General features: G+C 46.4%; 19 protein-coding genes across 22 annotated transcripts; 8 read left to right on the top strand and 11 right to left on the bottom strand.

Annotated features, from left to right (window-relative positions):
* Positions 1-7600: 7600 nt before the first annotated feature.
* Positions 7601-11403, top strand: LOC131261222 (peroxisomal N(1)-acetyl-spermine/spermidine oxidase). The gene is made up of 3 exons (XM_058263192.1): positions 7601-8143; positions 8476-9786; positions 10116-11403. Exons 1-3 carry the CDS (start codon positions 7934-7936, stop codon positions 10296-10298), a joined length of 1704 nt encoding a protein of 567 aa, XP_058119175.1. The 5' UTR covers positions 7601-7933; the 3' UTR covers positions 10299-11403.
* Positions 11404-12260: 857 nt separating this feature from the next.
* Positions 12261-13721, top strand: LOC131272582 (serine--tRNA synthetase-like protein Slimp). The gene has a single exon (XM_058274386.1). It carries the CDS (start codon positions 12404-12406, stop codon positions 13682-13684), a length of 1281 nt encoding a protein of 426 aa, XP_058130369.1. The 5' UTR covers positions 12261-12403; the 3' UTR covers positions 13685-13721.
* On the bottom strand, positions 13706-28200 carry LOC131262895 (lysosomal-trafficking regulator). The gene is made up of 10 exons (XM_058264991.1): positions 28087-28200; positions 27934-28013; positions 27485-27695; positions 26829-26945; positions 26551-26746; positions 23973-26514; positions 18527-22634; positions 18292-18451; positions 14319-17709; positions 13706-14041 (listed from the first exon to the last, which is right to left on the bottom strand). Exons 1-10 carry the CDS (start codon positions 28198-28200, stop codon positions 13915-13917), a joined length of 11046 nt encoding a protein of 3681 aa, XP_058120974.1. The 3' UTR covers positions 13706-13914.
* Positions 28201-29455: 1255 nt separating this feature from the next.
* Positions 29456-31744, top strand: LOC131260350 (uncharacterized). 2 transcript variants are annotated; one of them, XM_058262048.1, is made up of 2 exons: positions 29456-29583; positions 29851-31744. In XM_058262048.1, the coding sequence occupies exon 2, from the start codon at positions 29923-29925 to the stop codon at positions 30946-30948; it is 1026 nt and encodes a 341-aa protein (XP_058118031.1). In that variant the 5' UTR covers positions 29456-29583; positions 29851-29922; the 3' UTR covers positions 30949-31744. The 2 variants fall into 2 exon arrangements, with proteins under 2 accessions (XP_058118031.1, XP_058118033.1); XM_058262050.1 differs by lacking the exon at positions 29456-29583 and adding an exon at positions 29616-29715.
* Positions 31745-32776: 1032 nt separating this feature from the next.
* On the bottom strand, positions 32777-36693 carry LOC131260351 (ras-related protein Rab-1A). Its single transcript, XM_058262051.1, has 6 exons — positions 36325-36693; positions 34950-35022; positions 34788-34835; positions 34668-34715; positions 34363-34590; positions 32777-33759 (listed from the first exon to the last, which is right to left on the bottom strand). The coding sequence occupies exons 1-6, from the start codon at positions 36336-36338 to the stop codon at positions 33565-33567; spliced, it is 606 nt and encodes a 201-aa protein (XP_058118034.1). The 5' UTR covers positions 36339-36693; the 3' UTR covers positions 32777-33564.
* A 164-nt stretch (positions 36694-36857) lies between these two features.
* On the top strand, positions 36858-45389 carry LOC131261347 (exocyst complex component 5). 2 transcript variants are annotated; one of them, XM_058263357.1, is made up of 3 exons: positions 36858-36919; positions 36979-39121; positions 45279-45389. In XM_058263357.1, the coding sequence occupies exons 1-2, from the start codon at positions 36887-36889 to the stop codon at positions 39088-39090; spliced, it is 2145 nt and encodes a 714-aa protein (XP_058119340.1). In that variant the 5' UTR covers positions 36858-36886; the 3' UTR covers positions 39091-39121; positions 45279-45389. The 2 variants fall into 2 exon arrangements, with proteins under 2 accessions (XP_058119340.1, XP_058119339.1); XM_058263356.1 differs by lacking the exon at positions 45279-45389 and having other exon boundaries at positions 36979-39199.
* On the bottom strand, positions 40409-48616 carry LOC131262905 (transmembrane protease serine 9). Its single transcript, XM_058265002.1, has 9 exons — positions 48547-48616; positions 45464-46408; positions 45288-45390; positions 44221-44498; positions 43823-44155; positions 42294-42428; positions 41767-42090; positions 41542-41650; positions 40409-41102 (listed from the first exon to the last, which is right to left on the bottom strand). Exons 1-9 carry the CDS (start codon positions 48614-48616, stop codon positions 40484-40486), a joined length of 2916 nt encoding a protein of 971 aa, XP_058120985.1. The 3' UTR covers positions 40409-40483.
* A 4662-nt stretch (positions 48617-53278) lies between these two features.
* LOC131272472 (uncharacterized protein C14orf119) lies at positions 53279-55300 on the bottom strand. The gene is made up of 2 exons (XM_058274214.1): positions 54227-55300; positions 53279-54157 (listed from the first exon to the last, which is right to left on the bottom strand). The coding sequence occupies exons 1-2, from the start codon at positions 54455-54457 to the stop codon at positions 53903-53905; spliced, it is 486 nt and encodes a 161-aa protein (XP_058130197.1). The 5' UTR covers positions 54458-55300; the 3' UTR covers positions 53279-53902.
* Positions 55301-56101: 801 nt separating this feature from the next.
* LOC131271363 (serine/threonine-protein phosphatase 5) lies at positions 56102-58649 on the bottom strand. The gene is made up of 6 exons (XM_058272766.1): positions 58407-58649; positions 57877-58266; positions 57673-57794; positions 56895-57616; positions 56736-56817; positions 56102-56647 (listed from the first exon to the last, which is right to left on the bottom strand). Exons 1-6 carry the CDS (start codon positions 58543-58545, stop codon positions 56591-56593), a joined length of 1512 nt encoding a protein of 503 aa, XP_058128749.1. The 5' UTR covers positions 58546-58649; the 3' UTR covers positions 56102-56590.
* A 507-nt stretch (positions 58650-59156) lies between these two features.
* On the bottom strand, positions 59157-61109 carry LOC131262913 (uncharacterized). The gene is made up of 2 exons (XM_058265014.1): positions 61006-61109; positions 59157-60920 (listed from the first exon to the last, which is right to left on the bottom strand). The coding sequence occupies exon 2, from the start codon at positions 60903-60905 to the stop codon at positions 59157-59159; it is 1749 nt and encodes a 582-aa protein (XP_058120997.1). The 5' UTR covers positions 60906-60920; positions 61006-61109.
* LOC131261343 (TELO2-interacting protein 1 homolog) lies at positions 60946-64336 on the bottom strand. Its single transcript, XM_058263351.1, has 4 exons — positions 64149-64336; positions 63239-64081; positions 61483-63180; positions 60946-61410 (listed from the first exon to the last, which is right to left on the bottom strand). The coding sequence occupies exons 1-4, from the start codon at positions 64334-64336 to the stop codon at positions 61113-61115; spliced, it is 3027 nt and encodes a 1008-aa protein (XP_058119334.1). The 3' UTR covers positions 60946-61112.
* A 355-nt stretch (positions 64337-64691) lies between these two features.
* Positions 64692-65926, bottom strand: LOC131258805 (serine palmitoyltransferase small subunit A-like). The gene is made up of 2 exons (XM_058260187.1): positions 65266-65926; positions 64692-65164 (listed from the first exon to the last, which is right to left on the bottom strand). The coding sequence occupies exons 1-2, from the start codon at positions 65363-65365 to the stop codon at positions 65001-65003; spliced, it is 264 nt and encodes an 87-aa protein (XP_058116170.1). The 5' UTR covers positions 65366-65926; the 3' UTR covers positions 64692-65000.
* A 674-nt stretch (positions 65927-66600) lies between these two features.
* LOC131262923 (uncharacterized) lies at positions 66601-68186 on the top strand. Its single transcript, XM_058265025.1, has 2 exons — positions 66601-66900; positions 66969-68186. Exons 1-2 carry the CDS (start codon positions 66601-66603, stop codon positions 68184-68186), a joined length of 1518 nt encoding a protein of 505 aa, XP_058121008.1.
* Positions 68187-70336: 2150 nt separating this feature from the next.
* On the bottom strand, positions 70337-178999 carry LOC131259819 (protein serrate). The gene is made up of 18 exons (XM_058261411.1): positions 178937-178999; positions 154699-154816; positions 154308-154549; positions 127039-127093; positions 126101-126206; positions 125873-126021; positions 124898-124958; positions 101907-102040; positions 98299-98772; positions 94055-94168; positions 93720-93944; positions 91645-91772; positions 84408-84561; positions 73302-73457; positions 72760-73221; positions 72033-72475; positions 71258-71467; positions 70337-71185 (listed from the first exon to the last, which is right to left on the bottom strand). Exons 1-18 carry the CDS (start codon positions 178997-178999, stop codon positions 70337-70339), a joined length of 4143 nt encoding a protein of 1380 aa, XP_058117394.1.
* Positions 179000-242517: 63518 nt separating this feature from the next.
* On the top strand, positions 242518-244749 carry LOC131259821 (synaptic vesicle glycoprotein 2B-like). 2 transcript variants are annotated; one of them, XM_058261414.1, is made up of 6 exons: positions 242540-242596; positions 242697-243108; positions 243176-243460; positions 243522-243936; positions 243999-244421; positions 244491-244749. In XM_058261414.1, exons 2-6 carry the CDS (start codon positions 242823-242825, stop codon positions 244654-244656), a joined length of 1575 nt encoding a protein of 524 aa, XP_058117397.1. In that variant the 5' UTR covers positions 242540-242596; positions 242697-242822; the 3' UTR covers positions 244657-244749. The 2 variants fall into 2 exon arrangements, with proteins under 2 accessions (XP_058117396.1, XP_058117397.1); XM_058261413.1 differs by having other exon boundaries at positions 242518-243108.
* Positions 244750-247326: 2577 nt separating this feature from the next.
* On the top strand, positions 247327-248788 carry LOC131259822 (uridine diphosphate glucose pyrophosphatase NUDT14-like). The gene is made up of 2 exons (XM_058261415.1): positions 247327-247653; positions 247729-248788. The coding sequence occupies exons 1-2, from the start codon at positions 247461-247463 to the stop codon at positions 248169-248171; spliced, it is 636 nt and encodes a 211-aa protein (XP_058117398.1). The 5' UTR covers positions 247327-247460; the 3' UTR covers positions 248172-248788.
* LOC131259820 (NADP-dependent malic enzyme-like) lies at positions 248281-253050 on the bottom strand. The gene is made up of 4 exons (XM_058261412.1): positions 252766-253050; positions 249524-250925; positions 249148-249442; positions 248281-249080 (listed from the first exon to the last, which is right to left on the bottom strand). The coding sequence occupies exons 1-4, from the start codon at positions 252783-252785 to the stop codon at positions 248917-248919; spliced, it is 1881 nt and encodes a 626-aa protein (XP_058117395.1). The 5' UTR covers positions 252786-253050; the 3' UTR covers positions 248281-248916.
* Positions 253051-254610: 1560 nt separating this feature from the next.
* Positions 254611-262774, bottom strand: LOC131258838 (suppressor of lurcher protein 1). The gene is made up of 7 exons (XM_058260222.1): positions 262631-262774; positions 262460-262531; positions 260450-260615; positions 260187-260304; positions 258897-258986; positions 258526-258791; positions 254611-255110 (listed from the first exon to the last, which is right to left on the bottom strand). Exons 1-7 carry the CDS (start codon positions 262772-262774, stop codon positions 254980-254982), a joined length of 987 nt encoding a protein of 328 aa, XP_058116205.1. The 3' UTR covers positions 254611-254979.
* A 5586-nt stretch (positions 262775-268360) lies between these two features.
* Positions 268361-270684, top strand: LOC131258447 (uncharacterized). The gene is made up of 3 exons (XM_058259768.1): positions 268361-268461; positions 268563-268744; positions 269474-270684. Exons 1-3 carry the CDS (start codon positions 268371-268373, stop codon positions 269477-269479), a joined length of 279 nt encoding a protein of 92 aa, XP_058115751.1. The 5' UTR covers positions 268361-268370; the 3' UTR covers positions 269480-270684.
* Positions 270685-273227: the final 2543 nt, after the last annotated feature.

The following is a 273227-nucleotide window of genomic DNA, read 5'->3' on the forward strand; positions in this document are numbered from 1 at the left end:
TCAATTTCCCATTGACAGCATCGGTTCTATTGGGGGAAGCATCGTGCGCAGCAAGGTTGCGGCATTTGTTGTGAATGTTTGGTGGAAACAAAGGCGCCGATCCGGTTACCATCGTCACCCGACGGCCCACCGGCCGTTCCGATTCCCCGACATCTGGCCAGTTCGGTTCCGAATGGTGCCGAATTCAACTTGACCCTGTAACCTGCCGGCGGGAGAGAAGTCGATTGAAGGGCGCGATGTTTGGTCCGTCATGCGATGGTGTCGCAAGGAATTGCAGAGTAAAAGGGCACTGGAAATAATGAAGAATACATAGACCGGCTTGTAAGTACGCGGTTGTAGCGGTAAACAATGCGGAGTGTTTTCAGTTCGGGTTTCATCCACGCCTTAGAAACTTTTTGAGAAATCCCGGGATTATTTCAGTATATACATCATTTCTCTTTTGTAGTTTACATACGAAAAAATGATCAACTATGCAAAAATTGTATGATTTCAAAAAATACACGAACAGTTTTGACAAAACCTGCTGAAACCTAATAGGTATTTAACATTAAATCTGCTTTCCTTATTTAGTCTAAAGCTACCGATACTTCAAACTATACGATATGTTTACACATTTGATTTAAAACCTCCGCTTTTCGGAGTTCATAGATGATGTCACACAAAACATCACCAAAAACGAAATAGTTTTCTTCAAGTGGACTCTGAAAATTCAAAGATAAAAACTACCAAAAACAACCAAACCAGAAAATTTATTTATCAAATTGCTCTGTTAATACAGCAAGATCGTTTTTTTATAATTTATTGTATTGTTAAGTGCAGATTAAATAATTTAATGCAATCGATTTTAATTTTACATTAACATAACAGAAAGATTAACAGAAAGAAAACAGATCAAAGTTGATTACTTGAACATACTTGATAATAAATACTCTACGGTTTAGACAAAGAGTTTTTGATTAATTCGCGATGAGGTTTCAACATTCTTATTTTAACTTTTTTCCAGTCCATATTTTCATTTTTTTAATGTTAGTATAAAACAATGTGTAGTGAAATAAGGTGTCGCTGCCCATTCGTAACCATGTGAGCAAAAGTGATTTTAGATTCTTTTAATAATAAAAGAAGGGTATTCAAGGTAAATTTGATAACATACCATGTTCCACACTTTTCGTTTACGATTTATGTTGCAACGAATTGAATCTCGCAATGGTTTATATACTTTTTAAATAACTATAAACTATCATTCTTACATTTTCTTTCCACAATACTATAATCCCATGTTCATGGGTCGAAAAAGCCCGACAAGCAGTGGAAGATAAAATTCCATAAATGCTTTCTTTGTGACCATGGCTTCAGTTTCGCATCGGGGGTACCATCTGGAAAAAAGCCAAGAATAATCTTTCAGCCCTTTCCGAGAAGTATGGGGCACCAGAAAACACACTCGCACACGCTTACGTACCGTTTCCCGATGGGTTTTAACATGACCTACCCACCGGCCGCGGGGGAAACGCGACGGTTTTTCTGCAATATTCCGCTCGTCCGCTGCCCAAAAACCGGTTTTGCGGTCATCACCACGCCGCCGCCGTCGCCGCCCCCACCTCCACACCAGACCGACAACCCAAGACGACACATCTTCTCCATCTCGCCCTGGTCGCGCCATTCGCATGCTTCGCCTTGAAGACATTCGCCTCGCGGGGAAAAGAGCGAAAATCGGACAAGATGGAGCAGAAGAAGGCAACAGCGATCAAGACAACTTGCATCGGCGAAGAAGCGGCAGAAAGGCTTGACTTGTAAGAGGCAACAAAAAATGCCTTCACACAAACCCACACACACACACACATACGCGGTGGGGGAGGGTGTGATCCATCCCTACCGAAAACGGTTCACATCGGCAACGTAGCATCGGCTGGTGTGTTTTCATTTCAGACTCTGCGCGCCTCGCTCTGCGCCTACTTCACCATCTGTTCCCGTCGGCCCCAAGCCCATCCCCAAGCTACAACCCTTCCCTCTCCGTCTCTTCCTCCTTTCCAACCGTTCACCGGTAGATTTCTCCAAACGTTCGTTCTTTCTTCCCGCGTAGAGATCGCGCCGCTTTCGGCTTTGCACACACTGTTTATTTTTGTGTTCTTGGCCACCACCACCACCATCACCACCCACCTCCATGCCTTTTGAAGTCCCTCCCCCCCCTCCCGCCCCTCACACCAAAAGCCAATCAACAATCCGTGCCGGTAACATCAACCGCATCTCGGGCCGCGACTTTCAGCCGCTCTTGCAGGGCGGAAAACTGTATTCTCAATGTTTATTTATACCATCCCCACCAAACGCCCCTCCCCACCGCCCATAATCACCACCCTCCACGCTGCAATCATGCCCTGCTGCTTCTGCTCACTGTGGGGTGTTCTTTTTCTTTTTTCCCAGTTTTTTTTTTGCGCTATCCGCCAAATACGCTTTTCAATCACCGTTCGAACGTGTTCTCCACTTGTTTAGAAATTTGCTGCTGTTCGCAGTTTTGCTCGCTCGCTACGATGGCGCACGCATCCCGTTTTGCTGCCAGCAGGATGGCCACAGGAAAAAGGGAAGAAGTTTGGACGAAGATTTCTTCTTGTTCGGTGTGCGCGTCTCACAGCATGCATTTTCCACCTCTTTTCGGTCGTTTTCCTTTTCCTGAGTTTTCCTGCCCGGCGACGATTACGTCTACGCCATGCCATACGTTGGTTTTCCTCGGCCGTCTCCAAATGTGTGTGTGTGTGTGTGTGTGTGTGTGTGTTTGCTGAAGGAGGCTGCATGGCGTTGAATGTTCGTCGTTTCACCAACATTGCCATCGCGGTCAACATTTTTGTTCGACTACACTATTTGTATTCGTCGTGTCGTCGAAATTTTCCTCCTGCTTCGGTGCTATTTTTAAATCTCGGCATACCCCGTCCCCCCTTCGTCTCGGTCAAATTTATGCGTAGATCGAAAGTAAATTAAGTCGCCCGACGTCACCAATCGTCGCCTGCTAAGACATTTGTGGTGCATTTAAGATTATCCAATTGACGACTCTGGCCTGGGATTGTTTCGTGCGCATTGAACACCGGCCGCACAACAGCACATAAGCAAGGCCACGCGGGGAATCTTTAAATACAATGTGCAAACGTACCACGGTCATTAACGTTTCGTTTTGCCAGTTCTGCGCCACCCACGAACTTTGCCATCGCTTTTTCTCGGTTTCTTATGCTCACAGTGAAGCACACGTGTGTGGAATACTGAAAACGCGCGCACATTGTATCACCGTGTCAAATTCACGGACAGCAAGCAAGCCAGTTAATGGATTTTCGTTCGCGCCAATTGGCAATTTGCATGCCAAACGGTGCTGGTCTGCTGGTGTTGGTAGCGGCAGTGGGTTGGACACCTCCCACATCGTCTGTTGACTTGGTTCAGGGGCAACGAATGGTACATTGGTTTGGTTAGCTGGTGGGGTTGGTAAGATGCAGGATGAGTCAAGTCCAAGTCTTGAAAGGTTCCGGAAGGGGAATCAACTTAGTTGCAGGAAGATGGAAATAAGACAATTTTCACACTTTTTAGCAACAGAAACATCGGTCGCCATGCAATGTGTTTGTGAAAAAACAAGACGCGGCAGGTTTTTCATGTTTCAAATTCTTGCTAGAGCCAACATTGCCACCTTCAAACCTTTAAAAGGTTAGAAAGTGTAAATTCACTCAGATGATGTTCTGTTTTATTTGTAGAATGTTTTACAGATTTTGTAGAATAAAATTGTTCAAAATAAAAAAATATCATCGAATTGTATTTATTTCCTGTACTGCAATTTTTATTCATTTCGAAACGATATCTTATTCGATGGTCGAAAAGTTTCACACTTTCAATTACTTTTGTGCTTAAATGAAACGCGCCCGAGAAGTTACAGATATCCATCCAGATGTGTTCCCTAGGGTTCTGGAAAGGCTTGCGAATGATACTAAACACACCAGCCCCGATGCCGTTGGACTGTGATGGAGTTGTCGGTGTATTGAAATGGCACCGTGCTGACTCAATGTGCAAGTATACCATCACTGTGGTGGTAGAAAATGGAAATTGTTTACTTGTTCTGTTAATGCATTCGAATTGGAAATATTTTATCAGGGTAAATCGTTGCATCATTCATTTCAAACAACATTCAACATCCTCACGAAAGGTTCTAAAGTTGTTTCCCATGCGTTACCACGCGCCTCCATTAGTTCGAAATAATATTTCATGCTTTTTACAGACGAAAAAAGTAAAAATTTCAATAGGATTTTTTTATTTTTAAATTTCTTTAATTTGGGAAAAGTATCATTTTTTCACATTTCTGAATATAAAACATCAAAAATTAAACAGGCTAGCCAGTACCAGTTACGGGAAGCGGGAAGCTAACTGTTGTGGTGGAGAACTCAACCGGCTTTAATGACATCGCTTGTCTGCCAGGCTTAACCTTTTATCGTCGATTTGTCTTCAAAACATGGCTATCAATTTCCGGTGGATGATTTTGGCCACGTAGTGTACGAGTGTATACTGTGTTTGCGTTCGTCAGTGTGTGTACAGGAACGTTTTGTTCCATTCGTTTCGTTCTCTTCCAAATTTAGTACCAAACGTCTTCGTGGACAGAAGAATTCCGCTGCCATCACTAGAATTGGCGGCCGCAGCCAACAAAGTAAAGCAAAGAAACGATCGGAGGATGGGCTAGGTGTTCCGCGGGGTGTGTGTGTGTGTGTTGGTGTCTGTAAGCCGGGAACCAGCTGTGTACCATTCCAGGCGCTTCAGACGAACTGACAGCGCAAACAGCCGTCGGAGAAGAAAAGCATAAAAACAGAGTTGTCGGTGAGCGGCCGGGAAAAGATCGCAGTAGTCGACGACGATGACAGGAAAGATCATCCGTTCACTCTCATCGCGCAAACGGTGCAGGAGATCGCAGTTAACCAACATGTGGAATAGCGGTGGAAAGGGGTGAAACGGGTCCCGCGGGGTCGGTCGATTTGTTTTCCTTCTCGAGTTTTCGTCTGCTGATGCGGATGCTTTTCGTTTCGCGTGTGTGTTGGGGCTTCGCTTTCATTCGTCATCCGGACCCTGCTCTCCTCTCTGGTTTCCAATTAGCCCCACAACTCTACATCTGCTTCTGCTGGTGTTCTCCTCTGCATGTTTTTTCAATTCTGTTCATCCGCGAGCTTGCTCCAATTACTTTGCCTGTTCCACCGCCTCTTTCGCCGACCTCGGGTCTCGCGTCGTTTCCCGGTCCGAGATGTTCCGGAGGACCGCGTCACCATCGGGACCGCTTCCCATGCTGCCAAACGCTTATGTTCACGCGCTCGGTCACACAAAGGTCCACAGCGCGGCAGTCGAGGATGATCGTTTTATTTTTGGCATCACACGATTTTCGCGGCTTTATGCTTGGCTCGTTTTGTCTCGTTTTTTTGTTATGTTCGGCTGATCCGTGTTTTTGTCGAGCCGATGACACGTTTTAATATGTTTTATTTTGTGTGTGAATTTTGTCTCGCATCGGTTTTCTCTTTAAAAGTTAACTTTTATAGCTGCGACCCGTCTACAGATGGACGCCATCGTGTTACCATATTTGTGATATACAGAAAAACCGGCCGACCATGGCACCGATATTTGTTTTATCTGATCCCACGATGCTACTACTACTACTCCTTTGCCTACTACTACTACTATTACTACTACTACTACTACTACTACGGCTTCAACAGCCCACATAATTTCTACTACACTTTTACTTATGTTTATGCTACCGACGGTACCGCTGCAGGTCTGGTATACTATTTTCCCACCCAAAAAATTATTCCTAGAAAAAAACATACATGTGTGTGTGTACGTTTTAGTTAGTTTTGTACGTTTACGATTTCATCCTGACCGCAACCAAAATGTCCACAGCAGGGCCTTAGGACGGGAGCGCGCGATCACGTTCCCAGTATTTATTGTATGCGACCATTTTTCCCCCACATCCCACGCCCCACGAGGGCCCTTAAACGAGAAAAACAAACAAATCCCGAAAGTGAAGGTGGGGTCGCCTGGGGATGAATATAATCCCAAAGAAATTTACGAAGCTCCACACCTACTCGAGGAAATCGAATGGAAATCTAAATTCGGAAGTTTTCTTTTGCAAATGAAAGTGCAGATATTTTGTCCACAGCAGTATCCATGTGCAAGGGTGGTAATAATTTTGCAATTATCCTAGATGAAAATAGGTTTAACTGTTCGTAACAAAGCAAAAAGTATCATGGAATTATCTGTCTCAATAGCATTTTAACTCCTTCACATTTTTGCCGCAGTATTGATGTAAATCACAAAAAATCTAAAAAATGCTAAAACTACGAAGGGGTCAATATCTATTTTACTTTTAATCGAAACAACGCTGAAAATTTAAATTTAAAATATGTAGGTCCTCTCTTTCATAAGTTCTCTTTTCTTATGTGTTGCATATTGCATAGCATCAGGAGTTCAGCATAAGGCAGCGCTCTGTCAGCTATCGAACAAGACAAACACGACAAACACGACAAAAAAAAAAACGATCAAACCCAAGCAATCGTATGGAGGTGCTCTGTCAACCTGCATCGAACATGTCCGACAAACACGACACAGAACAAAACAGTTTGATTTTGTCGTGCAGGGCTGTATCCCACGGAGAAACAGTAGATACCTTGTTTATTCTGCTACCTTGCTGCTGGGAGAGTGACAGTTCTTCACGACAAGTCGCAGAGCACCCTTCGAACAATGTCGTGTTTGTCGTGTTTGTTGGACTGTTCACAGAGCGCTGCCTAAATCTGAACGGCACCAGATGGCGCTTCAACTGTTCTAACAATCATTTTCGTCAACGTTTTGTGCTAAAAACCAAGTTGACTGGAACAAAGCTTTCCCACCAGTTTAGCTTTGCTCTCGTAACCTTGTGCCACCTTGTGTCAACTTGATAGTTCGCAGCTGTTAGAAGAAGCTAGTGATGAGGAAACTGACTCCCTATAGGGATTCGAATCTTTCGATTCAAATCCATTCTGAGATCCGGATCTTCGAATCCGAGTCCCAATCCATCATATCATGCGTACTTACCAAACTTACCGATTGTTCATATTATTTGTAACTTTAACAATTATAAAATCAATGGTTGAATTGATCCAAAGGCTAAATCGATTCTAAGCATGGTCAGAAGGGCCATCAGGATCGTTATCCCATCCCCTGGAAAAGTCCTTTCGTTTGAGAGGTCTGGCTCTAAAATTGGCCAAGCCACTAAAAAGTTATTGAGAAATTAGTTATTTTAGCAATTATGTCCACTTGTGACCAAGGTTTTGGAAGCTTGTTGATGCCAGTTTTGCGCGCAGTTTCAATCTTTTCACCAAACTATGTATGATGCGAGCTATGGAAAATGCTTTGTCATGTGTTCCATCAGATACCTGTTCATACCATGATCAGAGCTCTGATCAGAGTCGGGTTTGGAATCCGTCAAATGGGATCCAAATCTTTGGAATCAGTCTAGGGTCGAGTTTTCGAATTTTCCGAATCCCAACACTAGTGTGTAGAAGAAGCCAAAACAGAACGTCAAAAGCAATGTTGTTTTTTATTTATTCTCCACTGTTCAAGAGTGCCGCAGAACAGTATCGTACACGACGGATGCAGTGAAACACAATTATCTATTGGGGGCATAGGGAACATTTTTCCGCTTCCGCCTCCGGTGCAGACAATTGGTGTATGTGCGTGTGTGTGCATTCGTGTATCGTGTAGGCTGAAGGGATATCGCATCCCGGCTCCTGCCCCACCAGGGGCAGTCCCACGTCGGTCAACCTTGAGCAGGATCGCCCGAAGAAGACCGAAAAGAAAACGCCATCCGTCGGAGGTCGGAAAATTCGACTGGTGAAAACGCTCGCCCCATCCGTGCAACCACACAGACAGGAAAGAAAAAAACAGAAGAAAAACAACCATGGGCGACGATGGGAGTGCGAAAGAAGACACGGCAAACACAGCGATGAGTGAAAAGCGTAAACACAAGGTGATAATCGTGGGCGCCGGGATGGCAGGGCTTTCCTCGGCCAACCACCTGGCGAAGAACGGATGCACGGATTTTCTCATCCTCGAGGGGCGCAACCGTGTTGGCGGACGTATCGTGTCGATCGATATGGGACCGCAAAAGGTAAAAAATATGACATAAACACATGTTTCTTGGGGTGGGGGAGGGCTAAATTAGTAGTTCAGTTTGTTGTTGCTTTTTTCCCGGTGGAGCTTATGTAAGTGATCCCCCGCATATCGATTATTTATCAGTGTAAAATTGCATCCTGGAAGGCGTCGGCGTTGATCGGGGTCGAGTTGCATTTTTTGCATTGCCAACATTTAGCCGATAACTTTTTGCTGCACGTAGAAGATAAGAGCAACAACTGATAAACATTGCTCGAGGGGAGGGACACAGTTGACACCTGTTTCTGAGTGTAGATTCACTTTTATTCCCTTTTTTCGATTTGCTTACAGATCGAACTCGGTGCAAACTGGATCCATGGCGTGCTCGGGAACCCGATGTTCGAGCTGGCCATGCAGCACGGTCTGGTCAGCATCATCAACATACCAAAGCCCCACAAGGTGGTCGCGGCCACCGAAGACGGCAAGCAGGTCCCGTTTCAGATTCTGCAGGAAATCTACGAAGCATACGTGTGCTTTCTGCGGCGTTGCGAAGAATATTTCCTCTGCCAGTACCTTCCGCCACCGGACATACACAGCGTGGGGGAACACATCAACCTAGAGGTGGACCTGTATCTCAACAACGTCGAGTGCCAGAAGGAGAAACACCTTCGCCGGCTCATCTTCGAGTGTCTGTTGAAGCGGGAAACGTGCATTACCGGTTGCCACAGCATGGACGAGATCGACCTGCTCGAGCTGGGCAGCTACACCGAGCTGCAGGGTGGCAACATTGTGCTGCCGTCCGGGTACAGCTCGATCCTGAAGCCGCTGTGTGACAATCTGCCAAAGGATAATATCATGCTGTCGTGTCCGGTTAAACGAATTCACTGGAAACGGAAAGCGGTCCACCGGATGCCAGCGGGCACTAGCGCACGTGATGCAATCCCGGAGGAAGACGAAGACGATGGCAACGCATCGGATGATTCTGATCGGACCGTTACGGGGGTACCGGTGGCCGGTGGGCAGCAATCGGAAGAAAGCGCGATCGCCAGTGTGCTTGCAAACTCCACCGCCAATGTGCTCGTCGAGTGCGAGAACGGCACCGTGTACGAGGCGGACCATGTGATTTGTACCCTCCCATTGGGGGTGCTGAAGGAACAGAGTGAAACACTGTTCGCGCCCGCCCTACCCCAGTACAAGGTCGAATCGATCGATAGTCTATTGTTCGGTACGGTTGACAAGATATTCCTCGAGTACGATCGCCCGTTCCTTAACGCGACCATCAGTGAGATAATGCTCCTGTGGGAGCAGGAACCATCGCCCGAGGAAGAGGGTGATCTGGAGCAGCGGTTGAAGGACAGCTGGTACAAAAAGATATACTCATTCTCGAAGGTTTCCGACACGTTGCTGCTCGGTTGGATATCGGGACGGGAGGCGGAGTACATGGAAACGCTATCGCACGAGATTGTTGCCGAGCGGTGTACCGACATTTTGCGCCAGTTCCTGAAGGATCCGTTCGTGCCGAAGCCGAAGCGGTGCGTGTGTACCAGCTGGAAGAAGCAACCGTTCAGTCGTGGCTCGTACACGGCCATCGCCGTCGGGGCCTCGCAGGACGATATCGACAACATTGCCCAACCGCTCTACTCGAGTCCACATCAATCGAAGGTAAATACACCGTGGGATGAAATAGTATTTGAAACATATATTAGAAGCTTTTATCATTAATCTTTTCCGGGCGTTGTTAATGTTGGACTATAACATATTTTAAAACATATGGTTGATTTCACTTTGGCAAATTAGTTTATGATAAATTTCAGGCTTCATTTTTCTTGAGTTTAACATCCATTCAATCTATTGCGGAAAAAAGACGAACACCTGCTATCTGGTGCTTTGTGAACCTTCGGAAAATGTTTGACGATCGGTGATCTTTCATTTCATTTAGTTCATTGCAAGACAAAAGTCGAGCTTCACACAATTTTATTTCTATTTTTTAGCCTTCGGTGATGTTCGCCGGTGAACATACGCACGCGAACTTCTACTCGACGGTGCACGGTGCCTACCTGAGTGGCCGAACCGCGGCCCAGATCCTCCTGACGCCGGACTCTCCACAGGAGATCGTCATGGAATCGGACAGCAGCGATCTCAGCTCTTGGATACAGGGCATTGCGCTGGACTAGTTGTAAAACTCCCTGCACATCGGCATTCCCATCGACATTTCCCGGCGTTTCCACACCCGCTCCTTCCATCCCCAGTGCATTGACACTTACCGTCGTCCCTGGCGTCGACACACTGGTCCTTAGTGGTCTGCTAACTACTACTATTACTTTCCGCCTCTAGGATTGTTTTGCTACCGTCTTCCCCATACTGTCTCACTTCGTTTGGTAACGACGCTTTTATGCTTTTGATGTACGAAAAGAAAACAGTGACTGAAGATTTATACTACCACCATCCCCATTACCAGTGAAATGAACATACACGGGATAGGCAAAACTCACGAAAAATTTCTTATAGTTTTAGAAGCGTATAGTGAGCGTAATCAACTAAACTTACCAAAAAAAGAACACGTACGGGCTCTCGATAAAGAGGATACCATTAATTAATGTTAGCTGATGGAAAAAGGCATAACGTGACTTACCACAGGACCGCAATCCAACCGTGCCCATGCCACCACAAGGCTTATGCTGCAGTACACCGTCATAGTTGAAATGTGCTGGTGAAAGAAATCAAACGGTCATGACAACATATGGCATCAGAGCAAAACGCAAATAAGCAAACAAGCATACTCGCCAAAAAAAAAAACGAACAGAAAGACACAAGAGCTACGCACACATGACTTAATGCCACGTGCTACTGATGAAAGCATCCCCTTGGGGCTAATCAAACGCGTACCCAGGTATTGTTGGAGTACATACATAAGTGATATAACGTATTGTAAAGATCGACGGTGCGGGAAGAGGCTGTGTTTCAGCAGACAACTTACCGTCGTTAGTATTTATTTTTCGCACGAAGGCGCAGAAGGCAGACCGGGGAGCTTAGCTTCTCACGTTTGTGCATTTTTTTTTCTTGTTGGTTTGTTTATATCCCTATTTTGTGTTGAATCTAGTCTTCGCCAGCGAAGAAACGCTAAGCATAATATTTATTTATTGTGCATTTTCAGTAAACATATGATATGCGGCTGGCATACCGGTATGCAATAGACGGACTATTTTTATTAGTTTCCTTACACATCATCATCAAGTGCAACAAGTAGGTTATAAAATGATTGTTTTTTGTTTCTGAGCACGAGTGTCGTATTTTCATCCTCATAAGTTTCCTTTTCCTCGTTGCTTTATCGATCGTGTCTGAAGTAAAAATGTGCATTTTTTTTGTTAGTGTAGTTTAATGAGCTTTTGTAGAATCAATTTCTTCTTCGTTACCACAAAGCGGGGAAAAATGGGAATGAAAAAGCGGTAGATTTCATGCTGGTTTGCGAAACGTGTTTCGATTGGATTAGCTTTCAGGACTGCAAAAGTAGGCAAAAAAGTGAAGTTTGGAGAATAGTATGGGACACTTTCGACGGTGGCCGTGGCAACCGACAGAAACGGCGCACCGGACGAAAGGTCGGATATGAGACGTGCACGAAAAAATTGACGATGAACGAAAAAGTATTTTGCTAATTGGGGGGAAAATCTGTTTAAACCGAGAATGGTAAAATAAAACAAAATGCAAAAAATATCAATTTGTTGAAAAGTTGCGTACTCCATTCTGTGTCTTCCTTGTACATTTTGTAGATATTTTCCCCTTCTATCGCTTTACAGCAAATGTGTGTCTTTGGTGCTGCAGATATTAATTATGTATGGTCCTAATTTAATGTCACCAATGCCTATTTCAGTAAACATTTGATTCTACTGAAAGGGTCATCTGGACATATGACCTTAGTGGCCCTATGGGTTGTTAATCCTTCAAAGGTCTATGTCTCCAGGAAATGTTCCACTTTCGACCGAGTTATTTGAGTTGAGAAGACCTTTCGGACGGAAATCGGACGGAATAATAAAAAGTTACAAACAAATGGGCCCCATTATTCAATTTGTGACCGTTGGAATTTGAAGCTTTGTTAAAGTAACCTTGTAAGTAAGCTGTCAGTTTGATACGGTGATTGGTAAACAAACCAGACCGGCTACAAATGATTGCATAAATTTCCCAGTCTGCTTAAACATTAGCCTATTTTAAGTTGATACAGTGTTATTGCACCGATTTTAAAAGAAATATCAGTTTAGTGAGATTACAATTAGTGCTCGTTGAAATGTTAAAGCTACATTATTCGTCAAAACTCTTCAAAAGGTATCTTTCATCGGCGCTCTACCTAACCGGCGACAAGGCTCGGGAGCAGTTCGCTGTGCTCGTTCCGTACCTCGACTTTAAACATAAACTTGGGGATTTTGAACGATTAAAGCGAATCGTGCGCCTTCGCGCATATCCCATCGACTGTGATAACCTCAAACTGCAGTGGGAACTGTACCGGGATGTGGAAAAACGAAAGCAAGACATCGAACGGTGTCGCACAGAGCTGCAGAAGCGAATACAGCAGTCTACCGATGAAGAGGAAAAGAAAGCACTGAAAGCACGAGCGGTACAGGCGCGTGATGACTTAAAAATGCTGAAAGAACGAAGCTACGCGGTGGCGGACTCATTCATCGCCAACAATTTCCTGGCCATCCCAAACGATCTTCACGAGAGGACGCCCGAGGTAAGCGGGAAAGTACTCCACGAAAAACATGCACCCCCGTCTAGCAAATCTTCTGGCCAGCATAACCTCGTAGAGGAACAATTTGAACAGTTTGGTCCGTCCTGTCTGTACCTGACGGGCGACGCGGCCTGGATGGACCTCCGGCTGCCAATGCGATGCTGTGAAACGTTCCAGGAGCAGAAATACATTCTCTTCTGTAATCCTGATTTCGTGCGCACGTTCCTCCTGGAGGCGGCCATGGTGCCCAAAGGCTCACTCTATCTCGTACGGGAGGACGACGAACCAGAGGACAAAGTGAACCTGCTCCACCTATGCGGCGGTGGATCGTTGCTCGGATTTCTCGGCTATTTTACCAAACTTTGCGTGTTCCCGTCCGTGCTCCCGTTGCGGTTGGTCGCGAGTGGAAAGCGGTATCACTTCGAGCAGACACAGTCAAACGAAGTGCACATGTTTGGTGCATGCAAAACCGCACAGGAAGCGGAGCTTCTGTTCGACGAAACGGTGCAACATTGTCGAACTTTCTACGATCAGCTTCCCGTCGGTTACCGGATCGTACAAGTGACAGCACCAGAGCTACAACCGGCGGAATCTATGCGCGTCGATGTTGAGCTGTATGACGACCAGGAACGGCGCTACGTAAAGGTAGCCCATGTTAGCTATCTATCCGATTTTCTGAGCAAACGCATCGCCTTCATCTACCAGGAAGGTAAAGCTCAAAAGTTTCCCCACATCGTCACCGGCCAGGTATTGAGTTCGGTTGATCTGATAAAGCTTCTGTTACGAAATGGAATACAGGTCAAGGACCTACCATTTCTTGATACATTCGGAGCAAAATAAAATTGCGCGAGCAGAGTTGCGTGCGAGTAAAATATAACTTCATCTGTGTTTTTATTTGCTTTCGATTCAACAATATTCATCCCTAACGCGTACGAATCTAATGATATTACGACAATAACACTGATAACAAAATACACACTATCCAACGGACACTCCGGCTTTCACCGATCGAGATATAACTTTTTTAGCAATTAGAATAACGTCCTTTTGCATCACAATCGTGGTTTCTCCTACCCTCCTGGCTGATATGGCTCTTGTATGGATGGTAGCGGACCGGGAAGACCTTCAGCAGACCATGTCTGAACTGTGCCGTTGCCGGTCAATAGTAATAGATGTTGATTCTTTGAAAAAAGAACACTGAAAATAGAAAAAAAAATTATTAAAAATTAGGATTATTATTTGAAACCGTATGTTTCATTTCATTGGAAGTTGCATCCGATGCAAAACATAAATCTACCAGGTAATTCGTTTAGTAAATGATAAGGATAAACTAGTTCTATTGTTCTTCTATCCTTTACGGTTTTAAATAAATGCATAGAGAAAAAAAGTGCCATCGAACTAATGAATCTTTAACTATCTTTTGATACGTGTGTGACAACGATAACAATATAATGCCAATCTTTTTTTCACTTACCACCTAATACCATTGGGTTCAACGTTAACCTCTCGTAGCAGCGCTAGATTCCAGCTGGAATAGAACCGCATAATGCCACTCTCTAGCGCCACCACGATGCAATTGACTCCGCAGCCCTCCTTGACCGTGGAGTACGTTACCGCCCGGATTGGGCTCTCCAGGAACACGTGCTCCACATACTGCGCATTTATCGTGTACAGCCGTAGCTGATCGCGCCGGTTAGTTGTCGTCGTTGCCATGGTGATGTTCACGTAATCGACATTGTAATTTTCCGTCACCTCGAAACTATCGTCCTCTTCGACTAGTGTAGCACTGGACCAAGAATCAGGACCGCTGGCGTCAGTTCGACCGGTGCTAACGTTGGCGTTCGAGTGCACGAGCACTATATCACCAAGCGTCGGGCTGATCGCGACCTGGGTAATCATCGAATGCAGCATGTTAACCGGCTGGGGGATTTCGCGCACGTACGTCAAACTGTTCACATCCCAGATGGCGGCGCATCCATCGATCGACACGCTCACTACGATTTTGTATTCCATCGAGATGCGTATCGCACCGATTGGAGCGCGATGCTTGAGCAAATATATCGGATAGTTCCAATCCATCTGGTCACCATCCGGTTGATCCTGATGTTGCTGGTGTTGTGATTGTTGCGACTGTTGTTGTTGGTTCTGTTGCTGATCGTCAGGATCGAGCTCAAGCTTACGTCGTAAGTTGGCGCTCTTCCGATCGATCCAACGGCGGAACGAGGTGGACCGAGACCGTGCCATCATCGTCACCGATGGTTGCATGTGCTGGTTGAAAAACGAAACCCGTCTCCGTCGGGTACGCCGCTGAAATACGGCAATCCGGCCAGATCGGTGGCCGAAAAATATACTGGTACAGTTCGGATCGGTACCACAAGCCGTGATGGGATCGCAGGCATATCCGTTGCTTCCGTACCACAGTTCCCTGGTGCTCTCTGGTGCTCCGGAGACACCGCTGTCCTGCAGTGGTCTGATTCTCAATCGATCGTCCGCTTCTCCCCAGCTGACGGTGTAGTACTTCTTGGGTCCACCCTGGAATACGTTCATCTGGTCGGGCATGGCGTACATCCTATCCGCTTCCAATGCGACCAATGTAGTCGGCATTCGGGGACCGTCCTTCGAGGGTCGTTCCCAAACGTTCACCAGTTTCGGGTTCGCTAGCACGGGACTGCCGCAATATAAACCCCACCGCAATCCGATTACGTTCTCCAACACCGTCGGTGGGTTTGCACCCAGAGGACACACGATTGGAGGGGGATGTGCCAAATCAAACAACTGGCGCGGCATTTGACCGTACGTTTTGACCATCGTTTCCAGTGCCAGCTTCATTACCGGATCGTCGATATCGGCCGCACTGAAATCGCAGTAAGTCGCCGGATGGAACACATTGATCGCATCGATCGCTGCCTGTCCGGTCTGCTTGAAGCCAAAGATCAGATCGATCCATTGGGCTATCTGTCTCCGAACGATCCCTGCCTCGAGCGCTTGCCGGTGAATGAGCACGAACAAACGAGCCGACCCATTGCACCACGGAGGCAGTTCGACGTGATTTACCGGTTCTCCGGATTGGCGTGTTCCGAAATCGAAACCCTCCTGGTTCTCGAGAAACTCGGGAAAGCTGAAGAATTCTGGTATCAGCTCCTTCACGTCCGTTGGTGAGTCCTTGCTAGCCAGATTCCAGGTCGTTTGCAGTGAGTGGAACGTTCGATCCGGGATGTCAAAGCTATCGTCCTGATACTGCAGGAATAGCGACGTGAATGGAAGCACTCGGACCAGGAAATGCAACACAGTGCCGGAATTGGAGTAATGCGAACTGTAATGGTACGGTTGTATTTTTCTCCGTCCTCCGGCCCCACTCGGATCACCGCTTTCCTCCGCCTGCCGCAGATGGTTGTAATTGTTAATGTAATGCTTCTCAAGCTCTCGATGTTGAACGGCAATCGGTTTTTCCAGTAGCCGGAACGTTCGCTCGGCCAGCAAGTCCAGCGTTGGCGAGTCGTAGCTTGCGAGTACCCAGGGGAACACCGGGTACTGCATAAGATCGTGGAACGTTCGACCCGACACCTGATTCAGCAACATCAGATACTCCCAGTTCGAGAGGGCTCCTTCGCGCCACAGTTGTGTGTGATAATCCAATTCCCCACGTCCATAACGCGCTACCAGATCGTGGAAGAATCCCTCGAATGTTGCCCGCTCGCTCGGATCGCGATCGAAAACGATAAACAGCGATTTGCCACTCTTGAGAAACACCTCCACCGCCGACTCCTGATGTTCGTAGCGCTTTGTCCAGATCTTTGTAATATCGTGTAGATCGTATAGCTCCAGTGCACCGACGTCGTATGGCTTCAGTACGAGCTCCGTGCTTGTGATGATGCACTCACACTCCAGTTCCCGACTCGGAGTGATTTTACGCACCGTAAACGTATACAGGACCTGTTCCTCGACCGAGTACTCCGCCCGGTGGTAGTCTCCCGGAAATAGATACGCCAACAGTGCCATCCGTTCGCCTCCGTCTTCGTTCCCCTTTTCCGGCTGCGTTTCCTTCAACAGGAACCTCCGGTCGATCGTAAGCGGACAGCGTCGCATCCGTTTCAGTGCCATATCGGGACCGTACGTATCATCCAGCTCCCACGAGGCCGGATATGCGGCCCCGTTGTACCAGGGTGCGTCTTCGTGCGTTAACCGACCCACCAGCTGCTGCCACTGGTCGTAGAACCGATAGTCGTTATCTTTCCTCAGTTGTATGATCAGCTCCTTGCGCAGTCGATTCTGCTTTTCAACGCTATTGCGCGTCACCTGCATGGCCGCCACCGTGCACGAGTAGATCAACTTTTCCTGGCGTGCGATCGATTTCAGGATCATCTGCTCCTGATCGTTCATACTGATCGTTCGAAGGTACTCGAAATCTTTCAACGTCTGCGTCAAATTCCAGCTAGCGCCGTGCGAAAGACCTCCATCGATCGACTGATAGAACGCATTCACCACTCGTAGCTCCTCCAGAGGGATGTGTTTCTGGTTCAACAACAAGATGCTCTGAACGAACACTTTGAGCATTTTTACGTCGCAGATCGCAGACAAATGATTGCCACCTCCCTCCAAGTACTGACCCAGCTGCCGAATGGTGTACAGCTTCAAGCGGATCGGTCGTTTCGGTAGCAAACACCAGAGGATGATGTTACCACCGCGAGGATTCCCATTGAGCGTCCGATTCATCAGGTGTCTTATGAGAGCCCATTCAGCGTCCGATAGTTCCCCCTCCGGATCGCTGTTCGTTACGAACTGCACCGCTTTATCGTGCAGCCGGTTGAAGCGGGTTTTTACCTCGGACTTGGAAAGGTTAGAACCAACCAGTTCAACGGTAAACGCTGTAGAGTAAGAAAAAATATTGATATGTCAATAGTTTGGGGTAGAATATTCGAAGTTTCTAGATATAAAAAATCTTACGAGAGGTATTTAACTTCTTCTTCTTCTTGGCGTAACGACCTCTTGGTCATGCCTGCCCGTTAAGGGCTTACGAGACTTTTACCCTATGTGTACGAGGATAGTCAGTCCTCTCGTACAGGGGAGGGTTCGGTCTCGGTTGGGATTCAAACCCCATTTAAATTCAAATCAAATAATGATGGATTACTTTACACCTTTACTAAGAGTTTCCACGCTGTAAACCACATCTTGATACTCTACTTCTGATATAATGTGCAATTTTCGTAGTAACTCAGTTTTTAAACAACTAAAATATTCACTAAATAAATAGTTCGACTCATTTAGACACAAATAAAAATCTGAAGCTGTACCTTTAAAATTTGCTTAAAAATACTGCAAAGCAACCATAAATAAACTTTTCAAACTTATTGAATTAGAACTTCTTGTGCATATCAATTTATTTGCTTTATGTTAAATTAAAATATAATCCATAAGTAAAACATGATTCAATGCAGTGTAATACTTACAGGTATTCTTGTTCCCAATGATCGATTGTTTCGGCCGGAAGATGAAAATCTGAAGTACGTTTCGAACGAGCGCCGCATGAAGATCGCGCACCGCTTGCGTCACCCGTTCGCTTTTGTGCTTCTGTGCCACCGTCAATCCATTGAGCAGGTCCCAAAAAGGCTGTAAGAAAAAAAGGTGTTTTCAAAACCAAATTAAACCCGTCCGCAAAATGGCTTGTGAAACATTCAAACTCACATTAGCGACCGGGCTGAGTATGACCAGATGGGAAAAGCTTGTCAAGAAGTCGAGCAAATAGGTACGACTTTCCTCCCGAATACGTTCCTCCTTTTCGTTCATCTTGACCACCGTCTTCGCCAGTGCCCACACCAACCCATTATCGATCATATACTGGCCGGCGCGCTTCGGGTGCCGGATGCAGATATACTCGATCAGCTGTAGCACGCAATGGAACAGTGGTGGATCGATGTGTGCCTGTATGAGGATCGCAATCAGCACGTTCAGGCCGTTCTCGCGAATCACCTCAATCGTGCCCTGCTGCTGCAGTAACGCGGACAAGGGAGATTCTTCCCCACCACTACCACCCTGGACCGATAACAATGGATTCACGTTCGATTTCGTTATCCACCGATAGCAACTGGCTATCAGCTCCCCATTGACACTATGCGTGCCGATCTGGTTGGCAAGATGATACCAAAACACTTTCGATTGCTCCTCACTGTACTGCTGCAGAATGGCGTTGGTTCCTCCGGCATCGCCGCCAGCTCCTCCACCATCGATCCGATCGTCAATGACGGCGACCAGATTGAGCAGCATCGTGCGAATCCGGATGTTTCCGTTGTTCGCCAGAATGAGAAGCGTTTCGAGGATGCGATTTTCACCGCTTAAAAACTTTCGCGCATCACTGTCCGGCAGAATGAGCAAGAAGTCGCACATGACACGCAAGAAGCTCTCCTGCAGAAAGTCGTTGCCGGTGGCGAAATAGTTTTGCTCGAAAAACTTGTACCGCAACGTGGACGACGCTGGCGCTGACTGGTGGTGGTGGTCTGTGCCGCCCCGATTAAGATCGTTCCGAGTACACTGGGATAGCAGCTTCGGCGAATTACTCACGAATCGGGGAGAACCACTTCCAAATTTCCTTCGTCCGTTCGGAGACGGACGCATGTTAGGTGAACTATTCAACCGACGTAACTTTAGTTTGGCGCTTCCCCTGTCGATGCCTTCCATCAGACTTTTCCTGAGCCGTTTACCGTCCGCCAACGCTTTGTTAAGTTTTTCGTAGCACTCTTCAGTGTTACCCTCCGTACCCGGGGATGCCAGTTTGGGGCTTTTCGGTGGAGCAGTATGGCCCGAACTTGTGATCGTGGCTGAACCCGAGGTGTTTGTGTTCGTTGACGCTGGCGTACTTTGGCTCGCGTCGATAATGAAACTTGTTGTGGCAGATTCAAACGAACTGCCGGCGGAAATGGTGAGTGGAAGAATTTTCCTTAGCTGCGACGTGGGACGAAGCTGCCTTCGGTCGCGAAGCTGCATTTTCGGTGTTCCCGGTAGGTTTATATTTCCGGCACCCGTTGCCGATTGTGCCGTGGTTGATGTTTTATCACCCCGTTTGCCCCCTGAGGATGACGATGAGGCGCCATTCTGCGAGCTGATGTTGAAGTAAAACTTTTGTCGATCGTGCGTCACGTAGCTGTCGGTGGGTTTATGCATCAACAGCAGCAGTTCCATGATTTCATTCAACAGCGAAACCTTCGGCGGAGTAGGTGACAGTATGGCAATGAGCGATACGAGCAGATCGGCCGCGTTTCGCGATATTTTAACCGTCTTCGCAGGGATTACGAAATTTACGCGACAAAAGTCGATCAGGGCAGGCACTAGACCGGCCCCCTGCAGCCGTTGGCAGTTATACATCATTCCCGGGTGTTTGTCGCGTGTCACGGTGGCCAGGGTGGAGAGCAGCAGATCCAACACCTCCTCCGACTGGTCGATCCAGATGTGGAAGTTTTCGAGCAGGAACGTTATCATGCCCGGATAGCGCACACGTGCAACCGATCCCGGCAGGATGCGATACTGATCGGTTCGTTTTGCCAAGATCGGCTGATCGAACGCGGTCTCGAGGAGCGTCGCAAGCAGTGCAATGTCCTTGTGGCACTTTTTGCTCTTGAGCACAATGCCGATGAGCTCGAGGTAGTTACACTGCACGAACTCGTTGAAAAAATCGTGATTACAGTGCGCTATACGTAGCAGCAACTTGAGAGCTGCCGCATGGAGCGCCGGTGAATCACTGATTTCAACGACCCGTGCAAAGCACACGAGCATTACGGACACACCACCGGCAACGAGCAGTGACCGCTGGAGGGAGTTGTGTTCAGTGGCGCGCAGTTTCCCCCCAAACGACATCAGTCCGATCGTTTGCGCGTTGCGTCCTACGAAGGTGTCCGCTTTGCAAGCGCTCAAGTACCCAAGGTGGGTTCTTTCGAGCAATTGCAGAGACGCGACTGTCCGCAGATCATCAACCACAAGCTTGCCCAAGTTCAGTGTCCCATAGTTGGGTATCATGGATCCGTTTGCAAAAGCGGCGAAATTGCTCGAGTTCGGTCCAATGGCGTAGAGGTTCGCGAGGGTTGCTTCGTCCGTGATACACTTGCTAAACAGATGTACGCCGGCCAGATCGTAGCCCACGGAGCACTCGGTCGGTGTCGAGGCTCGGTGGCCAACGGTGAGCACCGTTAGATCCGTATCGATATGTATCCGACAGGCGTTCGGAAGCAACAGATTTGCTAAACGTTGAACACCATCGAGCGTCATCGTCACAGCGATCGTTTCGTCGGCCGTTTGTTGAACGGCAAGGGTGAACAACGTCCAGGTACCTTCGGGGACGCACCAATCCTGTCCGATCGTACACTGCCGCAGATTTCCCACATCCAGCACCGACGTTTCGTAGTGCCCCTCAGCATCATCCAGCAGCGCCTTTCCTTGCGATCCCTTTCGGGTAGGAGGTCCACCGACCGGTAGCTGCTTGAAGCAGTACACGCACTGCGCTCCGGCCGTATCGAGTACGAACGGTTGCGGAGTTCCGTCGGTAATACTCCGCAGCAGGTGCTTGTACGTCCACAGATGCTGCATCTCTTTGGCACAATTTTCGCAACACTCCGAGCGTGCCCCAGCCACACCGAGGTAGCGTTTAGTGTTGCTGGGAGTGATCACCCGATCGGGCTTGCTGTACCGTACCACTAGCTGACGCTGCGAGTTGAAACAAACCGAAAGCAGTTGCTTTTCGCTTCCCACCGACAGCAGATGAGTGAGCTCGGGCTGCGAAGAATGATCCGCCAGTTGCTCCACACGCATCCAGAGCGCAACGGTAAACCCGTTGCCATGCCAAGGGTAAAAGTTGGCGTAGTTTAGTGGCACGACTGTCGCCGCATCGGTGAACCCAGAGCGAACGTTAAAGAACAGATGATGCTCCCGCAGGAAGGTAATTTTTTTCGCCAACAACACATCGCTGGTGGTGGAAAAGGTGCGATTCGCGTGCACCACCGGGTAATGGATGCTCTGGTAGCACTCCAATCCGCTGCTCGTCGTCTCGAACAGGTTTGTCAGCTTGGTGAGGATCAACTGTACCGGTGGGTCCTTTTCGCCCAACAGCTGCACATACTTTACCAGCACCTGCGGGTTATCCAGATCGACTATGAGATCCATGATGGACGCCTGCAACTCTTTCAAACGCGAATCGTTCGTACGTAAAACGAGCGCGAACCCTCGGATCAGGTACAGTGAACCACCGAGATGCGTACGGATCATGTTTAGCTTCACTATCATTTGCGCCAACGCTTGGCACCAGTGATCCGGTCGTTCGACGCAACGAGCCGACAGCTCCACCAAAAGTTCTGTCACAATGTTACAAATTTGCACGCTCACTGCCAGTGACCGGTCCGAATCGCACGGTTTACCACGGCCGGCTTTCGCTTCCTTCTTTGCCAGCAGTTCCTGCGGGGAGTAAGGTTCAATTTCCACGTCTCCCTCGTACCCATCTTCTCGGGCGGTTGTGTAAGACTCATCGGTTGAGCTTGCATCGTCTTGCACCTGCTCGTCGTGGTACGATCGTGGTGGATCGGAAAGCCGGTCATCCTCTTCGCACGAGGACGATCGCGTCGGAAAAACTTCCTTCTGGGATATGGAATCATCGGCTGGGGGAGGCGGTATCATCTCTGTCCGCATTTCAGCCACCTTCAACAGTGCTTGTAATACGTTCATCACATCGTTGGCCGTGTTGGGACACTCCCAGTGACTGAGCGCATTGCTCATCAGCAGCTTCTTCAGCTCCAGTAGCGCAATTTGCATCGTGCTTTCTGAAATGCAGTGAAAAGAATTCAATTAATGTCGCTCGGCAAAACTATGTTTCGTAATTGTATGCTAAACCGAATACAAAGACAACAAATGTCCTACTGTTGGATGGTTTCTGATGAATCAAAAGCAGCCGATGTTCATGTATGCATCGACGAGTATTGTATGGCTTCAACAGGTTTCCCCACTGCAGTGAAGGGAAACGGTTTTTTTTACAGAATGACACATATTCCCCACAAAGTCGAAGCTTGAATTTTACTGACTGTATAAACATCGAAAAAACGAGCAGCGCATTAACTATCTCTTGATTAAAGCTTTGCGGCATGAACAAAAAAACAGAAAATATAAAACAAAGATTATTTTAGCCAAAAATAATATAATATTTACACCCAAATTTAATGCTATTACATGGAATTTATGGACTACGTTCTCGGCACTTCAACTAAGAGTAGTTCTACAAATTTTAAATGCCTATATTAAATAAATATAGAAATTGAAAGGACTATTAGACAAAGTGAACTCTGAGTCATTCCCTAAAACAAGAATCACTCGTAACCCACAATGCCAGAATTGTATTCACATTGCTTTAATCACATAGAAGATTTTTAACGAACCAAATTGTAACTTTTTTTGTTAAAATAGATTAGGCGTTACGCTATTTGCAAGAACACCACACACACGTTACATATTAGAAGCTGGGTTTTTGATACTGATTAATTCTGGCGAAGAAACCGCTGAATAACAAACTCAGCTAGTGAACTACTTGAATTTAGTTTTCTAATAACAAAACTTTTTTAGTTCTAAACAATCTTGCAGTTGCAACGTTTAAAAAATCGCTTTTGCGTCGTAATTTCGAAGATACTGACTCTCCCTATGCCGACGACTGACTATCCATGTACACAAGATGAAAGGTTTAACAAACCCTTACTGGGTAGGTATGACCGAAGACGGTCGATATGCCACAAGAACGAAAAATCGTAAGGTTGCGTGTTCATATCACGCCGGGGTCATCAACATATAGAGGGTTTCTGTATTTATTTCACTGCTTTCACGTCGAATGATGTAGCTGAACCCTCTGCAGTGAACTGGTGTCTTTCTTTTTTATACATAAACATGCTAAGCTAAGCCCACTATGATTTTGAAGGATAGGAATAAACAACTTTACGAAAAATGTACCTCTGCGCAAAGTGAAACGAACTCCGCGTAATACAGAACTCACCACAAAACTAACAAGCATTCCTTTTAACGACAATCAATCCCTCAGACCATGCCATGTTTGCCTTATCGCTCCACCGGATCGCAATCCGTGGTTTACACAACCTTTTAAACCAACCCACACTCACCTAACTCCGACTGCGAGCCGACCGTTGCATCATCGATCGTCGTGACGTCTCCATTAATCAGCAGCTGCATCGAACCCAGGATCAGCTCGAGGAGGCTGGTTAGCTTCTTTCGTACAACCGTAGCACCACCACGCTGGTCCAGCAGCAGCAGCGATCGCGCATCTTTTGGGAGCCCTTTCGGAACTCCATCTTTCGACCCGGGTAGATAGCCGTCCATTAGCTCACTCAACATTTGCCGTATGTTGAACAACTCCGAGAGGGACCATTTCTTTTCGAGTTTGCTAAACAGTTCCCTACCGCGACGGCCGATGCTAGTCCGCTGATACGGGGGAGTACCGTTAACGAACGCATTGTATTCTACTTCCCACTGGCCGGTAATCGTGGCGAGTCGGAGTTCACGAAGGAACGAGTAATCTTCGTCCTCTTCCGGTGTGCCGACAACCTCCTTTGGGCCAGCACTAATCGTTATCGTTTCGTCGGTGGCACTGTAGTAGAAACTTGCACCGGAAACCGTGCCATCGATGAGTTGATCGTTAAAATGAAATATGTTCAGCACACTGCGCCGTTCCGGTTCAACTGACACCGATTCTCCATGGTCGGGAATTTTGAAAGCGGGCGCTTCGGGTGCGCTTGATGGCAAATCATACCGTGCGGCTGTCGCTCCGGGAAAGACACACACGCTGACCAAGTTGTACGCGAGATCCATAAACCGTTGCACGCCCTTCACCCCACCGTAATGCCGAAAGAATCGTTTTCGAAAACGATCGTTTTCCTTCAGCAGATGTCTCAACGTTTTCCAGTGCTCTAGGTGTAGCTGAAGTGTTGTCTCGAGTGGTGCTTCCACGCGGGTGTTTAACGTGCTCGTGAAAGATTTTAGTGACAATCCGAGCTTACAGGTAGTGATCGCCTCGAATAGTTGCCCAGCATACTGGACGAGGTTGTCTATGTTAGTGAACAGGATTTCTTCCAGCTTTCCCTCGAGCGCTTGCGAGTGGATACCGATGGTCATAATTTGATGCATACAATGGACAAATTCCAGCCGGCCGCTCAACACTTGCAGAAGATGGATCATCTCGTCACGGTAAAAAAGCTTTATCATTCGCTCGTCTTCAGCAACGGCTCGGCATACAATTACCAAACAACCGTTAATAATTTCTTTTCCACTCTCGTCCATGGATGGTAAAGGTTCATCTGCGCCCGGTTCAGTAGATTCCCGGCCTGCAGCAAACCGCTTCAACTCCCCAGTAAGCAGTTCGAGAACCAACTCCTGCAACAGAAACGAACGCAAACGATACGGCACAGCACGAACAATATCGAGCAGGTAGCGCAAAAACGTTGGCATGCGAGTGCGATTTTCCACCCGCCGGAACTCCCGGAATACTTCCCTGTGCGTCCGGGTGAACTGCTCGTAGAAAGTGTTTGCAGCACGATCGGACTCGCATGTTTCGCACTGCGATCGATTGAAGATCGCGTACACGACGGCACGGCTGGCAAAGTGGAGTCGTAGTTTCGGTATCAACTCGTCGTTGGACAGCTTCATCAGCACCTCGAGTGTCTGTACGTTCGTGTTGCAGCAGCATAACTGGTAGGACTTGAAGAAAGTTGCCAGGGCACGCTGATCGGAGTGTTTTACCAGCGGGAAGAGATTCAATAAGAGATTTTCCAATGCACAAACGTAGCCGCTGCGTGCTCCCTGTCGCGAATGATGCAACCGAAGGCGGCTGCACCTGCGGGTCCGCTTATAGCTCCCGATCCGGGACGGTGCAAGGGCGTAGATGAAATTTTGCAGCATTTTAATGAGTATTTCTACCAATCCACTGTTGGAACTGCTTGGTGCCAACTGTATCCAGAGGTTTCCCCCACTTGCCAGCGGGGGCCTTCGAAGCTGCAGCAAACTGTATGTGTGCTTAATGATGTCCAAGTTGTTCTCGAGCAACTTAAAGATCGCCATAAACAGCTGCTCGCTGACGAGGTTGTCACAAAAGTGAAGGAACGTCTGGTTAACCGCAGATACGATCGTGTAGATGAGATTGTACATAAACTCACAGGAAATAGCGTCCGAAGGTCGTTCGCGCAATTCACTCTTCAACAGTTCCAGCAGCTCTGTTGCGACAATACGCAAATTGATGTCGTTCGAGTCGAGCGTCTCGAGGAAGAACATATTGTTCAGACACAACATCACCAGGCCGAGCAGTTTATGACGGATGACGAGCCGATTTTCGGTACTTTCCTCGATCACCTCATGGCGTTTCAGTTGCTCCAGGGCTGCTCGCAGACAGGATACGGTCACCGAATTTTCGTCGATCGTGAGGACATTCTCGTGCACGATCAAGCTTTCCAGCAGATTCAGCACGGTGAGCGTAAACTGATCCTGCGATAGTCGTGTGTCGTAGAATTGCGATTCCGAAATTCTGTCCGGCTGTTGTTGCCCACCTGCGCCACTAAACTGTGCCGCCTGGATGAAGTCGATCGTGTCGGCGACAACTTTGGGGCCACTTAACTGTCGTATAAGAGTCACTGTCTGTCCAATGGTAGATTCTAACGAGCGACACAAAGTTGACGAGGTGCCCATACCCCCTCCGCTACGTTTCATACATTCACGCCAATCTCCGTTGAATGTGCGCATTTTTAAAACGCCCCTAACAAACTCTCCGTAGCCTTTCTGTGGCTCAAGCGACGTGACCGGTAACCCATGCTCCATGTTATTCCATTTTGTTGTAGGTAGTATACGAACGAGTACCGCAGTTATTTCACGACCATTTGCAATGTCCTAAAATTGGAAAGTAGCAAGGTAAAGTAAGGTAAGGTAGAATGGATTTGATTATTTAAAGGCGATCGTAGAGAACACTTACTTTGGCACCTATTTTAGATAGCGTTTGCAGAAACAGACCACCGATACCATGGAGGAAAAAATCCTTCAACCATTGGCACCGACTTTCACTAGACTCCGTATCTAGAGGTAATGTCACCTGGAAGGAAAGGTACATATTAGAATAACGAAGATAAGATATGTGTAGTCCAGGTAGAACAGTAAGAGCAGGGTTTCTTAAGTACGAATGCTGGTAAGCAAGAATACAACCAATCTGAATAAATTGAATCTAACGGGAAGCGATTTCAATCCATCCACATTCTATTTGTATTAAAGCTTTCCGTTTATACGACTTTCGAAAGCATGCTGTATTTGGAAAACATGTTGTTGTATTTTGAATATTAAAAAAAAGTCCATGGAAATTCTTTTACGATGGTCTTGTAATACATCTGAATTTAAATTATTGTTTTTGAATGGCTTAAAGTCTGAAGAGTAAACAGAAACAATAATAACAAATGTTGCTGTCACAGGACCTGACCTTTTCCTAGAACACAGACCTAGTCAAAATATTAATTAGCTACAATGCAAAGAGAAAAAAAATATGCATCCAATTAAGCTTGTTTGTTGCCCATCCTGATTGCCGAGTTCTTAAGAAGCCCTGCTTTACGGCACGTCGGACGAGAGAAGAAAAAAACATACCTCGTCAACGGTCCTATCCAACTTTGTAGCACACTGCAGCTCATCGCTGTCTGATTGTGGAGTCTCTGCGATAGTGGAAGAATTTGTGGAGGATCCTACCGTTGCCGCTGAATCAGCTCGTCGTACGTATCGCTTGACGGTAGGATCACAGATTTCGTATATCAGCAGTAGCAGCTGCCGAGATAAGGCCGATGAAATGTTCTCGTACCGGCTGCAGCATCATCCGAAAGCGGACCGAACCGCAACCGTGGGCATGACATAGAAAGTAAGCAGAAAAGCGTGCCGCGCGATTAGAACTCTCGTCAGTTCGATTTGGAATCAATCAATTCCAAGCGTCACCGGTTATCAACACATTTCCCCTTCCCTCAGCAAGGCAAGGAGAGATCCAGCCTTTCCGGAAGTTGATAAGCGCAAGCGGGCCCGACGTTACGGGTTCCGTGGTTACTTACTTAACATGATCAAGCTGTAATCTGTCTTCATCGCTAAGTCGGTAGTATCCTTCGAGGAATTCTTCCAGGTGAGGTTTTCGCTGAGATTGAAAAATATGTAGTAGTGTATGCATATCATAGTAAGTTGCGAATGATTCCCAATCGTGTGGTTACCTGATAAATTTCCTCCGACGAGTGACTGTCGTGCACTTGCGACCAGGCATCGCACAGTCGACGGATAAGCCGATCCGTCGAGTCCGGTGGTCCATCGGAAGCGACAGGCTCCATATGATAGCTTGGGACGGGGTTTGTTTACCATACGGGAAAGGGGCAACCGAGTGCCATAAAGTACCAGCCAAAGGGTGCGAAACAGGGGTAGACAACGTATGTTTGCTCGACGAAGGCTTTCACACGACACTACACAAGGTCAATATTGACGGAATTGCACTACTTTCTTGCCTTCCGCCAGAAACTCGTCACAATGGTATATTCGTCCATATCGTACCGTGCGAAGTTGGGAACCAGTTGAGCACAGTCAACACAGAGGAAGCCATTGATTTTCATCTGCTAGTTACCCACATTTGTTGCAGTTGCTTGCTTGAATCGCAGCAGTTTTCCTGATAATAAACTGTAACACTCTGTTGAGCAATGGGCTGAACTGATTGGCCACAAATGGAACGAATCATCACAACCCGCTCGTAAGCGTAGTAGCTTTCTCACTGTAGGCCCATTCGTCAATGCTTAAGAACAACACTGTACTGTGCTGCTGGTAAGGTGATGGTGGTTTTTCATTTTCGTAAGTTTTTTTTACGATTTCCAAACAAAAGATATGTTTGTGTTAACAACTGAACAAGTGCGCACACACAACACTTGCGTTACGATACTGCGTAGGATTTCTTCAAGCGCGATCTTTGGTCGTCGCACAGCTGTACTGCGTACGCGATCCAAGGAGACCGTAGAACTGGTTGAAGAACGTACGCGCCAAACGTACCAACGGAAGAAGGGCGCACGGGGAACTTTGTTTTGATTTTATTTTGCCATTCATTTCCTTCATGCCATCACATGTGTGGGAGATTCATGAATTCAGTACCAGACACTACCACAAACGAATAATGCCTGCGTTTACAACAAGGTCTCGACTTCGCCATCACGGAACGTATTTTAAATGTGAATTTTCTTTTCACGTTCTATTAAACGAACGATTCATGCAAAGAGTAGTAGTAAGATGGTAAAATTATATTGCCACATATTAAGTAAATTGAATTTAGATACTCCTTTGTTGTTTTGCAAAATTTGAATAAGTATTGCACACATAATCGACAGCTCCACGTGCTCTCACTCTATTTTTGGTACCGTTTCAAAAAGCAATGAAATGAAGACACCCAAACTTAACGATAAATTTTCGTCCGTTTTTACTGAAATGCAAAAATTAATTCCTCGTCGTATTTAAATGCCGTTTATTTTGACAGCACCCCGTTGACAGTCTGCTAACCCAGCGTAAACAGCAGCGCGCTCGCGCAGACGGACAGGTGTACGAAGGTAGGGAAAGTCTGCCACAAAGCTCGTGTCCATCCCGTTCCAATAACTGCGGGTGTACCTGTTCAGTTGCTTGTGCTGGCCAGGAGGAACGTTCAAGAAGGGAAGCGGAAAGGGTACGCGAACGCGAAAAAGGTAGGCAAACGATACCGCTACCCGTGCGAAGACGTAAAGTTGTTGAGCAAGAGTAACAGGAAAAAACAAGTGCGCGTCACTCGTTTCACATTAGCTGGAAAACAGCAATAGCGCAAGGGGAACGGAGAAAAGGTTTGCGAAAAACTTGAAGAAATACATTGAATACTGTTTAGAGTTGCCATACATTGTGGAAAAACGATTGAACGCGGTCTTGTGGTTTGGATTTTCATTTGCTTATTTTGCTTTCTTCATTATGGTGCATTTTAGATTGTTGCATTTCCGAGCTACTGATTTGTCGCGTACGGGGGCTCATCACCATCAGTGCATGCGAGTGGGAAAATGGAGCTGGACAATATATTTCTCAACAAGCTTCCCATCGTTGCCGCCACGGGCAGCGAGGGAGGAACGTGGAACCACTACGCGTTCATCGAGAGCACTTGGGGCGAGCGAAAAATTCTGCTGAAGATCATCGTCTTCAGTCCGCTGTACAACACACCGCTCAGCTTTCTGTCCGAGATTGACCACGAGGTGCTGCAGCAGACGGCAATACGATTAGAGAAACCGTGGGACAGCTTCCTGCAGGAGACGAAATTGGCCCTCTGCACGGAAGGTGGTGCGAACGGGTTCAATTACGCTGTCGAGGAAAACAACTTTGTATGGCGCAAAATCGTCGGTCCGAGCCTATCCTTTACGTACGGGTCCGTTATACTGCTGCGTTCGCAATGTCTTCTGTCGGATGTGCTGTCGAACTCGATCGCAACCCAGAACCAGCTGCGAAACGATGTGCAGCTGAAAAATAAGGTACTGCATGAGCTGAAGGAAGAGCACGAGGAACTGCTCGAGCTGCAGCGCCAGCAGGAAGAGGACAATCGACTGTATGAGATCGAGCTGATAACGAAGTGCATCAGTATACTGAACGAAAAGAAAGAGGTAATCAATCATTTGAAATTGAAGCTTGCCGAGGATGATGACGAGGAACCGGAAGAAGCTACCGATCAGCACCACGCGCCGGAGCAAATGCAGCAGCAGCAAAAGTATCATTCGCAGGCCTCAACCGATCCTGCCCAAGCTTTCTCCCAAGATGAAGCGAAATCATCTTCTCCCACCTCGGCCTGGGTTGATTTCAACGAATCAGAACCGTTCACATTGGACAGCATCAAGCACGACCCGGAGGAACATGGAGTGCTCCCGAAGCGAACTAAATACCAACCGTCGCATCGAAGTGCAACCTCTACTTCCGTCGGATGCACTTCGACCGTAACACGAAATCTAGCAGAAGATGAGGGCGAAAAACGTGGTCCTCCTGATACTCAGGAAGACGAGTTCTACAACAAAAACACTGAAGAACTCCTGCAGCAAATATGAAACGGATTATTTCTATACACGGATTTGGCTTTGTTCAAAAAAGCCCATACCCCACAGCTAGAACGCAGGGACAGAGAGAGACAAATGTTTAGATAAGTTCTAATCTTTTTCTCTTTTTTTCCCTTTTTCTATTGGTTCACTGTATATCAAGTAAATCTACAGACGTGTCATCAATATTTGACCCGGTCAGATGGTTCCCACATGGTTGGGATAGATTGCCCGCTAAATCTTCTCGTAATTTAACAATACGCTATTAATAACCTTATATGAAGTGTGTCATAGTGCAATGCAGTAACGTAGGATAAATGATGTGCCAATAATTAAAAAAAGGCCGTTGTCAGGCCACAAGCAGGAGGTGATCAAAATGCCCACTATATAACCACAGTCCGTACTCGATTTCGACTGATCCCCCAGTGAAGCAGATCTAGTTAAGCTTTTTGAGAGTATGCTTATGTTTTCTCTCTCCCCAGAAGAAAGGAATTTCTTTTTATTTAGGTTTAAATTATTTATTATTTTATTGCCGTTGTCTTAAGCATCCCATTTTTTTTTGATAATAAAATAAAAACGTATCTTCTAAGGTTTCGGCGTCTATGTATTTACTGAAAGGGAAGTGGTTTCGCTCCGTTCGGCCGTTATCGATATTACGCAAAGTTAATTGACAACTATGGAGTAACCATTCTACGGAAGTACAAATTGAAATTTCCTCGACATGTGGGTCGGGGATACGTAATTGTGAAAAAGTGTAAATATGTATCATTTGATTTTGCAGAAAAATGAAACTTTATTGAACTATTCATCCTACGGTGGTTTAAATTTTAAAAGCAAACATAATGTTGAAGGCAAAACAATGTTTCTGATGTATGAGTGGAAAAAATCTGCGTCAACCTATGAAAGTTACTGAAAATCACCAAAAACGGTGACACTTTTTTTGCAGAACTCGCGAATGAACAATATTGCTACGTGAAACTCTCATATAAAGAAGGTTCGATTGAACCTATGTAATCCGTTTACACGGAGCATTGAATTTTCTTTTGCTGCAGTTTTTAAATAACCTACAGCAAACACAGGAGGGAAGAGAAATTCTACTATATCTACTGGAATGTTAGAAGATTGCAAGTTAAATAAACATTTTGCGACCAGTTTCAAAGTTTCGCTTCCATGTTCATTTTTCGGTGCGCGATATAACATAGTTGGGTAGAGGTTTGATCAAATGTTAGGGAAAGTAAAATCCCACGCAGCTTATCACAACTACAACTGTCTTTAAGGATCGTGCAAAAATACATGAATTTACAATTAAAGCAGAAAAACTGAAGGTTGAGATTTGCCTATTCATAGTTGGAATTAATGTTTTTCAGACTTTGCACTTATCTGCAATTTTTTTATTTCTTCACATGTGCCCCTTACAAAGTTTACGATTCGTATTTTATCTATTGCTTCGAAGCAGTGTGTTCGTTTTACCTTTTTTATTTTAACTTTATATTTATTACCTTTCCCTTGCACGCTGTGGCCTTTTGTTATAAAAGATTTTAATTAAAGCGTACCAAACATCACACTTATTGAAGCATTATGCATAATGAGAAAGTTTGTTGTTCAAATGAAGGTGAAAAATGCAAAATCAACATTCCAGTAATCTTAGTGTTTAAAGTACAAGATTGAATTTCGAAAAAAATCAATCGTCCAACTTGTTTATTTTTCCATATTCTTCATAGCGTTTCCACTCACTGAGAAGAAGCGATCCACATTGATCTTACTTACACAGGATTTCTTTAGATTAAAACGTTGTTGAACGACTTTTCTGTTCTTTCCAACTTCCTTTCTCTTCCATGTATGCACAACATTTTCCAATTTCCTCTATTTATTATGTCTCTCATTAATGTTTCCTTTTTTCTATTTTGCACCACTACTGCACGCTACAGATGCTCGCATTCCACAGTCCAGCACTGAATTTTCCAAATATTCTGGGCGTGTGCGTGTGCTTGTTTGATACTTAGCTGTTCCAACGTAAGCATCGAATGAGCTTCAAAATTTTGCAATTCTTGGTTTATTATTGTTGATGTTGTTAGCTACGTTCTATGCTCACACGCCCATGCTGGCGTGATTTTACTTGCACAAATATATTGTTGATTTTTTCTTCTCGTTCTCACTTCTAACGGTTCCTAGGTGCAGCGGATGCTTTTCTTCCTTTCCCTCCAAAAACCGGTATGAATAATTAGTATAATGATAATAATAATTATAGTAGAACTATCAGCAAGAAGTGTGGGTGTTTGTTACGGCAACCTAACACGTGAATAAGAGAACATAAAACATCTACGCCCAGAAGTAAGCAATCTTTCAATCCCGCCAGCACCGTGTTGGTACTTAATAAAGAAAAGCAGCAAAAGAATTTGGTAGCTGGTGGTTGGCCGATATTTAGTTTTGCCTGCTACTTGTCTTGTTGGTTTGTCTCGATCTAATTGTATGCTACTTCGACTGCTGTTATTGTTGTGGAGGAGGTGGTAGTTGTGACGGTCGCGGTATTGTGTGATCGGTCATTTGTTTTGGGATGATAATCATAATCATAATAATAACTGCCGAACGTGGTCTGTGTGTTTGTATGTTAGTTTGAGTACAGATTGTTCAGCAACAGCCTGATTTCTGCTCCACATTGCGTCCTTTGTCGATCTTCACAGCACTCGGGGGATCAGCGGCACTGGACGGAGGTCCCACGCGATTCTTGATTTCGGCCGCCATGGTCATGAACGCTTGCTCTACGTTTGTAGCGTTTTTCGCCGACGTTTCCAAGAAAGGAATGCCCAGCTGATTTGCCAATTCCTACAAATAACGAAAATAAAAATAACATAAATAAACTTTTCAATAGCCGTCCTGCAACTGATGCTTTGTTACTGAATAACATATTACCCTATGCTGATGCTATAATTATGTATGTTTAAAAATGTAGTTTAAGTTTTTAATTTGATAAAAAGAAATTCGTTGTAGCATCGCAAAACTAAAAAAGAGCACCTAGAATTTATTCGGCAAAGCTATGATAAGAATGCGTACAACAAGCAAGCATGTATCAACCTTCAATTTTCAGTACACTCTTAACACACTACCCTAGTAGTACTTCATTACACGAACTATTTTTAAAAGTTATAAATATGTTCGATTAGAACACCTGCCGATGAATAAAATACCTAAAATGGTGTAGTAGTACGCCGTTTCCTCGAGCGAGTTCGAATAGTAAATATGTACTAACTGGTCCTGCTATGCACAATACAAACGTCTTTTAAGGGTAATGAGAAATAAGTCTAATACACCTTGAGGAATAGCATGGTTGATGATTATAACGGCAAAAAAGAACCTCTTAAAACCTAGCACCATTTAAAAAAAATTCATTTCAATTTGTCCGCATGTAGTTTTCTTCTTCGATCTTACCATGGCCGTTGTGGTGTCGACGCGCTTCTTCGTCTGCAGATCACACTTGTTTCCTACTAGCAGTTTGTTGACATTGTCGCAAGCGTAACGTTCGATTTCCTCCAGCCATTGTTTCACATTCTCGAACGAGTCGTGATCGGTACAGTCGTATACGACGATGATACCGTGTGCACCGCGATAGTAGGACGACGTTATCGTACGGAAGCGTTCCTGTCCGGCAGTATCCCACTGTGCCACGATGGAGAAAATAGATATGAATATGTGTTTTCTACTCCACGGAGCAAAAATTTCATGTTTCAACTTACGATCTGCAGTTTAATCGTTTTTCCATCCAGATCTATGGTTCTAATTTTCTACAAAAATGGAATGAATAGTTTAGATTTCGAACCCTGTAATGTTACAAGTGGTGATGGAGATAAACTTACAAAATCTACACCAATTGTGCTGATGTAACTTTCCGTATATGTATCATCCTAAACAGTCAGGGATGAAAAAAGTAAACAGTGCGTTATTTAGGTCCATATGGGAGCTTTTCACACGGTTGCAACAGCTACGGCTTGTGGTTGTTTTCCAAGCTAGCTACTTACGGCAAATCTTAGCAGCAGGCATGACTTTCCAACTCCAGAGTCGCCGATCAGCAACAGTTTAAACAAATAGTCGCTGCGGAAATCAAAATCGGAAATGTTAGACAGAGCAAATGAATGAAACAAGTGTTGACCCGAATTCCGGGAGCTGATAAAGTAGTAAGTTTGCATGAGAATCAACCGCCCCTAGAACGCATCAGAAAACATGATGAGTCATTTGCTGTTACCGAGCCATGTATATGAGAAAATGGAAAGATGAGTCGCAAACATCGTTCTCTTGGGAAGGTACGCAAGGAACCAATATTTCTTGGTTGGAAACAACGTACATAATTAGTTTCTTAATTGTGTTATTCTTAAATTCTTATTTACTTGTTGATCTAAAATATGATCGACAACGATCTTGTCAGACGTTTATGTTATTTCGTCTTTTTTCATCTTTAAATCTAGAAGCCATTGTCTAGTGTGACTCATTCTTTGCAACAGCAAAATGATTGCAAAGTATGCTTATTTGTTCATGTTATGAGACATGTAACACGCTTGGGCATTACACCAGCCCTTCTTTGTTTACTGTTGTGACAAAGGTCGGGAAACTGAGAATAGACGAATTAGCTCACCGAATACTTGGGATCGCATATAGAAATCACAAGTAGAATCCTTATGTGCTCCCTGCACTATCCTGTAACAGGATCAACATAGCGTAGCATCAGTTACTTGAGGGGTGGAACCGGGGGCAGTAGTTGTTCCCTTTCCCTGCGCTGTGGCAAAACAAATATTCCACACTCGATTCGATCTCTCGGACTAGGCAGTAACTTTTCGCGATTAGGATAAAAGAGCTTCGTCTCGCTCTCGCCAGCATTTTCTGGATATCACACGAATCAAAATCGATGAACGGTGAAACCGTTGTGCATTCGCTTTCTCCTTCTCGCACACTTATTTAGGGTGCGCTACATCAGCGGTGGGGCCCCCTTCCTGCTGCCCCGTCATGACGATGACGATGAGTACGACGAATCAAGACTCCAAGTTACAGGAGGTAGGGGGCGGGCATCGTGAAGAAGAGCAGGGCTCCGCGATAGCTTAGAAAAAGCTCGTGGCAGACGAAAGGTGGAATATCGCTACGTTCACTCTTATCGGCCAAGCAACCGAGACCCGGAATGCATTCTCAAACGTTCTACATCCGTTTTCCGTCGAGTTTCTTCTACGCCCAAGACCAGCGTTCGGCGATAGTTCTTTGTTTCCTGCTGCTGCAACTTTCGCAGCGCCGCAAAAATGTCCCCCCAATCAGCGAAACGAACGTATTGACGCAGCAGTGACGACGTATTGCTAACAAAATGGGTTGACCGTTTTCGAGGGCCCAGAACCCTACTTAATTACCACTTACTATTCGGGACTCATAGTGGATGCGGGAGTTCGTCTTCTTCACTCAGGTTTGCGTGTACGAACCGAAAAAAAACCCTGGCTTCACTTTATAATAAGCGCACTGGCTGCTGCGATTGCACGGTACTGATTTTTTCCTTCCAGCACACCAGATTACACACTGTCGTCGGGGCGGTCCCTAGAGTCGATGGACAGCGCCGTTTGCACTAGCGTTCGCTGGCAAATGTGTAAAGTAACTATCACAAGGTGGAATTTTACGGTAGACGTTTGTTTCTTCGCAACTAGGGAGCGCAGACGGACACCACAGCAAAATTAAATTGCTATGAAAATGTACACTTCCAAGTTTTCTCGATTCTTTCTCTCTTTCGCGACGACTGACACATCATCGAATGTGGACACACACACCATGCACGTAGCGCACCAACACCCACAAACCGCCTCTCGTCGCTACACGAAATCCGCAAAATGCTGTCAAAGTGGGCTGTCAGACGAATTTTTTGACAGCTATAGTAGAAATCATTTTGGTCAATAAACAATTCGTCACCAGAGGAGCGCAACTTATCGAAATGTTGTCACAATATGTGGAAGAATTGGAACAGGTATTTTTGTTTTGTTACGGAAAATATGGGAATGTGCTTTAATTTCACCCGTGTTACAGGATCCTTTCGAGGTGGAGGAATTTATTGAGCGGTTGTGCTGGCGAACGAACAACGAAATTGGTTCAGATCAGTTTGACCCGGACCTGCTGTATGAAACTTTTGTCGAAACTATTAAGGACATGAAGATCCTGCAGGAACGGCAGCAGCGCAAATGTGACAAGCTAGAAGAAGCACTGAAGGAAGAGCAGGCCATCTTCGTTAAGGCTATCGATAAGTTCGTAGCCAAACACCAGGTTTCGGTCGATTACTTTCATCAGTTAGATGAGAAAATCAACTCGGTGGCTGGAAAGGTAATCCACCTTGGGGAGCAGCTCGAGAACGTAAATAATCCAAGGAGTCGAGCCGTGGAGGCACAGCTGCTGCTGAACCATATGACCGAGTTTCTTACACCGGGCCCAATCGTGAACGATATCTACAGCGACAAGACCAAACTGTACGAGGCGGCCGATATTATACAGAAACTGTTCCAAATATCGCAAGATCTACCGGCGCAACGGTTTGCAAACGCGAAGAAGAAGATCGAATCCAAGTACGACGACATCGAGATGCAGCTGATCGAAGAGTTTGCCACAGCACAGAAGACGGAGAACATCGAGCGGATGAAGGAACTTTCGGATATACTTTCCCAGTTTAAGGGCTACACGCAGGTGATCGACGTCTACATAGAACAGAGTCAAGCGACGACCTACGGTGGGAGGGATGTGTTCGAGGGCATTGTTCCGATGTGCCACAAGCACTATAAAATCATCCAGCAGGTGTTCAGCGCTCCAGACAAAGTTATCAGTAAGTTCATTCTGAACATTTACCAGCTGAAGATCAATCAGTTTGTGCAGACAAAACTGGATGATCGTAAGGACGAGCATAAGTATCTCAAAACCCTCTCGGAGCTGTACTCGCGCACGTTGAAGTTGAGTGCAGAGTTGCAAGACTTCTTCAAAGGTTCCGACGATGATCTACTGCAGAAACTGACGGCAAACATATTCGACCGCCATTTGGCCACATACATCGAGGTGGAGAACCGCACGCTGGATGGAAAGTGTCAGGTGGAGTTGAAGAAATTTTACGAGAACAAAAATCACCAGAAAAAGCAAATCGAACGTTTCCAGGAGCTAAGGCGCGACATGCAAGCGCTGATTGGAGCCCGGGCTAACATAAACATTGCTCAGATTGAGGATTATGGTGGAGAAACTTTCCTGTCGGAGGAACTGGCCATCAATCTACTGCAGCAATCGTCGCACGCGTTCGAAAGGTGTTGTTTGTTGTCGAAGGAAAACGATCTACCGCGCAATATTTTGAAGCTGACGGACATTTTGTTGCGGTATCTTCTTCACGAACACTGCGATTACGCGCTCGATCTTGGACTTCAAGCGATCCCAATAGCTGAGTGCAAAAGCGTACCACAAATCTACTTTTTCGATGTTGCCCAAAAGTGTAACGCGATCGTACATCTGCTTGAGAAGACCTACAATGCCAGTGTCATGCCTAACGTGATTGGAACGCCGCAGTACACGGATTGTATTCAAAAAAAGCGATCCTACCTGGAGACGGTGGAGAATAAAATTGAAACGGGATTGGAGCGTACGTTAAATGCAATCTTCGGATGGGTCAAAACGTACCTGGCGAGCGAGCAGAAAAAGTCCGATTTTAAACCGGATACCGACGTTGATACGGTTGCATCGAACGCCTGTCTGGCCGTGGTGCAATACTTGAACCCGTTGATCGGGCTAATCCAGAAAACAATCGATGGAGAAAATTTGGCTGCCGTTTTGACCGAATTTGGCGTTCGGTACCATCGGGTGATCTTCGAACACCTGCAGCAGTTCCAGTACAACACCGCTGGTGCCATGTGTGCTATTTGCGATGTTAACGAGTACCGGAAAAGTGCCCGCGTGCTGCAGAGTCCTCTAGTGACACAATTGTTTGATGTGCTGCACGCTCTATGCAATCTGCTGCTGGTCAAGCACGAAAATTTGCAGGAAGTATGTGGAGGAGAAACGTTAAACTATCTCGATAAGTCGGTGGTGATGAATTTCATTCAACTCCGAAGTGACTACAAAACGATTAAAATCTCCAACTCGCTGAAGGGTATATCGGATCAGAGAATCGTGTGAATGGAACCAACGTATCCACGGTGGCCATATGGTAAGTCTTGATCAGTAAAACGATCCATTATTATACTATGAAATGTATTAGAATCCTTTTTAATATAATAAATCCACGAATATATATTAACATAATTACATTTCGCGTGTACTTGAACAAATGTTTACAATTTCACAATTTGGAAATGGAAAAACGTGTACATTTAAGGTTAACCCCATGATGATACCCGTGCAGTCCACAGTTATTTCATTTAGAGGGACCGTAAAAAAATACTAAATGGCGTTATTGGTATACTAAGTTACATTTCCATGCTGTTCTAGATAGTTTTAAAATAGTCATTTATTTCATTTTTCAAAGATCCATATTCCATAAACTATTTTACTGGACGATTTTAAAACATACCATATGAAATATTCGGCGTCGACGCTCATTAACATACACAAATTATAGGTGGGTCTGATCGTTTACGGTTAGAGGGATTAAATGTGGCTAAATGATGGGCAAGGAATATAAATATATATTAGTGGATAAATATAAACGTTAGAAATCAAACAATTCGCCCCTAGAAACTTATCTAGGCTTTTGCTGATTATGGGGCGTTTCGTTCCGGCATATTTCATGTGGTGAGCTCACAATTGTTCAAAGAACTGTCGCTTATCGACCTTCGCTCCCTCATTGCACGGGGAAGTGTAATCGAAGTTGTACATTGAGGGTGTAAGCAATCGATTTAGCGGCGATAAGCATCATTGAATTAATGCCAATGTTGAATGTTTATCCTTGTTGTAGTTGCAGTTTGAGGATCAATTAAAAGAAGTTCTAAAAGGTTTTCCGACGTAAATAACATCTTTATAACCATATTATTGATATGTTGGTAACCAGCAAGATGATATATTTTCACTATTATAGTGATTTACTTTATAGAAGAAAATTAATATGAATCTTATTATATCGTTGGTGCATGTACAGCAGTTAAATGTTACTTAGTGAAAGATAGGCTGATCGCAGGTTATTTTTAACTGAAGATTGGATATTTTGAAAATTTCATTTGTTTTATGAGGTGATCTTTTCAAACACTTGAGCGCACTTGCGTATGAAGTGCAAATAAAATACATTTAGCACTACGCAATATGATTCAATAATGCTAAGAAAACAATAGGGGAAAAACATATTTAATATTTACATAATCGATGCTCTTCAGTACTGTTTGTTAAACCGATTTTTTATATAATCTTCAACTTTCTGGGGTTTCCCTTATTCAACCGTACTTACCGAGGCGAAAAATATGAATGAATCACGGGATGCAAACACGTTTCATTATTTGCTCTTAGTTAGATTTCACTTTATTGTATGCATAATTTTGCTCACACCATGCAACCTCGTTCTCGATTTTTATTGCCGCTTTTATAATACAATCGTGTTTGTAATCCAATCCACGTATCGATCGACCTTTGTGTAAACACCAGGCCAGCCGGCCTGTCCGCACGGTGTTGGTCCGAACGAAACCAACCCGATCAAGTACCAATACTGGAGACCGGCGGCCGTATGAGTTCCAGTCAGCGGACCACCGGAATCACCCTGGCAGGAATCTTTGCCAGCCTCTCCGCCGGCACACAGCTGCGACGGTTGTAGCAGCACCTTTTCCTTCTGGTACACCTGATTACACGTGTCCAGCCCGACCCCATCGACGGCGACTTTCTGCTTGATGTTACTGAAGCGTGCCGTAGCAGTACGGCCCCAGCCCGCTACCTGCATCCGGATTCCGACGTAGTCGCGCGTCTTCAGGCTCTCGTGCATCGGCAGGCAAATGGGTTTGATGAAGTCCGAATAGGCCACCGCGTTTTGTAGTCGAAGCAGGGAGATATCGTTATACTGCTCGAGAGAGTTGGGATCGTACTGGGGATGCGGAATCTTTTGCTCGATCGGCACATCGATCGGTGGCGGTGCACAGTCCACGTCGTCACCCATGCCTTCGCAATCCTCGGTCGTCGAGGTATCCCATTCGCCCAGTCGTACCTCGGCACTGTAAAGATGTGGATGTGATTATATGAGATAAATGTGCCTCGTAAAGCGGAGCAAACTTTGCTTCCAATGTGCAGGTATTTTGGAAATCTTCCCGATGCCAGGTAGCTTTTAACAAGGATTGCTAACAATGGCAGCGAATCAAACGGTTTCATAAACGGTCTGGTAGACTAAAGGCCAGTTTGAAGAATTCTTTGTAAAATTATGTAGCCTAAAAGCATAAAATGTACTCGAGGTGCAAACATAAAAAACAGTGAGAACGAGGACTAATGGATAAAATGTTAAAAGCTTGCTGCTAATTAAAGTAGTGCTTGTATAAAAAAATCCTCGGCAGTCTGAACGATCACAACGATCCCCCTTTAACATATTATCCAAATAATGTTACAAAAAAAACATCGCGGGAGAGTACATAAAGTGGAAGTATGATGATATTCACTCACAGATTCCAAGTAGCCGGTATATCTCTGCCATTTACGCAGTGTGATGCCGTTAGGACGTAGCGATCGTTTATGAGCACACCTCCGCAATGAAATCCGAAAACGTTGTTTGCTGATAGGGAAAAGTAAAGAAATGAAAAAAAAATCAACGGCAACAATCACGTCACTGATCTCCGACCCGATGTGTACGTGAGATCGCCGGTTCGCACCGCTGCGCCGTGTACTTACGTTTAGCGTATTTTAGCAGCGCTATCCATGGGAATTCATCGATGCGCGTATTGACACCGCCGAAGATGCGATCGCTCGTCTGAATGCCGCATTGTCCCGGAGTCGGCAACAAGCCGGATCCAACGCGAACGGGCGCCGCCACCAGCCCATCGGTGCAGCAAACCAGGGGATGATTCGTCTCTGCGGACCAGCCGCACTGGGAGCGTTGAAGGAAGCCGACGTCGGCGGCGAGTAGGGGCTTCTTTTGGATCAGCGTGTACAAGGTGTTGCAGTTCCGCAGGAGTATACACTGACCTGGCGCACCGTCGGGTGATTTACATTCCTCTGTGAACCGTGAAATCGTGATGAATATTGTAAGCTTAGCAATTCATATTTGCATCGCAGATGTGCAGGAACCGATCCGCTTGACAAGTGATTCCATGAAGGGCTGCTTGGTAGTAGAGTGTCCGGCCTTCTATCACGCTCGATTCCTAAACAACCCTAAGGTCACCAGAAAGCGTACGGAGATAACCGGCAACTACACTTACGTGCGACGGACGTTCCAAGCACCAGCAGGATTAGGAAGGCTGCCAGCTCCAAGTGATACAGCCGACGATTGAAAGCCTGGATGCCCATGGCCGTTGAAAGCATGCGTTTTCTACAATAGGATACAACTGACAATACTGTCGACCTCGCGGACTAGTTCGTTCGGAGGTCTCTGAATGACTAACAATCTCTGTCGCTTCGATTACCCGCACTACAGGGTAGTAGAACTGCATTCGAAGCAAGATCCCCGCGATCCTCGTTTTCAGGGAGAGAGAGAGTGCTTCAAAGAGAGATAGCAGAAAGACGAGAGCCAACAAGGAACCGCGGGCGGTGCATAACAACTCGCGAATGTTTGAATCAATCGTCTCGGATCGCCCTCGCGCTACGATCGCGAGGCTCTCTTTCATGAGCAAAGAATTTCCGCAATAGACAAAATTATATAGCGATGATCGTCGGTAGTGTCGGAGCCCCAGTTCTCGCCGGCATCGGAGGGCAGGAATACATTATCGGGATAGGGATTCCCAAAGTAATACATGACGTTTATCTGTGCTGCGCTTGAAACAATGATAGCTCATCGTGAATGAAGCAGTATTTGATCTTTATAATTGGAGGAACTTCCAGTTTTGTTTCTTTTTTCAATCCAGTAGTGTCCCTCCGGCGGATCACCCATCTAAATCAATCTAAATGACGACAGCGATGAACCGTAGATCCTCTCCTTTTTGGCCAGTGTTGTTTGGATACGGTACCGGTTTGATGTGATAACTGGTTTTCTGCATTCGAATGTCTTTGTGCTGCGCGGGTTTCGGAGCGCGGCGAAGGTTATCCAGCGCTTTGAAACATCCCCGCTGATGGTTTATGCATATGTTTTTGTGCGTGTGCGTATGTGTGAGAAGCAAACAAAACACAATTTTTTTTTGTAACCAACAATACCGACGATCCTCTGGTCCAGCGGGCGCTATCAGCAAAATTTGCCGGACGCCAAAATACGAACGAAAGGGAAGCAGGGCATGGCTTTGGCTGAAGGTGAACGTCGGTCGTCGAGAACGAATTGCTTCATCAGGTGGAACAGACACATTAAAAAACAAAACAAAAAAAAAAATAATTAAAATCTTTTTAAACGTTGCTCGTAGCGCCACCTAGTGCTCGCTAGTCGTACCCGAGATCCAAGATCGTGCGATCATGCTGAGAGCTGTTGAGATAGAAAAATGAAAGACAAATTTCAATCTGCGAAAATAAAAAAGGACTTAAACAATACGGAACCAAGTCAAAGAATGGCGGCAAAGAAATCGGAGAGTTAAATAAAACAAAACAACCGGCGTCACACTATTCAGTCATGGATTGTATTGGAATTTCACTAGGTTTCAACTGCCCCCGTGTAGAACGAAGAAAAACAAAAATCATGCATCGCTTACGAAGCTAATGAGAAAAAACCCCATTTTATGTCGGCACCCTGCCTTGCCGATGCCTACACCATCCTTCCCGGCCTGTCGTGGCGCGTCACAAAACACAAACGACGACGGCAACAGCTAGCGCATAATGTTGGCCAATATCCACCCGATGTACGAAGAAATGCGTGTGTAGACGCCCGGGAAGTTCGAGACGCCGCACGTTCGCGGTCCAAAGGACACAAGCCCGAGTAGCACGAACCGGTCACGGTTTGAGATGGCCTCGTTCATCAGCGGGCCACCCGAATCACCCTGGCACGCGTCCCGGTTCTCCTGACCCTGGGCGCACATTTGGTTTCCGGACACAATGATGGGGACACGCGAGTTCACACTATAGCGCGCGTACGCGTTGGCACATCCGGCCGTATCCACGATCGGCAGCCGCAGCCACTGCAGTGTGGGACTCGGGGTGTTACTTCCTGCAAGAAGATGAGCATGAGAGTTAACGGACGAATCCTGATTGAATGCCAACGGATCTACTTACTGTTGCTAGTAGATCCCCAACCGGCGATTATTCCCATCTGTCCGGTGAGGTTGAGCGCGTAAGGCGCATACTGGTCGGTTGGTAGGCAGAGTGGACTGATGATGTTGTAAGTTTCCGTCGTCTCCCGCAGTTTGACTAGCGCAATGTCGTTGGCGTACTTGGGCGTATCGTAGCTTTCGTGCGGCAGGACGCGTTCGATCTCAAAGTCCTGAAATCGCGTACTGCACCGTGTGTCTGTGACGGCATTGCACTCAAGATCACCCAAACGAATGCTGGTTCTGATAATAGAAAGAATGAAGGAAATTAAATAAGTTGCGATAGAGACATAAATATGAGTGAAACAATTATGTGGTTTAGAATATTTCTGAACTAAAAATGGACAGTGTATTCGTTGAAAAAACGATATTTTTTCCGATATAAACAAAATGTTACCGTATTTAAATATAATAACATAACACGCTTGTATATTTTGCCGTCCCTCCTAAGAACGTCAGTGTAGGGAAGCAAAATGTAGCTCTTTATCGACAGTGAAAGTAATTTATTTTTATCGATATGGTTTAACTGAAGCATACCTCTTAAAGTCCATTTTTTTAAGTTTTTATCCGAATCAAAAATTTTTTGAGAATTTTAGAAAATTTTACAAAAATACATGCAGATTATGAAAGCCTTTCAACACTCTTGAACTTTTCATTTACAGACTAATTAAATTCTTTAAGTTTTACTTGAACTGAACTGAACGTAATGTTTATGGTCATACGAAACATATTTGGGTGGTGATTTATATAAACGATGATTTTAAGATAAAACACGCATATCAAATAATAAAAAAACAAAAGTAATCCTTTACTGTATTTTAAATGCATTGTCGAACAATTTTCAAAGGACAAGCAAATTGAACGGACGAGAAGTTATTGCAAACAATTTTCCACTGCTAAATAAACTTAGTTGGATAGGGACTACTGACTAGATGAATTTACTAGTTCAATAGGCATTTCAAACCAGTAAATACGTAGTTGCATTATACTTATACCTACACTACAACTTCGTATATTTGTCAGGATACCTACAGTTCAAGTTCGTCGATGAGATTCGTGACACAGTGAGCCACTGTGATGACATGGCGATTGGTTATCAGCGACCCGGCGCAACGATAAGTGACTCTTCCGGAAGCTAAAGGAATAAAAAGTTTGTTTAATAAACTTAAATAACGATACCCCTTCCGTTTATCTTTTACGCCACGTACTTCGATTCCGGTACGCCAGCCGGGCCATCCACGGGAACTGTCCGGGAACTTCTGTTTCTCCGCCAACGATGCGTGTGTTGACCGACAGGCCACAAAGTGCTGCATTGATCGTTGGCCGATCGGGAACCACCGTTGGAAGCACCGTGGTTATGAGCTCCGTTGTCGTCGGTGGTAGATCCGTTGTGGTAAAAGGCGGGATCGTGGCTTCAGCTAGACGATTTTCGCCTAAAACTACGCCAGGGCGTCTCGTCGTAGTGGTACGCCTACGCATCACGGGCGCAACGTACGGTTTCGTGGGCCGTGGTACCGCATCGTGCGGGTAAATCTCCGGTGGACAGTTCTTCATCGTTTTCGGATCCTCAAAGCCGACGATGGCGTTACTGATGTGCGGTTTCTGGTTCCACCAACCGGCAGCTTCAACGCGCGGTGGTTTGTTGGTCGTGGTTGTCGTGGTGGGTTGGTTTCTTCGCTTTCCGGTTTCCACCGTTGCCGGGACGTACTTGAAGCGTTCCCGCGACCACAACTGTCCACCGTCCGATTTCCGGTTTGTGTAACCCTCGTCCCAGCCGATGCCGTCATGTTCCTCTTCTTCAGAAGAATGGTGCCGATTGTGGGTGTTTCCCACCTCCGAAACGTCGTCCCGCAACCAGCTGTCGTCGTGCGGACAGCAAATATTGGGCTCGTTGTCCGTACCGTAGCCGCAGGCGAGTTGCTTGAGCTTGGAGTTAAAGTTCCCGTAGCTCGACTTGGGCGTCTTGAGCATTTCCAGTATCTTCGTGCAGTATCGCAGCTTTGTGCAGCTGCAGTTGATGGTACCGGACGAGGCGGGAACACTGTCCGGTATTCGCGTCCGGTGATGTTCCACGCGCTGATTGAACTGATACACCTGTGTCGGTGCTGCGTAACCATTGTAGTCGTAATAGTTGCCCCAAGGATTGGCTAACACTGCAACAGAAGAAAGTAGAAAGAAATGAAGATATTTTCTCGAAAATACCCGAAACTTGCACTCGTAGAACAGTTTACATTGAGCTACGTGTATTTGTGTGAAGATATAAGAACTAAGACGCCGGCACAGGTGAAATAGATTACAGCCTGATCGGACGTATACGAAGCTGAACGGTCAAGGTAACACCAACAGAACTCTACGGCTGCGAAGGGCAAGCGCCAAGGAACTCCAACATCTGAGCCGTTATGCTTGGTTTCGGCTGTGATGTAAATCCGTTTCCCTTGGCCGTTGTTTCTTTCTTTTTGCCTCTGCTGCAGACAACACGGTTGGCTAATGGATTTTTGCAATTGCGATGGCCTATAGTTGAAGGATCAACGGGAGGGAAAATAAGGTTTCTGGCTGTAAATTAGATGCAGGCGATTGCCGTCCGCCAGTCGGGCGATCGCTCGAGATCAATTAAGTGAATCAAAAACCCATGCACATATACACACTCAAACCAGTAATCGCAACCAGTAAACCAGTAAACACAAATCTGCGATCGGATAACGAACTTGCCCGTGGTGGTCGCGATGCCCAAAAGGTGCAGAAATATCCAAGTTCACCCACAAGGTCACTGGCCATGGGCGAACCCGTTTGAAAGTAGTTAGCCCGGCTGGTTCGAGAACAGGCATAAAATATATTAAACAAACAGGTTTTTGATGTAACTGAGCAAAACTAAACGGTAGTGATAGTGCTTTGGTTACCATCTTTAAGAACTGATCTACGCTAACGAGCGCAAGAATGGGGAGGGTTGGAACGGAGTATCGCACCGTCTGATCCCGGATGGTAAAAATATGTATGTAGTTAAAACTATATTCATAGCTGAAGCTATATAGCTATTTATACAATACCCGTTTTGAAGATTGTTATATTTGTCTTTATTTTAAAGTAGATAAATTCTTTAAAGAATTGTTAGAAACGGCCTTGATATAAAAACAGGCAAACTCATCCAGTTTCACAAAACAGCAAAACGATTAGCTGATTGATGATTAAACTGTTTTTTTACTAATTAGATTTCTATTTAGCAACGGTCGTACGGATGGAATTTTTCGATCACATTGTTTTGACTCGATCGCAACAAAGTAGTAAATCACAGCCAATTAACTTTATAATAAAACGGTCACTCATGATGGGGTCTGTCCGTTCGTTTAGAATGGCGAAGTATTGTTTTTCCCAAAATCAAAACCCAAACATATCCCGAGCTAACCTGTCCAAACTAGTCAAACTGGAAACTAGAATCATCAAAAAATGTACTTGTTGGATTAATTTATGATGATAATTCATGACAGTTTCATAAAACAGCAAAACGAAGAGCTGATCGATGATTAAGCTGTTTTTTATTATTAGATTTCTGATTAGCAACGATCGTACGGAGGGATATATTGTTACGATACGATCAAATTGTTTTGACTCGATTGCAATAAACCAGTAAACCACACTCAATTAACTTTATAATAAAACTGTTAGTCATTTTGGGGCCTACCCGGTCGTCTAGAATGGAACTTTTTCATATGACAAATTATTGTTTTTCCCAAAATCAAAACCCAAACATAACCCGGGCTAACCTAACCAAACTAGCCAAACTGGAAACTAGAATCTTAAAAAAATTTACGCGTTGGAATAATTTATGATAATTTCATGCAACAGAGCCCGTTTCACTACCGGCTTTGCCATCTGCGCTGCTAAAGAAAGGTTCGTCGCTTGGGTAATCCCCGCCCAAGTCTTTCGTTGACAAACGGTGGATGATAATAATTTTTCACAATCACAACACGGTTTGCTGACTTTTCGACACTGTTCGCGGGACGTGCGTCGCCAGAGCACACACATCATATTACGCTATATCGCTCAATTTATTTACCGTCCAGCCTGGTTCCACCGAAGTCACCGAGATCACTGAAGCGAACCAGAGCACACGGTTGGGCTGTAGCCACACGTCTTCGCGTGGATTTACGCTTCCAGTTTCACTTTTCAATTCATTTTTTCATTCGATTGCATCCACCGGTGCAGCCGGAGACGCACGTGGCGAGCCGATTGAACGCGATCGCCACGGCGTACTTCACGGCGTACAAACAACAACTCACTCATCTGTTGCACTCACCGTCGTTCAGAATCGCCGTCAGCGTCAGCACGACGATCGGCAAACTGGGCCGACCGATTCTGCACTGCATGATGTCCTTTCTTACGGGGTTGTCCTCCCTCCCGTTTTGCCTTCCGTTTACGGTCCGCGCGAGTCTCACTTCAGCCGGTGAGTGGCCGAATCGACCGGGCCGACACCGTTCGATTCCGTTTCCCCACGAGTAACCTTGACTTGCTTCACTGCTGTTGCCCACTTGCCACAGTTTTCCAACAAACCGCCGCCGCGCTACGCCGTGTGATCTTGGCGCATACGCAATTCTCGCTCGAAAGTACAGAAGAGTGGCCACTTATTCACGTGTTTATTTTCTTCTTTCGTTTGCGGTGCGCTGTATGATCACATGCTGGAGGGCTTTCGTAGCAGTTCACACAATTTTAACAATCCGGCTCATAGAAGATCAACAGCTTGTTTGATTGAGCGCAAGGGGGCTCGTTTTCGATGCACTTTTACTCGATGTCGCACGTTTATAGTGACTTATGATCTTCCGACTGGCCCTTGAATCCCTTTCGAAAGTTTCCCATTCACCATAATTGATGCACGTCACTTCACAGCACGATAAAATTGGCCCTTTGCTGGAAAAAGCGGGATTACAGAGGCTCGAATTGTTCACTTCAGTTCGGACGGTCCTACCTTGGTCCGCCGCGCAATGTTCAATTCGCTATTGTTTCACTACGACTGTCGATCAACGAATGACGAACGCGTGCAAGACCATGTGGACCACCAGCTTTCCCGCGCACAATCCAACAACGCCCGATCGGACACCCCGTTTATATAGTGGAACTCAACAGTTGGCGTCGTGAGTTACTTGCGTGCAGATCTTAAGACTCTCGAGTCTTCAGCGCACGCGTTAGGCCGCGCGAATTCGCGATCGTCAAACTACGTTTGTTTGGGTTTTAGTGCGTTCAGTTCGGTGCCGTTCAATTTTGGTTTGCGAACCGTGGGGGATCAGCGGTTGAACGGAAGCCTAGAGACACATACAGCTGCACACACCCAGCAGGAAGGACCTAGGCCTGTGATGGGGCTCGACTAATCGGCGCTACTTTGAAACCGAGTGAAACAGCGAGTGATCATCGTGGTCGCATCACACGTCAAGGAAAATCCGAACCGAACAACACCAACAGCCCATCCGCGATTGACCGTGAAATGTTCGGCGTAGCAAAAGAAAATGAGTTTATTCAACTGCTGAGTCATGGGTCGCCATTCTTGTGGCGATCGGCAGTGATTAACGCACCGCTATCACTTACGATCGCGAGCGCGGGATCTTGTTTTAAAGTCCGGGAATCCCGCAGTCACCTGTAGGCACCCAACCTGGGACGTCTGCAGGTACCAACGCGGGTGGATTCGCGATCCCATCCATTTTGTCGGCTGAGTGTCGGAGTTTCCGGAATCACTGGCTAGGAATGTTGGTCCGATTTTTCCGCTGATCTTCTGCTGCGGCGTCTGTTTGTACGCTTGGCTGCAGAGATCGTATCACCGAAAACCCCCATTGCATACGTCTGCCAGAGTGTTAAACTGCTAATCGTGAACCTATCCTTGAACCGTTAACCTTAATGCAAACAAACTCGTTTGTTCTCGCGGGTGAGGTTAAACCGACGAGTAAGGTACCGAGGGAGGGCCCAAATGGAGGCCACCAACGCATTCTTGACTCATCGTATCATTTGTTAAACGGCTGGGAAAGCTAGTAGCGTCTGGTGCTCTCGAGGCTGTTGCTAGCATTAGCCTATACATGCATGCTGTTTAAGTTCGCGCACGAATTGTAGGCTCGTCGCAACTTGATACCTAGATTAGATGATCCTGCGGTAGATTGTATATTTGAGGGTCGTGCAAGGGTTGCCGCTTACTAGACTTTTCCATGTACTGTCTTTGTCCTTTGCCTAGACATGGAAATTTTAAGCAAACCGCCTTTATTACGATACCTAGGATTCATCGCAAAATTATAAATTCAACCCGTCAACGCCTTGAGAGTTTAACGTGTTTTTTAAAGGATTTCTTTTGCTCTATTTTTTTAGAGCACACGTGCTAGTTCTTAAAAATCAGTTAAAATTTTGATTAATAAAATTACGACATCCTGCGAAACATTTTTGTATTGACCGATCATGAGTATAGGTGCTTAAGTATGTTGTTTCAATCTGTGAGTTGTCAAAGAAACCATTTCATTAGGTAATTCTTGCTATGTATATACATTAATGTAAATTATAAGTGTAAGTAAACTTCGAATGGAAAAGAAACGATCTACGTTTACTTTGCGTAGTTAAAATTGTGTGATTCTGTTAGCAATTATTGGCAATGCATTCCATTTGCCTCTAATGTTGTTCACGAGAGAAGTGATTTTTTAACTGTTTAAAACCAAATGATCACAACCTCAAGTTATTGCAGACTCTGTGAATGAATACGGGTTATAAATTCGCTTCGTGTTTTCTCTTTTAAATGAAACTGAAAATGATTTGCGAATTGCAAAGGAAGTACCCAAAACCAATGGTTTAATAGTCAGAACTCTCACAAATACAGTTTTAAAAATTCGTTACATTTAAATTACTCTAGCTCATGGAGGTTCTTCTTACTTGGCGTTACGACCGTCTCCGGTCATGCTTACCCCCTTAGGTGCTTACTAGACTAGACGGTTATTTAATAAATAAATATGATTTGGTTCATCGAATGTAAAATTAGTTCAGAAGGGTTCCATTTTATCCAGTTAGCAAACAATCAGCTTCCGAATCTACCTATCGATGTTTTTTTTTATAAAATTGCTACCAAACTAGTGTTAAAGTTTAAAGCTTTTAACAGTTAAATCTGCACGGTTTTATTCAATATTTTGCACCTACTGTGCAATTTAATATTATACATATTTTATTTGATAGACTCTGGATATCATGATTGACAGTTTGTTTGACAGTTTGTGTATGCTAAATTTACCTAAATTCAAATTAAATTGATTTTTGCAGCACTTTTTTGCTATCATTTTTATTTTCAAACGCAAATAAAATTAAGCAAATTCAAAGGCAAGTTAATTTTAATGTTTAAGTTCAATAGAACTTGGATAATTGTATAGGAACAATGTTATACACTTTAAAAATACGGAACCGTGATAATTGTTTCATTTATAAAAATTAATCACGATGAGCGAGGGATATGATTACTATTAACCGAAAGATACCAAAAACTATCTGGAAAGTTGAATTGTACATGGTTTGCGGCCCGTGATCGTGAACTTTACCAACTCCTGGTTTAAACAATTACCAACTGCGCAACCTTCAATGAAATCGTGATCCTTGATCATAAAAATCTTTATTGATCTTCAGACAATTGTAAAGTGAAGGTATCACTGTTGCTTGATGTCCAAGCGAGATGCATCATTGCGCTTCGTTCAATATGTGTTCTCATAGCTAACGTTAAATTGATAAAACATTGGAAGGTCTCGCGATTTTGCTTATCAAATAGACAAACGGTTAATTGGTAAAAGTTCATACCTCGGGGTCTATTAATGATTCTTCTTTCCGTTCGAACCTCAACACAGATTAAATTCGGTCAATATAAGCATCAATGCTACCGGCATTAGCATCAACTCGTATTCCCATTCTCACCATTGTCCGTACGGTAGCTTCAAATGCACGATGCAGATGACGGCAGAAGATAGCGGATCATCATAGGGTTGAGGCGTGTTTAGCTAGGCGTGTTTGTTTCTTCTGCTGTTTGAATGCCTGGCAAAAGAAAAGCCTAGACCAGCGTTGCTACCAGCAACCCCTCCCCGGATCATCACTATTACCTTCGCATAAGTTGATTTTCCATCGGGCAAGATTGATCACTCAATTTTGGCCTCCCGGGCGGAGTTTCATGTTCAAGGTGTGCGAGCTTGCGGATTTGGGTAACACTGCAATCGTTTGGCGTATGGTGGTCGGCACCACGATTCGGATGTTCGCTCGTTCGTAACGCGAAGCCTGCGCGACGATGATGAGGATGATGAAGGGGGTTTTGATGAGGCGCAAGATGTGGTCGATAGACACGAGAAACGCTGTGCGCTGCGAAGCTGTCGAAAAGATGATGTTTTTCCCACCGCAGCCGTGACCTTCGGTTTGGGGTAAACTTGACCGGGTGGACGGACTACCGCGAAAGGCGGCGGCTATTTTCTCCCGGCTTTGGCAGTACCTCGGAGGACCTTCTTCTCTTGCTATGCCTTTGTGTGTTCACGGCTACGTGGACATAATAAGCTGGCTTTGAATTCGGTTATTAATATTTCTGTCGGGGGCCGTTGCAAATGCTGTTTTATTGTGGCACTAGTGGTCGGTTTTTTTGCTGCTTGTTTTCTTTTGCAAATCTTTCGTTATGGTTTCTGGTCAGTGGTGATTTCCGCTTACAAGTCGTTTAATAGTCTACACATTGCATTAAACCTCACTCGCATCATAGTGTCGGGCTCAACAATACTTGGAAGAGTTTAAGTGCGTGTTTTATACTGTTTGTTCGCAACGGTTTCCTCATTTTATTTTTAATGCAAGTAATTGTAACTACGGCAAAGTGCATCCTTTGATAAGCCTTCTAGGCCACGTGTGCTTGTTCAATGCACCCTACGCATATGCATTGTTAATGAGAACACGCATTTTTGTATTCTTTCCACGTTTTAATATTACAACGATACGATTTTAAACTTTGAAACAAACAATATAAAGGAAATAATACAATCAGACAAAGTACTGTTCATTATTCCAAGGCACAAGTACCTAGGGTCCATGTTTATTTATGTCTTCATTAGTGTAACTTATTCATTCAATGTTAGGTAGTACTACGAGTAACGATTGCTTTCGACTATCGCAGAGACAACAAATGAATGGCGTAGTAATAGATTTTGCAGCAATTTTTCATACAAAAATAATATCTACGCTAATCCTTCTTATTTTGAGATACTTCTTTATCAGGTAGCCATTTGAATCAACCAAGTGAAAATTTTGTTGAAAAAGACACCGTGTCAATTTCCACATGATATGCGAGCGACCAGAAACGGGATCGACGTGAGCATAGGAATGAATTTGCATTTGTCTATGGCCAAATGCTTCGATCTAGCCGAGACCGCCGCTTTATGTGACCCGACGTGTTACGATGACGACGAGAGAAATAAAATAATGCTTCGAGTTTTAACAGTGATAAATAGCTGCTCTATAGTGTTAGGGAATGTTTATGATTAAATAAATGGAACATGATCTACCTACGATGTTGCTTTCATATGTCCTATTTTGAAAGATGGCATTGCCACGGTGCAAGTGCACTACGTACCAAACTGATCAAACGATCATTATCATCTTCTAGCTATCTTCTAATATATCCTCCATCTCTAATCTTCGTCCGCAACGAGTACCGCGGTCGCCACGACGGTGGATTCATGGTGGGCAAGTGGAGGCTCACATTCGTTCGCTCCGTCGATCAGCTGAGTGCTTGTGACCTCCGCACAACCATTCATCGGTTTGATACCGTCCATTTCCGATCGCACCCGGGAACCAAACGGTCCATCGATCTGTTCCAACCGGTCCAGCAGTTTCGTTTTGAACTCTTCCGGCCACTTGATGCACCATTCGTTGAACAGTTTAACCTGTAACGTTGAGCAAGAAGCGGGTTAGATAGATTTGGCATTAATTTTGATTTACTGTACGTTACTCACTCTACACTGGAACAAGCTCATCGGTTTGTCTTCCCCAGGGTTTATCTGTGCCATGGCGCTAATGATCCCGTTCACATACACAGCACCCGAGCCATCGTTGCGGTGTGACAGGTACGATACCAGATAGGGGATGAAATCTTCGCGCTGGAAGTCACTCCACTCTTCGAACCATTGGACAAGATAACGAAGCTCACCGTCCACGGTTAGATTGTACGTTCCGTTCGATGACATACTGTTACTGTGGTGCTAATCTCGCGATTCACGAACCTTTCTTGTCTGATCTTTTGATCCGCGCAATCGGATGCTTGATACACGCTGGGAACAAGAAATGCGCAAGAACTAGCAACTCACGACTAGGGTAAGTCGCGCGGCTAGAAAACAACGGCACTTCATTAGCCCGTTCTCTCTCACCAGGATCTTAGAAACAAGCACAACCGATCGCGGAAGCTGGGCTACTTCGGGCTGGTGGGTTATGTGAAACTGGAACTGGTGCTGATCTGCTCCGTCGTCGCGTTGGCGGTTGCTGCTGGAGTTTTTCTTCCAGTTTTCCAGTTTCCTTCTCTCTCTACCTCTCCCGAATGATCTTTGTCCCAATGGGACCTTTCTTTGGAAGAAAGGTTTTCTACTTTATCTAGGTGCCCGATCTGTAAACTGCTCGTTTGCAAGATAGCCAAGCTACTTCTGTTGTCTTTCCTTCCTCGTGTCTTGCTCCGTGTCTCTCAGATGACTAGATCGTGCGCAGAAATAACTGTATCGAATGCTGCAAACGAAACCTATGTTGCTGCTGCAGTTGTAGGCATTCGCAATGCTTATGTTGACGATGTTGCGAGTCAAGAATGTACTTCAATGGTTTCCGTCTGGTATTGGGACTATTTCACACTCACTATACCGGCGGTCACTTGGTGGAACACAAAATCTCTCGAATTAAATGCACTGCAACTTGACCGATCCTTTACACGATGCAATTCCCTGATACTTTCCGGTTTCTCTGATGTTTGAGCTAATGTTTTCAAAGCGCACCACTGGAAACTGAATACAGCCTCCGGGCGAACAAATGGACCACAGTGTAGTATCGGGGAAGAAAGCCGTTCTGGACTGTCTGTTTACCGTGTTGTACTCCTCGAATCCCGTTTCACCTCTCGCTCCATTCCAGTACTGTAGTTTGTTTCTTTCCAACTTGGGAGAAACTGCATCTCCATCTCTTTTTTGGTTTCTTGTTTTTACAGTCATTCTCAGTTTATTCAGCAAACGTAGCACCTCTTTTCTGTAATCCATTAAATAAGAATGACGTTTGTGGCAAGAGTTCAACAAGAAAAAGTTCTCTAGTTTAATCCGTCAAATAAGTTAATATTCTACGATTTATATTTTATCAATTCAAAAGTTTTTTCAGTGTCACATCGCACGAATGATGTACTGAATTTGATTTAAGAATACGTTTTTCTTTTGTGTCCTTTTGAAACCGCGATTACGAGAAAATGATAGCTATTGAAGGATCACTTGCCGCCTACATCATACTACGCCGATTACAGAAAAGTATGCAATGTTCCCAGAATATATTGAGAAAGGCTGTATAAAAACGATAAAAGAACCGTTCTTCTCTCTATTCTCTAGATATCGCGAGAAACGTTCTCAAAAAAACAAGCGAAATTGAAAGCTCAACCAAAAGCTTTGGAATCGTCTTAACAACTTTCTCAAAAGAAAAAACAAATCGATGTCAAAAGTTGTTATTCAAAAATTGACAAAGAAACCTTTTCTCAGCTTTTTTTAGGTTTCTCACGCGGTCACGTGTTTGCTACTGTCAAAGTTCAGTATGATGGGCGAACTTGGACCACCTGATAATGAATTGGAATTTAAATCAAACAACACGATCCATCATTCAAGACAAACATATACCGCTAAACAGATCATTGAATCTAAATATGCTTTATTTTTCTACACACTATAGTTCCCGCAATCATCTTCCCTACAATTCTTTAGCGAGTTTTCTCAATAATTCTTTGCTCTTGTTTTTAGTTGTTACTGCTGTCAGCTGATCGAATTCAAGTTTTAAGGAAACTGGACAACGACGTTTTGCGTTTTGTTCTTTGTGTTGAATCTTGTTGAACAAAACGATGGTTGTACTTTTCAGAAGCCAATCTGTTCATCTTTTGCTGGACGAGGAATCTTGAGGATTCGCTTGCTAAACCAACAAAACATTAACCGAAAGAATAACATAAAATATCGCCACCGGTTCACTCACGTCCGTAGCTCCATTCCTATAATGCAATATAAGCACGCCGTAAAGTAAACTGATGGGTAATATAGGCGAAGGTTAAAAGGGAAATACATTCAATGCCCGGACCGCTAAAACTACCAATCGCTGTCTTATGCCATCAGGGACAGCGGACTAGCGTATGCCATCGGGCGCACCGATGGATGTGGCTGTAAAGAAAAGCAAGATAAGATATGTCGTGTTGTTATGCAATAAGCTTTCGGGATGGAAGAAGGCTTATCAGCCTGTAACACTTACCACTTCCTTGTAAGTAGTGAATTTTGGTTTCAAATCATTACCCTTCAGTGTGATGAAGGCACCCAGATTTTTCATTTGGTCGCTATGAGGGTAAATAAAGAAACAAGTCGTTGAAGATTCTCCGACTTGAGAGATTTTTTGCTCCTGGACCGTACTTACCAGTAGTTGGGTGCCGAGAAGACGGTAATACACTTTCCATCATGATCAACCTCATAGCCTTCCGCTTTTACCTCGTGGCTGCGAATGATATAGTCCAAATTGTTGAACTTCAAGAACTCATCTGTCACATCCGGCCCGAAGTGAATTCCAACGCCACGTTTGGACGGTACACGGCCCGGTTGCGGCTGCGGATCGGACCACAGCAGTTCGCACATCAGGCCCTCCTCCGGCGGCTGGCAGTTTCGATCGATTGCCCGAAGATCGTCCAGTGACACTTTATCCTTCGAGAACAGCCCACCGTGCATAACCAGGACTTTCTTGTTGATCAGATGGCACAGCGGCAGCCAATTGTACACGAGCGTAAACATGTCGGCCATGTTTTGCGAGTACTTGGACACCACCTCGCCGGTAAAGCCGTACAGTTGGTTCATGTTGAAGCTTTCATGGTTGCCGCGTGACAGGAAGAAGTGGTTCGGATAAAGTAGCTTGAAACCGAACAGGGTAAAAATGCACTCCACTGAGAACGAGCCCCGGTCTACGAAATCTCCGTTGAACAGGTAGGGATTGGTGGTCGAAGGCAGTCCGTTGATTTCGAATATATTGAGCAAATCGTAGAATTGACCGTGGATGTCACCGCACACGGTGAACTTTGCATCATCCGGCACCGTAATTTCCACCAGCGATGGCTGCGTCTTTAGCAATGCTTCCATATCACAAAGGATCTAAAAATTCATTTTGTTAAGTTTTTTCCCTCTCTGGTGAATACAGATTCGCTTACCCTATATGCAAAGTTCTTGTGCAGTTTGTTTTGATTCTTGTACCACTCTAGTAAACTTTTCATAAACTCCAAGGTCACTTTGCCGTTTTCCAACTTCGGACCATTGTAGTCGTTTTCTATGGCTGCAAGAGTAAACGAAAGTTGTTCATTATCCAACTGCTGTCAGAATATCGAATCGTGGTATTGAATTAAAAATGTACTTACAGACAAATTCCAAGTCCCTGCACATCTTTGCCACACTCTTCTCCTGGTGCTGCACAGAGATGGCCTTTTCGAACGCTATCTTGTTGACCATTTTTTTACACTCCGTGTACTTGTCCTGCGCATCCTTTGAACTCGGGCACCGTTTGGCTACGAATTCCAAATCTGCCAGCGCTTTCTTGAACCGCCCGAGGGCCATCAGTGCAGCCGCTCGCCGGTAATACGCTTTGGTGTAGCTATTCTTCAATCCGATGGCCTTATCCGCATCGGATAGCGCATAGCCGTACGATTCCGTCCGGAAGTGAGCAAAACTTCGATTTGCGTAGAAGCGTTCGTTTGGGCAAGTTTCAATGGCTTCAGTGTACAGAGCAATTGCTCGCTCATAGTTTTGTTCTAGTGTGGGGAGAAAGCCACAAGACAATGCAGATAGATGTTTGATACGAAACCAATCAAATTGCCGTGTTTCTAACCGGTTTCTAAGCCTTATTTGTTGGTTCCTTCGGTAGACATTCGATATATTAGATGAAACCTACCTTTGAAAAACTCATTGCCGAGAACACCGAGTTCGTCTGCTTTTGCTTGCAGTGGATTTTCCGGTGCATTTTCTCCTACCGCTGCTGTTGCCGCGGGTGCTGCGGTCTTGTGATTGGTTTCTTCGGTTGTTGACGACATTCTTGGAGCAACTTTGAGCCGACTTTGCAAATAATAAACTAGTTAAAATGCAGAGTAACAAAAATGGAACAACGAAACGGAATATACCGCACTTGTTTCGGCGAAATGTGTGTTTTGCGAGGTTTTGACAGGTTAATCTCCCGGTTAGAGTTGGCACAGCGGATGATTCGAACATTCGAGTCGTCGGATTCCAAAGGATTGACTTAGATTTGACTTGCTTGAGGCTCGATTGATTCGGTAATTGGAAATGTGTGCCATGTTTTTATTACGGAACAAACGAGTTATGAGTAGTGATTTGATTGGGATAAACGATTTCCCGACTTGTATTGAATGGCTTATATATAAGACGATCGTCTCTTGTCTGTTTGATGGATTGGGATTCAGATTCGATGATCCGGATCTTGAAAGGATTTGAATTTAAAGATTTGAGTCCCTGCAAGGATTTGATTTGACTCTCGGTCCGTTTATTCTGTATTTCAATCTCGTTTTATCTCGATTTCGTACGATAATTAAGATCATAATCTCACCCTTTTAATTTCCAAAGAAACAAGATTATGATCACTGTTACACCAAATATCATAACATATTATTAGATATTTTAAATTTCAGATTTAATAAATGTTTTCTTGAGTTGACTCTTCTTTGGACCGTAGAATTTTTACAAGAACCGAGATTTGCTCCATGAGATTATCCAGTTTCTTCTCTATAATCTTCATACCTTCGTGGTCGTTCTGCATTGTATTGGAATGTAAAACTTTCTCCTGAAAGTCGTACAACTCCGTCAAGAATAATTCAAGACGGGTTTCAATCGGTCTCGCATGATCAGCTTCTGAATTCGAGTGTTCGGAAAATTGAACTGTTCGTTTCCCAACTGTAGCATATGATTTATTTGAGCTTTTCGTTTCCGCGAAAAAATCATCCTCGTCTAAATAATCCTTCAATAAAATGGAAGTAAAACCTTTTGAAGCAGTATCCCGTAGGTTTGTAAGCTGGTCACGTTTTTGCTCTCCAGAACATTCCTTAGCAGCAGCCCGCAAATTTTCAAATCTTTTAACAAGCTGCTCACGTTTCTGCTCCTTGTTAGAGCTATCTAGTCTTTGCAGCATCTCATTTGCTTCATCGCGTAGTATTGAAAGATTATTGATCGTTTGTTTGGAAATGTGAAAGAAACGTTCCTTTTCTGGGCTTTTCATAATTTCTAAAAACGCCTCCACTTCAGACTTATAGGACCTATTTAGCTCATCGGTAACCTTGGTCAACAACGAAAGTTCGCTTTCTTCAAATGGTTCCGCAAATGAAGGAAGTGTTTCATCGATCAACTGTGACTGATCCGATGTTAAGGTGTGAAGGAAGCTGTGGCAATCTTTAAGTTTGGTTTTCAATGCGCTCAGGCTGGCGGTATTTGGAGTTTTCAGCACTTCTTCAATTGATTGGTTAACGCTCTCAAAGACGTCGTCCAGAGGCTTGGATACGTTCTGCAAAAAACTGTCTGTAGAATGCATTTCCGACTCATGCACAAGCCCCAGCGATGCATCGTCCTCTTCGGGGAATGGGACGTTTGCCCATTGGCGTTCTATTTCCTTCAGGCGTAACGATGCGTCCTTAATTGCCTGATTTGTTAAAGAACTTCTATTGAAAAGATCTGAATTTGAGCCACCAGAAAATTGCATTATTTGCTCGGATAATTCATTCAACTCGTCGGTGCATTCAATCGCACTACGAATGATCCTAGGTACTTCCGCCAGCGACACATTCATCGTCCTTTTTAATGTTTTATATCGTGCCACTCGCTGCTTGAGGTCCTCTAGAGCCTTGGTTCCTTTTACGCACTGTTTCACGAGATTTTCAACGGATGGTGATTTCGGAAACTTTTCGGACGCATCAACTAATGTATTGTGCAAGACTAGTTGGTCCTGTAGCCGTTTTAGCAAATAATCCGCGTTTAAATTGGCACTTTTATCTTCGAAACTGCCGTACCGCATTTGTGAAGCGTTCAGTATGCCATCGGAAATGTTCTCAGAGCGTTGAGTTGTGTTTGGGGAACTGTGTTGAAAATTGTCCAAATCTTCTGATTGTAATATTCCCAAGGAAACGTTGGTATCTTTCTTGGATTCATCTAAGCCGGTAAAGTTTAGTTTTTTCCTCACTTCCAACGGTACTTCCGGCAGTATCCGCGAATGACCTGCAACAGAAGAAAAACCACGCTGGATGGGGTCCTCAACACGTCTCGTTATCTCCCTCTCTAAAACTGTCCGGAGCAATCGAGTTTTTTCGTATACAATGGCCAAATTCTTGCTACTGATGCTGGGTGGCTTGATTTTCGAATTACGCATGAGATTTGGTAAGGATTGCTTTTCCATAGTAATTCGCTTAAGCTACGAGTGACACCGAAAAACGATCAGAAGATAATTATTGGCAATATAATATGAATTCCATGTTATTATTCAATCGAATACAAACCGAATATTTGCCTTGAGCTTGTAGTCTAGAAGCTTCTTCGTCCAATCAAATCTTGATGTGTTTATTGCAACTCGATGGCTACTTTAATTGAACGTAGTGGATTGATTTTACTGAAGATACTTCATAGTACACCTACACTTTAAAAACACAGCTAGGGAATCAAGCTTTCGCATCTGCTTCAAGCAATCGGCAGCCCTTTTTTTCAGCTCTCTTCGTTCGCTTTTCTCCAGATACATTCGAACAACTTCCAGCGCTTGGTCCAACTGTTTCTCGCCTATACGAAGATCACGTATCAAATCGGCGATGGATGCAAAAAATTTACACTGCATTTTGTACACCTGATGCGCGCTGGCATCGGCATCCCAGTGGTCGGTCATAAACTTGTAGATGTTCGGAAATACGTCTCTGCGTACGGTATAAAAATAAGAAAAATGATTATTATAAATAATCAATAGCTAATATGTGCTTAATACTTACGCAAGTGATCTTTGACGGATAAAGTCATGCGAGAGCCGTGCCAGCGTGACCAACAAATCGAACGCATTGCTCACGACAGCAGGATTTCGATCGGTGAACCTTTCCGTTAAGTTGTACCAAATGTTGTGCACCAATGGAAGCAATTGATTTTCGTACCGTTGAAGGATGTAAATTCCTTCGTTAATGGTGGACAGCGAAAGTATTCGTTCCGCATCGTTCGACGAGGAGAGGTACTTGTAGTTAACGGATAGAATGCGCAACGCGATATTGATGTGCGGAGGTATCATTTCATCTTCCACTTTGGCATCCGAGGGATCCTCTTCCGTTCCGTTGGGATCTTCTGCTTCGTTGAAGGCGTTGTCAGTATCATGTACTTCGAACACCTCCGGATCGTTAGAAACTTCGCTTGCTAGCAGGCTTTCTAGCCGTTTGATTTGTTCAGAAAGATTGTTCATTTCTTTACTTTCCGCATCATCTTCGCGCGGAATAGCGCTATCCTCGTGATAGCGGAGCCTTATTGAGTGAATGAATATTTGGAGCACCCGTAGGCATACGATCGCGTTCCGTTCACCGTACTGCGAGTAACTATCGAGAATGTTTATGACGATTGGAGTGACTGTCGATTCCAGCACATCGGACGATTCATACGGTACGAAGCGTAACACGGATTCCAGTATGGAAAGACCATCGCGCAGTTGCTCGGAACGCCGCAAGCAACGGGTCACATGTTGCGAAATGTAATCGAGATTTTCATGCAGCAATGCCTGAATGTTTGGCATTCCCAGTGCGTTTGCCACGGTGTCCAGTGCCATTTCCGCTGACTCATTTATGCAATTCAGTGTGCTACCGGAGCATTGCAGTATCGCTCGCAGCGCATCATACATATACCAGCGGAAATTTTCCCTCAGAAGCAGGGCAAACTTGGAAATGATGCGCAGCACAAGACAAACGTGAAGAGCGTTATACTTCTGGTCGAGTATATTGTCATTTTCGTCCAGCTCCAAAAACCAATGGTGTGGTTGTAACATCTCAGAGAGAATATTTTTAAACACTTCCATTCGTTGCTGGTCCATTTCGGCACTATCAGGAATTAATTCGCACAAGATAAACAGATAACCATTGCTGTTCATTCTTGTAGTGAAGAAATCGTCCAAAATATAGAGCGTCACAGTGTTCAACGCTGGTGCGTGGTTGTGCAGTGCATGTATTAGATCCAAATATGCCCTCCTAGCCCGCGATGATTGGACATTTTTCAACACAATCCAACGTGATTCTTTTTTTTCTTTCTGCATGCGGAAGCCATCCTCGTACTCAAACCGATAGGAAACGTACTCGCGACGAATAAGCTCATCCACACCGTCGAGTTCTGCCGCGGCCAGCAAGGTAAGAATAAACTGTTCCAAAATGTTCGGGCTCGCAAATATATCCGTTAGCTGCGGTTCGGAAAAGAAGTTTAGATAGCCGGTAATTAGTTGAAAGCTAGCTATCTGCTCCCGCTCTTCACCCCGGTAGATTGTGCGAGGCATTTTGTTCAGCGCATCGAAAAACAGTTCGTCCATTCGATTGCCGGCAATTGAGATCGTAAAGTGTGCCACCGACTTTCGGCATTCTAAGCATATTTTGCGAACACGCTCGGATTCGTCGTGGGTCATTGCTATTACTGATTGAAGAAAATGTACCGTGCAGCTGGGCATGTTACTGAAAGAATATTTTAAATTTATATAACAACACGACTTTTCTTATGTGCGATACTTACTAGGTACAGTTTTTCAGCAGCTCACAGTTCATTTTGGCAAATTCCAATCGAATAAGTTCCTCCTCGTGGCCTCTAAGGTGCAGAATTTTGTGAAGTGCCTTTTCGACCTGCTTGTCCGCCTCTAGCAGCCACTGGCGGGTCCTCACGGTTTCGTTGAAATATTTCGATTTTTCGTGCTTTTCCCGTAGTCCCAATCCTAATATGTTTACGTTTTGGTTGTTTGCTGTACCGATACTTTGGGCTAGTTTTCGAAACTGCTCATTGTTGAAATCTTCGTTTGTTTCCTGCTTGGAATAGTCCTCGAAGATGAGGCTTAGCGTTCTCCCCAACGCCTTGATAGCGATACGGTAAACCGCCGTCCCTTGTTTTTCGTCTCCATTGATGATACTAATGAATGTGGCTATTATTCGGGGCAGAGCGATGAACAGCAGTTCTGCCACCTGACAACGCACCACGATGTCGTTGAAATCGAAATCGTCGTGTACCTGCAGCACCGAGAGAATAGAATCCACTGCTTGGAAACGAAGTTTTCGATACCGTTCGGTTTTAACAATATTGACACAAACAAATATGGCCTGGGATATCAGTTTTAAATTGTCCTTTACGTACACTTCCTCAATCAGTTCCGACTGTATCCGGCGTGTGACAAGCGAAATCACCTTCAGAGCCGCTAGCTTATACTCTTCGGAAAGATTCGGGCGTATGGTTCCGGTTTGTGCATCGTAGATCAGTTTCACCGCCACCAATAGGGTAGTTTTCATGCCGATTGCTTTGGATAACCGGCCTTTCTGTAGGATTGTGGCGATACACTCAAGAAGATAGGTTTTCGACTCGTTTTGATTTCTGGAAATGAAGCAACAAAATTTGCAGCCATTTACATTAAGATAAATACGAAATTTTGGTAACTTACTCTCCCTGTATTGTATCGACAAGAATGACCAGCTGTTGTAGAAATACGTTTTGCATAATTTGCACACTCGGTTCGTCGACTTGCTTGAGATAACCATTTAAGCTGATGATACTTTCAGCTGTGGGTTTCCGAACAACGGCATCGAAAAGAGGTTTAATTTTAGTGAAAATTTCAGAAAGATTCTCCATCGCTACGATGTTTACGGGATCATTTGCTTTGTTTACTAAATGATACGAACTAGTGTTGGCAGAATCGAAGCATCGATCTCTTGGCAAATTCTTAAGGATTGAATCCTATTTGACGGATTCGGATCGGGCTAAGCGATACTGTCAAATTTTTGAAGGGTAATATTTTTACCTAATTGTTCCAAAACAAACCTTACTGTTCTTAACACGGCGCGGTAGAATGATAGTGGAATACATTGTAATACATATCATCTATGTTTTTAATATATAGAGTACATTTCATGCAAAACTAAAATTACTTTACTTTTGTTAGTTCAAAAATTTCGGATTTTTTAAAAGAACTTCGAACAGCGAATCGTCAATATATAAAATTAAATTTTACTTCAAGTTAGTTTTGTACATAAATTATGCGTAGCACACCAAATTTCTAAACATAAACCGTTGTGGAAATCTTTCATATCATTAGCGTTCCGCTTTAGAGGTTTTCTAGTAAACATTGTCCAAAGATTAAATGCAAACCGTAGCGCAGTTAGATCCGCGCCTTTGAAAACTATTGATTATAAAAGCCAACCGTCTTTTGTGCTCAGCACGTTGCCTATTTTCTAGGATGTCGGTGCTATGGTTCTTGGCTGGACGTATCACAACGGGTTTGAAATGGAATACGGGTTCAGTGTATCTTTAACTCCATTGATTGTTGATGGTCCAGGTCGAGATCGGACAGCGACGAGTGGGCGCCCGGCAGGAAAGCGTACACTAGCTTGCGGGTGTAATCTGGCAGGAACGCGTAGCTGGAGAAGATGAGAAGTCCTAGAATGGCGAAAATAAAGGCATCTACGAAAGGTTTGGTTAAGGAAACATGAGGGGATATAGATGATAACAGTTGAATGTCTTCCATGTTAGAAGTTTATTTTAGCACCATCTCAAAAGGATACTGACAAAGCGCTTTTCCCATGGATCAAGCATGTAGATGCAGGTGTTCAACTCGTATAGAAGGTACACGCCAGACACGGAGTTCCATATCTTGCGAAACATTTCTGAAGCCAACAAAACTATCAACCAGCACTAGCAACTGACCAAAACACTGTGGCATAAGCCAGAAAAAATGTGATTCAGAACGAGGCTTTCCTACGCGTCGTACTGAGTAATAATATTTCGTAAGGCCCTAATCTGTCCGGGCTTCCTTATCGATGCTATATATGTACGCAATAGACAGTAGATTTGAGTTGATATTCGAAGTTGCCTAAATACGAAGGGGTTGCCTGTCGTACGGGTCAATGAAGGTTGTGATAAGAGTCGACACTAGGTGACGCGGCGTTATTGAGAATACTTATAACACAGCTAGGAAACATACACGAGTTATATCATATTGTTGGTGTTATCAACATATTTTTTGGATATGTTTATCACGATCTGTTGTTGTGCGTTTTGTTCAGATGTCTACGCACACTTTATCACAGTACAGTGCAACCATACTTCATTGAACACAACTTTTGTAACTATGTTTTCCGAGAGTTCATTTCATCATTGTCCATTTGTTATAGCAATATTGCTTAAAACACATCACACGTTATTCAATTTATGATCCCACAAGTAGCGAAGTTGGTTTCCGAGATGCCGAGATGGATTGATCAATCAGCAACGATAAAGAAAAAAAGAAGTAGAAAAACCATAACAAGGTGCCTAGTGATTGTTGACGTCTTCATAGATCGCGTGATTTGTACGACAGAGGGCTTATTTCACGCACTGCTAAAACGAATTTTGTTCATGTTTTGAATATTTTTAATAACTGCTTCGAAAATTGAACACCATAAATCTGGTTCAGGTTAGTAGTTCAAAGAATAAATGTTGTAAAGGATACTGACTAGACATTTTTCCCATGGTTCAAGGAAATATGTCATGCTGTAAATCTGCCATTTTAGGTAAAATAAATCCCAACGTTTCTTCCAGGTTTCTCTCCAGCCATTGGAATCCATTGTCGAGGGTTGTAGGTAACTGCTTTGTTGTACCATCGTTACAGATTTCACTTTTCAACTGATTTGTGTACAATTTGCAGACCGTAAGTTACCCCCCGAAGAGCACGTTGGTCCGTCTAGGAAAACCTATCTTATCAGGGATAAATCCGTTGCCATCCGCAAATAAAACACGCGATTTATGTGCACGCTTGTCTCGGAATGTTGGATTATGAAATGGGCGTATGGAGATATCGCTTAATCTAGTAGGTTTGATATTCATAGATAGCTGGCGTTCGGCTTGACCAAAAAAAAAAAATGTCATCCAAATTAGAAGTAACTTTAGACGATAAATCTCCAGTTTGTTACCAGGCGTGTCCGTTTCGAATTAGTTCGCAAGTGACGGTCGTAGACGATTCAGAAGAATTTGTCCGTCCAGAAAATCCCCTGAACCAGCTTGCTTCGGAGCCCGATGGCTCTGCGGCACATCAAGTCTCTAATATCGAGTGGTATCGTTCGCGATCGCACGCGTTTGGAACGACGCGCTTCACCTGTATAGAAAGTTTGTTGAAAGCAGCCGAGCTACAGCCATCGGAAATTATCAAACTAGACTTCAATGTGTGATAAACAGTTGCTACTCATTTTAGTTTGAATTAAGATCTCATTGTCATTATGTTCTTTTTCAGGGGTGTGGCTACACAAATTTGCACGTGCAAATAGCACTCGATACATTGCTGAACCGAATTCGCCCGCAATGTTTGACGGAATTGCGTCTGTGCCGGAATCGGTTATTCAATCGTTCGTTGGCGCAGGTTCTTGGAAATGTCCTGCAAGAGTTTCAAACCATAGTCCACCTTTCGGTTTCTTTCAACACGCTGGACGACGACTGTGTCGGTATCCTAGGTGACGCGTTGTCCAACTCTGGAGTGCGCAGCTTCGAAGCGAGCCATTGCCAGATAACCGATAAAGGAGGATCTCTTTTCTTAACCGCCATGGCTTACAGTGATTGTATCGAAAATATTCAGCTCAGCTGGAATCATATTGGGATGGCCAGTGGTGTCGCTTTGGGCAAATTTCTATCCGTGCAACGTTCGCTGGTAGAGTTAAACTTATCCGGTAATCACTTATACCCCGAATCGCAATCGATCGTTCCATTGCTGCAAGGTTTAATCGGTAATGAGGTGTTAGAGAGTCTCGATCTTTCCTGGAATGGGATCCGGGGGGAAGACTTTGGACGAGTACTGGCGAAAGCGGTTCCTCAGTCGAAATTGAAACGTCTCAATCTGGAGCATAACCTGCTCGCCACCGACGAGATGATGTTCGTCGTAAGAATGCTTAAGAAAAGCGAAACTCTAGTGGAACTTCGTTTGGGAGGTAACTTTTTCGAAGAAGAGCCTTCACAAGAAATCGTAAGGACCGCCGGGCGTCACGCGTCCCTCGTGCTATTGTCCTTTGGTCGATTCCATTTCGTCTCACAGCGTACCGCCAAGTTGTGTGAGTTTTTCAAGCGAAAAACGTCATCCAAACAGTTCGTTTACCAGGGCGTTCTGTTGGCCAATCCGCCTCGGCCGGTGGATGTGCAAGATATGCTGCTGGAACGCTGCCGGTTTCTGGCGATGAAACCGAAGAAGGCGAATTTAAAGCGCGACATTGGTCACCTTATGCTGCAGTTTCGGGAGCAAGAAAATGCGATCCTCACACGGGACGAGTTTTTGCTTGCGGTGAAACAGTTCCGTGTCAAACTTGATCGTGCTTTGATCGAGGCGTTGATGGACGCATTCGCAGTTCAGAAGGGATCTGTGGACACCAGAACAATGGCAGGCAAATATCTGATCCGTCATCCCACCGACCCACCGGTAAAGGCACCAAAGCCCACGAAGGGAAACTCGAAGAAGAAGAAATGAAGCAAAGAATGAAAGAAATATCACTCGTCTAATGTTTTCAGTTTTAAAATATATTTATTGCTCTTTTTTTACTTTCTTCTCTTAGTTCTTCTCTGCTCAACTTTTTTAAATCTGCTGCTGCTGCTGCTACATTTGTTTATGAATCATGCAGTCGAATGAATGATGTAATGCGAACGGTGAAGGTGATGATTAGATGAAAACGATGTGAATTGTGATAACGGATTCTTCCCACCGGAAAGTGGGAAGAATATGAGTCGTCTTAAGTTTAAGTACTATGTACTACACGTTGTATGACATGAATCGGCGTAACGTCTGGAGAACATTTTGCCCCCACTCTTGTACGCATTATCTGTCCTCTAAGTGGAATGTTCCTCTACTTTTTCAACCCCTTCTGCTTTTTTTACTGCTTTGCTTCTCCTCCTGTGTCTCCTGTGCAGGATTGTCACATGCGACTGTTTGTGTCCTTTCCGCAAGATCCCTTATAGTCTCGTTTAAGATGCTCTACCTAGCCGTTCTACTGCGTTCGAATCCGCAATTGCGTCACATTATTGATTCTAGCTTCGATACATTTTTACATTATTTACACGCACACATCCTCACACAAACTTCCGTTCAGAAGTGAGTTTTTTAAGTTTGGATGATTTACTAGCACGTTCCAACAACTTGTGTCGCTTGCGCTCTGGTGCATATTAGTCTATTCTATTTTTGCTTTCTCGATTTAAATAATATTGAGTACATTGCTTCTGTCTGTCTTTCTCTTCGTTAACAGTTTTGTTCCACTGGGAATGCAGTTGTCGTTGAGTTTTGCGCTTTTCATATGCTTGTGGTTCTTGGGGTGCGAACAATGTACAATGAAGGGCATGCTTTCCTTTGAACCTCATCCGCCCTTCTAAGTTAACCTATTCCTAAATCTTAGTTGTACAGTAGCAAAACACAACACTAAACAAGGAACTATTTACTCTGTAAAATACTAGCCCTAACTAACCTTACAATCCTATCCCCACTTCATCTGTAGATCCACAGGATTAAAAACTCTATCTGGCGATGGAAGGTCTGCCTGATTGACTGATCCTGAAATAGTTATTTTATATTTTTCGTTTTTATTTAAACTTTTCCGTTGAGTTCATTTTTTGCGATATAGTTTAGTAAGTTTGTTTTTTTGTGTGTGTAAATGTTCATCCTAACTAGCCCAATACTGGCTAGAGATCGTAAGCACATCACCGCTTCCCGTAAGGTTCCGCGGTTCGTTCGCTCAAAGTACAAAAAGAGCGTCCCTTCACGACACGAGCAATGTGTGACACGTGGTTCCGTTGCGATGCTTTCCCTAACTCAAGTAGCGCTCCCTTCTATACAACTCTTCGTCTATAATGGCCTAAAACCTATCCTAGAGAGGCAGAGACAGGGGAAAACACAAATTTGACTCCTCGCTCGATTCACTTATTTAATATCACATTACATTTAACTGTGCTCCGCAACTATTCCCCAACCGCAAACAGTTACTTTCGCAAACGTTGAGCCAACCTAAGCCGAGGCTGTCCGAGCTTAAGCTTGTAGCATCGGTGACCCTTGCCCTTTAACTCGTGCTGCTATTAATCATAAGGAAACCCTCAATGATTGCAAACGTCTTCTCGCCATCGTTTGGTGGTTTAAAATTTTGTGCGTTCGATGAAGTAGGCCACGTTTTGCAAATTCTAACTCAAAATGGCAGTTACAATCTTTCGGCCCTCTTTTTATTTGGATCCTATGTTGACCATTTCCGCACTGCTTCGGGCGACCGGTTAATTGCACAGCAACGAAAAGCTTAAACGTTTGGTTCGTACGTTCTCCCTCACGCAATCGTCAACCAGGTTGGGCTGAGTCGTAGTCTCGAATTGCTTCTCTACAGTATCTTGTAAATGAATAAATATTTACAACAAGCATTGGGATAGATCAGAGAGAAAGAGACACAGGCATTAACAAAAAGCGAAGCGCGCTGGCGTATAATAAATTAGTTACTCATGTATAAAAATAAACTAATAAAATAATGAACATTGATCTCTTCGCTCTCCGTCGCTTTTGAGCTAGCTCTCGGTCTGCCGATCTATTTGTTTGAGTACGTTCCTATCTACTCCATAACTGGCGACGAAACAGTTGATTAACTAACGACTCCACTACACGTGCACCGTCAGGACATCCGATTCGGGCGCCAGGGGCATACTGCTCGGAAGCATCGAGGGAGCATCCACGACCGTCGCGATCGCTCTCGTGCTCCCGCTGGCCCCGGTAGCCGACGGAACCGTAGTCCCGCTCGTCTCCGATGCCGTGTGATCGTTGATCGACCGCTTGCCAAAGTCCTTGTGCTGGCAGTCCATCGCACCGACACTGTTCTTCGTCATGATGTCGGCGTTCTGCGTTTTGTGCAGCAGTATGTGCGAGTTTCGGTTGGCCGCTTTCTGCTTGTCCGGATCCTTCTCGAACTCGGCCCCGTCGGGCGTGCAGGGTGGATAGAGCTGTTGCGACCGGTGCACCGTGCTCGGACCGGCGATCTGATTCATTTCCGGTGCCGGGTTGAGGCTGAGCTCCATGGCGCCCCGCAGCGAGCTTGAGCTAGCTTTCAGCGGGTTGGCGTAGCGGCGAAAGTTTTCCTCGTTCTGTAGATTGTTGGACTTTTCCTCGTCCATGCCGCGCGACAGATCCAGGTGGGGCGACAGGTTCGTACCGGAGCCGTTATGTGAGTGCACCTTCTGGCGCCAGAGCAGCGCCACAAAAGCCCCGAGGCAGAGGGCCACGATTGCGATGCCAAACCCGACCGCTATCAGGTAGTTGGAACCGTTTGAGCCCTCGTTCACTAGCGCCGTTTCGACCTTCACCTCGAGAATGGAGGTAAGCGGGGCGGCCTCGACGAGGTCCGCCTGAAATGAGTCATTCTGGACGCCCTGCTGGCGGGAGAGAATTTCCGCCAGTAGTCGCACCGCTTCCGATAGGCTGGCCGCCCCTCCGACGGGATCGGTTGGTGTTGACTATATTGGAAGGGAGAAACGAAATCGGTATCAGTATCGCATACTGAGGGAATTCAGGCCGTCCGTACTCACCAGTGTCACTTCAATCGTGTCGTTCGTTCCAGTTTTGAGATCACATAATACCACAATGAACACCGACACGTCGAAGGATGGGCTTTTGACGAGCTTTTCGCCAAGCTGAAGCCGCAGCAGATGGCAGAGACCATCGACGGAGGTGCCCCTAACCAGGCGGTTCAGCTCGAGCAGGATCGATACACGGGAGCAGACTGTACCGAGTGTTGCCTGAGAGGAGAGAAGAATTAGGTTAGAATTGCAAATTGAATATATTTATCGTTGAAATTTATAGGTTCTTAATGTTCAAAAGTGAAACCGGTAAATATCTTATATTGTTTGTCTCTACTTCAAACTAACTAACTGTATGTTTTTAATTTGTTTTGTAATTTAAAATTTTCAGTTGTAGTATACAACTACGTAACTTATTTTGGCTATGATAAATTAAAATGTAATTTCCAATAAATTGTTACACATCCAACTTCATATCATTATTATTATTATTATTATTAAGTTTTGGTTTGAACGGCCAGCCCGTATTAATTATATCATTAGAACGAATTGAAAATAAATAAATATATATTGTTTCATCGCCTTACATCTTTACATGATAAAGCTTAAAATTTGACAATGAAAGTTGCTACTGTGCGTAGATAGTTATAATAAATGTTTAATTTACTTGAGTATAATTGAATATATTGAAAAAAATATATTGATAATTGAATTGAGTATATAAACACTTAGTTTTAAGAAATAATATAAAATAAAATATTAAAGGTACAAAATTCATGTTTACCTGATTGGGCCAACAGTCGGTCGGAGCCGGGATTTTCGGTGGCGCGACACGCCGCGATGGCTCGAACGTCCGGCAGTCGCCCCGGGGGCGGCAAGGAGGCGTAAGGCAGGACTCCTGCGACGTCGGCACGCACACCTGATGGCTTTCGCAGGCTGGCGCCCCACTGGACTGGTTTCGGCCGAGACAATTGCTCAGACCGCACCAGAGGTTCGAGCAGCGGGGCTTGCCGTTCACGCAGATGCACGAGTTGCAGCTACTTTCGTCCGGCATATTCACCGGGGATGAACTGGTACTTCCGGTGGCACCAGGACGACCGCTGCTGCTACTACTGCTGCCGCCACCGGCCGGTTTTCCCACGCCGGAAGATGTGTCGCTCGTGATTAACGGATCGTACGGCGAGTTGGTGGTTGAGTTGGAGCACACGGACGATGGATCGGAGAGAACTGCGGTCAAAGAACCATAAAATGAGTTTTAAAATTTAAACATACATATTAAAGCAAAAATGGAACAAAAACAAAGAAGGAAAAAGGTTGGCGATTAATCGATTAATCAATACAAGATTAATTGTGACGATAGTTGGATTAGTTGAAGGTACAATTTTACTCTAAACCGGAACAAATTTAATCCGTTATTTTAAAATTAGGGAAATGATTTTTGTTTGTGTATGAAAGAGTTTTCAAGAAAAACTGTAGTAAGAAAAGGCTTTAAGTAAATTAGTAATACTTACGGATCTCACACCGCACACCCCGCCGACCGACGGGACAAATGCAGGTAAACCCTCCGATGCCGTCCTTGCAGGTGGCCCCACCCAGGCACGGCTGCGGCGAACACTCGTTCACATTGATCCGGCAGTCCGGGCCGGAGAATCCCTTCGCGCACACACACCGGAACCAGCCCGGGCCCGACTCACAGCTGCCGCCGTTGTGGCACGGCTGGCCCTGGCACTGGTCGAGCGGTTCGCTGCAGAACGCCCCGCCCCAACCGAGGGCGCAGCGGCAGTGCGGGGCACCGCCGAACTGCGACGGTATGCAGGAGCCCCCGTTGAGGCACTGACCGGGCGAACACTGCACCGCCCGCTCCGTGCACGTTTTCCCCGCCCAGCCCGGCTGGCATTCGCACGAGTAGTCGCCCTCGCCGTCCACGCAGATGCCACTGTTCTGGCAAGGATTCGAGGTGCATTCGTTCACATCTGGGAAAGTAATAAAAAAAAGGTTAGTGAAAGGTTCTGCTTTCGTCCAGCAGCGCTTGGAGGCCTCTAATGATACTCACTGTGCTGGCAGAAAGGGCCTGTAAATCCGCTCTGGCAAACGCAGCTAGTTCCCATCGGACCGGGTTCGCATTTTCCGCGCCCACTGCAGGGAACCGGCTCAAACGGGAGCGTCACCATCGTGTCGTTGTTGGTCGATGGCATCAGACATCCTGCTTCTGCAAAAAAAACAGACAAAAACCAAAAAACCAACATAAATATACAGGCCATTGAGACAAAGTGGTTAACTCTCTTTTTTCGCCTCAAAATTAATCTCATCCGAACCTAATATGTTTGAAGTTGAGGGTAATTATATTCTCTGTCACTTTACAGCCGTTAGTATTTTCAAACGAACAAAGCATAGAAAAATGTGAAAAAATTGGCAAATGAAGGAAAAAAGGGTTATAGAAGAATCATCAGAGAAGAATAAAAAACCAACAAACAAACAGAAGTGAACAATCAAACCGTAAAACGCAAACGATGCAATTAGGAGGTGTCCGAGATAAATGATGATTGTTAAATGGAAGAAATGAATTTATAGAATCTGCAATGCTCGTTCGGATTGTTAAGGGGTTGGTTTGCTGGCCTAGGTTTTGCTGCGCCCCAAATGCCACGCTGCAACTGCAACTACCAACGTGTTCGCCGTGGTCTGAGGCATTTTAATTACTTAATCAAAGTTCTTTCTCGCCCGTGGGGTGCCCCTTTTCCACCTCTTGTGCTCTTGGTGCGGTTTTTGTTTCGTTGATTAAATAGCCCGTTTTTCTTTGGCCCATTTGTCCCTAGTCGGGTGACGGTATTTTCTTCCCGCTAGGATCTGGCACGATTTCTCTGGCCGTTTTCCACGCTACGTCCCCGTCAGCGGATTCGGGCGCTCGGTCTGGCATTTAACACGAGCTTCCCACCTTCCCAGCTTTCGACGCACATGTTGTTTGCACAAACAATTTTCCTTCGTTTCTTGCCTCTTTGTTTTTCGTTCTCGTCTCCACCTTCTCCCCTTGCTTCTCTCTGTTCCCACCGCCCTGAGATCCTTTTCCGGATGGGCTGACAAAAAAAAGGCCCAGCTCCCGGGAAACGGGGGTCTCATTTATAAGATTCTGATGTTTTGTTTTTCCCTCGCACCTTTCGGTCGTTCATCCCGGCAATCCCTCCCCATGAGGCAACCGACAAACATCGTTAAATGTAAAAATGCTTGATTTTTCAATTTACATTAATAAAGTGAGTGAATTCTGGCATTCTTGGTGTGGGGATTCCTATTGTTTTGCTTTGCTTGTTTGTTCCTAGCCGGGGTGGAATGAGCAGCCGCAAACCCCTGAAGGTGTGGGCATGGTTTGGAGGTATTCAACCGGTCTATCTTAGAAAGAAAAGCGACATAGCTATAAGCACTGAATCCCCGGGAACAGTTTTCGCGGTGAAGAGTCCTAAGTAGCTGCTGTTTGAAATACTCAAATCGGTGGAGAAAGTTGTTTGTTTTCAATTGAAGATTCCCGAAAAAAGTACCGCGAAAGTATTGGGGTGGGATGAAAGAAATTCCTAACGAAACGAGAAAGGCGGGAATGGACATCATGGTGTCGTTGCATTGTGACTTCTTCGCAAGCAGTCTCTTGGATGGCCATTGGCTTTGGTAAACAACAATGTGGCTTTTTTCCTCGCCTTAGAATCAACGCAGTGCAATGAAGCCGTGACAAATATTGGCCGTAATCATTAATTTATCTTCATCTTCCCTAAAGACCAAGCCGAGACGGATGGAATCGGACTTCGGGGGATGTCGCTATTCGGAAAGAAAAAAGAATAATTTCACCGTCGCATCATACCCAGCACCAACTCCATCCGGAACTCGGTTGATGGCCGGTAGTGTGCCACGTTTGAGCAGCTTCTCAAACCGGACGATTGCTTCCTTTTTTTGCCGGTTTGGGATGCTCTGCGAGATCATTTGGTCATTTGGCGTTGGTGCGCGAAAGAGGAGCCACCCATTCTCTCGCAAAGTTCCAACGGATGACCCCGGCGAAACGACCCGCCGTTCCTGCCGTTGGTGAAGGCATAAATAAGTTGTAAACAATTTATCAAATCAAAAGGAACAAGAAGAAAACCACGTAGGAAGAACAAAAAAAAAACAGGGGAAAAAATGCTGATGCTGTACTTATTATCCCTTTCCCGCTCGGTTCGCTCGGGAGATGTCTTTTTTCGTTCCTTTCTTTTGAAATTTGTATCTCCATTTTCCCAAACGTCGCCATCGCCGCGAAGCTTTGCTTCTGGAGCTGGAAGGCTAAGGGCTGGATGGGGGAAGAGAAAAAAAACAGGGAACCCTGAAAGGAACCGTTTCGTGTTCGTCCCGCGACGACCGTTGCTCGCGACTTCGTTCTCATTCTTCCCCACGCCCTACTCCCGGGGCAATACAAGAAAGAACAGAATCCACCAACCGCGGAGGAGAAAAAAGTTCCATTAATTATACAAATATCGTCCGGCGACTCCGGCCCGGCACACCCCGTTCCTCGCTTCGCTCTGTCCCCAGCGACTGACTCTGGGGCGAAGCTTGAAGTTTGAAAGCAAGATAAGCTGAACCGAATGGGAAGAGAACCAGCATCAGCATCGAAGACGACGGGCAGGCTGAAGAAAAGCTCAATCATAATGTCATTATTCTTCGATCGCTCCGAGGCTCCGGACAAACCTGTGCAGCATGCGTTCCACTTATGCTCGGGGACACTGTGCGAGCCATGCGCGGGGGAAGGTGGGCGCTGGGGGGAGGAGGGCGGCAAACGCGAGCAGATTCTAAATTTGTATCGGCATTGTATTAATTACCGAGGCATTTAGGAGCCTAATTATTCATCATGCATACGCTCGGTTTGCGTGCGTGTGTGAGAGTCCTCAGCCAAGCCATTAGTCATAGCCGCAGCCCTGGAGTGCGGGCCCCGGAGCGACTCCTTCCGAAAGCCATTTGTTAGACTAGTTAGCATAAGTGATCAGTCGTTTCGCTCCTCTGAAGCCCGGGTTGGTGCCGAAGCTTTTTACTTCTCCCAATTTTGTTTCTCCGTTGTATTCATGCCCGTTTTGTTGATGTATAAGCGATGTGGGTAAGCACTGGAGGATCATTACGGATCGTCGGTTTTCGGACTTTCGGTTTTCGATGAGAAAGAGAATTAAAAAAAGAAAAATCCATCGAAAAAGGGTGCATTGTTGAGGATCTAAACACTCGGTCGAAGGGTACTTTACATTGGTTTATCATTTATACAAAATAATGCAACATCAAAATGCGGTCACCATTGGGGGAAATGGAAAAGAAAATCTTGTGGAGAAAGTTTAACCGCGCGCGTCGGGATCTCACCAGATCTTTAAATGTTGCTAATGGATGATCTTTTTTCCTTCAACCTGGTGGTTGTACATGGGAACGGTTCGCTTCATTACGCCCATTTGCGCCATTCAACAGTCCAAAGGACCAGCGGTACACAGTGCCGCTGGAAAGCGCCAGGATCAAAGGGAAATTAGTCCAATAAAACCGCACCTTCTACGGTTAATCCACCCAATTTAGCATCTATTTTGATTCTGCCTATTTCGTTGTATTTCCCGACTTCCAATCAACGGCATCAAGAAGCTAAACGTAGCAAAAAAACACGAAATCATCGCGGTTCTTGGCCATTTGCCATCTAATTACGTTTGCGGACAACGCACGGTCGCAGCTGAGCGTGGAAAACATTTGCCTATTCATCAGTCGATTCAGAATTGGTGAGACGCTCGGGCGCTGCTCTTTCGTCCCGTTCCACAGCTCACCCGTTCTTAGTTAGCGATATCCTGCGTTCCTTGGAGTAAAATCAGTACGATTTCCCCTCCCCCAGCGCAACACATTTACCGCCACGAACAAAGCGTGCCCGGTTAATAGGGAAACGGTTCCGCTTCCTTCTCCTTGCGCTCGGGGTGCAAATCAAAACGTTCTCATTTAACTGACAATCAATGTAGCGTCAAAGGGACGCTTCTTGTCAGCACAGGGCGGCCCTTCTGGCGCGCTGATGCCATCTGCCGATGCGATACTGCCCTTCAACGGGAGCGGAATGGGGAGTGCAGGGCAAGCCTTAATTACGTGTATGGCACACCGAACGCCCGACTCCCGGTTCAGCGATATAATGGCCACGCTGGAGAGCCGTTTCTGTGCGAGCGATTTCGCTGCCTTCGTTCGCCCCCAACATTCTTTCTGTGGTCTATAGCACAGTGGGATAGAGGATGGAGTTTTGGTTTGGCATGTCAACATCAAATAAAATCATAATTTTTCATAATCGTAGGAATAATAAAATCAATTAAAGAAACGATTCTACGTTACGTTAGAAATAATATGCACATTTTACGTTCCAATAATTTATAATCTGATGCACTGTTCGAAATTGTAAGAACAGTTTGAAATAACATTCGAACACCTGAAGGAGTTTCGTTGAAAAGCTACATCTAATGACATTTAACATTATATATTCCATTTGGTTGGTTTTGAACCTCCTGTTTGGAATATAAATTAATACTCTGCATTATTTAATAACATAATATTATTTTTTTTAAAAGCAAATTCTTATACAACAATATTATTCATGTTTATTCTAGTTGGAAAAGACTCCTTTAATTGATCCCTTATTTTAAATCCATGCGTAAAAACTAAAGTTCTGTCATTCAGATTCAGATTCATGATTCTGAATGATTCTTTGTGTTTTAGAGATTCATAAACCTTTTAATGAGAGATTCATGAATCCCAAAAATTCATCAACTGAAAACTAATGACCAAAACATGGGTCGAGGCCCCTGTTTTTTATTGGTCGCATGATCCAGCCTAATGAAAGAATCATGAAGATTCATTATGGGTTCATAAACGTTTCAATAAATTCCAAAAGATTCATAGCAAAAAATCTCGCCAAAAGATTCGTAAGGCACAACACTAGTAAAAACCATTTTCTCTGAACACCAGATAAGATCGACTGAGTGATAGATACCACCCGAAATGAATCGTTTCTGGCAGGATTTTTAAAGTTGTCAACATGCTCCAGTATGATCCATATAACGATATTGAATATATAAAAAGTTATCAGGCAATAACGTCCCCTAAATGCCTTTGGTTGACCCACTGTGCACAGCGGGGAAAAAGTAATCGGTTCCGTTTGGTAGCGGGCCCCACAGTGTGTCAGTGTGATGCGTCTTCTGACACGTTGCTGTGCTCTGATCGCCGGTGCATCAGTCCCTTGGAGGAGAAACGCTGGGAGGAAGTTGTTGCAATTTTGCCGTTCCGTGGTTTTAACGAGTGCCTACGATCGAGGCATACGATGTTTGCTAACGCCATCGACTCAACCCACCGCTTGTGCGGTGGGAGAGAGATTTACCGGAAAATTTATTTATTACTTCCATTCAATTTATCTAAATTTCATATTTACATCCCGTTTAACCGGCAGCTGCTTCCGTCGCCCTCCGCCCCGGTGTAATAATGAGGCGCGGCATCGGTGCATAATTGCATTGGATCGTATCGAGCTGGCTCCTATTAGACTTCTGGTGCAAAAAACGGGCGCTGCTCCGAACATGAATAGGCACTCCCTCCCGGCTTTCGGCTTTCGGCTTTCGGTGTTTCCCAGTTCGGAAACACATCTCCCCACGTGTTCAGACGGTGGTGGAGGAAAAAAAATGTGTCCACCCCTTTTGCTTGGGATTCAGGAAGCGGTACATCGTTCTCCCACACGTTCGCCCGTCCCCATCTGACTCATGGCTCCGCTCCGTTTGATTCCGACGCCGTCGAACGTGGGCGAACAGTTTTCGGTTTCTGATTTAGGAGCCCCGCGTGGATGCTACCGTTTGTGCGAAACCACGATTTCCGATGTCACGCGGTTTCTCGCGGCGGTAAGATGGAACTCAAAGGGAGGCAACAGTGAAAAAAGAAATAAAAGCAGATGGAAGTTGCGACTGCTGGTGGATGTGTCGGTCGGTTCCACCTCCAATTATTGCGCGCTGACAACATAAGTAGTGATTAATAGATGAGAACAACCGGGGGAAGGAACATGTCGTTCGCCGAGGCTCGTCGCCGAGAGTGTGACTAATAATGCTGTCCCAATAGTTCCGTGGGGGTAGCATCGGTTCGTCGTCTTCTTCTTCTGCTTGTTTTCCCCGAGAGAACGGGGCTGCAACGGGTGCGCTTCTTTGCCGTGGGCCGAGTAATTGGGCAGGGCAGCAGCATTGTGAAGTCTGCAGTGAGGCTTATGAAATTCAAATCATTTCCCACGTTTGCCGGCAACGAAAACTACTCCCGAGAGTCCGATTGGCAACCGTTTCAACATCCAGCGCGGAACACGGGTGAAAGAAAACAAAAAAAAAAAAAAACACACCACACATATTTAGGAATCCGATTCCCCATTTCTCTCTCCCGGCCCCGGTTTAATCCAATTAACACGCCACCGAAAGGCACTCCGAGGCCGGTCGCTTAAGCAGGCAATTAAAATCGAAAGGAAAGGCAGAAAAATTGGTACGCGCAAGTACGCGGCGTAGGGTTTTTCACTTCCGGAAGCGATAGAGCGTGTATTCGTTCGAATAAATAAATGAAAACAGGAAAAATGGCCCCACCGAAAAGCACAACCCCAATCATATCCATCCAGCCATCCCCCCACCCGATATTTCCCTTTTACGGGCTCGACGGTGTTCGCCCGTTCGCGACCCGTTCATCAATGGCCCTGCCCGCCCGCCCGCCCGCCCACGTCCTTCGCATCTTCCTTCTTGCTCGACCCCTTTTTTGGGCATCCCTCGGTGTCCCGGTGTCAATCAAAATTCTTTCACTCCACTAAAAATCGTCAATTTACGGGTTTACCCATTTGGTGTGGCCAAACTAGGGCCAAGCCAAAAGGGCAGGGCGGGAAGGTGTTCTGAAGAGACGCAGCCCCGTTCGAGTGGCCGCTGTGTGACTTTGTGCGCGTTGGATTAGCTGAAGCGAAACAAAAGCCTTCTCGAACTCCGAACGGGAGGAACGGGCAGCCGATACTTTCCCAAATAAATAATTCAACATTTTCCATCCAAGGAGTCAATTATTCTTCCGCGTGTCTTAGCATTTAACTGCTGTTGCTGCTGCTGGTCCCCAAAAGCTCGATTGTGGGAGCTTGAGAGAGGGAGGAGGGGAAAGGGCAGGGGTGAAAATACCACCGTTGGGTTTGGCGCACCGTTTCGACACGACGAAAGACGTCGACGACGATCGAGTATGATCTTCAGATGTCTCACCTTCTTCACAACCGTCGTCCATCGAGTGTATGTGTGTGTGTGTTTGGCCACACAACTGACAACGAGCGGGCGTTCGCGAAGACAAAGCCGGCGACAGAGTTGCTGCCACCTCCTGGCCAAGTACGGTGCCATAATTTTCGGCTAGAAGATTTTTCCCACCATCGCCGCGTGGCGACTAACGAACGGGCTTCCCCCGTTGGCGAAGTGCGAACACGCGGTCGCTTCTGTGGGGAGCCCGAGCAATCGGCCAACACGCGGCCCACGATCGGATCGGATTTGACGAGGTCCGTTCGCTACTTCTCTCTCTCTCTCTCGTCCGCTTTCGAGGGCAACAAATTGGCAGTTTTGACATACAACTTAATGTTATACAATCTTGTGCGCGATCGGACGATGGGCTGAGAGCGTGGACGTAGAATTGGCGGTGGGTGGAGGTTAAGAAACAAAGGAGATCATTATTTGAAGCTATCCACCGCCCAGCTGGCGAGGAGATATCGGCTCGATTGCACAACGGACCAACATGGCACGGCGCACCAGATCCAATCACTTCTCCGTAGCTCCATCGGGCAGGAATCCGCCCGATTAATCCGACGATCTGACGTGTGCGCTCATTGAAACAGACCTCGGTCCGGAACGGTTCGATGTCTCGGACAACCGATCGGGTTGGTCAAATGTATCGACTCGATTTCACGGAGGCGGCCGTGTCACCCGTGACAGGACACTAGCCACGTCCTGCACGCGTCGATACTCGCGGCGATCACACGCTTGGGAAAGTTCTCCGGTGAAAGGAAACGGTAATGCTCGCCAGAGCGCGGACCTTCCCGATGCGAGCCATTTATGAGTGATGTAGAACGATATGGAACAAGACAGATGAACAACTGTTAACAAACTTGTTAATTTAAATCGAAAAGATCGTTACGAACAACGGAGCGCCCCGGAGCGATCGGTTACGATTGGGCGGGGGAGGTTTGGGGCTGGTCGGCTCGCGAGGAGATATTCCACGCTTCCACCCGCGTGAGGTCACTCGATCCACCGGGACACGTCTTTTTCCTTGTTCCCTCCCCCCGGACCGGAGCGAATGGGAGTGTGGCCCAAGCATAGGGCAAGGTGCACTCCGCGATGCATGGATTGCTTTCCAAGGCATCCGTACCATCCCGCTGCGTCGCACGAGTCGTCCACCAGGCCCCTTCAAACCCCCCTACTCGCCACGTCTGGGGTGATGATGTATATCTGGATCAACAGGGCAACATGAGCGGCAATTTGTTAGTGGCAGGCCTTCGCCTGCCCGCACGATCAACAATGACAATCATATCTGGAAATAAACATGTTAACAGGCATTTCTCGACCCCCCGACTATCTCTTTCTCCCTCTATCTCACTATTTCTCGGGTGGTTTGAAATGAAATTGGCGTGCCAGCGTCCAGCTGTCCGAGTGGTCAACGCGGAATCCTAGTCTCCTAGCTCAAAGGGAGGTGGAAAATGAGCGATCGCGCCAATTCTAGCCACACTCGCAACTGGGGGTGTAATAAATATGTCCGTGCGTTCGTCGAACGCCCGGTATCCCGCGGCGCTGGTAAAGTGCACACTATTCTCCGACCTCCCGTCCCGGTCCCGGCTTCGTCGTGACCCTTCAATCTCCGCGAAACTATGCACGCTCTCGCTGAGCCTCTAAGTCCGTTTCCCCGTTGCCATCGTTTTCCAATCAATTATGCATGGCGCACGGTGCAACTATCATCAAATGGAAAATGGTTGCATTTATCCTTCTGTCCGTCGATTGGGCGTCAGCCAACTCCCGACCGGAATGGGACAATTGGAGCGTCCATGTTGGAAAACACTTACACGGTTGTGAGGATGTCACTGTGAAGAACGTTGCTGGAAAACCCTTCAAACTGAGATCCTATTCCTCTGCAAAAACGCGTCGTGATTCCTTGCTATGAGTTAAATTTGCTTCGAAAACTATTTTGAAATGCAGTAAATTGTGGAAACATGATTTACTCGCTTACAAAAATAGGCTAATTTTACGGTTTCCACAAAAATGTATTGTTATAAGCAAAGAAAGAATCTATTCGATATTTGTTTTTTTTAGTTAAAAAACATATAATGAAGTTAGGTTTTTACTAATGCTTCAATAACGTGTGTACTTGGTGCTGTTTATGAGAGAGGTTAAACTTGTTTAGCATTTGTATAGTAGTAAAGTATACTTGTTGCATGAAAATTTCAACTATTTCTACTCGTTCTTTGGGCAGAATTGTTATAAAAGAAAATCAATTAGTTTATTAGAATTATAAAACAGTTCTTGTTTTGCTCCGTTTTAAAAGTATTACATATACAAAACATTATAGTAAAATTCCTCTTAATTGGCCTTTAAAGTCAACCCACTTTAAATAACACAGTTGCAGTCATCTTATGTTTCAAATTCATTCAGTTTGATGACAAAACTGTTCCCTCCTTCGTGCGCTAGATAAAATTCCGTTCTAGGCCTGAAAATAGACGTTCCTGATCAACAAGAGGGAAGACGATCCCTATTTATAGCCAGAGGCATCGAAGACATTTGCTAGGACTTTCCTCCGCGACACCAAACCGACGTCCCCGGTGGGTCACACGGATTGGAACGTTTTCACTTCACACGCGTTTTGGCGAAGCAAACGCACAGGAAACACTTTTCTTTCACTTGAGCTCTCCTGCTCGCCCGATGGTCCATTTCTTTGTCACCCTCGGTCGCCGCTGCAGCCCATCCGTCCGGGTTGGACCGGGCGGTGAATAAATTGCATTTGACAGATTTTCCCATCGAACGCGCGCGCGAGAGTCAATCGGTACGGAAAGAAAAACAAAAACCAAACGCGTCGTGTGATGATGATAAAGCTCGAACATCACTCGATTTCTCCCGTACCACGAAGGAGGCGTTTGAGGCAACGGGGAAGACCATCGATCGCCATTGCAAAGACAAAAGACGCAACAGCAAGAGCCGGTTGTCGTTTGCAAAAGTTGGGGTGCGAAGCGCGGTTGTTTCACCTCCTTTTCGGTGGGTAAAGATCGCCACCGAAAAGAGCGCCTCCGCAGGATGGCCGGGAATGCCGAGATCCCACCGGTCTGATAGCCCACGAACCGATATCGGTTGAAGCTGGCGGGGTTCGTCGCTTGCGCTGTCGTGTTTGTGTTCCTCTTGTTTCGCTTCCTTCCCGGCCGGGCAATAAAATACGCCCAATATGGCGCTGGCTGTAAATTATCCAAATGCCGCCTCGTGAGTCGGTAGGATAACTTGGGTCTGTTTTTTTTACGGGAGGCAGTTGGCAGCTGCTTTCGCATTTCGACACTTCACGCAGGCGGCGGCGGTAGAGAGTGATCGGCGCTGTCGCCGGACGCCGTTGATCCCTACTGATAGTGTGATAAAATAAAACCAAACAAGCGTTTCTACGACGCAACGGGGAAAAAACGGAACCAACGAGCCACGGCCGGCCGTGTCGTGTGTCGTGCAAGCTCGTTGAAATATTATAATGAATTATTGTATTATTATTATAATTATGTGTTAGATGGGCTGGCCCCGGGCGCGCCCCGCTCCGCCGCCGCTCTCCCTTATCTCGCGCCGATATCTAAAGCCGGTGCTAAACCCGGTCCTTCGTTTCATATTTGGGCCACGGGCCCCGTCGCTGTCCGCGCGGTGGCGTATATGGCACAATAAATTGGATGTCACGAATATGCTAATGTCTGTTGGGATGATCGAACGGGGTAGGGGCGAGGGGAGGCGGGCGATGCGCTTTGATTCGAATCGGCCAATCGCTTTGACGCGCGGGATAAAATTGTGCCATCATTCAGTGCGGATCATCCCCTATTTTGGCGATGGGTAAAAAATGGAAATGTGTCGCATCTTCGCGAAATGCTTCGATACATTGTCACCCGGAACGGGGAATGGGAACTTACCATTGGCGCAGGGGCCACCCTTATCGCACGGGGCCCGGGGAAACTCGCAATGGCGGCCAGCCCGGCCCGGCGGACAGTGGCAGTAGTAGCCGCCTGGGGTGTTGAGACACTGGCCTTCGGTGCACGGCTTTGAGACGCAGTGATCTTTGGCTTCCTGTTGGGTGAGAGAAGAAAAGAAAAGAAAAGCCCGAACACAGGCATGAGCAAATTGAACGGAACTAATCGACAGACGAACGACGGTTTCGAGTGTGTACCATATAAAAGATCAATAAAATTTCCTCCACTACAAACAGGCGAGGATCGCGTCGGTGACAACGACTCCCCCCATAGCGGGATGCTTTGTTTATGCTGGTCGTACATAAAATCACATTTTTATGCTAATCATCGCCACCCGCCGGTGGAGTTCGTGCCGTTCCTTCCCCGAACGGAGCCGGGGTGAAATTGGGCCGAAGAAGGCTTTTAATTGGAGCCCGACACCGACGCGAACGCGCTCGGAGGTGGACACGGATTATGATATTATACAGTGCGCCCAAACATGTGTGTGACAGCTGTAAAAAGGGGAAACTTCTCTTCCGAACGGACTGGTTTGGTTTTACTGTCGCTCGAAACAAGTTGTAAGCGTTGTGGAAAGAAAAGAACGATCGTCGAATCCCCCGAACCCGGAGGTACGGTAACCCGAAAGTGATGGTGGCTTTCGTTCTTCGCCTGCCCCTGCACTGTTCTAATCAGTTTAGCAAGACCGGCACAACCGGTGGCCAGCCGGTGATGGTTTTAATCGGTTACTTGTGTTTCCCCCGACAGCTAGTCCACGCAATTCCGGATCGAAGTCCGACCGGTCATCAAATTTATTGGTTAAAAAAAGAAAGGAACAATGTTTAAAACACAAATAGAAATAAAAAGCATTTTTATCCCGGCCGTCATAAAACCGGCCGTGAGAATGGGGCGCTGTGTCGTGACACTTGTTATATTTAACACCTTCGAACGCACGAAGACACCCGGAAAGAAAATATCTTCCTTTTCCCTGCGCGATGTAAGACAATATTAAAGCCCTCGGAAGGCCCGAACTTGGAAGCAATGGTAATGGAAATTGTCAATCAATTGTCGCTGGTGACTTAAGACCAGATTGTCTCAAAACCCCCCGTTTGAAAGGACACGGCCGGGAGATAAAGTGTCGGCCAGGAAGCCGAAAGAAAGAAGAGCGGAAGGAATGACGAGGTAGGTGCACCGGCAGGCGGACAGAATTAATACTTGGTTAGTTTTGCATCCCCTTTTTTTCGGGGTGAATTTTGACTGACAGTAAGCCTATCCGGCGGCTTGGTAATAAAGCTAGGAGAAAGAGGACTTTGTGTATGGATGTGTATGTGTGTGTGTGTGTGAGATGACGTCGGTTGTAGGTATTAATCGATTATCGATATTCGCGCCGGGATTTTGTTTTCTCACCTGCTCGCAGCTCAACGAGACTTTCTGTCGGATGGAACGGATTGAGGCTTTCAAAAAAAAAAAGGAAAAGCCCACCGGCTCGACATTTCACACCTTCAAAATTCTTTCTCCCGAAATGTAGTCCCGTTTGGGATAAGTTGTCCAGTTCCCCCCTGCCCTCTTCACTCCCTTCCAGCTTGGAGCAACTTCTGCTCTCCACTGAACTGGTGCACTTTTTCCCGTGCGCTCCCACGGCAACCCTTTTTTCCAAAAACAGCATCTTGTATTCTTGTTTGTTGTGTTTGTGTGCTCCTGAAGTGGCGAAGAAAACTCCGGAGGGAAAAATAAACACTCGCGCCACAGTGATTTAATTTAATGATCCTCTGGGAAGGCGATTCAATTCGTTAGCAATGATTTAATTTGCCCCTCTCCCCATTTGGGCCGCGTTTCGGGGCGTCCGTTGCCCAGACTTGGGGCGCGCTGTCGGCGAGGCAAAAGGCTATCACGTTGTCATTGTGTCACCCGGACGGTCGCGCGATCCTGAGAATCTGTTCCGACCCCGGCGCGCCAAACGATTTTGACGACCCAGCCAGCTCAAAAAGCTGGTGAACGATAAATTTTCCGTTTTCTCCACGGTTGTACGCGGAACACCCGCGAATCGGGTTTGCTGCCGGGGGAGAGTTGGTTTTTATTCGAGCAAAAGGAAACGGCTATTTGTTTCCACGCGGAATAACATTTGATACGAAAAATGTGTTTCACCGATCGGCGGTGGGATGTCACGAGCAAAGCGAAATAAAACGAACGAAAATGCTTAATTGCCTTCCAGATGCATGTCACCCGGCCCACGGGACGCTTGTAAAAGCACCCTCGCGAGGGTGAGGCTTTTCTGTCTCCTCCTCAGCTGTCCACGGCGTATCAGTTTTCATGCCATCAGTCAACGAGCGGAGGCTCTTTTGCTCTCTCTTCCTTCTTCTCGGCGCCACAAAAATCGGTGCCATACGAGCGCAAAACACGGACGGGAATGTCGCTTCGTTAGGTGTGAGCGTTGATTTTGGATTTCCAAAATTGGTCCTACGATGATCGATAGGATCCACAATCGATGAAGCAAGGCGTAACATTTGGCGTCACCTATTTATGACGCTGCTGTAGAAGGTTGCGTGTCCTATTTTTTTGCCGATGATGGTCCTTGCTCGCCTTGGAATTCACTTTACAACCATCCGATGACCCCCGACTGTGCCGCGATCAATCAAACACGGTCGAGTTTGAGTCGGAAAGCGAACGTTACCCGCCCGAATCAAGCGACGAACCCTTTTTTCTTCGCGCGGGGTGACGAGTTCATAAACCATTCCGCTCTGCTCTTCGCTGAGGTGCACATTTTTCTTGATAACACCTTCGAGCGCTTCGATCGCTTATGCAATGGCGTAATGAGATTCCACCGGGGAGAGGTAGCAAGGCGTTACCAGTTCAGTCCCTCGCGATCGATAAACGGTGAGATGTTAATCAATTAGCGTCACCTAAGCGGACTTTTTCCACTCCACCTTGCCCGGTTCCAGAGCTTCTGCCAGCTGTCCGGTAGGAAAAACCCCCCTTTCGGACGAATGCATTAGTGCACCATTCGAGAGGCTGACTTTTCACATCGCCAAGAACTAACCGTTCGGTTCGGTGAAATCGTCGTTTTCGCCCTCTTGTCGTCTACGTCTGCATTTTCCAGCCTCGTAGCGCCGGGTCGGTCGGTGCAGCCTCGCCGGGAGTAACCTTTAGGTGAGTTTGATTTGTTGTACATAATTGCCTGCAGCGCAAACAGACAACCGCCTCGACAACCGCACGATCAGGCCGGCGCACTCGTAACGAAACTGTATCGATCGTATGACAAACGCCGGGTTGTGCTGCCTCCATCTCCTTTGCCCGTCCTAATGGCAGGTGCATTTTCCAATTCCCTTCACCCGGCTCCCACCGGCACCGAACCACTTGTCGAGGGTAACATGTGCATTTTTATATTACATTTAAAATAATTTATTTATTTCATTTCGCAGCGACCGTGGTGTGGTTTTTCTTTTTTGCTCCTTTTGCCTCGCTGCTGCCGTTTGCTGCCACCGATCGGCCGTGTTTTGTGCCGGCCACCGTGTGTATCCACCAATGCCATTTCGTAACTGAACCCGCGGGGTGCGACCGGACCGGAGCACCAGCTAGGCCTAGCGCGTTTCGCCGAGTGTGAGAGATAATAAAAAGGCGAATAACATATTAAATCTCGAAACCGTCACTCTAGTCAACATTTCAACGGGATTGCGAGGGGAAGGAGCTGTGTGTGAGTGCGTGTTTGTGTGCGAGCTCGCTGGCTTGTTTGCAGTGCGAAATGTGCAACCCTGCAGCAAACCGGTAGTAGGATAGTAGCTCTAAAACGCCACCGAACGTTCGGCAGACCGTCGAATGTGCGCCGTACGCAACTGTGAAGCGTACAGTGCTTCACAGTGGCCGGTGCTGAGGGAAGGGCAATGTAAGATAAGCCCAGGAGGTGGTTGACGATGGCTGGGGGGCGGGGAGCGGTAAGAAAAGACTTCTGGCCAACTGAATCAGGGATTAAAAAATGACATCGGCAACATAACTCTGCACCGTTGCGCGTCAGGTGGATGACGACGGGACCGGGGTGGCAGGGTGGCGGGAAACAAGTGCAAAACGCGTCGTGAACCGGTTCGCGCGTTTTGCAGAAACACCCGAGCGAGGTGCATCATCCCCTGCGCGCAGGGGAAAAAAACAGATCCCGCCGAGAGGGAGCGTGTGTACGTAACCTTCTGCTTCTGCCGTACCGTTGCCGGCGCGTTCTAAATAGTTCATCTAACCTGAGCGCGATGGACAGCACAGGAAGGGCTGTCGGTTCACACAGACATAACATTTACATAAACGCACATGAGTTGTTTGTGGCTTAGGGTCAACCCGTTGCCGCTGGGAACAACCATTAGGCTCCGAAAAGTAAGCTCCCGTTTGACAATACTGCCGCGAGAACCGTTTCACATATTGCGAGCCATCGCTTCTGGATAGAGTCCCTTGGCGAAAGGCCACCTTTCTAGTGGTAGTTTCATTTGCATTCTCATTAAGTGTCACTTGTTCACGACCTGCTCCTGTTAGCAGGCGTCCCGGTAGGCCCCCCCAGCAAACATAAGAGGATTAACAATTTTTAACTCGTTTGACAAATCACACATATTTCTCCGGGGGGAAATTGAAGAGAAAATAGAAACCTCTAGGGGAGTTAGGAAATTGGCATCACACTCGCTATTAAACGGTTCAGTGCATCAGGTGCGACCGACATGTTCATTTCCGTTCGTTTTACAAAACGAGGTCGTATTTCACCAACAATCATTTGCACTTTTAGTTAGGAGTTTGAATTGATGGAAAAAGGTTTCAGCAGTAAAAAGAAACACAAACTGACCGAAAATTAATTGTAAAAAGACGAAAGAAACTACTAAATCTTGGGATAGAACCTTCTTAGACATTGACTGTGTATGCCATGTTTTTGATAGTTTTTCGATAGTGTTTTTTAGAATGATTCCTAGTTTAACATTTCGTTGTTTTAACATTCGGTGTTAATTAGAAATTGCTTTTATACTAGATAGTTTTAATACCATTCTAATAAGTTGGTGTGATAAGAAAAAAAAATGGGTTAAATGAGCTGAGGTTTCATTTAACATATCATTTTCACGGATAGACCAGTCATGCAATGCACATTGACTTCATCAACAATATTAGTAACGAACAAAGAAAAAATCCCTGCTTGGTTTTGGATTTATTTTTGACAAAATTTTAATTTGTCTGTTGTACTTTAATCGACATTCTTTAATTTTTAATTCTTTTCTTGATATTTGATATTTTTTCATTTTTTGTCTTTTTGGGTATATTATTGAAGGAGCATTACTAAATCCAACCCAAGATCGTGAAATGTTATCTGTTGTGTTATAACTCCTTATCAGCATGGTATCGTTTAGAGAAAATCCTAAAACCTCTGAACAGTTTGTCAAACGTTGAGCGGGTTTGCTTTATCACATTGTATCGTAGGCTTCAAAATTCATAAGCTGATAAATGGTTTCAACACGAAGACAAATTACCCAAACGCGATCGTCACTGGTGGGTCCCAAGGAGTGTTGGTGTTTTCTTCAGTGCTCGTGAAGATTCGACTCACTCGTCTCGTTTTTCGACTAAGCACAGACCGACCGTGTGTTTTTGCGTCTTCGAAACTCCTCATCATCTCACTGGCAGGAGCTTTTTCTCTTTATTATTTCGCATTCAAGTCGGGGCAGAAGAGCATGGGTTGTTTTTCTCTTTTTGCTTTATCCCGAGTTGTGTTTTTCTGCCTGCGTTTCATTTTGCGATTCACCCCGAGGGGCGGTGTGTTCAACGAGTGGCTTGGTATTATCGTTTTTATATCTTTATAAATTAATTTTTATTTTATGACGGTTCATTTACATGGGGCACGATTTTGGCTACGGTTCGGGCGAGTACGGAAAGGGGAAAGCCCATGGTAGCAAAGGGGAGCCAGCACCGGGAAGCGCACGAGCAGATCGACAAACGCAGATGCTGAACCGGCACGCACATCATAAATATTTAAAAAGGGATGCCCTCCGCACGGGGAAAGGAAATAAAATGAAATAAAATCAAAAAATCGTTTAACGACAATCGTCACCAAACGGTTCGGTTCAACCTCCGCTTCCACCCACGGGTCCTATGAGGTGCAGAACCGCTGGTTTGGACCGCTCGGACGCTGATTATCCGGAACGATGGGGCTGATTTACGAGATTTACGCGGGCTTTCAAAACGGAATAAGGTAACGAGATGTGCACGGTGTGTATGGGTGTCCTCGGAGCGACGACTAAATACATCGGCGATCACGCATGTTGGCGTTGCTGTTGACATGTTGTTCGCGAGATGTCGTCACAGAAAAAAAAGGGGAAACCCTTCCCGAACGTCAACCGGAGTGTCGGTGGTCAATCCGTCAACCGCAGACCGAACAAAAGCCTTTCCTGGCGGGTCGCATTTGTTATCGGCAGGGTTTTGTTGCTCTGCAGCGAGTGTTGCAGCGTGCAGCATTTAGCGTTTGCTTTGCAGACGTCTTTTGTGCGTAAAGTCGGGGTCCGTTCGACGGCTCAGCTCGCTTAAAGCTTCACATAATTATCGGAAGTATTATTATGCTAAAGACCGCCCCGATCTCCCGATCTCCGTCGGATCAGGGCATTCGACGCACGTTTTCGAGTCCGTTGTGACGGTGGTAAGTGGGTGGGTGTCATTCGTCACACGTGCGTGACAATGTGCGAGGAAACATGTATTTCGTGTCGTTTTCCTCTCCTTTCATTGAACACTCTGTGTCCCGCAGGTCGCATTCGCATTCCAACGCGCGAAGAGTCGATAAAATGTTGTAGCCCTCTTTTATTGCGCGCCTCGGCCCGGTGGGTGACATTCCGTTTCGAGATGATCATGTGTTGCTATGGTGAGTAGCTTGAACAAGGGTTTGTGATGCTCGAACGTAGGCGATGAGCCCAATTAACCTAACGTTATTGGACTTGGACAGTGACACTATCCTCAAAAAAGAGAAGAAAAGCTCCCTTGTAGCCGAAGTTCAATAAATAGCCATACCGTACCTAAATAATGACACAGTTTTTAAACCGTTAGTCACGGTTCTCGACGATAAATAAACATACTCTCAACGAAAGACTTCAATGCCGGCGTTATGACGAACCCGTCAAATGTCGAGTTATACCGTAATAATGTTCGAATTCTTTCTCGCTAATCCGATCGTTGATGGTACATGGACGACGAAAGATAATTAACTTACCTCGCATAGCGTTCCGGAAAAGCCGAGCGGGCAGATGCACTTGAAGTTGCCGATTTGATCGACGCATTCGCCACCGTTGCGGCAGGGATAGTTGGCACACTCGTTGATATCGGTTCCGCAGTTACGGCCTGGGTTGGGGAGAAAAGGAGAAGAGAAATAAAAATCGATGTAAACACAGAGTTTAACATTGTTGAAACCTTATCCCCGCCATTAGAGCGATTTTAACGCACGCCAATGATTATTCCTATTGGATAAATCTGGCCCATAAGCCAGAGAAATGGAAGCACATTTACCCACGGGGGAAGAAACGGGCGAAAGAAAGCAACGACTGGCTAAGGCGCTTTCGAAGCCAAAGAATGGGACATTCTTGTACGTAATGAACATATTTCATGGGCCTAAGACCTTGCCCAGCCACGACCTTTGCGTTTTGTCCAGCTTCGAAGGTATTTTGTTTCCTCCCTTCCGTCCTCTGCGGTGGAATCCCAGCTCCCAGCGGTTTGCTCGCGGTGCCCGCGTGCTGCTACCCGTCTTCATCGATCTTCTTTCCCAACAATAAACACCCTTCCACACTTCCCACAGGGCCGGGCGGAACGTTGGTTCATCCGAACGCGTAATAGATGATATTTTAAAAAGCTCAAGATTAATCAAAAATATAAAAAGCCACGCTACTGGAATATGATTATTATCATCGTCCATTGCGAGACGCCGTCGTCTTCGGCCGGGGGGGGGGGGGCCGAAGTCCGTCGTTTGTGGCGAATTTGAATACAACAACGGCGGTGGGGCGACCCTCGGCATACCGGAGGCGCAGAGTTTTATTAATATCTTTTCGCGCTCAACGCGGCTCTGGTTTCTTGTTTTCTTTTGCTGTGGTCATGTTTTGTTCTCATCTCTTTTTTCGTCGAGTTTTGTTTGCTCGCCTCCGAGTCGGAGTCGGAGGGTTTTAGTCCGATCTTTTTCCAGCGCCCTAAGGGCCCTCCTTAGCAAACCGGGGCCGTAATCGGAATGGTTGTTAATTTGTCTTCACATTTTTATGAGAAATTGGAAGCATTATTGCTTTAACTGCATTTAAACGAACAACATTTGTCGTCCATCGTCGAGGTGGGAAGGAGGCGGAAGGCAGGAAGATGAAAGTAAACAAGAAAGCTCGTTCATTACGCCGGATGTCGGCAACGATCGCCGCTGGGATGGAAGGATTAGGAGGTATTTGGGTGCACGGTTGAATGAAATTATCATTAGTGAGACATTATCGTGACTGACTCAATGTTTGGGGACTGACCCCCTCCCGGTCGGAAAGCACTTGCGGGAAAACCCCGACGCGATTTCCCGCTCCAATTTAACCAAACCGAACGGTCAGCGGTCCACGGTGCTACCTGCTGTGATCCTCGGTCTTTCCTCCCCCGGATCGCCGAGCAGGCCGTGTTTGACAGCCCGCAGTGTTTTCAATTTTGACAGCCACCGGCACCGAACCGTAACAATTACGATTCTAATTGACAGCGGGAGCGGGCGCGCTCGATTGACCCGGCGGGAAAACTCGGCTGCCGCCGCCGCCGATGCTACCGCCGACTGGGCCACGAGTCGTGTCCGCACAGCGGTGCTCCAATCAACGGGCCCGGATCATGCCGCCGGTATTCGTTGGCCGGGCGGTTTGATTAATTGAAAGACACGGCAGACAAGCGCAAGGTACATTGGCCAGCCTAACTGGAGCGTGAGTGTTGCCGAGCGGGGGTTTTGGGCACGAATTTCCCGCAATATATTTGGGTTTGGGGTAATTAAAACTAACGCCGATCGATCGGACGCATCCGATTGCGTGCGGTACTGGACGTGGAGGAATGCTTTCGCTGTAGGTTCAAACTCCCGCCCGCCTCGGACTCATGTCCGGTGATTGATGAATTATCCCACTTCAAGCTGTGCTACCTAAGGAGGGCTCCCCGTGTACGTTTGTGTGAATTTGTAGTTTATGTTTACCCAGCTCGATCGCGCATCGTCAATCATCGATCGGGAGCGCTCGATGAGGGAGACAAATTGTTGTATTAGCCGAACGCATCCGGATCATCACGCTCGGGCGGGCAACTTACCGGTGTATCCGACGGCGCAGTTGCAGTAATAGTTGTTGACCAGGTCGATGCAGGTGGCGCCATTCTGGCACTTGTCGATGCAGTCGTTCAGATTCGTCGCGCACGTCGGTCCACCCCAGCCGTCCTGGCAGGTGCACTGGAACGATCCGGGCAGGTTGCGGCATGATTCGGCATTAATGCACGGCCCGAGCCCGGACGCGACGTTCGTGTCGCACTCGTCGACGTCTGCAATGGAGGAAGAAACACGATGCGGTTAGGACATTAGCATGACGCCTCCTGGGACGAACGTGTCCCGTTTGATAGTAGACGGGAAGAGAGTTGGAATGTTTACTCACCGTTTTGACAGGTGTCTCCCGTCCACTGCGGTGGGCATTCGCAGCGAAACTTGCCAATCAGATCGATACAAGTGCCACCGTTTTGGCACGGTGCATCCGCACATTCATCGATGTCTGGAAGAAATGGGGAAAACGGTAAATAAAACAATTACTATCGGCAAGGGTAGTGAAAAGGGGTTACATTAAAATTCACGATAGAAGAAAGGAGAATGCTTGAACATTCCGCTCTTCCCGGGTTCACTTTGCGGCGTTTGAATGCAACCACTAATGAACGTACGCCTATGACGCCAAAGGAGCAAATTAAGGTAGGAACAAGAGCAATCAGTTTGGCTTCCATCCAACTCCGAGAGGGTCCGAGTGGCCAACGATGATCGATCGAGCAGGACGATACAGGCACGCTATCGTCGCTGTTATCAGTTCGACGATCGAGCAAAGTAGGTAAAGGTACATTCCCATGGGCAGGAAGCCACCCGTCAACCCATGCGGTCTTGGACGTTGTTATGACGTTTTGGGGTTGATGTGTTCGAGCGGGTCGGAGGCATGATGGAGCGGCAACGATTGCGGACCATGATGGATCCCTAACCTCCATAGTCATGCAAGCAGGAAGTTGACCGCAATCTGCGCTGTCCTGTGACCGTGTGATGTGGTAATTAGTACAGCTGAACTCCTGTGGCCCACTGGAGTCACGTACGATATTTGGCACGATTTGGTTGCCGGACTGCAGGGAACAGCGGAAACCCCCTATCTGGGTGTTTGTTTTAGCTTTTTCAACTGTCAGAAATAGCGGTGAAAGAACATCGGAGACGCACCGCCTCCTGCTGCTCTAACGAAAGCAAATGGCGTCCGGATGTCAGATGTCAAGTGGCGTTGCTTTGTTTTGGCTTTGATTTGGAAGGAATTCGGTTCAGGAGAAATACTAATACTAAAACAAATCGTGTATAACTCCGATTCCACAACGTGCATGAATTTGATTGGAGCTCTCGGTGCGGGTTTTTGATGGATGATTAATTGGGCGCTCGTACGGTTTGACGGCCTTTTCCGCCCGCTTGTCAGTCTGCCATCTTTGCCTTCGTAGCGAAACAAAAAAAAGGCCCGTCAGTCACCTTCCAGTGAAGAAAGGTAGTGTGCGGTATACCCATCCGTTTTACCCTTTTGGTTTGAGAGGGAACCTTGTATTTCTATAGAAGAAAAACCCACGCGGCCCATGCTGATGCTACGGTGAGCACATACCGACCGGTGAGTTCTTCTGCTACAAATCGCCGCTGATGTGCTAGAATGCAAACGAGATGCAAAGATGGGATTCCGTCTCCACCAGCTCCCCAAGAAAGAACGCTACGAACCGCAAGTGCTAGGAATCAATAGGGGAAAAAAGGAAAAGGAGCCGCTCTCGGGGGTAGCACCCTGATCACGATGCATGTTTCCCTGCTTCACCCTCCGGTCGCCGACGGGTGTCACCACCGTTTCCACCGAGCAATTGGTCTTTGCGGTTGTTTGGTAACGAGATTGATTCAATCAGCATAAATACACCTGGGGACACGGCCCCGGTGGAGCCGGCGCAAAGGAAAATTACAATTTATTTTCTTGAAAATCAGCGCCGCCGCGATGGGCCCGTTTGTCGTTGGCATCTCGTTACCCGGGACGGGGCATCTCAACGTGCGCGGGAAGGCAGTAATGGGTTGTTTGACGCTGTTCGAGCAGGCAGGCCGTTCTTTGGCGCATCGTTGGTGGCGGGCAACAAGCGTGGACCTAAAACACGTCCACGGAAGCCACGAAGCGTCGGGATCCGACCGCCGAGAGTGGAAGAGGAAACAAACTTGCAGCAGTCATTTATTCAAATTAAAAAATATTTACAATTCAATGGGGAATAAATACACACGTTCTCGCTAGCAGGAGTTCGTCCTGAGGGGGAAAAGTGGGCGAGGCCGGAGGACGAGGCCATCGATTGGCTTAATTTGGAAGCAAAAAGCAGGAAGCAATGGAGGAGGAAGCGACCGATCGAAGCGTAAAAATTGCCCGCTGGGATTGCGGGATCGTACCGCTTGGTGATCGTTAGCCTAGCTCCGGTGTGATGTGTCCCCGGTCCTTGTCGAGGAAGAAAAGTATGTAGCCGCCCCATCCCGAGGGTTTGGGTCGCTCGGGAAAACGCGCAGATGGGCAATTCAATGGCAAGCGATCGGTATTCAAAGTCGCTACCAGTGCAACCGCCTGTGCGAAACAATCCATCTGTGGGGTTGGTTTGCCCGTTGGCGGTGCATTCTGCGGAGTTGTTATGCTATTTGTACAGTGATTAGGGACCGGGCGCGATGTGCGGCCAGTGAAGATTTATTTTCTTCACCTCGTGTGCGACACGGATGGAAAGGTTCGGATCGTATCAAGGTCTGTGGCGAAGGCGTGTGAAAAATCGTGAAGGACATCAGCCCGGGTAAGAAAATGTAAATAAATGACTTGGTCAAATAAAAACACTACAAGTGACCACACCATCCACACGGATTCACAGCCAGCCAGCTCGCCGCCAAAGCGAGCACAATTATCGTCATAATTGATCACCTGGCAAAGACGATGACGACGGCGACGATCGGGCTACCACTAAACGATCACGCGTTTTGTCGTTTGAGACGGTCACGAATTCCGCGAACATCACCCATCGCTGCGCTGGTTCTGCATTAATAAAATTATTATAATTCGTTTTATTTGGAGCACCCGCGGTGCTTCACTGGGGCCTCTTTCCCCCCTGGGCCGCGTTATGATTGATATATTATGCAAACGGTGTGTTTCGGCGGCGGTTTTTGGCGTGTTGGGGTTGCGTCCCGTTTTTTTTTGTTGCTTCGCCTCATTTCTCTCACCCGTGTATTCATCATTTCGCTAACTAATGTTATTGGTTTTTAAATTTGTCAAAACTTCCTTTTCCAACCCGTCGGTGATGATGAGGATCTATCGTCACATTTGTGCCAGTTGTGGTTGGCGCTTGGCGTGGAGGAATGAAATATGGCCCAAATGGAAACCCCAGAATGACCCGGACGCCCGATGAGTGAGCGATAAATAATAAATTTAATGCTCTGGAATGAAGTCTTCAAGCGGTTTGCGGTCGTTTCTTGGAAATATGGAAATGCGAGCAGTTTAAATCCGCGTGCGGTTTTCAGCAAACCTTACGTCGATGAAAGTGTTGAATTTTATGAGGTTAAAAGAAAATAGATTTTGTTTTGAATTTTTACTTGACTGAATCGGGTTTGATTTTTCCGCACGATGAATAATTCAAATTTTTCAATCACTACTCCTCTCTCATGTTTGCTTTGAGATCAAAACAACAGCATTTGTATCAAACATTGGACTGGAAATATATTTTCCCGAAGAAAGTTCGTAATTGCCCAACACCGTGCAATTCGATTTCGGCAGTTCGCCATGGTTCCGAGTGCGTGAAATTGCTAATAAATCCCATGTTTTGGTGATCGATGCCGCGACTAGAGGCACCGCATTCCCGTTAATAAAAAAACAGACCTAGAGAAACGTACCCTTTTCGGGGACGGTGTGTGTCGAACGGATTTTCCGTTCTCCTTCCAGAGGAAGTCTTTAATGTTTAAATAATAATCAAACGCACGCGGGCAGTGAAGATGTTTTGACAAAGGGATGCACGGGAGAGGTCTCTTTCGATTTTTTAGAACAACTAGAAACTCCGGATGAAGTTGGTCATGGATCAACAAAAAATGAATACAATAATTTAGAATAATTAGCGTACAGTTAGGTTTTACCTGTTCCCAACTTCATTCACCTGGGGTAGAATTCTTTTCAACTTGGTCGTAGAACTAACGTGGGCAAACGGCGTCTAGCCTTGATTCAAGGAATGGGCGATGTTTAGGGGTAAGCAAATGGCTATGAAGAAGCCACCGAGCTCCGACTGCTCGTCATGGTTTGTCCACACTGTGGCATTACATTTTCTGTTGTGCCTAGGATTCGACCGGCGATGGCGCAATCAGTCCGGTCGCGAGAAACACCAGCAACGCCACGAAAACATAAAAGCAAAATCCAAAAGCAAGCGCGGAATAGGCGCACTGTTACGTCGACGGGGCGAGGAGATAAGCACAATGTCGAAAAGTTGGAGTCTTCAAATTTGTCAGTTGTGTGATTAATGGTCGAAATTTGAAATTGAAATGAAACACTACGAAAGGCGCAACGATTCCTTTTTCCTTCTTTGAAGATTGGTGGGACGGAAACGGAGAACATGGCGAAGGGACGAACATGAAACTTACTTATCTCGCAGGTCGGTCCGGTCCATCCGGGAGCGCACGTACAGACGAAATCTTTCATCGGCTGCGGACCGTTGGAGGACCCGGAAGCCGACGAGCTCGTCGATGAGCCGCCGCTTTTCCCCGACTGCTCCTTGGAGTCATCGCCGGAGCTGGCGGATCCCGATGGTCCACCACCAGCGCCCGGTGCACCACCACCACCCCGCCCGAAAGGTTTTCCCATCGAGCTCATGCCGCGCATCCCGCGAACGACGATCGAGGCCACGGTCGAGCTGGGAACGCTGGGTGACTTTTCGCTTCCGGTGAGGGCGCAGGTTCCGCCATTTTTGCACGGCTGCGGCGCACAGGGATGCTCGACGATCTCGCACCGCTTCCCCGACAGCCCTTCCGCGCACGTGCACCGGTACTGGTCCGGGGCCGTATTTTCACACGTTCCGCCGTGCATGCACGGTTCGTGCGTGCCACAGTAGTTGAGATCTGAGAAAAAAGAGAGAAAAATACGCAAATATTGTGTCAAATATGGAAACTACGTGTTTTATGAACTATTGTAATAAATGAGGAAAGATGTGGATTGAAAAAATCTGTTAACTATTATGATTGACAAAGACGTTATCTTCAAATATTGCTTTCTTCAGCAATAGACCATTTTCTTTTTAATTATAATTTTAATCAACTGGGGTATTTATTATTGCCATTAAATCATTTGAATTGTTGCTCAATAGTAAAAACGCTCATGCCAAATTCATACAACGTAAAGATAAACTTCTAAACTTCACGTCTTGGTCGAAATTTTATTTAAAATTGCATTTATATAGTGCGAAGAAAATTCAAATTTTAATAATTTTTGAAATAAATAGTATGGACTAACGTTAAACATAATATGTCTAATAGATTTGCCAGCATGCATGTTGCGCAAGTTTCGAAACTAATTAAAATGGTACGTATTAATATAACATAGAAGATTGTTGATTCATATTTAGACGTGTGCTTGCAACTTCTGCATTTTGAATCATCTGTTCCACCTCCTTTTCCATTGCTTAGCGAGCATACATTAAACAGATGCAGTTAGTAGGTAACAGTTGTTCCAAATCGTTTCGGACACTTGTTGGAGCGTTCTCCTCGGTGTGTCCGCGCTGGTGATGTTTTTTTAACAAGTGCGTGCCAGCGAGAAAGCACTCGAAAAAGTGCGTGTTTCGTAACCCGCTGGTGCACTTGAGGTGCCATCACAAGTGTGCAAGTGTGTTTTCCCTTTGATTCGCGAGACCAAATCAACACTACACAAGGCACGCGCGCGCTAGATCAGCAGAAGGTGTAAAGGGTGTTCCGGTGTAGCCCGCTGCATATGTTAATCGTTCGAGCAATTATGAGCCGGCTCGTGAATAGGGATGTAATTGATTGCAATTACACTCATCTGGAGTGAGGGTGCGCTGCCAGACAGAACCATTCCAGCTGTCGGAAATGTTATGACGAATCCCTCACCCTAGCTAACCCTCGGCGGTAGACAGAGTTGGTGACTCTAGACGGTGCTTCCTTCCGTTCGCTGATTGATCGATTTGACAATCAACGGTTGGCCAGCTACTGTTTCCTACCCGCAATAAAGTATACTTCCGCGTTACAGTTTTCCATTTCCTTCCCGAGGGATTTGTTTTTTAAAAAGGAACAATACAATAAAATACCCGAACGAAGGTAACCGATATCAGGGCGCCAAAGGAAGGGCCTAGGGGTGCGTTTTGGCCAAAGGCAATGGAGAGGGTATAAATTTCCCCCTTTTAAGTTTCACATCGGGTTCACATTTATTTCCCTCCCCGTCCATTTCCTACCCCTCTGTTGTGTCTGCGTAAAGGGCAAACAAAAAAGTAACACCAAACGGCTTGATTTATGGGGGTTTGTCAACCGAAAACTCATCCCACCCAAGGAAAACGGTCTATCCTTTCCATTGGCCTACTCGCAACACACCACACATTTGTGGTCGCGACTTTCCGGACGGCCAGCGGCACCCTTTTTCCCGCCCGCCGAAGTCACCGAATATCGTCACGTCGGGTGGAAATGGAGTGTCTCGAATTGGATTCGATTCCTCGATTGCCCTCGCTATTAAATTTCAGAACACCAACGACGACGTCGACGGCGGTGTTGCGATCCCTTCGCGGTTAAATCGATGACCCATAATATCCTGTTTAGGGTACTTTGGGCTCGTCCGTCACCGTCGGTAGCTTTCCAAGGAGGGAGCGCATCGCATAAAAATTGCATCCGAATTGAGTTGATGTTTGTTTGGTAGAGGGTTTGTTTTGGTCCTCCACTTTGTTACTGTATGTTTTGTACGGAAAACTTATACCTTATACACGATGGAAACAGAGCGCTGCTATCAATCTACAACCAAACCCATTCGATTGCTGCTCAATGTTGTCAAAGGTTGCCAAATGAGATTGGCCCTTCAGGAAGCACGTTCGTTCGTTCGTTTCGGCTCGCTTCGTTCACTTTTACGTGTAGACCAATTTTCTCTCAAAACGAAAGAGAAACATCATTAAAAAAATGCTTCCAATTTAACCAATACCATATCGTAAGCGATAAGATTAAACAATAAAAAATTAAATTTCAACTTAATTAGGTTTTTTCGCGGTGTTCCATTCTCCTCCGGCGTGTTTTGGGCAAACTTATCGACTTGTACCTTTTTTCTTTTAGTTTTTCCACCACATGTGTGCTGGCGTGCGTCTGTGTTTCTTTATCGGGGTAATGCATTGCAGGTTGGGTGCCGTGGGATTTTGGACGCTCGCACACAACGCACACGAAACGCATATGAGCAGCTTATCCGAGCTCGACGTGGGGAGGAAGTTTATTATTAATCGATTAATTAAAAGCAATGCAGGGCGTCGTGCGTCTTCCGATATGGACCCGACGGTAAGCTTCGATGTTTAATGTGTTTTCTTCCAATTGCACGATGGTTCGGTTGGGTTTGGCTTTTTTTGTTTCGGTTTTTGGATGCAGTTTTTTGCCTTCGAAAATGCTTTAAAAGATTTCGATTTCCCCATAAGGAGCACGGGAAGGGTAAATGAAGCGGAAGACTTTGAGAGTGGAGGGGGGCTTTCTCTTACACGGTTTGCTTGCCACACATGCCGGGTGAGGTGTGTTTGGAGGTATTGGGCCTGGCCGACCACCGGGCGGTAATTACCCCAGAAATGATCGGTATTTAATTACGAATCTTGCACCGCAGGTCCCGGTCGGTAAAATGGACCCGGGGCCGAAGTAGATCGAAATCGATTTCATTTTTCATCCGAACGAGCTCGCATTAGGGACTGGTGGAAATCGAGTACACCGTACATTTTGGCCGAGCCTAAGGTCCGCCCTTGTGCCCCCGAGCAAGGGTGCGGGTGAGCCGGTCAAGCACCGTTCCAACGGTGGCGAGGGGGAGAAGAGGAAAGGATACTAATGGAGGGCTGAGGTGTTGTGAGCACGATCGCACCGTCACGAAGCGCGTTCGATCGGAAAGCAGCACATTTAACGGACATTGCGCGCTAAATACACTCTAGCGCAATAAAAACCGGAAACGGGGAATCCGGATGTGGCCGTTTGAACTTCTGCCTTTCGCTGCAAAACGGTTCCCTTACGGTACCTACCTTGATCGCAGAGGATTCCACCCCAGTTGGTATCACAGATGCACTGCCATGCACTTCCGTTGCAGTAGCCGTGTCGGCAGCCCGGGTACACCATGCACTCGTTGCACAGCGGACCACGCCATCCGGGGCGGCATCTGCAAAAGAGCAAAGAAAGAGGGAGAAATTGTAGACATTTTTCGAATTGATAACTTTTCATAAATCGGTGGTCGGGGGAAGGGAACGGGGTACCGGGGAGTTGTGAGTGAATTTGATAACCGGCAAAAGAGCCGACCAGTGGGTTGCAAACGCACAGAAATTAAATGGCACGTTTCCACGGTAATTATTCACGTCCGAGCTGCGAATTGCCTCTTCAGTTATTAGCGAAACCGAACGATAATGTGGCGCATGTGACAAGATGTCTGTTTTTTATCTGCCTGCTCCCACGTTTTTCTCCCCAAAATTCCCCAGCGCGCGCATAAGTGTGTGTGTGTTTTTGCATTTCTGATGGCGGCTTTTCCGACCGACTTTCTTTCAACTTCCACAATGTCGTTTTCACGCAGCATGTCTTGATGGTCGCCAAGTGGTGGCACGATGCCGGAAAGATCTTTGCGGCATCAAGTTGCGGCTGATGACGGCAATCGAAGTGATGCGCCTCTCGAGTGCACCTTTCACCCCCCACTAAACCTCTCCTTCCATCCCGAGGGGTCACTTTTGGGCCGGTAAGTGGTGTTTGTTTTTCCTTTCGGCCTGCCGATGGCCGCGTCTTGGCGTAATGAGGCACGATCACGCGTTTAGCGTAATGGGAAGCCTGCTTTTTCGAGCACGGGTTTTCGGGTGGTCCTCGGGTGTAACGTGTCGGTTGGTCACCGAGCGGGTGTGACCGTCGTGTGGCATTTCGGCTGCTGTGCGGGTCGATTCTTTTAAGTGGTTCGCTTGTTCCCGCCGAAGAAAGCGGCGGCTGAAAGGACTCGGTTGATTGGTTTGTTGCGTCTAACAATTAGCACCGATGCCGTCGTCGCGCTAAACATCATCGTTATGTTTAATGTAGAATAATGGGAATTTTCATGAAATGCTCCTGTAGCTGGGTCAGATCTTGGTTGGAAAGCATTTGATTTCACTCCCAGTCCGTTCGTAGTTCGTTTTACGGGACATTTTCTAGCTGGATGCCTTACCTTTTATCTTTTTGTTTGTTTTGTTTTTGTGCTTGCGCATGAGCATTGATTAGTTTGATTAAAAATTTATTGAAGCACGTTCAAACTTGGGTCAAGTTCTTTGAAACGTCAAACATGTTAAAAAACATTAATATGTTATTAATTTTCTGAAAGTAATCATATGGCTAACTATTTATCGGACATTGATATAACCCTAAAATTGTGTATTTTCCACGGTTAGCAATTGAAACAAAAATGTATGCTTAGTACCAAAAGAAGGAAACATCGTACGGTTTTAAAAACAATCACATAAGTTTAATTTATTTTCAAATGCATCAAATATTAATGTTTTTACCTTTATACTATGCATTACCTCCCATAACTTTGAGGAGATTCCCCAATTATTGGAGTAAAATTATTTGAGCCTATGAAACTCCGGAAGACCTAAAACTTTTTTACCGAAACTGACACTGTACTTTTATAAATTAACACTGTTTCAGAGATTCATCGAATTGCTAATGGAAACCCGGCGAAACTGCGATGGCGATAGCCATCCGGAAGCCATTGTTCACCCAGCATCCCGCTGCGTGCTGGTGACAAACCACTTGAAAATGTGATCGATTGGCCTCGCGGATAAGATCGATCGCTCGGTGAGTAATGAACCTTTTCACGAATTCACGATGAAAAATGTTGCCCCAGCAACTCAACGGCCGGATTCGATTCAGCGACGAACCTTGGGCCACCCCGTCGACGATTACGGTGGCGTTGCTTGGGGCAATCATTTGATTCTGTTTTAGTTGGTTAGACTGTCAAATAAAATAAGTTTTGAAAAGCACCAAGAAAAGGGAACCAAGAAACCGAAAGAAACGACTCATCGTCTCGAGCAGGCTCCGCTCGGTCATCCTTGGTGGGAAAAAAGCAGGCGACGAGGAAATCAAACGTGATTCAGGCCGTGGATATTTGCTGTGATTTCAGCTCTCGAAGATGAAACGCCAGTGGAGGGGGGGGGGGGGTCCGGTTTGGGTAGCTTCTGTTTGTTTTGTCTTTGCGGTTGCTTCCTAAGGCTCCCCTTTGGAATCCCTCCCCTCACTCCGCCCGCCCTGTTAAGCTGCGACTTCTTCAACACCAAACGCCAAAATCTAACACCGAACCGCTTCATAAAGCAAAGAAGTGCCTTGTTGTCGCTGGGAAGCGGGAGAACATGAAGGCAGCAGGGAAGGCGGGGCAATCTTTGGCAAACACTCACACACAGGTCGAGAGGCAAACATTTGGCCGCCCATCCGCCGCGTGAAACCGACCGCGGTGGAGCCAAACGTTTGGGAAGCTCAAAGAAAGAAGGACAAACGTAAAAACTTTGAGAAAAATGGTTGACCCCACCACCCCCGCTCCCCGGTCGGGAATGCTGCTGAATGGTTTTCGGTGTTTTAGCTTTTGTCTTTCTTTTCCATTTAGTCCGCGGCTTAACGAGGGTCAAACGAATGAGCGACCCACTCCGCCGCCCTTATGCACCGGCGACGACGAAACGGAAAAGGGTAGTTTCGGGGCTGCAAAGTTCGGGTGACCGTTTTAGATGGGGAGTTTTCGTTTTTTTTGTCATCTTCATTCGGCTCATCGGTGGGTAAATAAAATGTCCATCTTTCGTCCGATGCGCTCAAGACAGTCAGTTTCCATGCCGATGCGGTTGCTTCCAGGTAACTATTTGTAGAGCTTGTTCTTTTTTTGTTTCGTTCCTACTTCCCACCCATCCCTCCGCACTTTTCGGCATGCCTTTCCCGTGCGAGATGGAGTCGCATTCTTCTCGTCGTTTGTGTGTGATTTCCCATTTCCCTGTATTTACCGCACGCTAATTAATAACAACCCATGGATGGACGACATTATTGTTTCCAAGCGGGGAAAAACGTGGCGAAAATTCCTTCCATGTTTCCAGTACTTTTTACGCTTCCCTGTATCCTCTCAGTTGGTCCGTTCGTAAAGGCCGAAGGACGTATTTAAATTAGGAGCTTTTTTGTCTCCGACCAAATCCTTACACTTTGAGAGATGATCAGGTAATCTGTCTGACAATCCGAAAAATGTACCGATCGTGCCCGCTTATTCCGTTTGGCCCTTCCAATTTCGGCCCGGTCGAGATCGCGGGTTTTATGTTTGGACTTGCAACAGTAAGTCCCGTGACGTGGGGACGCCCAAAGGAAAAACATTCCTCGGATTCGATCTCGATCGTGAGAATCCGTTTCTTGACCGAACAACGATTGCGCAAACGGCATTGCGGCAGAATGTTAGTTGAAAACAAGGGGTAGGAGGGCACCGAGTGCTGTGAAAAAGGGAAAACTAATTCGGGTACGGTTTCCCCATCGTTTGATTTCCACCGCCACCAGTGGACGAACTGTATCGAGGCTTCGGTGTCGGTCGAGAGGTTAGGGTGAGTTGAAACCATTGCGCTGCTCGATTGATCCTCGCGATTCCGATCGGAATCTGCTGGGCCGGGTCGGGCCAGGGTCGAAGAAAGGATCCAATTACGTTGCAAAGCATCGGAGTTGATGTACTACTCAGCATACACACACACACATACACCCGGACACACAGATCGCAACGATCAAAGACGAACGATTTGCAGGCGTTGGAGTGGAAATGTTCCGATCTCGTAACGCGTCGAAAAGTTACGCTAATCGAAACGTTTGGCTAGAGAGGGCGCCACCAGGGGAATCAAAGAGGCCTGTAACTCTTACTCAGACTTTTGATGGACTGCGGCACGTCTCGGCTTCGTCTGGAGGGAACAGAAAAGCCCGGCCACGAAAAATAAAACATCGGTTGGCACGGCTCAAGAGGAGTCAGGTTACACAATATTGACACGAAGGAAGCACAGGGAGGGAAATATAAAACAAACATCTTTCAGCAGCGACGCCGCCAAACCGCTTGTGGTGGCCGGTGGACAATCAATTTCAAACATGGATCCCCATTATGCTTCGCCACTTAGGCCTCCGACATCAGGATCTTCGGAAGGTAAGATGATATGACCATTGGAAGGAGGGGTTAAGGAGAACCCCAAGAGGCCTTCTGAGAGGGTAGGAGGTTGTTTTATGATTTATGCGTCCATGGGAAACCGACTGGTTTGGTGGGCGAGCGGGTGCGTCGATTAAATCCCAAACCGAACCCGCCCGACCGACCGACTGACCGAAAGATAACAATGCTTCCCATTTTACTTTGGGCTTCCCGGGTCACCGCTGCCCCCTCTCGCTGACCGTTTTGAAATCGAAACTTTTTTCGAACCCCCATCGGGATGTTTTGGGGAATAAGGCGGGGTGTTGAGAGAAAAAAACATTGGGAAGGTGTTGCGAAAAGTCACAACCCTTCGTAAAACGAGGGGGAAGTGTTTTGGAATCGCTCTTCCTTAGGGGTATTGCCTGGGACGGAAATTTAATATAGAGGTGCAACTTGCTATTTATTAGTCCCTGCAACAACACCCGGCTCGCTTACCTACATGGCAGCGAACATGACGATCCGCACCGGGTTCGTACAAGGCCTTTGTAGCGCGGGTTCGTCGCTTAGCCGTTCGCTCAAATCTTTCCTCCCTAAAACGAAAGACAGCGCGGAGAAGCGGTTGGCTCGGCGGCGTTGCTGCACGTCACATATCGTTACGATTTACATCACATCCATCGACAGGCATCACTTCCCCCCTCGCGCACTGTTCTTCCCGACTAAGCGCGGGGTGCAAGTCATTCTCACACGTCACACACTTGGCTGTGGAGTCGAACAAAACCAATTACAAGTTTGTGTATGGAAAGGAACGCGCGCGCACAGTTCCATCACGACTGTCCCGGCGAGAACTCCCCGTCTTCCGGGGAGGGAAAGGTAGCCTATATCCGTCCGCCATCGTCGTCATGTCCCGCGGACGGTTAAGGTGGTGACACCCCGAGCGTAGAAACAGACCTGAGGACCAACGTTTCCCAGCCTCTCCTAAGTGCTAGGCGCGACATAGTTTCGATCGCTCGATCGTGCCCCGGAGCAACCGCTCGTTCTGCGCGGGCCGAGATTTATAGCGGAATTACAGCGCTCGCTCAATTATGTATGATTAAGTGTTTATTTATTTATTATTAATTTTCCCGATCTCGTTTCAGGGTAGCCGGGTTTGGTGTGCCAGCAAATTGTCACGTGTTAGGCCGAGCAGGGTTCTCTTTGGAGGGGGACCTCTAGGAAATGCGAGCAGACGATCTAGCGATGGCCAAACAAAACACGCTGCCATATTTGTCTAGGACCGTTGGTTGTTGTTTGTTGTTTGTTGAACGCTGGCTGCAAGTAGTTGCAGGGCAGTGCATCAAAATCACACAAGCGTTCCCGATTCTCTCCCCCACACAACGGTAGTAGTTGCCCCCTGATGACAAGTCGATAAAGTGGTGAATTTATTTAACAATTGTTCTGCCGCTCAAAACGATGGCAACAAAATGGACCGCGCACCGGCCATTGTCGGGGTCGGTCCGAAATGGAGAAAAGATTTATGGCACGTTGCGTAACAATGCTATCAATCAATAGTGGGAGGGGGCTGGGCTGTGCCGGGTCAAGAAATTATGGTTCGGCGGCAAAGGATCGATGCCTGCTTGTTACGGTCATAGGGTGAGGTGAGATGCACCATTCGAGTTGGCTCGATTGAAAAGCGAACCGGAGTGCGATCCGTTTTCCACGAGTTTAGGGGGGATGGTCCACAATGTTGGTGCAAACATTGGCGCGGCTTTGGAAAGCGCTGGCCCGGAATGTTGGCCAACTTTTAATCAGGGCGTCCATTTGGGAAGGTCTCGTTTGTGTTTCTTCTCGTCGGTAAGTGGTGCGCCCTCTCACCGCTCGGTGAGTCTACGTCTTCTCAGTAGCAGTTATTTAAATGATTATGCAAACCCTTTCGGGGGGCCCACACCTAAACCGCTTCCCGGCCGTGGTTTGCGTTGTGGTTTTGCGGTTTTGCATTATTTTTTCCTCAAATTTCTCTCGCTGTTGAGCGCCTCTTTTGCAACTCCTTCAGCTCCGATGATGAGCTTTGTTGGCGGCTGTCAACGGTTCACGAGCTACTTATGTGGACGGTGGTGTATGCGAATCCCAAATCGATGCTGAGCAATTCACATCAAAATCACATCCGTTCAAACCAAAAAATAAAACATAAAAAAACCCGAGGGAAAAGAGAGAAACACTGCGACCAACCCTCCCACCCGCCGCGAGGAAGAGGTTGAAGAGCCGAGGTGTCGAGTGGCCAAATTGGCCAAAGTGAAGCTATTCGGGAGTTCGTTCGGTAGCGTTGTGGTATTTTTTTTTATTATTTTATTTGGAGGGTGTTATGCGGCTTTCGACCAAAAAGGGAAATATGGCTTGCTTGTGTGTGGGGTGACTCGTTTTTTTTTCTTGCCTTTCCGTTTTGGTTTGTATTTTGATTTTGGGATTGCAATGGAAGCTCCTCTTCCGCTTCGGGTTGAGTATGTTTGGGTGTGTTCGTATGGCGCACGCGGATTTTCTTATGCGCAGGTGTGGGAAAATGTTCCTCGCTGTAATTGGGCATACCGGTGCCTGCCACCTCTGGCCCGTAATCCGCACCCCATAGGGCCACATCCTCACCATGGGATAGAAGGAAAGAGAGAGAGAGAGAAGTAGTGAGCAAACGGGGGAAAAAAGTAAAACTCCGAATGAAAAGTGGTACGCCAGTGAACTCGCTTAACCTTCGCGGTCTGGTGCGCAGGAGACGCAACACAGGACGCCCTCTACGGCTCGGTGTGGCATTTGGCGGTGCAAACCGGGAAAATGGGGTTTGCCAAACACACGCACACACACACGCACACGTACATTAAACGACAATTGCAGCGAAGAGCGAAACACGGTCAAACGGTGCGAAATGTCAATCACGGGTCGACGCGTCGGCAGTCGAAGTCGAGGCCGACCTTGTTTGGGGATGATTCTTTTTACCCGGGCACTCTCTCATGATTTGTTTCCTCCTCCCGCCCTCCCTTCCACCGTTATGCGCCCGATTCAGCAGCACTTTCATTCTCTTTGCCGTCCGTCTTTCGGCCGCCAGGACGCCGGCACCCCATAATCTTCCCGCTTCAGGTGACAATAATGGCTCATACTTGCTCCGAGGCACACGATGATCAATGTTCCTTTCCAGTGCATCGAGGGGGGTTTTGAAGGGGGTAAGTTTTGTGCGAGGGTGGCACCCATCGGTGGGATGCACATAAGCTCTTAAAGGGTTTTTGCGAATCTCTCAGTCTCAGGCACAAGAATGGAAGTCGAGCGTTGGTTCGATGTTGGAAATATTGGAGGTGGAAAGTGTGGACCGATGCCGGGCTAGGGCGCAAGGGGTGGTGTTATTGTCTGCCAAGATCCACCGACGACCGGGGCGTGAAGACACACGGTCGGAAGAAGCACCCGGGAGTATCGAAAGATCATAAGCCGTTGGGCTTCGACCGAAGGCATGAGAATGCACACATCGTCCTCGAGGCAGCAGAACGCGGTCTGGAGTACGCGAAGCATACGTGAAACGGCGTGGAACAAAACCACGTGTAGCAACATGACACACGCGCGCGCGCGCTCGCCCGCGTGTTGGATGAAGGTGGACTAGTTTGTGTGGGCCGTAAATCGTTGTTGCCGCGGCTTGGAGGAGTTAAAGCAACCGACGTTCGCTGGTTTATTTATTGGGATTTGTGTTGTGGCCCCCCCTTTTTGCGTGACGATGCTCCAGGCAACTTCCCGACCGGGCAGAGGTACGGGTATTGTTATTATTGTATTATTGATATTTCATTAGGTGTATTATTTATTGCTCTGCTCGGAGGCATTTATTTCGTGTGACATTTTGTTGCTTGCGTCGCGCTTGAACATGGTTGTTGCAGTACGCGAAACAATTGAACGCGAACGCGAGTGGCCGAATTCCATCTACGAGGATATTATCATCGATTTCTCTTTGACATCGTAAGTACTAGAACACGTGTTTGAAACATTAACTCGATGGTCGCATTCTTCAGCAAGGTAATCTGGAGCATTTTTCTTGTTTGACCGAATTAAAACGGTAAATTACAAAAAAAAAAATGTTGGAAGCATTGAACATGTAAAAAATAATATTTAATTTCGTTAGGGATAATTGAACTTTCTAAAATATAATCCTAGAGTTAAATGCATTCAGTATTCAACTCAATGGACTAACTCCTCTTCATATACTATTTTTATTTTTTATTGCTTTAAAGATATCGTTTGCATTAAAAAAATAGACAAATTTCTACGACTTTTCATACAAAACTGGAAATCGCTAGCAAAGCAAAAGAATAGTAGCATTTTTTTTTAACTTAGAACAAGTTTGACAGTTATATAATTCGAAATGAGTCCGCCGTGGCCAAAACATTAAACCATCTACTTTTAAAACATCCAGGATTATCACGGACTACGTGACCAAAGATTATTTAAAGTCAGACGGTGGCAAGTGCTAGAAAACCTTGGTACTTTATGTTGCTTTTGAAGCTTGTTACAATATATTTAAAATGTTTTTGGGTCCCTTAACTCCCATAGGACGCCATATCGTGGCTGAAAACTAGCGAGAAGGATTTACACAAAGTCGCTTTTCTTTTTGTCAAGACGCCGGAGCGTATGGAGAAGTGTATAGTGTGCAATGCCTTCTGGAATTAAGCAACTTTATCAGAAAACATCATAAAGAGGACGATTCAGTGGTTTGGACATAGGCCAGTTTACTGGCCCTCGGAATAATTTTTAAAAGTATTAAAAATATGTAACTTTACAATAAAGTTTAGTTCATTCCATTAGCTTGGTTAACTTTTTTCTTATCGACGATGGAAATTTGTCAATTTTTTTTAATGGAAACGTTATTTCAGTTACCTTCCTTGGAGCAATTTTACATTTAGTCGCTGGCTCGTTATGACTTTTGCCATGACTTCAAATGATATGGGAATCAATATAAGGGAAGCTCACTTGTAAGAAACCGTACTGATGTCATTGTTTCACCCCGGGACACAAATGGATACTAAATTAGAAGGTAAATGCACCGATGACAAAACATCCAATTTTCTTGACTAGATGCGCACCAAGACGCTTCTAAAAGGCCAGCGCTTTCTCTCTAGGTCCTTTCCCGTTCCCGTTTTGATGCGTTTTGTTTGTTTCCTTCCTAAAAATTACGGGAAAAGCTTTAGAGTCCGGCAGTGCTTTACCCTCCGAACGGGCGTTTTGTTTTTCTTCTCCCCTTTGTTACTATTGCAACTTCGGCTCTTCCCTGCCTGGTAGGGATGATTTTCTCGTTTAGCATCATCTATTGACTTATTTCCGCGACACTGCCGCCGTATGCGACGATGGAGCCGATGAAGATGATGATGATGATGGTGAGGAATAATGTCCAAAATAAATGTTTAACGAGTGCAAACAATCGCACAGAGTGGGTAATGCCGAAAGCGAACCAATCTCGATGACGTCTGTTTTTTTTCTTCCTTTTCCCCTTGACTTCGTTCCGCTAGAAGTTAATGTTGGCACTGACACGTTCGTCACCTCTGGGCCCGATCGTCACCCGCGTGGCTATTACAGTGTTTGAGTGTTTGCTTTCGGTTGTTTGTCTGTTTGATTTTTGGTTTTGTTTCAAACGGGAATGGTAGAAGACAAACCGCTCGCTAGGACGCGCTCATCCCGCCGATGTTTGACGTGCTGACCGAACGGGGTTGACTCCCTTCCATGCGGCGCACACGATCGAGACGATTCACGGTCGCCCACACGGCACGGTTTCACTTCGCGATGTGAATTCCATCGGTCCGGAATGCGCCCCGGCTGGAGGTTCGTAAAGTAAAACTTTGACTTTATCCGGAGCCTTTGAAAAAAACACACACAAAGAAAAGGCACAAAGAAGCCACGGCGGTTAGATGTTCGGTTTCGAGCGCTTTCGGTCAGGTGAAGAATTTAGCGCAAATATTTAGTTGGCTGTCAATCGACATTTGATCAGATACGGCCACGAACGATACAATATAATGAGATACACAACGACGGCAACCGGAGCCAACCCAAGACTCCCCAAAGATCCCGGATAGCCTTACCGGATAGTGCGCTCGTTGTCCGTTGGCTTCGGCGTTGGAAATATTGTTCTGCCAGATGCATCCTTAGAGTACTCGCTTGGCTCGCGCATTTGCCGAGTCCGGTTTGGACTCCACCGAACGGCGAAGACGTAGCGTTTCCAATCGCTCGCGACTCCACGGTGTGCTTTACATTTTAGCAGTTTTTTGTTTGTTAATTATTCCCTCCGCCATCCGGTGGGGCCGCGGACATCTCAATTTAGTCGATAAAATCGCACCACCGATCCCAGGTGAGGTTCGCTTCCTTCCTCTGTTCGCGGCGAGTTCCGTTAGCTCGCGTCGGTCTAACGCTAGCGCTTCGGCGCACAGAATGGAAAGGAAGCCAGGAACTAGACCAGGGCGCTCGGTTCGCCTTATCTTGTCCGAACGATCTAACCGAAACTGCGGGCCCGCGCGCGCTAAACGTTCGGTTCCGTGCGAAATTCCCTGCTTTCCGGTCGAGTGTTGTGGAGTCGGGATGGAACGGGGTGAGGTCAGGTCCTCCAGCGCCATCGGTTCGGGGCGGGTTGTGGGAAAGGTACAAAATTTATAATGATAACCGCTTGGCACGCGGGATGAATCACGGGTCGCTCGCCAGAACAGGCGCGCAGGCCAATATGTATCGTAAAGGGTGATGTTAAAACGAAATTTAAACTCCTCCGAAAAGAGTCAGCAAAAACGGGGCCGCGCTCGAGATAATGCGAACACAAACTGTGCCTTCCTTCTTTTGCCATCGAAATTATTGTTGCCCATCGGATCGGTTGGTCTAGTGTTTGCTGCCGTTGCTGCTAAGGGTGTCTACTACATCAGATCGTGTAGCGCTTGCTTGCTGTTGCTAAAACTCTCTCTCAATCGGCCGGGTCGAGCCAGTGGGTCATCGGAGATTCGCCCCCTACAACCGCGCGGGAACGTTCCAAACGAAAAAAAAACACGGGCGAAAGTCGATCCATCGCACCGATAAACTGGCAAAGAAGCGAAAAAACATAGCCACATCAATATCCTGGACGCAAAGCAGCACAGAAGAAGCAGCTCGTGGACGGTGGTGTAGGCACCAGGCACGGGGCTTTGTTGGAGTTTATAAATGGTTGAGCCTTGTCTTATTATGTAAATGCTTCTTTATTTGCCAGAAGACGAGACGACCGAGAGAAACAGCATCCCACGGTTGGAAGCGGAAGAGTGGGAGACTCGAGCGAACACGGGACGCGAAGCATCTGCTCGAACTGGACTAGATTAGCTCATTGTCTGCCATTGGCGTCCCGTTTGAGTCATTCGATAGAGCGCCATAGTCCAGCGATAGGGGGACTCCAAGACCGAGAACCCGGCGGAGGGATTTATTCGGTCGTTCGTTTTATTTTTGCACCCAACGGGTTACAACACGAACCCGCTAGGATCCCGAGGTGGAGACATGACACGTCCCGTGATTACCGGAACAGTTAGTAACCCTGGATCCCCCGTCTTTTGGGGTTCTCGATGTCTCATCCGGTCGAAGGTCGCGAAACCGCGCGTCTCGCCGGGAGTTATAGTAAACTCGTGGAACCCAGCTCCCTTCAGCACTCCCTTAGACAACTCTCTAACTGCCGCACCAGCTCTGAACGTTTGACCTTTTAATTTTGGACACAACAACTTCGGGTGATTGAGATCGATCCTGCCTTGTCCTAGCGTCGGTCTAGCCGTTGGCGTGTTAGCGAGCAGATGGGTTGTAGATACTCCCGTTCCGATCTCGTTCCCGGGAGTAGCACGACTCGTTGCGAGGCAAGAAAGCAAGGCCTCTGAACGTGGTAGTGCCACGTTCAACTTTGACCCGCACCCGACGGTGTCTCGTGCGCTTTCTGCCCAACGTTGGGCCTTGTGAAGAAGGTGAATTTATTGCGCACCGTGTGGCCAGCCTAGGATCCTGGGAGGGGCGGTTGCAATCAGGGGATGGTAACAAGAGCTACAAGCCACCTTCTAGCGCCCGATGAAGATCGAAGTCGACAAACCCGAGCCACATGGCACTGTTAGAGAGATCACTAGGAAACGTATATGCACTTTTCTCCCGACTACTCCTGGCGTGAAGTAACGGAAAACGCGCACAATGGGATGTCGGGAAAATGGAAAAGGAAACGATTTGTTCGGATCCTAGGTGAAGGAAGGCGACCGGACGGAGATGCGCTGGAGGGAGTGGGCACCAACAAACACCAAACGGAAGCCGAGTCGACACGGTACGGCATGGTTCTGCGGAGCTGGCCGAACAAGAACAACATTATAGGTATAGAATCTTAATTAATTGAACAATTTAAATAGCCATAGGATTTCGCGCGGTCCGGTACCGGGGCTGCTACCGGGCATTCCAGTGGCTGCATGTTTTTCCTGGTTCTCCCCCTCCCCTCCCCCAACACCCCATCCCACCGGCAGAGGTGCGGAGGATGAAGCGAGAATTTCGAATCGAAACGTCGTTTTAATTGAATTCGAAAAACACGAAACGTCCCGAGTGCGCGATCTTGCTCCCCATTATTCATTTGTCCGCGCGAATCCTTCGCCTTTTTGCTCGGCGTAGTTTTTCGTGGTGATGTTGTGTGGTTGGGGTTTCTTCCCTTCCTCGATTGATTCCCCCCAACACCCTTTTCTTGCAAGGGGATCGGCTAGTTGCTCTTATTACAAGCGGTAGTGGTTGTGTCGTGTCGGTTTGGAGTTGGCTGTTTATCGGAAAGTTCGATTTTTCCTCCACCACCAACACCTCCGCTAAAGGTCTTGGGCGAAGGGGGCCTACCATCTGCCCCGGGTGCAATCTTGTGCCGCACAAAGGACGCTCCTGCACGACGGACCGTGGACCATACGGCTCCACCTTTTCGCGTTCCGTTCGCGTTCGGAACTCAATTAAAATCACGCAATTAATTAAAAGAAACACCAAATAGGCAATCGTGTAACAGAATCTGTTAGCAGTCCTTCGCTCAACCCCCTTTCCCCATCCCCAAGGTGGTAGGTTCCTTGGTCCCATTTTTCCTGGGATACGGTCGCATTTCGGAGTACAGCATTTATCGTGTTTTATTTCTTTCGCTCCGTAAAATGCTTATTTTTCCCGTTCCGGCCAAAGCCCGAGCAGCGAAAACCGCTAACCTTCCAACCTTGTTTTCTCTGTGCACGAAACTCTGTTACCTCGCCAACCTCTCTCGCCCCACGAGGAGGAGTTAATTATTTTATCTCTTTTCTCATTTAACACTTTGGGTGACTTATTGGCGGACGTGATGGCATTTAAAGTGTGACCGCAACCGCACCTTTATGCAAAGCGGGTCTCGCACGAGATTGGCGGGATATGGTTTGATTTTGTTCAAGGAAACCAAATCAGAATAGAAGCTGTACAGCTGCCCAAAGATGCACCCGAAGTATGCTGCTTACATTCCGGAAAAGGGAAAACGAAAACCCGATGTCACCGGTGTGAGGAACTTTTGCAACAATCTAAACGGCACCGAACGGTGATGTCCACCGTCATCTCGATGGCCAGAACATGTGTAAATGCTTATGCACTGCGAGCCACTTCGTCGGCTGTCAAGATTAGTGGCCCTTTCTTTGCCACCGGTTTGACAACCCGTCATGTTGCATGTTTTCTTTCCCTTCGAGCCTCGCGTCTTGGCAAACTCGGGAGGATCTGGTGCCTCCTTGAGGTTTTCATACGGGTTCGTCCGTTGATCTAAGCCTACAGAGGGGCCAATCATAGAGACGAAAGAACCTTTCGTGTTTGGTCAGCGCGGTTTCACGCCCCATACTTGGAGTTCCGAAGCCCGGGTATGGGTCGTTCTGATGATAAATGATGTTGCGAATAATCTGACGAGGAAGTACAAAAGCGTGCACAGCGCAGAACAAAACCTGTCGTGGAGAATATTGTTAAAGCGGGACGGTTGGCGAGAGGAAAAACAAAAACTCACACCGACAGGACCGACGACGACACCGGATCGATCGGTCGATCGAGGGATGAGCAAGGCGGGTCACACGAAACGGGCCAAGCTTCCGCAGCCGTGGAATGAAAAATCGCAAACTGTACTTGGACCTTACGTGACCTGGTCGGGTCGTGGTGGAGAATCGGCCAGTACACACGCACCGGTGGGTTTCTGTTTCGGGGCTGAGATTTGCATTCCACTCGTGCCACCGTTAGAAGATGCAACCGTAAGTGGTAGAAAAGGGAACGGGGCGACATCTGGTGTGCAAAAACATGCCCCCAGGAAAACACCCGCTGGTGTATTGGGTGGCATTTTAATTGTCCTTTCTTTGAGATGTCTCACGCTTTGGCGTGTTGGTCGCGGTAGACTGTTATGATTAGCATACTACATGTTGTTGCATACCGAAGAAATTCTTTCCTATTAGCTAAAACTTTCTACAAGTTAAAGGAAGCTCCACCCTAGTGGTTTGAGCTTTAAGAAATAAAACAAATGTCATAAGCTATGAGACCTAAGAAACACAAAAACACTGGAATTTCACTTTTCCCAAAACAGCTTCCAATGGAAGTTGATCGTCAATCACCTCAAGCAACCAGTAAAGCTTCTTCTTTCGTGTCCCGATAATGGTGACCGGATAACTGCGTACACTTCGAACCTATTCGTTAGGGTCATTATCGTTTTGTTTGATGCTGCTTCGCTTTGATTATCGACTGGAGAATTCCTTTTTCCTTGCCTTCCTACGTATCCCTCTCTTTTGTTTCTCTTGTTGTAAAGGTTTTGTTTACGTCGGTAGTGAAGAATAAGCGCGAAGAAGTTCAGTGGCTCGAACATAGAACTCGCGGGAATAACCTGCTCGTTGGATGTTGTTTTTTTCTCTGCTGTTAATCTTATGCCCTTCTTCTATGAATAAGCTGTCCATGGTGAGGAAGTTACTGAAGGAAAGATGGGGAAAAAGGTTATGAACAGATTTTCAACCCACTCTAGACACGACCGAGGAAGCACTACCAGCGTCTATTTGGTTATGTTCTCCCTTTGACTGTCTTTATCCTTCGTTCACTCTGCCTCTGGCTGTCCCTCTCGTTTGTAATAGATTTGATTATTCCAACGTAATTTACTATTAATTTTCAATTAGCCACTCATAAGCTTGCGCAGCGTGGAAAAGTTCCAATTTTCTCACTTCCTTCTAAGGGTGGCCGAAAAGACCTTCGAAAAAAAAAAAAAAAATTACAATACTATGAGCCGCACAGCAGGAAAAAGCACGCATGTCGCGGTAGAACCTCTGGTACCTGGCGTTGGGCCGTGCCTAACTCGAGTTTCGGCTTGAGTTTCTCTTCATATATCTTCCCCGAATGGACTTTTATGGAAACTGCTGGCCAGGTTAAGGCTGTTCGGTGTGTGTGTTTGGGGAGTTTGGTCCAACCAAACACAAACACACGCATACTGGAACTCTAGTGTGAGCACAATTCAAGTTCATCAATTCTGTACAGTTGATTATGCTTCATTATCAGCTTTGTCTTACGAACCGAACGTGCGGCGAATTCGGACTCGCCATGAAAACCCTTCCATCACTCACACACAATCAGCGCGTGTTTGAGGCATTTCCCGTTGTGAGTGTGTGTGTGTGTGTATGCATGATCAGGCTTAGAGACCCGCGTGAAGCGCACCCTCTCCGGTCACGCAGAAACGGGGTTAAAGATTTCATCACGGTTCATTTAGAACTCATCGATCCGGTTCGGTGTACGATCGAGCGAAGGAATGCCCGCTGGTGTTGGTGGAGGTGGTGGTGGCAAACTATCTAAGGCACAAGAATTCACCCCGACGTTAACCTATGCTGCACCGGGCGAGTTTGCCACCTTCCGCCCCCCCTTCCCCCCACTCCGTTCGGACGTCCCTTTTCTCCGCTTTCATCGATCCGAAGATGAAATGGTGCGCCGATCGGTTCCCGCACTTGACGGGATAATTATGATTCGTTCGCTGTTCGTCCAGTCCGCTGCTGCAGCTCCGAACCCTTTTCCCCGGCGTGCGTCCCCCGCGTGAGGCCAATCAGGCACCATAATCTGCAGTTTGCAATCGAATCTCGCTCGCCCCCTCTCCCTCGCCCAGTGACCTGCCGTTGGGTCGGCCCTTACTGCCGCTTCTCAAGCAGTACTTTATTGTGCGCTGGGTGGCAAGGGGCGGTAAGAAGGAGGACAACATCATGTTCACCAGCCCGCGCGCAACAAGTTACCAATTATTTTTCAATAAAAATTGATGATAAATTTCTAGATCCATCGCTCGGATGCTACGGATAGTTTCATCTTTCGCCATTTTATGCTCGCCGTTTTCACCCGCACGGCGCATAGTTGTCCTCCGAAATCCCCTCCATCACCCTTTCACATAGTTTATGGCTGGCCTCCGTCTCCGACCGCCGGATTGTCGTCGGGGCGCACATTCGCAACATTGCGTTGTCTTCGTTGGGGCAGGTTTCGGTACTTTTTCGCTTCCTGCAGTTCCCGATGTTTCTTTTTAGTAGTTTTTGTCCATGCCGTTTTGCTGCTCGGTTATCCCGGACTGAGCCACCCCACCACCGTCGTCGGTTCCGTGTCCTTCCAACGGGGAAGATTTATTTATGTTTTTTAGCTTCTTTTAACCCCCATCATTCATCATAAGTCTTCGCGGAGCGGGGAGCTTTGAACGGCAAGAAGAAACTCAACGCATTCACCGACCGGCTCGGATGATGTCGTCGCGTTGAAGCATCGCTATAATGAATAAACTTCACGGCCGTGCGACGCAGCATCCAGTGTGACAATGGCGAGTGTCCTCTTTAAAGGGGCCGAGAGAGTCCTAAGCCTGTGGGTCAGCTGGCCATTTACTGAGGTGAGGTTTTTTTTTTGGTTTCTTTTATTCTCCTTTAAAAATCATTGTCACCTGGAGACGCTTTCTCACTTGAGTAACAAGGGAAATATAAGATGAGACGAATAAGAACACTCCTACATTGAATGAAACGGACGAAACATTCATTTTGGCACTCCGTTCCATTTGAAAGTAAATTATGGAAGCACTTGTTGTACTAAAACTGGAGAAACATTGGCGCTATTCAAGTTGGCCACCAATACCAGCGTCTGGTAGTCGTAAAGTGATTCCCATCGGCATCTCGAGTGAAGGTTGAGGCGTAAACCACAACCACTAAAGGTCCATGGAGCGGTGTCAGGGCAAAGCAGGAAAAAGAAACCATTTCCATGCATTTATTAAACAACGAATCGGCCCTTCCGCCGTGTGGGATGCTTTGCATCCGGATTTCTACCAACGCGCCCGCTTCCCTAGAAGCGAACCTAGTAATTAGACCCATCTATCTCGCGGCCAGCTCCCTGCTCCTGGCATTCCGGGTGGTTGCAATTTTGTTGCTTGTGCGGCAACAGAGGAAAAAGAGAAAAAAACAATATACCAAAGGGTGCAAAAGTAACACGTAAACCATTAATGGCGGCGTGAGGCTCGCGATCGGCGCGCGGATGGCGCAGGTGGGTGTCTGCAGACGGTCGAGTACCACCGCTCGGGAAGTTAAATAAAAAACAAAACGGATCCGGGACCGAGAGCAGCTAATAATAAGTAATGATATGTTTATATTTGTACTTCAACGGCAAAACGGACTCCGCGGTCGAGTTGATCGTGTCTTGAGTTTTTCTTTGCTGTCCGGGGAAACACCGGGTGGAGTTAAGCCCGGACCCGTTTAAGCCTTCACCCTTCGGTGGACTTGCTCCTTGAGCTGGGAGCATTTCCTAGCTCCAACGAGGATATCCAAAGGATAGGTTAGTATTAAGAGTTTACTTGTTCTTATTTCCGTCTCTCTTTTGTGTGTGTATGTGCATGTTGTCTTCTTCTTATGAGTACGCTTATGGGAGTCCGTCCCAAGTCCGTGTAGAACAACGATCAATTATTAAACAAAACCCACCCGGTAGAAACTCCGGGTGAGCAAACTCGTCCCCGTTTTGTTTAATCACGCCACCTTCGAAGAGGGTGTTTTCTTCTCGTGCTTTCGTTGGCTCTCGCGTGCATCCTGAAGCTGAAGCAACGGCAACGGTACGAGATCGCGCGGTTAAGATAATTCAATTAATTCTATATTTTCAATATAATTTCTGTCTTTCTAGAGTTTTTCTCCCGCATGGTTCGTAGCCTGGCGGGCAAGGCAACCTTCTTGCGCGTGACACACCGACACACTGTGTGTGCCGGTCTATGTTTCTATTATTTTGCCATATATCGATTGTCACCCACGGACAGTGGGACAGGCAAGTCCGATCGAGTCCGGGTCGGAGGTTCGCGGCTAATAAAAAGGTTCGTCGCTTCTTGCGGTTTGTTCGCACACACTCTCCAGTGCATCGCGGTGCAATCAGTGCCTTTTCAGGGCCCCATGGACGGCAGCGGTTGTGTAGTTCCATTTGTCCACCGGATTGCTAACATGTGGTAAAACATTGCCATGCCGGCCGGGGAAGAGAAAAAGAAAAACCGGGGCGATCGATCGCGTGGCTGGAGGCAGGTGGTACGTGTACACGGAAAACCAAACCACACAGCATCAATACCACGCGGGTAGAATCGCGCACGGAGTCTCGTCTTAATATTAATGAATGCAGCGCGCTCGCTCATATCGCGTCTGTCTTATCTTTAATGTATTTATTATTATGCTACCGAAAGGGACGGGCGGAAAAGGTACTTCCCAAAGGCAGCGGAATGGCCTAGTGTGTTGGGTTTTGTCTACCATCCGCACAGTTCGCAATCGAAAAGGGATCTCGCATGAGCAGCGCTGAAGAAGAAGCCGATGTCACGCAAGGAGAGAAAGGATAATCAAGCGTCGCCCCGGTCCAGCGCGTGCAAACCTCCACCGTACTCCAGCGATCCTTTTGGCGTGAATAATTAAGCGTTCATTTTGCGGCACATTCCGTGGGATTTTCGGATCGTCAGGGCCGATTTTTTCGCGCCCTCGCTCGCCGAAACGCGAAAAACCGAAAGTAATTGGCCCGAGCGCGTGAAAGAAATAAAACGGAAAAATGCAACCTCCGACGAGGGCGAATCATTGCACTGGCAAGTGGGTGGTGAATGGTGGAAGGTGGACGTAGGGGGTAGGTTGTAAATGTGAACATTATGAACATGATTAAACAACCGTTTGAAACAGGAGGTATTTTTCCTCTGTTTGCTTCTTTTTTGCCCTCGCGGAATGATGTTGCTGAACGAGCAACCGGAGTGTTGACGAAGTTCTGGGACGAGGAAACAGACGATCACCACCATCAGCACATGCAAAGGGAAGGAGGAAATAATCGCGATCGCGCACGATGATGCAGTTCGGCGTTTGGCGACACGAATGAGGATCGCACAAAGTGGAAAAGTGCCCGAGACTCCGCCGGCGAAGATCGTTTATTAGTTTCTCGCCTGGCACTTGGGGTCCGTTCTGTCAATTGGCGTGTGGATTGCACTAGTTTTTCCTCCCATTTCCACTCAGCTAAAGTCCGGCTCATTCTCTAGGCATTTCTATGGTGCATTGCTGGAGGACCATTTCTTGAAAGGATCATGGAGCAGTCGCCTATGGCCCAAATAATATTCCCTCAACGTCAAAGTTATTCCACCGTCGATTGCTCTCCTTCTCTCTCTCTCCTCGATTTTGATCCCTTCTTTCGCTGCGACACTCTCGCGGACGCGGCTACCGGAATGTACCGCGCAAGTCAGCATCCTTTTTTGGCCAGTAGTTAGCGGGCGAAAATCAAGATACGTGCCGAATCGCGACTTGCGGCGCAGGAGGCTGACAGATTTATGGATCCGAAAGAAAATTGATATCGTGGCGTGAGAAGCGGTGTGAAAGTTATCGACCCCCGCGCGCTCACCCGGTCAACAGGGGTTTGCCGTCGGCGCGTCGCTAAACTGACACTTTCAAGATTTGATCAGTCCGGGCGGGCAGCGGGTTTTGGTTTGGCAACCGTTTGTGCCGTCCGAAAACCGTTGTCCATCGATCGCGGATGTGGTCCCGATCGATCGATCGAGCCACATTTTCTTCGTTTGACAGCAAAACGGTGCTCGCTGACAACGGCGTCCTCCGTGGCGAAATGGCGTTTTTTCCCTTGCGCTCTGCAGTTTTCCACACACGGAACGCACACGCGATGGTCCCAGGTGGATAGTTCAAATTTCAATTCATTAAATTAATTAATTATGACGTAAAAGGTAACTACCACTGGCCGCGTCCGGGAATGCCGAAGTGTTCGTTGGCGATGCGTTCCGGAGTTTTGCGCACCGCGGTTCGTCGCTTGCGTGCGTGCTTGTTGCAGCCACGTCGGTTCTCCCCGTGGGACGATTTGATGGACAACGCGAGTCACCTCGGCCCACACCCGGTACCTTCCGCCCTCCCTTCGGTGGGGGTCGAGAGACGTGGGCGATTTGGCGATAATTATGAAATGGGAATCTGGATCTGAACCCAAAGCGATCCGGTCCTCCTTCAACCGAATGGGGGAAACGGGCTGCGATAGCGATCACCAACCGGCAACCTCAATTGGTAAACCAGGGGGAGGGGAGGGTTCACTGTGACAACCTGCGGGTTTGCGCTTTTGTGTTGTCAGTTTCCACTGGCGCGATAATCACGTTGAAGCTTGCCGCCACTTGCCTTTCATTTTGGCGATGTTGCCGCTGCTGCTGCTGCTGCGTTTACGCTTCGTCCGTGGCGGGCGGGCCGGAGGGACGGCTAAATTAAGTCGCCCCGGTGACAGCTTGCCGTCAATTAGGGGGAGCACCGTTGGGCACTTAATTGATTGTGGAAGTGCAGTTTTCCATTTCGGCGGCTAAGATCTCACTTGTCGGCGAAGGGTAAAAAGTAATAAATATGCGAGCGGAAACATTTGGGGAGAAAATTGATGCAAGGAAAAACGACACCATCCCATATACTTAACAAGAGTGTTTTCCTACCGCAGTCACTTATTAATGGACTTTTCCCTACGACACGTTCGGTGTACGTTGCTAATTCTCGTGTTGTTTTTCCTCCACGCTGCTTCAGCGCCAGAAGACACAGAAGGAGCGTTCCGTCCGCGAGGAAGGTGCAAAATGGAGCCCAAAATGGAACCCGCTCCAGTTTACTTGCCTGGCGCTAGTAATAGCATAATTGCATCGATTTTCCGGTGCTTTAACCAGCCCTCAGGATGGATTGATGAGAAGCAGATGTTTATGCGCGCGATGGAAATGGAATTGGTGGCCGGCATGCTTCCCTCAACACCGGGGAAAAACTGACGGGGGGAGGCTTTGGTGGAGAGTGTGGGGTGCAATTTTTATCGACAATTCTATTGTTTCGTCGCCGGATAAATTAGCGCAAGCCGACAACATGCAAACAAACGCCTCCCTGTTCCGCGGCGAAGCGCCCTCGGTGTTGAGTTTCCCAGAGCTTATTTATGCTCGTATGCTACCCCGTGCGATGGCTTGGCTAGCATGCCGCCCGTGTGGTGTTTTACTAGCTCCTAGGAGCGATCTGGTCTGCGGTGAGCTTCTTTTTCGCGGGCGCTACGCTCTAGCCACCGTGTACCGAGCCTATTTGTTTCGTGTAAAATATTTACTGCCGCTATTGGATGTAATTTATGTTCGGTACAATTTTCCTATCCAACCTCTCCACCTCCGTTACGAGAGGGATGCAACCTGGGAGGATGATATGTTCGATGTTTTCCGAACATACCTCCCCTTTCTTTTTCCTGTCGCTCCCGTGCGCTGGAATCACGGAATTTTTCCAATCCCTCGAACGATTCCACGGTTGCTGGAGAATAGCGCACAGTTTGGCAACGGTTTTCCGAACCGATCGTTGAGACGAGGTTTCGAAATTTACAACCATGCCGAACGATCGATTTATCGGGTGCCCATGACTTGGGGGGGCGGGGGTAGATAATTTCACAACGAAGACGAGGACATGTTCAGGACACGATCAAAAGACGGTAGAGCGCCATCGCCATCGTCGTGGTCGTCGTGCTACCGGAGGATGTACTATTTGTTTGTAAACTGTGCGAATTTAGATCGACAAAACGTACATATTTGCATTTGCATTGTCGGCAACGGTGAGCGGGTTCCTCTCGTCCGCGGCTATTGTAACTAACGCGGGGGGAATCGGGGGGAAAACACCGTTGTAGAGGGGAAACCCGGTGAGCTACGGTTTAACAAATCGTTGCGCTCGTTGTAATAAAATAGAAGAAAGAGCTAATTAGAGGAGAGGTATTATTTCTACAACTCGTTTCGATGTTTCGGTTCCTTCTGGGAACCCACTCTTTCCCCTATATCCCTGCTTCTACCCGTTCCTCGTGCCACAGAAAAATGCCTCTGAATGCTGGTGAAGTTGGAAAACAATTCCCGGTGCGATCACGACCGAGCCTTTTTGTTTCGACCCATCGACACAAACCTCGTTTTGCTCGAGCAAAACTGACCGTCCGAAGGTTTCGCATTCATCCGCCTCCTTCTTGGCAGGGTGGGTGGACCCTGGCATGCTTCCCGGCGAGGATTCGCGACGTTCATTGGCTAAACCGATGGAAGGGGATCAGCATGACCGCCGCGCGATCGTGTTCCGCGCCTACTTTGTTCTACTTAGGATCGCACGTTGTCGCGATCGTGTTCCCCGATGGCGCATTGGGTAGTTTGTTTCTCTTTTCTAGCTTAGTTTCCATTCAATTCGAATGTTTTCTTTGAATTTTCGGAGAGAACCGTATGGTGCTGCTGGTGCGATGATTGGTTCGCATCGAGCGCTGCACATATTTGCGTCGTCGTGGGCTAGCGAAAAGAAGTGCCATCACTTCTAAGCTCGAAACGGCTCGATACGGAGCCATTTTGTGTGAAACGACCAGTTGAATGTTTACACCCACCAGAAAGTTTGTTTGGAGCATTGTGGAAAGAAGGAGGCACAAATGGGTACTTACTCGCACTCTCCCGGCTGATCACATTTGCCGTGTATTTGGTCACATCCTGGCTTGCAGATCGCTGAAAGTGTCATAATGGTAAAAGAAATAGTGTTAATATTAGGAAACCGGTGCAGCGCAACAATAAAACAAACAATGTCGGACGCTTATACAACTTAAGACAAGAAAACCCCAATCGCCTGCGGGTGAAAGGAAAACCTCAAACGTATCTGGCACGTGAAAAAGCAGCTCAGCCGAATCCAACTGAAAGGAAAATGAATTGGAAAAGAAAAACACAACACAAGGCACAAAACTACTCAACCGCCTGTCAGAGGAGATCGTTTGAGCACGGTTTTGGGAAACGCTAGCATTACAAGACAAGGCATAAAGACGACACGGAGGCTCCCGATCACAAAAGCGATCGGATAAGATAAGTTGTAAAGTGGAGAAATAAAATTCCACCGAAACAAAAAGCCCGAAATCGAACCGAATTTTCACCTCCCCGAAATGTTGCGGTAGCGAAAAGCGTAATGGATTGTGGGCTTTGGTAACTGTTTGTTTGTCTACCTTTCCCCCTCGTGCAAGCCGCCCGGACTCGCCCATTAGTCTAATAGAAGTCGAAACCTAAAGCTGTTTCTTCTGCTACTACTAGAGGCACCTGTGAACGTTCGGTTACTTCGTACCGATCGATTACATAAGATGACCTTTCACATCGAGCGCCGCCGCGTTGCTACCGTGCGGTTTCGAACTCTTCGAACCGGGCGTTTTTCTCACACCATCTTCAGCTGCGTGCCGGTTTCGGTGGCTTCCCACCGGTTGCCTTTGCTAATCGTGCGTCCACTCTGGGGTCCACGCCGGTAAAATGATAACGTCGTGGGGCGCAGGAATGCTGCCGAAAGTGTTTTGTGGTAGCGCGTGGTGGCGAATACGTTTGAGGTCTTACTTTGAGGTCCGAACCGCTGCGAACCAAACCGTGCTTTCGATGGGTTTACCTACCTTTCTCGCAGTTTGCACCCTGCCATCCGGGAAGGCACACTTTATTGCCCTCCTTACCGCAGGTGTAGTGACCGAACTGGTCGTTCCGGGGCCGGCAGAACGTCGTACAGGTCGTGTTGTAGTAGTTGTCTGCACACTGCACCCGTACCCTGTGGAATGGAGCAAACGGAGGAGATATTATGGTCACCTGATGGATCAAGGGTGGATCAGCTCGTTGCGGTTACTTACCGGTACGTTATCCGCGCACTCTTCCCTATGTGGTCTAATGTATGCCAATCGTGCGACGGCAGTACGACGCCGGAATATGATGTCTCATCAATAAGTCGCTCGGAAACTGGAGGAAATGCAAAAGAAAACAGGGAGGTGTGGGTGATTTTCTTGAGCTACACGACACGAACTATCCAGCCGTTCCTAATTAGCGCACAAGCTGTTGTATTTATTTTCCACCAGCGCACAACCTATACCGGCTGGAACTTTTGAAGCCGTTGCTTGTGGAGTGTGACTTTCGCGAGTTGCTTGTAATTTTTGTTTTACTTGCAATCCTTTCGTTACCAAAGTGTGTGGAGTTGCGAAGGTAAGAGGCAAGGAGTATGTGCACGTTCACGATCGTTGCCGTTGAACATAGGATCGCTACAAATTGCGGAGTGGTGAGACGATTTTGGTTTATCGGCAACCACGCTGACCCGAGACTGTTCCCGCAAGACGAGAGCGTTTGCAAGAAGCACAAAAATGAAACAAAAAAAGATGAAAGATTGTTATGCTAATTTACAAGTTAAGGAAGTTTTCAGGGAGAACTCCATGGCGGGCGAAACAACACACTCTCTCACGCGTATGCTGGGAGTATTCTAAGGTAGACTTCCAGTAACGGAGATCACTCTTAAGACTATATCGGACGAGAAACAGGAGCCCTCACAAACCGTACGAGGGTCGCAGGCTGTTTCACACGTCTGCGAAATTTTGCCAAGAGTTATCACCTTCGAGCAATCGGGGCCACTTTTCCACTTCGGTGCAGCAAGAAATCAATTGTTGGAGGCAGTGGCGTTGCATCACCATACAAAAAAGGGGTGCATAAATAGTCAAATTTTGGAAAATAACTGCAACAGCTTGGGAACATGTCGGCGGAGTTTTCGGCTACAGCTTGTCAGGAAAGTTTGCGGGATACTTACTTGAGTAGGACTCGTTGTACATGTCTAAAGCTTGCAGGATAAGCGTGAACGATTTCTGTGCGGAAGAGAGGGAAAAACAGGAGAACGAAACATTAAATGTAACATCGAGTGGCTAAACGGTGGTTATTCTGTTTTTTTATTCTCGGTTAGTGATATTCTGTTACGAATTGCGAGCGCTCACGACTGCAGCCGAGTCATCACGGTCGATCGCCGGAACATTGGTCCCGGGCCGAGAGACACTTGACCGTCGGGGTCGGTAGTGGGATGGGAAATGTTTACGCACTCAATCGGGCATTCTAGACCAAGAGTGCGGAGGAAACATGTACGCGGCGGGGCGGACACACGGTTGTACTACGGTGTGACCAGTCACCCGGACCGGGCTGCCGAAAAGATCGTGAGAATTTCGACATTAACGAGATTGCTACACATAATTCTCACCACCGTTTGGTTGTTTTTTTTGGGAGGTCTCGGGAGGCGGGGGAAAATCTGGCGAAGAAAAACACAGAACAACGGAACGGCTGGAGACAGGGCATGCTTTCGGACAAGATCTGCCGGTCCTGGCGCGACCCGTTTATGCTCCCGTTCTTAACGGACGCTCTGTTATTCTACACTCCAGTTCCTCATTTGGTGATTTCACACTTTTCGACAATTGTTATTGTTACCCGCGCGGGGCAATTTTCTTGTTTCGGGCCCGTTTTCCCTCGCATTCCTCCGGGGGTGTCTATGAATTACAAATCAGGGCCGAACCAAATCGAGGGAATCGAGAATGAAGAGCGCTGGCTGAAGTGCTTCTGGAATTCTTGATCAGCTCAAGTCCGATCCCGACCATGGAGGTCACTGACTCTGACGCTGAAGATGGTGACAGCAGTAGCGCCATCTGTAGTCGAACATTCGAAAGGAGCCTCATGGTGGGTTTGACCTAGACTTTCGGCACATTGGAGTCGAAAGCGGGAGTCAAAAAAGTGAGATCCGTAGCCGGAGATAGTTTGCCAGGATTGGAAGGAATCCAACGACGCCACTTTGGGGGAAAGTGAAGCGGCACGATGAATTAATTTGACATTTGAGAAACATGACACCCTCACCCCCTCGACGAATGGAAATCGGGGTTGTAGACAAATTTCCAACCGATAGATCGAACCGAGTGGCCGAGATTGATCCGTCAAAGCCGTCCCCCATGGAAGGGTGTTAATTTCCGAGCATCGCCTCATAAACGCCCTCGAACGGAGGGGGAGGCGAAAAACAGAACACCGATTTCTAACAAATTGACGAACAAGCGTTCGATCGATAAAAATCTCTCCATTCGTTCGTCGTGTCGTTTAGCCCCGGTCCGGTTGATCATCAATCCCGGCCTTGCGCGGGTCCGGAACGCCAGCATACGTATGCGAGTGGTGGTCATAAACATTCATTCATAACTTTTTGTCCACCCCACCATCACCCCACGCCAAAGCTTTTATTAGAAAACGACCGCCAGACACTCTCGAGACCATGCCACTCGAACCCGGGGAACGACCGGGCGCGAGCATCGGCTGAGATCGCCATTTCCGCTCGTTTAACGCACGCAGTGTTCACACATCATAACTCACGCCACACCATCCAGCTCCTTCTCGGATCCCTCGACTTGGAAGGAAGAAGCAACACCTGGTTTCCAAACGAGACACCTCGCAAAAATGTCAAGAGTGGCTTGGATAGCTGATCTTGAGAGGACTGCGGAAAACAATGCGTTTAAATACTCCATTTGCTCCTCCTGGATTCTCCATACCCCCCATCCGAACCGAACCGTCTCGTGGATATCCCACAAAAGATTGTCTCCGCAATGTCTCATGTCGCGTGATCTCTCACTTAATTCTTTCCGCGCGTTTGCCCGGCAGACTGAAAGTGTAAACACACAGTGACAGAACATCCGATTCGTCGCCAACCCTGCACAGCTCCAAGATCTCTACCCACCTCCCCCCTCATTGCCCCCAATGGTGTCCGGTATACCGCAATTTACATATCTTGTTCCGAAGTGATACTTCATTCATACGAATCTGGTGGCGCGCGCCTTCGATACCACCGGCGGAGTCCGCGATCCCAACGCTCATACACAGAAATATGTCCGGAAAATGTAATTTAATTTGAATATAATATCTGCCCCGCTAAACCTCTACCCCGGCCGCCGGTAAAGGTCGGCCCACGATCGGAGGTAGCGTATTCCCTCGGTGCTGATCGTTTCTTAAAGATGATGACGACGGCGATAGCGAGACGAAGAAGATCGGAATGAGGACGAGGTTGCGGAGTAGCTATGTGTTCCCTCCTTCCCTTTTGTATCGCTTTCCGCATCGTTTACGTTCCCATTCCCTCTTCTTCTCTTTTTTTTTTGCTCCCCTTCCGACCCGATCTGAAGATCTCTCTAGCGTCTAGGGAGTTTTTATTATGATTGAATTAAAACGGTTGATAACAATAACAAAAGTATTTCATTCCGTTCTGTTCTGTTCCCTTTCCCGGGGGCATCCGAAGGGGGCAGTGTTCCATTCTACACATTGGAGACGCACTCGGCCCTTCCCGCCGGCGATGATCACTTGCCCTGTCATCATCATCATCATCATCCTCTTCATAGTCGTCGTGTTTGGTTTCGTTCTGATCGGCTTAGCGGTCGGAGGTAGCGCAGGTCGTTGGGCTGTTTTCACTTATGCTGCGACCACATGACCAACCCAAAGACATCCCGAAAAGCATTCGGAGTGTGTGTCTACGGCGTCCCTGTACAAACATTATGACACTTTCGGTCGGTGCTTTTGGGGTGCGTGTTTAGCTACACTTCGCTGCACGGCGCGGAAGGCAAGACGGGAGGATTAATTTATGCTTCCGCGTGCCTGAAACCACAACAATTCCCGGGGCGCTCGGGAGCGCACACAAAAGGCCGCACAATTAATACACATTGCGCCCCGGAAGCGTAATGGAACCGTCTATTTTTGGGCGCTTAATTTCGGGTGCCGAGCATCCTTCCGGGATCAATTAGACCGAAGCGGAAAGGGTGACTTTAAAGAACGTTCCAGCGCGCATGACGTTAGGTATTCAAATAAACCCATTCGACCCTGGCGTAATCATATGCGACTCTTTATTATGGGAAGCATGTGCAACGCCGGCCTGTAACTGGTGCAGGTGACGGAAGCTACAATTTGTCCACTCATTTGTACCCGAATCCTTGCCGGAGAAAGGAACTCATTACGCCTGAAGTCTAGAAGTGCACCAGTTCACGAATGGTCGTTAGGAAGCGATCCGCTCCTATCTTTCATTATGTGTAGCTCTATCCCCCGTTCTGCCTCACGTTCGTAGGATTTGACGTACGCTAGTGGTTGACTTCCTCAAACGATTGCGCTCTGTCGGCCCTTGGGAGACGGCATCGCAGACCCCGATGACGCACTTCGGAACGTGATACGATCGTGCACCCGTCGTTCCGTGAACCGCTCGGAGAGGGGACGAGGAGTACGTTGTCCTCCGCAATAAAGGGGATCTGCGGGATCCGTTTGACGTTTCGATCGCTAGACGTCCGGCCTCCTATAGACCGTTCCCGATGTCTCCCGCAGTGCGCTGCGCCGGATCGCATTTTGTGCTGTGAAGTTAATTGGAAATCAAATGGCGTCCACCCTTTTCTATTTTGTCTATTTGTGTATGTGTGTGTGAGTGTGTATGTGCCTTTTTATGGTTTGCGTGGACACGGCAGCCTCGATGTCGAGGCGTGTCGTAAACAAAAATCCGCCTCAAAGCTAGCTCACCGTCGCCGGATGATGAGGTTCTGGTTTTCATCATCATCATCATCGTCGTCATCCTAGACTCGGTTGCCTTCGCGATGAAGGAACCAAGAGATCCATCACTCGAGGACTCGCCTCGGACTTCATGGAACCACGGGGGGGCCCGTTTGGAGCCACAAAGAACCCGTTTGTTCCTGCGCCCGCTGTGGGCCGCGATTGGGCATTAGAAAAATCTCTTAATCAGACCGCAGACTGACCCTCCCTGTCCAGACCTTTGCCTACGATCTAGCCGGTAACTAGCAGCGCCGACCCCGACGAAAACGGACCCCCCTTCGGTGTCGTTTATATGGTTTTATTTTCCAACAGTGCTTTAGTTCAGGTTCAATAGCAGCAGAGCGAGCGCGGTGGAAAACAATAAAAGAAGGCGTACAATCACGACCATCCTGCCCCGCGGGCCGCAAACATGTTCAACTATTGTGCGACCATAATTGAAGAAGCGTGGCCGATCTAATCTTCATTGTTTGGTCACCACATCGTCCATTCGCGTTCCGTATTATTAGTCCAGGCGAGAGAAAGACACAAGCCCAAAAAAAAAACCGTCAGCCAGCTGAACATCTTGTACCGGACGCCGTGTTTGAAAAGCGATCCAATTTCGGGGCCCATTTTGTGCGCACGCGTTTATGGGAAATTAATTATCACCCGTCCGTGAGCTGATTGGATCGAGTCGCTAGCGTGTTTTGAGCGAAATGTATCTCAGGGGAATTCCAATATTAGGAGGAGTCGCTGATAAACCTCTTGCTCTTTATGGAACTTGGGCTGCCTCTGGCACCTTCGGGCCACTTGACAAGGATCTCTTGATCTCACTTGCATCCACCAAAGAGCGGACGAAAAGAGGATCAAGCAGCACTCGCACTAGTTCTCGATCTCAAGAACCGACACCCCTTAGGACGGCTTGGAGCCCAACAAGGCCCGGAGTGCGCTCTCGACAGCGTATAGCCTATTCTTGGGCCGTCTGAAGTGGCTCTGGAGTTTTCGGAGATTCTGATTGCTGCCATTCACCCGGACACATACACTTAGGTTCTGGTTCCCAAATTCTCCCGAATTCTCGTCCGGCGTGCGAGTTGGCGATGTTTATTTGTTCGCGGGGTTTGTCTTCAAGCTCCCCGGAGTTGTTTGGTTTTCCCTTCCTCCGTACGTGAGCCGGCGTTTGGCGTGAGATAGTTTTATTACGATTCAAAAGCGTATTAATACGATGAATAGAACGGCATTCATGATTGGGAATTCGGGTGGGTTTTTATGATTCGAACAAAAATCGGAACCACACCAATGGAAGGCGGTTTTGGATCGCACGGAAAACGTGTTCCACTTCGACTGGAAATGGCGATGCGAGAACGTCTTTGTCGCGCAAAATTATGTCCGAATCGCGGTCGTGTTGTCACATTCCACCTCGTCAATAAAACCAAACCGTTTTCCAGTTGCGCGCTTCAACAACGAGCGTGCGCTTTGCCCAAAATGTTGCCGAAGGGGCCCATTTTCAGCGATTCGCTCCATAACTTTTCCACACAGTTCATCAGTTGCCCGGGTCTGGTTTTGGGCAGTCTCGGGAGCAAGTGTTGGTTGTTGGTTTTCTTTTTCATTTGGCCTCTTAATGACAACCATCTCGGGAGTGCAATCCGGAATCTGAAGACCATATCGACCATCGAAACTTTGTGGCTCGCAGCCCTTCGACAATTCCACACCGATATGGAACCTAACGCTCATCGGACGGACAGGTTCGATTGGCCAGAACCAGGCATCATCTGTTGTCGCTGGAGAATCCGAAAGAGACGGCTCTGGCGGTTCCACTTGTGAAGCGATTTATCATTAATTGAAATGTCAAGGCACGCAGTTTTCGGAGGTGGCCCGGTATTCTACCGGTCCACAGGAAAAATAAGGAGCCCATCCTGGCCACGCGCACCGTTTGGGAAGTGATAATTGAAGGCCGAAGAAAATGGACCCGCTCGCCGGTGCGCCTTTTGCGGACGCGTGAAATGTGCGTGTTTGATTGAACACCGCCGATTCCGTTGGCCGATGGGCCGATTTTGGGAAACGACCGACGCGCTGATCGATTGTGATCGTGGCCGGCGCGATATAAAGCAATCACTATCGGGGGGAGAGTGAAAAAGTAAGTCAGAAACGGGAACATACGGTCCGATAAAGGAAAGTTGATCCAACGCCCCCCTGCTGTGGCGCGTTCAGCCCTTGGAGCTCAGCGAAGAAGTGTGTTTGTCTATATGGGCTCGGGTGGTGTTTGCGTGGACATATTCTCCCGGCCACCGGTGCATCGGTGCGGTTAATGAGTTAATTAGTGTTGGCCAGCCGAGTAAGTCACGTTCCGCCTGTGCCAAAAGCGCACAAGATTGGCGTATCGCGTGATTTTAGATCTCGTTTTGATTGAGCAGGAAGGCTGTACGTTAAGGGACGTGGATCAAAAAGAAGCCCCCGTGCACTCGGGCACAGATCCTCTAATGATCGAGTGCATTAAAGGGTGGCCTTTCCCTACGAGCCAAGGGAGAGACGGTGTGTGTGTGTGTGCGTGGCTTCTAATTAACCTTTTTCCCTTTTCACCAGGGGAAAGGCCGCTTCGGTGGTACATTTCTCTTGTCACGATCGGATTTAGCGTCCGAGGCTGTACTGGCCGGTAATCCTGCCGGCTCTGGAGGACTCCGCGTCTGCGAGTGCGCGTTACCGATGATCATTACGATCATCCATCCTCCGGCGCGCAAATCATAGCCGAAGCGTACGATGTAATGTTACAGCGTCCGATTCCGTTCCGGGCTTCCGTGGAACGAAACAGCGGCTCGCCCCACAGGGACGCCCCTTTTAGTTTTGTTCGGACCGAGGGAGTAGGGGTGGGGACCCAGCCGAGATTGGACACGATTCTGTAAAGATCAGGGTGATTTTGTTTTCTTTCACCGACACAGAAGGAGGCCCTATTAATGATCGGTTATTTATGAGACCACCGAGCGGCGGGATGGGGGCGAGGATAAATCTTCGAGGAGTTCCGATCGAAGGCCGATTTCGGGAGGGCTGGTTTTCGGGACAGAACCAGCATAAAGAGCATCGATTACGAAACGTTAATGATTGGTGTCTAGAGTCTTGTATTTCTTCTGTGTTTTTTTCTTCTCTCTCTTCAACAATACTCAATAGGTATTACCGGGAGGCCTTGTTAGTGGACAGCAACCGGTGGAAAGGAGTCTACCAACAACTGTTTCAACTCTTTCTTTTCATCGAGAGGGGAGGTGGCTCTCTGGTGGCCGACGGAAGAGGACACTAGGAAACTACCCGGCGGTAGCGTGGATGGAGATTTATGCAATAATTATGTTGCCTTATCGATCCAACGCGCGTCGGCGCTTCCAAACCGACCAGAAATCATGTTCCGTTTCAGTGAAAGAAAGAAGAAAGAGACCGAATGCATTTCGTAACAGTTTGAATCGGCTCGAGGGACGGAACAATCGACACCATTATTATTATTGTGGCACGGGAAAAGATCTACATCTGGTTTTCCATTTCAAGGATCGCGGACGAGGTTTTACTTCGCCGTTCGATGGCAATCGGTTGAAGGAGGGTGCGTCAGGCTCCACCCGCATAGATTTATGACCACCAAGTGGGTGGACGGTGGGTGATCACAGTTTGTGTGTGTTTGTATGTGTGGGAACGATTGAGAAAACGTGCGCTTGGGACACGGAAAGCGAGAAGAACAACAAAAAACCGCGCCATGAAACAAATAGGCAAGAATGTCAACAGCATCCATCAACATCTGCGGGCACCGATACCACGCACCGATGGTTTGTGCTGTTATGGTAAATGTCAATGCAAATCAATTCCGCCAACTGTCGGGGTGGCTGTTTAATGTCCCGGAGATTTTGGGGCCGCGGCCTAACACAATCGTGGCGTTCTGTTCCGCTGCGTTCGGTATTATTTATTCTCTTCCGAAACCGATACGAGTTTTCCGTGCCATTTAATGGCCGCCCGTTCTGGGTGGCGGGGAAAAACTCCCCCCGGCTGTGGAGAAAGGAATGGGCAATTCATTTAGGAACCTCCCATGCAACAAAGATCAAGCGCTCCTCGAACGCAGAACCGAGTTCAGATGAAGCTATAAATTAAACTGCACTGGAAAAGGCACACAATTGTGACTGAAATGATATTTCGCAATATTCGCACCTCACACTTCCAACGGTGACCCGGACGGGAAACATAAACTACTCGTGTCAACTCAATTTCTAGTCCCGAAAGGGCTTTCTCTAATGTCGCCGAAGGAAATATGATCCCCATGACGATCACATGGGGCAGTGATCCTCGAGTGGATTTGCCCCCTGCCAGACATCTTTCCACTCGATGTCGCTCTTTTGTGAGTGGCCTGAAGATGTACGCTTGCTCTCTTCCGTCACCGAATTCTACCGGATTGAACCGAACATAAGCCAGAACATTTCCGTCTCGGGAAGGGCAACAGAGTTTAGGGAGTGAAAAGGCAACAGAAGCGTACATAATTTTCGTTTTGTTGATCGTTTTCCAAGCCATTCCAGCCCCCCTCGGACAGAGCATAGGAGCCCGGGACCACCAGCGGTCCCCAGCACGGTCCACTCCGGTGACAAATGAGTCAGCCAGCGGAGAATGCATCTTAATTAAATGTGTATTGTTGAAAGAGGCGAAATGGGGACCCAAACGTTCCAGGCGATCGTATAATAAACCTCGCAGGAGGATGAAAATGGAAGCAGCAAACACAAAGAACTCCGGCTCGGTGCTGGAATGTAAACCAGAACCGCCTTATCCACAACCGCTTTATCGCCGTCCGTTATCGCGCAGCGGAAGAAAGCCGAGCCGATCACAATCTCGCGCCCCGAATCACCCTCCGAAAATCTCCGTTCACCCAAGCGACGGTGAAGACACGACGCTCACGAAGGATGGTAATCTCCCCGGAGCTCCAAGGACCTCCATCTCGCGCCCTTCCTTGGGGCGCAAATTGGGCGAACCGGTGTCCGGCTTCTTACCGCGAGGCCATTTATCTTCGGCTCGGAGGCACCTTATTGATTTATGTAAATTATCGCGATCGCCAAAAAATCGGACTTGACAGTCGAAAGTTTCCGGGCGACCCTTCCCCGCTCCCAGCCGCCCCGAGGGTGGAAGAGGTTTGCGCGAGCGAATCATTTTAATTAACGCGCGCCCTGGAAGCGTTCTCCGCGGGCTCTAATCTGGCCTCGCGCACGGAAACGATCAGTCGGCGTTGACTCCGGAGCGGAGCCGAAAGGTGAAACGGAAAGCAAAGCCCAGCCGCAGAGTCCGAGGTGCCGAAGCAAGAGAACGGTTTGGGGTTTTGGTTTCCTTTTATTTCGCGATAGCTTATTAACTGACATGATACGCAACCTTCATCGTGATAGAGGGCTCACGGGCTCAACGGTTCAACGCGCTTTGCCGGGCGCTGGCGATCCTGGCGTATGCAAAATGACGATCGCGCGAAGTGTAACGACTCCAGCATTTGATGCCTTTGACCATCCGGCGTCGGTTCGCCGCCTGGCGATGTGTGCGATCGCTGGATGGTGGGACTGTTGTGATTTCGTTAGAATGGTCGCATTTCTTGCACGCCAAGAATTTGGCAACAGGTCAATAATTTCTGCCCGAAGTCACAAAACCAGCGAGCGCGCCGGGAAAACTGGTGGCAAATGCTTAAATATATTACTTTCCGCGAGCGCTACCTGCCTCGCCACGGGACGAAGGGGACACACCAAAGGCCGATGATCGAATCGAAGCAAACGAAACGAAACCACCTCACGAGAAACTAGTTCCCTTTCATCCGCTTCACCGTTTTCCTTCTCCTTCCCCTTCCTTCACTGGCTGAGAACACGCTCGCGCTCTAATCCTCCAATAATACCATTTAAATTCGTGATTAGAATACTATTATCCCAAATCAGACAGCCTTTTTGTGTTGCGCATTTCGAATCGTTAATCGCGCGACGTTCTGGGTGCCCTGGGAGCGTTCCGCAATCGGGCGTTGATGAGCCTCGCGTCGTTCGCACTGGGCAACGACGACGATGCTGATGATGGTGGTGAGGTAGAGACGAACCAGACGAAACCGAAAATGAGACGAAAAAACGGAAGAAAAAGAACTAGCCCAGCGATCGGTAAGAACGTTGCTCCCCTGTTAGAAAGATCATGCTCTCTAACGAAGGCTGAAGAGGGGACCGGTTTACCTGGCGTGGCGTTGAGGAGGGGGGTCCCAAAGGGTCCCAAACAGTCGACGGGGCCGAACCGAACGCAGACATGGAGACGAGGTTTTGGGGCTGCAGAAGAAGCACCGGCAAATTGGTGTATAATTTGATTTCTTTCACTCGCTCGCGCGCGTTCTCCTCGAACCGTCCAATTGAGTTTCCCGGTAGTGGAAGTCTGGCCGGGTTTTTTCCCCCCGCGTTTTCTGTCGCAAAGGAAATGGTCCGTTGCGCTAGAATTATTGCTTGAAATTTGATTAAGTCCCAATGCGTGTGTGAAATCGTTAATACGACACGTCGATGCAGCGCGGGGAAATCGAAAAAAAACCTTCCTCTTTTCCTTCAACTCCGTGGAACGGGATGAACCGGATCATTAGAACTATTTTCAGTGGTATGGGAAGATGGTTACTCATCCTTTTGTGGTAAGTTTGCCGAGAGCAACCCTTTTACGGCGTTCAGAACAGTTAGTCGCAGCAAAAACTAGTCCAATTTGTGTTTTCATACGAAAAAACAAGAGCGTGGAAGAAAAACTGGCGCCCTTCGAGGCAACGTTTCGAGGAAGACGCGCGTTAGCGTGCAGAAACGGGTGCTGTGAAGCTCAAACTGAAACCCGATCGATGATGATCATTTTTGTGTTGGAAATATAACTTCCTCGGTAGCGCAGTTTTCCATTAAAGCTTTCCATAGAAAAAATATAAAACATAAAACCAACAACACCGACAAAAAGCAAAGCATTTCTCTCTCCTCCAATTTGCATCGCTTTCGTGGCCTTCATGGCATCTGCACGCACCGGTAGCAGGGAGGCAGCATTTCCGTTTCGCTTCGGAATCAATAAATTGCGCCTCTAAACGGTAATTAGCCGAGAAATTTGTTCCTGTACCAATAATGAACCGAAGAGCGAGAGGGAAAGCAACACACAAAAAAAGGCAGCAAGAAGATCGCCTGTGATCGGTCGGAATATGGCGAACAAGTCCCGTACGTTGATGTGGTTGTGTGTCCGCGTAGAGGGAAAAAGGTTTTTTTTATGTTGAATCGAAGAATTGGCGCCCGATATTTTTTGTTTTCGTTTCCCATTACTCCACCCTTGTTGCTTGCACTTTGAGGCACACATCCGTCCTCCAAGAAATGCGTTTTTTGTGTGCTTGTTTTCGAGTTTGCGGAGGAACCGTCAGGAAAAATCGTTTACTGCTGCCCCCGTCCTAATGTATGCGATGGTAATTGGCGCCATGAAGCGCCCCGCTAACTGCATATAAAACGCAGCATAAAATAAACACGCCGCACGCAAAGTGCCATTTCGATTCCGAGTGGTTGAGATTTGCTCTTCCTTCTGTTCCGTTTGTTCCTGCCCGGTCCACCCCGTTTCGACCGGATCTTGATCGAGCTGGCGGAGGCAGGAAAAAAGAGCATCATTTCACCGGGAAAATGTGGCGAATAAAAACGGCGGCGACGACCAACGGCGATGAGATCCGTCTGCGTGCGGATGGTGGATTAAAGCCCGGTGCAAACATAAAACGGGGTGCCAGGTAGGAAAGCCGGGTGGTGAAAATATTAAAACACCATTTGACGCTGGCACGATCATCCGCCTTTGGGGGAAAAAAGGTGAGACCGGGACTAGACCGGAGCTCAAGATAGTTGAAGCCCGATGAAGGTTGACGGACGGGGATTGACGGGGAGCTCGTCGGCGCAACATCTGCAACATCTTCGCGGCAGCTTCCACGCAAATCTGCAACCGAACCGAACGCTTGGCGAAGGTTTTATATTTGAAAAATGATGGTTTCTTATGCCTGTTACTGAAGACCGGTGTGGCTCACGAGCCACGAGCCTCCACGCCGTTAGCCAGCGCCTTACTTTGCGCGAAATTAACAGTATTTACCGTGCAATTACAAGCGATTCACGACTTTCCCCTCGTTTGTTACGAACAAAGAAGGTTGGTGTTGCGGCAAACAAATGAGGTGACATACGCGGTAGAAGAACGATGCTGAATATAAGGCTAAGGGCATGACCAGTGGTGGTAGGTTATCTGGAACACTACCTGGACGAAGGGGTTCTTACAGTTTCTACACGGGATATATGAAACTGGAGTCTCCCATTTGCCTGTGAAACGTCTGCTGACATCTTGATGACCATCGCATGTGTATGATCGGTATATCGTCGCTCGTACTGGACCATAATGATCTCACCGGTTCCCGCGACTCCTCACAGAGATATACAGAAGTCCATAATAACAGGCGCATGATTGAACGAAAGCCTTCCGATTCCACTTCCACACTTTCCGGCTGGGAGAGTCCAGCGACCGGTCGGGTGTCCGGTACATATTAATTACATAGCACAGAGCGGCCCGTATCCGCGGGTGGATGCCCTGAAGGGAAGCTGCGGCCATTACTCGCCGGAGGATACCGAGACTTGGCCCTGCGGCAACGGAGGAACGGAGGTCGACAGAATCGTGCCCGTGATCGTGATCGAGCAAGGAGCATCGCACGCACTTGGAGAACGCTCGGTCAAGGATGAGATAAGTATTTCCGGACCTCGCCGATGTAAACGCCATGCAGACGGATTGCATCTGCTGCGGGTAGAACTGCCGAGACAAAAGCCAGCAGACCTTCGCTTCGCATCGGAGGGGCTGCAAATTGCACTGCGTGCGTTTTGCGAGAGTCGCAACCAAAACCACTTGGCAGGAGATGATGATCTGTGCTTTCTGGTAGCTGCAGTGAAGATGCGTGTGCCAGTGTGGTTTGTCTTCCTTCTCGCTCGCTCTTTCTGCGTGATATCATGAATACTTAATGATCCTTACCGGATCGTGAGAATTGCTGTTTCGATTCGCCAAGTCCAAACCCGTCCGTCTCCTAAGCTCCGTCCGACGGAAGGAGGAATAATTGGCTTTCTGATTTACTCACTCCGACTCACCGTCAAGTTCCTCTCGTAGCCGGTGTTTATGGACTCTTCATTTATGTACCCTTTCCTGCGTTTGGTTCCTTCTATTCAGTTTGGCAGTGAACTGTAAGGAAGCTGTTTTTTAAGTTCAACTTAACTTGAGCCACGTTCTGGAATCGGGAGTCGAGTAACGGATCGGCTCGGCAGTCAGATCAGAGGCTCCCTTTTATGGTCGGGCAAAACCATTTGGGTCGGTGTAACCAACCTGCCACACAACTCCGTGGTGTCGGTCGACAGAGCGCGATCGACGAAAGGATCTCCGCACGGAAGAGAATGCAAATGCAACGGCTTCCCCGGCAAGGGTCCCGACCGGGCGGCGCTACTTCTAAACACCTCCGCGTGCTAGAGCTCATGAATATGCACGATCGGTGCCAACCTCTGCCGTGTCGGAGGTGGATCCCCAACTCCAGCGGTATCTTCTCCTCCCGGGTGGAGCGATGCAGGGGCGCGTACTTCAGCGGAAGGAGCGAAGCAAAACACTTGCGATTGCGCATGGCCTTTGTGCCGCCGGGCGGTTCCCCGGAGCGTCACCGGGGGTTGGGGAATGCAGGAACACATCACACACGTAAGGGAAATGGACGGATGTTCTCATTCTCGTGCCGGGTGGTTCGTGCGGGTTCAAAGGTAGCCCACGTTGTTCATCCGGGAGGACGTGTTGTTCGTGATCGCTGCCCTCGGTGCCACGGTGTGGCCCGTGTTGTAAGTTGCTTGCGCAGAGGCTCCGACTACAACTGCGACCGCACGATCCACCAACAGCAGCACATCAAAAAGGAACGATCCCCGGGAGAGGGCAATCGTCATCGTTCAAAACGGTTTTCCAGGCGCTGGCATGTGCGGAAAGAAAACTGTCAGCTGGGACCGAGCCGGGGCTTAGGGAAATGCTGCGCGAAAACTACCAGAGAACACCGTAAAGTAGCAACTCCAGCGCGACCTCTCGGGGAATCTCTGGCCACGAGGAAGCCAGAAGGAGTTCTTCTTCTTTTCATCCTCCAGTCCGATCGCTGCCGTATCCTTTCATCATTCTTCATGCCCGTGTCAGATCAATACATCTCGCCGGGCCCCAAACGTGCAACCACACTCCGAAAAGTAACGAAATTCAACTCCTCCTCCCCTCCCCTCCCCTCCCCTTTCTGGCCTCAGGAAACCATTCTTTCCGGGGTCGATCGTTTGTTCTACCGGGGTTTTGAAGGGCCCCTCGGCTCGGGTTCAGTTCAGTCTCGCGGTTCGGATGATGGGAAAATAAATTTCTTTTAATCGCTGCCCGAACTTCTGCTCCCAGCCTCCACCCCGTCTCCCTGCCCTAGGTGTGTGCATGCAGCTGGAAAGCAGTTGGTAAAAGTTTTCCCGCTCGGCAGAATGCTGCTCGCCCTCACGAACTACAAACGATTGGCCAGGGAGATCCCGGTTTCCCCCGTTTCGGTTTCCCGGGGAAAAAGGGTCCGACTGAGAACAAAAAAAAAAAAAAAACACAGGGGTAGTGCTCCAGCTCGAGTCGCGGCTTTTGCGGTGGCGGAATCGGCGGAGACACAAAAGAACTGCAACTGGCACCGGGATCGACAAAACGAATCCGAATGGAAAAACGGACAATCCCTGTCCGCTATCACAAAGCGGTTGTGTCGTGCGGGACAGGGAAAACAATCAGAATCCATCCGGGGAGCACGACGACAACGACGACGACGGCGACGACGATGCCTTGCAAGTGCTACAGATATCGTTTGTTGTTATGTGTTTCTGTTTTCTTCCATACCATGGCCCCGGTGTGTTGTTTTCCCCCCGGTCGGACGAAGAAAAAGGGTCGGGCGGAAACAAAAAGGCAGCCCTCGGGTAAACAATTGAATGTAGCAAAACTGAAAACACAGAAATGCACGTGTAACCCGTTCGGGTGCAAACAAAACGGCTTCCCCCATCGGCAGAGGCGGCCGAGGGAACGGTCCAACCGAAACCCGAACAACCAAAACATGCCATAAAATATAATAACACGGTTCAGTATTGCTTCTTCCGTTCGGGGGTCGCTCTTCTCACTCTTTCACACACACTTCGGTTGCGCCCGGGTGGGGCGGGTTAGCGGTGTTTGGGGGGCAGGAAACCGGTCCATATTTCTGTAACATCTTCATGGTCAGTCTGGGTCGGGATTTGGCTTGTCTTGCTTTTTTGCATGCAATGTTGTAATGCGGCTCTTTATGATCATGGGGTCGTGCAATGCATTTGACCTAAATTTTTATTAGCGAATGTAACAGAACAAAAAAAAAACGTTGCCTGAAATGTTTATCGTCACTTGCAATGTATGTTTTAATTAGACCAAAAGAAGTAGTTAAATTTGAGTTCTCATTTTTATCTCATTAATATTTTTAATTCAATATTCAACAAGAAATGTAAATCTCCAAGTATTCGAATTTATGCTCGTTCCATGGTCAATTTCTATCTTGTTAAGATAAATTGCACAATACCTGTTATGTCTCCTGGGACCAAATATTCAAAACTAACCCACTGGGCATTACAACTTCCGTTGACATCGCTATTATTAAGTGTCCGAAAATGGTGACTCGGTGGGAAAAGGATAATTAAAACGGATGTCATTAGCGGACAGCAAACAGAAACACAACGACAAACATACAAGCTCTACTAAAGATACAACTTCTAAGAAACATACCAAAGAACTTAAACGACGGGAAACGAAACGAACCCAAACGAGTTGGAAGTAAAAGTGTGAGGATCGCTTTTTTGGCATTTCCTTTGGGGCTCACCCGAGTGTCATCACTTTTCCTTGCCGTACTCGCGGAGATCGAGAAACGGTTGCTGCGTGTGGCCGCGCGGACGGAACACGGGGAACTGAAATAAACCAGGATCAAACCAGGTCTCGGCCCCCGTAATGTGCGGAGGAAATATTTCAAATTGATTAGTATTGGTTTTCGTTTTCGGTATTTTATTTCCCCTTTCGGAGCTTTTTGTGCTGGCCTGGCTTCTGTCACCGCTGTTTGAGAGCGTTCTTGTACCTTCCACTTGCCAGCCTGCCGCTCATCGGGCAGGTTAAGAGCATTAAATTGAAGCCAATTAAGTGAATCGAGTTAATTTATTCGGTTTTTCCTCCGAAATTTTACCCCTTTGACGGGGGAGGAGGGATGATGCCGTTCGGGGAAGGGTGTGAGTGTGTGGCGCGCACGCAAGGGGACTCGACAACACGTCGTCGTCGTCGTCGTCTTCGGTCGATTTTCAACGCAGCGAGAAAGATCGGTATGCGACGGAATGAGAACCGTTTGCCACCGAGGACACAGAAACGATAATCGAATGGAGCCGAAGTCACTGCTACCTGTTGGTGGGGATGTTGGAGGAGATCGAGCCCGTTTGAATGCACATCTTGAGTAGCACCGAGGATTTTTTTTTATCTTCTTTCAAGCAAACCGAAGCGACAGGACCTTTCTCACACTCGCGCTGGCATTACTTCTTTCACTTGAGCATCAAGGCAGCATTCAAACCGACGGTCGGTGTTTTGAGGCGATGATTTGCAGACTCCCGATCGGCAGGAAATGAGGCAACGAACCCATTCCCCGTGCGCCATTTGTACAAAATATCCGAAAGCTCGCTTTTCCTCCCAACCTCGAGCCGAACCTGGCAAAACTCCCGTTCGCATGTCAGTCAATCAGAAGACGACGACGAGCGAACGACGACGACGACGACGAGGACGTCGACTGTCTTTGATGATGAACAGTTGGGTCCCGCAGCTTCCAACTTCCATCCGCCGACCGGTCGGTGTTTTGTGAACTGAATTGTGAATCAATATGGAACACGCAAACGCGCCAACGACTACAAATCAGACCGAACCAATCGAAAGCGAACCCCATTGTGTACGGAGTGTGCAGGGCAGGCAAGGAGGGAGTAGGGTGGTTGCATGGAAGGCTTGCGTGTGCAACACCGCATGATCCTTCCGTCCTACGGGAAGGAATTTTCCCCTTCGTTTGGCGTCGTTTCGGTGTTTTCGGTTTAATTAAAAATCCTCATCCCGACATGCAACCGGAACGCGCAACATTTGAATGAGCCCGACCGAACAGACGTCGTTGTTGATAAAAATCACTTTCCCTCTACCCTCCGGTTTCTGTCGAGTGAATCCCTCGATCGGGAAGCGCAAACACACCAATTGAGCTGCGAGGAAAGGCCAGAGCTTTTTTTTGTAGGAACCTTTTGGCGGAGATTAGGCTACTCCGTGCAACTCCCGATACCTTTCGACTTCAAGCTGTGGAGCATTGGCTCTCACGCCAGGCAAAATGGGATGAGTTGAAAAAAAGCAGCAATAAGCAGCACAAACAAATACACCGAACAAACTCCATGCGTCGTGATTGACGTGTGAGATATTGATTTTGAAAACCCTGTAATTGCTGCTCCCATCTTGCAACGCACCAGAAAAAAAGTGAAAAGCGGTGGCTTTTTCGAGTGGAAATCAAGGGTTGGTAGAGTTTGCAGACCGTTTTTACCGTGTTGTGTTGGCTCAATCGATTGCAACGCCCACCCTTCCTTAGAACTAGACCGGCCGATCGACCGACGTTTCGTCTTTTCCTTTTCGTCGGCGCATTTTCCTATGTGTTCATGTGCGTGGTTGGGCGTTCGGGATCCATGTAGCTTCCCGTATAGGAAAACAAAAACGAAACCGAACCCGCCGGTCGAGCCACCCTGATTGACAGCTGTCACTTTGGACAATCGCTAACTTAATCATAACCGTCAAAATCCCCAATTAAAGCAAATCAATGAGAAAGCGTTTCTCGATCGGTTGGTAGAGAATCGGCCAACGATTGGAAGGTTAGAAACGCTCGCCGTCCTTGTGCAGTGCAGAAATGATCGTGTGGGCTTTCGGTACGAATTTTCCAAGTGACATCAATGCCGATTCAGCCGGTGCACCTTTCGCCGTGTAAGCTCAATTATCCCCGTTCGGTTTTATTAATAATGTTATACACGCGAGATTGGAAATATGGGAATTTGAAAAACTTTCACTGCATCTTTTAAGGACAACTTTAAAGTTAGATCTTAGCTGAGCACCCACACTCAGCTCAACACACGATGTCTGTAGTATTTAAAAGTAATATTTTTCTTGAGAATAAATCAGAAAAGCTTAAATAAAACATCAAAAATAATTCACAGAAATCAAAATCGCCAAACCTTTCTTTGCCAGCGCATAAATATTCAAATTTAAGACTACGGTAACAATTATCAATTTAAAAACAAAGGTTTCAGATTCCATAAAGGTTACCTTTTCACACCAAATAAAGGCGCTCATTAACTTTGAGATTAAAATGTTGAATCAATTCGTGATTTCTTTGCAATTTTTATGTCATTTGTATCTTCACCGAATTATTTTTTGAATAAATATTTACAATTCAAAAAATTTGCTTTATCAAAAAGCGTTCAAAACCTCAAACAAGCAACTGGATTGTACCGCAGTAACTTCATGCCTTTCAGGTGAGCCCTGGGCATATTTTTATCGTACAGTACTGTTTCGATTATTTTATATTTTAAATTAACCACCTTTCCGCCAGTTCCTCTGCCGCAGCGGATGCCATCACAAGTTACAGTGAAATGTGATACGGGCTCAACCGATCGACTTCCCGGGCGTGTTTTTCCTGTGCCCGAGATAGCGACCGTCAATAATACTTTCCAGTTGTTCACGCGATAAAACGCAAGCCAATTGAAATAAAGGAGTGAGGCAAAGCGCAAAAAAACGTATCAGGCGATAGGGACGAGAAAAATACAGATTCATCTTTAATTTATATCTCCCTCTAGGTTGCTCCACGGTGGCTTACATTCCTCCATTCGCAGCTGCTACAGGCCGAGTAAGAGAGAAGAAGATAGAGGGAGGGGGATCGAGTGTGAGCGATGCATGAAAGGAGAGAAAAAAGCAATTAAACATTGCACGCCGTGATGTGATAAAATTATGCTCCGTCGAACGCCATTTGATCGGAAAATGGAACGGGAAAGGAGAAGGGGGCAGTTTATCGGCGCGACAAGACGGCGCTATCATATCGGCACCTGCCGGGCAGGAATGAAAGTTGCCCGAGGGGCGGAAAAAACAAAAGCGGAAAAACTCCGGTGCATTTGACCGGCCGTGGGTATGCGAGTGTTTTCTAACTTGACCCGCACTGGGCAAACAATTATGTTGCCACCGCACTGCCGATCGATCACGTTTGTGTGTGTGTGTGTGTGTATGTTTGTGTTGGCAGAAGTTGATCAGTGGCCAGAGGACAGTCACTACTTGCCAGTTGTGAGCTTCCTGCTGCACATATTTGTCCGCATTCACGTTGGATCGTACGTGCTCGATTGTGATACGATATTTTTCCCTCTGGAATCATTCGTCTACGGGGAAGGTGAGACGTAGGGGCGGGCGTAAATGTACACAACCAACCCAGTATCGTCCTTTCACATGTCTCGGCGTTAACACATCGCGCGAAACGGTGTAATCGATAACGTAAGCAATCTGATAACCTTCATTTCTGGCTTTCAGTATTTTTGTTTTTCTTGCTTGTCTTCAGCCCGACCCGAATAACATATTGGATAAAAAATAAGACACACATACACGATCGGGAGGGAAAGCGATCATCGTTTTGTGTGCCCAGTTTGTGAGCGGTCTTTAAATCGGTTTCGATGCGCCCCACTAAGCGCATTCTTTTCCCCAGCGTCTCTTGCATCTCTCGAGTGATCGGCAAGTTGTGCTTGAAATGCACACAGTATCGGGCTCTTCCGTGCCGGCAGATCTCGACCCCATCGGCCAGTCGAGGGACCGGCGGGTGTAGGGAAATCGTGAGGTTAGGGCCGGTGCATCCGCGCGGGTTATTTCATACATTTATAAAATATCGATTTCGTTTCCGGCTGTGCGCATTCGCGGATCGGGATGATTTATCCACGGTGCGGATATTTGCTGCTGCTGCTTCTGCTGTAGCTGCTGCAGAAGTTGGCCCGGGATGGGACGAGATTGCAAGATCGCGAACCCCGCCGAAATCCCGGCCCAGTCCTACCCTCCCCCTCCTAGCGGCAGCCATTTTCAATTGCTTTTTGTTCCATTTATAAAATCATAAATAATGGACGATACAATGAAATGGTAATAACATTTACTTTCTCGTTCCCGTTTATATCTTTTCCTACCCCATTGAGCTCCCCATACTTCCTTCTCCGGGTGGGACAGCTTCGGTACCCCCCGGTGGAGCGGTCGTTGGTCATCATCGGAATAGCCAGCTCGATCGCCTTCGAGTTTCGTGTCGAGTAAAAGAAAAAAAAATCCCCTTAAAACTGGCGGTTCGAGTCGTGGAAATCACGAGACCAGTTTTACTGAAGCTGAAGCGCAGATATTGGATAATAACACTGATAGATCTAATAATCCCTGCTCACCCGATCGCTTCCAGAACGGAGGATGCTAGGATACGGTCCGGCCTTTTCCACCTTCGCTCGCTTACCCTCAGCCGTCGAACGGAATCGGGCAGACGACGACAGTTTCCGTGAAACGGTTTTTCGTGAGGCCAAGCGGTCAAGCCGATCGGTGCGGGATGAGCTTTAATGTTTTTCCCGTTCGTTTGCGCGGGAAAGCATTAAATGGGTGGTAAGTTATGACTCTTACTGGGCCGTTTTTACCGACCTCACCCTCACCCATTTCTAGCCTCTCTTTGAATATATATCTTTCGAGAGATGTACGGAATAAAACAGTTGAAGCAAATCTATTCAGGAAAAACTGAAGATTCAATTAAAGTTAGTTATCATTTACTCTTGACGAAAATATGTTGCTGTAATATACAGTAAAAATAATGGAGTCTTCTCAACATAAATACTCTCTATTCTTCGTATCAATGCTATTTGTCACATGCTTTTCGATATTCTATAAATTTTATAAAATGTACTGTGTTATGAAAAACTTTATTCTGATTCAAACTATTTTAAGTTTATGTGTTAAATTATTTTTGAGTTGTCATTGTATTTGTAGTAAGGCATTTATTTTTGGTAATTGTATCATTTGCTTTAAGATGGTATATATTTAGTTCGACAATGATGTTGACAATGGGAAGGATTTGTATTATTTACTTGTTTTAAGCAAACAAAACAAGATCCTCAATGTCTTCATGAACAAATTTGTAAAATATATTCCACAGTTACTATCAGTATCGTCAAATACTATAGTTATTTCAATGCTAAAGGACTCTTTAGGACAAGTCACTGCATCACTTTCATGAATTTCCTTAAGGTGGCTGGTAAATGCCTTCCTTCCATCTCTTGATTCGAAATTGCTTTTAGCGATCAAGTGATACTCTTAACGAAAGGATGAAACGTGAAGCGATTGATATTGGAAGCGGAAACATTTTTTCAGATCCTACCACGATCCTGGACTCTCACTCGTACAAGAACTTCGAACGCGTGTGGAAATACGGATTCGGAAAGGATTCGCGGGATTCGAACACTGCACACCGTGGCGATATATTTCAACTGTGAGGAATTTTAATGAGATGAAATGTTTCGCTTCTTTCCCATTCCTTTCCCATTTTTCCCCACCATTACCACCATTTTCCTTTTCCCTTCCTCAATGGGTTTTCTTTTTCGCCATTTTTGTATTTGTATATTGTTGGTCAATTCTTCCACTCCTTGCTTTGTGTCGCCTTTTGTGATTCTCCTTCGGTTCTCGTTGCTTCTCACATTCGGTCCACACGCGGGCCGAGCTTTATCTGCATGAGAATTTTTGGGGTTTTGTCGATTTATTTTTCGCCACCCCTGGGAGAATCCTCGGCATGCCTCTTGGAAGCGTACGGCCGCACTTGACGTCCTCGCAAATCTTTTTTACCTTAAAATTCAACGCCAGAAAGCGACGGTGAAGAGAAAAGAATCTACCGGATTTGTTCACTTTCCGCAATGTTTGATACAATTTTTTTGGCTGCCAAGCGGGCGAATAGCCTTTCGGTTGATGAAATGGAAAGGATGAAGGTAGAAAAAGCGTTGCGAATTCTTTCGCCTGCTTGCTAGCTTAACACCCGAAAGGGACCTGGAGGAGAAACCTTTTATCAACCGGAAACGTTCACCCTCAAATTCGGCTACACGCCATCCGAACTCGTTCCGCAAAGCGCAAGTCGTATTATGGAGTATATAAATATGCATTATTTATTCTCTTACTTTAACGGTTTCCACGGCCAATTTTTCTCACCGAAAGGGAAACTGCCACTCGACGAGCCATCCCGCCCGTGCAGTCCATTATATGGTAATGAGAGTGCAGTTTAAATATGTGCAGTTAACAAAATGATTCGCTCCAAAATCCACCACTGGTGTGTCTTTATTTTGCGCCTTTTATCCCTTTTCGCAGGAGCGCAAGACAGAAGCGACGCCAAGTTGCGGCCGTAAAACTCTTATTAAAATCAATTTGATGATTTTTTCATTGTTTGGCCCCCGCGCCCTCCGGATCGTCTCCTGGGACCTGCCCAATATACATGAAATATTGCCCAAATTAAGAAAGAATTGAATTGTTATATATTGACCGACGCTTTTGTGAACGTTCGACTTCCAACGGTGCCACCGAAGAAGCAAGGGTTCAGGTTGCGAATGCGCAGTAGCGAATCGATTTGAGCTTTGATGGATCTCCGATCTTGGGTCATTATCGATCGGATGACTTTGAAAACCAATCCATCAATTCCGTGCGCACCCGTCCGTTCCCAGCGACAGAAGATGGCGCTGATACCGAGGAGCGAACGATGACGCATAAAGGATTATAGGTAAACGGAGAAAAGCATTAGTCACCGGGATCCTTCCGACGGGCGTCCATTGCTGGATGCATTTTTTCACCGTGCAAAACTGGTGTAACGATGTGACAAATGCTTATCAAGGCAGTTCCATCGCTTTGACAAGGGTTTTTTTTTATAGTAGAAAGAGCCCTATAATCACCTTCCTTGAAGTGATGAAATGCAATGAAGCAAAACAAAAAGAAAACGCACGAAAAGCAAATGCAAAAAATATAGAAAAACTAACCCGACTTCCGCACGGGAGCATAAGGTTAATAGAAATATCTCGTTTAAATATGTCCCCAACCACAAATCGGGCACGCTCTAACGGGTCTTGAAAGTGCTCCTGTGTTTATCGGGCGATCTTCCGCGATCTCGGCACGAAGGAAACCTCCTGCGTTTCAAGACGGCAGGGAGAGTTTTTGTTGTTGTGTCGCCACAAGTATGTGGTTTTGCACAATCGATTACCCGGGTGGTTGTTTAGTCAGCAGGCGCCCACCAACGGCACGAGGGTAAGCAGCCCATTTAATTAACCGATCAAACGCCAAACCGATCTGCTGCGGCGGGCAAAATAGTTCGCGTTTTTGTTTTCCCGATGGAAATTGAGATGTCAGCAACGATCGTTTATCGCGAAAAGTATAATAGATATTAAAAACAGGAGGGATAAAAAGCACACACTCTCCCGAACGAGCCCGACACAATCATCGATCTAGATTGAGAGGGAAAAAGAAACCCCGCTCGCTGTTGATGTTGATACAGATCGCCCGTGTTGTTATTACATTTTTTAAAGCTCCCACCTACAATCTTGGGAAGCGTTTAGCCCAATCGTTTATCCGTTGCAATTTCCCTGGGCTATTAGTTTTGCTGAAAGAATAGCTTGGTAGGCGGGAAGATGCTGGCGGAACAAAATGATGTCTCTTGAATGGTTGCTTTTTTCCCCTCAGCTTGTTTCAATCTTTCTCCATGTGCCAGTTTTCCTCGCTGGCTGAACGGTTCATGCCTTATTTGAGAGTTTTGCAGTTTTTGCTATCTCTCTAATTACAATCAACGAGTTCCGCGGATTTGTGGTGCCGCTAGATCGACAACGGCACAATCGGGGTCCGTTTGGCTGGCCGCGCGCATAAATCATGCATCTTTTTTTGTCAGCACAGGAATCCAAGAAAACAACGACATGGTAAAGCGAAAAATGCCAATAGTGCCACCGCCATCAAACAAGCGGCACCTTCCAACATCAGCCACAAATTGGCACATCGAGACGGGACAGCGACGAAGAAACTGGGCTGAGGGCGTGAGAGAACGGAAGATAAATCGCCGGAGGGTGGAGTTTGGAGGCATGAAATATAGTTGCATAAAATATGCTCGGTCCACCTGGCTTCGAGTCGGTTGAACATCCAACGCTTTTGTTTCAATCTTGGTTGCGGGCTTAGAAATCAACGCTGGTGCATTGGCACGAACTTTTGGGCCGAGCGGAATCTGCGGTGCATTCCGGCGGGTGCTTCTGTTGTTTGTCCATGTTGCAAATTTCGTTCAGCCAGGTAAAAGCCAGTAGTGTTGCTTGAGGTGTATCAAAACGAGTGATCGAATTGAGCGAGCGAGAGGAAAGGTAAATTAGTTACGTTCGGTTCCTTTTCTCCATATTCCTCCACCGTCTCGACCGAGGAAATCGCGAAGGAGAGGACTCCTAGCTGGTTTTCCGCAGCTCGCTTGAGTCATGCAACGCGAGTTCGGTTTAATTTTACGGCCCACCGGCCCGGGCCGTCCATCACGCCGGCGATCGCGTCCAGGTCAGCCATCCGAGGCGAGTGTCTCGGGAAATTAATAAGAGCGATCGCGAACCACCGATTATCCTTCCCTTTCAAAAGGTTTAGCTGGCTTTTTATTCCACCTCCAGAGAGACGGAAAAAAGGTGGATCACCTTTTTTTTCGATCCGTCGTCTATGCGGATCAACAGAACAGAACTGCACCGAAGTCCACCGATGGGTACCGCGGTGGCGATGATGATGATGATGATGATAATGAGCACGATGACGATGAGGATGGTTGATGGAGCAGAGCTGATTACAGTTTTCGTGCAGCATCAAATGTTAGCCCGGCATAGAGACCTTTCGTGCAACCGAATGCGCCGATCGGGTGTTCTTAGCGCGGGATGTTTTTGCGTGATTTTCTCCCAACAGTTTTAGGATGTTTTGTTCCATGTCACAACAAATTATGCAGCACCGGGGAGAGCTTTAAATTAAATGAAAAACGATTTGGCTGCAAAGCGTTCGCATCCGAGCGAATTTCGGTTGCGTAGTGTTTTTCTTTAAAGCGCTCACCCGAAAGATCACAAGCCTATTTATTACGGCTAGCTTTTTTTTTGCCAAACCCCTATAAGGAGCGTTCTGCCGCGTTTCGGTTCTCAGGATAGGAAGCCACTAACCCGACCGAAGAACCGCTGATCGTTTGCTTCGATTTAAATTGACCCGTTGTGGTGTCATTTCTCCCGATGTCAGAAGGTGTCACGCCAAGGGCCATCCGGAGCAAGGGAAGATAGGCGAAGTAGGAACCAACAAAACACAGTGCACAGCGTCAACATCAATCACGGTCCATTTTCATCGCCCGGCCACACAGGAGGTGCTCCCGGGCCACGGGGGGGAGGCCCGGTGACCGGGTTCCGAGCGTTCCTCGCTAACGTGTCGTAAGTACGAGCATCTAATTTGAATTCAATCGGATTCCAATCCAAAATCAAGCAATAGTGCGTCCGAAAATGGGCAAATGAAAAATTTGAATTGAATTCCTGCGAAACGAGAACCCACGGCCAAAGGGTCCGGGGGCTGCATAAACGCTCAACCCGCTTTCCGCGTACGCTCTCGTGAGGTTCGCACAAGTATGCTGATTAACTCGACTCGGGGCCGAGTTGCTGCCAGGAGAAAATCCACCATCCGGGCCCGCTTTCGGAGCACGTCACTGATACAGTGCGGAATTTATGGCACATCGTACGACGGTATGCACCGTATGCTGCATTATGCTCATGCGTATGCTGACGTCGAATCAATCTGGACAGTGCGACTTCAGCCGGGCAGCGATGATTGAGACTTGCGGTACACGGTGTGCAGAAAATAGGCTGATCCGTAATCTACTTCGGTGCGACTTGGGTTGAAGGAGCAGTGTGCTGGGTGCTTATGCGCCATATCGAGTGGAAGACAGTCGACGATCGACATTTACAGGGAGTACTCGGGCCGAGTGCGGGCGCGATTCGTTCGAAGCAAGTCGACGTGAAACGAGTCAATTTTAATGCACTGCGAAAGATTCTCCCTGCCGCCGCGTTGGGCGCAGGAGAGGAAGGGTGGCGGGAGGGGGGGGGGACTAGCAGCTAGCACCATTTCCAGCCGAAGCAAATGAAGCCAGAAAAGGGAAAAACGAGTGTGCAGGAGTTCAATCTCGGGCAGAAATATAGGAAAAAAATCGCTAACCAAGCACGGCATATGGGAAAAATCTGCCGCTAAACTGTTAAATTAACAATACTTTACATCGCAACCGGCACACAGCCCGCTCCCCCGCGAACTCCCAGGTGTAGCGACCGAAGGCAGCTTACCCGGGCTCAAGACCATCTACGACAAACGATTATGATTAATATTGACAAAGTATGCAAGATATTTTCATTATAGTTATTGAGTGTTTCATAAACGGTACGGCCGTCTTGGCGTCTTTGCGTGTTGCTGCTCGCGGTAATACGATGCTCGAACGGATTCGGGAGAGAAGGGTGTTACGGAAGTACAGGGTACCGGAGACGCATGCAATCCGATGTAATTCAGCGATCGAGCGGTGGGCCAAAGTGCATGGGTGGTCCCTGGTGGTTGTGTCTGTGAGCTGTGAAACTGCATGCAAAACCGAACTGGTGGGGGTGAGTGGGGTGGTGAGAAAAACTGAAATCCTTCACCTCTTCCTACACGACCACGCGCGAAATGCAGCTCAACCCCGTGCGCTTGTGTGCGCGAAAAAAATAAAGAAACACATCCCTTCCCATGGCTCGTGTGCGAAGGTTCGAGCAACATGATTCACGCTGGCAAAAGGGCATGGTAGAAGGCCCTGAGAGCTGGGAGGAACTCCACGATCGAAAGAAGGAGAGCTTAAAAATGTAAGGTGTACGTTTACACGGACGATATGTCAGCGATACTTAAAACCATCTTATCGCTTGCTGGCTCGTTTAATCGACATCTTCCCGGGGTTCTGGGGTGGTGCGAAGTCCAGCAAAAGTCCAGCGCTTGGATTCGTTCTGATACTGTCAGTTTTTACCTCCCCCGAGTTTGTTAAGGATTGGTAGTGGCCCCATCGCGAAATGTTGCAATGACTAACGACCAAACGACACGCGAAGTAAGCAGTTTTATCGTAAAGTAATTATCGGAAACATCGATCTCCGAGGTACAGGTGGACCGTTGAAATGCGGTTACATTTTATCGCAGCTTTAAAAATACGTTTCGAAGGTGCTTTCAAATCAAAACACGAAAAAACACCGTTTTCGGGCGTTTTCTACCAGTGCCCGAAACAAATGACTTCGATGCACGCAGTATGTAGCGCAAGCGACGAACCCGAGCTGAAACGCACATGAAATATTCGCAAAGCGAAACAATTAACCGGGGAATGCGTTGTTGTGTGCGACTCACCGTCCAGCGAAAGGTGAAGGGTAATGTGATGCCACCGACTTCCGGGTCGGTCAGGACGAAGCTGGACCCGCCCAGGACGGGCGTGCTGGCGTTACCGAACGCGCACCCGTACAGGCCAGACGCCTGCGGTTCGATGGCTGCGGACGGCTGCTTGAGTTGCTGCTGCTGCTGTTGGACACTGGACGTGGTGCCCTGGTACTCCTTGAGGCACAAACTGAACGCCGTTGCACATGCCGGACATCCTGTGGGAGAACGAAGGAAGAATAAACAGATCCGTACAACACCCAGTGCGATCATCGTCCAGCATTGTTGTTGTGTTGGTGGCGGCGGCTGGCAAGGAAAACCACAAACCACCGAGACCGATGCGCCGGCCCGGAACGCCTCGAGTTACCTGTCGTTTGCGTCTGCCGCTTCTCCGGTGGCAAACCGCAGCAGTATCCTGACAGTAGATGGCTGTTGGTGTTTGAAATCTCCAGTATTTGCAGCTCGAAGAAGCCGGATGACGATACCTGGCAGGGGAAGGCGAAACGAGAACGAATTAGTGAATGTTGGTAATCAAAAAATCATTTTCAAATGGCGAAACACGAAAATCCAAAGAGCGAACGAGAACATCGGGGTCAAGTCGGTACAACAGTACCGATTATAGCGATAATAAAACCGTAAAATGATCGCCAATAAAACATTTAGTGAAGCAGGAAAAGGAGATCAGCGGTTACATTGTGGACCCATCCGAACACTCCGCCCTCCCTGTTTCACCCACCCACCAAACGCTTTCGGGAAGCCAAACAACGGGACTGTTAAAAATGACATTAATTTTATTTTCTCTCGTTTGCCCGTCGTTTCTTCGAGCTTATGTTATGTGCCATGTGTGAATGCTTCGCACGCGTGTGTGTGTATGTGAATATGGGTATCGTGATTATTAATGAGCGATCGTAATGATCCATATCTGCATGCTGCCTGCCTTTCCCGCCCTCGTTTCATGCGCTGCAAACGGTGTTTCGATGTGGTTCGGTAAATACTCCGGTGGCGATTTGGGGGATGGTTTTCTGTTCCTCTCCTTCGGCACATGGAGTTATATAGTGGACCTTCGAAAAGTATCGAAATTGGCAGCTGTGGTAGGATACGGTGTGTTACCGCACCGCACAATTAATTAGCAAATTAATTACCGATATTAGACTCAATCAGCTTTACGAGCGGATGATGAGAGGGTTATACTTGCGATGCTTTCTAACAACGCGAAAAATGGATTGCTAGTCTAGGAGAAGCGAACGAAAATACCACCAACTGAAACCGCGTTTTGCGTCGTCGCTAGAAAATTGGGGGTATATTATGAGAAATCGATCTTACGAAAATAGGAGAGTTCGCTTGGCTTGGAGATTCGTTGGAACAAGGCCTATTCGAACCTAGGATGTAATTTTCATATGCTTGTGTGTGTGTGTGCGTGTGTGAGGCTGAGGAGGACGAACGACGATGGGTGGCAATAAAGCGAGCGTTTTAGCTTACTAATGCCAGCAAAACCCTGACGAAGGTTGGCCAAGGTAAGAACCAATGACGATCGAAACCAAACGACCTCAACTGCAGCGAGCCCTCCCGTGAGATCTCTGTCGGGCTCTGCAGCAGATGACTTCATTATTTGGGCAAACAAAAACCTGCAGCATCGTGCATGGGCCTGAGAAGATGCTACATTTCGCGCATTCATTACCGCAAAGATCATTTCGGTGTTGTTCGGTTGCGGGCCGCACCGTGAATAGGGGGCCACTTATTTTAAAACCACCACAAACTCCTCCCCCTCCCCCAGTCGTTTTGTTTGTTGCTACTTTTTGCTTTGTTTTGTACGTTTTTGCTGCCTCCAAAATGCGATGGGAAAAAATCACCGCGGAAACCTTTTCTCGTTTGGTTTCAGCTTGGTATGTTTGCTCACGCGAAGGGTAACAAAAGTAGACGTTTCAATGACGCATCCGCCGGCCCCGTAGATGCTGCCGGTCGCTACATTGGGGACCGATTTTGGTGGATGCCGGAGCAATCATTTGCGTACGACGGACAGTCAACGTATTGGTTGATATTTTTCGTTTCGTTTGCGGGCCGCGGGAAACAAAACATTCCAACGTACAAAATACGCGATGAAACAATCTTTAACGTTATAGCTTAACTAAACTTTTTTTCACGATCACGAACATTGTCGCTCCGTGTGACGAAAAACCACATGGCAAAACGAATAAGAAGCCTGCATTTACCATGATTGACGAAATTAAAAATACTAACCTCCAGCATGAAAATGAACCGTTTCACCCCAAACTCACGATTCGTTCAAGGCCGCTGGGAAAGAGCCCTCGGAATAGGAAAAAGAAAACCGTTCCGGGCAAAACCCACGGCGGGGAGGAGGAAAGGAAAACCACCGCACCGTCACCCTCACGATCGCGATCTTCGTCACCATCGGGAGTGAAAACAACATTGTCACAGCACTTCTTGCGCTATTAATAATAAATTCCGTGAACAAACTGCGATTGTTAGCAGTTTGTTTTTTCTTCTGCGTCGCGTTTCCCCCCCCCCCCCCCCCCCCCCCCTCGCCCGCAGAGCCGAATCTTACCGAAATGCTTCAACCGATGCCAGCATAAGCATGGGAGGTTTACGGCGAGCTGGTATGTTTTGCCTTCCACTCGATGTAGGAAGATTTCCGGAGCAAGTACAGTCCCCCCTCTTTGTTGGGGTGAGTTTCTTGTCGTTCGCTTTACGTTTCGTTCCACACCGAACTGTGGATCGAGATTTGCCGTCCGTTTTTCGAGATTTTCTCGTCTCTGCTTTAGGGTAATTTTCGACATTACTTTCGGGCGAAACGTAATTTCGAGTGACGCGAAAATGATGCGCTCACCAAAAGGCTTCTTCTGCAGCCACGGGGTTGAGGTGCTGCTGGCTGTGTCTTGAAGGTGGGCAACGGAAACTACGACTCTCGTCCCTCTTGTACCTCCCGACCTTTATTGGTGCGTGGAATGTCTCACCACCGTCGAGCAGAATTCACCAGCTCAGTTCCAGTGACTCACTTGCTACAAGTTCTGGTTTCTGCCGAACCATTTGTGGACATTTCCTCCCCTCAGCAGATGGGTTCCCACAGCATAACACACGTGCGAGTCGATCGTACGCTCACGAGAGGGGGAGGAACCATAATTAGAAGCATCTCGACAGCGAGTGAGATATCTTCCTGTGTGGTTGGTGCGAGAAGGCGAGATACTTGGCCATGCAACAATAGCCAGAATCGTCACGCAATCGCTTCCCTTCTGGGCCGCGATACGACATCGCGTCTTCGAAAACCAGTTGACCAGCGCGCTTCAGGGCGGGCGAAGACAGAGGCGGAAACGTACCGCGCGGAGACAAGCGCATCAAGTGAAGTAAGCGTTAAATTGCTTCTTTCTTCCACCAGCGTGGTTCTTTTTATGACGAGTTAACTCAGAACGATTGAGCTTGGTGTCTGGTTTTTTCGCCTTAGTCATTCTGTCCCATGCTTGCGCCGTTTATGTATGGCACCCGGGACTCCGAAAAAGGGAATCAACATACTGGTTACATTAACGCAAACGCTTCTTTCTCCGCCTCTCGTCCGCCCGTTACGGTATGCGTGTGTCAGTGGTATGACCGGGTATTTACAGGCTTTGCTGGTAGCCACCGCCTCCGGTAAAGGTTAACTATCCGCCAGAAAGAACTGTCCGTTGAGTCTCGCGAGAACGGAACAGATTCATCCATCTCGGTGAACATTTCGATAGAAAATATTCCTCCCTCAACAGCTGGTCATTGCCCAAGCACTGGGCGGGTCAAGGGTCAGCCGTTGTGGCCGTCGGTAGGAACGTCGTTAAACAGTGACGAGGTAAGTGAGTTCTCTATTGTGTGGTCTGCACGGGTTGGAGGGAAGAAAACTTCCAAACCCCATAAATCTGAACTCGAATGGAACAAGATCTGGACGCGTTTAAGAAATGGTACTGGCCTGCGGCTTTCACAGCTAACTTCATAAACCCGGTTATCCGGCCACAGAATCACACACCCAAGGAGATGCTTGTAATAACGTGTACCTCCAGAAGGCACTTACACCTAGCGAGTGGTCAGTGTCAGCAGGGAACCACTCGGCGGCTTCGCTAAACTTTGACTTCACAAGATGAGTCAACGTATGCTGCAGGAAAATTAACTTTTCTCTCATCCACATTTCGCCGGTACACATCGGAATGCATGCAAAGTGCATTTCGTATCATTGCAGCGCTGTACGAAGCGTTTGGCGGTGCCGACGAAATTGCGTGAAAACATAAAACAGTCAAGCGGTCGTAGCAAATCGGATATTTATTTTCTTTTCTGGTGTCACGCCCCGGTGCTCCCACCTGCACCCATCACTGGTCGTACGCTGATGGCATGAAGTCAGCAGATCATGTTTCAACCACTCCACCAGCAGCAAATGACAAAATGCAAATGCAGCTCTGGGTTTGCGAATTTGGGATAGTTTTCTTAGTGTTTTTTCCCTCTTGATCGTTCTCAATCCATCGGCAATCCATTCGGCACATTAGCCGCGTGACTGTGTGATCGAGCTGATTAAAATAAAACGTTGCCGCCCATTATCATCTCTGGTGTCACTTGAGAGATATGCAAGTTTTGCTCCTTTTGCTATAAGAAGGCTTGAAAGCGATGCGACTCCCACACACGGTACTCGACCTGATTTGTTGAAGGACCGCTTTGGGGTAGCATTTCATTTTCGTTATTGACAAAAAACGGATATAAATGGGACGATCCTTTTGCCCGAAGTGCTAACCTGATCGGAAGTTGGTATCAGGTTTCCGCTGGCTCGATGGTTATTCCAGTGGGCACAACATGATTCGTGGCTCAAAAACCTTCGCACAAAATTTCCCCAATGAATATAAACAAAGTGTCTTAAAAGTCACAAGCATTAACATAACATTTAAATTGAAAACTTCCTTATAATTGCTGCAAGATCAAACAACTTTTCTGAAGTTTATAATTTACGAATGAATAACATTTGTCAAAGAATGTTAAGTATTATAGTGTGTTGCAAATATGATTATTTATTTTAAAAACTCTAATTTGATAGAAAGATTGACATACGAATTATTCTGTGTTTAGAAATTAGATTTCACATCCTTTAGAGAATGTCAGCCTGTTTTAGTACCTTATTTGTGGACAAGAATAATATCCTTGTTTCATGCCTTGCTTAATTTGAAAGTCTTCGTTAATTTGCAAATGTGTCTTTTTTACGAATTGTTTGATTTGATTAAAAAATAATTAAACAAGTTGTTCTTTTGAAGGTATGGCTGCTTTCGAGTAAGATGAACACTTTAACAAAAACCAAATGTCCATCCGGTTCCAGACCGGCCGACTCACAGTGCACTCCATTCAACACATTCGCTTCCTTTCTGCCCCGTTCGATCGATTGCAGCCTTTGGTTTCCCCATTCCGGTAAGTTATTTCCCTTGGGTGGAGGTTTCCCATCCATTCGAATGTGTCGTATTTCGTCTTCGCGCTTTATTGTGGTGTGAAACGGTTATGGCCCGCCCCAACGGGGTTCGCTTCCCGGGCGACGTCATGCCGAAGTCACACTGAAGCCGAATCTGCTGATGTCTAATTGAAGATTTATGGCGAGTCTTTTTTCGTCCAATTTTGAGACTTGTGTACCTGCGTGTGTATGTGTGTGATGTTTTTTTCTTTGAACTTTATTTGAGTGACAAACAGCGGTCGATCACATCGGTTCATGTTACTTTGGGCATAGGTTTAGGCTGTTCCCAACGATATTTTAGTAGGATGTTCTTTGCTCTGAGCATCGAGTTGGTGCTTCGGAAAAAAGTTAAACAGATTGCCGAATTTCAGCATAACTTCTTCGATTCGTGTAGGGAAAAAAGCGCAGATACTTATGCTCGCGCACGCGTGCGCACACACCTTCGCAAGCAAACAGACCGGTGAGTGAGTGAACGTGCAAACAAACAAACGAATAAACAAACAAACAAACAAACAAACAGACCATCAGACAGCCCTTTTTCCAAATCACTTCGACACGTCGAGTGATCGAGCGGTTCTGGCCTTTTTCTGTGTTCGCGCGCGCGTGCGTTTCGTGCCACGACTGAATGGGTCCCATTTGTTTGCCAGTTTTGGCCGATCGCAGAAAGCACTGCCTGGCAATGGGAGGCTGAAGTGCTCCCATAAGCAACGCGCCGAGCGCCCCCCAAAGATCGAGTGGGTTGTAATTGAAATGCCGAACGGCGAAGGAAAGTAGAAAATTCGTTAATTTTGATTGATTGGACATCGAGCACTTGCCGCGCTCACCAGTTTAGGGCTGGGCCGGATCCCTGTGACGGGGAAGGGTCCTTCAGTGGGAAAAACACGGAGCGAGCAAATAAGAAAAGGGAAAGGATCGCGAGTCCGCGTCATGGTGCGGAGAAACGGGGCCAGTTGCGTTCGTTCGGTGCGGGGGAGATGTCAAATTTAGCATCATTTTTCCCACTCACCTACGGGTCAGTTCGTCACGACCAAGCGGTGTGTGTGTGTGTGTTGGTACTTGTGTGATCAGCAACACTTTAAGCTCGTCGGCATGGGAGGCAAACGCGCTCGACGCTCAACGATAGGGGACCCGCCAAGGGACGTGGTTCGGGAATAAATTTTCATATTTATTGAATGCTAACGATGCGATTATTACACCTTCGCCTCGACGAGAGGCGGACGGACGCGGGCCCGGGATTGGAACAGGTATGTTTCCATTTGATTGTGAATCGTGCGTGCGTGAGCCCGCCAATCGCAATGGGAATGGAACCGAAGCCCGAAACGGAATGGAATGAAATGAAATATCGAAAGTGAAAGAGCTCAAGCTCGGACAAACAATCAGGAGGGCCAGATGCAAGGGGGAGGGTGTTCTGCACGCCTGTCCTGTGACGAAACACGTGTTCATGTTTAATTTTTCGAAATCCTTCCCAGGGCGAACCGAACCCGACCGACGTTTGTGGTCCCGTTGCTGAAAGCGATCGCGTCCGGCGGCGTTCACTTGCAGCACGCGGACATTTTGTGCACGCTGCGGAATGGAATGCACATGCACATGGAGCCGGCTCGTGGAACGTCGACCAGAGTGTACCGAACATATGCTAATCGAGCTCGAGGAGCACTGTCCTCGCCAGGTCAGGTGCAGCCGGGTGTGAGAGCGAAAAGTTGCCTCCGGGAAGGCCACAGCCTCTCTTTGACAGAGTGCGGGGGGGTGGTCGGGTGTTACAACTGTGGAAGGAGAAAGGGTAGTCGAGACGTCTCGTGCACTCTTTAAGACACTGTCACCGCGTGTCGGATCCCACCGAGCTTGAAATGCAATGGCACACGATCTTTCGACGCGGCCGCTAGGTCGAACTTCGATCTGGAGCGACTGGAGTTGGCTGGCGGCCGGAATGACTAAATCAATTTGTGGAGATATTAATAATCTCTCGTCCACGACGGGGCCTTCGAGCGCCGGTCGTGAAGTCTAGGCCTCCGCTAGGGAAGGTTTTTGTGGTGAAATATATTTATTATTAATTTCCTCATTACGGGTTTGTCATGTGTCGTTCGGTTACGTTAAAGGTTTTCAGGTAGAGTCGGATAAAGATGGATGTTATTTGCAAAAGGTTTAAATTAGCATTTAGGAGTTGGTTTAGGTGCATAAAATGTTTGATTTATGCAATGCTTTTTATCAATTTGTCGATGTTTAAGTTTTTTATAAACCATTTTAGCAATACAGTTTGCTCTTTTGTTTTGTTTTAAACACCGATACATAATATATTTCTTGACCAAGAAATATCATTACGTTTTTAAACAGTGTTTAATTCCAATTTCCAAAAATCTGTCAGTTGTTGTTTGGTTTATTTTTCGTAGGTTTTGATTTTGATAAGCATGAAATTAATTTGAAACTATTAAAACAACCATCAGTTTCTCTTCTTTTGTTTTGATTTGAAATTGCATGCTATTGAAGTCAGATTTTAAAAGTGTAATTTTGTACAAGCAAGGTGACTGTAGTTATGATTATGTACATGATTATCATAGGAAAATATTATTTACGAACGATCATTATTTCATCGTTTTGTAGAAGAATCATGATTCAGCAATTGAAAATAAATTCGACTGAGTTTTTGAAAGATATATGGATATACTTTTGCACAAACTGTATACTATCCAAGCCCATAAACGACAACATGTTTCTTTTAAATCCACGAGCTTATAAAAGAAATTCAATTAGTAGATAAGAACCCCACTGTAAATAATGTGAGTTCAAGCTCATTGGATTAACTCCCTCCTGAAGTTCAATCTACAACTAGAAATCTCAAGACTACAAGCAATCAACGTTATTTCAAATGAGACATATTTGTCGCAAACTAGTGTGAATAAACCCCCGTCATGCAGCAGCTCCTATTTTTCCACCCCTAATCATCACCAGCGAGTCAGCTTCTCTCGCAAGGGTTTCCCAGCCCCAGTCCAAACTTCCCCCTCGTGCCGTGACTTATCTATTACGCTTCATATTTCATCTCGGACGGACGGAACATCACGGATCGTTTAGTGTCGATGTTTTCACGGTCGATCGGCGCGGTCCGGATTGTGGCCGTTTCTTCTTCGCCATGGCACGACGACACTAAACTGCAATTATGACGCCTAATCTCTCGCAGATTGCCGCGGCACATCCGTGGCCGTGTTCCCATTTGGGCTTATCGCAAAATCCACCACAGACTCCGGGAAGCGGGCGGCACGGCTGCCAAAAGATTAGTTTTCCATTCGCTTCGCAGTGCAGCGTGGCCGTCCGATTCGTCAAAGTGTGTAGCTTGTAGTTGCAGGGCTTCCTTTCCCTCACAAGTCGCCGGAGTCGTCCGAACGGCTGAGACGGCTGAGCAAACTAAAGATTGCGAAAAAACAATTGACCGTTGTTGGCAATTTTTCTTCCTCGGTTTTAGCAACTCCGACCGCCACCATCAGCGCTGGAAGTCTTGGGAGATTTCTGGTAGCATCCAGCTCGTGGCTTAAGCAAGATAGAGGACTTACACACCAGCCTAGTGAGCCCGCGTGAGAGCCCACCATCGCCGGAACGGGGCGCATTCCACGGCGGACCGTGTGCAATCTCCCAATGCACGCAAAACCCGAATCGAAGGGCAGAAAGTGTGTAGAGTGGAGAAAATACGGAACGGAAAATCTTCTCAATTAATCAGCATCATGCTGCCCCACCTCTGTTCTCCTCACCGCAAGTTCACCCTTTTCCGGGGCCGGTTTTCGGGACCGGTACGATCCGATCCGAGCCTTGCTGGGGCCATAAGGTTGAGCTGTGTGCCATCCCTCGATCCACACCGCCTCTCGCTTCCAGCCCCCGCTAAAAGGGAAATGAATCTTTCGGCTTCGGCCTTCGCTCCGTTTCCTTCACCCCCGGCTCGGACGTCGAACAACGGGCCGAGAATGAGCCGGCAAGTGTTACCGCACGAGTGTATGTGTGCGGTAAAGTCTGGTAGAAGAGCGGGAAAGGGCGGAGAGGGCCACAGCTTGGCGCGTACTGTATGATTAAAATAAAATAAAACAGGAAATGATGCGATAAATGCTTTCTTCCACCATGGGGCCGCATACCGCCGTAGAGAATGTGGTGGGTGGCTAGGTGGTTGGAAGACCAGGGTGATTTTTCTTTAATAAAACAAAGTCCCGACAGTGGTAGTGGTAGTATTGGTAGTAGCACAACGACCACCAGCATCTCCGAACAGCCGGTGCAAGATCTTTCGAAAGTCAACGAAGCCGTTGATCGTTCGTTCTTTCGCGTTGTTTGTTATTTTTCCCCGGTTTGTTTCAACCCATGCCAGATTTGAGCTGTTTTCGCTTCGTTTTTGTAGTTGTTTGCATTTGGTTCCGCCTGACCGGCGTGGTGTGTGTCCGAGATTTCAATCTACATGTGTTTCTGCCTTGCCCCGAAAGGTACCTTCATCTAGCCGTTCTTATGCTGCATTATGGCGCGTTTTGCTGCAAAAGCTTGATTTATTTGCCTTGTCTAGCGGTACCGGGAAGAAAAGCGGAACCCGTGTCATGCGGAGAGAAGATAAAAACTCCCACAAAAACGGCGGCGAATGGAAAAAAAAGAACAGCTTGACCAGAAACATCTGGAGAAGCTAGCTGAGTTAGAAGTAATTCTTCAACGCTCGTGGTAAACGGGAGGGTCATAAATTAGTGTTTCATAGTTTTTTACTGCTTTAAGAATACTAATGGTTTTCTTCTTACATCGCTTGCAAAAGCGACAGGTGAATTGAAGAACACATAAGTGTTTGTTGATCGTTATTTACACATTTTGATAAACATTGCTTCGATAAACAAGTGGAAATAAGATTAGGCGAAATTAATTGTTCAAAGTATATTCCCAAGGAAAGAGCCGTAAATTTTTCCTTCAAAATCAGAATCAACAAACGAACAACAAACGGATTATGCTGGGGTTAAGACACCTCTTCCTTCCGCGCACTTAAATCGGAATCCGTGAGTCACCGAGATCGCGGCAGGAAATCACGAATTTCCACCCCTTTTATTCGTCTCAAGTATTGCCCTCGGGGCGACGAAAGCTAACACAGTGCGGATTAATCACTTTATGGTAGAGCGTTTTATTGTATCCTGGAAGTCATCGAAAGCTTCCGTTGAGTTCGGCAACGCATCGACACGAAGACGCCCCAAAAGAAGCTCATTTTAATCCAAATCCTCACGATGGTTGTCCGAGAAGTTGTTAGCTTTGGAAAGGTGTCTCTTCCTTCTTGTATGCGCAACTCTTCCCTTCTTAATCTCGTTCTCCAGTGGTACTTCCCTGCTTCGGTGGAATTGTCCGAGACATCCCGAAATGTGCATTTGTTCCACGTTCTAAAGTCGTGTGCATTCCTGCCAGTTTCCTTGTTGCACGAAATTCCTGTCAGGTTCACAAGTGGAGGCAAGTGGAGCAACCCGAAATAACAAAATAAAACCCCAAGGCAAAGCCGGGGTCGAGCTCACCTGTGCCCGGGCAAATGAAGATTTACGATCGTTAAGTCGGAGTGCGGTGCGGCTTCCGAAGTCCTAGGTAGCCGGATTTCAAGTGAAATACTGAACGCAAGTGAGAAATAATTTGAATGTAAAATAACGCCCCGTCAAACGACACCCGGGGACCGTCGCCGTTGTCGAGTGTTGTAGATCGAACGCCCCGATCCGGAGCACGGTTCATTTCTTATGCGAGAAGACGATACTTTGTCGGTGACTCCGCCTCGACACGAGGGGCGGACAAGTTTCGCGCCCGCGTACAAGTACAGAACGGTCGGGTTTTCACCGTTTGGAGCATGCCGCGTTGAATACTAATTGAGGTGTTCGTTCTCTCGCTATACGGTCGAACGATTCACCTGGATCCCACATGTCCAACTTTGTCATGAACGGTGCGTGTTTCGCACCGTGGAGGAACGCATTTTTATTTCCCGGATAATCAAGCCATTAGTGTTTATTTATAATGTTATTACCGGGCGATTCATTTGCAATTTCTGCACACGCTGTGCTGACCGTTTGCCAATTTCGGGCTCCACGTACGGCGTGTCGGTGTTTAAGTATTTTAGCTGCATTCCACCATTGATCGATAGGAGATCGTGGGGATGACTTCATTAGCAAAGCAGAGCTCCAGAGTCGAACAGAAAATCAAATTCCCATCGGTCTCTTTCGTGGAAAGAGCAGCCGATCCCGAACCCTGCCCAAGCCAAGGCCTTTCCGATCTACCTCTGCCTACCTAGCTGACGAACTCATTATAGGGCGCACGGAGACAACGATCACTTCACAATTAATTACCACTTTATTTATCGAAGCCATTAAGCAGCCCCGTTTTATCCGAACGGACACTAGAGCGCGACCACCGACCGGTTGACGTTACGTTACCGCCCGTGACATGGCGCACATAAATCGGAAGGTTCCCCACGGCTCTCGAAAAAAAAAACACGGGACGACGCTTTACAGTGTCCCCGGTACTAATGTAAAGAAGCCATAAATGTCCGCGGTGGAAAGTGTTCAATTTCCAACCGATCGAAACGACGTTGGTTTTGATCGATTCGGGGAGGGAAAAAAGGAGAGTGAGAGAACACCGCCCGGCAAAACACTCGGTAATGATCCATTTCCAAATCTTATCCGAAGGCGTCCGAATGGCCGCCCGCTTAAAAGGGGTCAAAGGGGGGTCTGGGTCCTCCGGGAGGTCATGAAATCGAGCGCAACATAAATTAAATAATAAAACGTTTCCATTCGTTAGTGGTAATTATTTATTTTAACTCGTTACGATCGGGTAGCTTACATCCCCTGTCCCAACTGTCACCGGAAGATGGCGCTATGCGTTGTAACTGTCAAACCGCACCGTTCTCGATCGGGAGATGTCAGCAAACCAAACCAAGTTGATCTACGCCTTTCGATCTCCGAAACGAAACGGAAATGAGGTGAGAAATGGTTCTGGGAATCGAAGATGGCGAAAGGTCGTCGACTAAAACTTGTCCACACGGTAGACCTGTCCCTTTTTCTTGCAGCCTCCATTAGTAGAGATTTCCATCGACCACCAACTTTCTCCTCCCTTCGCCTTTCTCCCTGCCCTACGACAAGTGGTCGATTAGTCCTATCCCTTGATGATCCTCCGGACGTTGAATGTCCGATGCAACAGGCTTACGAAGCAAGTCGAAAGAGATTGTATTGAGTGTTGTTTTGTTTGAACAACAATTAAACGTCAGCTTGAGATTCTTCCGTCATCACGGTGTGTCCTCTGAGTCTGCCTTTCCGCTTCGGAAGGGTTTGAAGATGGTGTAAATTTTTCCGATTGCTTCCCCCCTACCCGAAAGCCGTAGATGAAAACTAGAAATGACAAACACGTCTCACGGGATGCAATTCGATCTCGGCGCGGCTAGACTGGATCCCGGCAGCATGTGGTGCCGTTTTTTTTCCTTCTTTCTTCATTCCCTTCGCTCCTTTCGCACCACTTTTGCTATTTATCTCCCCCCCCCCCCCCGGGTGGGTTGTCACCACTTTGACGCTAAAGCGGTCCTTATGTCGCACCGGCTGGAAAAGCGGGAGGACAAAAAAAACGGTCGGAATTATTGTACAGATTCCATCGTAATTGTACGCCAACCTGTCTCTATTTGTGCCCCGATCACCCCAGTCCCACCCCGTGCATCGGGCAGGGGAACCGCTAGTCCAGTCCAGTTTTGAAGATGACGCTGACAGGAGCGTCCGTTCGTCCGCTCGTACCGGCGCGTCAGGCTGCGGCTGACTTTTCTCGCCCAGCATAATTACCATCAACATATGGTGGCGTCGGTTCCGCTGCGAAATCGGGTTCCCGAGGAGTTGTGTTTGTCTGTTTGTCTGTTTGTCTGACTGTTTGCAGTTTTTTCTTCTGTGTCTTTCTTGGCTTTTTCCTCGCTCTACTTCCTTTCACTTCGATGAGCATGTTTTTCGTGTGGCGAATGAAAAAAAAACCAATGGAATACAAGAAGGAGTCCGAGATTTATTATGTTTTCATCCATATTTCCCAAACCATATTTGAAAAGAAAGGTTGTATCCGTTTGGTGGTTTCAGGACGGGGCAGTCGTTTTTTTCTTTTTTGTTTTCATTTACCATTCGCTGTCCCGCCCCACATTTTTCCCACCCCGTGCCTAGATGTGTCATCTTTTTATCACTTTACATGCGATCTTGATGCGAGGCAAGCGAGAAAAAAAAAGAAAAACACGCACATCTCCACTTCTAACACTCCCAGGAAGCATCGTTAGGGACGCATAAGGATTTCCGCCGTCGTGATGGGAAGTTGTCAATTAATTCTATTGAGCCGTTTTTCTAGCCTCCTCTCTTGCTCGGGGCTCCCAGGGGAGTGTTGTTGGGAGATGACTTTTTGGTCAGTCCACTTTTCACCACGAATGCGAAAATTGGAAGAGTCAAGGTGCGGCGAGAAGGTAAAGGATGATGCCGGGTTTGCCGCGCAGCGGCTCTAATCGCGACATCGTAAATCGTTCTCGGTTCAAACATTTAATTAGAGTTATGAATAATTCGCCCGATCCGAGCGGCGCTTTGAAACCTGGTTGTCGACGGATTTATGCCATCCGAGAGGATGCTTTCATTTTGTCTTGCTTCGGTTTTTTTCAATTCACGACGACCAATCGTGGCGTGGGATGGAATGGAACGAGCGTAATAAAATTAAAAACTAACAATAAAAGCGCGAACAGTCAAAATAAAGCAAAAAAGTGGAAGGTTAAGGCACGTCTTCTAAGAAGCTTCTACTCAGCGATGCGCTACTCCCAATGGCCCCGTCTGCCTCGTGGGTTCATCATAAACCCACAAAACGGTGTCTCGGCCAATTTAAGCTTCTCGCCGCGCACAAGCTTTCCCTCTCCCCCCGCCAAGAGCACCCCACGCCGACACCGACAACAACGACGACGACACGGGTCCGGAACAGGTTGGCGTAATTTTTCAGCACCTAATTTTTGCTCTTCCACCCGCCATTAAGTAGCCGCGAATTCCGGCTGATTTATGAACCGCAAATCAAAACGATTCCCACAACTTGCACAGCCTTCATGCCGTTTATATTATAATAAAGTGTTGTTGTTGTTGTTGTTTTGTTTGAAGCCGTTTTATGAGGAGCAGCAGCCGGTTGACTGGGGTCCGCTTTTCATCACTTCCAGAAGTACGGCCAGCCTTCGTGCCGACAGGAACCGAGACCGTGTTTGTTGTGCCTGGCTGGAGAAATTCTATTTTCAACCCGCCTTATGGTCCGACCGTTGTGGCACGTGCTGATAAGGGGGCACGCGGTGCACAGAGCGCCGTTCCGAGGGTACCCTGATAAGCGTTTTGCGGGCGACAAAGTGTCGTTGCCAGCGTTAGCGTCTGATGAGATGACGACACCGACCCGACTCCGGGTTGGCCTTCAAAATTTGGGCTGCATTTATCGGGATTTTTTGACCCCGAAATCTCCAAACTCCGGAGCTAACCGGAGGGTGGTGGAACAAGATGAAATCATTAGAAAACCAGAACTCATTACAAAGTCGCCTCATGAACCATGAACGAACTGATTGTGTAGCTCTCAATGGTGATCAAACACTCTATGGCGGCGACGGGTTGAGATCATACATGGAGTTAATTAAATTAAGTAACTCAAAAAAATCAGTTTGTCAAATGAAACGGAATAAAGATGAAAGTAAAAAAAAAACAATGTATTTTGTATTTTCGTAACAGTTGAAGTCAAATGGTGGCAAACTGTCTGCAAAAGTTTGATAAACAAAAAGGAGAAAAAATTAAGAGGAAAGAGCAGAAATAAATTTTAATATCCCTTTCTCCGGCATCGCTCCCTTAGCAGAGGGGACACGACGTGAAAATCTGCGCTTCAGCCGGAATGATTTATTTTCCCACCTCTTCTTCCTTCTTCACCATTCCGTGTTCCTTGCCGGAAAACCCCGAACGTCCAGCGGGTGACTTCGGGGTTAATTAATTCGGTTATCTTTTGGCTATTTTCAGCCTCATTAGAAACGATAATTAATTGCGTTCGACTCGCTCGGGTTTGGGTTCTCTCTCTCTCCCTCTGGCGCATTTCGTTTGAACGTTTGTGGTCAGTCCTTTTTGTTTTTCGCCTCAAAGAACGGCGAGCTCGAGAGGCACCGGCGCGTTGTTCGAAAGTGCCCGAGGGTGTCAATCGTCTCGGGTGAATCGGGGCCAACGGCGCAAAGGTTAATCCAGCTCGAGAAGCTGGGGTGCAGGATTTTTTAGTTCCTGCAGCTTCCCGTTGTCTAGCGACGAGATCTTGAGCGATCGATCAGGGGAGCCCCAGCAGTGACCCACGTGGACTCGCACTTTGTCGAGCCCGAGCCGAGATCGAGACCGAAATCTCTGGCTCATCCTTCCGACCGAGGAATGAGGACGCGAGATAAAGGTTGAGAATTCGGAAAAGTGGATGCGGAAAATACAAATAAAACTAACCACAACCAAGCGATCGAACGACCTCATCGCTTAGCACGATGTATTTGTGTGCATGCATGCCAAACCAACGCTTTATTTCTTCCCGCGTGGAATTTTGTAGCCGAGTCGAAGGAGAAAAAATGGAACGAAGTTTATTGTGTTGGCAATTTTTTCGGTCGACGCTTTCTCAGGGCAAGCGTATCGCTGTCGCAATGTGTGACGGGAGACCTTTGGCGACATGTTTGTATCGCCCGACCAGGGCCGGGAGATCATCATCGGGCCCGTTCCTCGCCGGGTTCGGAAATTAGCGCACATCTGCTTTGCATATTGATTCTATCAATATTTTCCCTACTCGCCAACTCTAGGCTAGATCTCGCCAAAGATGTGCATGCCTCTTCCCGACGATATACGGTGCGCGGTGTGTCTGTCTGTGGGTGTGTTTGTGAGTGCTATAAAATATTCTGCAGCATCTTTTAACTTCCCCTCCGATGCGATCGGTCGGATAGTTTTGGGCTTTGGTTTGGTTAGTTTTTATTTTCACTCTCGTCTCTCCCTTCTTCCCTCCTGAGGTGGAGGAAGAAAAATGTGCCATATCTTGGCGGAACAATCAAACTGGAGACATCCGCACCGGGACCGATCATCGATCAGGCTGCGATATTCACCTACCACCCGATGGAACAAAGCGAGCCCGAACGATCGTTGCATTTTGCAAAAACTCAAAGATACGGCCGTCGGAGGCGCGCTGAGACTAAATGCCACAAGCAAAAGGGGAAGCATAGAAAAATGCAAAGCAAACATAGGTACCTATCGCGAAAGCCGTCGATAAAATTTACCAACCCGTTTGATTATATCGACCGATAAATTTATCTACTCGAATTGGTATCGCGAATGTATTCAACTGAGCAGTCGGTAAAATTATAACAACCCATAAAAATACCTATCGAGTGGTTTCGCCGTCTGTCAAATTACCATGGAAACCTAGAGTTTGTTTACTTTTAACAACGTTACAATTAGTGCGACTTCTATCGTATCGAGAAGCATTTTAGTTCGTGAAGCATCCAAAACATTAGAATGATAAATTCATTATTCTTTTTAAATGATGCGGAGAATGAAGAGGAGATAAGCGATTGTAGAAGCATTTTTATCCGCTTGAATTATCGGATAAAACGTAAGCGTATTGGCTCAACAATCGTTGCCACTGTTTTAACATGTTCCTTTTTCAGCTTCATTAACAATTACCGAGTTCCGAAGAGGCTGTTTGAAGAAATCCTTGCCAAAGTGGAACTAGCATAAGCATAAGCCTGGGTTATTGGCGGAAGAAAAATTGAGAACAAAACTGCGATTTTTTCCACAAGGGTCGTACCAACAAGGTGTTTCTAGGCATTCTAAAAGTTTCATGGTGATACGACAATCCAATCAATTGTTATTTGAACATAAAACTACAATAACTACCCGTGTAGGCGGTTAAATAAAAAAAAACAAATTTTAAAACAAAAAAAAATTCACCAGAAAAATAAATTTTTTGATGGTTAAAAAATAATAAGAAGCGAAAAATTAACACAGAATAACATTTTTACATTTTTAAAATAAATTTTACCACGGTCAACAGCTCTTTTCAGTATATCGGATGGGTTGAGGCAGTAGTTAAATATATCGGTCGATATAAAAAAAATGTTTCGTTCGCGATGCAAATTAAAGACTTTTTTAACAACTGCTAGATTTTTTCCCCACGATTTGTACGGTAGCCATGGCAATTGTACACGCGTTTTTACGGGTTGATAAATTTGATGCGTTGCGATACCATTCCGCCATTACTGTCATTATATCGGTCGATATGTTTATCGACCGGTTGTTAACTTGGTTCGCGATAGGTACCATAGCGTCATACAAATTTAGCTTCGTCTCTCCCCCGATGGATGCCGTCCATTGGGGAACGATTTTATTGTAAGTTCGTCCGCCCCTCGACGCAACATTCAAAATTGCATCTAATTAAATGAAATTTTATATCTTTACAACACCTCGTGGGGAGGACTCCCTGAAAGGAGGTAGAGCCCAGTCATTCGAAGCTCCGGCCTTCAAGCGAATCGATGAAGATCGAGATCGTTGTTTATACAGTAATAAAATCAATAAACGGCAAAACGAGAAGAAACAACAGGAATGTATCACCGTAAATTTGCAAGCGAGTCGGAATGATTGACCGGCGATGACGAGCAAAGGAGTTTCTGCCGCAATGCCCGATGTTTTGAGTATTTCGAGAGGATGTGATTTATTTTGATAACTGATCACCTCCCTCCTGGAACTCCCTGCCACAAGATGAGTCACGCTGTGGAATGCTACTCCTTTGAGTGGGATGTTTGTTTGGTTGCCAAGGATGGATTCGCACACTGAGAAATGACGTGTGCAGGCTCAAGTACGGACAGAAGTAATTGAATTTCCTAATAAGTAGTACCTGTTTTTTTCCTCGACCATCCTCTCAGCTAATGCAGGGAGATATGATTCTGTCCGTAAATTCGTCGATTCAATTTATCCAATCCATTTCATTAGGAAATCACAGTCAAGGTTGCGAAACGTTCGCTTCATAGTTCTGTTTTGCCGAAACGAACGATCGAACCAGAAACTCCAAAGATCGGCGAACGGAAAGATCCCCAAACGTAAGGGAAATAAATAAAAAATGAAGCGAAATCTGAAGAACGCAAGGGAAGCAAAAGTAGAACGAAGATTCTAATTAAGATAAAATTAAAGCCAACGCCGAGGTCTCGGAAAGCGAAAACGGCCACAACGGCCAGATACACAGCGCGGACGAGCCGTTTTGGGGTCGGCATTTCTTCCGCCCGTCCTTTTGGTCAGCAAAATCCACCACCGCATCCCCTCGCTGCCCCGGCTGCCCGAGAAGGCATATCCATTCCCGCCTGTCAAAGAGGGCAGTAACGACGGGGCAAAATTAAAATCGTGGCGCAGCCCATCGAAAATACCGGACAATGCCGTCCAGAGCGCCTTCCCCGGGGGAAGGGGGAATACATGCGAACGCGCGGGTGCAAGGACGGGCATGAGTATATTGAAAAAAAAGGAATGGAAACTTATCGAAGCTGGCAAAGGCTCACGAAAACTTATTTTAAGATGCGCAAGGGTAAAAAAAGCGAGCCTCAAATGCCAGGCCGACGCTTGCCTTCTTTCAAACCGAGCGCGAAAACGATTCTGTGCAGCATCGATAGGGCAGCAAGCATGTTTCCTTCTGCGATGCAGAAATAATCATATATAACTGAAACGAAACAAAAAACCTATGTATCGCGATCGAAAGGAAACCAAACGAAAACACCAAAACACAACACTCGTAATGAGTCGACGGTTTTTTTTTGTAACCCCTCCAGTTGGTGTAGTTGTGCTTCCTTCGCCAGGAATTATGAGATTTAACACACAAACAAAACGAAAACGCACGGGCGATTGGCGGAGCTGCAGTCCCTGCCCATCAGATGCTGATTTGGACCGGTTCGATCCGGGCTTTATGTTACTGTGTGGAAGCATTAGAAGCACGCAACGCACGCGGTAACGGCCAGAAATCCCTTCACCAATAGGCAAACAAACAAAAAAACACACACACAACAGCCCCGATATGTTCGTTCTAGTTTTGTTCCAATTTTCCTTCCGATCGATCGAAAGGGAAACACGAAAAGCGGGCCAAACGGACGGATGGACGAGCGCGGCGAGATGATAATTCACCGATTCAATTAGTGCCGAATAATGCAATCAATGGCGGTGGGCATGATCTTATTATAAAATTACAATCTTTACCCATCTTGCCAGACCGGTTCGGGCGGACGGCGGGATTTCCGCGGAAGAGGAATGAAGAAAACCGGGAATCAAAACATGCAACAACAGAAGAGCCGGACCAATGTCGAGTGATTCGAGAGGCTTTTTAGGCCATCTTTGTTTGAAGGACAAAACATCGCGTATTCGATACCCGATTCATGGAGAAGGAGGTTGTTTTAATTTTGTTTTGAGACACACTCATATTGGAGTCGTAAAGGATCTTTTCTTTCAATACGCCATTGTTGCGAGTGAGTAAAAATCAAGTCGTAAGTTATTTTACTTAAGATACATCCTTAACATTCTCTGTGATCGCGCATAGTTAATTAGCGAAAGAAGCGGAAAATGGCTCTCATTTCACCGGCAAAGGAAATGCGCGTCGTTCGAGAAGGACGGGCTCGCGTTTTACAGGAAGGAAAAAATAAACATCGTTGGCTTCCAAATTAATGTGGCACCCGCCGAATGAGGGCCTTGAAATCGAGCCCCGAGGGCACGAAGGGTAATAGATCAAGCAGCGGAGTGGACTGACCAGCTGGAGTGGAGCTGGTGGTGACGCGAAAATCCTAGAACCGACCGAGACTGGATCCATCGATCACCGCCATGGATGGTGGCGTTCCGTTCGATCATAGCGTCAGCCCGTCACAGCTATCGCACATCGGCGTCGATTGCCATCGCTATCAATATTTCACCGAAAACGAAGAGAAACCAAAGCGCGTCCGCGGAGACGCGCGGTTGTGCATAAGCAAATGGAAGCTGGGTTAGAAAAGACCCGGGAGTAGATACCGAATGCCTCCGGCATCAAAACCTGCGATGGATGGGGTGAGTAGGGGCGGAGGGGGGGGGGGGGGGCGAGCAAAAAACCACTTTGTTCAACATTGGACAACTCCGGCACCGTAAAGATCGACAAAATTTTCGTTTCATTTTCAAGATCGCCGCGCACTGATAAGACGTTTAAGGTGGTCATCAGGGACGCGATGAGGAGTGGGACACGGGTAGTAGGGAGGACGGAAGAACAGCATAGCCAAGGGAAGTGGATGATGGCGATCGCGATGCTGGTGACACGATAACGAAACAACCACCGAAACCGAAAAAGAACTCTCCGTCTGCCAACTCCGAGCGGATGGGGCGAACAGTCGCGTCAAACACTCCGGAGGAAGACACTCGAATCGCGAGTGAAATCGATATCGTCCACCGATCCATCCGTCCCTCGGTCCATCCGTCCGTCCCTCCCCGCCCCCTTCCAGTGTCGCGGGAAAAGACATTTCCAAACCCGATAGGACGCTATTAATCAATGGCTCGTCGAGCCATCAGCCGGACGCCCCGGGAATGGGTGCCGAATCCGTTCTGCTCGCCGGAGCTTGTTCGAATCTTTGCTGGCTGTGTGCGTTCGGGTTTGTTTTATTTTTATTTTTAAGCATCTCGTTTGTTTTAGCTGTCTCTCAGGTCATTTCGGGATCGGTTTCACTGGGATCCTCGGCGGAACATGAGGTTTCTCGTCCCAAGCACACGAAGACGGCCGGTTGCTGGGCTCGGTTGGATGACACTTTAGCTTGAACCCTAAGCCCGGGCGAGAACGGGCCACAATTAATAGAGCTATTTTATTATTTTATCCATCGAACATTAGGGTGGCCGGCATTTCGGTCCAAAAAACATCCGCGGGTGATGTCATGTTCTGGGAACAGGGGGCTTCGTTCACTCCTGTGCGTGAAACGAAAAGAATGGCCCAACTTCCCGCGACCTGATCGAACGTGATCGGGTTCGGAAAGTACAGTAACCAAGTTGCGATCATCATCATCATCATCATCAACATCATGGGACCGAGAAGAAGTGACCGTGGAAGCCTCACTCGACGCCAGGTAAACCTTAGACCTTGGCCCTATCTCTGCCGCGGTGTGGTCTGCTTTTAATTGGAAGCTTCCCGAACGAGATGCGTCCCCGAAATGGAGACGTAGACAAACGAAAAGCAGCGCAATGCCGCCAGCCGGCGATCGATTGGGCTGGCTGGTGTTGGTCCCGGGCCGGCGAAACCCGCGAGATCGGGAAGCGAAGCACGAGAGAACGGCCCACTAATTAGGAAATTATTCATTATTTATCTCGCACCGGAGAGAAACCCAACGACCGTTCGCCCCGATGTATTCGATCTTCTGCATACCGGACCGATGTCATTCGCTTTTGTTTTAATATAGACCACCGTTTGCAACGTTTGGATTTTTATTTCTTTTCCTTGGCTCGGGACCTGAAGGGATCAGCATGTTTAAAGCAAGAGGCGACTGTCCCGTGTCATGTTCGTGACAGTTTCCGAACTGGTCAACGCAGAGTTTGACTTGTTTGAATCGGATGTCGAACGGTGGGATGGACTGAACGTTGTATCTGTTGCACATTCAAAGATATCATAAACCTCCGGTCATAAGTCGGCGTTAATTTGATAATCGCTGCATTAGTGTCGTTCGTATCGCACTCTAATTAATGGGTGATTGGATACCATTTTCGCCAAAAGAAAACGAAAAGCCAAATGGAGGAGGGTATGATGAACTTCTCGTTAAAAATGTGACTCCTTTAGATAATCGAGGCTAATCTTGAGCGATTAATTCATTAAGGTGTGTGTTTTTCAACGTTCGCGTGCACAAAAATCCCACCAAGAACACCAGCACACCCTAACCTGGGCCGAACAACCGAAATCTGATCCCAAAAACACTTCCTCCGTCCAGCGATGGAAAGATTTTCTTTCTTTTTCGCAGGTCACAAACGTTAAATATAGGCGAACCGTTTCAACTCCGTCCGATGTCGGGGCTTGTGTCGATGTCGGCAAGACATCACGATAAATCACCCGCCAAATTGTTTGAAATATTCGAAAGGTTTCCACCAATGCGCTAGCTGCGTTAGAGGTGGTGTTTGTGTTTTTTTTCTCTCCCCCCCGTTTATCCGGGTGTTTATTGTGTGCGTGTGTTTGTGTTTCACCAACGGTGGTATTTAAAGCATCTCCGCGGACGAACAGGATAAATTGGCCGCTTTTTACGATATCTCGCTACGGAGCGGGGGGTGTGGAAGGGGAAGAAAAAAACAGCTCCGAAACGCATAAAAAACAATTCCAACTCGATGTCATCACGGCCTGAAGAGTCACAATAGTCGCACGATTGGAAAACGCTGGTGATTGATTGGATGGATTTTGGAATTTATCTATGAGCTGATGTTTCCTTTTTTTGTTGTTGACTCGATCTTTTTTTTTTCTTTTCCTCAAGGATGATGATCAGCTGAGGGAGATGTTTGGTGATGCAAATGCCCAAACACATAAAAAGGATTTCGATTGTCACAAAAACCGTCGTGAAAAAGAGAAGAAATAGCTCCCAATAAATAAACCCCGTTATTAGGTTTGCATAAAAACGTTTAATTTATGCGCTTTTCTAGGATGTTCCTATTATCGGTAAAGCACCATTTAGGCATCGGGAAAAAGGGGGAGACAAATAATAGCCATGTTGCACATTAATGTGCGCTTCCCCACAACCGATGTTAATTAAAAACGAATGTACGAGCTAATTGATGGATTTTTCTGTAATGAAATGAAGAACACGCTCAAGGAATGGACAATTAATCAAATCAATTTGCATCGCAATCAATGGCGATGGCTCAAGGTAGGCTCTTTCGAGGGTGGTGGGTGGGGGAGGATGTAATGCACGGCGTGGGCTATGATTAATTTTAATGGCATAATTCCAAACGCCACCGATCCTTATCCGTCGCAGCCCGCAATCTGTCGCTTCGGTCCCTTTGCCGAGTCGTCGAACTCTACCAGTAGCCAGCTAATCGTCTTTCATCGTCTCAAGTGTTGCTTAACCACTCCAATTTCAGTCCGCAAGGCGGAAAAGAAGTAAAAAAAAAACATCAAGCGTGGGTTTGTGCGCAGTGAAATGTGATCGAAAGGTGCCGGTGTAAATGTAAGTCAGCGAAAGGTGCCATCTTCCTCAAGCACCTGCGTTGGGGAAACCCTCTGAGGGGAGGGCTTGGGAGGCAGAAGGAACCAATTTCGCGATTATTCGCTCCAAATCACTCTCTCACACTTCATTAATATTCAAATGGGCTTCACCACCCGGACGACGCATCGAGCGAAACCCGGTGAACGGGAAACTAAAAGGCCGTGGCTCGTCGTACAAACCGTCCAAAAACCGCCGAACCACGTGTGTGCATTCATCATCGCGCAAACGCAGCAAAGAGTGGTAGCAAAAACGCAGCAGAAGAGGCAAAAAGCCCCCTTACCTTCTATCTGCCAGGTGAGAGAAGGTGTAATACGAGGATAAAACCTGAATTAAATATTGATAAGATGATCGTTAGCGACGGGAGGAGTAGGGAAGGGAATAGGGGAGGGGGACACGTAACTGTTCATTCACACACGGGGTTTGCAAGCGGTCCACAAATCAACCATTCCGAGTGGTGGTGTTTGAAATTTTACTTTCTTATCCGCGCGACGGATAGCACGCAACGGAGTGCGCGATTAGACCGGTGCGAGAGCGGTGAAGGGGATTTGTTTAAAAGTATGCGATGGATGTTTTATTTCCACGAAGCATCGCTCGGTCGTCCGTTTGCCTGCCAGAAGAACATGTCTTCTGGTGCGACAGGCAAAGAAGCGCGAGTGTCGAACGCTGCAGAGAGCGAGAGAGAGAGACAACGAGGGAGAGCTAGCGAGCCAGCGACGGACGCAGAAGGAAATAAAAACGTTAAACGCGAACGATGGCACAAGTGACGAACCTCCACGGGACCGTGGGAGCAATATTCCGCCTCGATCGGCGATTGAGCAGCCTAACGGGACGATCGAACGTCCAGAAAAAGGGGACGACATCCTCCCATGGCCCCCGGAGGGATGGCCAGTTTGGGGGATAAGGTGTACGTGTTTGTGTGTGTATACATACTGATCGTTAGCTTACCATTGAGATCGCGGTGAGAAATACGACGACACTGGTCCACGAGCAGAGGTCGCCGATTCCCATTTTTTCCGCGTTCGTGCGCGAGCGCCTTCCTGCGGGCCTTCGCTGCGTTCTGCTGTCTGATTCACTCTGAGGCCACTCTGGGCACTTCCGACTTCCTGTAGTGCGCCGTGTTGCACTACTTTTTTTTCCTGCCCCGGTTGCACTGGCCACTATTATCCTGTTGACGACGCGCCGCCACGGGTACCGATTGTCGCTGCGTTTCGAACGGTCACTGCGGCAGGATACTCTTTCATCACTAGGTTACACGCACACGCCACACAGACACACTCGCCCGCACGCACGCACTCTTACACACAGACACACACTGTGGCTTGAATAATTTGACCTCCTACTTTAATTTCCTTTTCGCTTGCTCACGACACCTCCGTGGGCTCTGGAGCACTTGAAATCACTTTCACACGTTTCGGTGGCGACCACTGCGTCATATCGGTTTGGCGGGACAACTTTTCCAGCGCACGCCACCCCTTCCCGCTGCACTCGCGATAATGCACACCGCGGCCGAATATAAGCTGCAGCAAATAAAATTTATAAACCCAAAACTCGGTGCCTTTCACTGCAACTGCACTGCACGAGTCACACCGCGTGGGACATTCCGAAAGCACTCATAATCATATCTTCCTGCACCGTTTTGCACTGCTCAACCGCCACGTTGGGTCGTTGTTTGTTATCTTGGCGCTCAATTTCTTCTTCTGCAGGTTCTTTTTAAACTAACTTGTGAAACACTGATGAATACATAAAAGGAAAATAGTAAAGAAAAACTGACACACAAATGACATGAAATCGAGGGAAAATCAGCTCCGGCAACAATGACACACATTCTAATCTTCTTTTCTCTCACCAAGAGCACTTGTTCGTTCGGTTTTGGTTTGTTACAGAATTCAACAATTGCTTATTAGCACACCGCTCATTAGCAGGGAGCTCTTCCCCGGGTGTGCGTGCGTGGTAGAGACAGAGAAGGGTCTTGAATGCTGCACTGCCACTCCGAGCCAATCAGAGGCAACAGAGCAGCCACGCCGGATTCGCGGAAATCAAATCACGTCTGCCACAAACGGAGCGAACGGTATCCCCAATTTGCCGTCGGCAACACACAATTCCCCTCTTCTCCAAAACCCCACCCCGTTATCGGCACACCGTTCCGTTTCCGTCTCGAGCGATCGGTAAGGGATGCTGCGATCGGACAGTCGATCGGGCAATTAATCCACTACTTTATCACTTCCCGGGCGTCGTCGCTCGAAGCGTTCATTCGTTGTGGCGGACGGAAAAGGAAACCAACGCACAATAGAGACCGATTGGCCGTAACTTAACGGGAACATTCATGGGGACACACACACACACACACACGTTCGCACAAACACGCACACACCTAGTGGGGAGGTTGCCTTCACTGTGAGGCCAATTTGACCGCACGATAACCACACGAAAGCGTAAACAAAAGAAAAGAAGGGAACGTCAAGAAGAACGGGAAACAGAACCAACAGTCCACACTATCACGCGAACGGATATTCTAATAAATTTATTAGTTATGGTTGAGATTATTGTCACACAATCCGCAGTGCCGGCATTCTCGCGTGCTCACTTTGTTGGGGTTTATTTTTCTTTCCTCTCTGGCTAGCAAAATGTTGCCCCCAAAACACGCCACAAATCTTCGTTTGTTTTTCCCTCCGTTGGTTCCCACTGGCACAAGACAATCTTTTCAAGCTTCACCTTTCCTTTCCTGCGATTGTACTGGCACTATTGCTCTCGGTAGGCAAATCTGCCGAAGCATGTTTTATTTGGTTTAAAAAAAAATAATAATAATGAAACCTGTGCCGCATTCAAACGTACACGCGGTTCCACTTGTCACAATGAAATCACAAAACCAACAAGCACGTGAATCACAAACGAATCTCGGGGGCCCCGAAGCGAAGGTAAATGGAGAAGAGAAGGCAAAGAAACGATCACGAACCGTCTCACGGTGGTTCCTCGAAGGCTCGCGGGGGCCAAACACGGTTCCCACACTTGACGCGAATGCTGGACACGCGGACTTTTCCGCCGTTCCGTAGCTGCTCGGACGATATCCACCAACCAGCGGTAAAACGAGAACTGTTTTCCAAAACGTCCCGCGGCGACGTTGAACCGCTCGAGGCGCTCGACGAGATCTCTACCGGTTGCTCTTTCTGTCACTCTCCCGGCCATTACCGGTTCGGTGCCCTTGGCTCCATGGGAAATTACCGGTTCGGCGAGGGCTTCTCGAGGTCACATTACCGGTGCGCGCAGCCAATCGGCAGCCGGTGGGCGGAGCCAGTAAGGCCACTCACCGGCGTGCGAGTTATTTGTTGTTGACGAAATTGTTGTCAACGATCCGTGGTTTTTCTCTTCGATTAGATCTTTTAATGGTTTTGTTGTCATCTTTCCATTAGATTCGAGTAGTTAAGAAGTTGCAGCACCCAAATTATTTTTTTTTGTTACATAAAGCATTAATACTGCTAATATTGGGATGATAAATTAATCAACGAAACTATTTACTAAAGGACGACCTAAAGACCCTAGTTTACTTTATTTTCTTCATCTTTTTTATTGTTTTTGTTTTACCATTGAAAGAATCTAAATCTAATTTTTAATAAAAATGAATTTAAGGAATCAGATTTCAAAACTAAACGCATTATTATGCTCAAAGTTTATCAGTACTTTATTCAATTTTCTTTTAAAATTATATTCAACTTGTTTGCGTGCAGTTTTTAGACAATTATTTTTAGCTTACATTACTTTTCAAGAGCCTCAGATATTCCTTCACTTGATAGTCACAGCACTTTAATCCCTAGATTGTATGGACGAATGATTTCCGGTACTGTTATCCTTTTCTATCATCCGGAAAACGGACATCCGCCTGCCTTCGCTCACGCAACCAAAGGCGAAAAGGGACATTTGTTTTTCCTGACCTACAAACATAAATTTATTTCCCTACTTGTTTTCCTCCCTTTCCATTCTCATCCACCCCAGTATGCCGCTTGTTCCCCGGCATATATCCCTCCCCTCGTGTTTCCCTTCCGAGGATTCGGAAAAGAAGACACACATAATCCCTTCCAAATCAATGATGACGAGATTCGTCGCGGCAAACCGGATGAACGTGCACGGATCAGTGGGAAACATTTTTATTATTCATTCATTGCCTCCGATTGCGATCGTTCGGGGTTCGTTCGGTGGGTGGAAAATGAGAGGAAAAAGAACGTTATGGGGTGGGACGGTTCGATGTAAATTATTAGATCATTTTTGTGTGCTTGATCGGGATTGAATGTTCCGCTTTAATCAAGTGCCCGAGCGGGAAGCATTTCGTCGGATTTGCAGATTCGTTCCGTGCTGCCTATCGACCCCTTGTTCCTACCGCTCACTTGCTTTCGCTTTGCTCGAAGGGGCGCGAACGATTCGGGGTGAATGTAAATTAGGGCACCTTGTGCATTTCGGTCGATTGCACATGTCGAAGTTGGGATTGTGCGAGCGTGAGCCGGCAGCTTCCGTAACTCCGGAGCACCGTGGAACAAGTGGAGACAGATGGTGTGTGCGGGGGTACGTTTCCCATTGGCCGCAAGCGTCTGTTGCGCATTTCACGGTCAATAAATCGATGCTGAGCCGATAAATAAATCTTTACCATCGAGCAGGTCTTCTTCCCCTTTCGCAGCAGGAAAGATCAACCGTTAGGAAAACACCGGAAGTGGCCCGATCTCGTGAGGAGGGGCCTTGCCAAAGGGCTGGCCAATTTCCTGGAGGCAATTTTCATCGTCAAGCGGAGAAAATATCACGCCATCCCAGAAAATCCATTGAAACCTTCCACGTGTGTCCACGTTCATTCATGGGCATGCGGACCTTTTCACGGCGGGTTTTCTCTAGACATCGCATTTGCATTTAATATCCCGAGCGTTCGTGTCTGATTTGCCGAAGACCTGTGTTGAATTCATTCAGAATCGTTGAGGCCAATTATTTCGGGACTCGGCCGAAGATAAAGTTGCGTTCTGATGGGATGCACCTTTAAGTTTTGTTTATCGTTTTCTTGACTGTCCTTCCACACGCAACGGAGACTTTCTTCGTCTGGACTATCTCGACGCAGCGAGAGATAATCTTTCGCCACTAATAGCCCTCGGGCCGGCACACACGGAAGCAGCTCGATGATTTTCGGTAGTCCCGAATTAGCGTCCAGCCTCCGGAGTCTCGGTTGCGTCGCCCGAAGGCTTATCTCCCCTGCGTCCTTATTGCTGTTATTAGTGTGGCGTTATTGATGGCTAGTAGTAGACGTAGGTCCGGCGAGATGAAGGATACCAACACACCAGAAAACACCAAATGGTAGTACGCACAACAGTTGTTGCCGCTAAAGCTGCAACCTTGTGCAGCCAGGCCAACTCTTTGACTGCGCTGGAACAGGTTTTTGTGCTGAAACGAAAAGAAAATTATGATTGTGATACGGCACGAAAGGTTTTCGCGACGCCAGCGCCCTTCTTCCTTTCAGCTTGCACTGCTCCAGCGAACCGGACGGAGGAAGAGAACCGTGCAAGAGTCATCAAATCAAAACGGTGTTTGGAAAGGCTCAGCACAACAACTAAGCGAGCTAAGCGCCCGAAACTACTGGCGAAGGCACACAGGAAATCCAGTTCTCGGCGGGCATTTCGCAGCGCGTCCTTCCTGCAGGCGGTAGAAAGATCCATCATCCTCCATCACCGTTCACCGATGCACTTTTCAGGCGAAAGGTAGGCATTTAATAAATCGAAATGATTTTCTAGAGAGAATCGGAGAGAGAGAGAGTGGGGGAAAGGAAGGAGGAGGACAGAATGAGCAACAAGGGCAGATAGTGGAAGAAAAACACTCATCAAAATTGGCAACAGGAAGCAGCGGGAAGCACGGAATGAAGAAACTAAAGCAGAGGGTCTGTGTCTGTGCCAAAAATAACATTGGGGAAACGAAAATCAAGGCACTGCGGAGGAAGCGGATTTGAACTACACGAGGCTCTTGATCCTGGGAGCGTTTAAATGAGACGGCGACACCAAGCGAAATGAAAAGGGTTGCCCGATAAACGGCAAAGCAAAAACAAACGCCAGATAACCTGCTCTCGCTGTTCACGCTGCCCGCTTGCCCCATCCCGGTTCCTTCAAATTTTTCCCGCACCGCAGCCGTGGTCTGCCCGCGCGAAAAGCGTAAAGGAAACGTAACCGTCCGGCCGATCGGGTGCTTCAAAGTGCGGCTGCCTTCTGGCTGGGGAGCCCATTCCTGTCGCTGCGTGCGAAAGATGATCGGTTTTGAAGATCCAGCGAAGAGAATCGCACTGCTTCCCATCAAACGGCACCGTGCTGGCCGGGCGTGCACCTTCACCCGCCCCTCGCGCCTCCAGCCCTCGGTCTAGTGGCGGTGAGCTGCCGTCACGTGAATGACGATTTCCAGCGAAAAATCCTGACCGAAGAAATCCAGTTTTGCAAGCCGTTCGCCTTTTCGTTTTTCCTCGGCTCTCGCCCGTTCTCGTGCCCGGGATCCTTCAACCCCCCGCGCCTGATGCTTGCTGGCGCTGCCCCTTGGGTGCTGGGCCATTTTGTTAACCCGATCGGTTGCTGATTTCATCTACCGACGATCCATGGAGGAGCCGGAGCTGGGGGCAAAATCACGCCAATTCGCGATTTGTGCGAGCAAAACACAAAAGAGTGCCCGAAGTGAACCACCGAAGGGCTCCGTGGAAAGCCCCTTTGACGCCATCACGGGTTTTGGGGGCTTTACGCGAAAGTTTCTCATGCGGTACATGGTGGTACCTTTCGCCAAGAGTAAAACACACGCTCTTATGAATTGTTGTGCCAGAAAAAGGGAGCTCATTTGAAACGCAACTCGAATCACGGCAGGTCCTCAGAACACCCTTGCCTCGTTCAGTTGTCCAACAGGTTGGATAAACACGCGCTACCACCGCGAAGTTGTTGTACTCTAAGAGTAAAAACGAAACCCGCTAGGGTGGACAAAAATATCGATTGCCGTGTTTGCTCTTGTTTTCTTTTATCCGTTCTCGTTTCATTTCTTTCTCGAGTTCGCCGTTGTGAGAGATTTATCATGCATCAAGCTTCTTGAAGGCTCAGAATTCTACGGACTAACCCTCTTCGAGAACTTTTTTCTTTTATAGGGCAAATAGTCAACACGCACGAAAATCATTGGGTGCTTTTCTCTGTATGAAGTTGCCCTTGGTAAACGGTATGGTGGATTGAGGCGAAGAAAAATTGAGAGCCTTAATCATGCTTGGGGGAAAACAGAACAAAACTAAATAAATTTACATAGAACATTACTAACACATACACATACAGATTTATTATCAATATAGACCCCCTAATGTGTCATGCTTTTTCAACCTATACTCGATTAAATCAATGTAGAATTAATTCAGCTGATATGCCATTTTCTGCATAATTTATGTTTTTATGTATTTGTAGAAAAATGTTCAGAACAACGTATGACATGCGTGGGTTGGTATATTCGGTTTTTGCTAACCAAATAATTTACACGGAAAAATTCTCTAGTGGCACATTATATTATTATTGTTGAGTACAGCTTTCCTCTAAATTATATATAGAATCTTTTGAACCCTACTACTAACTATACGCCAACCATTTTTTTTATACGCCAATTAGCTTAGCAAGTAAATCGATCTACTTTGGCATTATTACAAAATAGTAACTAAAATAGCTTTACATGCGAAAAAGTAAAACTTTTATGAATAATTTAGTTGGTGCAATTTGTGTTTTGGTAACCTAATAAATTTTTTGGACGAATCTTTCTAGCCAAAGTATTTCCTGTAAAATTGTAATCGTATTTTCAAGATAAAGAATCAATAGCATAAAGTGCATTAATTTATTTTATCAATCGTCATTTGATACTTTCTTAATAAACGACTTCATTATGAAATCGCTCAATTAATGCAAGCACTGTTATTGAACTGCCGCAAGACAAACAAAATGTTCCATTTCTTGGATAATTCGATCCGCAACTCTTACGTTTTCCCCACATCTTGGTCCACCCGATGCAATGGAGTACCATTAAAAAAGAGGTAATCTACTTTCATTTGCACCCAAATGTGGCCCGATCGATCGCATTCGATGCACCTCTCTCTCGCGTGTTCGGGTGGCCCATTCCCGCTGGGTGGTTGGCTCTGTTTTTGGCGAGTTTTGTGGTACGTGATTACGTTCGTTTTAATAATCTTTTGGCAACACTCGCGCCCAGTGTCCCGGCCAGGGAGATGCTGACGGGCGATGAATGTTTTCTTTGTCTTCTTCCGATTTTTCCCCTCGTGTTAGCTTTGTTCAGTACCATTTTCCTCCCTTCGAGGCGTCCGACGCGCAGACCAGTACTCGTGATACGTAAAGCGAATGAAATAAAAAGGAAACGAAAAACTGGAAATACTGCCGGCAAAGTCTTTCGGAGGAAGTTGCGGCCCGACCAGAGACAGCGCAGCGACTTTATACACTTTGGAACAATTTTACGATTATGATTTTATTATGATCTGTGTGATTTTTATTGCAACGGGTTCCCCCGTGAGCGAGGGATTCGGATCCGTTATGTCTCTTCGCTGTTGCAGTTCTTCTGCAACACCACCAGTGTTGTGTCTCTCTCCGCGTCTTACCCTTTTATTGTTCGTCCTTCCCAGCGAAGACCAACGAAAAACACTACTTCGGTCACCACTTGGCATCCTCGAACCACATCAACAACCGCATGCCTTTTGTCATGAGCCACATGAGGTGAGTATATGGTGAGTAATATTCCGATCCCAATGTCGATTGTTCCCGTCCGGGATTGGTAGTACCTTTCGCTTCACCCTTCCTGCTAGCAGGATCATTCGGGATCAAGGTTTTGTTCAATCTATTTTTACCCCCACCATGACGTTCTTATCTTTCTTCCAACGGCGGTCCAGTTCAAAATCGAAATCTGGCCCAAAAACCGTATTACCTCCCGCTTCGATCGATCGGTTCCCGATTGCAGTCTCCTTCCGTCAACCTCCAATAAAGAAATAAAAAAGCCGCCCCCCAAGGCCTCCCGCCTCGCAACCAGTAATGCAATTTCGGGCCTACCATCGCGAGTGCAACAGTTAATGCTTGCACACACAACAGCGTTCGGCAATCGGTTTGGCCGTGCGTGGTTTGCTTCTCTGGCGGGGATGATGGAGATTTGTTATTTTATTCGGTGTTTGGTTTATTTTTTGTTTGCTCCACCGGTCTAAAATCACATGGAGAATGTACTCGAAAAACGTTGGGTGCGCTGCGACTCGGCTGGTTGTGAAGTTTGTTTTCTTTTTTGTCTTTTTTCTCCAGTTACCTTTTTGTGAAAGGTGATGAAAACCGTAGGTGGTACTTGTAAAAAGGCAAAAAGAAAAAAAAATCAGACCGAGATACTTACAATTTTGCTACAGATTAAACGGATCCCAGAGAAAAGGAGCGAACTTGAATCGCTCTCTTCGAAAAACGAAATCAAGTCTCAGTGTACCAAAAAAAAACCCCCCACTGAACCCCACACTGTCTACAAAAGAAGCATAACCCGAACCAGGGCAAGTCATATTTCACCCCGCGATGCTGGACGCCGGCCCCTTTCCCGCACGTCGACAGTTGGACAATTACTTTTATTTACATTAATACGCGCATTCGGATGGGATCAAGCGAAGTGGATCAGATTTCGGAATCAGAGTGTTATACTTTTTCCGCCTTCGATTCCGTGCAGCCGCTTGGCAAGGACCTCGACGGGAGGGTGGTACACACCCGACAAAAGCAGCAACACACGTTAAAGCAACGCAACCCTCAGACGGTGAGAACTGGCGAGGCCTTTCCCCAGCGCCCGAAGTGGAGCGAATTTTCGGCACGAAACGGATTTACACGTCCACGTGCAAATGTGAAATACTAACCCGCGGTCTCCCGCGCTTCCTAGACGCATAACTCCACTCCCTTCGCGGCACACATTGCCGGTCGGCCGGGTCGGTCATTCGCACATAGAGGTCACTGAACGTCGACGGCTGGAGCGTTCGATGGGAGATGCTCTCGTTCGCGGCGCTGCCAATTAGCATAACAACTTGGGTGGGTTGGGAAGCGTTGAGCGAATTCTCGCGTGGTGACCCCAAGCGAGTGGTGGCGATTGTACGCCACCGAAAGAATGTAGCATAAAATTCGTCGCAGGATAACACCCCCTTCGTTGAAGCCGTGGAACGAACGCGATGCCGTCGGACCAAAGGGAGGGAAATTCGGAACCACTTCAACCTCTACGCTCATTTACGAAACCTCCAGCCAGCCGATTTTCCGTGTCGTTTCGTTGGCGTAACACTATTGCTTCACGCGAGACGCATTGTTGGATAAAACGGGGACGTTATGGTAATAAATAGTTAAGTTCCCCCCCACCATTTAGGAACACACACCATTTTCATTCTCAACGAATTGAACGTGGATCGTGAAGCTTAGACAAATCGGGCGCACGAGTTTTCCTCCGGCCGCGCTGTTTGACAGTATCGGGCTCGAAGAGGCTTTAGGTGTTTCGCACCTTTCTTCCGTTCACGCGTACGCTTAATTTAGGACCCGGGCGGGATAAGTGAAAATTGATCCGCGATACTGGGCGCCCCAAAGATGTGGCGGAGGTGAGAAAATGCCCGATCTTCCACCGCGTGATGATCGCCTTGCTACCCCCACCGGCAGCGCCCCTCGAGAGCTAATCGGACGACGTGAGGGCGCATGTTAATGTCTCAAACTAGCTCTCCTCTAATCTCTTCACGATGTGCCTCGTTCGCGCGAGCGTCGCTAGCAAACGACATACGGCCACGACGACGGATGTTGTGAGCCAGTATCGGGCAGCGTTAATCTTAAACACCGTAATTACATTAGTTTTATTTTCGTTCCCAAGGTGCTTATCGGTGCGAGAGCGCACCCGTTGTACCACCCACAGCCGAACCTTCCACGCGAGCGTCTGGGCAGACAGTTTTTAACGTTATGTTTTTTTTTTTTGCTGTTTTCTTCACTTTGCCTAACGAGATTCATCTCATTCATTTCGCGCTGGAGGCATGAAAGCGAAACGGCAACAGTGCAAAAATGAATGGCAATAAAGTAAGCAATAATATCTTCCAGGTATACTAACACACAAACACCCATGCCTAAGAAAGCCCCCCTTCGGAGGATCCAAACACGATCGCCGATCGTGTTGATGCCGGTGGCAGCCTTTATCTATTGTGCCATTTTACAACTAAATATTTATTATTAATATTCCGTGCAAGTTCCTTTCGTGTTTTAATTTTCTTTTTCCCTTCGTTCCCGCGCGGCTTCGGGATTTATCCATAATAACACAAGTTGGAGAGCACCCGAAGGGATGATCGAGGACATTCGATCGCAGGGATGTGACACAATCTCGTTGTTAGATAAAACAAAGCGAAAGATGAACAGAGCCAAATCGGCACTGCAGGGAATAAACACGTACACTGAGGCAAGAAAAGAGTGAACATTTCGGGAGAGAAGCTCGTTTGTATGGGGCCTTTTTCTCGCGAATGGTTCACCGGGAGCTTGCAGGATAAATAGGGGATGATCGAAGTGCTGGAGTTCGCCGGGCACTTCATCTTCGCTGCACCGTTTGGCCGTTTGAAGTTGAAGATCGCTGACCTTTTTGGTGTTTCGTTCTGAATTTGGACAACTTCTCCTCTGGTGAACAGTGGGAGGAGTGATGGTCAAATAGTTTGTCCATAACGTGACTCCAGGGGTTGAGGTAAGTGAGAAAGCAGTACTGTTTAAAACACAAAGATTTTTCAAAATCTATTGAAATACTTTTTATATCCAAAGCTTAATGAGCTATTTTTTACATATTGTTTAGTTACTTGCATTGATGACGATGGATTAAATAAAAAAAAGCTGCTAGAGTATTATCAAGAAAACCAAAGAAATCATGTGCGCATTTTGACAACAGTAGTTTTAATGTAATGAAAATAATCTCAGACACTTTCTAAAGCGGAATCATTATTTGTCATCATCATTTTACCAAGCTTTTATGGCTGTTCATGGGTCTGTAATTGCTTGAAGAAAGCAACAGCATTTGTTGCTGAAGCTGATACTTTAAAATAAATAGATTTGACAAATGGGGGATGATCTGACAGATTTAATTTATTTGTAATTTGAATTAAATTACATTGGCAGAATGATTTTTTAAGCTGACATTGTCTCCGAAAAATTGTATTTATTGCCACGGCATCGTGGTTCATGTCATGATCTTGACCAACATTGGCTCACAGTGCCCGAAAGATGCGCGAAGGAAAGCGACATTGGAGCGAAGAAAGGATAAGGGCGGAAGAAAATCGTACAAACTCCCTCTGTCCCGAACGCGCCCCGGTCGGAAAGCAGAGTAAAATGTGTTCGCGGCCTAACACGATTCATATCGGATTTTCATCACGATTCACATGTGACGTTACATGGGGTGAATTTTTTATTTCCTGCCCCTGAAGACGATTCGCGATTTTTCACGAAGCAATACGGGACGGGAGGAACGAACCGCGCAACTCTCGAGGGGGGCTCGATTTTGGAACGCTCCAGCAGGGGGCCAAATTCCTGAGCTCTATGGCAGAAGCGCAAGGAAACCGAGGAGAGATTCTCGAGCGGAAGGCTTGGTGGTTTTCGATTTTCGTATGTCACCGAAGGTTTGCTGCTTGTAGCTGCACTTGTCTTTCTTATCGGTTGCAGCCGCTTTTTGGTTCGGGCAGGTACAAAAACAAGAAAGCAACAGAATGCGGCGGAGCCTCTTGGAAAGAACACTCTCTTTGGGTTCGTCGCTTGACGTTGAGCCGGGAGAACGTTGGGAGTCGTTCGCGTTCGATTGGAGTTTTTACAGGCGCCAACAGCCATATGGTAAAGTAGGCCCTTTTCCGTGCCCCTCCCGCACCTTCCCACGGCCACCCCTGGTTTGGGGGAGGGATGCATCGGGATGCAATCTGTTGGAGGCTGTTGGTCGTGCACACGATGCATGCGATGGTGTCGTAGATCTTCGGTGCGACGCCAGTCGGTAGAAAACGTGATTGAAGCTGTGGCCGATGTTCCGATGGGTCCGATTGGCTGCCTCTCGTCCACTCTCCCATTTGCTTCTTTCACACCTCGCACCTCTCGTTTCATTAGAGGTAGTTTTTTCTTACTGTACTATCTTGCACTTCCACTCGAACTCCGCAACAAGCATTGACCGTAAGATTGCGCGCATCGTAGGAAACGGTTGAAACTGTGTCGGGCTGTGTTAGCCGCCGACACCCCCTCCGCAAGCCCGCAACCCGCGCCCTCCGCATGCCCGCAACCCAGCTCTAATCAATGAGTTCAAATTGTGCGACCGCTGTAAAACCCAATCATACCGTACCGAATCGAACCTCGAGCCCGTTTCATCGGCGGTGGGGAAAAGGGTGCACGGGGTTCCTGAAAATGCCCCTTGCTCTTGCGCGAAAGCGGTCTAGCTAGGCAGACCTTTCAGCATCTCATCTCAGCTGCGAGGCTGACCCGAAGTCACCGATTTCGCATTCCGACATTTTTCCGGCTCCGAGTTGAGTTCAATTCTCAGCGCATGCCTTTCTCGCCCGCCCTCGCGGACGTTCGACATCCGAGTTGGCCTTTTCCTCCTGCAACGACCAGGACTTTTGGTGGCTAGCGTCAAAACACACCCCACTACCGTCAGCTCCCCGGTCCCAGGGTCCAATCGCCTCCCTTTCGGTATGATACGGTATAATCGCAATTTATTTCCAATATTAATTGTTTGACCCGTAACCCGTAATTTTCTACCGGTCGCCGACGACGACGACGACGACGTCCAAGGAGTTGTTGCCAACTGCTCCTGCCCGCAACCCTGCGCGAGAGACGTGCTTCCTGTTCTCCCGTCGTTCTCGTTTCGCTTTGCAGCAAGACGCCCAGGAGGTCTGCAAATCCACTTTTCGGAGATCGGCAGGTTCGCTTGCAGTGAGTTCTTACCTTTCGAACACTATAGCTGGCGATTGAGGCTGGCACGATTGAGGCTGGCACGATTGAGGCGATCGAAAGGAGCGCTAGAGCCAGAGAATTTTCACACGTCCATCCTCAGAATGGCAGCTCGGTTCTGCACACGGCAACCAATCAAACGATGCACATGGTGCTCACATGGCTAACAGGACAGGATCAATCAGGAGCGAAAGGGAACAGGCAGTCAAATGCGTGTGGTGGCAAAACGAAGCTCCGCGTAGAAGCACTAAAATTAACACTTGATCGTCCCTTTGCGCACCAGGGGAGTGAGGAGTTTCCTTTGGGAGTCTAGGGTGGGGAAGGGGACGAAAGAAACTCCCAAACGGAACCTTCTGGGCCTACCGTGCGAGTTCACGGTGCTAGACGTGTAGCATAAAAAAACCGAACCTCTGAAATCGAACCAAAAATAACGTGGCTGAAGGGATCGAAACAGCAATGCCATAAAAGCTCCAAACATAAAAGGGGGCCCACGGAGGAAAGATCGGGGCTGGCATGGAAACCCGGCGTTCTAATGAAATTAAAACCAATAAAAGCCGGGAATCGAAAGCAAAATCATCAATAAGTATAGATTCTCACTCTGCCGTCGCCACGGCAACGCTCACCCTTCTCGGCAGAAGGCTTTTAATTCGTTTATAAACCCCTTAATAACATCAAATCCAACGATCGCGGCCCGTGGGGGCTCGCGGTGCCCGGTCCGAGCAGGTCCGACAAGCGAGAGTGCGAATGATACGGAATGGAATTGGATGGGACTTCCGTCCGCCTTGGGATCGATTCTCGATCGGAAAGAGAGGCGGAGAGAAGGAACCGACACAAAGTAAAAGAAAAAGATCTCATCGAAGAGTATACCGCGATCAATTACCGCACGATCTCCCGAGCCGATTCTCACCGAATTCGTTTGGGGCCACTCGCGCAGCCTGCAGCAGGTGAGTGATAACGGCCAGCTGAGAGAAGCTGCCCGGAGGATGCCGCTGGGGATGAGTTTATTGACGATCGTCGCAATCGGTGAGTCCTTGAAAGATCGAGTATCCATCTGTAGAAAAGGGTACAATCGTAAACGATAGTCTGGCAAAAGAAAAGAGACGGTACAATCGATGACAGCTTCTTCCGTGGAGGGGTTTTTACTATCTGTTGCACAGTTCCAGTTCGCGATTGCGTTACATCGCGGATACTTGATCGTGTGTCGTTGTTCCAGGCATTTTTTTGTTATGACTGCTATACTGGCGCTTCAGCACAGCTAGTGGCGTTGCCCCTGTTCCTCATCACAAGAGGGAAAGAAACGACGCTCCATTTTCGACTCCCAACGGATGTTAAATCAAATCAAATCAACTCGAACACGTTTATCTATGCTTCGTGTGCGTCCCGTTTGTTCTGCTCGTCTTTTCTCCTTCTCTTCATCAATTCGTGCTTCTCACCGCTTTGTGTTTTTGTCCGTTTATTTCTTCCGACTCCGATCACACGTCCTCGTCCTGGAGCTCGCTTTGTATCGTTTGCCCTTCAATCGGGTTTCCACTTTTGCGATTGCATTAACTCGGGATGATCCTCGGCGGATCCAGCTGCCGCCGGAGTTGCATTAGGAAACGGAGAGGAGCCTAAACGGCCAGTCGATGGAAAAGGGAGAAAGAGAAAGGCTGCGAAAGATGGCCGGGATGGAAATGGAAAAGAGCTGTCCTCGGGGCCGCAGCAACGGTTACAGGCGCGCCGCGAGTGAGCTCCCGAGGAAGCTCCCGAGGCTCCCGAGGCCCACCAGCACCAACCAGAAGCAGCCAACGGAATTCTGGCTCGAATGAAACGAAACGAATATACCCCGAGCGCACATATTTATGGCCCCGGTGGAAATAATACACTCGCTGCGGTCATAAATACCGGTGTGTGTTTTGTTCACACGCAGCAGCGTCCAAGTGAAACCCGTTTTCCTTCGTGCTCTCCGGACCGGACCCGCCGAGATTCTTCTTGCGCCTTTAACCTCGGGCTCGAGAACGCCACGGTTTACCTCCTGTTCCTCCGCCTCCTCCCCGTGTTCGCGCTGTTCTTGCTTCGTTCGACGAGGAATCTCTTCACTGAGCGTTGCTGCAGACAGACGGAGAGTGCAGTGGCCCTTATTTCCCCCAATACAGCAGCATGCAACTGCAGTTCGACGGTGAGCGCACGAAAACAAAGACCAAAAGCCGATCCCTTCACCCACGGGTGGTGTTTTGGAACCTCGGCGCCGATAACGAGTTGATAAGGCAGAACGATAAAGAAATTTGGCCGAAAAGTCCGTACCCCAAAAGCTGCATCTCATTAATTTCGCTTCCGTTTGGTCCTTCGGTCCGTGGTGTTCTCTGTTTGTCCGGTCGGTTTGTTTCCTTTGCCTCGCATTTTCATAGCTTCACTTGTTGCTGATTTTCGCTTTTCTCCACCCATTAACACTCACCCCTTCGGTGAACTGGCGAAGCAGTGCGGTCCAAGGAAAGATCATCGCCAGAAGATAAGACAAACAGAAGACCGACTGCCGTGATTCCAATCTGCCGACCCAATCCTCACCCTCGCACACACACACAAACACACATAAACACACGCAGATAATTATGTGCAAATGTGTTTTTCTTTTTTCATACCCACAGTCGAAGGATGGCGATGTTTACTCCCGAACCACTCGATCACCGGTGGACATTTATCAAAGCGATTAATTACGCATTCTATCTCTAGTTGCGCCGGGGCATTACTAATAGCCCGCTGAACACAGGACGAACCGGTCGGACTAACCTGTTGGGATGAATTCATGCGAAAGAATTGTTGAGATCGGGAAGAAAAAGTTATTATGATAAAGTATCATCAATAATAAATGTTTGAATCAAGCGGAACAAGTTTATGCTGCATGACAGTTCTTTTCCCTTCAAGCGATTCTCTTTTCAAACACAGTTGTTCTCGCTGATAATTTTTCCAACTTGTTTTAGTAATCATTTCTAATTCTGCGATCTGATCAAGCAGCTTCCAAATAGTTTTGCTTTGATATTAATAAAAGTATAAATTATTTTCAACTCACCAGTTCTGATGAAAACAAACACGTTTAGGATCCGTTTAGGATCCATTAAATATCCGTTTAGGATCCGTTTTCAAACTCAAATATTCTAGACCCACGCTAGTGTTATTTTTTATTTTTTTTCTAAATAATGACAAATAATGCTTTTTACTAAGGAAAAAGTTTAAAAAATTATTTATGTTTTGAATAAAAATAAAAGTAAACATATTTCTTAAAAAAAAGACTGTTTCTCATCATTGAGCTTATTATATAACATGTGAAAGAAATTTATTTTTATTCTTTTAAAAACATGACTTCAAATAAGAACAAGAACATTTAACTCCATGCCAAATAAAGTGGTCTAACATGTTTTACTTTGTTAGGTATCGAATGCGAGCCCCCTATTGAAGAATCGTTTGTAAAATTCCCATGAAACATAACGTAACGACTTCCAGCACATTCCAGACACTCCAGACGGTTTGGTTTGTTTAGTAGGTAATAGTGTTTACTTACGTCTTAAATGCGTTTCCTGCGTAATCTTCCACCACAAAACCCGATAACAGCAACTATCGCGACTGCGATCGCGAATGTTTCGCGGTAATTAATGTGTTGTCAATATATCTCTGCCCGCAGCGAGTCTTCGCGCGCCGGGATGCAGACGCGTTTTTCCTTCGATTATTTCCCGTGCCCCGCGGATTCGGCCTAGCCGGCGGCCGGAAAGGGATTCAGTTGCGGCGTCCAAGTCCAATGCACTCCCGGCCGGCGGATGCACGGAGTGGAAAAGGGCTCACACCGCAGGACACGCCGCGCAAACGTGGAACCTGTCCGCCGGCGACGATCGGGATCGGGTCCACCGGTCGCCGATCGCAATCAGATTGATTGTATGTATATATGCTGTTTGAAATCGTTGAACGATCGGAACCAGAACGGAAACTACGAAGAAGCCGAACGGCGCGACGAGGGCGACTTGTCGAGCTGCGCCACCACAAACCGATCGATTGAACTTGAGAATGATAAACGCATCGAGACGACGAGACTACGCGCGCGTGTGTGTGTGCGAGAGTGAAAGATAAAGATGCGAAAAGAAGTAAAGGAGATGAAAGATATCGTCACAAACCAAAGAGAGAGAGAGAGAGAGAGAAGGAGTTAAGGCTGCAAAAAAGGACTTTATCAGCTTACATTCCTATTGAATGCCTCAACCCGTCGATCGTCGAACGAAAGAGGGGGGTTGAAGTAACAAGCAAAAGTCAAGAGAAAAAGCAACACACAGCCACGCATAAGCTAGTAACTGCATCCGGTTTTTGGGATGCAGTAGGGGAAGGGTAAAACAAACAGCCAGGGAGGAATTAAAAGTGATTCCAGATGGTGCATCGGAAGATCGGAAACGGCCGTACGTCGATCTTTCAATGAACGGTTTTTGTTGCATCGCTACTCATACGTCCACGATCCATTCAATAATTATGATTTCAAGGTGATCCACGCAAAGCCACCCGTGGTTCGAGCTAGACGTGGATTGTGTCCTGTTGTGTTTTATTTATTATGTTTTTCCTTACCAACTCCTTGCTCAGCAATTTGTTTGCAATGAGTGTAAAGCAATGTGAATGAATTGCTATAGCAAAACACAGATAAACTAATATTCACACATGTTATCTGCATTAACAATTATAATTTGATTATTCTGAATAGTATAAAATAGTTTCAATCACATTTCCTCGAAATATTTCATACTAAATAACACACATATTCTATTTGAATATAATTATTTGTTTTATAAATCATAGTTGGGGAAAAATATGGAGCTATACTTTTCCTTCCAAATATTGGAAAAAGTGTTTTACAATGTAGTGAAGTTTGTTTGTGTTTTGTTCCCGAACCGATTGTTTACGGTTTAACTAAGGATGATCTTTTCAACTTAAAAATAGTCTTAAAGTGGATGTAAGGGCGTATTCTAAATTAAAGGAATAAATTCAAGCAGGCAGATGAAGCGCTGCTGAACTTCATGAAGGATGTTGTGGATATACATTTTATACGTTATGAAAAGTAAGAAGCGAACCATTTTTAAAATCGATGAATTATTGTACGATTTTTTGCTCGTTTGATTGAAATGTACAGTCTCATCAACCTCCGCTCACTGCATCAAAAACAAATGGAGTGCAACAATGTTGCCGTTAGACTCCATACCGTGCGCGAAACAATGCCAAGATCATCGGACGGACGCGTTTCCCTTGAAGTGCCGCATCGGCTGCCGATGAGTGATGATCGCGTTATTAATTTTCGCCCGTAATCAGTCGAAAATTCTTCCCTTCCGAACCTGTCGCTCCGAGGGCTGCCCAACTACTGGATCGCTTTTTCTGATCATCACCACCCGTGCGTCCTCGAGACAGTCGCAGTAAATCCTTTCAAGCACCCCTCGGGCACCCTTAACGAACGGGGATGGTCGGGTGTGTGTTGTTTTTTCCCTTTTTTTATTTATTTATTGTTCGTTGCTGATCGATCTTCGCGATCCTTGGAGGGCTCACAAACACTAAGGAAGTGTTCCTCGCGAACCTGGATGCCGGACCTGGACCATCGGTTTTCGGAGCGGTTCTAAAATAAATTAAAATCATAAGCGCTATAAAAGCTCATCAGAAGCGATGATGATTCTAAAATGCATTTTGCTCTTCGAAGGGGGTGTGCAATCGGGAAATGGGTTTTGAAGTTTCATGCTGGAGTTTTCGTTCCTCTTGCTTAACCTTCATTTTTTCTCGATATTTTCACTCAATTTCTTCCTTTCTTGGGTGCAACACGCGCACGTTCGACACCGGCAAACATGCGCACGAACATGCAGGAAACATCGGGCGGGGCGTCGAGAAACCGCCGAAAAACGGGAGAACAAAATGATATCAGATCGTCCGAAGGAAAATTAAAAAGGGAAACCAAAACGGCGGACGAGTATGCGAACTCGCGTTCCTGCCACCGGACGGCGTTTTGGGCGAATTTTTCAAACTGCACATACAGCGTTCGCTGCATCGCTCTTTCTCTTTATATTTATAACCTTTTCGGCCGGTTTTATGCTATCCTGACAGCGGCTGGAAGGAAGAAAAGTAAACCCACCATGATCCAGCGGAAGGCGAAAGCCGCGAATGAGGCTTTAGCATTTCGTACATTCTTTCGCTGAGCAATTGATCCGCAGTTTGGGGCACATTTTTCATTTCATGTCTCACTCCCGCATGCTTGTGATCGGTCCACCGCTTTGGGTAAAGCAAATAACATGCAAAGAACGTAGTAACTTCATCCGCTGCTCGAGTTGGGGGCATGTAATTGTGGGGAGGGTTCGATCGCATCGAGGTTGATTGTAAAATATTGCTCAACATTTCGGTAATAACCGGAATAACGCCCGACGCGGTATTATCGTATGAACGCGGTGTATTTTTTTTTTTTTTTGAAAGTAAGCCAAGTTTTCGCAAGCCCATAGATCCTTGAACGCATTCTTTCGGCCGGGCAGCATTGTGCTGATGGATCTAAGATGGATCGGTGGGAGTCACGCGAGTCGAACTGATGACGCACCGATTGACACTCGATCGATCGAGTGGACGCGGGCGTTACGTAACGCAGGGCAAGCGCACATTGTCACTGCGCTAAATTCCACCTGAACGAAGGAGCCGGTGGCGAACGCATTCCTGCATTATATTCATCCATAAATCCGCGCCGATCTGGTTTCGGCGAGGACCTGCGCCAGCTTGCGAATGCCGTACGCTCTCCTGGGGCTACGAACGTGCGCACCTTCCGAGCGTTCAACCTCGGCCCGGCAGGAGACGCGCGCGAGCGCGTGTATCTCACGGACCGTTTATCCAGCGACTGCCTGAAGGAGGGTGGTGATGATGGCGGTGGCAGTGGTAAACCATGCAGACCTCCTCCGTCGGCCCAGAAGATATGGCGAGTGGCGGTGGTCAGCGAAAAACTGGCCTACCTTGCCGGCAGCGTTCTTACGTTGATTCGTCGTTTTCTTTTCTGCAGCACCACACAGCACCGGGTCGGTCTGCGATGCAGTTGGTTGGATGCACTTTTTTTCGTTCTCCTCCATCTCCCGATGCAGTGCAGTGTCTGTCGATTGAGGTGGCTGACGTTACGGCGTGTCTATCGTGCTTGGTGTCCTGCTCGAGGGTGCGCGTTTCATTTCAGCGTCTGAGGCGAAGATATACACCTGTAAAGTAGTTGTTCCGATCCCCGCCGAGAGATTTACAGTGTGTGTATAAATATTAGCCGATGGAATGATTGGTTTTTCAAACCGGTTTCCATTGGAAATCAATAAGCTTAAATTGTGTAGGTAAGTTTTCTGTTATCATTAAAATGTGAGGCGGATGTATTTCATGCACTGGGAAACATAAAAAAGGTCGTATATTTCAATGAAAATAATTGTAAAATGAATATCCTATCATAAAGTTTCTCCATAACGAGCCAAGAAAACTTTTAAAGTACACCAGCTTCAGATTTATTTATTCAGAAGTAATTTGATTACAAAAATAGATTTATATTATCACCCACCGATTAAAGCTGATAATTTTGAAGTTAATATTTATAAACTTAATTGTCTATTTTAGATCTTCTAACACTGTTGTTTTGATATAATATGAAATTATAAAACAGATTTATTTTATGTTTAAATTTTGTAGGATGCATTCTGGCTCGTGCATATTTCCGCATGAAATGTTGTATTATAAATATTTCACACAAAATGCACAAGTAAAGCTATACAGCATGATAATGAGGGGGGTTTTCGTATTATTGTTAGAATTCTTATCTTATTTTAGATAATTATTAAAATCATTAAAAAATTGCAATCGGAGCAATCATTCAAAACCTTATTGACTCTTTGAGCTTCTGCTACATGTTTTCTGAACCACACTGTTCGATCACAGTCTGTAAGCCAGTTACAATCTTCCCAAGCGAAATAAGATAACGAAAGCCGGTCGATATCATCAAGATGGTTAGAAGGAATAAAAGTAAAGTGAATTGGGCTCAAGCAGTCCATTTAAACGATGCACATCACGAATCCTGGATTAGTTAGACGATGGAGCTGACGATGATGATGTAAGTTCGTCTTGCTCCTGCATCCGGACACCATCATTCCTACGGCGCAAACCTCGAAAACGTAACAAAACTCGTCTTCGCATGGTGGAAGAAAACAAAACCCAAACCGGGAAACGGTAGAACATGCTAACATCCGCCCATGGTGGAGATTCCCTTCAGGTGCGAAAGAACCACGAAAGAGTTGGTTGCAAAACGCGAAAAGCGACAGCCAACGTCTACCCCGAACTCGTGAAACGAAAGAAACTTCCCAGAAACAGGGCTTGCGCGATTGAAAGGCATTCATTTTCTTATTGAATGTTTCTAAATGCCTCACATTAAGAAGGGAATTTACATTTGCGACGCCACGGTTCGACTAGAGGCTCCGATGCAACCAGTGCAGTGTCCAGTTCCGCTCTGCTCCTGGGTGGACCAAATTAAACGGGAATCGGACTGTTATTAAATGATTATTATTAACCATATTAAAAGGACATTAATGATTTTCATGCACTCGAATTAATTAACATACATTTGCAATGGCAGCTCGGGGCAAAAGGGTTGGAGGTGGCTCGGCTGACCCTCTTCGTGTTTCCATCTCACTGCAAGCTCTTCACCTTTCCGACTCGCGCAGACTGCAATCAAACCAAATCACCAATCGGTCGACCGTCTTCGACATCTTCAGGCAATCGCAAACCGAACCAATTGGCGTACGGACTTCTCGTAGGAATTCTTAGTCGCTCGTTCCTTCCGCACAGGAGAACACCATCTTTGTCTTGCTGTCCGCCGGAAGGACACAAAGGCATAGGGGGAGGGATGGGGAACAGAACACAACAAGTGGAATCGAAATGATTGATCGCAGATCGTTATCACTGGCGTACGTTGTTTTTCGTTTCGAATGCTTTTGCGGCGACGCTGCGGTTCGAGTTCGATTTTGCCCGGCGATTTCTGTCGCAGCGTTTTCGCGATTCACATTTTATGTTTTCCCCTTTGGTTTGGCGTTTTCCGTTAGCTGCATTTGCGTTCACCGCCGGTGCATTCCGTTGCATTTCCGGCTCAACACGAACGTACCATCGTTGGCACCATGTCACCAAGCGATCCGCGATTCCGGGTTTGACAAAGAGACAAACGAGACAACGAGAGTGAGCGATAGATCGAGAACGAGTGAGCGATTGATTGAGAGAGGTGAACGGAGCGGAGGGGAAAACTGGATGCGGTGTAAACGATGGAAAACTATTCGCTCGAAAGGATCGCGATCACGGCAAATCGATCCTGCTGCACCTAATTAGTATTTCATGTCGATGTCGTTTTTCCCTCTTCCTGCCACTCACTTTTGTTTCGCTCTCTTGAACGGAAACACAGATAGGACAGAGGTGCCTCGATGCCCGAAGATTCTCGACCAGCCCGCCACCCGATGCACTCCCGCGGAGTCAAACGCGGAGTTTTCCTTTTTCTGCGCTTACAGTCGCTTATCGACACACACAAACACGCATACACACACTCGTAGCGGCGCGCCAGGACGCCAACTGCATTACATTAATTGTGGAATTAATGAATTTGTTGTACGCAGGGCGTCGCCGTCGCCATCGCCAAGATCATGCGGTTAATCGAATCCGGGTCGGAAAGGTGGCGGGAGCTGGAGCAAACAAGCGGGAAACGAGGGGGAAAATGATATTTAAAAAAAACTAGATAAAAAAAAACTGCTGGCGGTGGAGGGCGTACGCATCGTGATCGCGATCGGTGAATGATAAGCGTGCCGGTGCACGGCGGGAAACTGGCTCATTACGGAGCGACTGCAACTGGAGCAAAGGCGACGAACCCCTCGGGGTGAAAATAAAAGCAAGAAAAGGAGCGAACCCTGAAGCTGAACCGAGAGCCACCCGGCGAGGGATCAGGATTTATAATCCTCATTTGATGCCCACCTTCAGGGCCGCCTTTTTCGACTCCGACAAAACTTGGGGCACCGAATGGAGCGAAGGCGGGTCGCGAGAAAAGAAAGCAAAAGCATACACATACACCGACGAAGCCACCCTCGGTCGGTGGTTCGTGTGCGGTCGTTCTGCTTGAGATGTCCTTTGGCCGAGGATGGTGAGAATGGATCCCCGAAACCGGACCGGGAGGCCAATTTGCATTCGCTGCTAATGACGCAAGCGACGGTGGTGAGAGCGGTGTTCCCGGCGGGGGTCGAAGCACCTTGCGATGGAATTAAAAAGCCAAATCGGTCGGTGTATTTTTAACGATCGTCCGTTGCGCTAGAGATGATCGCGCTCCATTAAACGTTATTTAGTGGAAAAGAGTGGATGGACATGTGTATACCATTTTCACGGATGTCGGATGTGGCGTTGAGCCGAGGGAGATCATAAAAGCTGGTGCAAGGAGAAACACGGTCAATCTGGAACACCCTCGATGCACCCATTTCGTAATACCAAACTCGATTACGATCAACATTACGTGCGAGCATACGGTTTTCCGAAAGTTTGGGGCAACTATCGGTTAACTTTCCGTTTCGGCTCGACTCAGGCTGGCGTTCGAAGGTAACATAACAGCCCGAGAAATGGCGCAAACGAAGGGCTGAATCGGACAAATAAACACACAAAAACATCCTTGCGCCGGTGCGTGAAAGTAGAAACATGTGCGAAGAAGCCGTCGAGTCGAGTCAAACCTAGTTCAGTATTTTATTGAGTTTTCGTTTTTGTTCCACCTCGGCTTAAATGTCCTGCCGCAGCCTGCTGTGATGTGATGCTGTCGAACAACTTTCGGTCCAATTCTTGCCACCTCTTTCCTCTTCGAGCTTCCCAGCCGTCGAAAGTGAAAGGTCGCCACGGTCGCCACCTCCTGCGATAAAGTTCCGCGCTCCGAATGACTCAGGGGTTCCGCTGGGGTTTTATCGTGGAGCAATTTTGCTTCGCCAATGTTTCCCCCTGCTCGATGTTTCCCCCCGTGAGGCTGCTTTCGTGAAAGGGAAGAAGCACAGAAGCAAAAAAGGGCAGTTCCAGAAACGAAGCAAATCGTGTAAACTGCCGATCGGAGCTGGGCGAAGAGTGTTATGGGCGACGGCGGGAGGAAGTCGGCACGAAAGCACGAACCAACGCACACCTTTGACACGAGACGCAGGGAGGAGGAGGCAAGCGACGGGCGAGGGACAAAAAGGACGCTTTTCATTGCGATATTTCATTAATTCGGTCCGTGGCTGGCTGCACACCTTTCGCGATGTGCGATCGGCGGGGTCGCGCCACCATTCCTCTCGCACCCCTCCACCCAACCCATCGAGCAGGGATCATAAATAACAGAACTAGACCTCTTCTCACCAACAACATCATCATTGCAGCGAAGGTAGCTGCAACGGTAAGCAGTAATGGAATCGATCGAACAAGATTCCGACCGCTCCAAATGGCGGACGCTGGGCGCGACTCGAAAAAGGAAGTTACCCAACGAGCACCGGGGGGACGTGCTAGCAGCAGGGATGCTGTCTGTTGTACACTGGCCCGAATACACCCAACCAGATCGACTGCAATAGCACCACGGTACGGCCCGCCGAAAGGTAAAAGGCCGAAAAGGCATTACAGTGCAGTATCGGGGTGTGTAAAAGGTGCCCGCTTACACTATGGACACGGTCATGGGCTTTGGTTGTTATAAAACATCGGTTCCGCACTAGTTGGAAAGATGTTTGAAGATATTATTAGTTAAAACTCTGCTACATTTACATATGCCACGGGATTGATTTGTGCATACTTTTATATTTTCTAAGAAACTTGTACCTTATCAATTTTGATCTTTATGGCTCAATGTCGTTTAGAGAGAAATCGGAATTTATATTGGAAATCATAATTCATCAGAACATTCATTTTTCATTGCTCCATACTTTTTCAATAATAAAAGAGAGGAAGTTCCACTTAGAAGTCATTCCTTAAAAGCATTGTTTACGTTCTGTTGATGAATTTTCAGTAAATGTAATACGGAAATGCTTATTTGTATACAGATTTGATATAAATTTTATTTTAGTAATACCAAATAGGAACCAAAAACAAGTTAAACATGATTCAGGTTTTATTATGAAGCTAAATACCTGTCTAGATCGTATCTATTTATTTAACAAACAAATTTCCAACAAAAAATAAGCAACTTATTTCATAAGTTTATTTCTATTTCATTGCATGGAAAAATTTGAAATAGATACGATTTCGTATATTTGAAATTAAAAACCATAATTTAAAAGAACTTAATTTTTAAAATCATAATGAGTCAATCTAAAATTGTACCATTTCTTATTTGCATTATTTATTTACGGCAACTAATGCGGTATTTAGTAAATTTCCGAAAATCGAATACGAGGTCGGAGCCAATCACACTGCATCGCCTTGTTTGAATAGAAACTAAACTTGGAACCATTCTTCCATCCTCCAGATCATCTTGTGGACAATACAAATGAAAATATCCAATCGCTTCCAAATGTCTGTTGTGGAGTACCGAGAAGCCCAAACAGAGAGAAGGAAATATAGGACGAATTGGCTTCCTCATAGACTCGCGTTTTCCTCTTGCGACACAGACCGTGTGCCATACCGCATGCATCCACGGAACCCGAGGCGGCCAGTTTACGATAGCGCTGAAATTGTTCGACAAATTCGTCTGCAATGGCACGAAATGGAAGCAGAACGCGAAACAGAAAACACCCACCCTATAGGGCCTATGGCTGGAAGCGAACAACCGTTCGACACGTTCAGCACGAAACGGCCCAGCTGGCCGAGACCGTGGTTGGCGGAACATTTCCACCACTCATGGCAAGACAGTAGGGGTGGGAGGTAGGGCATCGGAGGTGCAGGGAATCAAAAACCGATCACGATGCAGCCGAAGCGTTCGCGGACCGAAGTATGATTATTATATTTTAATCGGATTATTGAAAGATTTCATTTGTGCCGACGAGTACCCCGCAGTTTCCGCCGCCAAACCAGGTTTTCCCATCCGGGGCCAGCGGATCCTCGTGCGCGCAGAACTCGAAGTCAATAAAATGCCGCGCAGACAAGTTCCGAGCGGACCGAGCGGACCTCACTTCAAACCGATCGATCGCACTCGAAGGTTCATTACGATGAGGATCGCGTTCCGAATCGCACGCTGTTGGTGCAGAACTTTGCGTGCTTCTGCGGAGCTCTCGCCTCTTCCCACGCTTCCTCGGCGCTTTTCTTCGTGCTCACACCGAAGTCGTATCCAGTGAACGTATAATTTTAATAATAACTCTACCAGCAAACCACCGTCCAACCTATCGGGTCGGTGGCGAGGGTACGAAGGTAGGGGGCGTTGGGTTGAGCGGGACGACCCAGAATCATCGTCGGCTTCCCTTTCCGAGGGCTCACGCACACACACACACACACACACACAAACACACCCACCAAGTGAGTTTGAGGCGTTCGCGTTGCGATCGCGATTTGCTCGAAATTCATCCAACCTGCACAAGAGTCCACAGAACATGTGCCTGGACTGCAACGATGCAGTCGGAAATGGAAGCAACGGCGCATAGAAGAGGAACCTAAGACCCGACACATACGAGAACCGAACGCCGTTGCCACCGGACTGCTTGAGGGAAACGGTAGATAACAAGCAATTACACTTTTCCTTATGAGTGCATAAAAATTTGTGTAATAAACTTATTACACTCACATGCTCTCGTGATGTTGGGTTTTCATGTATTTTCGCCGTTGGTGAGACGGTGTGCTCGGTGCCGTTTCCGAATACCCTCGCTGCACCGGAGGGAACTAAAGCGTGGGGATCGAGTGGGTCGTTTATCGTCGACCCAGGCGTTGTTTGATGTACAGCCATGCCATTTCGAAACGTGTACGCCGAATGCACCCAGCGCAAAGAACCTTTAAATCTCCCCTTCCAAGCCAAACAGGCAACGCACCGAAAAACGACCCAAAGTCAGTGAACATGCACCGGAGGACACGGGAGAAACGTGTTTCATTTTCGAGATTAGGATCAAAAAATTGTCAAATTTCACTCCGGGAAATGGTGACGATGGCTGGGGGGTAGGAAGAGGTGGGCCAAAACTGGCGAAAATTAAGCGAACGATGGAGACGTGGACGGAGACCGGAGTAAATACTACAGGTCCTGATGGGCGCCGTTCCGCTGTGTGGCGCTGCCGAAATGGGATGTGTAGTATGAAAATTAATGGCCACATCTCAACGCGTCACGTACACCATCCGGGACGAACGATGCGCCAGGGATGGGCGGAAAGTAATGAGCGCGGACAGAATTTCGTGGAAATGCAGTCCCGTCCCTTCGCTTCGCCGGTCTGCGTGAGGAAAACTGGTAAGAAAAGCTCGACCCAGCTGGGGAATGTAAGAGTACCCGTTTTTTTTCGGGTGTTGGTTTTATGGAGCCATTAAAAGAGACCATCCGTTCGGCAAAGTTCAGTTTTAAACGCGACGCCCGGGATGAGAATTAAACACACTAATTAATTGCAGCTCGAGTGCATCGGCGGTAAAGCACCCAACCGCAATGACAAACGTCGTGTTCTTTCTGCAACGCTGATCTTCGCTTACGCTGTATCTTTGCTTCTGATTACCGTCTTTGAGCTTAGTTTTTAAAAGGGCATTTGCTTTATGGCGGGACATGCATCGCTTCCAAAGTGTCGCAATTTTTTAAAAGCTTATATTCAAGGTTTGATAAGACATTGAAGATCATATCAGTTTTGAACAAATTAAACCATGTGTAAATAATCTCACGAACTTTAAAAGGATCTGGCATGTCACAATTGAAATGCTTATTACTTTGTACAAGATTTTTAGTTTGAAAGGAAGGTTTCATATGAAACTGTAGTGCCAACAACGCTGATATTGTTTTCATGACATTAATTGGCTCATGCAAATTATTCTGGAACTTACAAACATCTTGATGAACATCTTGAACTTGATTAAATTCTATGCGAAGCCCGGAAATTTTTCTAGTATTTGAAATTGTACACTTCATTCTCTAAAAAGACCATTGTTTGTTGAAACTTCCTCTAATTAGTCTTTTTTATGATAATTTGAGAAACATAAATTCTATTGAACTTTTCTTTCTTTCACCTATTTTTATTTATATCTAGACTTGGTAGAAAAAATTGATTCATTATCTAAATTTAATGATCATCACAACTCAACACTAGTTTTTCTGCATTTTTTTAATCAAAATAAAGTTATTATTAGATTTAAAATAAGTGCAAATGCGAAATACACGAAATTTGATTCTCAAATAAGAAGTAAAGTTCTTTTATACAATAACACTTTTTTTGATACTATGTTTTTTATTCAATATTACACAGATGTTCAAACTAGCAAGCAGAGTATGGAGGATAAAAATGCGAAAATTGATACCTAAGATTCAAATATTTGTTTCATAGAAAATGATAAAAAATATATATAATTTCAGTTAGGGATTCGTTTATCACTCAATAGATCGACAATTTTTCCCGATAACCTTTTCTAAACGGGGTCGGAATTGAGAGCATACCTTCTCAATGCATGAGTCAGTCTTCGAGATACATGCCTTGGAAATTGAAGCGTTCACAGGCCTTAACCCAAACATGTGGTCATATTGTTTAATCCAAAGGATTCAATTCCGGGCTGGTGGAAAGTCAAGTGAAATTGCCCAAAATTCTATGGTTTTCTTCACCCACGCTTGTTTTTGATGTTTGTCACGGTGCTCCGTCTTATTGGAAAATGACGTATTTTTGTGCTCCAAAGTTGGCTTTTATCCATGGCAGAACGTGGTTCTTCAAAATGTACATATTAACCTCGGTATTAAATTTTAACTCAGCTTTGATAAATGCTGGAGACATTTTCTATTGGGCCTATTGGGAGCAACTGCCCCAAAATCTACTACTCCGGCCGAATGTTTGGTTTAAAACTTGAATTTTAAGGCTCTCTGGAACATTCTCAATCCGGTCTGGTGCAAAATGACGGTTTACTCTGATTCTAGAGCAGGGATCGGCACACGTTTTCCAAAAAGGGCCAGATGATTTAAGAGAAACCGAAGCCGCGGGCCGGATACGTTAAAAAATGCTTTGATGCTTTCAAACCCTTTGTAATGGAGAGAGGAACTTTCTAAATAGAAAAGTTACATAAAAAGTGGGAAAAGATAAAGTATTTAAAATGTTATCGATAAACATATAACAGAAACACCTCGTTAAACAATTTTCATCTTCATTTTTGGGAATTGGGATGGGTTTTTTGTATGAAGCACTAAAATATTCTTACGGGCCGGATAAAATCATTTGGCGGGCCGGATTTGGCCCGCGGGCCGTACTTTGCCGACCCCTGTTCTAGAGGGACATTTCAAGTCATGTTTGATCAACCGTTACATGGTAGATTTTGAAATATCGGCTTCCTTAGGCAATTTGCGGATCGATCTGATACCATGTTGCCTCACATTGATCTGATGATCTTCCGCGGATGGCCTCTTCCACTTGGTCCATCAAGGAGCGATCGTTGGATACGGTAAACGGTAGCCGGGTGGTATCCCGCAATCGGTGCAATTGTTTTACGTGCTTTTGGGCGAGCAGTAAACTAGTCACAATTTGCTTGGCGAACATTTTCCTCAACTTTGATACATCGTCTCAGAGTATACTATCAAATGATTACACACTCACATGAACACGGTGAAAATGGTACCCAAAAATAACCATTGAAAATTTTTGCATTTTTTTATGCGACATACTGTAAAGTATTTCTATACATCTGAAAAACTTTCAATGAATTTCATTAGCAAAAACTAATCTTACAAAATTATCGTCGCTGCGCATTTTCATTATTTGTCTCTTTGTGGCTTATCCTTTTCAGAGCCCCATTGTAATGGCACCTAATCGGCACTGGTTTTCTTTTCTTTTCCCCATTCCACTCGCCACAGCATGCAGCGGAAACCGACTGTCAGCGTGTCGACGATCCGGTGGAGAAATCTCGCCAATCACCCACCGGTATAACCACCGGCCCATAATTGATCGTGCCCTTCTTTGCTGAAAGCGAAACTTCTAATTACCGCCCGCCACCGGGGTAGACTATCGGCGGCATTCTAAGCTTCAACCCTTCCAAAACCACGCCAGGTTCGGGCCCAACGGGGCCAAAGGGACAAAGGGCAGCCCAGCTAAGGTTCGCCGGCGTACACCATATGTTGCCTGATCATGCTCTTTTTCGTTTTGCGCGTTTAGGTTGTTTTTTCTGCGTGTCTCGCTCTCGATTCGTCAGCATCTTCCGAAACTTCGAATTCCGTCGCCCGCAAGCAGGGAAAACACCCGACCGACCGGATGGATGTGGTTTTGAGACCGGAGTCTGAGAAGCCATTCATTAGCCATCAGCGGCACAGAACGTGGAAACTGAGGAGGAACGTTTTAGGTCTGCACGATTCCTCCGGTCGAAATGGTTCCCTTCGCGCTTCGTGGAAAACCTCACCCCGCCAGCACAGGTACGCGATCGCGCAGCATAATTTCTTCTAAACACTCCTGTAGTAGTCGATCGATTAGTGGTACGTTGGCTACCTTTAATGTTCGATTCGTGATTGAAACCGATCACTGCCAACCCTGGGAAGCGCGTTACCATATGTTACCTCCCGCCGTTCCTGCTCCTACTCAAACGATGCACCCGACCCGGTGCATGCATGATGTATGCAAAAATAAGAAATGCACTCAGCGCATTGGTACTCCCCGGGTCTGCGCGCCCGTCGATCGTCGGCGGCAGGATTCTGGGACCTGGTGAGCTGGTGGCAGAAATAAAACGGGGAGAAAACATCGTCGTTTTTCATAATTTCATCCCGCCTCCCTCCCCCGCGGTTGGTGTGTTTCAGCAAACCGTGCCGTAGCTTTGATTCACTGACGACGAACGATGATGGGTGTAAAAGAACGTGCAAAGGGACGTGCGAATGCGTTTTGTTTTACAATAAATCTTCAAACGCTCCCAATCGCGGGAATCGCAGGCTTACTAAAGGAGCTGTAAGGGAGTTTTTTTTCAGTTTACCCCCCTCCTCTCCGAGGAACCCGCGCAAATGGCGGCTTCTATTGGCGCGCAGGCAGCGCAGACCAATGCAAGGATTATTTATTTTTCCCGACAGAAATGGCTTTTCGTTCGGCCGCTGCTGATGTTCCCGTTGTTTTCTGTTGCATCCTCCAAACGCCAACCCCTCGAAGCATGATTACCCCCCTCCGTCTAGAGGGTTTTCAGAAAGAAGGAGGCAGAGACCTTGCAGAAAACGGACTTTCTTGGCACTTCGTCCACGGGGAAAGCATTACACGGATCATAGCTCGTTGTACAATGTTGTGTAGCGATCAATCGCCAGACCGCGTTTCACTAGGTGTCGTATCCACTGTCGTCTGCTGTTGTCTTGCAAAAGGGGCAGAAAAAAAACAAACCAAACCTTTGCCGACCGTGGTAGCCGTGCTTTTGTTCGCCCTCTGCCGTTTCGCCACAGTTGACGTTGAGTGGCTCGAAGGCTTTGACGGTGCGTCCGCGTGAGAAGTGTTAAAATGAACGAACGAAACATCATGTGTAGCTAATGAGCTCGTTTTTTATTTAAATTCCTACCAAATGGAGACACATTTCTTATGAAAGGTAAAACCAATATGTTTGTCTAATGATTGTCTGCTAGGAAACATTGTTTTACCAATTGAGACAGCTTGTTTTTCTTGAAGATTTAGTTATTGTGCCAGTCAGTGAACCTTCTTATTTTCTAAAATCATCCGGTGTATTTGAGCATTTTACTTTAAACTGTAAAAAGATTAATAAAGTGATATGATATTATTTTACAGTAAAACATATTTAAGAGGTCATATATAGATGTTCGTTCTGTACTGGCAAATTCTAGACAAGCAGGGTTAAAAAAATGTTTTGCGGTTTACGTGTGTCAACAAAAGATATAACACATGTTTCATCATGATTGTCAAGACATAAAACACTATTATACAATGTACACACGACAATTATGTTCACGAAATTGAAGCTTTCAAAAAATCGCAGACAAATTGAACTAATTTATACGATGTATAGTGATTTACATTTTTTTAAGAATTTGAAAATGAAATGTTTCCATGATTAAAAATTAAATTGAAGAAATTCAAATCCAAAACGGCTTTGGTCTAAATAAGTTAATAAGCTTGTGTAGTATTTGTGAGATTAAACTGTGAGATAAATTAAATCAACTTAAACGATCTCTTCCGATGAACCAATTGATATTCAATATCAGGGCTTAAATTATGGCTCCACCGCTTGCTCATTGACACACGACAAGAAATTTTGCACTCGTCGGAATTATGTTTAAATCTTTTTTACTGCATCCCATTCCACCCTTGTAAATGCTGCAAGCCATGAAGACCTTGCACACGGTGTTTGCTTTCATTTAATTTCTTTTCAGTGTTACCACATCCTCCTCGGATCGCACCCTCCGTCCGCAGGTGGGACTACAACCCACTTGCAGTTGGTCGAAGTCGTTGGTCATTCGGTTGTTGAAAGATTTATCTCCTTATTTCATCATCACCTCCGCAGTGAAACCAGGCTGGCAGAGAAGATGTTCCAAATCTACCGACCCTCCACCACCTGGGTCCATTCGTCCATACCCCGTCCCTCTGTCTGACTGATTCAAGGCGTGTTATTATTTATTAACAACGCTTTTTTCGTGAATCGATCGCGAGTTATGATTTCATTAGGTTTTAATTAGTTTCATCTCCCACTCGAGCTCGCGAGTGTTGGGCGAGCCCACGCAGGCTTACGCCGAGGCCAATTCTTCAACTGATTTTGCTTCTCTCGTTTCCTTTCGGACAGTCATCCAGTAGCTTAATGAAGCGTCGGAATGACCGAGGAGGCTCCACCAACTGCCAAACAGGGAGAAACTAATCATACAGGCGGGAAAATGAAATGAAAATCTTTCGAATTTCGGTACCGTTCACGTGCGGCGTTATGTTTGTCAAATTATGGCCAATGACAGTTTCTTTTGAACCAACTGACAGCTGCCTGGCAAGCAAGGATCGGAGCAAACAGAAAGTGAGGTTCCCCGGATCGGTACCTGTCAATTATTGAAATTACTTCATCCATCCATCCTTGCATAGGAGCTGGTTTGCGATAATTAGTCATTCTCCCAAGGGTTTGCAATGATCGGGAAGATCGGCCTTTGACCGTTCGCTTCATTAGGCAGGTCGCAAAGCTTGGGCATAGATCTACGACTCATCGAATTAAATAGAAGGAAAAAATTCCTCCGATGAGACGAGGAAACAGAAACCGGTGAATTATCAATAATAACACCCCCTAGAACGCACACTTTTCGGGGCACGTTTTTCTTTACTTGTGCGTTCCGCCGCTAATTTCTAATCAACGACGTCCGTTTCGGTGAGAGAAAGCAAAATTCGAAGCAGAAAAGGATGCTTTCGTTAGCGTTGGCGCGGTGGAATTTTCACGTGCGAACTAAAGGGTAGCATCAAGAGACGATCACCGGAAAAAAGGGTCCGCTTGAAATTCCTTTCAGAACGGATCGTGCTACTCGCGGCTCCGTAATTCTTGCACAAGGGAAAGGCATCGAAAACCGTGAACCGTGAAAAACGAGTATAGGCAAGACATTCCCGTCTCAAACTTTGTTCTAGCAACATGGTCCCCCTGGGTCCGCTTGGGAGAGCAATTGCGAGTATATACCGTGACCTTATGAACGAGAAGAACCGAGCATCTACTTTGGGAAGGAAATACCGACGTGAAAAAAAAACCGCAGCCATCCTCAAGCCCTAATAGAACAAAGCGTGGCGCGTCCCAATTGGACCGGTTCGTTCGGCAGCTATAAATTATTCCCATAGCCGATTGGGATGCCGATTGTTCGACTAATTTTTCCCAATTAAAACATGCGTCTCCGGGTTGGTGGTCGGCGCGCGGTTGGAGCGGGAACCGGGGGTCGAGTACTTCGACAAAGACGCGCACTGCCTCGTAACTAGAAGGTACCACCGCGACGGGTTCGGGTCTTTGGGCGGCAATGGAAATCACAATAGCCCGATGCTGACTTGCCGCTATTGCCCGTTTGCTTCTTGAACCACTTGGATCTTGACCCACGGTCCATGGGTGCGAGTTCTGGGGTTCAAGAATAGGCAAACGCCGTAGAATAGACCACCAAACAACGCAAGCCACTTATTATACTTAGCCTGCGCCGAATCGGTCCCTAGGTCCACGCACGGCCATTCGCAACGCGTCACTTGCCGTGTGTTGCCGTGTCGCTCCGAGGTGTCCAGAAGCGAAGCTCCTCGTGGTTCAAAAGGAACGGCTGAAAGGCTACTTCTAGTTGGCTGCCATCGCCGTGACTCTGCACATTCGTTGCTGGAACGCTGGACGACCGTGGAAGCGGCGTCACAACGCTACCTCATCCGTCTGTTGCTGGAGCTGAAGGGAACAAAAAACGTCATAACGCATGGAGTGGAAGTCGGTGAAGAACCCGAACGACGAACGGGGCTTGCAGGAAGTGCTGAGAATAAGTCAAATTCGATCGGGATAATTACGCGCCCGAAGAACCTTCTTTTTGTGTGGAAAAATTGAAATTTATACGCCTCGAACAACAACGGCCCCAACATCGGCAGCCAGTACAGCGGTGATCATCGTGCGAGTGCGTGGTATGTGGCGTAACGGAAGCTGCGACGAGCTCAGTTACCAGCGTCCAAATGACAGGACTCGTGTACTCGCGCCGTTGGCCTCCACCCTGGACTTCTTGCAGATGGTGTAGCGAGAAGGGTGGGCGGGAGGGGCTTTATGCTGGTCTAACTTGAGCATCGACGACACGACGGGTGCGATCGAACACCGCGGTCGATATCTCTGAACACGATCTTCGGAGCCACTGTCAGATCAATCAATCAAAGCAACCAAACGAGCGAACGAAAAACGGAGCGCGCGAAACGCGTCTTCCTAACCTCACAAAATGCAAATTAATCAATTTGAGACTCACAAACAGCACACGGCAAACGTGCACAGGCAATGGCAGCATCCGACCGAGCCACCTGCGCAAAACACCCGTTACCAGTGGCACCGACGAGCATCCCCGCAAACTGACCAGTTCGAACTTCAGTGATGAAATGCTAGCAGAAGAGTCGGGCAGTCGTCAAGAATGTTAGCAGGGCGAATGACACCAACCTGGTGAGCAGGACTCGTCGATCAATCGAGTCGGTCAGTGCGGCTACCCGAGGCTCATTAACATATCAACCGATACACTTCTTCTTGATCCACTTACGCCGTTGGCTGGTGCTGGTCTAACCGTTCTTGAGTCGCTCTGGGAACCCTCTGGGTAATCCGGCAACGGCACCGAAAGAATGCCGGGGGTGGCCCGCACCAATTCTCCTGGAGTTGATCTACTAAAATGTTAATTATTTATTATATTAAAATGATAATAACAGAACGATGGCCAGAACCCACAACACGCCACCGTGATCGTGGCAACCTCCGATTCCTGGCCCCTGCACAGGTGACAGGTCTGTTGTTTTAGGCTGATCCAACGAAGACTTCTCGCTCGCCTTTCAGGCGTTCGGGTTCCGTCGATCGGTTGTCTACTGCTGTTGTTATAGGACAAAAAGAAAACATCAACAAAACCACGGGCTCTCTGGAAGAACCGGGACAAAGCTGGACGGACGAGCCGACGCAGAAGTCAGCATTCATTTCGGGAGACCATCGACGCGTCCTCGATGGAGAAGACTAACGTGAGACCTATGATAATGCCATGTCATCGCCGGTAACAAGTAAAATTGATTTAAATTTACGTCCTGTTTGCCCATCGTGCAGCCACGACACCATCAGTGCTCAATCGACCGATTACCGGTCCACCGAGATATGCGTCCTCCGGGGTCATGCACTGTCGCCGAGACTTGCCTTCCGAACTTGCCTCATTTCCAACTCCATCTCGTACAGGAATTGATAATCTTCTGAGTTGGTATTTGGAGAGTTTTAAGATACACGAAAAAAAGTGTTACTGTATTTTATTGTGAATAACATTTTCGGGATCGAAGGAACGCTAGAACTCCATACGGGGAGTTCGTTGGGGAAGAATTGTTTCTAGAGTGTCTCACAACGGTGGCACTTCTTTGTGGTCTCATCAGCATAACAGAACTCTGGTATCATTCCTTCGTCATACAATCCGATCACCAGAGCGATCAACAGTTGATCTATGGAGGACGTAGCGCGGAAGAGTTACGAGATGGAAGTGCTTTTTCTTTTCTTGTTTTGTAACTTTTATTGATCACTTATTTTCCACGATTCTGCTTTGGGGTCGTCTTCCGGCACGTCGTCTATCGACAGGTTCAGTCGGTGTGCAGACGATTCCGAATATCCACGCGAGTTCTGGACGTTACCCAATGTTGTTGCCGGTGTAGACAGCGATGGAAGTGAATCGAGCGGCCCTATTCAAATCGCTTTCATCGGAAAAGAAAACAAGTAGGAGGAAACAGGCCCCGGAATGCTTGCCACTGTCACCACAGGCGGACCGAAAGGAATCGGAAAATGTGATGGATGCTCGCCCTTTGAATCACTACATGACGGGGGCGCTTGTTCGTGGCCTCAAATTGCCTGTTTCGGAACCTTCCGACGGAAGGATGGAGGGAAGCGTTTTGGGGCGAAATTCAACGTGACGTTGACCATGGAACCCTGACCCCTCAACACTGGTAGGAATGAGGGTATCAATAAAAGCACACCAAACCATCGGGGTCCAACCCCCGCGGGCGCGCAAGGAAGGCATTTCACACAACAATTTATCCAAGCCAACACCCGTGGGCAACGCTTTTCCTACTCATCGACCCCTGGATCTGGATAGCTCTCGCTGGAGAAGGGAGGAGTTTGTGGATGGAAAACTTGTGCAATTAATGCGACCCAGGAAAGAGGGATCCCGTTTCCCCGCCCCAGCATTTCGATCTGGTGCTCCCGGAAGATTCCGGGACTGCAATGGATTGCTCCTTAATCCCGGCGGCACGATCCGCGTCACGGGCTTTGTCAATAAACTCATTCGCGCCTGCTTACGAAAGCAATCAAATAGGACGGAGCGGGCGCGGAGAAAATTTAGCAATCCACCGGCGAAGATGAACGGCAATGATTGTCGGAGCGTAGATCCGAGACAGATCGCTCGTCGTAGAGACCGATCGCTTTTTTGGTTATTCGTTCGGCGAGGGCCATAAACAGCGGCAATTCGTATGCATATGGGGTATGATGGCCACGAGAAGCACAAAGCACCGAAGTAACAGGCAGGCAGGAGATGTGAAAAAATGCCGCGCAGTGCTAGTGGAAGGGGGCGGGTTGATGACACAAAACTTTCTAATTGGCTTTGGCATCAATGTGGCGAATCTTGTGGTCAAGAAGTGACCGCGTGTGATAAAAATGGATGATTTATGAATAGTTCTCGGCGGACGATACAGTCGAAGTATTGGCCAGTGGTCTTACGAACCGACATGAGGCGATTGACGCCTACAACGGGGATGCTTGGGATCGATGTTTGGTGAGAAACAGTTTGGGCCGTTAATACGCGCGTAGGAGTGAAACTGTAGGAGAACATTCAAAATAGACATTGTTTTCAAAATCCCTCAGTAATTACTAGAAAACACTTAACTTTATATCACAGATAAAACAAAAAGTTTAGTAGTGATATGGCATCGTTGGGATAGTTTTACCTCCCTCCCTTGAATCTTGTTTTATTTTATAAATCCGAAAATATTCCAACGAAATTTAAAGCTTAACTTTCAAAAACACTTTATCGTAAATAGTCTTAATTAACAAAAAACACTGCCATCATTATGTTTGAAAAACTACCTAAATTTAAGATAGTAATTCTAGTAACTCAACACAACCATTTTAAACATGTTGGAAAAAACTAAATTATTTATTTGAGGCAAGAATTTGTCAACTTGATTGTTTAAAATTACTCATGTAGACACAAGTATTGACAAGTGTGTATGGAAACAAATCAATAGCATTAAGAAATACTTATTTTGCACCGATTTGTTATATATTTGTTAAAACTCCAAGAGTTGTAGGTTTACCAAAATCCTGAGCTTGCTCCTTAATTTTAATTGAATTAAATATCTCACATCTTCTTGTTCTTGCCTTGTAAAAGTTCGTTATTTTTTGTGTTGGCAGTGTTATTGTGTTGAATTATGAAAACGTTTGGTTAATGCTAAAATTTGACTCATTTAAGCTTTTAGATTTATATCTAATGTTTTTTAATTAATGTTGCTTCCGGGAGGAAGCGTTAACGTACAGATTTGTTCAATACATTCTATTTGGTATCTAAGCTTTTATGGCGAAGAACTGTATTGATCAACAGAAAACTATGTATTATTATAAACCAAATGTCCTATTTATCCTGGGCATAACTGAAAAAGGTTTCAAAAACACGCCCGGCTATCTAATTTTATGCTAAACATGAAGTTTACTAGTTCGCTAGAAGTAGATCACGGACTTTTCCCACTGTCCCAGAAGGCAGCTGTTCTCAGAATCACCAAGCGTAAGTCGCATGCACTGCCAAGTAGAACAAATTCTCATTCTCGGTTCGTGTTTCGATAGAGCAGATAAATCTCGCTCGCCCGTTTCCGAACGCTTCAAACTTTCCGAAACGATCGGCGACCTCCGGCACGATGCAGCCTGCCGTTGCACCTCGAACACACGACGACGATGACGACGACGACGGTTTGCGCGCGAATTGCGGGTGTTGAAAACGTGCACCGAATGCGCAAGCGTCCTACTGCAACTGCATCCCGGTGCAGCGCGGCACTTCGGCTTGGCGTTTGTTGTCGCGGATCGCGTAATACCCTGCCAACCCGCTCGCCGTATCATGACCGGCAAATGTGGCTTGGGCCGCGCGGAACAATGTTCATCGTTTTACGAGCAGCGAATTAGCGAAAGGATGGAATTTGCTAGGAAATTGATTTTCACAACCGGCGCGTCCAAAGGAAGCGAGGGAAGGTATGCGTGCAAGAGTTGGGAGGGAAGCTCTTCGTCATCGGTGCCGTTGCATTGTTGATGCAAGCGAGAAAATTAATCGGCCGTACGGAACGGCGCGGGCGAAGCCAAAAGTCCGCCGTTTTCCCGTGATCTTTCGGCAACCTCCCTCGCGATTCTTGTTAGTTTTCTCCATTCCAAAACATGGCGCGGGTATGGCGGTGCTGATGGTTAGTAGGGGCAACTGTTGTCGAGCAATGCAGGAGAGTGATCCCTTTTATCTAGATTAAATCATAATGCTAGAGAGTTTTGTCGACATGGAATAGAAAATAAAGAAATCCGTCGAAAGAGCGCTAGCGATAGAAAGGGACCACGCTCTCGTAGAAGGAAGAATCCTAAAGCTGCGGAAAATGAGCTCTATATGCAATTACGTTAAGGTGGCATATGTGCGCGGGTGACCCTTTGTGCGGCAACTTTGTCTAGCGCGGCCCCTTTATTGTTATTGGGTGGTCCAAAAAATTTTGTCGTATCGTACATGTTGGAAAAAGAACGAACATTGATTTGAAAGTATGAACAATTTTCTTTATTATTGACAAAATGTATGGTATGCAAGTATGCATTTAAAAGCCTTTAGATATGGTTGTTATTTGATCAAAACAGTTAATTCATTCATTCAATGAAACATTTTATTATTACTTGGTTGATATTTAAGAAAAATATAAAAAAATTAAGAATGAAGAGCAATGAAAAGGGTCATCGTCCTAACTTAAACACTATCCACGGTTCCGAAAATGCGTCAAACAAGAAGTAGAAGATGAATCAATGAATTATCAAAATGGTATGGAATCAAAATGGAATCAAACACCGTCGTTTACATTGAAATTTAGAGTCAATGTTAATGATGAATCACTAGGATTAAAAATAACATCGAACAGATTTTAGAACACTGAGCAGAAGCTTATATAGTTTATAAATAGTATTTTATATGGAATGTAACCTCATTCCTGGATTGAAAATATTTATGATACTTTTTAAAAGTCTCACGAGCTCAACCATTGTAATGAAAATTGAATGTAAACTACTTTCAAAATAAACTAATTCTTCTTATGCAACCCATTGTCCGTCATAAATACCAAACATACTTTTTGTACAACCTATATTTGAAGGTTCGCCTAGATCAGAAACTTCTTGCCTCAACCACCGGTACACTACCCTGATTGCGTCGCTGCTATCGGCGGTCGAAACGTGCCAAAAGCAAGCGTGCCTGCATTAAGTTTCTATATTTCTATTTATTTATGTTTGCCCAAGAACATGGCATGACCCACGGAGAGACCACTCAGCGCAAACAAGAGAAGATCTTTCTCTATTTTCTCGTTCGGCCAAAGGAAAGACCAGCAAGATCACGAGCAGCAGGATCCTTTAACCCGCCAGAACCGTCGCGGAATACTGATGAGAGCACGCAATCCGTTCTGCCTAGTTTTCTCATCGATCAAGCGGGGTTGCGAAAACGATGTGCACAAAATTAAAACAAAGTGGCTTAGGTTGCGGCCCTGGGGAGGGAAGTGACGGAGAGTCAAACGGCCAAAATGGCAAACCTTCAGATTCCAGATGGTAACCTCTCTTCTGCCGGTGTGCGTGTGTATGCTCCCGTCTAGCTTCTTTCTAGTCGTCGGTTTCTGAAGACGGTCGAGGAAAGAAATGTCTTCAGGAAGTGAAGAAGCGTTCTATTCGCTGGCACTGGTGCCTTCTCGTTGCCCCCGGTGTAGCAGGTCGTCCTTCCCGTCCTTCGACCTTCTCCAATCCCGCTCCATTCCCTCCCGTCTCTTGGCCTCTTGCCTGCGTCTGCTCGGGAAAGAAACCGAATCATTCAAATTAATCATAATAAGCGTTTCGAATTTTAATTTTCTTTTCCCGTCCCATCATCGTCCACCGGGCACCGGGGTAACGTTTAAGTGGAGTTGGCTTCGCTTGCCAGCATCTCGCGTCATCTTCGGAGGCATCTCTTCTACGTCTTCCACCTTCACCCTTCCGTCTTGAGGAGCGCGGCTGGGGATGGAAAGAATTTGTCTACCAACATAGGAGTGGGGAGGAATGGTGGACGGAAAACAAGAGATACAAATACGTACCGATGCGAACACACATCACACACTCGCCCATCCGTTGTCCCCGCCGTGAACAACGCTTTTTCCTTCCACGGGGCGGGAACACACGGAAGGAACGATCAACTAGAAGCAAAAAAAACGTATCAACTCCACACGAAGACCAACATCGAACTCGATCGATTCTGGGATGAACGCGATGAATGGGAGGAATCGATGCTACTCGATTTCACTGGATTGTGCTGGTGCCGTATGATCGGCGGAAACTTTCGATCTTCTCGCACACAATCGATCGACGATCTGATACTGTATGGGAAGCATCTTCATTACGCTTCCGTGACGCGTAACGAACGTAGAAAACGAGACCCAAGGGAACCCTTTCCTTCTTTCTAGAACGAAAAAGGATAATGATCCGCGGGGGTTTAACCTGTTCCACCTACCGCCGGTCTGCTTTCGGGTGCCCTTTATTTGAGACATTAGAAAATGACTCTTCACATTTCACCTGCCGGCTCCTTTCTTTTGCTCGCTGTTTCACAGGCAATTTTCGGGGTTTTTGTGCGACTAATTCCGCTTGCTCCAAAATCCCCTCGGTACGTAATTGGTCCTGATCGGCCCTTTTGATTTTTCCCCCTATTTGATCCTCTTTAGCTTCCTGCCGTTTTGTTGCTTCTTACAACTCCATAGCGTTATAGTGCATTATTTAGATGTAGCCGATCGAGTTGCACTATTCGATCTAGTATTGTCGAGTCATGTTAGACAACCAAACACGAAGAAACAACAATCGTTTTCCGATTGTAGAGAACATTGTTGTAATAAGTACCTGAGGAACAACAAATGAACGGGTGGATTATACTTTATAATAGCGTCATAAAAATGTACATGAAACTATTTAGTTCAAAGAATCAATTTAAAGACCTGTAACGACCACTGACAACAATTTGGCTTAAAACCAAAAACAAATTGGTTCTTACTTTTTGAAGTGTTATTTCTAAGGTGGTATTTAAAAGAAAAAAATCAAAATATAGCGTTTTAAACTTGACAAAACTATTTGCAATTCTGGAAACATTTTCAAACAGTACCTCATGCCAAAGATTTTTTGATTCGTGACAACTTCTAATCTATTATTTAATTTTACTACTAGCCGTTATAGAAACAAAGTGTTCATATAATTTTAACAATGATCCATCATGTAATTATTTCAATGAAACGAAAACAATTTCATTTCGGTAGTACTAGAAAAAACTTAGGTATTGTGGTATTTTTTTCTTTTAAACCACAGCGATTTTTTGGAAAAATTAGTTGAAATTTGAACTAATGTAAATAGTAATTATTTATTTACCATTTTCTGCTTGGGAGGGATGAGTTGGAACACTTTCCCCTACCATTTCTTTAAGCCACCGTAGGGTTCTGCTTTGCCGGGGCCTGAGCCCTCGATCCGCGCCGGATAGGATCGGCTGGATCGGATGCTGGGGATTTATGGGAAAATTAAGATCAGCAGGTCGCTCGAGGTTGCTCCAGTTTCCCTTTTCCCGTGGTCCGAAGCGAAAAACGGGAAGACCGCCCGCCTAAGCTCCAACCGTTTCCACGGGCCGTGCGAACAATTAGTTGGCATTAGGGCACCCTCGCAGCACACGCTCTCTTTCCCGCACCTCGCTCCGCGTGCCTAATCCCCGGGCCGTTTTCCTTTTTCTCCCTCCATTTGCTACGAGCTGGCCGGCGACCTAGCGATTCGTTTTATTTTCTCTTTTCATTCGGATGGTCGCGTTTCGAACATTTTTTTGGCTCTTCAAGGGATGAAAAGAGTGCTTTTATATTTCTTCTATTTGCTCGATTTAAGATAGGGTTTTTTTTTTATTTTGGCAAGCGGAAGAAAACGATTGCTTTCCGTTTTGCTGCGGTTTTGTATTGTGCTTTGGTGCCTTCCATCCTCAGCCGAGATCTCCGGATACCGGCTTAGTGTTGCTTTTTTTCCTCTTTGCTTCTTTTGCTCTTAACCTATTGTTTGCATATGAAACTGAACCACCTATTTCCTCTCGAGTGGAAAATAAAAACCCCTCCGAAAAGGTGGGATGGGGGGGGTAGCAAAACGGAAAACGCGCTCGAACACGCAGCATCCCGTTCCGGTCGCACCGGGATCCCGGGTTAAAATTACCGTTTAATCCCACTAAGCGCCTACCGGTTAATCAATCCTCCTAACCTATATTACATAAATCACCGAATAAACGAAAGTACGCGCGCGCGCATCCTCCACGGGCGCTCCGAAAGCCGGCGGCGCAACTAATCGAAAGCTAATTCCCGATTCGAGCTGTTACCGGCATCGGAAAGCCCCCGTGGGCGGGGGATTAAACCGCAAAAACCACACACCAAAGCGTCGCACGTGGCCTCGAAGCATCTCGGCGCTTGATGCTGCTGAGGAAGGCACAGCCGAAACGCAATCCTCGGGTGTGGTTTTTCGGAGATGACGCGCCAACCTGCCCCCTTGGCGTCCTGGGTTTTTTGTGTGTTATGGTGTTGTTTTTCTCCTGGTTTTTTTACTTCTGTGTCCTTCCAATACCTGGTTCGGATCATTTTCGTTCGAAATCCCTCGCCCTTCGGACCACAAATCGGCGTCACCACACTCAAGCGAGATTTTTTTCGGTAGCTCGCTGAAGTTAAAGCTTTAAAATAAATAAAAAAAGGTAGAGAAAAATCCGATCAATCAATCAATCAATCAATCGACTTGGGCCCGGGAGTTTCACCAAGCGCAGAACTGGCGCAAACGCTTAACACACACACACACACCGGGGCACACCCTTGCGCGAGGCCGTGCGAAATAGGGCCCAAGAAAGGAAAACACCGAATGTAACATAAAATCGATTTCAATGTTCCGTAATACGCGATCGCGCAGTAAGGGTGTGTCGAGGGAAATCCACCTGATGAGAGATAGGTGCCGGATCGGCGGGCAGATCACAAAATCTCATCACCCTCCAGGAAGGCAAGGTGGCCTGATGGGGGAAAAAAAACAACGAACGAGCGAACAAATTCACCCTCTTTTCCGAATGTGTGTGAAGAAATGATCCAGATTTGCGGTTTTCCATATTTCACCGGCCCGAGGGATGTTGCGCATCTGGTGTGGTGTTGCGTCGTCATGCGCGAGACCGATTGCAACGCGTGCGCAAAGCACGGACGAGGGTGATGAAAGTGAATTTCCTTTTATCGGGTTGCATTTTTACGTTTTTTTTCGTTTTACTCTACTCGAAACTTTCTTGCTTCATAACCATGTTTTTTTCATCTGGTAGCATCATTTACTACTCAAAATCCCGCTTTCCGGGGATGGCAACAAAAGAAGAAACCCTGAAACCCACCTGACAGCGGCACGCGAGCGAAAGCGAAGGGCAAGTAGAATCAAATTGCGAACCAAATCGTTGCAACTGAATCCGGCGAATCAGAATGAAATAAAAATAACAAAATAACAACCAAATCCGGAGTTTCACTTTTCAGTGTCATCCTTTCGGAAGGGTTTCTTTTTTTTTTCTTGTGGTGAAAAATGGTACTTGATCCCTTTTTCCCTAATTCCGCGCATGTGTGAAGATGAACAAGTGCATTTGCACCGGGCAAAACCGAACCGGAAGGGATATATTGCCCGAGGGCACATCGCTCGGAAAAGCCCTGGCAAGCACTCGTCGCTCGGAAAAGCGGCAACAATAGAGACATAAATTTAGGGTCAAAAGGGCGCCGAACTAGGGCGAACGGTGGTGCTTCCGCTGTCAGATGTCCGCCTATGCGGTTTTGGCGAACGACTTCCTGCACTCCCTTTGCGGTGGAGGGTGCGTACGCTAACGATGATTGCACTTGCGACACTCTTGGCCGGATGTTCGGATTCACGCTACTACCACTCTTCCCCCGCTACGTCGGGATTAATGACGATCAAACGCAGGGGCGTTCGTTTCCCGTCGTTGCCACATCCTGACCCTTGAAGTTGAGCCCCTTGAGGATGAGTTGTGCTTTTGTTCTTTCCGGCCGGCCGTAATTCAATTCCGGTTTTGATTATCCGGCTTTAAATTTGGAAACAGTATTTAAACGGTTGAATCACGAATCTGTGGCTCGAACTTGATAAGGCGTACGATTTAAAGGGAAGGGCACATGTTTTTAGAAGGTTAAGTTTAATGCCGGCGTAATATTTGAAATCGTCCCATTAGTGGAAGGTTTGATGTTTTGATAATGGAATTATTTTGTTTTCAGATGTAGGATTGAAATAGTTGTTTTGTGCATGATCTCCGCCCAAATCTGTTCTTATTTTTTATTATACGATGGTGATATACAATTTTCTCAAACGACCCTATTGTACGAAATGAAACTATCGTTTGAAACAAACCAACCCATTTATAACTGTGCGCGAATGCACAGGGAAATTTTGTTTGAAAGGTTTTCTGTTCAAAATCGCTCTTTTAATTTTTTTGTCGAAACATTTTATGCAAATCGACAAATAAAAATTGGAAAACTAGATACAGTTAAACCAGAAACGAAATGTTTACAAAAGAAATGTTTGATTCTTGAGAGTGAAAGTTTGATTAAAATGTGTATAATTTTAAAATGATGGAATTGATACAGAATTTATCTGTATTTCGTCATGAGCTTTAAGATCATACTAAGTGTGAACTCGATAACTTTTTAGTAAGAAGGCTTTCTTAGTCAATTAAAATGAATCTATTTGTTATTTATTATATTTGTTTTTCTTCAAACTATCTGGACAACCTAAAAGCTAATATTTGTAAAAAAAAAAAACAAATATAGTTTTATTATTCATTCATTCAAAATAAATGTTTGTAAAGTGAAACCTCTTTGTATTTTTATTTTCCTTCCGTGCTTAATTATTTAAAAGTATTTTAGAAGAAAAACTTTAAATTTCGTACCCGATCTTTTTGCTCTTGACTATAAACTAGTGTAAGATGGAAAGGGGCAAACACAATCAAGCTTAAATTTAAAAAATTTAAGAAGTTAAATCGTTTTGAAAATCATGAAACAAATTTACCACTCTTAAGCATTCGGCCTAAAGTTATATCTTCTATTGTTCATCAACGATTCAAAATTACTATACATATACAGTTCAAAAGCTTTCAATGACCCCTTGAATTTATCATTTCAATATCAAACCACTAGAGCAACCTGCAATGAATTTAAAAGATTTCAATCTGAAAGTATACGATTAATTTAAACAATTGTCAATTCAGAGATAATGAACCAAACAAACCTCCGAAGTGTTAACTGCGCATTTAATGAACCCAAAAATTAAAATCATGAGCACCATCCCCTTGCTTTCTCCACCATCGTGGGAAGCATGTTATCTCGCCGTCGCTTCTGGTGCAATTATGGTATCATTATCTCCCCATAATGTGTATGCAGATTAAACATCGTCCCCTGCTCGGGGCGGTGGCGATAACATCATCATCGTCATCTGCAAAGAGTATGGGGTTGAAAAAAACACTAAAAAGATGAAACACTCACACATGATAGCCCGAGGGACCGCGACAAACATTAAATGCCGCCCCGTGATTGCCCTTCTAATGAACACATTGGCGTCTTGGCACCTTTGATTAGCGGGCTGCGCGTCGCGATCGAATCGATACACCGAAGCCGTGGTATCGGCAAGGAAACGTAGCGCTTAATTGAACGTCACCGCCGGACGAGATTGCATTTTAATTGAATTACCCACAAATTATCAATTTAACAGCCGTAGCGTCCACCCGACCGAGTCCGCGCTCGTACTCTTTCACTCTTTTCCACTCCGTGCGGGACATGATGCACATGCGAAATCACAACGCGACATGGAAAAATGCCACCCCGAAGCCCCAATGCCCCCTGGTTGCCTCGTCCGTTTTGTTTTAGTTTTTTCGCAATTTGTTTTTCCTTTACAGCTTTTCCAGCTTCTGTCCGTGGAAGGATAAAGAAAGAAAGGGCGAGGGTATGGTACGGGGGAACAAATTGCTGTTAAAAATGGACAGCCTATGCGACACTGCGTTCGGACCACGTTACGATCACGGGTTGGAACAAAAACCAAATGGAATAAAAGGAAACCCTCTCTACCGCTTCGGAGCCATTACAATGCTGACATTAACCGATCTCAGGCTGAACCCAGCCTCCAGCCAGGCCTCCACGAATCGGTGCATCAATAATTGAGCCCACTACGGCGCAGAACGTGGCGCAGGCTTCCCATTTTAGACCCGAGTCCACGGGTGATGTCCCGTCCTCTTGGTCCTCGTCGTCGTCGTCGTCGTCGTCGTCGTTGCGGAACGTTTCGCGCTCCTAAACGAGGGTGTCAATTTTGCGTCTTCAGCGACTCCTCCCACGGGGCTCCTGCCCGTTGTGGGTTGGCAGGTGGCGAGGAACGCTTCCCCAGCACCTCAAGCCCCGCTCAAGAGCCACCCCGAGCTAAATGAAGACGGAAAAAAGCGTGAATCATTTAATAAGACATTTTACCTTTTATTGAGCGATTGCCGTGCCTCGGGCTAGGGGCAACGCTTGGTGCCATCGGGTAGGCACGGTAGGAGTGTCCCACCTGAGTACTCGTTCCGCAGACTCCAGATCACGCCGCAGCCAGTAGCTGTGGTTTTGTGACCGCAGGCAACGCAACTCAACCAACTGGACCGTCTTAATACATGCGCCCAGCGTGTTGTACGTGTGCGACTTCCGAAGGTCCGCGTGTTTTCCCTCCCTCTCCTTTGGCTGCTGCACGCAAAGACCAAACTGACCACTTTGCTGAGTGTGTGTGTGTGTGTGTGTGTGTGTGTGTGTGTGTGTGTGTAAGCACGCGGTAGTCCGCAAACAAATTGCCACTCGCAAATTTGGCCCTCCGGGGCAGTGAGAAATAAAAAAGCGAAAATCAACCGAACAGGGTAAATAAAAGAGGCTCGGCTTTGTGGAGCAATGGAAACGGTTAGGACGAGAAGGATGCCCCGAGCCCTCACGAGTCCCGCGTGGGACGACCGATGGCCCGATGCCCTTTTTCTCGCGCACCAGGCCTAAGTAATTTTCTGACCATTTCCCATCCACCTGCCACCCTATGGGCCCTACCTCCTCCTTGCACGTGGGGGTAAACTTAATCGATTATCATCTGAGACCGATAGTTAACATGTAAATTCTGCGTCGGCTGTCAAGCGAGTGCGGGCTACGCGCAGGCTTTAGGTAAAGGTATTGGGCTTGAGAGGGGAAAGGGAAAAGTGACCGTTGGCTGATGCGACAACCTGTCCTTTTTGGTTCACACCTAGGAAAGTGGTCGACTCAAAACGGAATGATTCTGCAGTTTTCTGCCAATTAGTCAGCAATAGTTTGGCTAACTGTGCAACACGAACTACTTCAAAGTTGCATCTATGGTAAGGAATGTATGACCACGATATGGTAGGCAAGTGATTACTATCCTTTGGAATTTAAACTATCTAAATAATCCTCTGTGGTTGTAATGAGATTTAAAACCTAAAGACTTGTTTTTGTTCTCTTGAATACGGATTTCTTTTATAAACATGCACAATTTTTATATGTATAACATGATGTTTTTCTATACATAAAACAGTTACGTTAACTTTACGAAAAAGATTTTAACGTCACAATTTAATGAATTGTTCAGTGAGATGTATAATAAATCTTAACATAATACAAAAATATAACGGAACATTTACAAAGCTTTATTTAATATAAATTAATACAAATACTTCAACAAATCCACATAAATCTATTAAACGCATACTCCTTTTGATATGTTCAAAAGTTGGTTACAAGTTTAACACGTTTTATTTTGTGTTGTTTTTGCCACAAAATTTAACTTGGGCATTTTTTAAATTATTTGTCAAAATATTGTAGTTTTCAATAGATTGTGTAAAAACGTAAAATTGGAATTGAAATTCTTATAGGGGCTGATACTGAGCTACTTTTAAAAGTCTCAAAATACTGGACCCTTGATTCCCTACACAAGTACAGTTATTTAAGAAAACACACAACACTTACTCGTATTTAAAGATCTTTTAACATAGCGTTAATACGTCAGTGATCCATCTGCATCCGTTACTTTTCCCCCATCGATAAAATCTATCCTTTTCAGATCATTTCGCTCGCGCCGAGTGACTTTGCAGTTCCGAAAACCGTCAATCTAGCCAGCGTCCTGCGGGTCTGCCCGGACCTCGCTGTCACACATCGCACACGTCACATTTTCCGCTGGCAAACTGACCTTATGGCAATCACAGTGCCAGGCGTTCAGCAGTTCAGCGAGGATCCATTTATTAGCCGTCCGCTCTATTGACAGCCGGGCAAGGACTTTCAGGCAGCAGAAAATGACGCTGCAGACAGGAGTGGATAGTGATAAAGATGGACACCCCAAGCAGCGGGAAGAAAGGGGTGTTGGGTAAGGGTAGTGGAACGGGGGGAACTATACACAGAAGTTTGTGGAAAAAAGCGAGTGCATCATTTCGTGAAGTGAATAAATGAATATTTGATTAAATATGCGTTTTTCGCGTTCAAGTTCAACGCAGCGAAAGGCAAGTTGAAGGGCAGGTAAGCACGCACACATACAGGCGCACCGCGCGAGGTTGCAGATGGCTGTGTGCTTGTGCATTTGCGTGTGCATCCTCGGAAAGGTTGAGGCCAGAGCCGGCGGAGATGAACGGCACACACCGAAACCGTCTCAAACTTCAACGTTACCAGCTCGTCAAATGCAGTTCCCGCGTTATGTTGCAGTTTGTTCGAAAACCGAAGCGAAATGGCGAACTCCAACGAAGAGAGGAAGTCCAGAACAGAACAACCGTTTCGACCAGCCAAAGTAAAAGTTGTTGATCCTGTGGCTTCTCCAGTGGATGGTCAGGTGGAAAGACGGTTTAGTTTTTTGACGAATGGCTCCATTGCTTCCCGCCGTTCCGACCGCCGTTCCCGATTCCTTGAGGAAGTTCCCTTTTCCACGCTACATTGCTGATGCAACGCTTCTTGCTCGATGGGTTGCACGATCATGGCGGATAGGGCATTGAACTCGTGCTGTTTCTTTTGTGGTTTTGCGTGTTGTTTTTTCGTTTTTCGGGAGCCCCTTCCAAATGTTTGCCTCAATGAAGACTTCCACACGGACAGCAAGAAACGTGCATCGTTCGTGGGGTGATGATTGTTGATGAGAAATCGGCAGCCATCCCTTCGTGGAGTGAGCGCCAGACCCGACAACGTCGGTGATGATGATTATGCGGGGAAAAGGATGATTTGAAACAGGAGAAGCTCAAAATTAATGAACTGCTTACGGGACGGGAAAGGAACCGCCGAATTTCGAGAAGTGTGATCAACATTTTGCATGCATCCCTCATCCCTTCTGAAATGCAACCCGAAAGGTGCAATTCGGTCGGACACTACCGAGTGCGTGTGCTAAATGTGCCTGCATACAGGAGTCATTACAGGATCGCTTCCCTTAACTTATCCCTCTAAATTATAAAGGCTGGAAAACCATTGAGCTTGCGAATTAACGAACCATCTTTCGCTAGCCTCGGATAGCGTTACCCTCCCGCCGATGGTGGATGGTGCCGACCAATCAAGACAGATCGTGCAGCCCTTTACAAGGACCCCAATAGTGGGGACGGAATAGCGCAAGAATAGTTGTCGATTGCTTGCTGTCGTGTTTCTTATTTGTTACGTTTAATTTTCATATCTCTTCGGCTTACCGGTACGTCCAGCAAGGCCAGGAGGGGCCGCGAAGAGCATGTGGTCCAACTGTCGTGCCTCTGTCGTAAGTCCCATTCCCCTACGGAAGGCGCCCGGTGCTACTCATCCGGGCCTTTTCACGCCGGCCGGTTTGCGGGATTTAGATAAATTACCCACTATTTATGAAGTTTTCATTATTTTATTATTGCAAACAACCCTCTCCATTGGGCTGTGGGAAATGGGGGCTGAAGGAGCGGAGGGTAGAGGGCGGGAGTTAGCTTAAGTGGATACATATTCGCCAGCGACGTCTTGAAACGAAAACGGCAAAGACGACGACAACGACGTCGACGATTGCATTTCGTACGCTTTGATTGGTTGTGAGTAAATATTTGCTTCCCATCGTCGTTTCCACCGCTTTCCTCTTGGCTGGTCTTGGGAACCTTTTTGTTGATCTGTCGTTTTACTGTGTCTTTCCCCTTTTTTCCGGCGTACCCCACCCGGTTTTGAGGCGTTCCACACGGCCGCAACGTTTCTTCGTTTATCTGCACCGATTGTGTGCGACGTCCACGGGCAGAAGGGTTCGAGGATCGGCAGACAACATCGATTCTGTCATCGCCCCTCGTCCCCCTGGGACAAAGTTGCAACCCCATCCCGTAAACCGCACCCAACCCCCAACCTCACCGCTTACCCCATGGGGGCGCATTCCCGAAGACTCCACGGTCCGGATCGGCGAGAGATCGGCAAGAACTGATCAACTCTCAACACTGCGATGACTAACGGGCCCGGCGTGTAGACGTGACGTTCCATCGGAGCCGGCGATCTCCGTCTTACGACGCCCAACGAACGGCCTTTAAGGTTAGTAAACTAGAGCGCGCGGGCCCGATTAGCACGATTATGGACTGCTAACAACCCTGCGGCCACACCGTTTACAACCATCGGAAGGTAAGGGCTCGCCAGATCCTCCGAGGCACGTTTTGCCGTCCGCCCGTACACGTGCAGATAATTTAAGTATCTTATCGCAACGATCGGAAATCACTCGGGCAAGGGAGGAGCAGTTCCGTGAAAGCAAATCGTTTCCGAATGTAATTAAAAATCCACCTTCCCTGCACAGATTTCTTCGGGGCGGATGGGAGTAGAAGCGATCAACATAAGCAAGGGTATGAATCAATAAACTTGTGGTTAAATTCATGATATGCTGTACATTTTGTAAGATATTAATGAATGTCAAACGCGCTTTAAAATCATCTGTAATGTCAAAGTTTTGCTTCTAGAAAGAATCCATGTTCTTAAGGATCACTTTGTCTGATCTAAAACTTCTTGAACGTCCCTTGTATTTTAAATCAATCGTTTCTTTAATACATTAAAAAATTGATATTGTGTCAATACACTTACAATGTATTCAATTTCTATAAAACCACAATGAATTCTAAAAATTTTAATAAAAAGGGTTCTGTCGTGATCTCCACGAATCATTACTCTTTTCCAATATATTTCAACTTCCAAATTCGACAATTTTTCCTCTCTTAATTCTTACAATCTCCAACCACTCTCGTCAAAATCAATCACAAGACTGATGGTTCAATCCATTTCGTTTTCCAATGTCTACTTTGTTCCATCTTTTTCAATATGCAGATCCATCTCGGTTCAGTAGTAGGCCATCGCTCTTCCAATTTTCATTGCCAACTATATAGCGAATGATTTCATTTTTAATTTTTTTTTCGTTTCCTCGCATTCGAAATTCGCTTGTTTATAATTTCGATTAATTCGTTCACTATTATTATACAATATATTCATCTAGCTCGGCTCAATCCCTACATCCTCCACTACCTCTACTCTTAATCGAAAACGTGATACATAACTGTATCCTGGTATCTATTCGGTATCTTACATTTTCTTCGGGGTCTTGTTTGTAGATTACCGCTGATATGCTCGTTATCTTCTGCAGGGTCAACTGCTTTTCCATTGATCTCTAAGCCGCTTCCTTGGTTTGACTCCTGAACATTCTCTCGATCCGGGGCGCGTTTCACGTCTCTTACATTTCTGGTTATTTTAGCTCCTGATTCGCTTATTATGACCACTTTTGCCCCATCTCTTGTCAATACCGTATATCTCTCGCTGGAAAATGTTGGATCGGTTTTTGTTCTTTGCGGAATAGCAAGCACCACTGTATCTCCGACTGTTATATCGGATTCTCTTGCTCCGCGATGTTTGTCTGCGAATTGTTTACTTATTAGTTTAGAAACGGCATCAGTCTCCTTAATATCTGAACGATCGAGTGGCTCCTTACTCTCCCATAGGCAAGGAAAAGTTCCGCGGAATCGCCATCCGACTAGAAGCTCGAAAGGCGTAACTCCCAGACGCGAATGGTGTTTCTGGGTATTATGAATGTATATATACTCCTCTAATGCGTCTCTCCAATTCCTATCTTCCTCTTTTGCAGCTGCCATTGCTTTAATAATACCTTGATTTTGTCGTTCTACTGCTCCGTTCGATTGTGCGCTCAGAGGAATGGATTTCCGGATTCTTACTCCTTTGTCTTCCCAGTATTCTTTAAACTCCGAGCTCTGGAATGGTGGACCATTGTCACTCTGTATTATAAGAGGCAGGCCCCAAATTGTAAAAACCTTGCAAAGCGCAGCGTTGGTACTTTGGGTATCCGTTTTCCTCATCTCCGAAATATGCAAATAGCGAGAATAAATATCGACGGTTATCAGGAATTCTCCTGATCCGTATCCTTGCAAAGACAAAAAATCTACTTGCAGAATTTCCCATGGCCCGTTTGGCATATGTCTACTGGAAAGCGGGATGGGTGGGTTTCTTTTCGAAATAACGATGCACGTCTCGCAATTATTCACAAAGTTTGCAGCCTCTTTTGACATGTTTGGCCACCAAAAAAAAATTCTCGAAGGATTCGTTTTGTTGCTCCACAATCGACGTGCCCACGATGTGCCGCTTCCAATGCTGTAGAACGCAGCTTTGATGGTAAAACTATTAAGTCATCCTTGAATACGATGGGATCCAAACTTCTAAGATTCTTTGCTTCCGACTCAAAACGACGCAGACTTTTAGGCCACTTTCCGGACTGGATTCCTGCCCTTACAGCAACTAGTTCTTCGTCTGCTTCGGATGCAATCTGAATTTCCATCCAAGAGATACTCATGTTGCCGCCGTTTAAAGAATATAGCAGGTGCTTTTCGTTGTCTTCGTCAAACTCGTCATCTTCTTGTGATTTGCTAATCAATCTTGACAAAGCATCCGCAACATTTAGGTGACCTGGAACTCTTTTAACATTGAAATGATAAGGAAGTAACCTAAGGGCCCATGCTTCTGCACGTGTCACCGCTCGTCTGCCCATACGATGTGTTCCATTAAATATAAATTCGTTAGCTTCGGAGTCGGTTCGAATAACGAAATATTTGTTCAATAAGTAATAAGTAAATCGTTCTACGCTCCAAACAATTGCCAGCGCCTCCTTCTGCGTTTGAGGATATCTCTGTTCAGAGGGTGTAAGTGTCTTTGATGCGCATGCTATTATCCTTGGGCTACCTTCTTCGTTGAATTGTATTAATACGGCTCCAAGCCCTGTAGGAGATGCATCAACGTATAATTCAGTTTCGTCTTTTAGATCAAAATAGCCGAGTTTGGTTATATAGTTTAGTGCTTCGTTTTTCAAAAATTGAAATTCTCGCTCTTCCTCGTCTGTCCAGTAGAAGTTATTAGAACTGGTGAGCAATCGGAGTTTTTCGGTTTTATCAGCCCGTTTAGGTATGAAGCGTTCTACGAAAGTCATCAGCCCTAAAAAGCTCTTAACCTCCGATAAATTCTCAGGTCTTCGAAAATTCTTGATGGCTCTTTTTTTGTCCTCTTCGATCCTCCAACCGTCACCAGACAAATTAAAACCTAAAAACTTGACGGTTCTAGCTCCGAATACGCATTTTTTCTGGTTTAGTCGGACGTTATGGTCCTTCAATCGTTGAAGTGCTAACTTCAAATGATTATCGTGCTCTTCTTTCGAACCACCAAAAATTAAAATATCATCCAAGTAATTCAATACACCTGGGCATTCTTCCAGGACTACTGTTTGCAACAGTTCTTGAAAAATATCCGGTGAGTTGCAAAGTCCGAAGGGTAATCTTTTAAACCGATATGTTCCCGTTCCGGCGAAAAAATTCGTTAGATGTCTGCAATCCTCGTGAAGTTCAACGTGAAAAAACGCGCTTGTTAAATCTATCGTCGAAAACCACGAAGCGCCGTTCAATTTCGATAATATTGCTTCGAAGGTTGGCATCCTGAATGGGGTTCTGATTATGTTCTTGTTAGGACCTCTTAGGTCTACGACGAGACGAATGTCATTTTTTCCTTTAGGAACAACCAACAACGAAGAACAAAACGATTTCTCCATGTCTTTGGTAACTCGCTCTATGATTCCCGTAGAAAGTAGATCATCTAAACGTTTCTCCGTTTCGAGCTTAAATGCTGGAGGGATACTGGTGAATATGTTTCGAGACGGTGGTAAGCTCTTGTCGTAGTGCAACATTACTGGAGCTATGTTAAATTTGGGAAACTCATGCTCGACAGCGATGGCAAAAATCTCTCCCGGGAGTAAGCGATATTCATCATGATAACCTATCACTGGAATATTCATTCCGAGTTGTAGGACGCTGTACCTTAGTGCTGTATCCCGGCTCAATAGTGCTCGTCCCCCTGGAATGACGTAAAATTTCTCCAGCAATCGTGGTCGATCTTCGGAAATGAATAGTTCGGCCACGAAGGAGGCTTGCACTTGGATCTCTTCCTTTACACCGTACGCTTTCAGCTGTCGGTCCGTACCTTCCTTCAAGTTGAAAATATCATTGTTCTTTAAGCATTCAAATGTATTTCCGTCTACTGTATTGACATCTGCTCCGGAATCTATTAAAAAGCTTACGGAAAAACCTGCTATTTTTCCAACTATAATCTCCTCATTCGTACTGTTGCGGTTAACCATGTTAACTAGGATATTTTCCTTAACTTCCTCCACCGGAGTGTGTAGAGAATTAGTAACTTGTTGGCTCTCCTCCGTGTACACCATTCTAGGTAAAATAGACTGCTTAGTTTCAATCAGTTCCTCCTCTCCTTGGCCAGAATCGTCAGTAACCGCCGCGATTTTTCGTGGCTCCATATTCTGAGACGGGTTATTCCCATCTGTGTCGTTGCGCTTCCGAAAAGATTCTTTGCACGCGCGTTCAATGTGACCGATGCCATGACAATTACGGCATCTTTTGTCAATAACCTTACATTGTTCCGGTAAGTGATAATGGCTCAAGCATCGCCAACACGGTTTATGTTGAGTCCCAGGGTAGTGATACGGCATATTCCGGATGGATTGTCTTCTATTCATTCCTCTACCACGCTGTACATCTCCAAATCTTTTACCATAATTTGATTGACTGTAACGATCTCCGAATGCTTCACGGCCAGCGATTTCCTTGTGAAAACCGGTTCTTGATTTTTGTGTAATTGCGGCCACTTCGGCTACAACTCCCCTCTGGGAATGATTTTTAAGGAACATTTCCTCACTAATGGTATCGATTTCACATGCGCGTATCATATCTAAAAGCTGGGTAATAGACCCGTTCTTTCTCAATAGTTTCCTGCCCGCCAATCGCACTTTGATGTTTGAAGCGTGGGCTTGAATGATGTCTACGACCGTTTCTACCAGCTGTTCTCCTTTGTAGTTACATAGTTTTGCAGTACTCACAACTCGTTTTACGTAGGTTAGGTCAGATTCACCGTGTTTTTGGACCATTGTTCGAAGCTTCTGCTTTTGTAGGCAAATGTAGTCGCGAGAATTAAACAAACAATCCAACCTTTCCATTGCATTTGTATACGGAAATAAAATGGGGTCCGAAGATGTATTGGTTGGAGCGTTTTCCAACATCTCGAGGAGTAATTGACCAGCCTTCATCTTGAAGGCATTCAATTTCATATGTTCGTTTGAGATGCCGGCGAATTCCATTGCAGCCCGAAATTGTTCCTTCCATCCATCAAAAGTACTCTTATCTAACTCGTCCTGACCTTCCTTGGGCTTACATTCAACAATTTGCAAAGTAGCGAATGACATAGACATCGTACTAGAGTTAATGCCAAGAGTGTCAAATGACGACTGAAGAATAGTGGATGAACCGCGTGGGGTATCCTTAAACAAATGATCCTCTACTGTTTCTTCAGTCCATGTGGAACCGTTAGTGCTCCTTTGGCGTAATCCTTTTAACTTAGCTTTCAGAACCGCGCTTCGCCTCTTCTCAGCCTTAAGGGCTTTCTTTAAAGTGGATAATCCGAACAAATTCTTGCTTCTGCTACGATAAAATGTATAAACAGATAACGAAAAATAAGTCATAATTTAGAAACGATGTATAACAACTGTATTCCTAGGGTTGTCTCCCATTCAGCAATACATGAGAAATGTGAACTTTTCCTTCCTGAGAATTACCTCAAACATTAATGATCTCACTCAGAAAAGAACGTATATGTCTTGTTGGGAATCTCTCTGCATATTGATTCTTCATCTTAGAACATTTATTTACAAATGTACCTCCTACCCGTACGTATCTCATCCCCTCGGAGAATCTTTTATTTAAAGTTACATACTATTCTTCCTCTCAGGAAATCTCATCTAATCTGTACCGATTCTTTAAAAAAAATTCTTCAACTCGAAGATAAAAAGTCTTCCACTCGGAGAAGATCTTAGTAACGAATGATTTTTATCTACATAACATACGTACATTTATGTATTATAAACTTGGAGAAGATCCTAGTAACGTACGCCTTTTACTAGGAGAAAAACTTTAAAAACGAATGTGTTCCTTTCTATATCAGAATCTATATTTAACATTGTTATTCTTTCCTCTTTTCTTTTATATACATATACTCAAAAACCAACAACCAAGTAATCGATCCATTCCTCAGGTCTTCCACCTCATTGTATCTGTGCCGTTCCTCTCAGGGAATTTCATCGAGGATTCCACTCAGATAAGAAGCTAGTAAAGGAGGTCTTCCACCTCATTGTATCTGTGCTGTTCCTCTCAGGGAATTTCATCGAGGATTCCACTCGGAGAAGCATTTAGTAAAGGAGGTCTTCCGCCTCATAGTAACTGTGCCGTTCCTCTCAGAAAACTTCATCGAGGATTCCACTCAGATAAGCAGCTAGTAAAGGAGGTCTTCCACCTCATTGTATCTGTGCTGTTCCTCTCAGGGAATTTCATCGAGGATTCCACTCGGAGAAGCATTTAGTAAAGGAGGTCTTCCGCCTCATAGTAACTGTGCCGTTCCTCTCAGAAAACTTCATCGAGGATTCCACTCAGATAAGTACTAAGTAAAGGAGGTCTTCCACCTCATTGTAACTGTGCCGTTCCTCTCAGGGAACTTCATCGAGGATTCCACTCAGATAAGTACTAAGTAAAGGAGGTCTTTCACCTCATTGCATCTGTGCTGTTCCCTTACAGGGAACTTCATCGAGGATTCCACTCAGATAAGCACTTTGTAAAGGAGGTCTTCCACCTCATTGCATTTGTGCCGTTCCTCTCAGGGAACTTCATCGAGGATTCCACTCAGATAAACACTTAGAAAAAAATGCCTTCCACTCGGGGAATCTTTTCATTTCCATAGAATTTCCTTAATACTAAGTCTTCCATTATGAGAAAATCTTACGAATTGTGTGACGCTATTTTTACCGCATTCAACCTTTTGGAACCAATTGGCAACCTTCTCAAAATTATCTCAATACCACAATTTAGAAAAATAACTTTAAAAATTCATCATATTTCGTTATAAAAGCCAATTACAACGAATCACAAAAATAGGTAATCTTCTGATTAAGTAGCCATGATTTGCTAACCAAATTAAATCCTGAATTTATTAGTTCCTAAACTACGAACGGGAATCACCATTCTTATTAACCTACTCCATATTCTTTTAAGGCCAATCCGGTGCCATCTTTAGGTCAAACCGAAATTATGAACGTTTGTCATCATTTTTCATGTATATTTCACTATTTTATCTTACCGACTTGCGCCATTGTCGTGATCTCCACGAATCATTACTCTTTTCCAATATATTTCAACTTCCAAATTCGACAATTTTTCCTCTCTTAATTCTTACAATCTCCAACCACTCTCGTCAAAATCAATCACAAGACTGATGGTTCAATCCATTTCGTTTTCCAATGTCTACTTTGTTCCATCTTTTTCAATATGCAGATCCATCTCGGTTCAGTAGTAGGCCATCGCTCTTCCAATTTTCATTGCCAACTATATAGCGAATGATTTCATTTTTAATTTTTTTTTCGTTTCCTCGCATTCGAAATTCGCTTGTTTATAATTTCGATTAATTCGTTCACTATTATTATACAATATATTCATCTAGCTCGGCTCAATCCCTACAGGTTCAAAATTGACACTCTTTTAAAATAATAAATTAAAATCTCTCTATTTTGTTTATCATTGCAAACCTGATATAATTTGTGAAAATAAAATAGAAATACAAGGAAACAATTAACTTGACTATTGTTTATTCAAACCTATTGAAAAACTTTAATCATACGGGCAAAACTACTCTTTTCTCGCTTTTATAGTAGTAGAAAGTAATGTTAAACAGGTTTACAATTATTATTTGAATATGTGTTGCACTCTGGTATGGTAAGTTTTAGGAACAGCTACCGAATGCTCAGGCGTGATAGTTTTTCATTGTTCCTGTATTTAAAAATCGAGAAAATTATCGCAACAAATATCAAGAATTTGCAATTTATAATTGAAAATTCATACTAAGTTTAAGATTATTGCTGTGTGTAATAGTGCAAAGAGTATTGCAAATATTATTCAAGCTTGGAAGTCAATTTCACTATAAATTCTACGCCAGTAAATCTCACATCTGGATGTATTATCCTGCCAGAAAATCAAGATATAAAAATAAACCCATCTCTTGTCCGTAAGGTTCTGCAAAAACCGCAACAGCGTGTGGTCCAGATTCTCACGATCGTTTTCGCATTTTCCGCACTCTTCCGGCAGCTGGACAAAGGAACATCCCGGTTGACCCACATTTCCTCCACCCGTTTTATTATTTTGATTTTAAACCCTGTCCGTCCGTACCCCATTCTTAGAGGCTCGATTCATTCTGGACGCGGACCAAAAGCCTCGAGGAAACAAGGATCCTCGGGCTGGAGTGAGAGAACGTGCTGTCATCGCGGGACCAAAAAACCGGGTGCCCGGCCGAGAAGGTGTCCTTACCATATACGTCGACAGTTGTCGTTCGGTGCGTCGCCATCCGGGTCGCCAGCCGGCCGAGCAGCAGGTTGATGTCGCGACTACTGGTGTCTCCGCCGCTTTTATTGCGAAAGCGACATGGCCACAGTCGCGCCTCTAAGAATGGGAAACAATATAAAAAAACACACGCACGTGGAAAACAAACATTAAAAAAATCTATATTTACAAAACACGCAGTACACGCAAAGGAGTCAGGTTAAACGGACCAGAGAGACAGAGAGCGAGAGGCGGAGAGAGATTGGAATCCTTCGAAGCTAACGGGTCTGTATTGTTTCGGAGCGATTTATGTCCATTTTTGTGAATGGACGCCTTAAAAGGACTTGTCCAACGGTTGTCGTGAGACTTCATTCTCTTCGTAGTTCTTAATGTACGCGGTTCGGATCGAACGGACCCCGGGACGGTGACAATATAAATCATAGCTTGCTTATTAGGGACGATTTTACGCTGGAAGATGGAGTCCCGGGAACAGGGGAAGAGGAAGTAGATCGAGAAATAAAAAGAGAAAGAGGGTACTACTACTGACAATCCGGAGATAAAGGTGGGTTAAAGGGTGCCTGGAATTAGGACAAGCCGTCCGCTACGTTGTGATATGCTGTGTGCAGATAAGATATCAAGACGCACTTCCCATAGTTGTTGCGAGCCGCGACTTTTTTTTCTGTCCCGGAACTCTACTCTAAGCTGAACACTCGAACACCGGGTCATTGGGTGTTACATGTGCGCACCACATGGTCAAGTGTCGCGCCGTACCAGGGACGCCTTTCGATCCCTTGGTATTGTTGCCGACCGCGAACCCTCATCAACGCAATATGTTGAAAATTAGGGTGCGGTTTGCAAGGGGGAAACGATGCTGGCACTGACGAGACGAACCGGAGGACAAGGTCGCTTCCGGAGTGTCACAGATTGTGGAACAATAATTCAATTATGAGCCACATTCAACGCGGAAGTACGTTTATCATATTTTGTGGGTTTTTGTTAATTCCCTCGAGGGCCGAGGGAAACTGTTAAGTTCTTCGGATAACAAAACAGATCTAGCACAGATGTTGAGCGGATTTTTGTTTTGGCACACTTTTGATCTTGCATTGGCCATAAGCCGCGGTGTTTCTAAGCGTCCCAGAGTTTAACTCTCCGCCCACTTCACAGAAATGGATTTGAGCTCCATTTCTCTAGGCTTTAGTTTATACCTCTTGCCCCAACGAAGCTTCTCAGGTTGGAAAGTATGACATTAATCGACCACCGTGTGCCCTCGCCAGACCATTGGGGACGCCCGGAGTGGCAGCGTAAACACCCCAACATTTCCAACCAGTCGCGACCGGCTTTTCAGTAGCCGAAAAGGGCACGATCACACTCGACGATCACATGCACCGCGACCGAACCGTGGGCCACGACCAACCCACCGTTTGGTGCATCGCCATTTGCGTCCGTCCCTATCTAACTGACGCGGGTTTTCCCTCTTCTTGGAGGACTTTTCCACCCACCACCGTTTCCCAGCCGGACAAAATCGATTCGGATGCATTTGGTCCCGGTTTGCCGATGCAACTCGTGCACTGCCAATAATCGGGCGAGGAAGAGCTGCATTGCATGCATGCGGAAAGTGATGGGAGATCGTTTCACACCGTGAAGCAAATTTCAAAGAACACGAACCCGTGGCGGGGAAAATCTTTTCGCGGCGTTTGGGAAAATTAAACGAAGCGTGAAAGGGATGGAGAGGTTGAAACGAATGTTCCGAAAATTGCTTGACACGCCTATGAGGGAAGCGCGGAAGGTGGCTGGAAAGATGTAATGCAAACGGTCAAGCGGATCTGCAGAAAATGTGGGAATAAATTGGAAATGAACATGAATAACTATTCTGTAATTTTTACGAAATCGGGATTTTCATAAAAACTATTGCCAAACTGCTTTTACGATACAGGATTCGTGAGATAGTAGACCAAGACCAGATCGCTTTGCTTATATTGTGGGTGGAAATAAGAAAGATACAAAAAATGAATGCATATAAAACAATTGAACCGATAAAATTACCCATGAAAGGATACAGATTTAAAATAAACATTCATTGATCTATGGCATTGATATCACGGTTTATTAGACCTAATACCAACGCTTTTTCTGTAAGCAAAAGAACAAGAAATCGTTATCAAAAATATTTGTATTTAAAATTGATTCATTTTGCAAAGGCGATAATTATAAAGCTAAACATCGAAAAGTGGTGAGTGTCATTCTTTCAAATTGAGTAATTTAAGTGTACTTTATAACTTGGCATCAAGTTCAGATTTAATGTACGTGTCGTACAATTTGGCCGAACAAATGAAAAATATCTTTATTGCGGGCTCCATATGTGTTGTGTTTAAAGTGTCTGTTTTATATTAAACGATATAAAAAATCGTTGTTTCTAACCAAAATAGCTCTTTTTTCATTTTGAAGTTATCAATGCTTCCTTTATCTCTCATATTTTTACATTAAACAATATTTAACTTCTTTTATATTTATACAATACAATATTTAATATCTTTTTGAGCAGTAGCCTATAAAACCAGCTAAGAAGCTTCTTATGTTAACAACAGCTTCTTTTAATTATTTAGTGGGTATTTTATTAATTATTTATCAATTTCTGCCTTTTTTTCAAAGTAGCCTACAACCAGATAAAACTTGATGCCAAAATACAAAAACTCTACAACAATGTTCCGTTAGGTAAAATTATATAATTACTTTAGAGAAAAGTTAGCTAGGATCTTCGGCTTTCCGTTGGTGATTATATCACTGCATTATTGTTGAGATGGGAAAAAAGATAGAAGCGAAAAAGCGCATCTAGGGCCATAACCGGATTCATTCCCATACTGTTTTAATGGATATTCTTTAAAAAAGTTTTAACTATCGTGTATGTTATTAAATTTCAAGCAGTTGTTTCATAGCCCTCATTACACTACGTAAAGATGCGCAATGTTGACAAAGAATGAAATCGGTTGCTCTTTTTCGATCAGTGTAAATTTAGCTTTTACTAATAAATTTGTTTGACTGTATAGTATGGTGAAATTTTCTGTAATTAACACCACCAAACCAAAGTACATTGCATCAGCTACCAATTTGTATATGAACTTGCAAATTTCGAATGCAAAAAAAGGTCTTTTGCCGAGATAACGAAAGATGATCGTAAATTTTTTCGGAGCATTCAAAGTCTACTTCTATCGTACACTATCACGAGCAATATTTTGAATGTGTGTGTGAATTGTTTTTAAAATTTGCGAAAACATAATTTGTTTGTGACTGCCAAAAAAAAACTGGTTTGGAAAAGTTCGTACGAACGTGCGAGATCGTTGTCGTAGTTAATAAAAGTGTATGTTATCTTTTGAGACAATCATCCTTAAAACCTTCGCAATTCCGCTGCACATGAGAGAAGAAGAGATGACGACATGTGACGTCCTCCACTCGACGAGTGACATCAGATTGTCTTAGCCAAAGAGTCTGCATGACTTTGTGCCAACAAACATCGCTGTAATTGTGAGGCATTCTGCCTCGTATATTGCCCCTGGGGAACACTTGTTGGTGGCGTACACCTTATTGGAGCTTACCCTGTAAGCTACCACAGGGCACGTTGATCGTTGGTTTACATTTGCCACAATTTTCGTACAGTCATTCATCTGCTCACGAGTTCGGGCGCCTGATAGGATGGTAAACCGCTAGCAGCACCGCTGATAAGACTCGTGTGCGGAAAGCAGTCCCTCGATTCGATGTTTATTCTGCCGACTTTAAATAATCGCGATCATTACAGCAATGCGCTCAAGCGACGCACGTTTAGTCGCAATCCGGAACCGTACGAACACGGTCGTAACAAGGCAGGGACAGGAGCTCGTACCGTGACGCACTGACCATTATAAAAAAATAGAACAAAACCCAGATGGCTCCATCGGCAGTGAGCATGGTGTTTACGGTGGACGGTGGGAAGCAGGCGAACGCGGCCGAAAAAGGACACAAACCGCCGGATGATGGGCATAGCTTCGATGAGGCGCTCGAGTTGGCCGGTTTCGGCCGGGTACAGATTGTCCTGTCGATCCTGTCCGGGCTCGGCATGATGGCATCGATCAACGAGGCCATGGGCATGAGTATCATACTGCCCGCGTCCCAGTGTGATCTAGATCTGGACGCGGGCGAGAAGGGAATTGTCGGTGGAGCCGTGTTTCTCGGTGAGTGACGCAGTGCTGTTCTTGTGTTTGGCGTTATCAACAAGGTGCACCTTCTAACCGCCATCAGGTACGATGTGTTCGTCCTACTTCTGGGGCTATCTGGCCGACACGCGGGGGCGACAAATCATCCTCAAGTACGCACTGTTTGCGACCTCCTTCTTCGGGGCGGTCTCCCTGGTGGCGAACGACTTCGTGTCGCTGCTGGTGCTCCGGTTCCTCACCGGGGTGTGTGTGGCCGCACCGGCTTCGACGGTGTACGCGTACTTGGGCGAATTTACCACGCCGAGCAAGCGCAGTCAAATGCTCTCGTTTGCCTCGGTTTGGGGTGGCGTCGGAATCGTCTATGTTTCATGTAAGCTTGTGCACTATACTGGTCTCCTGGAATGTCCTTACCATAATTCCTTCGCTTCTAGTGGCCGGTTGGTGGATTCTTTCGTACGACTGGGTGATCCTGATTGCCGGTACGTTCGAATTCAAACCGTGGCGCCTGCTGTTCATCATCAACACGCTGCCTGCGTTTTTGAACGGAATCGCGTTCTGCTTCTGCCCGGAGAGTCCCAAGTTCCTGCTGTCGCGAGGTCGCAACGAGGAAGCTTTGGAGGTGCTTCGCATGGTGTACAGGATAAATAAACGAACCACCAACACCGATGGGTTTGCTGTGACTTCGCTCAAACTCGACCCCGAGGATGTGCTAGCGCAAGAACAGAACGATACAAAGGAAACCGGATTGTTACGATCAATGGTTCAACAAACGGTGCCAATACTAAAACTTCCTTACCTGATCTACTTTATCATCTGCTGTGTGCACAACATCGGAGCGTTTGCTATGTACGGTTAATCCCTGGACTGTCCCAACTTACGATTAACATCTTTTAATTCGTTCTCTACAGCTATGGTGGGCTCGGCCTGTGGTTTCCCGACATCATGAACCAAATCTACTCGCACGGATCCTCCGGTGAGGCACAGAAGGTTTGCGACATTCTGCAGCGGAACCAAACCGCCGAATCGTCGTTCGTGGCCGAGCTCGAACTCTGTGACGACGAGGTCAAGTTCGAGACGTTCCTCTACACGCTGATATTGGGCGTGTTCGGTGTGATATACGCTCTGGTCACTTCGGCCGTGCTGGGTCGAATCGATCAGAAGGTCATGATGGTGTTCAACTGCACCGTAGCCGGTATCTGCGGCATCGCGCTACAGTTCATCAGCAACGCGTACGCCGTGGCCATTCTGTTCTGCCTCGAGATCGTATTCGCTGGCTACTGTGTCCTGCTGGTGAACGCAAACGTGGTACACATATTCCCCACGAACGTTAGGTAAGACTTTCGTAAGAGACTCTTCCGTTTCGGCATTATTTGACGCACTATTGTTTCCCCCTTTCACAGGGCGATGGCAGTTGCGCTGACGAATATGACAGGGCGATTAAGTTGTTTTGTGGCCAGTGCAGTGATTGGACTGCTCATGATTCAAAACTGTCCAGTCACATTCTACATGCTGTCCGGGTTGCTGTTTCTATGTGCGGGGCTAACGTTTTTATTGCCAAAAAAGTAACAGCGCTCTAGTAGGTCAACGTAGCTGCTTATCAAGTCCAAAGTACTTATTCATACTATCATTGTGTAAATAAATTAAGATTCCATGTGTCTTCACCGAATGCGAAGTTTATTTAAATTAATTTGCTGTAACGGGCCTTTTAAAACTATTTGTGCAGCGCCACCTATTGGAGAAAACAAACTAATCGACATAGTCGACATATCATATTTGACATCTAGTGGTGGACCGGACTCTTTTTGAAATTAAATCCGGTAAGAAATCCGAATCCCAATCTTTCAAATAAAAACAGCAAAAACAGCAGCGAGACGATAAAAACCTATCGTTTGAGGTCATCATGAGCTAACCTTATCCCATCTGGCCGCGTCGTTATGTTTCACGCAGAGTCTCGACACGCCGTTTTAAAGCATGGTGAATACATTTGAACAGTGGACGGTTAAGACTCACATCCCAATACGTGGAAGAATCTCGATTGCACCACATTGCATTCAATGTTTTCTCAGTTGGTTGGGCGTTGATCTTTTTTTTTGTATTTCTGCTGTACGGCAACATTTATGAATCATAAGGCGGAGCGTGCTGAAGGTCAATACGACCCTTCCCGTTCGTTGTAGGAAATTTGGTTCTGTCGCAAAAAAATATATTGTTACACGGGTTTACGAACACCTAACATGGTTTCAGTTTTAAATACGTGGTTCATGAAAAAACTTCCGTGTGTCTCATAAACATAACATGGATTTTCGTGCTTGCTTCTGGTAGAATGTTGTTGTGGATCTTAACTCCTAAACATTGATGGAATTTGTTGGTGAGCCGTTGCACCGTGAACATTTCTCGTGTTTAAGTATTTGTGAACAGATGTGCCTGCACCGACGTGTGAATGAAAGGTGGCTCGATCAGAACGCTTCTTAACGTTTTCGAGGGTATTTAGATGATTGCATTGGCAACACGACAGTTAGTGTGAATCGAATCGCAGACGAGCCGTGCTGATTTAGCTAGTCGCCCAATACTACTACCCAATTCCGACACCATGAAGCTTCTGACCATCGCTTTAATCACCATCAGTCTTCTTGCAGTGGCATTTGGGCAAACGGTTCGCACCACGTGCACCCCGCGTACGCGTAAACTACGCACGACCACAACGCCGCCCCCAGAGACCCACTGAAGACGATCCTTTCCCAAGAATAGCACCAAGTGATACAGATGACCCAGGATTCTTCCACATGAAATCTAAATAAAAAGAAACAGTGAAAAGCGTCTAATTTGGCGCACTTTCAGATCTTTCGACTGCATTACATTTTGTGTTATCTCCAAATCTGAATCCCAATCCGTCATACCATGTGTGAAAATCGAACTTGTGGGTTTTTATATCATTTGTTAACATTTGTTGACAATCTTGTTCCAAGTAAATTTAAACGACACGACACAGTAGACAGAAATACTCTAACCCTTCTTGAGAAATAAGCAGAATCTAACTGATTTACTCAGTTTTATACGATACGAGTGCATTTTGTTTGTTTCAAATTGAATCCGTCATGACTAAAACAGTAAAGCAAGTCTTTTTGATGTTTTGTTCGCACTTCCATCGGGGAGTCTTCCTCCGCACTTTATCGCGGAGCTAACATGTTTTATGTTATGAGACCATTTTTCTGAATATGATGTATTTGAAGCAAGATTATAGCGAAAGGTAAGAAACCTGGTACTAGTACCACCAGCTGGCATGTACATCTGACATCAAATTCCCAAAGTCGCTTAAGGCTGGCGTCATTGCTTTACCGCACGATCTTTTGTCGGACGACAGGTCCGCCAATTTTTCTGTAATTTTTTAAATTCTAAGACGATGAATTTTATTATTTTTCTTAGATGAAAGGCACAACTCCAAGTTTATAAAGTCCAACTTTGTTGACAGCTAAAATCGGATGCGTCCATCCGAAAAAATCAAATGATTTTGATTTTATCGTGCGAAGAAATCGTGCCGACCTTGCAGCTGTCAAATCCCATACATTTTCGCCTGTCAAAACATCGTGCGGTAAAGCACTGACACCACCCAGCCAGCAATATCTGTCAATTTTTGGTGACGGTCCGCAATCGGGTCTAAAGCAACCCGTAGACGTTGCGAACTTGTACGCGCGAACAATTTGACAACCAGGCATTGCCTATGTTAAGGAAAGGAAAGGAAGATATAAGAGGATATCTTCCTTTCCTATCCTTAACATAGGCAATGCCTGGTTGTCAAATTGTTCGCGCGAACAAGTTCGCAACGTCTACGGGTTGCTTAACGGAAGCACGAAAGACCGTCAATCCAAGCCGATGGGTGCACGCACACATGTAAACACCTGCTTCACGCACACATAAACATCGACAGTCCGCTTGCGGCGGGGATTTTTCTTTTACTCGCCCTCGCCTATGTTTTTGACAGATATTGCTGGCTGGGCAGCCTAACCATGAGAGCTGTTTAATTCCAGATCAGAATGGAGTTACCCACCACTACTTTCCATTTGTGTCAATTTGAGAGACAATCCTCGAAGAAATTAATTTCCTCAAAAACTACAAGCAATGGATAAATCTTCACTTCCACAAAGTTGTTGGTCTAAAACAGACCTTTAATTTAAGGGGTTAGTTTTTAAAATCGGTTTAGGAACTAAAAAGTTATTTGCATTTTGCTATTTTTGATTATAGATTGCAAGTCTGTCACGTTTTGTTTACCTTTCATAAAGTAACTGCCAACTGTTTGTTTAGTCGATACTGCCCGTATCGTAGCAATTTTACCAGTTTTCCAGCGGTTGCAGCAGTTTTCCTTCGGCGTCATCAAAATGAACAACATAACCGACATCCACTACGGTCCTCTGCCGGCCGATTCGCCGTACGTTAAACCATTCCGCTTTCATTACACGCAAAACGGCAAACAAAAGTCCTGGGACCTGCTGAAGGTACACGATTCGGTGTCGATCGTCATCTACAATGTGACCCGCAAAAAGTTGGTTTTCGTAAAGCAGTTCCGACCGGGTAGGCAAAACAGCGATTATCGCCCCAAGGACATGGTTATCTAATCCAGATTTCTTTCGTTTCATGGTCCTCTAGCCGTGTACCATGGCATCATCAGCAGTGACGGTGTGCAGCCGGGCAGCATCGATATGACCAAGTATCCGCCGGAAATTGCCGTCACGTTGGAGCTGTGCGCGGGCATTATTGATAAGCCGATCTCCACGATCGAGATCGCCCGCGAGGAGGTGCTGGAAGAGTGTGGTTACGACATTCCGGTCGAGCGCATCGAGCATATCATGCGCTACCGGTCGGGGGTCGGTACGTCCGGGTCCGAGCAGACGTTGTTCTACGCGGAGGTAACGGACGCGGACAAGGTTTCCTCGGCTGGTGGGGGCGTGGACGATGAGATTATAGATGTGGTCGAGTACGACCTCGCGGAAGCAAGGAAGCTGACGGAAAAGGGCACGGTCATCACCAGCCCTCCGTCGTTCCTGTTCGGCGTGTTGTGGTTCCTGACGAATCGTGCCCCAAAGAGCTGAGTTCTCTGTGATAGCGCCAAGTGACCGTAGAAGAAGAGTGTCCTTAGGACGTAAATCGCTTTGTTGGAAACCCCAACAATAAAAAAGAAACACACACAAGCTTGTACCATACTTTGTGGTTCGTACGTCAGATAAAACGAATCAATTTATTTAAGACATACTTTCCTAACAAGTTAGCCTTCGCTTTCCTGCTTGTACGAGTAGGGTTTGTGTAACGTACATAATTTGACGACAGAGTGTAACATGCACAGTCATTGGCGGTCCTGTGGACTCGTAACATCGTAATTTCCACTATCTGCTGTTCCTTCGGTTTCCGTTCATCACGCATTCCATACGGGTGCCATATTTCGTTAGGATGAGACATTTGCTAAGAAACCAATCACAACACAGGTTTCTGTTTTCTTGGTAGCGGGATCATATCTAAATAACTATTTTAAAAGGAACATCATTGCATTCGTTCAACTCTACCTTCTTTCGCGCGCGCGCTTGAAATCGCAGCTTTCCATTATTCCACCGCCATCCGGGGAACGTTCAATTCAAGTAAAAAAAAACCTCACACACACACACACGCAAAGACCAGCCAAAGAGCGCGGAAGATTCGTCATCCTCCGAACGTGGCGTGCCGTTGGGTCACGGGCCGGATGTGATCAAATAAATAAATGAGCTACGAAAACGGTGACAACATAAATACTGGTGGAAACTGATGCTGAAACAACATGGGTCGGGCGGGATCGACTGAAACCATTTACGCCTGTAGCTTGGTTGGCTTGATCTCTCGCGTTTTCGTTGCCTCTTCCTGCTTCGGCCACGGCCATGTGACGGGCATGGCACTGGCGTAGTTGTAGTCGTATAGGTGCGACTTAATGTATGCTTCCTTATCCTCGGGTTCCGGATACGTCGATGCAAGCCCTGGAAGAAAATGGACAATTGAAACACCCTCAACGCAACAATGGCCGAATACGGCCGTCCTCTTTACCCTTCTGGTACGCGTAGTTGGTCACACCGACGGCGATTTGCATCGAGCACTCCTTGATGGCACCGAGCGGTGGGTAGAGCGAACCCTTCTCCAGATCATCCTCCGAAACGTGGTCCGCGACGACCTGCGAGGCAATAAGGAACATGTCCTCCGGGATGTGATGCGTGCCGGTTACGATGACACCGAGGGCTACACCGGGGAAGATGTACGCGTTGTTGCCCTGGCCAGTGATGAACGTTTTTCCACCGTACTTGACCGGCGGGAACGGAGATCCGGAAGCGAAAATGCAACGTCCCTAAAACGAGAAGAAGTTGCATTTTACTATTCATCCATGGAAGTGGGGGCTTACGGAGGAATCGTGTGTGATTTTCATTACCTCTGTATTATCATACGCCGCCTGAGCTGTACACTCCGCCTTGGAGGTAGGATTGGATAGGGCGAAAATGATGGGCTTATCGTTGTGCTTGCCCATCGTTTGCAAAATTTCCGGCGTAAATGCGCCACCGACCGCGGACGCCCCGATCAGCACGGACGGTTTCACCTCCTTCACCACGTCGGCAAAGTTCTTCATAACCGCGTGGTCTTTGGCATAGTACGCCTTGTGACCGCCGAGCCGTCCCTCGGGCCTACCCTTGGCCAGCAGACCGTCGATGTCGAACATCCAGATCTTATCGCGTGCTGCCTGCAGTTCCGTACCTTCGGCCTGCATCGCCTTCACCACCAGATCGGCAATGCCGACGGCAGCCTCGCCCGCGCCCAGGAACAGGAACGTGTTTTCCGAGATACGCTTGCCGGTGAGCCGCTTCGAAGCGAGCAGTCCAGCTACCGCTACCGAAGCCGTACCTTGGATGTCGTCGTTGAACGTGCAGTACGTGTTGCGGTACTTGTCCAGGAAGCGGAACGCGTTGTGGTTGCCAAAGTCCTCGAACTGGATGAGCGTGTTCTGACCGTACCGCTTCACAACGGCCTGCATGAACTCGTCGATGAAGTCGTCGTACTCCTTGCCCTGGACGCGCTTGTGTCGCAGCCCGATGTAGAGCGGATCCTCCAGCAGATCCTTGTTGTTCGTGCCCACATCGATCACGATCGGGAGACACTGGTGCGGCGGAATGCCGGCGAGGGCCGTGTACAGTGCCAGCTTACCGACCGGAATGCCCATACCGCACGCACCGAGATCGCCCAATCCGAGAATGCGCTCACCGTCCGTCACGACGATCGCGCGCACGTCCGGCTCCGGCCAGTTGCGCAGCACATCGAACACGTGCCCACGGTCGTTGATCGTCACGAATAAACCACGCGGGCGGCGGTAGATAAGGCCAAACTTCTGACACGCCAAGCCCACCGTGGGCGTGTACACGATCGGCATCATCTTTTCCACGTCTTCCGAGATCAAGCGGAAGAATAACCGCTCGTTACGGTCCTGCAGGTCCACCAGGTATAGGTACCTGTTCAGGTCCTCCTGATAGCGTGAGATCGAGATACGGCAGAGCTCCAGCTGCTCCTCCTGCGACTTGAACCGGGCCGGTTGCAGCCCATGGATTCCGAGGATCTGGCGCTCCTCCAGCGTAAACGCAAGGCCCTTGTTTAGACGCGGATCGCGCAGATGATCGATACCCTGCACCATCGAGGGCACGATAATGTCGCCCGTCACCTCATGATAGTCGCGCGTCTGGATAGCCTGCACGGCGGCCGACGTGGCGGCTTTGGTAAGCGATTTCTTTGGCGACGCGGTCACTACCAGGGTGCGCAGCGCGTCCACGGTCTGTTTAGCATTTAGTCTAAAACGAGAAGAAAAGATTCACCATGAGCGCAAACCCCGTTACCGATTACCTAACGATTCCCAGAGCGACCGCGGTCTAAAAATAAACCAAGCCCGTTGTCAATAGTAACTTTGCCAGAGTGATCGAGAATTAAAGGGCATTTTTGACCTCTTTGTCGAGGGCGCGACAAACCATCCTTGGGATAGGTTCGACACCGGCTAGAACTCTAAGGTCGAGGTTTACTCGGTGTCATCTGGGGTACTGTGCCCATCTGCTTGCCGTGTTCTCTATTAATAGGCAACCGATTGTTGTGGGGAAGTGGAAACGCTTAACAACCACGGACCATGTTTCAATGCAGGCGAAAATAGATTATCTCCGCGCCGACTGCGATCGGTCCGGAAAGGCAGAGCGAAGTGGTCCGACTTTGCATGCCGCTTGCTTTTGCATAATCCAGTGCGGTAGGTCGATACAAGGAGGCGGCGATACAACAAAACACGATAAAACTGGATCAGTCTGGAACGTCGCGTCCGGATCGGATGGTGTGCAAAATGGTCAGTGTCACGATAACGGTGTTAATTGCATTCGTCGGGCACGCGCCCTGCGCTTGATTGATCCCCTGGGCTTGGTGTTATCAGATAGCGTTCGATAAGTGACCTTCCGTACGTGGTTGTTATTGATTTTCTGTTTTCCACCCGACACGATGGTGGTTTGTTTACACCACGAGAGGCGCGCATTTTCCTTCCGTTCGCATGCGCAACGTTTGGAAAGACTGGACCTGGGTAATGTCAAACAGGTTATTTCCGACCATTTCGCTCCGGCGTACTCCGTCGAAGGTTGCTTTTTCACCTGCTTCCCTAAAATGGTGATGGAAATCGCGCGTGTTGTCAAGGTCATGTGACAGTTGTCCAGGCCAAGATTACGGAGCACCACCATGGTGGTTGGGAGATAAAACTCAAGTGGCTGATTATGTTTGCTTTTTGCTCACGGATTGCTTCCCCCGACGACGGGTTGTGTCACGTTCTGCATACGAGGTCAGCTGAAACGAAGCAAATTGGGGAAGGTGGCTAGCGCAATTTTTCCATTGCGCCGCTGTTACATTTCAGCACCACTTGGTTATCAGTTCGCATTGAAATGTGTCGGCCAGATGACGATGGCCTCGACAAATGGAGGGGCACATGACGACCACGCGCGTGGAGACTTAGTCATCTTTACTCGCCGTTTTAATATCCAACGCCTGCTTTGTTGGGGAAATTAACATCGTGGTGTGTTATTCCGTCGATGATGTTCGTCCCTCGGTCGGATCACGTTGCACAGTATCAATTATTTCAATTGTATACAAACATTACCCTTCTTTTCGCTTCTTCTCGCCGTTTTCCTCCAAGACAGTCTCTCTTACCAAACAGTTGATCCGTCAAAATGAGGTCCTATCGTCTCACCGCGTCCCCCCCTTCACTTTTCAGTTCCACACATGTTTGGATATCTCGGGAAACTGTAGTTGGATACACTTCAAATTATTACGTCATCCTTTTTCTCGCCAAACACACACGCACGCATTCTTTTCTTTGCGAACGCATCACACCTCTGTTATTCGCTGAATATCTACACTTTATATTACAATAATCCTCACGGCAGCGCGTGTGGTCATTTTCCACAACCGACAGCAATTCCCCTTTTAGAGCAAGCGGTCACAAGACATTTTTCGGCGCTACACCAAGGACACGCGGTGTGTAGGGAAAGGATCCAAGGGCTAGACAATCGACATTGTAGCGAAGTGAGGGGGAATTACCCTTTGAAAATTCCCAGCAGACGACGGGCAGTTACGCTTACCGAACCAGGCGACAGGCTTTTCTGTACTTACATAACGCTACGGGCCTGCATTTTCGTCCTTTTTGTCTCGCGGTACGCTTTGTGTTACACCTCAGGAAGGAGAGTTTTCGACGACTGGCGTGACTAGCACCTCACGTTGACTGCCTGTTGTTGGGCCTTTCTGCTGGTTCGGTGACGAAAAGCGGCGCTCGTGGAACGGTGGCCGGAAGCGGATGCAGTGAAATGACCACCCGGAAAATAGCGTCGATGACCGGAGGTTCCTCTCGACGAGTCCTGGTATCCAGCAGTGACAGCGGTCCAACGCAAACGAACTCGACTCGCTGGTTCCGAAAAGCGGACTGTCAAAAACAAACGCGATTTTTGCGACTCGCATCGCGAGTGTGACTGAGATAACGATAAAATTGAGCGCAAAAGAGCGAGGTGGATAGAGTAGGACGGCACTAGCACGTTGGCAGTAGACAGAGAAGGTCAGCGAAAAATGGATACCACGATACGTGGAACAGCTGGTTCGAAGGTGAGGCTTCGTAGCGTCGAATCAATTGAATTATACAAAAAATATTCCCTATTCTATGAAGAAAGGAAAACTAAAATACTTGCTAGTAGCCGTCCTTTATTTTACAGTGCTATTAACATATTAGCAAGCCGATTAATTTACAAATTTATTGAATCAGTTCGACGATAACGATATACGGCAGCATCTTTCTCTTTCTATTCACTATATCTATGTTGCTCTATCCACATTGCATGTTTTTTTATCCTTGCATCTCTGTCTCTCCGAAGTATCGGCTTCGGTTTTTTGATCTCGCTTATTTTCGCATTTTAGCGTTTGGTTTATTGTCAATGGAAGAAGCAAAAAATATGTTGAATCATATTACAAACTGAATATGATTAGTTTGTTTACGGAAGCTGGTTACATCCGACTTACCATGTCCCACTGGAGTACAATTCAAATATATAATTTGTGTACACAAACAGTCGGAACGAAAGGCGAAGAGCAGAATCACGAAATCACGAGAAGCGTGTTGCTGTGATAATCACGCTTCATCACTACTCTTTTTCGGCGTTGAACGCACTTCGCTGCTCCGCGTTGTTTTCGTTATCATTTATCGCCTCCACTCGGATTCCGTGAAGATCCAGTCGAGGCTGACGATTTTGTATTCTTTTATTTTATTTCTGTGGATGCTGATAGTAAGCATCCACAGTGGTTTCATGCGTTCAAGTGATAACAAGTTATTTCGCCAAGGTGTAATAATGCTACGTACAATGAAATATTGATACTAAAAATTTGCTATCAAGAACCAGACAATATTCATAAAAATTTGTCAAATTGATCTCAATTCGCAGCCCACGCTTGATTTATCACGGCTATTGTGTGCTGTGATCTGTAGCCCAATTATCGATCGTGTTTTGGGTAACGGCAATTAATTTCAGTACCTCAGTGTTGTTTAAAAACAAGACAATTTTGTTTTGTACTTTTCTTCAATTTTCAGTAATCCCTGCGGATTCAGCTGTAATTTATGGCCTCATATTGTATTTTGTACCGCTTGCTTAATTTCCAATTGTTTTGCCTCGTTACTGATGTTTACTTTTATTACAAATACATTTAGTTAAAATAGTGTTTCTAGAAATGTTAAACGAATGATAAAATATGATTTTAGTTCGCGAACGCAATCCGAATGTCTTATGATTCAATGTATAAGGAGTGTAATAATAAATTACCTCCCCAAACCATTCAAACCTTATAATATGTATTCTCTCGTACTTACCTGGTTCTTCTAAACTAAATAAAAGAAGAGTCAAAAATGCAGAGATTTCTGCAACGTCAGAAAAAATGTTATGTTAAATACACGGAAATATATTTTTATTTTTGTCTGTTTACTGATTTTCGGACTTTTCATTATTTTTATAAAATATTTGGCTTTTCCACATTTATAAAGTCTCCCATTGGCTAGAACTTTTACAAAGAAAATAAAATGCAAGATGTTTTCCATTTTACTTAAAATTATCCCATTCCCTCATTCCATCCCTATCGTTCGATACATCGTTTGTTATCGGATAACAGATCCATCTTTCGAGGGCTCCCGCACTCCCGTCTGTCGTGAGATTCTCGCTAGGCACTTTTTATGCCGTTCATATTATTTGCGTATTCCTGCGGATCCTACGGTGCGCTTCCTACGGAAACTGATAACGGAAGCAATTTGGGTTCACGGGCGCCCGTTTGCAAGGTTTTCCCCCGGTGGGGCCGTCAGTCTTGGAGGAATTTTATTAGCTCTAAACCAATGATCCTAATGATGCAAATGCCGGCTGTGGAAGGGCCCGTAATCAGTGCTACCGCCGGGGAAAGCACCAACGCTCCTAACAGCATCGTCGGTGGATCTGTGTGGGTGGAATGGGTTGGAAAAAAATAACAGCTGGCGAATTTAGTTATGTTGCTCACGTATTTGTTTGCATGCTTGTAGATGGGAGGCTATGCCAAAAGAAAAATACATATGTTTACTCGAGGAGTTATTTTTTACGTCGGAGTGAGAACCAAACCGTTATTAGTTTGAGGTCCACATGGTTTGATGTGCAAATGTTGTTCTACAGTGTGCACAAACATATTTCACGAGGCTTAAATAAATACTGGAAACTCGGTTTGTTCATTTGTGGAACGTGCAGTGGCATCGTGGGGACAAAATACGCTAGCAAGTGCGTTGTTTACACAGAGCCATGTTAACGAATTTTAAACCCAAACTAGCGGTGAAACAAATCACAGCGTTTTAAAGGGATTAACAAAGTGTGAATAATCTTTTACTACGAAACTATATAAAATTCTCACGATATGAATGTTAAAGTTGCTTCACAAAATAAATTGTCCTATAATGTTATTTTCACAGGCTTAAGTCGGGTTTGGGTTTCAGGATGAGTTTTGACACGATAAATGTCTGTGTTGTGTAATTTTCTGAAGTGTTGTCAAACAAGGTTATTATTACAAAAAAATATGATAAGAAAAGTTAGTCTTGTTTTCGGGGCTTTTGGCTTTTCGCGTTAAGCGACGGCTAGACACAGCGGTATTCGCACGAATATTCCCGCCGTCCAGCGGGAATCCCGCTGGACGACGGGAAACTCCATATGAAAAAAACGGATTTCCCCAAGGAGCGCCAAATTGACGTTTCGACCCGAACCCATGAAAGTTCCATACAAAAAAACCCCTCCACGACGGGAGAGCTACCCCGCAACCACTCCGTCACCATTTGACATACCCCTCACTTCCTAATGACAATCCAAATGCTGTCTGCTCTATCGTTCCGTCCTTTTCTCTCGCGTTATATTGCCAACAGCATAGACTTGTGTGTGTGTGAGCAACAGCCCGTTGAGGAATTGTTTACATTTTAAAATAACCGCTCGTCCAGTATGTTGTAAAAACTTGGTGTCTATTTTGTACAAGAAATCCCTTGAAAATGTGCTTAAAACCGAATTAAAACATTTGCGAAAGAATGCTGTTTTCTATCGTCGATCTGACAATGTCTGAAAAATGTTCAAAACGCAGCAATCTACAGCAAATATTGAAGCTGTAGCTGACAATATAGTGGAAGCAGAAATTCTAGTTGAAGATCGAGATGGAGCTTATGTGGATGAAATGGGGTTTCAACGCTATTTATTAATGGAATGTGGAGTAAACATCAACGGGAATCTAAGGGCTATTATTGCAGACGCTCCAGCAAGAGCATTCATAACAGGTTGACTACAAAACTTATCAGCAGACAATTTCACATGTATTTAATTGTTCTTTCATTTAATTTTCACAGGTGTAGTAGGACATGTTGATTATAGGAGTTGCCAGAAATGTACTGTCGTAGGTCACTACGGCAGCGTTGCTCGCACCATTGTATTTTCTGGGACACAACGAACTGATGGAGGATTCAGGCAAGGCGCCTATCCAGGACACCAAAGAACGATTACACCTCTTTAAGATTTATTTTTTTACATAGTCTAGGATGTCGTGGTAGCGGATCGTTTGCATCTTATCGATCTTAGCATCATGAAGCGACTGCTGGTGGGCTGGCGAAACGAAACACTGGGAAAGAGAAAATGGGACCAAAGTCAATGTAAAGTAATACCGCAAGCCTTGCAGACGACAAAACTCATGCAACTAATGAAAGAAGAGTTGTTCTCTGATTCACTTGCCAGAAATCGATGGCTTAGATGCTGGTATGATATTAATGGTTGTGAAGGTTGCGTTTGAAAGCTCCTTCTAAAAATAAATGATACACAGTATTTGTCTTATAAATGGCACAAATATAAAGTTATATCTTTGTAACATGATTTCAATAATTACCGTGATTTGTCAATGCTGGTGGAATTTGAAAAGATACACAGTGACGATGGAATGTCCTGAGTCGGTTTTCAGTTGTTTCGGTGGGTTTCACATTGATTGTCCCAGTGGATGTCGTAGCATGAATACTTCCACACTTAACACTTTATTGGCGTGTGCTTTCTGACCAAAACATGCTGCAGTCACCGTCAATTGAGTGTTAAAATCTAAAAAAACAGCACAATAGAAAAATCAAACACATTATTAAACTGCACAAACTTCGTCGAATTTTTCAACTCCAACCTCTAGTTTCATGATTTTATACTACGCACCTTATTTCGCGCGAGTGCAATTTTGAGAAAATGTATCCATCGTTACGTAAAATAAAACAGACAATCAACAAGACACTTTCCAACATCGCCGATAGATCAACCGGTCTGCGCATCGTATGGTATGTATAACGATAAGTGTTCAATCCTCACTAACCAAACAATAAAAATTTCTCTTCAACAGCTACCACCAATGTAATCACTACCACTGTGTTAACCACGATCGCGACAGTAAAAAAACGAAAGAATATCGAATCATGGTGCATTACAGGTAGAGGCTAGGAGAGGGAAGAGGAAAGATAGCGGAATGAGGAGGGAAAACAGACCTAGAGAGGATATTATTTTTGAACCTAGAATGATAATTTTTTTCGAACCCACTATTTTGAATTTGAACCCACCATCAAATTTGAATCTGACAGCCCGTCAACATCGCTGTCAAATCGGGTCGAAATTTACTGCGCATCGTGCCCTGGACCGACCCGTTTTCGACGCGAAAACGGGTCGGACTAGGCGCCGGAAATATTTCAAAAATCCCCTTGGGTCGTTCCCGCTATGTTTAAAAAACGCGAAACTACGACCCGGCGGGAACGGACGCATTTGCTTAATTGAAACGTTTCATGAAAAGTTTCATTCGCTTGCTACAACAACGTCGGTATGGGCAACGTATATGAATGCGGCCGATGTTGTTGGAGAGAAACCAAAATGCGAGTAGTCTTCGACGCAAAATTTTGGAGGAGGAACTCAACAACACCATTCATAAACTTTATATTTGATAATGACTCACAATTCCACTTTTACCTGCCGCCAATTTAGATCACGTAAACAAACTAAAACGTAAACAAAGCTTCACTTTGACAGATCGGACGAATAAGCTCGTTCCCGCTGGATATTTTGTCGAATCTGGGCTACTTTTTCCCGTTCCCGCCACCGGGAATTCCAGGCAAGTTTAAACAGCGGTTTACACGGTAAGGGTATGTTTGAAAAATTCAATATTGCGCCTTACGGTATGCAACGTGCACGACACTGTTAACCCTTCATAGCAAAGTGGTTTCAAATCGTATTTTTTTGTTATGCATTTACAGTTCAACAAATGGCGAGTTTGTTGATTTGCTTTTTTCATGTTTTCAAGCGGTAACATTAGAATGGTGGGGTATTGCTTTGAACCTACCGTGTATCCTGCTGGCGACACTGGTCGTGACCTTGCCGATCGTCACTTCCACCCGCTCTGTCGTCACCGGTGTCGTCTCGAATGTGTACTGCGCTCGAAAGCCGGTAGCATCCAGACGATCGTTCGACACCATAGTGATGCGAAAGTACCGTCCATCCGAGCGGACGTTGAGATCGCGCCATACGCCGCAGTACATGCCGTACTTGCGATCGCGTGTGTTAAAATTAGAAAACTCCACGTAATCGCTGGCAGTGTACTCGTCGCAGCTGAAAGAGAAAGCCAGGACCACCGATCGGGTTGAACGACTCGTTCGGGGTGAGTGGGGGTTAGCCGGGGAGCGGTCCCCCAATGCCACCGAGAGGGATACTTACGGCTGTATGCCTTCTATGTCGAAGTACGTGAAACGGATGGAAACGTAGTCATGCGCAGCGCCGTGGAAGAAATAGTTACAGATGATGTTTCTTTTTCGTGTTTTCCAGTCAGCAAGGCAGTATTGTTATGGAGGGGTTAGGAAGATCAGAAAGAACAACAAACTTCGTTATGCGTCTTTGTGAAATGAACAAATTATTAAGAGTTGTATGTTCTGTTTCGTTTTCATTTTTGAGTTTATCGTAATTGATGTAATATTTAAGCCTATTTCTTCTCCTTCTTCTTGGCATAACGATCGGCTTCGGTTATGCCTACCGGATAAGGACTTATTCCGTGGTTAGTCAGCCTTCGCGTAGTACAAGGCAGGGTTCGGTCTTGGTAAGAATTCGATTCCATTTGAATGTTTTAAAAATTCATATAAAAATTCATGATCACTACTCGAGCCTTCTCTACCATCAATGAAGCTGCTGGTAGCGATGCGAGTCATAAGAAATGCGATGCGAGTTCAAATGGGTTCTGGTTCGGACAGGAAAAATATATCTTTGAATTGAAATATTTAAATATGTTAAAAAAATGTGTTCGCGTTCGCGTTCATTGTTTTCAGAAATTAAAGAGAACTAGTTGTTTCTTCAACTTATTTAATTGCCCCTCATTTTAAAAAATAATTTTGTTTGTTCAAATCTCTAAAGCCATATACACGCTGCTACCGTAATTTTCTACAAACATAACATTTGACTCAGCGTTGTTTATGGAAGTGATGTCCAAGTGTAATAAAAAATTGGTTCTTAAAGAATTGAAGGGATTGAGTTTGAATATTTGCAGCGATGCAATTTTCAAATGTCAACCATGTGGTAAGAATTGTTGGAGGAAAATAAGAAAGCTACTAATTAGTTCGAGGCATTTATTGAGTTATTGTTTTCAACATGAAATGTAATACTAAAGTTTTCTTTAGATGTTCTTTCGGAAAATTTGATATGACAAATTATTTTCTTGTTGCGCTTGTTGTTGAGTAAGCAAAGCTTTAAAGTACCCCTTAAGCAAAGCGCTTTTTACGCGTCACTTATTTTTCCGGTACGGAATGAGGTTAAACCAAAAATGAACCGTGACATGCACAACGTAATGGAAATTCGTTAAAGTTGACAGCGGCCATCAGATGCAAACAACCCCGAGATTGACAAGGTGTTCAGGTCGGCAAACAACTGAGCTCACTCGACTTAAAAATAAAATTCCGAACTCATCGGAAGCCCGAAGCACCGTTTAATACCGTAAACAGCAAAGGTGGGTTTGCTAACCTTGGATATGCTCCGGGAAAGTTCGGCGACTGTATCCATCCCTGGCTGCTGGCGTTTTTGAAGTAGTGGAAGCTGCACTCGGACTGCGTCGGCTGATGTCCCGTAGGAATGCCAAAGTCTGGTCGGGTTGGGGAGAGCGCGGGGCGCAAGCGGAGCGGACGAAAACCAAACAGATAAAGTAGAGAACAATAAACAATGTGCGGTGGAAGACAATTAATCACGCGGGCTTGCGGCCGCCTTCCCTGCGGAGGGACTTTACGCACTTGTGAGAAAGAAGAAGTCCCCGTTGAAGCCCTTGTTTTCCGTGTTGTTGAAGCTGCTGCGAAACTCCAGCAACATCCGTGGGCCGTTGGAGAGGATTGGCTTTGGCAGCGTGACACCGCAAAGCGTCTCCACGAGCTCCTCCCGGCCGTCAACGATGTAGTAAACCTGCGAAATAGGAGATGGCAGATCGGTCATCGTGTGTAAATAATCACATGTCTCGAAACACGAATTTTCGATGTTGGATAACATTCTACAGATCAACGTGAGGACATAGAGGTAGCAAAATAGCCAATAAGCTGTAGTGAAAAATAAATTCGACCCACTTTTGGAGGGAAACCAGGTCATCAATCTCAACTTCAATTTAGAACTAAACAACTCGAATCAATATCAGATGAATAAAATGAACAACCCTAGTCAATCTATTGCATAACATATCATATTCGATTCGGAGTATATTTGTACACCACAAAATCAGTGGGAGCCCTCTCCTATGAAATACTCCTTAACGAGTTTTCGGGATTCTACGGACGGTTTTTGCTTTCTCTACCATTAAACAAATAAAAAAGATTTCATAGGAATACTGAATGATCGGAATATGTCTAGATGTCCTTACTGATGATGAAACAAACCATGTACGGATATACTTTTTCATTATTTCCTCATTTTTTATGCATTTTCTACTATCTCTGAATTAATATTCAAGAACGCTGGCAATTGGCAGAGATAATGGCAGGTTTAGTTTATGACGACAGTATTCCTCGTTAAGCTTCACGCTTGTCGGTTGTGAAGCATATTTTCCAAATTGTAGTACGCATCTGTCTTTTTTCATTTGAAAGCATATTTTAAATTTAAAATCTAAAACTAATCAAACAATAAATTTATTTCTTCCTAAAAACAGTATTCCCATAGATAAGCTATGAATATTATTCATTTCTTTATATTGTTAACTAATAGAGATTAATAGTACGGATACTTAGTTCATGTAACTTTGTATGTTTAACGAGTGCACACTGCAAAGCGCTTAATACGGTACCTTCATGGCAGCCGGTTGCAAAATTTCTCTAGCAAAACAAAATGGTATCGCGGTCGTTCGTTTATGGTATCGGGCTTGTTTCATTATTTTCAAGGGTTCACTTAAGCTTCTCCATTTTCCGACTGCTCTTGTATGGCAATCTATTCCACTAATGGAACGAACTGCACTTGGTAGAGTTCGAGTGGAAAAAAAGCATAGTTGAGCACATCGTTCATTTGCATATCGCGTAAAACATGGTTGACGTGTAAAAATAGATCTTTCACATTCAGTTATGTTTTTCTATTAAAATATTTGATTTTCACCCAATCAATCATAGCAGTGTGGTTTTACATTTGGCTACATTGTAAATACATCAAAGGTAAATAATAATGGATCCTATCCTATTCACCACATATTGAATGTATTAAAATTGTAATCTACAGAGTGGAAAAATAATGAACAGATCACACCACAATACTGCCATTCAAGTTGACAAAGTATGCAAAATCAACTCGTGAAGGTACAATCGGAACGGTTAAATACATTCGAATGTAACGATGTATATGTTAAATTACTCACAAAACCTCCGCTGAAAGGCATTGAATTATTTAACAAACTTTCCTCCATGGTGCTTCCTTGGGGAAACAAATTTCCCGTATGCCATGAATACGGGAGCGAAAAGGACGCAAAGTGTCACCCCACGTTTGTCAGCTCGGAGTTTCATTACGCCAGCCTGGGTTTATTTTTTCTCCGTCTGGAAGGTGTGGAAGCTTCCGCATTAATAAACACAACGGAAAAGGAGTTTATCAACCTGCCGTGTGTTAAGCCCCTAACGCAAGTTCTCTCCGCTGTATCCTGTGTCACCAGATACCGTCGCGTACGAAATAAATGAAATTGGCTCCCGGTTTGAGGACGGCTTCGGTGTGGTGAAGGCGTGAACCCACAACAATACTTTCCACCCTCCGTCGGGGCAAAGATGTAAGTGAAAATTAATTACCATTAGGATATCCGTGTCACCGCATTCGGTCGGGCCGAGCTTCGACGGCAGTCGGAACTCCGAAAAGATGATCTGTGTGGAAAGAAAGGGAGGGAGAGAGAGAGAGGGAGAAAGAGAAAGAGACTGACAGTGGGATAAGATGTATCAAACTGGGAAGGATTCACAGCTTACCTGAATTCGTTCCGCTCCATCGCCGACGAACTCGTACAGCTGGCAGAGACTCGACGGGAATAGGCCGGAGTGCTTCGAATGGGATGGTTCGATGCTGCCGTTACGGATACGGCTCGAGCTGAACACCAGCCGATTGCAACCCATGGAGCCTGTTGGATGTGTTTTTGTTTTTTGTTGGAATGGATCGAACGAAAACCAAATTAGTTTCAAACCTTCCGACACACGGATGTAAATGAACGCTGGAGATTAAAATGGAGCCCGCCAGCGCCGAACGATTGGGACAAACGTGTAAATCGTTAATTAAATTGTGCGGGACACACAATAGAGTCGGTGGTACCGCTTTTCCCCGAGCACTATCTCGACTCGGCAGCGATAGTTTATTAATGAAGCAGCTTACAACGCAGCCCGGTTCGCTGCCTAACACACGGGCCACCAGGCGCCTCCATGGCTATCGAAGCTGGGCATTTTGTTGAGGGTAAATTCGTGCGTATCATTCCCAACCGGCTCGGTGCGTGCGTTGATTGTTGTGAAACGCAAATGGACGATAAATTGTACGCCGAAGGTCTCAGCCAAGGGTATATGATAGGGATTAGGGGGAGCCGATACAAGGTAACCTGAAACTGTATGCAAACTATAATCGAATTACAAACGAGCACTTTCCCCGTTGGGGATTTGAGTGGTAGGCGGTGGGTAGGGGTTTTGGGTTTGATTAATCCCTGCTTCTGAAGGTGAGCAAGAGCCCGTTCTCTTAAAAATAACTAATCGTGTTTTTATGAGCAATCACGCTGTGATCATCATCCGTTCGCCTTTCGATCGACGGTGTCGTGTTATCGAGAAAAAAGGACAATAAATGCTCACTCTTGTTACGGATACGATGACAAAGAAATAAACAAAAGCGTTATTTTTAGCGGTCATGATCAACACTTGGAACGGAGTACGTCCCCGCGTGGGGTGGCCGGTTTCCTTTCGACCTTTACCCACCCTCTTATGACCCTACAGTCGTTTGCTTTTGCGTCACGGTTGATCGTAAATAGAATTCCGTGTACTCTTCACTTTCTACATCATGCCTTGGTTGGTTTGTTTTAGTAAATTATTTTCCATTGGGAACATTACAATCTGTGTCAAATTGTATCGCCTCGAGTGGAAAAGCACCCTTTATGCTGGTTCGATGGAAGCTGGTAGGTGCGCGCACACCTTTTGTGGTTGGCTCGGGCCAGGAATAGCGGGCGCAGATGCACCGCGAAGGTACTTTGAACTTCACATTGGATCATGGTCAATCGATCGATCAAAACAAACGATCGCGCGGGCCAATTATCCCCCTCGCCCGAAAGAGGATCATCCCCCGAGGGATTCCACCACCCGATTGCGGCCCTCTCGCGCGAAGCCACGTGCGATATTTTTAAACGCCTTCCCGCCCATCCGCCTCCTTCCACCCTCGGGAGGGGCACATTCCATCGGGCTGTACCCCCCAACCCTAACCCGTCTGTCATCTCCCTTTCGCTCTCGATTGCGCGACACGATGACGTGCGAGGCGAGCGGACCGTAATGCGCCGCGATTTGCCGTGAGAAATACACGCTACAGCATAAACGCGACGGTCTTTCTTTCTTCGCTCCTCGGGTAGTGGTTTTGGTTCTTTTTTCTACACTGGTTGGATTCGCAACAGCCCGAATGGCCCGCCCGATCGCGCGGAGATCGAACCGGGTACGTACGCCTAGCCAAAAAACCCCCGGGGGTTGGGAAGAAAGAACGCCCGAGCGAGAGCGGGACCGATTTGCCCGTTCCCGAACAAAGAGGCCAGGGACGTGCGAGCAGGACGGACATGCAAATGGACCGCACCGGCCGGATCGCGCCATGGTACTCGAGCGCGGGTTTTTAAACCCTCACCAGTATCAGCCTAATCAGTCTTGAGTTATCTCGCATCACGAACAGTTGGCTGTCTGCTGCAACTGCTGAGCTTTCGAATCTGTAAGCAACCCCAAATTTTCTGCCACACCATATACTGCCCCTAGAAATTCGCATTCGCCCGCCCCAGGAAGGGGGATTAGGAAAACCCAGCGAACGAGAATCGTGTGATTTAGCGATCGTGCAACCCCGATTAGCGGATGCGATTTGCAGGATTGTGTGGAGCCATTTTTTGTTTGCATCAAGCTGATAAGAATCGATTCGACGGATAGTGTCTGGAATGGCCTAGTTTTGGTGATAGTGCGAGTGTGTTGTTTTGTTCCTCCAAGGGAAATGGAAAAAATAATCTGACAAATATTTCATGTCTGGTGCTGTATTCGCAAATCGATTTCAGTTCAAAAGCGGCAAAAACGAGAACAATGTGCGAAAGCATGTAAAAACAGAAACACTGAGCCATAGCGCTTCCTGATTGAAGAATTGAAATTGTTTCAGTTTTCACGGTGCACACTGTTTGGTGGCACGTTTTCCACCATTCTGCTGACGGGATGCGTTCGTGCTTTCGATCGATCCTTTCTGGGTGTACTTGTTAGTTTTTGTTTTTTTTGCAAAACTTCTCTCCGTGTCTTATTGGTTGAAACGTTTTTGAGCTGATTCACAAAGCAAAAACTGTTAACGCCGCATAAAAAGAAGCTGTTCAATATTTTCTCGTTCATTGAGGAATTTTTGCCTTTGCCAAATACTCAAAAAGGCACGGCTAGCAGCGGTTAATATTTTTCATGCGTCTCGGTTCGGTTTTCCATGTGATCGATAGATTTTGGTAAACAAGTGATTGTGATAAATATAAATAATTGTAGCCCAAATAGAATCATTCGCTTATCTAGTTTGAACAGAAAATCTTGTTTGACCAAAACTTATTAGCCAAATAGCCTTGGTTTAGTGAAAAAGAGACACGTATGCCTTACGAGAGGGAGAGAACACCAATAAGGAGCGAAAGAGAGTTCACAAATTCCTTTAATTTTGACAAGTGACATGGCACTTGCAGACCGAACCGATCCCGAGCCAGTTGGTTAGTGCTAAAAATAATTACCAGCAGTCGAAACGGTGCGTTTGCGCCACGACGATGCCGACGACGCTCTTGCGTAAGGAGAGCCCGGTTCCGGGGACGGTGGCGCGTCAAGGTAGCAAACTGTCCCGGTTAGAGTACGCGAGCATCTAGATCCAAGATCTAGCGGCCTTGGTTTGAGAGCGCAGTTATCGCCGGTTCAATCTGGACGCTTGCCATTCGAGCGGGGAAACTCACACTGGCCGTCACTGGCTATCAATCCGCTGCAGATGCGGTAATGGCCGGCGATTTATGGCATCTTCACCGTTTGTCTTGCGCCGTGACAAACGCACTTGATGGCATCCCAACTCGCGAGCATTGCAAACGTCCTGCGGTATTGGTTGTCCATCTTCTTCGGCAGGTTGGCTGACCCTCCACGCTTGCTGAGATGCCCTTTAAGTGGTCATCGAAGCACACATTCCAGCATGGCAAAGCATCAAAACACTTGCGCGCATATTTTGGGGCCAAAATGGGGACTGCAAAGGTGGTTCCATTCGTGGGACAGCCTGAAGAAAAAAGAAAAACCCGACCGACAAGGTGTGCAGAGATGTATGTCACTGCGATCGCAATTATCTTTCGCCTCCCTTGGTGGGGAAAGGACCCGAGGGAAGGCAATCGAAGTCGGGGCGGTAAAAACGCACCACGCCCAGGAGGGGAGGACATATGGACGACGGTGAAAAATTATGTTTATTTTTGCCCGCTGCTCGTTATTGCCCCAACTGCCTACGAGAGGCTGTCGACGAAGGAAGGATGAGGTAAAACAAAACCGGTACACAAACACACAGAGGGACAAAAGGACATGAAAAAAACCCTCGCCGCGACTCGTCCGATGAGTGTCCGCGGTGGGACGGTGAAGTGAAGAAACCTATTTGCTGCTGGCCGTGTTATTTTGCCAATCTTTGGCGGCCCCAAAAGCGACCTCGACGGGGTGGAAAAAAGCTCGTTTGAAAATGTAATAACGTGCCGCTCGCCACCGTGAGTCTTTCTTTTCCCTCCACCCGATCGGCCGGGTCCTGATCGGCGATAAAGTCAAATGGAACTGCACCGAGAGCAATTTTTATGACCGAAACACTCCCCCCAGAGAAGAAGAATAATAATAACGGAAACAAAAAACCGTTATCGAAAGTGTGCCATCTTTGGCGGGTGGTACTAGCAGGGAGTGGGGTGAGGGAAGGCACCAAGGAAGGACATGTTGCGTACACCGCACCGGTGATCGAGCAGACAAGCATTAGTGCTGACGGTGATTCATCATCCCGTACTTAAAAACTGTTTTAAAAAAATAATTGAACAAAACGATGCTGCCCGTACACAAACATACACTCACTTGGAGGACGTTGAGCGCCACTAGACGCGTCTTGGGAAGAGCATATTTTTAAAAATAGTTTCTGTTTCAATCGTACGATTCCCAACGTTGCGGTGAGCAACGATAATTGGTCCCACTTGGCGGCGGTTTCCCATCGCCAAAGAAAAGCAAAAGGTAAAAATACGAGCAGTTGTGCAATGCAAAAAATGTCCCTCTTAGCATGCCACCCGATGCATTGCGCTGCGTTTCTCATTTCATTTTCGGCAGAAAGATCAAATAACTTACCCTTGCCGGGGCACGGACAGCATCTCTCCGCTAGACATTCCTCAACTCGAGCAGGTTGCCACTTGTTTTGTTCCCCGTCTCTCTCTCTCTCTCTCTCTCTCTCTCTCTCTCTCTCTCTCTGTGTCTTGTCTTTCTGACCCAACATTCCTTACATCTGGTACACGTTTTGATGGTCCTCCCGATGGAGCCGCCCGGTGTTTCGTTGGAAAACACACCCATACGACCAAACTTTTGCTCCTGCTTCACATAATAAGCCTCGTTTTGGATTCCGTCTCGGACCTTTTCCGACAAACGACGGCATAGATTTATGAACGAACCCGGACGACGGTGGAGCGGGGCAGTGGTACTTGTAAATGTTCCGCCCGGCAAACATGGCGCATCCCTCGGCGGCAGATGCCACTGTTTCATGGTTTCCGTTTCCCACTTTTTTATGGCAATTATTTTACAAAAGTTATCATTTGAAAAAACGGCATGTTTGGGAGTTGGAAAATTCCACCCTGAAATTGGCGAACGGCGGTTAAATTGTTTTCCCCTTGGTCCGCTTGGTAAAGCAGCATCCCCGCGCATAATTATCGCACGTTGGCTATCGAGCGGGGAAACTCCACTGGCTCACTTCTTTTATTGTGAGCATACCGACAACATGTGATCATAAATCTGAGGCCGAAAGGAAAACGGCCATATCTGTAATGGTACCGCAGGGGAAAGGCACACACATAAACTACATTTTTCCTGGGTGGTGTTTTGGATTGCAAATTACATGATTTATCTTTCGGCAAACTGAACGAGGGAGTTTCCGGTTCATTGTGTTTCGTTTTTGGGTTTTTCGCGTTTGGATACTAACAAAATTTTCTCTGAAAAACGAAAAAATCCAAAACATGTGCTTGGTGGATAATATTTCAAGAATTTGATACATACGTAGAAATATGGAGAAATAATTAAATCGAAAACAGCATGTTTTTGTCGTACTATGTTCTTTAGAAAAAAAATTACTGAAATGTAAACAATGAAATGCGCTCCGTTAAATTTGATCGCAAATTTCAATCATCAATGTAAACCGAACCAAATGATTAGTGTGTTGCTCACACTTGTATGTTTTTCGTTTCGATCGTTTCAGTAAACAAACCTCACACCAAAAACTCAACCGAAAATGTTCAAGCCACATCTGGAAATGATCGGAAGCTACGAGCCCATCAGCAAGAAGGCTCGCTTCTTCAACACCTACCTCAAATCGCTCAAGGGTAAGTGAATGAAAAAGAAAATAGATCCGGTTCGGTGGACGATGACGCAAATCTCAAATGATGATCTAATTTCCCTCTCCTATCGCCATCCGCTACGACAGGCTCCCAGGACATCATGGCCAAGGAGAAGCGCACCTACAGCTCGACCTTCGAATCGCAGAGCATCTACAGTGACTCGAAATTCGCCTGCGAAAGAGTCAAGTCGCCCGGCTACCACTACAACCCGGTCAGCAAGGACACTTATGGTGTTACGCCGAGAAAGATCAACGCACGCGACTTCTCCGTGAGTTTTAACCGGGAGGGTGCAAAGGCAAAGAAGCTGCTATGAAGAGGGGGTCAAGCAAACAGTCGTTATCATTTGGGGTCACTTTCGACACTTTCGATCTGCCTAAGTTGCCGGTTTGGCGGTAGAGCGGCGGCACTTGCCCTAAAAATAGCTAGGCTCTGGCTCGGGAACTCTAGGTGGAAATGGTAGGATCGGTTTTAGGAATGCGTTCAAGGTGATAAAAATAAGTTCACCGTTCGTTCAGGGTGAGGAATTTATTTTTATCAAACAAACCACTCCCGCATACTGTCCGAGTACCTACGACTTCACTTTGAGGCCCGCAAGAACATCAGAAAAGCGAAACCGTGAGGATGTTAGCCGAGGGAAGATTTGCAATTTCGCTACCAAAAGATAAATTACTGCTTCTCGGTAGGGGTGGTGGGGTGCCCGCGGGGGGCGGATGCTGGTTGTCATTCAAAATTGTGAAAAATGAGTACAACCTCAACATCGCGCTCAACCCAGTTGGCAGCTCGAACAGAGTCAAGATCATTTTACCTTCCTCTTATTGTATGCCACGAACGTCCTACGATTCCTACCTGTCAGCTTCATTCAACCATTGCGACGTAGTCTTGGGATAATGTTTTCATAATTTTCAAGTTTGTTAATTTGGTGTTTTCTTCTTCTCTATCTCCCTTTTCTCTATTTCCGACCTACACGCACCTAATGGAACGAACGTGATCGATGCAGCGCTAAGCAATTCGTGTAGCACTATATTATCCTTTGTCTTAATGTGTCCCCTAAGTTCTTGACCAACTTTAACCTAACATCAACAATTACTATGAACCATCACAATGATAGCGAGAAATCCACTTCCGAGCAAGCGAACGCTAGAGCCCAGAACCCGCCAGCGCGCACACACACAAACATACACCGAAAAGCCGGAACCGGAACGACCACGTGCGCTCGGTATGACCGTTAGTGAGCATGAATGTTTTCTTCTTCTTCTTCCTGTACTTGAGTTGGGTACGCGTTTTCACCCCCACAATACGTCAGCTCCACGGTGAAGATTATTCCGCGGAGCGTCGCAGGCTACGAACACCATCTTTTCGGTTCGGCGGCCACGATAACACCGGGTGGACCGCAAACGATCTATTTCGGTTCCGCCAACACACAACAACAATTTAAAAACAAAATAACGGACGAACGGCAAAACGGTAATGTTTCGAACAACACGAACGTATGTGAGAGAGGAGCAAAAGCAGCAAATTATGGTTTAGTAATTGACGACGACAGTAACAGCAAACGCACGGACTAACTATTTCGAACGGCGCTTCACAAACAAACAAACAAAACATACACACACATACACGCGCGCGCGTCAACACTGTTCTCAACGACATCGAATACGACGCATCAGCCAACGCGAGTGTAGAGCGCCGGGACATCGAAAACAACGAGAAAACGAATTGCATCTTGACGGAAATAAGGAACGAGAAAAGGGAAACTACAACCGAAGCCTCCGTTGCGCCACGGAAATCACCACGTGCGGAAGAGTGGTAGGAAAACGCGGCAAACTTCGTAGTTAGGCAGCCAATTTGAGGACGCTCCCGCCGGTGGGGCGGATAATGGCGTGACCGCGAGATAGCCGGACCAAAGACGACCCAATGTATGATGAAGTATGGCGAGTAAAAGGGAAAGAGAAAATCATATCCACTGAAACGAGTACACATGCGAAAGTAGTTCTAACCCAGTGTGCGAAGGCGGCGAGGAAGAGGAAGTATACCAATAGCAAATATGACCGCTAGAGAGAAACATGTTACTCAAAAATGCCAACTCCCAAAAAAAAGAACACACAAACACTATATTTTTCTTTTCATTTACCTTATGTGTAACATATTTTTCTTTTATTCGTAAAATCAAGGCTGTAAGTTATGAGAGCGAAATAATAAAAATAAATAAAACCGACAACATGAAGTGTTTCACTGGGAAGGGTAAGGTGTGCCGTCGAGCTTCCAAGCAAAGAAGTCGGTCGAGTTAATAGAAGGTGAGTTAGAAAAAGGGAAAACAGCTATCGTTTCTTTCCAAAGGGTTGAAGAATTCGTTATTTGTGATAAATTGAAAATGTTCTTTTGAGATATAAATGATGTCGTTGCTTAAAATGTAGAATTGAGGAACTTAAAGATCATGCGAATTGGAGGTCATTATAAGATAAGCACTTATTATAACGCTCCAATATTTTTGTTCTCTAACCTGTTGACCCTGTTGGTTCACCAAAGCAACTTTTCTCTACAACGTGAAATGAGCTCCAATTACGTCGAAGCCAAGTGGAGACAAGTACAAACCTCTCGAGCAGAAAAGCGGAAGAAGAAAAAATACAAAAAGTACTTGACTAACTCGTTGCAAAACAGGCTGCCTGAATTGCAAGGTGCAACGTTTTGCGAAAAACTTATGGTGATGCCCATTCTGCGGAAAAGAAAAATTCATTAATAGAGTTTTTTCCAGCCTCGAAAGAAAACGGGTGAGCGGGTCTGGGCGTCATTAATGAAAATGTCCTTTTCCTCGCACGAAAAGTGGAGCTCAGGGCAATGTGCAGGAAGCATGTAGTTTTTTACGCCCGCGGTGTCGAGAGTCATCTCACGGTTTACAGCGAGGCGCGTTCTTTCACATTCTTCTGGCAGTTTTGAGAGAGCAATTATTTTACAGCACGTATATACTAATTCGTGTTGAAGGTTTGTGGTGCACTTCTGAAGAGTGGTCGGAAAAATGCCCTGAGCAACCAGGGCTTAAGAATAAGGCATGGGTATAAGTGTAAAGATTAAAGCCAAAAATCTTCTCCAATGCCAGCCACATGACATTTATCTCAGATAATGGATTTTACATGTTGAAAGTTCGAATACATATGTGCGATCAATATTATTAATATTTTTCTTAGTTTTTTGGTTTTTTAACTCAAGCTATTTTAAGTTCAGAAAATAGGAAATTTTTAGAAACTATTTAAGAAGGCCACTTCGAGAAAAGTTAGCGAAGGAAAAAATAAACTGATTTCTGTAATAATATCGCCCCTTCCCGACGTTGCTTGTCTGTGGATCTGAGGTCACCTTCGAAGAACCAGCTTGGCAGCTAAGCTTGTTTTTGAAGAGTATTATGGAACGAAAAAGCACTTTGCTGCATCAAATATTCAGAATGTCAATGTTTACCAGCAGAAAAAGAAATGAGATAAGGAACATGCTGTTATGTCCAACGACAAGTTTTGCTCCTGTTCTACTGCGTTCCACACGTTCTACATGTCACTCGGTTGATCGATCTCTAGAAAAGTCGGGTTGTTGCTTACCTGACGATATTAATATTTGCCATGTTTTCCGATAATCCTTCGTCCGATTGAAAGCCGGCAAGGTAGTGAAGCGTTGCATTTTTAGAAATGGTTTCACGTAAACCAATTTTCTTATGCAGATTGCATTACAGCATGTAGGGCTGCGTCTTTGTCCTTGTCTAGTATAAGGTTTTTCCTCTTTATGTAATGTTAGTTTATTTTAGGATGAGGATTACATTATCCTTCATAACTAATAGAGGGTTTCAGAAAAGAAGTATGGTAACGATGAACATCTAAATGAAGGAATGAAAATTTAACAAATAGAGATTTATTTTCTGATTTCATTGCACAAACAATGAAAAGCCGTAGCATATTGTGATTGAATCACAGTCTTTTCAAAATAACGACCCCTCTTGCTTATTTTGTAACATAATTCACAACGTACCATTAAAATTATCACTGTTCAACAGTACAGATTATTTCTCATCATTACTTAAAATTTTAAAGCCTCTAATTTTGCAGAATTTTTTAAATTTTAGAATTATATATCGAATGAAAATCAACCATTTTTGAAACTGTGACCGTAATGTTGACGATCTCAAATTAACGTGAATATATTTGAATGTACGTCGTACATAGAAAAAATATGTTAAAATATATAAAAAGTATGGGATTTAACTGGAAAAATTAATAATTGTTTATTAAGCATCAGTTTTTATTCTAAAATTTAAGATGAAGTGATAAAAATAGTTTTCTACTTTGTTGTGAAATTCTAGAAATAATAGAAAGGAGTTTGGTTGGAAGGGCAAGAAATTCCTCTAGCAAAACTTTTTGTCTGTCGCACATAATAAATACGGTGGACATTGCTGTTACATACCTATTCAACGTGCCACCTGAATCGCTTTCAATCGCTTAGCACCTTTACAGTGCTATCTGCGATAATCAACGGCCAACGGAACACGATCACCGGCAGAATGGTGCCCGACGAATGTGGTACACGAAACGATTACCACCATAAGGCGTATTTTCCGGCAGGATATTGTGCTTCGGATACAACGCTGAAGGTAGGAAATTGTCGGGGCGTGCAAAAGCACGCCGGTTGCTCGCAAATGGTACCGGAAACGGATATTTGATAGCGCCCGCTGGGCGTCGTCTTGGCTGTAACGTGGCCTTCTGCACACCGTGTAACAT

Source organism: Anopheles coustani, chromosome 3, assembly GCF_943734705.1.
Source record: "Anopheles coustani chromosome 3, idAnoCousDA_361_x.2, whole genome shotgun sequence".
Taxonomy (NCBI): Eukaryota; Metazoa; Arthropoda; class Insecta; order Diptera; family Culicidae; genus Anopheles; species Anopheles coustani.

Excerpts from the sequence above, each read along its gene's own strand:
- LOC131261222 (XM_058263192.1), top strand. The coding sequence starts at position 7,934 with ATGGGCGACGATGGGAGTGCGAAAGAAGACACGGCAAACACAGCGATG. Across the intron at positions 8,144-8,475 it reads TCGATATGGGACCGCAAAAG|ATCGAACTCGGTGCAAACTG; the intron begins GTAAAAAATATG and ends ATTTGCTTACAG. Across the intron at positions 9,787-10,115 it reads CGAGTCCACATCAATCGAAG|CCTTCGGTGATGTTCGCCGG; the intron begins GTAAATACACCG and ends TCTATTTTTTAG.
- LOC131272582 (XM_058274386.1), top strand. The coding sequence starts at position 12,404 with ATGTTAAAGCTACATTATTCGTCAAAACTCTTCAAAAGGTATCTTTCA.
- LOC131262895 (XM_058264991.1), bottom strand. The coding sequence starts at position 28,200 with ATGGAGCCTGTCGCTTCCGATGGACCACCGGACTCGACGGATCGGCTT. Across the intron at positions 17,710-18,291 it reads CATTGGGAACAAGAATACCT|CGTTTACCGTTGAACTGGTT; the intron begins GTAAGTATTACA and ends CTTACTCTACAG. Across the intron at positions 14,042-14,318 it reads GAACCCAATGGTATTAGGTG|TGTTCTTTTTTCAAAGAATC; the intron begins GTAAGTGAAAAA and ends TTCTATTTTCAG.
- LOC131260350 (XM_058262048.1), top strand. The coding sequence starts at position 29,923 with ATGGAGCTGGACAATATATTTCTCAACAAGCTTCCCATCGTTGCCGCC.
- LOC131260351 (XM_058262051.1), bottom strand. Across the intron at positions 34,836-34,949 it reads GCCTGCTGCTAAGATTTGCC|GATGATACATATACGGAAAG; the intron begins GTAAGTAGCTAG and ends CTGACTGTTTAG. Across the intron at positions 34,591-34,667 it reads AAACGATTAAACTGCAGATC|TGGGATACTGCCGGACAGGA; the intron begins GTAAGTTGAAAC and ends ATCGTGGCACAG.
- LOC131261347 (XM_058263357.1), top strand. The coding sequence starts at position 36,887 with ATGTTGTCACAATATGTGGAAGAATTGGAACAG. Across the intron at positions 36,920-36,978 it reads ATGTGGAAGAATTGGAACAG|GATCCTTTCGAGGTGGAGGA; the intron begins GTATTTTTGTTT and ends CCCGTGTTACAG.
- LOC131262905 (XM_058265002.1), bottom strand. The coding sequence starts at position 48,616 with ATGCAGTGCAGAATCGGTCGGCCCAGTTTGCCGATCGTCGTGCTGACG. Across the intron at positions 42,091-42,293 it reads GCTTGGAACGTCCGTCGCAC|AGGAATGTAAATCACCCGAC; the intron begins GTAAGTGTAGTT and ends CACGGTTCACAG. Across the intron at positions 41,103-41,541 it reads ATACCGGCTACTTGGAATCT|TGCCGAGGTACGACTGGGCG; the intron begins GTGAGTGAATAT and ends ACATCTTTACAG.
- LOC131272472 (XM_058274214.1), bottom strand. The coding sequence starts at position 54,457 with ATGTCATCGAACGGAACGTACAATCTAACCGTGGACGGTGAGCTTCGT. Across the intron at positions 54,158-54,226 it reads TGAGCTTGTTCCAGTGTAGA|GTTAAACTGTTCAACGAATG; the intron begins GTGAGTAACGTA and ends TCAACGTTACAG.
- LOC131271363 (XM_058272766.1), bottom strand. The coding sequence starts at position 58,545 with ATGTCGTCAACAACCGAAGAAACCAATCACAAGACCGCAGCACCCGCG. Across the intron at positions 58,267-58,406 it reads CGGCAATGAGTTTTTCAAAG|AACAAAACTATGAGCGAGCA; the intron begins GTAGGTTTCATC and ends TCCCCACACTAG. Across the intron at positions 57,795-57,876 it reads CAGGGACTTGGAATTTGTCT|CCATAGAAAACGACTACAAT; the intron begins GTAAGTACATTT and ends TTACTCTTGCAG.
- LOC131262913 (XM_058265014.1), bottom strand. The coding sequence starts at position 60,905 with ATGGAAAAGCAATCCTTACCAAATCTCATGCGTAATTCGAAAATCAAG.
- LOC131261343 (XM_058263351.1), bottom strand. The coding sequence starts at position 64,336 with ATGGAGAATCTTTCTGAAATTTTCACTAAAATTAAACCTCTTTTCGAT. Across the intron at positions 64,082-64,148 it reads GTCGATACAATACAGGGAGA|AAATCAAAACGAGTCGAAAA; the intron begins GTAAGTTACCAA and ends CTTCATTTCCAG. Across the intron at positions 61,411-61,482 it reads ATCCGTCAAAGATCACTTGC|AGACGTATTTCCGAACATCT; the intron begins GTAAGTATTAAG and ends TACCGTACGCAG.
- LOC131258805 (XM_058260187.1), bottom strand. The coding sequence starts at position 65,365 with ATGTTTCGCAAGATATGGAACTCCGTGTCTGGCGTGTACCTTCTATAC. Across the intron at positions 65,165-65,265 it reads ATGGGAAAAGCGCTTTGTCA|ATGCCTTTATTTTCGCCATT; the intron begins GTATCCTTTTGA and ends AACCTTTCGTAG.
- LOC131262923 (XM_058265025.1), top strand. The coding sequence starts at position 66,601 with ATGTCATCCAAATTAGAAGTAACTTTAGACGATAAATCTCCAGTTTGT. Across the intron at positions 66,901-66,968 it reads TTATCAAACTAGACTTCAAT|GGGTGTGGCTACACAAATTT; the intron begins GTGTGATAAACA and ends GTTCTTTTTCAG.
- LOC131259819 (XM_058261411.1), bottom strand. The coding sequence starts at position 178,999 with ATGGGAATCGGCGACCTCTGCTCGTGGACCAGTGTCGTCGTATTTCTC. Across the intron at positions 127,094-154,307 it reads CCTTCACCTTTCGCTGGACG|AAATCGTTCACGCTTATCCT; the intron begins GTGAGTCGCACA and ends TCTTCCGCACAG. Across the intron at positions 71,468-72,032 it reads CCGACTGTTGGCCCAATCAG|GCAACACTCGGTACAGTCTG; the intron begins GTAAACATGAAT and ends CTCTCCTCTCAG.
- LOC131259821 (XM_058261413.1), top strand. The coding sequence starts at position 242,823 with ATGGCTCCATCGGCAGTGAGCATGGTGTTTACGGTGGACGGTGGGAAG. Across the intron at positions 243,109-243,175 it reads CGGTGGAGCCGTGTTTCTCG|GTACGATGTGTTCGTCCTAC; the intron begins GTGAGTGACGCA and ends AACCGCCATCAG. Across the intron at positions 243,461-243,521 it reads CGGAATCGTCTATGTTTCAT|TGGCCGGTTGGTGGATTCTT; the intron begins GTAAGCTTGTGC and ends CTTCGCTTCTAG.
- LOC131259822 (XM_058261415.1), top strand. The coding sequence starts at position 247,461 with ATGAACAACATAACCGACATCCACTACGGTCCTCTGCCGGCCGATTCG. Across the intron at positions 247,654-247,728 it reads CGTAAAGCAGTTCCGACCGG|CCGTGTACCATGGCATCATC; the intron begins GTAGGCAAAACA and ends ATGGTCCTCTAG.
- LOC131259820 (XM_058261412.1), bottom strand. The coding sequence starts at position 252,785 with ATGCAGGCCCGTAGCGTTAT. Across the intron at positions 250,926-252,765 it reads ATGCAGGCCCGTAGCGTTAT|ACTAAATGCTAAACAGACCG; the intron begins GTAAGTACAGAA and ends TTCTCGTTTTAG. Across the intron at positions 249,443-249,523 it reads CGGCGTATGATAATACAGAG|GGACGTTGCATTTTCGCTTC; the intron begins GTAATGAAAATC and ends TTCTCGTTTTAG.
- LOC131258838 (XM_058260222.1), bottom strand. The coding sequence starts at position 262,774 with ATGGGTTGCAATCGGCTGGTGTTCAGCTCGAGCCGTATCCGTAACGGC. Across the intron at positions 262,532-262,630 it reads ATGGAGCGGAACGAATTCAG|ATCATCTTTTCGGAGTTCCG; the intron begins GTAAGCTGTGAA and ends CTTTCCACACAG. Across the intron at positions 258,987-260,186 it reads TTTCCCGGAGCATATCCAAG|AAACATCATCTGTAACTATT; the intron begins GTTAGCAAACCC and ends AACACGAAAAAG.
- LOC131258447 (XM_058259768.1), top strand. The coding sequence starts at position 268,371 with ATGTTCAAGCCACATCTGGAAATGATCGGAAGCTACGAGCCCATCAGC. Across the intron at positions 268,462-268,562 it reads CTACCTCAAATCGCTCAAGG|GCTCCCAGGACATCATGGCC; the intron begins GTAAGTGAATGA and ends CCGCTACGACAG.